The 283,257-nt window shown below is 46.9% G+C and overlaps 1 protein-coding gene and 2 long non-coding RNA genes across 6 annotated transcripts; all 3 read left to right on the top strand.

Annotated features, from left to right (window-relative positions):
* Positions 1 to 35,768: 35,768 nt before the first annotated feature.
* Positions 35,769 to 243,185, top strand: LRRTM4 (leucine rich repeat transmembrane neuronal 4). Of its 3 annotated transcripts, XM_032712724.1 has the most exons (4): positions 35,776 to 36,032; positions 36,279 to 36,491; positions 38,565 to 40,105; positions 242,737 to 243,185. In XM_032712724.1, the coding sequence occupies exons 2-4, from the start codon at positions 36,488 to 36,490 to the stop codon at positions 242,956 to 242,958; spliced, it is 1,767 nt and encodes a 588-aa protein (XP_032568615.1). In that variant the 5' UTR covers positions 35,776 to 36,032; positions 36,279 to 36,487; the 3' UTR covers positions 242,959 to 243,185. The 3 variants fall into 3 exon arrangements, with proteins under 3 accessions (XP_032568614.1, XP_032568616.1, XP_032568615.1); XM_032712723.1 differs by having other exon boundaries at positions 35,769 to 36,491; XM_032712725.1 differs by having other exon boundaries at positions 35,769 to 36,491; positions 38,565 to 40,154; positions 242,737 to 242,807.
* LOC116799519 lies at positions 147,515 to 149,619 on the top strand. The gene is made up of 3 exons (XR_004361073.1): positions 147,515 to 147,678; positions 148,463 to 148,570; positions 149,041 to 149,619. It is a non-coding gene; the product is annotated as an uncharacterized LOC116799519 (long non-coding RNA).
* Positions 193,810 to 213,708, top strand: LOC116799517. 2 transcript variants are annotated; one of them, XR_004361072.1, is made up of 4 exons: positions 193,810 to 193,923; positions 211,218 to 211,332; positions 213,098 to 213,172; positions 213,585 to 213,708. It is a non-coding gene; the product is annotated as an uncharacterized LOC116799517 (long non-coding RNA). The 2 variants fall into 2 exon arrangements; XR_004361071.1 differs by lacking the exons at positions 193,810 to 193,923; positions 211,218 to 211,332 and adding an exon at positions 211,356 to 211,509.
* Positions 243,186 to 283,257: the final 40,072 nt, after the last annotated feature.

Consider the following 283,257-nt stretch of genomic DNA (forward strand, 5'->3'; position numbering starts at 1 on the left):
ACTCTCCTGACTTGTGCTTTGGGGACATTCATCCTGTTCCCCTGGTTTTGGAGGGGGCAGGGCAGGGCAGATGTTCCAGTTCAGGATTGTAAGGTCAGTGTTAAATCACTGCCCTGCCCTGTGGGAAGCAAAGGAGTGGCTGTGATAAAATATCCATGTCTGCCCAGAACACCCCTGACCCCATGAAAGCAGCTCCAGGACAGAGAGGAGACAGTGCTGCTGTGCCAGGGGAGCATCCAGAGCCTGGGGATCAGGGCACAGCCCAGCTCACAGATTCTTCATTGTTATGCTTGTGAAGAGTTTACATCTGAATTTCCCACCTGCCCACCCAGCCCTAGGCCTGCCTAAATCCCCTCCAGCTCCTCATGTCGTTCCCCACAAGAGCTCAGGGTCTGAAAACAGGGTAAAAGTGTGCTGTGCTTGTCATCCCTGAGAGCTGTGCTGGTGGGAGGGGAATATCCACAATTGGTGACGTTTTTACAGCACCCTGTGCTTGGAAACTTCAGTTGTACAGCTGGGATGTCTTCAAAATGTAGAGCAGGAAAATGCTTTTTGTTGTGCTGGCTCTAAACAGCCTCTTGCTTTGGTGTCCCACCCGTGGGCCTGTTTTCCTCTGGCTGAAGGGATGAACATGCTGTGAATAAATCTGATCTTCTGGGTGCTGGCCTTTCCCTTGATTAGATCTTGGCTAATCCTGGTTCCTCTGTGGTTTCTCCTTTCTTCATCCCCTCTCCCTTTTCTCCTGTGGGTTGCCTTTCTCTTTGTGTCAGTGTGTGAGGAATGTGATGCTCTGAGTGTTTCAAACTCCGTTTGATCCATTGCACTGGGGTGTTTTTTTTTTTTAACTGAAAAATGATTTTCAACCAAAATGAAAATAGAAGTTGAAGCCAGCTCTAATGAGAACCTGCAATAAATACTCCCTGGGGGCTGTTTCCTACAGGATGTTCGGTAATTCCTCCTTTTATAATGTGGAACATACACTGGAAAAATTGTGTTGGAAACACTTCTGCTGAGAGAACACACACAAGGAAGGGAGGGCAGGGAAGGAGCGTGAAGTAAACCAGTGAAAACATATTTTCCTGTATAATTGCATTCCTGCAAGGAGTTTTTCCAGCATAGAAAGGCCTAAAAAAGAGAATTAAAGCATCTTCCTGCAGCTGGCAGTCAGGCTGATTGGATTTCTCCAGTGAATAGGATGTGCTCTGGTTCAGAGCTGTGAGGACCCCCCAGCCAGTGTGTGTTGGTAATTTGTGTTCCTCATTAGGAAAAAATCCCAGGTTATTTTTTCACTCCTGGATTTCTCCTATTTATCACCTGCCCTGGAAGGATTTATCCAGTTTTCCAGCTGTTTCTGAGCAGATTCCACGTGGTTTGTTCAAGATAAAGGGTTGGCAGAGGGCACACAGGTAGGAGCTGCTGGTTGGCAAAGTGGGCTTTGGGAGGGGTTATTGCAGGTAGGATTTTCCTCCTGCTGGGGGTCATTCAGTAGAACCTTTGTGCTTTCATCTTTTATTTCCTGGTGCACCTGACTGACACATGAAAAGGGAGGCAGCCAAATCTGGGGGATCACACTGAAAAGCAGAAATATAATGGAGATTTTCTACCTCCAGCCTTTGTATATCAGGTTGTACTGATAAGTAGTGTTTAATCAGTGTATGGAACATATGTATTTTTGTGAATATTTGGGGTTTTTTCTTAGTTCTGTGTGGTTTTTTTTAACCTCTAGGATATGAGAGAGCACTGACAGGTTTGAAGCATGGTAAGCTTTACCCAACACTCATCAAAATAAAGCAATTCCTATTTTATCCTTCTCTCTGCTTGGGGAAGGAAATCCAGTTTAAAAAAGCTGGTTAGTTATGATTTGTCAGGCTGTCATTGAAGAATCCACCCTTCCACCCATTACTGGATTCCCAGGTAATGGCACCCGGTGGAACTGAGCATTGGGAGGGTCTGTATAGAAATCACAGTCATAAAATCATGGAATCATGGAATGGTTTGGGCTGGAAGAGACCTTGAAAATCATCCAGCTCCAATCCCTGTGCCACAGTCAGGGACACCTTCCACTGGACCAGGTTCTGGAGTTCTCAGAGGGATGACACCAAGCTGGAGGGGAGTGTGGATCTGCTGGAAGGCAGGAGGGCTCTGCAGAGGGACCTGGACAGGTTGGATCCATGGGCTGATTCCAAGGGGATGAGGTTCAACCAGGCCAAGGGCCGGGTCCTGCACTTTGGCCACAACAACCCCCGGCAGCTCCAGGCTGGGCCAGAGGGGCTGGAGAGCAGCCAGGCAGGAAGGGAGCTGGGAGTGGGGATGGACAGGGAGCTGAACAGGAGCCAGAGTGTGCCCAGGGGGACAAGAAGGCCAATGGATCCTGGCCTGGCTCAGGAACAGTGTGGCCAACAGGTCCAAGGAAGGGATTCTTGCCCTGGACTCAGCGCTGGTGAGGCCACCCCTGGAGTGCTGTGTCCAGTTCTGGGCCCTCAGCTCAGGAAGGACATTGAGGGGCTGGAGCAGGTGCAGAGAAGAGCAACGAGGCTGGGGAAGGGACTGGAGCACAAGTGCTGTGAGGAGAGGCTGAGGGAGCTGGGGCTGTTCAGCCTGGAGAAGAGGAGGCTCAGGGGAGACCTCCTCACTCTCTGCAACTCCCTGACAGGAGGGGGGAGCCAGCTGGGGGTTGGTCTCTTTGCCCACCCAACCATCAGCAAGACAAGAGGGCTCGGGCTTCAGCTGTGCCAGGGGAGGGTTAGGTTGGAGATTAGGAAGAATTTCTTTGCAGAGAGGGTGCTCAGCCCTTGGAATGGGCTGCCCAGGGAAGGGGTGGATTCTCCATCCCTGGAGGTTTTTAAGGTGAGCCTGGATGTGGCATCAGTGCCATGGGCTGGGAACCACGGCGGGGTTGGATCAAGGGTTGGACTGGATGATCTCAGAGGTCCCTTCCAACCCAGCTGGTTCTGTGATTCTATGATTCTATGGATCCCCAGTAACCAACCACGTGCTAAGAGCAAAGGAAACCAAAATACCCTCCCATGGCTGAACTGTCTTTGCATGAACCTTGAAGGTGAGCTCAGCTTTGAGCCCCGAGCACAGCCTGTGCCTGTGTCACCACCGGGGGCAGAGCTGGGCAAAGGCAGCTCTGGGATGGCTTCGTTTGGGGAGCTACAGCTGTTTGATCCATGAAAAAGCCAATAGGACATTTCCTCTTTGCTTTAAATACACCTGACCTGGGGAGGGGTTCCAAACTGCAGATTAAATCTCCAGTTCATCAAATCACGCCAGGATTGTGCCTGACTTTGAGAGCAGTTTTTACAGGAAAGGGCTGCTCCATCCTCTGGGATTCCAAGGCCCCTGTCCCTGTGATTTTTAATTCCACAGAACAGGCAGGGGCTTGGGGAGCTTTCCCAGAAGCCCTGCAAGAGGGACTCAGGCTTAGAGCTGTTGTCAGGTTTGGTTTGGGTCTTTTTTACTCTGGACAACTGAAGGACAATTCAGCTGAAGGGGGCCCAGGGAAACCTTTCTTAACCTGAAGGATGAAAACAGAGAAAAAGTTCCTGTTAGAGAAGAAAGGAACCACCAGCATCCAGGGACTGGAAGAGTTTCTGAGATTTCTGGAAGTGAGAGGAGCCTTTTAAGGATCTGAGCTGTGGCAGTAAATACTTGGATTGGAATATGGGTAAGATACATGTCCCTGAGCTTTTTCTTCTTTCTTCTTTTGTGAACCTCCCCCTTAATTTATCTCCATCTCCCAGCTGAATTGAGGATATATCCGTTCCATTGGAAACTGGGATTTTGAAGTAGTTCCTGCCCCAAATGATAGTGAATAATCAGAATTCTCTGGAAAGTAGCAAGGGGAGAAAAAAAAAAAAAAAAGGAAAAATTAAATGCACTGAAACGATTTCATGAAAAACTTGCACAGTCATTCACTGAACTGATGGAAAAATTGATCCATTGGAAAGAACAGATTTTCTTTTGTCCTTGTTTTAGCATTTATGGCAGGTTCCAGTGCAACTGGAATTTTTTTGCCAATGGAAATACTGTAAAAATAGTCAAGCAGCCGTTCAGCACCAGTGCTGAGAACCTGGGTTCTTTTTTAGGGAAGCAGAGTTAATATCCTGCAAACATCCCAGGAATGTGCCCAGCAGCAGGACAGGAGGGGGAGCTCCCAGTGCAGGGATGAGGAGGGAGCAGAACCCTCTTTGCTCTTAGATTAGGAGGGAAAATCTGTTTGCAGCCTGTCCCTGCTGCTGCTTAAAGCCACCAGTGACCTGGATTTGAACTGGGCTCCTGAGGGGTGAGAGGCTCCATCTCTCATGGCCAATCCCCAGAGGATGCACTTGCTCCCAGCAGGGATTTGTAACAAATCCTGCCCCGAAGGCAGCAGCCTTTGCTTCCCTTGCTCTGCTGATAGATGGTAATTTAAAGCTTTTCCTTTCTTGCCCACCCTTCCCCTCTCCCTTCTGCCATGGAAATCCAGCTAAATCTTGAGAGGGGATTATCAGCTGGGAGATTTTAAATAGTGGAGAGCCAGAAGAAAAGCAAACGAGGTGGATGTTCCCATTGCAAGGGTTTTTCCCCAATTTCTTGACAGACAGAGATGTCCTGAGTTTAATGTGCCTCGTCAAAGGAAGGTTCAAAATCCATCTCTCTTGAGCAGGTGTTTTCTTCTTGGTGCTAACACTGACCAAGCTCTGCAGCTGCTGTGGGATCACCCCTCACATTCCCTGCTTCACCTGCCTGTTGTGTTGCAAAATCCTTATTGACCCAGCAGGGTTTGTATCAGAGAGACATCAGTTAAGATTTTCTCCCCTTTGGCCTGAATTCTGTTGCACTTTAATTCACACCTGCTCTGTATTCCTGGAATACAGAAGCTCCAGGACAGCTGAGCACCAGGCCCTGATCTCCCTGTGGAATTCCCGCTGGGATTGTTGGATTTTGCAGCAGAAATGTGTTGTTTGCTCAGTGTTCTCCTGGACTTCAGGAGGAGTCCTGCATGGAAAATGAGGGCAGTTGAAGGCTGGTGGTGCCTGGTGAGCTCTGTCACCTCCCCCTGGGAGCTGGGAACTTAAAAAATAAGAGACAAGACCATCACTAACAGCCCCCTGATTATTAATTAGTGCAATTAGTGTGTCCTCTACCAGTTTGACTTCCAAGATGCCCCCAGTCTCTTGGATAGACACTTGGATGACACTTGCTGAGAAAGTGTCTCCAGTAAAACCTTCTGCTGCTGGTGGCATCTCTTCTGTGCTTCCATTCCTGAAATTCCTGCTGTTCTTTCCTGCTAATTATCTGCTTTCCAAATGCTACTTTATGACCCAGTAATCTTTCAAACTGGCCTGAAATGAGTGTAATCCCTTTGTCACTTCTTTTCCTAAATGTTGGTATTGCAAAAACAACCATAGCAAAACTTACAGTCCTATGAGGAAACTCCCAGGATTCCTTCTGGAGTGTTCAGACATAATGTGTGCAAAGACTCTGACATTGTCCTATTGATTTTATATCCTTTGCCACAGCTCAGGGGTGGTGGGTGAGGTTTCCAGAAGGGGTTGCTGATCTAAGGGCTTTATTTTGGGTTTGGCAGCCCAGCCTGGAATAATTTACAGGAGTGATTTTTGAACTTGGAGCTGTCCTCTGTACATGGCATTTACTTGTGGGGGTCTGAGACCTGATAAATCAGCTCCTGATCCCCCCCAAAGATCACTGGAGTTAATTTAGATGATAATCAGACCCTGTGCTGTCTCCTTCCCTTCATCTGCTCTGCTGACTTGGGGCCAGCATGAGGAAGCAAAGAAATATTGGTAGGAATGTCTTCAAGAGCCTCAGATTCCTGGACTTTGTGACTTCTGCCAAGCTGATTTACCTGCCCCACCCCTCTGGAAATTCAGTACACTCTTGGAGAGAGCAGCAACTTTCTCTTCTCTAATTAAAAAAAAAAAAGATGAAAAATCCTTTCTTGAGACCAACGAAATCCCCTCCTACCTGGGGGCTTTTTCCTATTTTTGCTTCCAAGTTTTCTGGGGGTAGGGGCAGGGAATGTCTCCTCCTGTTCTCCCCTGGTTCAGATCAGTACAACGACCTTCATCAAAGCTATAATTACATGGGGCAGGGATGCCTCAAACCTCAGAATATTTGAGTTGTCCTCAACCTGAGGTGAGGACTCTGAATGCATTTTTTTTCCTTCCCAACCCTTTGCAAGTGTAATTCAGTTGAAATCTGCGGGGATCACTCTGAGATTGCACTAATAAAGGAGGTAGGTTAATATCCCTCCTGTCCTTGGCTTTCCTGCAGACAGTGGCAACGAGGGGCCTAATTAGTGTGTTTGGGTTGTTGGTTATGGAGGTTGCTCCAAGAGAAACTGGACTGACACCATGGAACTCATTAGACTCAGGTCTCCCAACGCTGTGTTTTTATGTTAAAGAGAAAAGAAAGTCAAGAGAGTGCAAAGTAGAATCCTCATTAGAGTAATTAGCACAAGTCATTATTTCCTAGAAGCCTCAAATGGCCACATTTATTCTAAAGAGATGCCAAGGGTATGGCTGGATGCAGCTCCAGCAGCTGCCTTGGGAGGGGAGGAAGGGAGTGGGTTTGCTGCCCATGTTTCCCTGGTGTGGTGATGGGTGATCCTATTAAGCTCAGCTCAGTTAATCCTCTTTCATGGTGCTAATTTCTCGCCATTATCTTTATTTGGCTGCTAATTTCCCTCATGGAATTCTTCTACTATTCCAATGTTTAGTGAGTAGAAATCAAGAAAAGGAAAAATCCTGCCTGGACTGTGTCAGTGTTCCTGGAAGGAAAAGGACTTGCTGTGTGTCCAGTAAAACCTTGTGCTGGTGGTGGCATCTCTAAGGAGTATCTGGGCTTCCAGTTCTGAAATTCCTCCTGTTCTTTCTGGGCTTCCATTCCTGAAATTCCTCCTGTTCTTTCCTTCTTATGTTGTCTCAGTGAATATTCACAAGCAGCTTTGCCAGCCAACTTCTTAAACTTTGAGTGACTCAGGGAGAAAAGGAGATCTTGGAGAAGGGAAGGCAGGGGATCTGCCAAAGTCCTGGAATGCATTCCTGGCCTCTCCATTGCAATTCCAGCTTTGTGGATGTGCTGGGTCACCCTTTGGGTCAGTTCTGTCCTTTGACCAGTGAACAGACCCTTCAGGCTTGTGCAGAACCTGCTGCTCTTGTCTCAGGACAAAATTCCTCCTGGACAGACCTTTTTCTGTGTCCAGAATATGGGCCCATTTTTCAGTTGTGAACTTCCCATCCCTGGAAGTGCCCAAGGCCAGGTTGGATGGGGCTTGGAGAAACCTGGGCTAGTGGAAATTGTCCCTGCCCATGGCGGGGGGTGGAAATGGAAGACTTTTAAGGTCCTTTCCAACCCAAATCATTCCATGATTCTAAGATTCCATGATATTGTCAGAAACAAGTCGGGGTTCTGACTTTTTGAGGGGTTGGTTTGAGTTTTTGTGTGGTTAATTTTGGTTTGTTTGATTTTTAATTTATTTTTTTTTTTTTAATAATAAAGGACCTTCATTGTATCACCCTATACTGTCCTTTATCAATAAAATAAAGAGAGGGATAGTTTCCTTGTGGAAATTTATCAAAATAAATCCTTTCTGCTCCCCCAGTCCCCAGAAAGTGTTTGCATTGTGCAGTTGCAAGTCACTGATGGATTGTGCTGTGATGGGAACATTGCAGAAGGTCACTGGTGCTTCTTCCCAGCATCAGGATGGGAAACTGGTGGATTTTCTCCTTTTTTGTTGTTCTTTAAGTGTAGGATCTGACCTGGAGAAGCCAAACAGGTGGTTTTTGCTGGATATTTTTTCATATTTCAATTAGAAATGGGAAATTAAATCAGCTTTTGTTCCAAACTGCACAGCTTCTCGTGAGAGCTGATCCTGCCAGGAGACAACCTGGAGAGCAGGTTTGTCCTGATGGATCTTCACAGGATTAAAGGAAGATGACGGGCTGGAATATTACCTGAGGGAAGACCTAATCTTTTAAATCAATGTCTGTGCACCCTCAGAGTGACATTAAGTTATTTATTACCTCTTCTTTGGCCTATAGGTATCCCTATGACTGATTTCTCCACATTTTTTTTACCAAGGGACATTCCTGATAAGCAGAAATCCCTTTGGATGCAGGGATTTCTGGAAGACTTGGTGTCCCAGGTTTGGTTGGGGTTGGGAATTTTGTGGGGTTTGCTGCTTTTAGTTGATTTTTACCAACAGTGCTGCAGTTTGAGGATCTGAAGGTTAAGGCCTGACCCAAATCTGTACTGAAGGACATTCCTACAGCGGGCAAATGATTTTTCAGTAGGACATTTTCCTACTCATGTCGAGCACAGAAAGGACACGATGGGGCCGATTCCTCAAAGCTGAACATACACAGATTTTCATGGAAATCCATAGAGAGATTCCTGCTTGATTTAGATCAAGTCCAAAAACCTCTTTTGTTCCTGAGTTGCTGTTTAATTTCCTCCTTTCCAGCCAGGGATTCTGGAGTCAAAGAATTTAACTATCAGACCTGTGGGTCTAAAAGGTTTTGGAGGGGAGGGGGGGGAGTTGCTTCCCATGAAATCCCTGTCTGGCACCGTATCGGGATTTTCAGGCATTGACAAAGCAATCAGGAGAATTTTCCTTCACCACAGATTATGCTGTAAAAGCAAAAAAGAAAAAACAAACCATCATTGATTTGAGTTTGTAATAAGATGACAAGTTTGTAATGATCACCAGGTTCAGAGATTAAAGAATGTACTTTTCCCTTTTCTGACACGATGTCGATATTTTCCTCCGGCTCTTTTGAACACCTTGAGAGCTTTTTATCTTAAAATCTGGTTTTGAGAATGATAAGTAAAAGAAAAGGTGGATCTGCCATCAACACAGTGTCACTTCTGTCTCTTCTTAAATTCCTTTGTGTCTGGTAAGATACATATTATATAAATATATATAATGTATTTTAGATATTACACATATTTATATATAAAAAATATATTTTTATATTATGTATTTTATATAATATATTATGTGTTATATATAACTATATAAATATAAATATATAATTATACATTGTATATATAATGTGTAATTTTAGATATTACAAATATTTATATATAAATAATATATTTTATATTATGCATTTTATATAATATATTGTGTGTTATATAAATATAAATATATATTTATATTTATATATATAAATATAAAGATATAATTATGCATTGTATATATAATATATAATTTTATATGTATTATATATTTTATAATTATATATATAAAATATATAATCTTATATATATTATATATATTGTATAATTATATATATATATATATATATATATTTATATGTATATATATAATAAAGCCCCCAGTGTTTGTGTCATTTTCAGGCAGAACACAAAATTAATGAGGTTTTAGGCTGTGAGTTATTTTATTCTCATATCATTGCCTTGCCAGGATTTTTGAAAAAAATAAGCAGGACTCAATGATCCCAAATGCCTTTTCGAGCCTAAACAACTCCATGGTGGGGCTGATGTGATTTGGTCCCAGCCAAATCCATCCCATGGGAGTAAAACAGGCTGAGGAAAGGCAGTGGGGTCATGAAATGGGGTGGTTTATATTCAATTTGATGCCGTAAATTATTGATCAAGTTTTATTAATGATTATCTGTAGGTGGTGTTCGACCCCCCAGCGTGGGCCAAAGGGATCTGCAGGAACCCAGCTGGAATTTCCAATGGATTAGGCACGTAAACGCCAGCAACACTCAGGTAATCTTGGACCTTTTGGGGGCTAAAATGGTGATTTGGGTGATTTATTCCCTTTGCAGTGTCTGTGCTCTCACCACTGCAGACTGGCCTGTTTGTTTCCCTGGATGTGCTGCTGGTTGGTCCCTCCCAATCTCCCAATAGATTCACTCTGGACACCCATTTCTGGAAGGGAACCCTGCGCTGGATTCCCCACAAAAATCGCTGCTGCAAAGGCTGGAGCTGCTCTCCCAGGAGCTGCTCTCCCAGCTCCCCTCCTTCCCTCTGCAGGGGACACAACCCCTGCCTGTCCTCTTTTCTACGTTCTGTGAATTTGGGGAATTTTAGTCGAAATTCAGGCGTTTGTTTTGTGTTCATATCACACGTTGTTTCTGCCACAGTTGCTCTCCTTCCCCCCTCGGCGAGTAGCAAAGAAATAAAAGGGGCTTGTGTGAGATTTGGCTCAGCAGCCTCTGCTCTGCCTTCAGTGCCAAACACCTTAAAGCTGCAGCAGCCCCTGGGTGAGCTCAGAGCTGCGACTGCTCGGCCTTGTTACTGCTTTTCTTCCTTTCTTTTAAGTGTTAGTGATGCTGGGGCAGAGACTTAAATAAATCCAAGTCGTTTTTGTACACCTGGAGGTGGCTCAGCCAATAAATCCCTGGGTGCAGGGGGGTGTTGCACGAGCAGGCAGGAAAGGGAGGGGTAGAACTGCTCAAATTGAAAAAAAAGAAACTGAAAGAAAGGAAATTTAGGTTGGATAGTGGGAAGAAATTCTTCCCGTGAGGGTGGCGAGGGCCTGGGATGGAATTCCCAGAGAAGCTTTGGTTTCCCTGGAAGTGTCCAGGGCCAGATACTGTGTGTGAAATCATTGCCTGTATTATATCAGCATGTCTGGGTCCTGCCTCAGATTGAATCACAGAACATCAAAATAACCCTAAAGTTGCTTTTGAACAGCAAAAAGGAAGGGGTTTGATCATCCAGAGCAGGACAAGGGGCTTGGCTTCAAACTGGCAGAGAGCAGAGGAGATATTAGGGAGAGATTCTGCCCTGGGAGGGTTGGGAGGGGCTGGGATGGAATTCCCAGAGAAGCTGTGGCTGCCCCATCCCTAGAAGTGTCCAAAGCCAGGTTGGAGCAACCTGGGACAGTGGAAGGTGTCCCTGGCCATGGCAGGAGGTGGAATAAGAGGAGGTTTAAGGTCCTTCAAACCCAAACCATTCTGGGACTCTTCGATTCCATAAAAAGTAGCTTTTATTGGAATTCAGTTACAACTTGAAGACACCTTGTACCACTGTCTGTCCCTGTGGTTCTTTCTCAGAGACACTGGAACCATCTACGACGGGGAGGTTTTGCTTTGCTCTGCCTAAGTGTGTTGTTGGAGCATGGCAGTAATGCTCAGTTGCTCAAAAATTAAATATGCTGGAGTTAAGTGCCTAAGTTTAAGTAAAACTCACTTCAAAATCTCTGAAGTGTGTAAATCCATGGCAGCATCTCTTGCTGCTGGAAGGAATTCCCCTTTGCTGTTTAAAAAGAGAAAAAGAAATTGGCTCATATTAAAATTTTTCAAGGTGCCAAAATGAACTGTTGCCTCCCCATAGGAAACCAACCTCATTTCCAGCATCCATGGACAGATCTTTCTACATAATAACCTCTAATAACATAATAATCCATCCTGAGATTCTCCTTAAAGAAAGACTCTTCCCTTTCCTCTTTCCTGAGGAGCTGAATTTGGCTTTCCAAGGAGAGGGGCCTCGTGGCAATGGGAGAAGACCCAGGAGGGCTGGCAGCCAGTTCTGGCTCCAATTCCTACAGGATTTGTAGCCTTGGGCAAGTCAGTTGGTGCTCGTGCTTTTTTTAATCTCTATCTCTAGCAAACACAAACAGCCTTCCTGGTGCCTGTTCCTGGCTCTGGGTTTCCAGAACAGGAGAGGCACAGATTTACATGATCCCTCCTGGAACCCTCCTCACCCAGCAAACGAAGCAGAACTTGGCAGAAAGAAGAGGAACAAACTTCTGAGCTCTGTGTTGGAACCTGAACTTGTGGTATTTTATGGAGTCCCAGAGTGGTTTGGGTTGGAAGGGACCTTCCAATCATCCAGTGCCACCCCCTGCCCTGGGCAGGGCCACCTTCCACTGGCCCAGGTTGCTCCAACCTGGCCTTGGACACTTCCAGGGATCCAGGGGCAGCCACAGCTTCTCTGGGAATTCCATCCCAGCCCCTCCCCACCCTCCCAGTGTATTTACAGCACTTTACCTTGTCTTTAGCTTTGTGTAAGCACTGACTGTGGTTTTATCAGCTGGGGTTGGAGATTAAATATTTTCATTATGTCTGGAATCTTTTCCACTCTAAAACCATTTCTGTGGTGCTGTTTACTGAGCACAAGCACTTGGCTGTTGATGTTTATCAAAAAAATATGAAGATCCCCCTTCTCTAGTGCTGTGAACTCCCATTGCCATTTTTCCTGCACTCAATTAAAATAAGGCAAAGCAGTGGAAATTCTGATGGTTTTGCTCAGTAAAGAAAAAAAAAATCAGAAGAGAGTAGGTGGTGGGGGAGAATAAATAGTAGGGGAAGAAACAGGCTGATATTTTGCATATGGTGCAATGAAATATTTGGGAGCAGGCGTGTTGACAGCAGCCTCAGTGCTTGGAGAGGCTTTAAGGGGAACAACACATGAAATAATCCCTTTTTGGGTACCAGCTGCATTAGTATTCGCTGCCCACATCAGCCCTGGCACCGTGGCATGTTAATGAGGGCTGTCCCTCTCCTTCCCTTCCTTCCCTCCACCTCTTCCCTCCCCTTTCCTTCCCAGTCCAGCCACCCCCTGCTCCCAGGGATCCGTGGTTTCTCTCTTCCCAGCCATCACACTGATGACCCAGGGCAGTCTCTGCCACTTTTGATAAACTGTCAGATTATTTTTGGAATGTCCACATATGCTTTTCTGGAGGTACAATTTAGCACTGCGATAATCTCCTAAATTGCTTCCTAGGCTGTGCCAGCTCTGCACTTCTGCTGCTCTCTTGGAGGTTTGCACTGCCCAAGAAAAAGGTGTCCAGCACATCTGAGGTGATGCTGCACCCAAAAATGGGACCAGTGTGATCTCTGCTGGATATGAAATACAGGATTAAATAATCTTTCAGAACCATAGAATATAATTCTATAGTGTTCCAGCATCACAGAATGCTTTGGGTGGGAAGGACCTTGAAGATCATCCAGTTTCAACCCCTTCATCCAGTTCCATCCCCCCTAATTCCAGGCTGGGATTTGTCTTGGTGATGTGTGTGCAGAACACAAAATTATTGGAAAAATGAATGCTTGGGGTTTTTTTCTTAAAAAAATCAATAAGATTGATCTCCCCTTAATTAATTTTACAACATGATAAATTGGCAGAATTATGACATCAGAAAGACTATCTGGTGTAGCTTTTATGTGAATCATTTGTAAATTTGCTGCTCGTGAAATATTAAAGGAGAGCTGTGGTTAAAAGTTGAGTTTGCTCCATATTGACAAGGACTGAGCTTAAACTGGAAAACATGGACTCATAAAATAAGTCTGCCTGAAACTGGTTTTGAGGACTCTGTGCTGGAGAGGGCAAAAAGAGGAGCTTGAATGGATACTCTGGGTGGGCAGAACAGAAGTGAAGCAGAAAAATGTGCATGCCTTTCATTGAATTCTGGAATGGTTTGGGTTGGGAGGGACCTTAAAGCCCATCCAGTGGCACCCCCTGCCATCAGCAGGGACACCTTCCACTATCCCAGGTTTCTCCAAGCCCCATCCAACCTGGTCTTGGACACTTCCATGGATGGGGCAGCCACAGCTTCTCTATGTTATGCCTTCCTGGGATTTTTCTTACTGCAACAAATTTTATAATAAATCATTTTTCCTACTCGTTTTCTCCTTACAGAGCATGCAAATGTCCTGAAATACTTAATTTATCTTTTTTAATTATTATTTTTAAATAGCACTGTGCATAAACTTTCATTTGGTTCATTTTGGGAAAAATATGGCTGACCTAAATAGCAAAACTATCTTTGATCTTGCAGAGATTGAACTGTTAGCAAAAATTAATGACTGAAAAATGAACACGTGTGGCATCCCTCCAGAGAGCAAAATACATCTTTGAATCAAAGAACTCAATGCAGAAGAAGCCAAATTCCCACAAAGCTTGTGCTTTTAAACAAAATGATTAGAATTTTAAAAAGGGATCTAGAGGAGGTGAATGACCAGGCTCTGCCAATGGTTTTATAAATGAAAATTCACTGGTGTGTGTTGGGCTGGCCCTCATTTTGGGGGGTGAGTACCTTTGAGGTGGGTCAGCCTTTGCTGGCAGGTGCTGCCTGGGAAGAGAATCCCAGAATGGCAGAGTTAGCCAGGTTGGAAAAGACCTCCGAGATCATCGAGTCCAACCCGTGACCCAACCCCACCTTGTGCCCCCCACCATGGCACTGATGCCACATCCAGGCTCTGCTTAAACCCCTCCAGGGATGGGGACTCCCCCCCCTCCCTGGGCAGCCCATTCCAAGGGCTGATCCCTCTCTCTGGGAAGAACTTCTTCCCCATGGCCAACCCAAACCTGCCCTGGGGCAGCTCCAGGCTGTGCCCTCTTGTCCTACTGCTGGTTCCTGGCAGCAGAGCCCGACCCCCCCCGGCTCCCCCCTCCTGGCAGGGAGCTGCAGAGAGTGAGAAGGTCTCCCCTGAGCCTCCTCCTCTCCAGGCTGAGCCCCCCCAGCTCCCTCAGCTGCTCCTCCCAGCACTTGTGCTCCACACCCTTCCCCAGCCTCGTTGCCCTTCTCTGCACCTGCTCCAGCCCCTCCACATCCTTCCCAAACTGAGGGCCCAGAGCTGGGCCCAGCACTCCAGGGGTGGCCTCCCCAGTGCCCAGGGCAGGGGCACAATCCCTGCCCTGCTCCTGCTGCCACACTATTCCTGAGCCAGGCCAGGCTCCATTGGCCTCTTGCCCCCCTGGGCCCCCCTGGCTCCTGTTCAGCTGCTGTCAGTCAGTCCCCCCAGGGCCCTTTCTGTCCCCCCACTCTGGCCCAGCCCGTGGGGCTGCCGGGGGTTGTTGTGGCCAAAGGGCAGGACCCGGCCCTTGGCCTTGGTGAACCTCATCCCCTTGGATCCTTCCCATGGATCCAGCCTGTCCAGGTCCCTCAGCAAAGGTTTCACAGTGTGGAAAAATCTGAAATAAGAGACATTCACCTTCATGGGCAGAGTGTGTGGAGGGTGATGTGGAGAAGTCATTAACTGTCACTCCAAACCCTTCCTTGGATTCTGACCCTTGGGTGAGGAACATGGAAAAATGGAAGGTTGCACAGGAAGCCTGGAATACACGACCAGGATTTCAGCTCTGCCAAGTGCTTGGTGTTTATGGAATTTGGTGTTTGCTCAGCACATTGGGAGTTCTAAATTGCCACAGTCCCAAATGCTGAGTTAGAAACTGAAATTTCTACTCATTGCATCAAAATATTACTTTTTTTTTTTTTTTTTTTTCATAATCTTGGCCTCTTTAGCCCTCTGGGACAAGGGGAAATGGCCTCAAGTGCCACCAGGGGAGGTTCAGGTTGATATTAAGGAAAACTTCTTCGCTGAAAGGGCGGTTAAACGTTGGAACAGACTCCTCAGGGCAGTGGTGGAGTCACCATCCCTGGAAGTGTCCAAAAATTTAGTGGATGTGGCACTTGGCAGTAATAGTTTTGTTGACATGGTGGGATTTGGTCAAAAATTGGACTTAATGACCTTGGAGGGCTTTCTAACCTTAATGATTCCATGATTCTATGAGATCGTTCTCCTGCTATAAATCAGGGCAATATATTTATTTTTTCTCCTGTCTCTGTATCACCTACATTTTAATTTTGGGTTCTTCAGAAGTCTGTCATTTATTGCCACATGTCCAGTCCCTTGCCACATTTACAGTCCACCATGGGCTTGGATTTCAGATAGGTCCTCTCTGAGGTTCTTTAATGTAATTAGCAATGGTCACTCTGATTTAAGTCATAAAATATGTGTAATACTCTGCCCATGTAAGGCTTAATTAATTAAAATTCATTTAACGTATCACAGAGTTTGTGCAGTGAGGAGAATGCTGGAAATACCAAATATTATTTATTACTTCTGTATTGAAAACGTGGATAATAACTGGAGATTGTGGTTCCAATTTACAGGATTTGTACATGAACTCAAATTCCCCCAGAGATAACTTGACCTCAATTTCCATTTATTGACAGTGTGTCTGCCTGGCTCACCCTCCTAAGGCATTGTGGTGTGAAATGGGAGCTTAAATTAAAGAAAGAACTAAAATTAATGTTTCTCTCTGTCCCCTGTACCTGGCTTATGACTGAACTGGAAGGATGCTTTGTATTAGAATGAGGATTATCCAAAAGAAATGGCTCTTCCAGCTCCATGCTCCTTCCTTTCAGTACAAACACGGCACATTAGGATCAGATTTTATTCCTCCTAAATTTGTAATTGTAGTTTTCCACCTAGAACTCCAGCATCTAAACCAGCCAGGATACATTAGGACATGGGGCAGGAAACACAAGCTGGGCTTTACTTCCTTCCTTCCTGCCCATGGAGGTAATTCCAGCATCAGTCTGAAATCAGTCAGTCTGAAATCAGTTCATGGCTTTGGTCCTGCCATATTCCCTAATATTTTCCCAATTAAAACACAGTGTCAATCCTCTGCAGTCAGACAACACAGCAAATACATTCCACAGGCAGGCACATCAAATAATTAAATGGCAATTAAATCAAGAGCAGGCTCACAGGAGAAGTGTTGGGTTTGTAACAGGACTCCTGATTTGTGTGGCTGTGCAGGAGGCAAAACCTGAAATCTCTTGCGATTCCTGTAATTTGTGATTTTAGTTTCTTGGAAATCTATTAGTCAAATCTGGAGGACAGGTGAGTTTTAGAGAGCAGCCAGCAATCAGGAGTGACAAAGGCATTGTAGTCATCTCTGCCTTAATGGAAATGCCACTTCACACGTGGTGGGTTTTAAGCAGCCTGAAGACAGTCACTAGCAAAGGTGTCATTATCTCCAGCACTGACAGTCCAAAAATACCCTAACAAAGTACTTTCTTTTTCAAAAAAAGAGCCATTTCCCACAGAACACTTTAGTCTTGTGCTTCTGCCATTGTAGTGTGACAATGACTGCAGCTGCTTTGTCCCATCCTGGGGTTCTGTGTCCTGTCAATGTGCTGAGAGCAGGAGCCCAGTGGCAAACTCAGGGTTTTGTTGTGCTCAGGTAACTCCACACATCCATCTGCAGAGGAACTGCTGTGCACGGGCCTGGATCAGGGAGAACTGCACCATGAATTACTTTGCATCTGTTCTTGCTGCTAATCCTATTACCAGCAACAGGATTAGTTCATAAACAAAGAGCTGGGCTCGTCTGCTCTATATGAAAATTGAACAGGGCTTACATGTAAAACCTCTTACTCTGAGCACCAAAGCTCCCAACTGCTGCAATTCACTGGGCTGATGGATCTGTGTGATTTCTGACCAAAAAAAAAAATAGATAAAAATGTAGGAATCATCTTCTCTCAGAAGGTTTTGAGGGTTATACATTGTTCAAGTAGTGCCAGAACGTATTTCAAAATAAAATTATTCAACTTGGGGGGTGGGGAGCACAATAACATGAGCCATTATTAACGAATCTTTCTGAACTGGGGGGACTGTCCTGGGTGTCCCTGCCTTGCTGTGTGCACAGGTGTGTTGGGAATCAGGTTCCTCATCTGTAAGTGGCTTTAACGATGCTCAATTATTGCCGGAGATTTGAGGTGCTTGAGGTGATCTCACTGCCGTGTAACTCCCGGGCGTTGCTGCTAAATCTCATTTGCATCCGGTAATCGGATGAAAACACTGAACTTCCTTTAGTTTTCCGTCCTCCTCTTTCTTTGTTCCAGGGTTGTGTTTGGAGGGAACAGAGGCAGGAGCAGGGATAACACGTGTGAGCTCTCCGAGTCAGGAGCTGAAGGGGAGCAGAGACACGTCTTTGCTTTCACAATGATTTCTGCAAAGCCACGCTGGCAGATCCTCCCTGTAGAACCACAGCATATGCCAACAAAACTTTCTGTGCTGGCACTGCTCCCCGAATTGCTCAGATGATGTGAGCTGAGTTGACAAAAGCAGGATTTTCTCAGTGGTGCTACATCTCTTGGATTCAATATTTCAGGACCAGACAATGTATTTCTTTTCCCCCTGCTCGCCTCCTTCCTTGCTGCTCTTCCTCTCTTTCCCTCGTGTCTTTCCTCAACATTTTCTCCACTCAAGAGAAGAAAGAACAGACAAACCAAACCCAAATCCTCCCTGTGCACCAACACTGGCATCATGACCTGAATCACTAATTTCGACTCTGCGTAGAGGGCACTGAAATATGGGATCATTTTCTGCAGCTTCTCTGGCCCTTGCTGCTTCCACAGCTGATACAGGTATTTTCCAGGTGGGGTTCTTTGCTTTCCAGGAGAGAGAGACCTCACCCAAGGAGAGCCAGTGATGTCACCTGACCTTTCCAGCCCTGGGATTCGCAGCGTATCCGACTCGGCCAGGCAGGGCTGGGGAAGGGAAAAAGGAAGAGCAGATGGATTTATGGCAGGAGCTGGGTGGCAGATGGTGCCTGCAGACAGTTCCTGACATGTCCCCGGCCCTAAAGGGTGTGGGTTTCCCCTTTTAGCAGCACTGAGAGTGCACTGATATTTGATATTTGTGTGTGTGCATGAGAAAGATGGGTTGACACATAAGGGATTGTATCAGCAGCAGAAGAAACTCAGCACCTCTGATATTTAGTTGGAGTACTTTACAGTTCATCTCTGTGATGAAGTGACACCAGTAGGAATCTTTTCACACCATTTGATCAGATCTGGGAGTTCTCGAGTCACCGTTTTTCTGAGACAGTTCATCTTCAGCGTATGGGGTTGATTTCATCTCATAAGAATTGCCACTTCTTCATCCCAAATAAACCCAGAGCATTCTGGCTGTACCTGTACAGCTGGAAACAAATTGACAATTTTTAGTGTGCATTAGTTGCATCCATTTTCAAAAGGTGTTTGGGACAGGCTTAACCAAAACCCAAAGCATTCTTAGCATTAAGCTTATGAGCAGGCTTAGGGCTCCAGCTTGTCTCTAAGCAGTGTATTTAGTGCCCTTGTCTTCCAGAGGCCTCAGAGAGAGTCCCCAGAAGAGGTGAGAGCAGCTTTGAGGGGGAGATGATTGTGGTGATTTGTTGTCTCTCAATAAACCCATCTCAGCAATTCCCAGCAGCCACTTTTCCCCTAAAACCAGAGCTTGAGTTGCCCCAGCCCCCTCCCACAAGCTGCAAATCTGCCATCTGAGATCTTCCCTTTGGAGTGATTTGTACTTGCCTGACTTAGCAGATGTAGACCTCTGTGGTGACATCCTCAATCCCAGACTAAATCCTGGCTTTGCCTAATCATTCTTTACTGGGCTGCTTTCAATCTCTCCTTTCTGCATCTCTTGAATTTTTCATTGCCTGTAAAGAAGGATTGTCTTCTGGAGTCAAAGGAGAAAGATGAATTAAAAATGAGCAGCTGGGTTATAATAGGTCAAGTCACTGCTTTGGGGGTTTTGTTTGTACAGAAACGTGGGTGTGTGAAATACAGCAAAGAAATTTGGCTGGAAACAGACTGGAGAAACCCCCTGGATCCAAAAATCTCCAAACCCAAGTGTTTGCACAGAGATGAGGTGGGACCTGCCTACGTGAAATGTCTGGGGTAAAATGTTGTCTTAACTGAAAATCAGGGCAGAATGTTGCTCGGGATGAAATCAGCATTCCCAAACTAAGAGATAAAAGAGGTGAAATGTTTCTATTTGGCCATTTGGTGCCTCTCAGTTGCTCTCAGTCAGTGGCACTACTGCCACAGCTTGAGACCTTGTGCCACAGTGATGCTCCTCCTGTTGCAAAAGTAGTTTTTTCCTAGTGCCAAAGCAGTCTTATTTTGAGAAATCCCAAGAGATGAAGGGGTTGGAGGATCCTTACAGAGAGTCAAACTTCTGGAGAAGGTGGTGGGAGATGTAGTGGGAAAGCTGGGCACTTTTTATTCTCTGAAAGCAGACTGGAGAGGGAGCAAAGAGTTGACTGAGAGGCAAAAGATATATTGAGGCAATAAGTATTAAGTGATGCAGTTCCAGTGTTACTGAAATCTGAATGGTATTAAATCAACCCCCCTTTGATCTGACACACCAGTGGAATTTGGAACTGAGGCAACTGGAGTTGCAGGAAAAATCAGTGTCTGGCCAAGGAGGAGCTCAGGGACTCCCAGACCTGGGTTTTGCAGGTCCTACCTGGTGTGCTGAGAAGGTAATTTTTGGGCACAGTCACATCACTGAATTTCAGACCCCCTCACCTGGAAGTGGGAAGATTCCTCTGTGATTCTCAGCCTCTGAGAGTGAGCTTTGAATCTCCTCTGGAGCAGCAGCCCATGTTCCTCTTCACTGACTGTGCTGCCTTAGACTTGCTGCCAAATTTAGGCACCTCAGGTCAGGGTTTGTGACTCCCCTTCCACTGCCACTCCTGGTTTTGTACTTGGATAATGGAGATGATGATGCTGGACTTGTTTATGAAAAGAGCTGAGATTCACAACTTGGAATGTTTCTATATATGAATGAGATGCAATTAATTTCTTTCTGTCATTACATGCAAAATTCTGCAACAGATGGACCAGTATCATTTGGCAAATAATTCATCTGACATTCCCTCATCAATCATTAAACAATTGGTCCATTTCTTCATTGTGGAGTCAGCTTGAAATCCTGTTTTGTTCCATTTTCACAGCATTCCGAAGGGATTGCTCTGGGTCCATTGAAATCAGGGAGGGGACTGACTGACCTGGGGGGGCCTGGGAGAAATGTGGGGGTGCACTGACCTCCTGTCCATCATCAGAGAATCCCAGAGTGGGTGAAAGGGACTTTAAAGCTCATCCAGTGCCACCCCTGCCATGGGCAGGGACATCTTCCACAAGCCCAGGTTGCTCCAAGCCCCATCCAACCTGGCCTTGGGCACTTCTAGGGATCCAGGGGCAGCCACAGCTTCTCTGGGCAACCTGTGCCAGGGCCTGCCCACCCTCCCAGGGAGGAATTCCTTCCCACTATCCCATCTAACCCTTCCTCTGGCAGTGGAAGCCATTCCCCCTTGTCCTGTCACTCCAGGTCCTTGTAAACAGTCTCCATTTTTCCTGTTGGCTCCTGCAGGTCCTGGAAGGCCACAATTAGGTCTCCCTGGATCCTTCTCTTCTCCAGGCTGCACAATCCCAACTCTCCCAGCAGAGCTGCCCCATCCCTCTGCTCATCCTGGTGCCTCCTCTGGACTCTCTCCAGCAGCTCCATGTCCTTGCTGTGCTGGGACCCAGAGCTGGAGGCAGTTCTGCTGGGGGGTCTCAGAGGGGCAGAATCCCCTCCCTGACATTGTGGAGAAGTTTAATGACATTCCATAATTTTCCTGATGTCCCAGCTACCTGATGTTATTGACACCCCCTGCCCCAAGGCAGTGATTTTGTTCTGTGTGAGCAAGGTTTGACAGAACCTGAGTGAATCCTCTGGCTCATTAAACAGCAGCAACCAATAAATCTCTTTTTTAATAGTCTCCTGAATTTTTAAATCTTGGAGTTGCTAATGCCCATACTGTAGATGTATGGAAATGGATATTTCAAATCAGGGCCCTAACTTTAAGAAGGGTGATTTGGATAAATGATTTCACTTTTCTTCCACCTTTTAATTAAAACTACCGTGGCATGGGCTGAGTATTTCAACAGATTCCTTTAATAAATGGCATTAGGTGCTATTAACTTCCAGGGGATTACTCCAGGTTAACTCTCTCCTTTCTAGGATTTCCTCAAGTCTTTGCCATAATGAAACAGCAGCTTTCTTTGCCTTCTCCCCCTGTCTTTATTGCATCAGTATGCATTGCAAAACCAGGGGCTTGTACATCCTAAGAGAAGATAATGGGAGCAATATTAATTCCACTAAAGCTGCTACAGGCATGTAAATGAACCTTTCATGTGGCCAGCCAAGCTCTGAGCTCTGAGAACAGCCAGGCCAGGCAGCAGAGCAGCTGGGGGGTGGCAGAGGTGAGGGGGAGAGGGGAGGCCACGCTGGAAACAGCTGGAATCCAAACATCCCGAATTCCTATTTCCAACCCGATCGACGCTGCTCTTATCCATGGCATTAATCAGTGCCTTTCTCCTGTTTCCCCACGGGCTGGGATTGGCCTGTTAGCACAGAAATGGACACTCTGTGAAGCCCCTCACGTTTGTTACCAGGCTGGCTCCAGCCTGTGCTTGGGCCAGGTCTGCCAGGCTGTGCCCACTTCGGGCTGAGAGCTCTGCAGAGGGAGGAGGGCAGTGCATGGGCTAATTAGTTCTGCCTCTCAGCAAAGCTAATTAATCTCGACACACTCTTGAGCTGATGTGACTCTGCTGCTTGGATTTCTGGCAGGAATTAGTTTGTGGCTGATGTGACCCAAGAGAAGGGTCTCTGCTGGTTGGGGGTTTCTTTTTCACATGCAAAAGAAAGAAAAGTAAAAGTAAGAAAACTTGGTGTGGAGTGGGAGGACAGTATTGATCCTCAGCCATGTACTCAGCCTCTTGTGATGTATTTTTATTTTACCAGCACACAGAGGCTTCCCAGAACTCCAGAAAGGCAATGATTCTTTTTTTAACTCAGGTTTCACCTGTGTAACAGTGCAGTGAGGAGTTGTCTGGGGTTCTGACAACAGGAGGGTGAATAACTCTGTGCTACTGGGGAGGGCAAACCCCATTCCATCCATCCATCCATCCATCCATCCATCCATCCATCCATCCATCCATCCATCCATCTATCCATCCATCCATCCATCCCTCCCTCCCTCCATCCATCCATCCATCCATCCATCCATCCATCTATCCATCCATCCATCCATCCCTCCCTCCATCCATCCATCCATCCATCCATCCATCCATCCATCCATCCATCCATCCCTCCATCCATCCATCCATCCATCCATCCATCCCTGCTCTTGCCACTGCTCAAACACTGTCCCTGCCCCCCTCCAGGGCAGCTCTCCCCGTGTGGGAATGAGCTCAGAGTGGGGATTTACCCACATGGGGAAGGGAAGCAGGTTTGAAATGCTTTTGCTGAGTAAGGCCCAGATTAAAGCAGAAGCTCTGGACAAGCATCTGAGTTCCCTGAACTCAAGGGCTCCACTATTACAGGTTTGGAACCTCCAGGGAGGCAGCTGATGTGTGGGGAGGCAGTGCCAGCCTGGGCTGGTCCTTCACCTCTGGGAGGTGGCTCAGGGCTCGTGTTTTGGCAGGACCAAGGAGAGGAATTCTGGGATGTTTTTATTTTCGAGTAAAATCCCATTTGAAATCCATCCATCCCTGGTTTATACAGTTGAGCCAGAAATAAGCAAGGAATTCAGAGAAGCTGTGGCTGCCCCTAGATCCCTGGAAGTCTCCAAGACTGGGTTGGAGCAACCTGGGCTAGTGGGAGGTGTCCCTGCCCAGGGCAGGGGTGGCACTGGATGAGCTCTAAAGTCCCTTCCAACCCAGAGCATTCCATGATTCCATGATGGCAAGTGTCCCTCATCTTTGGTGAAGCTGGAATGCCAGTGCCTGTTCTCTTCAGCTCTTGTAGCCGTTGGGATGATTGACCTGTTGGGATGAGCTCTGCTTGTTATGGATCCTTCTGGAAAGGCTGCATTTAATGGAAGAGTTCCATGGGGGGATGCAAGGCACGGCCTTGGAGTGTGGGAGGACTGAGCTGAGACTGAATTTGAAACTCCAAAGGAGATTCTCCACGTTATTGCTAGAATATAAAAGAGATGAAGCAAATTTTACCAAAATAATTGTGGCCCAAATTGGAGGTAATACAGAGAAAAAAGGGAGTCCTTGGAAGAGTTTCTACTGCCTGTAGAGCACAGTGCAGGGCAGAGACCAAAGCAGCTCCTGGGGAGCTGTTGGAGTGTGTGCTGAGAGGATGGGAATAAAGACAAGGTTCTATATTTGATTTTATTAAAACCCCACCAAACCCATCACAGTTGGGAGGGGCAGGTCCAACCTCTCAGGTAAAGGAACTTGTTACCAGGAGGGATTTCCTTATGCATTGCAGGCTCTGGGGGATCTGTAATTACATTTAAATAACAGACTAGAGCAGCCTTTTCAGAAGTATTTCACTCTCGGTAAACAGAAATAAAATAGAAATAGAAACCTTAATAACTGTGAGAAAACATCATTTAGTTACTAGCTCTTATTCCCTGTGGAAGAGCCTATTCCTGGATTCTGGAGTGGCTCTGGATTTAGCTCCCTGAAGAACACACACTCACTGTGGAGAAGGGTCGTGTCAAACATTCCTTACCTTGGAATTGTGTTTCCTTAAATTCCAGGACTTGAGGGGTACAGCAGTGACAGAGGGCAGGAAGATCCAGGGGGTCCTGGGCCTTTTGCTGGGAACATCCCTCGGGGTTCTCTGCCCCAGCCCTGCTTTACAGTTTGGGTGCCAGCTCAGCACAAATCAAACACTGCCAGATTTTAACACAAAAACCTCGTCCCAGCGGGAGGAAAGGTGAGAACAGACTTGTCAGGACGGAGCCAGAAATAGAACCCAAATTTCCAGGTCCACCCCCTCTGTCTGCTGGGTGATTTCACCTCACTGTGTGTTTTCCCATCGTTATTTCCTAGTTGTTTTTCCCATGTTTTGGCATTCTTAGGGCATTCATGATCACAACTGAATACTGACTCACACATTTAGGGATCACATAATTTCCTACTGTGGATTCTTGGGGATTCTTCCCCTCGAGACATTTGTTACTGAGAAGAATCTTGGATCACTCTCGTGCCACACGAGAATTTAGCCCCAAATGATGAGCTCCAGAGTTGGACAAACAGCTGCAAGGATGGGATGTCCTACAATCTAACTGTCCTTAGGCAGCATGTACTTCTGTAGAATGGAGGAGTTTTGAAGATAAATAAGAAAATACTTTAATTTATCGAGTTAGAATAAAAAGTGGATTTTTCCTGACACATTTTACAACAGGATGACGATTTTTTTACATGTTAAAACACCTTTCAGACATTTTGTGCAGATTATCTAAAAGGCCTCAGTCAAGATAACCCCTCACAACTTGCCCTGGTCTTATAAAGCAGAAACTAGGATTAAAAAAAAGACTTAAAAAATGAATAATTGGCCTCTTGAGTATAAAAACAGTGTCTGTTTCTAAAGGACATTTGCTTGTGTTAAAAATCAACCTTTCTGCTAAGCAAAACCCAGATATTTCTGTAGCACTAGAGAAGTAATTGCCAAAGTTATTTGTGTCACAATAACTTATTAATCTGGAAGGCTGAAACCCAGGCCCAGGGGTCATGGATGACCTGGTAATGAGCCCATCAAGTATTCCCATAAATAATTAAACCAAGATACATTACTTGAGAACTTTTATCTTTCCCCTTTCCTCGGGCACCTCCCAGGTCCTCTGTTATGTGTATCATTTGTATTTTGGGTGGATTACCCCCAGGAAAGCTGCACTTTCATCCTCTCAGAGAAATGCCAGCAGGGCTGTGCCTGAGGGGGTCCCTGAGAGCCCCCAGTGCCCTGCCCCAGGCAGGGGCAGATCCAGGGCACAGTGCCCAGGGCTGTGTCCTCCTGAAATGAAGTCTCCACAGCCTCTCTGGGCAGCCCTTGCAGTGGCTGAGCTCCCTCCCAGCTAAAGGCTATTTTTTTTTTTTACATTTCAGTGCCATTTCCCAGGTTTCACTGTGTGCCCATCGCCTCCTGTGCTGGCTCTGGGCAGCTCTGGCATCTTTGCTCCTTCCCAGCAGGTCTTTGGATAAGATTCTCCAGACCCTTTTCTTCCTGAGGCCAAACAGTCCCACCTCTCCTTGCCTGAGGTGCTTCTGATTGATCTCATTTTCTTTTCACATTTTGAGTTTCAAGCAGGGACCAAAAATTAAAGTTGATGTGGTTTGCAGCTAAAACTTGAACAAGGATGAACTTGTTTCCCCCCCTCAGCCCTCCCTGGGAATGCAAAGCTGTCAGAAAAAAAATCCATGAAAGCCACAGGAATTGGGAATTGTGTATCCTGGCAATGGAGGAGGTTTGGTAGATATGGAAAAGGGAATGATTTGGGCTTGCAGATCCCCTATGAGGTTGTCGTGGCAGGGTGAGAAGCAGCTGATCCAACCCCCCAGGATTCAGTGCCTCGTGTTAACAGAGATGATGCTCATCATGCTTACCTGAAAGGGATAATTAATCTGATGTTAATTGAGTAATTCTCTATTTAATCTGTTATAACAGAGAATTCAATTGACTCCCTGAACCAATCAATTTTTCTCTCTCTCCTGTTGTTTTGGGTCTTTCCTGGTGGTTTTGAAGTGTTGTCCAAACCCACTTTGGCTCCACCTGCAGCAGATCCAGCAGCTCCCTTCTTTCTCCCTGGGAGAGGAGAACATGTACAATTCCAACACAGTTCCCAAGGGCTTTGTCAGTCTATCCCTTCTCAACACTGAGATTAAAAAAAAAGGTGTTGGAAAAGTCCAGCAAATCTCTTTTCACCCCCATTTGACGTGCTTGGTTCCTAAACAATTGCAATCGATTTTGTTTGCTCTTGCAAACACCTGAATTATCCCCTCACCAGCTCAGCTCCCAGTCAGCCTTGGGCTCCCTGGGCTGGCTTTTCAAGGGAGAAAATACTGACATTGCCAGGGAAATAAGAAAAGGGAGAGGCAAATAAAAGGTGGGGGTCTCCCTGCTTGGCAGGGCGTGCATCCACTTCAACTAATTGTCACCCTTAGAGCTTATTCGGTGCTTTGCAAGGAGGGAGGGAAATTTCAGAATTAAAAAACCTGACCTCTAAGTTTGTTTTTGCCGGTGCTTTCTGCTCAGTGGCTGTGCCAGGGGTTAGCAGTGCCAGGCCCTCAGACTGGGGCACCTCTTGCCCAAAAGGACACGCAGAATATGAAAGGAGACGGGAATTTTCAACTCCAGGACATTTCTGTACAAGCCAGGCTTGGTGGCTGAGTCCTGGAGATGAGATTGTACAGACAATTACCCCCCACTTTTGGATGACAGAGCATTTCCTCTGCCCCCCATGTAGATAACAGGGGTGGGCATTGCTGGCACTCCCTCTTCTGCCTTAAGTGTTTTATTTTTTAAATGAATTTATCCCCATTTTCCTGTACTCTTATATTTTTATATGGCTTGGATTTCTACTATTTGGTGACTTAACAGCTACTTTGGATAATTTACCTTTCTTTACTCTTTTGTCCTACAATGTCTGTCTCTGCAGGTCCATTTTATATATAATCCCTAAAGAGTCATATGAAATACCTTAGCCTGGGACCAAATTGTCCAACCTGCAGCTCCTCCCACAGAACACAAGGCTCATTCTTGAAAGGGGGATGAACCCCCACTGCCTTACTGTGGTGAGAGATCAAGAACAGCATCTGGAGGGAAAAATCCCCCTCCCAGCAGCTGGGGGTGGTTTAACTGTACTGAGAAGGAGCTGCTCTGAGCTTCTCTGCCCTCCCAGGGGTTCAGCTGCTCACGTCCAGAGCAATCCTGGCTCCTACAAGAGGTTTCTTGGATGACTCTGAGGAAGAAAGGCTTGATTTGGTGTGGGCTGAGTGTCCTCGAGTCGAGGGGTGGGAAGGATGCTCAGCCCCTGGGGAGGGAGTGTGCTGGTTTAAAGGTAAACCAGCAGGGGAAATGAACTCAACTCAAAGGAGAGATTATAAATCAGAATAACAATTTAATAAAATAATACAATAAATATGATTATACAGACAAACAGTTGGTTTTAACCCCCAAAACCCAAAGGTATAACCCAGCACCCTGGGGCATGAACAGAGTGGTGTTTGTTGGGCCCCCTGAGTCCAAAGTAAAGGGAGAGGGAAAAACCTGTTGGTGAGAGTGCTGGTGCAGTCTGGGCAAGAGTGGTGGTCTCAGTCTGGTTGAGAGAGGTGGTCTGGAGTCTTCCTCTGAATCCCACGAGTGGTTAAAAAAGTCCCAAGACCCCAAGATTCTCTATCCTCCAGTTCAGGCAGGAATGCCCAGCATCTCCCTCAGGGTGGGGAGTTCCACACTGGGGGTGAGGACAGGAGCACCCTCCTGCCTCCCAGTTCCACACTGGGGGTGAGGACAGGAGCACCCTCCTGTCTCCCAGTTCCACACTGGGGGTGAGGACAGGAGCACCCTCCTGTCTCCCAGTTCCACACTGGGGGTGAGGACAGGAGCACCCTCCTGTCTCCCAGTTCCACACTGGGGGTGAGCACAGGAGCACCCTCCTGTCTCCCAGTTCCACACTGGGGGTGAGGACAGGAGCACCCTCCTGTCTCCCAGTTCCACACTGGGGGTGAGCACAGGAGCACCCTCCTGTCTCCCAGGCCTCTGAACACCCAGTTTACAGCCTGAGGGGTCAGGGCTGCTCTGGGCAGAGGGTGTAAATGGTTCATTGAGAACAGTTTCTGGGCAATGGCATGGAAGGCTCTGGAATACCCAGTTTTGGGTTACACCCATCCAGTGATGAACTGGTCCCAGCTGTTCTAACTAGGACAGGGAGCTCTGGGTGAGGCTTTGACCTCCCTGGTGATAAGTGGGCTGATGAGAAGCAGGAGGCAGGATTTCCTTGGGGTACACTCGGCATTGCCTTCACCTTTCCTGCCTCCTGGGGTAATTTTCTCAGCTTTTTTTCCTGTCCCTCTTCTGTGGAGTTGAGAATCAATCATATCTCTGCCCTCTTGATTGTCTGGGTGCTCAGCCTGCTGAGGAGATTGGAAGCTTCCCATGAAGAGGGGCTGAAGGAGCAGAGTGACAAGGGGGAAAATTTAATAAAGCCTTTCTGAGCTCCTGAACAAATGGAAACCATAGAGAGGGTTAATGAATATGGTTGTAGATGTCAGATGGATAAACACAGATCTAAAAATTCCTGGTGTGGGGGCACTTCCTGTTTTTGAATACACTTGCAGAGAGATCCAATTAAATATCAAATTAAAATCAGTCGGAATCTTCCCCCTAAATGAGAATTAGCTGCTGCCAGTATCTGAAGAGTTTGTTTGCTGTTCATTCACCCATCTGGTCATTCAGAGTTCTGGAAGAATGAAACTTGGAGTGCTGAGACTTTTTTTGCTGTTTCAGGTTCCAGTTGTGGGTCCTTCCCATTTGAAAACCTTTTCCTTTCGTGTGAGAGCATGTGGTGAGGACCTTCAGTCCTGATTTACAGAGTTCTTTGCTTGCTGAACATGCTGCCTGGTGCCTGATAGAACTGAACACTAAGGTTTGTATCTAATTCCAGGGACTTCTTGACCTCTGACATCCTGTTCAAAGCAGTTCAGGTTACTTCAGCCTGGATTTGGATATTTCCAAAGACAAATATTCCACAGTCTCTCTAAGCTGTGATGAAAACATCTTCCCTTCCCTGGAGTTGCCCTTTCCTGGGCTGTGGTTGTGTTTGTCTCTTGCTCTGTTGCTGTGCCCCAGACTGTTCTGTGGCTCAGGGTTAGTTTGGCTTTTACCCTCCAGTATTTAATGTAGTCCAGGATTAGGTAAATCAGTGGATTTCCCACAAGGAATTTTTTGTTTGGCCACAACTGGAGAGCTTGGCTGGACTACAAGAAAGGTGGTCATGGGTGGAACCTGAATGGGCTCAAAGTGTGGTGCAGATTTGTTGGGAGGCTGTGGGTCATCCTTTGAGGTTTCTGTTCTTCCTGCGCTCCTCAGGGACAGACCTGTCCCCTCTGCATCTTTATTTGGCTCCCAAGTTCACTGTTCACTGTCTGTGTGACAGGAGGAACAGCTGATGGCACATCCTGCACTGGAATCACCACACTTTCCCAGGCAGGAACCCAGAGAGGGCTTTGTTGTACTGTGGTTTTAATGTCACAGCCAAATGCAGTGGTCATGAATTGTTGACAATTAAACACTTAGCACACGAAGAGCTGGAGATAAGAACTTGGATGTGTGCATTTCCTTCAATAATTCACAGGACATTAGAGCCTCAATGTCAGGAGTTGTACCCTGCACAGGATGACAGGGTATTAATGAAGCTGCTCCAGCCATTACACTCCAATTGCTAATTTATTCATCGTTTACTGGCAGTGGGGAGAGAGGGGGGAAAGGAAAACCCAAGGTCTGAGTTCAGTAGCCCTTGAAACAAAGATTCATGTGAGCTGTGTCTGCAACAGTTGATTTCTGAGCTGTGTATCTGTTTCATCCTTGGAGAATGAGACCAAATTAAAAGGAAGCAAGTGAACACAGCCCAGATAAATCGACTCCAAGTAGGGCTTATCACCAAATCATTCCACTGGAGCTGAATGTTAACAAAGTGAGGCAGTCATGTGTTCAGGATAAGAGGGTGAAACGTTCTCATTTCCCTAAAAACCCACCCTGAGTCTGTAGTGTTTAATCCTGGGATTTGGGTTGTTCCTGTTGGCTGGTTCATGTGTCTCTGTACCAAAGACTGTCATCCCTGCAAAAGTGCTCCTTGGGAGTTAAAATGTGATACAGATATGGCAAACCTCTGTCCCTGGTCACGCTCTGTGAGCAGAGGAGCAAGACATGGTCCTTTCCTGGGTATTTTCAGTGTATACCTGGAAAGTTTTACCGGTGAGGGAAATGCAGGTGAAGGACACGGTTGTTCCAATCAGTTCCTGGTGCCAGTGCAGCTCTTACAGAGTGGCCCCATCATCAGAGAGGCTGGTGTCACCCTTACAGGGCTGTGACAGCCCTTCAGAGCATAAAACCCCAGAAGGTTTGGATGTCTTTGTGGGTCAGTAACTGCAGAAGCAGATTTTGGATGGATTTGGCTCCCAGTCACTCAAGGATGAAAGAGCTGAGGAGAACTGAAGTGTGTGTGTGCACTCACCTCCCTGTCTGTCAGCAGAGAATCCCACAGTGGTTTGGGATGGAAGGGACCCTGGAGGTCACCCAGTGCCACCCTCTGCCATGGGCAGGGACACCTCCCACTAGCCCATGTTGCTTCAACGTGGCCTTGGGCGTTTCCAAGGACAGAGCAGCCACAGCTTCTCTGGGAATTCCATCCCAGCCCCTCCCCACCCTCACAGGGAGGAATTCCTTTCCCATATCTCACCTAAATTTCTCCTCTCTTCATTTGTACCCATTCCCCCTTGTCCCCTGACTCCAGTTCCTGATGAACTGTCCCTCTTCAACTTTCCAGGAGGCCCCTTCAGACGCTGGAAGGTGCTGTGAGGTCTCCACACAACCTTCCCTTCTCCAGCCCCAACTTTCCCAGCCTGTCTCCAGAGGGGAGATGCTTCAGTGCCCTTGTCAGCTTTGTGGCCTCCTCTGAACTTGCTCCAACATTTCCATGTCCTTCTTATGTTCCTATGTCCCCAGCCTGCCAGGCCCACCCTGGTGCTCCTTGTGCCAGGGAAGTCCTAAAACAGTCAAGGGAGGCAGGGCCCAGCTCCCCTTGTGTTCTGAACTTGCACCCCTGTGAAGACACCTTTCAAAACACCCTAGAAACCACAGAACTGAGCCCCCCTAATTACTGTTTTGCCTGTAAAACTGCATTGAAGGAAGTTGTGCTGGAAAGACTCCCCAATTAACTGCACTCAGATGTCTGAGTTTCAGCAGCACTGTGTGAACTACACGTCAGCAAAATGTGCTGGGGGAGCTCATTCAGGAAAACCAGGCACCCATTTACATCCCTAAAGGCTCCTGTTCCTCTGTGTGCTCACATTCCTCAAGTGTGGACACATCTGCTTCATTCAGAATGTGCCGGATCAGCTGGAGAATTTACACCCTTTTTCAGCCTGTGGAATTTACAGGCTCCTCTGGAATGCAGAGGCTTGAAGATCTTTACTGGAAAGTGAACCAGGATGGCTGAGGTGGCACCAGCTTCCCGTGGGGATAATGCCAGGCTGGAAGGAGGGGGTAGCTGAGGCCAAAGAGGGCAAAGAATGTGGCATTGGAGAAGGACAAGCTCCCAGATGCCTGGCCAAGTTCTATATGAACAGGCTGTGAGTGAGGGCATGGACAAAACCCTCCCTCCATCCTCAGGGCTGGGTTAGTAGGAGGAACACATTTTGGATTTGGAATTTGATAAAATCCTCTCTTCAACGCTCTCCTTGGACTCCCAGTGTGCTGTGGGATTCCTTCAACCCGTGGGCAATTCCAGCAGCTCCTGCCTGACAAAGGGCTCCTCCTGACCCTGAATCCTGGAGCTGAGACAAAACCTGCTCAGAGGTGCAGATCCCAAGGACATGGACGTGACTTGTAACTCCAACAGGCTCTTGGTGTGGTGAGTCCTGTCCACCTGGAATGGTCTCTTTGCTTCCTGTTCTTTCCTTTCAGTATTTCTCTGCCTCAGTAGCACCCAGGATTACGGATGGGCTCCTCCCTGCTCCAGAAAAACACTGGCAGGGTTTAGTTTTCTCCTCAGTGTACACCCCCAGCTCACCTGTCAGGTGGTCAAACTGTTGTGGTTCCAACCATTCCCTTCTCCCAGGTGCTGGCACAGCAAACATCTCCAGGATCTTTGGCTGGATCCTGCTGCCAGCAGATCCCAGTGTTCCCTGCAGGCTGTTTGTTAGGGGTGTCACCGGAGGGGTTGGCCTTGGGATGGAAAAGCAGGAGCATTTGAGGAGTTGTTCTTTTCTAGCTAATCTTAGGATTTGCAATATCTGTGTTGTTGGGCTGCCTGTGTGTGTTTTGAGATTGGGTTTTCTTGGGCTGTTAGTGCTTTAAAAGCAATTAGAGTTGAGATTAGACACTGGTCACTAAGCAGATGAATATATAAATAAATAAAAATATTTCTTAGATGTCTGAGAAAAATTAGAATAAACCCTTAATTACATGAAGGGGAGCTGCATTTTGGTGAAGATGATACACTTGATTTGATGAACAATGATTTGATGAAAAAGCTGGACCTGTCCAACCTGATCTTTCTTGCTGAGGGGTGTTTGGAACAGACTCTGCAGAAATAAGAACTTGGCCAAAGAGCACCAGCTCTTGTGCTTCCAGCAGCACTTCCACCACTGGTGCTCCCAGGAGAGATTCCTCAGGGCTGTAAATCCCAGGAACTGCCCAGCTGGTGCTCCAGGAAGGTACAGATGTGCCCTTCTCTTCCTTGCAGGCAGGTTGGGAGAGCTGGTGTTGGTACACGTGGCAAAGTCGTTGTATCATGGAAATACTGGTGGTTGTTGTTAGTTTTGAAGTATTTGTGGATGGAGGCAAGTGGTGAGGCTGAAAATTCCAAGAATATTTTATAGTATGTACATATCTATATATCTATATCTAATCTGTCTCCATATATGTATATATATACAAATACTTGACACACACATATCTACATACTAAAATTATATAAATAAATATTTGTAAATATAAATTTATATATATATGAATATAAAAATATATATATTCTATGATACAAATAACTATATAAATCAATATAAAAATCAATGTATGTTTTATATATATGTATGTATAAAATAATCACAACTCAAAATCCAACACTTACAGATCCATTGTCCTGGAAGAGAAACTCTAGATCCCATGACACACACGATTCCTGGGATGGATGATTTCTGCAGGTAACCCTTGGTCAGGTGTGAGGAAGCTTTGCCAGCTGGAGGAGGATCAGCTGAGCCCTCAGAACATTCCAGGTTCCTCTGGGCTGTGCAGGGCTCTTGTACCTCTCACTGCCCCAAGGAAGAGGAACAAAACCACAGCCAGGCCTCTTCATCCTCTTCTCTTCCATGTGGTTTTTACCTTTTAGAGTCACTGATTCAAACTTCTCTGTTTCTTCCTCTTTGGCAAATGTTCAAATGGTTTCGTTTTCCGTTTCATCAGAAAATGTAAAATAGAAGGAGGAGGGGGTGGCACTTCAGCTGCTGAGTGAAAGCTCCCTTGCTTTAACTCAGGCCCTGAAGTTTTCTGCCTTGGAATTCGTGACATTTTCCATTACAGCATCACAGGATTTTTAGGAAAGCAAAATTCTGCCAAACTTTTTGTAGGCATGTGGGGATTTTGAGTCTCAGTAAGTCCGTGGCTGTAGGACAGCTTATGGCAGTGCTGCTTCAGCTCTCGTAGGATCAAGGGATCTGGGGAAAAAACATCCCTGGAAATCAGTGAAGGGTCTGTAGACACCACTCTGCCCAGCTCACTCCCAGATCTGGCAGAGTTTCAAATGGACTCTTCCTGGAGAATTATCAATATGAAGTGTAATAGCAGAACACTTTAGCTTTTACCTTTATTGGGAAATTATATCATGAATAAATATGAATTCTTGCTAAAGTGCCCCTGCCTGGAATGCAGATGGGGTTAATAGAGACATGGAAAAAGGTATTTTCGACATCACTTATGATAATTAAGTTCTGAGCCTTGTTTGAAGTAGGTGTGTGTATTGCTGGCCAATTCAGAACAAAAATAGTGATTAATTATGATATTTCTCTTGTGCAAATGAAGATCTGATCTATAGGTAGCCACGAATTCTCAGAACAGAACAAAACAAATTAGGTTTTAATCAGAATCTTGGAGATGCTGCAGTGTGGATGCAGATGGAGTCTGGATGCAAATGCAGAGGAGGAGAAGTTGCTTTCTATGGATTGTTTTGGGGATTTTATTCTGTATTTTGTTTTAATGGAGTTGAACTCTTTGCCCTTTGTGTGTCCCAGTCTGACGGAGACCCTGCAGAGGAGCTGTGTCCTGGGGCTGGGCAGGGCTCACTTCCTTTGGTTGCAGGGACAAGCAGTGGTCTTATCTGACCCAGGAACGAGGAACTAAGACAGAAGAGCTGGAATCTGATCTGGAGTTTTGTGCAATTCTCATTTTTGAGCGGCAAAGAAACCCCAGGAGATCTGGGCTGTGAGATGCTGAGCGGGGGCCCTTTGGCCATAAGGGGAAATATCTTAAAATATTTAAAAATTAATTAACACATAATGGCTGGCTCATGACAGACTCTATAAAGCACTGCCATTATTTTGGCACCTGAAGTCAAGGTTTGGGCAGGGAGTTGTTTCCAAAAGAGCTGCTCTCTGTAGCACAGGGAGGGAGGGAAGCAGCCCAAGTATCTGAAGTTTTAGGAACCCAGGTTAAAGCCATGACCAGGAACAGTCCAGTGCTGCCCTCTGAGCATCCTGAGGACCAGAAATGGTTCCTGTGGGATGTGTGGGGCTGCCCTGGGAGTTGAATTCCCTGTAGGTCCTGGAGAACAGGGCTCACCAGGACCAGCCCGGGAGCTCCCGCTGCTCCTGCTCTCGCTCCACATCCCTGTGACATCCTTCTGTGCAACTGGGAGAGCACTAACCCAGCCCTGCTAAACCAGCCAGACAGAGGAGGTGACACCCTCTGGAGCTGTCACAGCCTGGATCACACCCTGGATCCATCCAGGCTGATGGAATCCAGCCCTGGATGGGAGGAGGCTCCGCTCTGGCTCCGGCAGAGCCGGGGGAGAGGAGCTCAGCAGCTCAAAGGTGTCACTAATTCTGCAGCTTCAGTTCTGCCTTGTTTATAAAACTCAGTATTTTTCTGACTAAAAGGCACTTAGATTTAAAAGGAAAAATTGAATTAACTCTCTCCCAGCCAAAGCAGGACACGGAGTGTTGACATTGGGAGCTGCCACCTGCAGTTAAATGCCTCTTGTGTGGCTGATCAGTCTGATCACAGCTCCTGCCCCTCCACCCTTTGGCTCTCACTTTTCATCTACCAGCATCCTTTTTCCTGTTCACCCCCTGGGAATACAGAAAAAAAACCACAAAAACACACCAAAAACCACCAAACAAAACAAACAAACAAAAAACCCCCTCAATTTAGAATTTGCCCCAGCAAAATATACAGGTCAGGTGGATTAGAAAAGGCTCAGGTTGGCAAATCCCCAGGGAGCAGGTGTTTTGTTCAGTGTTTCTGCCAGAAAATCCACACTCTCAACATTTGGTAACCCAGGGAAGGCGGAGGGGTCTGGAAAAGGGATGCTGGTGGGCAAGGCAATACTGTGTCTTTAATTTTCTTTTCTGAGGGAAGAAAGTCTGCAGAGCCATGACAGGCTCACTTGTTCAGCCTTTAATGTGCGATCTGTTTTCTCCAGTGGAGGGCACTCAGTGTATCACAAACTAGAACATCAGCACCAACGAGCTCCGGAGCATCATCGCTCTCTGGAAAGCCTTCGGAATTAGACAAGAGCTGCCTCTCAGCACAGCTACAAAACACTTTCAACCTGCCCAGCCGAATGGATAAACCGAGCCTGCACAGCTTTTAAAGCGGGCTCTGGCACGGCGCGGGAGGCCCGTGGGCTCCGGGGGCTGGGAAGCTGGAGGATGGATGGCCGTGTCTGGGAATGGCAAAAGGCAGCAGAATGAGGCATTCGAGGTACCGGCAAAGGTTTTGTCATTCCTCCCAGAGAAGTTGGGTTGCCTTCCTCGTCTGCTCCGGCTTCTCTTTGCAGATTGCCACTTAACGCCGGCTCTCTGATGACTTACACAATGGCTCTCAGAGCTTAGAGTCCCTCCCTACCCCCCCACACTCCCCCCAGCCTTCGTCCTGTCTTCCCCACCCCCAACCCCTTCCCTATCCTTTCCCTTCCTCATCCCCAAAATTCTCGCTTGTCCTCTCTAGGGAACTTTGTGGGGGGTTTGTGGCATGCACGCTGGATGCTGGTGATGTGAGTGGCAGCCGGGCTGTGCCATGAAGATTCTGATGGTTTAAAGGAAAGAAACCAGTTTGGAAAAGAGAGAGAGAGAGAGGCGAAGGGGAAGCGAAAAAAGGGAGAGAGAGAAGAAAACAGCTGGAGGAAGGAAAAAGAGGACGTTATTGATGACAAAAGGATGGGTAAGTGAACTTTTCCTGTTTGTTTGCTGGCACAGCTGCACTGGGGGGATATTTTTCAGCGGGATTATTTGCCGATGGAGAGGGGGGCACAGGCTGAGCAGCAGCAGTGGATTCCTGTGCCAGGTGACTCACTGTACTTGCTATTGTATTTTTAGATCGTGTATCCCCCCCCTCCACACACACACACACACACACACACACACACACACACACACACACACGCACACACACCCCTTTCCTCCTGCAGAGGTTTTACATGTCGTTAACCTGTGAATTGATGCCCCGGGTGAAGGGCTGGACAGCGCGAATTCCCTGTGCCGCCCGCCCCCGCAGATGCCACGCACAGAGCGGTGCAGGGATGCGGGAGGCACCTCTGCCCACATCCCTCCTGCCCGCAGATCCCCGTCCCTGAGCCCGGAGCGGCATCATTCGGGCTGTCAGGAGGGGCTGTTAACACTTTGCGGGATGAGGGAAGCGGAGGGGAGGGGGGGGGGTTCTCGTCTAGGTGGTTTTGAAAAGGCTTGTTTGGGCTCTGAAAAGATGCCCCTGGTACCTCTGCTACATTTCCAGCAGTCATTTGCCAGTCTGATTTTTTCAAGTGTGACAGGTTTGTTCCCCTCCTTCCCTCCCTCCCCAGCCCCCAAGTCTGTAACAGGCAGAACATATTCCTAGCTGGCTGCTGCTGGCACACAGGCAGGAGCAAATAATAAGATTTAAATTAAAAATCTAACCACCGAAGGCAGGGACACATAGGCAGGGGCATTTTAGACTAGGAATTTTTTTGCAGATTGCCCCTTGGTTTAAAATTGGATTAAAGAACTGCAGCACGGGGTTGGTTTTGTGCGTGTGACAAATAATAAAGTGATTATTTATCAAGGAGATACCAGCCCTTGAAACATTTCCTGTTGGAAAATGCGTTTTCATCCTTACCAAAGATGCAACTCTGGACAGAGGCAGCAGCTCTAAAATTATTCCAGGCATGTGGGTGTATGTTGGGGTTTCTGACACCACCCCTCCCATAATTATTTGAGATTATATATATTGAATTATTATATATGTCCTCACATCCAGCATTGTTCCTGCTTGGCAAACCTGACACCTCAAAGGCAAACCCTTCAAATCATCAGAGCTGGGGGAGAGAGAGGGGGAAGTTGAAATAAGAAATATCCCCCTTTAAACTTTCTGGGGTTTGCTGCTGGACGTGAGTGTTGGTGTGGATGTTTTCATCCAGTATCCAATGTACACACATACAAATTGATAAATGCTTAGGCATTCCCAGCTACATATGGAGAACTTTAAATGAATATGTGTTAAGGCAATGATTCATGTGAAAGAAACATGTCTCCTACCATTCTCTTGGTTTTGGGGTCCCATTCCAGCATTACCTGAGATGCCTCTCTATGTGGCTGAAGTTTCTTTTGCTGCATCTGTTTGTGTGTTTTAGGTCAATAAAAATCCTGAGTAAACCCACTTAAACCTCCTGTTAAAACCAAATCACTCGGTGCAAAAAGTAAAGCCTTTATTAGTGTCTCATTTTACAATGAATACACGTTATAAAGATGGATCAAACTTTATGATGAGTAGATTTCTTGCTTTCTGCAGTAATTTTTGGGGGGATTTGGACTTGCACTTGCTTTTCTTGAGGAACACATTTAGCAGCACGTAATAGCAGGAGCTTTGGCTCATTTCCTCTCCAGCTCTGTGGAACATTCAGCACAGTGACTTGACAAATATGTTTATTGTTAAAACCTCGGCGTTTGGCGATAAGGACATCCCAGCTCCACCGGGAGCTGGTGGACAGGGGCAAAGCCAGGAGGGAACGGGATTTTGGTGGTTCCGAGGGATCGTAAGTCACACAAAAGGAGTAGCGCTGGTGAGAGCTGGCGAGGCACGACCTCAAAGGACGGGAATTTGCACCACAAAAGCCCCAGACGGGAGGCAAACAGGTTGTTTCCCAAATCCCCCGCTCCACTCAGGCTTCATCCAAAGCCCCGGGGGGTGACGTGAGTAATCTGCCGGCAATTTGTCTTAATAGGCTCCCAACGCCCGTTTGTTTTCTCTTTAATATTGCAGGTTTCCATTTAATTAAGCAGCTGAGAGGCACGAGCGCGCTCCTGGTGCTGCTGCTTCCCCTGGTGCTGCTCGCGGGGGCTCAGCGAGCCTGCCCCAAGAGCTGCCGATGCGACGGCAAGATCGTGTACTGCGAGTCCCACGCCTTCCGAGACATCCCCCACAACATCTCCGGGGGCTCCCAGGGCTTATCCCTGCGCTACAACAGCATCCAGAAGCTTAAATCCCATCAGTTTGCGGGCCTCAATCAGCTCATATGGCTTTACCTCGACCATAATTACATCAGCTCCGTGGACGAGGACGCGTTCCAGGGGATCCGCCGGCTGAAGGAATTAATCCTGAGCTCCAACAAAATCACCCTCCTGCACAACAAGACCTTCCACCCCGTGCCCAACCTGCGCAACCTGGACCTGTCTTACAACAAGCTGCAGGTGCTGCAGGCCGAGCAGTTCAAGGGCCTCCGGAAGCTCCTGATCCTGCACCTGAGGTCCAACTCGCTGAAAACGGTGCCCATCCGGGTGTTCCAGGACTGCCGGAACCTCGACTTCCTGGACCTGGGCTACAACCGCCTGCGGAGCTTGTCGCGGAACGCCTTCGCCGGCCTGCTGAAGCTGACGGAGCTCCACTTGGAGCACAACCAGTTTTCTAAGATCAACTTTGCCCACTTCCCACGCCTCTTCAACCTGCGCTCCATCTACTTGCAGTGGAATAGGATCCGCTCCATCAGCCAGGGCTTAACATGGACCTGGAGTTCCTTGCACAACTTGGATTTATCGGGAAACGACATCGCGGGGGTAGAGCCTGGGACCTTCCAGTGCCTCCCCAACCTGCAGAAGCTGAACCTGGATTCCAACAAACTCACCAACATCTCCCAGGAGACCATCAACACGTGGATCTCGCTCATCTCCATCACTCTGTCCGGAAATATGTGGGAATGTACTCGAAGCATTTGCCCTCTTTTTAATTGGCTTAAGAATTTCAAGGGAAACAAGGAGAGCACCATGATCTGTGCAGGCCCCAAGCACATCCAGGGCGAGAAGGTGAGCGACGCCGTGGAGACCTACGACATCTGCGCCGAGATCCAGGTGGTGGCCACCGAGAGGTCCTACCAGGCGCCCAAAACCCCCCCGAGACCCGTGTTCATCCCCAAACCCACCGTTTCCAAACTGGAAAGCCATCAGCCGAGCTCCGTGATGCCGAGCCCTTCCGCCGACGTCCCGACCCCGGGAGTGGAGCCGGAGTACGAGCACGTGTCCTTCCACAAGATCATCGCGGGCAGCGTGGCCCTGTTCCTCTCCGTGGCCATGATCCTGCTGGTGATCTACGTGTCCTGGAAGCGTTATCCCGCCAGCATGAAGCAGCTCCAGCAGCACACGCTCATGAAGAGGCGCAGGAAAAAGGCCAGGGAGTCTGAGAGGCAAATGAACTCCCCTTTGCAGGAGTATTACGTGGACTACAAGCCAACAAACTCTGAGACCATGGATGTATCGGTTAATGGATCTGGGCCCTGCACTTATACCATCTCTGGCTCCAGGGAATGCGAGGTATGAACCATGACCCTCCTAAAACCATTTCAGCTGCTGGGAAGGAGAGGTAAATGTTTGACGCTCTTGAGGTATCTCTAAATGCTAGAAGGATTAATGAGATTTTGTTTTGTTTTATTTTTTTTGGGGGGGGGGGGGGGGTGGTTGCTCTGTGGAAGGTTCTCTCGTCCGATATCAACAGTCAGAGAAGGGATGGTGATGGTTTTGAATAACTAAGACTTATTAAAATATAGATTAAGCTGAAGTCAACAACTGTAGTAAAGGCATCTGGAGTGTTATTCTCCTCCTGTTTGCACCCATTTCATGAGCTGTGGCTACAAGAGAATCCTATTTTTAATGTATTGGTAGATACAGAGGCGTGAAAGAACCTCTTCTGCTTTAAAAATAAATATGGAAACCTCTTTACTCAGCCCCCACATGAAATCTTGAGGGGTTTATGGCCTATTTAAAGATAATGGCAAAGATTTTCTGCATTTTTGGTCTGGTTCAGGAGCAAACCAGAGAGCAACAGGACTGCAGCACAATCTTGGAGTTTAGGCACTTGTTTTCCTGGAGCAGCAGGAACAACAGAGGCTCCTTTGAACCCGAGCCTTGGTCCAACAGCACATTTGCAAATGCCTGGGTTGGGAGATGGGTATTCTTGAGGCTTTTAATTTCATTTCAGTGATCACTGGAAGTTAGACAGAGCTGATTTTCACATGCTTAAGGCCGTGTTAGGATTTGACTCAGCAACATTGCAAACACAAACAGGAAAAGCTCCCGGAGCATCTTTTCTGTTGTTCAGCTTTGAAAGGAAGCACCAAATTGTTTCCTTGCCTTCCTGTCAATGACTCCACCACTGTGTATGCAAGGGATGGGTTTGCTTTGAATGCTGGTGCTTATTTATAGCTGGTAAAGGAGGATTTGCACAATTCCATTGCAGCACTTGTTACTTAATCCTGCCCGTGACGTGGCTTTAGGGCACCCTGGGGGATTTTTCTCCCCTGGTTGTGGATGTCCTACCTGAGAGTGTTGGTTTATCCCAGTTCATTTGTGCAGATTGGGATTGACTATGGAAATTCTGAGCCCTGACTTTGGCATGAGAGCTGTGTTAAAGATGAGCAGTGTGTAACAGGCTGCAGTTCTGGGATCTGGATTTGTTAAAAACGACGTTTTCACTTCCTGACAAAGGGGCGTCTTTGAGATGTTTCATATTTGGCACCTGAAATCCCCAGCTGATTTTAGACCATGGAGTCAAGGAGAAGGAAGAAAAATGCCTGGTTTGGGGTTGCTTTCTTTGGAGCAGTGTTGTCTTCAAAATAGGAAACCACCTGCCATACCCCTGTCATTGCTCCAGTGCCGTGGGAATGAAGGTGTGGGGTTTTTATTCCCTGGTACCAGCACAAGTAGAAAGTGATGGCAAAGTTATTTTGAATTTTCCCTGGCTGTCACAAGGAGCTCTAATTTGATCTGAAAGACTGTTTCCCCTTCATGCTCAGGTTTATCACCACTAAAGTTTCATCAGCTTGTTGTTTAATTTGCACCATGATGGTGAGCTGATGGATTTCCATGTTATAGCTGAACATCCAGCTAAGGAAACCATCACCTCTAAGGTTATTTGGATCTCAGAAGATGTAGGGGTGATGTCATGTCATCTGGGAGACTGAAATTTGGGTGATCTGGATTATGGCAGATAATTCCAAGGTCGAAGAGCCCCACCAGGTGTAGGAGAGAAGATCAGGGTGGTGTAAGTCCTCTGTGGTGTTGTGGGTTGTTACACACAGCATTAAACACAAGGGGACCACAGTTCACCTGGTTTCCAGGTGCTGTGGCAGCACCACAACAGTTTTATTCAGGTTAAATTAAGGTGGTGCAGAACTTAGCAGGACTCAGGGTGTTTGTTGTGTTGCTTCTGGTGTAAATCAGACTGTCCAGTGGCTCTTAGCACACTAAGAGAGACTCATAAACAATAGACAATAATAAAGACTTCAGGAGATGGAAACCAGATCATTGAAGCCACATGTAGCAACCCAAAGCCCTCAGTGAAATCCTGTCTTCAGCTTGGATTTGACATTCTTCGTCTCCATAGCTACAAGGTTCCACTTGTAAAAGGAGAGACAGGCACTGTACAGCACTTAAAAATGGGAAAAAAAATTCCTTGTAGATTCTTCAGCAGTGGAAAGGGTTTGTGTTTGGGGAAAAAATAGAAAATGGAGCATCTCTTTATTTTCTAATTTGCCCAAATGTACATACTTGTGGGGAAACTGCCATTTTGTGCAAGTGAGATGCAGCTCAGGCCCATCCTCCCCTTGGGGCCGAGCTGCTCATTCCTGAGGTTTCTCCCAAAAAAGAACCACTTGGATGGGAGAGGAGAGCCTGGCTACCAGAGTGAGGGCAGGCAGGCTCTGGAATTCGTTGCTCAGGACTCTGTTGAGTTTCCTTTTTTCAGGAATCATGTTCAAATGATTGTCTCCTTCCACGTATCCACCTCCCACAGCCTGAAAGCAGCTGAGGTGTCCAACAACTGTGTGTCCTCAGGGAAGGGATAATGGTTCCATTGGAGCTGGGAAAGGGCAGAGAAGCCTGGGCAGATGTTGCTGTTGGGAGTGGGGTGATAATGGATGTTTTGAGGTCCGGGGAGCAGACCTGGTCCCTCCACCTCCATTTGAGGTTTGGGAGTATCCAGCTCAGCTCATCCATAAACCACCTGTTTTCCAGGACAGAACTGGCATTGGAACAATGTGCTGAGCTATTTCCACGGGTTCTGTTCTTCACAGCAGCAGGGATGGTTTTCTTTTAAGTTTAGTGAGATCTTGAGTTTAAAACAAAGGCACACAGAGCTGCCCTGGAAAAGGGGAGGTGCGGGTACACTTTGTGTGGCTGCTTTTTCCAGTCCCTGCTTTAGGAATTATTTCTTGTGCTGCAGAGATAGAGGCAAAGCCAGGCTGGCTGGAAATGGGAGAGACTCTTGGCATCAGTGGGATTATAATCACTGACACCTGGCCTATGCTATTCTATTTAGTCTATTGGCAAGGGCTGCTAAAATAACTGGATGCTCATGATCTTGGCTCTCCCAGCCAGTTCCCAGACTGCTGCCATCTCATTCTGGTATTTGCTTTGTGCATGTGCATCTCATTCCCTCTCTATTTCATATTTATTTGTACATTTGCTGAAGATTTAGGGGCCATAAAAAGCAATTTCAGACCCCGAGCTGTGTTTCCTCCCTCTCACACACAGAATAGCTGTGTTTGGCTCACTGGGAGGGGGAGTGGGGAGAGGGAACATTGCTACAGGAATGTTTCTGTCTCCTGGAAGGTCATTCCTCTCCCCTTCCCTGGGCTGGCAGGGACAAAACAAACAACAAGCAAGCAGGTGAACAGCTTGTGTGTGTGAGCTGAGGCCGTTTGAGAGGTGATGGACACCCACCCCGGGAGGTCAGTTTTACACTTCTCAGTGTCTGCCCACAGCCCGTGGACGAGCAGGGACAGCTCCACTGTGTTTTCCAGGGGAGTGTGAACCAGGGTGGTTGTCACTTGTATTCGCTGCTGCTAAACCAGTCACACAAAATCATGTTCAGCTGGAATTCTGCTTCCTGCCTTCTTGCCACTGGGGAGAAAGGACAAATAGGTTGAGAAAGGAGTGCACTGCATGCGGGCTTGGTGGGCTGCTGACCTCCTCCTTCCGAGCTTAACTTGAAAGGAAATGTTAACATGCTGTTGTTGTTTATTATTTATTTATTAAACACCATTTCTCTGTTGCTTTGGACAAGATGTAAAAAGGAAAAAGCAGAATAGTCTCCATCTTCAGGGTGTGTTTAGTGCCAGTTCTGTAACTCATCACAGGGGTGCTCAGGGGCTCGGCCTGAGCTCACGGGGTGTTGTGACCTCTGGGGAGAAATCACTCAATGATTGGCTGAACATTTCATTGTTTTCTCTTAAGAGCAGTGGTTGTATTTCCTTTGCTCGTCAGCCTGAGGTTTTTGGAAGGAATGCTGAGCAAGGACTTCATGGCAGAGGTGTGAGCTCATCATAGATGGGGGAATAGGAAAGGAAGGTGATTCCACAGGTGGGGCATTGCAAAGACAAGAATGTGGGAGGTGAGGAGTGAGGAGAATGGGGAGCAGGAGCTCTCCATTAGCCTGCTGTCATCATTTTAGGGCCAAAGCAGTGTGGGTTTTTCTCCAGTGACAGTGTGGGTTTTTATCCAGTGACTGTTTTGAAACACAGCAGGGCAGGCACTGTAATTTAGTTTCCTACATCCTTCTGTGCTGTGGTTCCTCCTCTGCTCCTCTTCTTCCACTTCTCTGTGATTATGGGCCTTAAATCCTTGTTGAGCTGTAAACTGAAGGGTGAATCAGCCTAATGAAGCTGTGTCAGAAGCTCTGGGTTTGTGTGGGGAGGGTGAGCAAAGGAGAAGCTGCTGGTGCTGCTCCTCCGAGCGGAGCCTGGGAGGGACACGTGGGAAGGGGCTCAGAGGGGAAGGAGAAGGGACATTTTAGAAATCAGAATCACAGAATGGTTTGACTTGGAAGGAACCTTTAAGATCACCCTGTTCCAACCCCTGCCATGGGCAGGGACACCTTCCACTAGCCCAGGTTGCTCCAAGCCATGTCCAACCTGGCCTTGGAAACTTCCAGGGATGGGGCAGTTTTTACCCTTCAGAGCCTTTCTTAGCATTTCACGCTTGGCATTGCAAGGATAACATCAGCACAAGGAAAGCTGTGCTCTAGAAGCACTGGGGATGTAGCAATAAATGCAGAGGGGCAAATTTTCCTGGGCTCAGCACTTGTGAAGTGCGAGATTTCCCAAAGATGTTCCCAAAATGACCGGCCGCGTTTCCGGCAGAGCTCAGCCAGCTGTGCCTCAGCAGCAATTGAGCCACGGGCTGTAAATTTGGAAAGGAAGCAGCAGGAGGATGTGGAACACTTCTGAAACTCTTACTCAGTCCTTACCCTGGTGCCTGGGGAGAGAAGAGCTCCTCTGGAATTTGGGCTTGTGACACAAGTGCTGCTGAGACCTCGGGAGTTGATTGCTCCGGGATAGCGACAAAGGAAGGGGCTGAACCCACATCTCCCAAATTTTTGCTGAGCTCGGGAGATTTCCTGACCAGATTCCAGGCATTACATTTGCTCCACTAGGTCTCATCCATAAGCCAGTAGTTAATTAACAAAACTATGGAATTGTACTGTGGATTTGTAGTCTTAGACACAATGTCCAGCTGGGATCCTCCCCCCTGCCTTCCCTTCACCTCTTTTCCTTCTTCCCTAAACTTTGCCACTTTCTGGAAAGCTCAGTGAGTTGTGTACAGGGAGAGCTGCCCAAATGGAGAGGATACTGCACTGAAAAGCTTTGTACAAGAGAGGAAAACACTTGTATTCCCATTACAATCATTGCTTGAGCCTTTTGAGGGACTCCTGTGTTGCTGGATTGTGGCAGATGCCCTTTGCCCTCTCCCTCTCCCTTTGCCTTTCTCTCACCCCTTCTGCCTCTGTTAAACTCTGTGATGCACTGCCAGTATTTTAAGGAGGAGAAAAAAATCAATTTTAGTCCATTATGTGGCTCATGCCGGAGGGGAGAACACTGAGAAACAGGGAAGGAATCTGTTGAACCTGTTCATTTGTGGTTTCTCTTTTACACACACACAAACAATAAAACACACACTAAGAGGGACAAACAACCTTATTAGTGAGTGTCCTGCTGCTGGGAATGTTCCTGAGACTTTCCCTGGAATAAGAGAGCTTTGGAAATACATTTAGGTCCCAACTGTTCCATGGATGGTCCTGTTGCCACTGGAGACCTCACTCTTTCCTGGCAGGAGCTGCCTGGCACAGGGAATTGTGCAGCCTCTGCCCTGCTCCCTGTGCTGTAAACATTTGGACATGAAATATTCCAGTGTGATTTGTGTTTATAGCACCAGCAGCATCCCAGTGTTTGGTCATTTCCAGCCAGGTATTCCAGCCCTGAACACAGATGGGCTGCAGCAGGAAACGTTTTGGACACTAATCAGCTTCTCTCACATCTGCCTCTTGTGCAGCCAAATCAGCTCAGATTGCCTGTAGATCTTCCCACCTCCACAGAAAAGAGGAGTGGATCCATTCTGAGGGGTTTCCAGGGAGTTGTCAGCTCTGTCCAAGGTGCAAAATCCCTCTTTGTTAGAAGCTGGTGAAGGGGTGGCATGAGAGCGGGTTGGGAATGTTGGCTTTTTGGATTTGTTTGGGCTTTGCCTTTTTAATATCCAAGCAAATAGAAAGCCCTTCCTGGCAGATGGATCAGTCCTGGCGTTGCAATCCAATGGGAATTGTTCCACCTGCAAAAGGGGGAAGGCAAGGAAGGCCAAAAAATGCTGGTCATCTCCAGTCTCACCATCTGGGGTATGTTCAGCTACAGCAAAACTCCCCCTTTGTTAATTAGTTCAAGTATAGATTTATTTTGGGATTTTTTTAGGTACTTTTGAATATAATTGGCCAGAAGAGGAGCAGTTCCTGGATTCTGGAAAGCCAGAGTCTCTCCTAAAAGCTCTCTGCTCCAGAGCTGTGTCTCCAACTTCCTGCAGCAAAGGCTTTGTGAAGATGCTTGAGCTTCTCCTCTTGGTTTTCTCTCCTTTGTGTGACAAAACCCCAATGTATGTTACATTACAATATTAAATATTAAATTATAAAATTTACACTATAATATTAAAACTAATGTATTTTTGACATTATACTTGAAGTTCTCAAAACTCACGAGATAAGTGGCATTCTCCTCATTTTTAGTCCCTGCATCCCAGAGATCATGATCTGACACAGCAGCTCTTTACTCTGAAGGTTCCTTGTTTTTTTTTCCCCTGTTCTTTCACCATCACCACATTATTCACTTTTCTCTGACATACACAATGATAAAAAGAGAAATAATATTTCTGGGTTTAGCCTCTGGGGAAAACTAACATGATCAGTTTGTTCATGATCAAAGGTGACCTTTCATGCTCTGTGCCTGTCCAGGAGTGTGTTTTGTTCGTGGGAAGACCCAAGTGGGGAACACTGACCTTAATCTCAATTTTGAGCCTGAATTTTGCAAGTTCTTTTGTCATACAAAAGCACTCAGTAGTTTTCTGCCTAAACATTTCAACTGCACTGCAGATCAGGAGCAAAATTCGGTGGTTGAGGAGTGACTTTGTGTGAAACGGGTGTGGGAACGTGGCCCGTTGTCCATCCCAACAGGCAGAGCTCAGGAATTCCATGGAGCACAAAGAGCTTTGGGCAGAGCCAGCCCTGGGTGTGTGCAGGGCTTCCAACTGCACTTGGTATAAATACCCAGGGCAGGGGAAGCAACTCCATCCCTGAGCTTCGATGGACAGTGAACAAAGAACCAGTTATGTGGTTTTTTCCCTGTGTAAACTCAGGTCGAGGTTTTTCTTCCCGTATTGAAGAAATGGGATTTTCCTGGCAATGGGATTTTCCTGGCTGTTACTTGTGTGTTGATCCAACTAGGAAGCAGAAGATAAGGTCAGCCTAAGCGTGGTATTATTGCTCTGGCTGGGTTTGGGTAGGAGCTGACCACTCCCAAGTTTGATGAGGGGATGAAAATCCCAGAGGAATCATTTTGTGCCAGGGGAACAGGACACAGCAGGGAATGTGAGCAGGCAGGGCATGGAAAGAGGAAATGGAGACCTGAAGAGCAGTTTCTGGAGGAGAGGAGCTGGCCAGGAGTGGAGCAGCCCAGGACTTAAGGAACCTTTGGCAATATCCTTTCTTGGATGTTCCAGCCCTCAGCCCTGGGAGGGAAGAGCCCATGCCATGGTCAGACCTCACTCCTGGGCACCAACCCAAAGAAAGGCCTGTCTGACACCAAGTACCAGCTCCAAGGTCTCCATGGGAAGGTCAGGCTCACCCACAGTGTCTTGCACTCTCATAATTCATTTTTTTTGCAGTGCAGAGAGGAGTGTCTGTGATGAATAGACTTGCGTTGTGTGGTTTTGCTCATTTTCAAACTCAGTCCTCATTTAAAATCAGCTTCTCCTTCTGTGTGATGGCCCCTGAAACCCCAGATGATTCTTCACTGCTCTCATCTTTCACTAGCACATCCATTTGGATTATCTTTGTGCCGTGATGGATGCTTTAAAAGGAACCAACAAGGCCATCAAATTCTTGCCCTGGTTCAACTAGCATTTGTTAATGTTCTAAATCATCTTGGGCCTGAAATGTGCTGCTTCTTAAATTTAGAACGATGTGATTGCCTAAAGCCTCTCCATGTGTTAATTAAATCATCATAATTGTGGTTTCTTGAGACTGACAGGTTATAAATAGTTTTTCTTCCCCCCTCCTGCAGTAATTGGGGATGAATGACAGGCAAAACAGCCATTGTTTAACTGTACATCTGACACCAGCCTTCCCATTCCCACTCCACTTCTCTGCTGCTACTTGATTGTCCTGAAACAATCGACAGTGTCACCATTAAGGGCTGGTGAATTGCCATGCACTTCTCACATCGTGGGGAGATGAGAGCAGTGATTTTCCTGGGTCCTCATTATCCCTTTCATTCACCGGGCTCTGTGTCCAGGGGCACCTCAGGTCAGGGCAGAGGTGCCCTGTCTGTGTGTTCACACACGGCCCCAAACACAGGTCAGAACACATGGAAGAAATACTGACACATTGGAGGAATAATTGTGTTTCCATCTCTCTTGTCTCAGCCAAGATTTTGTGGAAATAGAAGCCTTGGTGTTCTGAACATCGTTTTCCTCTGTTGCTGCCATAGAATCCTGGATTGGTTTGGGTTGGAAGGGACCTTAAAGATCACCTTAGAGAGTCCCACCCCCTACAACTGGGCAGGGACATCTTCCATAGCCCAGGTTGCTCCAAGCCCTGTCCAACCTGGCCTTGGACACTTCCAGGGCTGGAGCAGCCACAGCTTCTCTGGGCAACCTGTGCCAGGGCCTCCCCACCCTCCCAGGGGAGAATTCTTTCTATATAACTCACCCAAATTTCTGCTCTCTCAGTCTGTACCCATTTCCCCCCTGTCCTATCCCTCCAGTCCCTGATGATCAGTCACTCTCCAGTTACTCAGGAAGGTGTCCCTGCCCAAGGCAGGGGCTTGGAACTGGATGATCTTTAAGGTCCCTCCCAATGCAAATCATTCCATGATTCCATGATACTTGTGTGCACAGAAAGGGCTTCTGTGCCTTTGGAATTGGAGCCCCTAATTCCAGTGATGGTCCTGCACACATTTCTGGAGTCGGGTCAACACCACAGGTCACAGAATCATCACAGAATCCCAGAATGGGTTGGGTTGGAGAGACCTTAAAGCCCATCCAGTGCCACCCCCTGCCATGGGCAGGGACACCTTCCACAGGCCCAGGTTGCTCCAACCTGGCCTTGGACACTCCCAGGGATGGGGCAGCCACAGCTTCTCTGGGCAACCTGTGCCAGGGCCTCCCCACCCTCCCAGGGAGGAATTCCTTCCCAATATCCCATCTAGCCCTGCCCTCTGGCAGTTCCCAGCCCTTCACCTGGGCAGATGCAGCTTTGCTGTCCCTGGCAAAAGGCACAACACACATGGTTTGGAAGCAAACCCTGCCTGCAGTTCTTTTCCTTTTTAGGTTGGGAAAAAATGCTACAAACACTGAAGTTGGCCAAGGGTTTGGACTAAGCTTTTTGCCTGACTTTTGCTCTTGCCCAGCCTCTGAGCAGCTCTGTCCCCTGTGTGTGGGAAGGAGGCAGAAAGGATGGTAATGGGAACATCCTCAGGCCTGGATTATGCACAATCCTGGTGGGCAATTAGGCCTTGCTCCCCTGTCAGGTAGGTCTGCACCCTGTTTACAGCTCTAATTTGCAGAGGAACCTGAGACTGCAGCTTGATCTGCTGTTCTGGATCCTCTTTGCTCTTCCAATTATACCAGGAAACCACAATTCCTTGGACTCTAGAGGACTGGGATGTGTCCTGCTGATTGCCATAATTCAGGGTTCAGTAAGATCCATGAACATACAGAATCACGGAATCATAAAGGTTGAAAATCAAAGTAGAATCATTTAGGTCGGAAAACCCCTCTAAGGTCATCAAACCCAACTATTCCCACAGCAGTGCCAAGGCCACCACACAACATGTCCCCAGATGCCACATCTTTTAAATCCCTTCAGGGATGGGGACTCCACCACTGCCCTGGACAGCTTGTTCCAACGCCTCAAAACCCTTTGGGGGCAGAAATTTCCCCTAATATCCAACCTACACCTTCCTTGGTGCAGCTTGAGGCCATTTCCTTGTTTTGCAGAAAGCTTCCACGAGGAAACTCAACCTTTCTCCAGACTGGAGGATGTCCTTCCTCCTTGTGAGTTTGGAAAGGAGGGTGATCCACTCCTCAGCTGTGGTTGGAGGCCACAGGATTTAGGAACCACCGTAAACTCTGCTGTTAATTTATTGTGAGCTGGCAGAGAGCCCTTCAGTGCAAACTGTTGGACTTCAAAAGGAGAAAGGAAAGCAAGGTCACGTTGGCTTTCATTGGAATCTGAGCACTGAAACCAATCCTTAAACCTTTGAAAACTCCTCCTGTCTCGCAGTCTCTGCCCTCCCATCCATTTACTGGGCTGCTTTGCCTTTCACTGCTGCCAACGTGGGGGCTCCAGAGCAGGGTTGGGGTTCAGCTCTTGCTTTAGCATGAAAGGGAGAAGTATTGTCTGGAGCCTTAAGGGACTCCTGCAGCGACTGTTTTGTTCCTGGCATAAAAGCCAGTCTGAAGTGCTCTGCTTTGTCTTGGGGAGGCATTAACACATGCCTATTTAGTGCTTTTAAAATGTCTATGCTATATTCAGATGCAACAGAGACTGACTTGCAGCCACTCAGGTGCTCCCTCTTCCCAGTAGGTTTCTGCAGAGTGCTGAAATTGCCTGATTTTAATGGAAATTTCAGAGCCATTTCTTCCCCCAGCGTTATAATTTTCCTTCCCAGAGCCTCTAAATCATATGTTGGGCTCCTGGCTTTAAAAGCCACATCAATGTCACACGAGAAGGGAAATGAAGGCAGCGAAGGGGGAACACAAATTGTGCAAATCAAAAAGGGAAGGAGCCCATTGGCGACTCTGAATTATTAGAAATTTGTATTTGAAAACAAAATCTATGGGTATTTGGTGCAGTTTCTTTGTTGAATATATCAAGAGTCCCAATCTGAGGGACTGATTAACCTCTTTCTGTTCATGATTAGCTCCCAAACATTTATTAGTTTTGGAGAACAAGGTCTAGACTTTGTTGTAGCAGGTGAGGGACTGGAATTAATGTTGCCACAGTGAGTAAAAGGCAGGGAAAAGGTTTCATATCTCACTGCCTCTCATATTTTGCCCTGATACTCATCAGTGCATCAGTCCAGTGGAAGGTGTCCCTGCCCATGGCAGGGGGATGGATCTGGGTGGTCTTTAAGGTCCCTTCCAACCCAAACCATTCCATAATTTTATGGTTCTATATAAAAAACTAAAGGAAGTGGGGCAGAGGTTTTTACCCACCTGCTTTGCCTTCCTGTCTGTCAAGGGCCACCCAACTTCACAAAGTTTCACTGTTTACACCACCAATATTTATTTTCTCTAAAAAGTGCTTCCAGAGAGTCACTCGAGGACTTCCAGAGAAACCTCCCCTCCTCTGATAATTTGTTCCAAAGGTTCATAACCTTCACAGTGCAAAATGACTTGTCCAGCTGTTAAAATGATTCCCTTCTCCAGCAAGGCTCTCAGCTGGTCTGTGAGGATGCCAAAGCTGGTGTTTAAGGCGGGGCTGAGGAGCTCTTGGTGTGTTCCCAGCTCAGGGCTTCCCAACCCACAGAGAACCACGTGGGGACTCACACATGGAAATCACCCCACTCCTGCCTTCCCACAAAATTCCATCGGCATGGAATCCCTAGAGGAAACAGGGATTTACCCAGACTGCTGATGGAAGCGATTTCCAGCCCGTGTCTCCTTCTCCTGCTCCTTCATCCTGGTTTTGGCTCAGTCTGTGCTGCTGGTCTCTAAATGGTGCTCCTGCCTTGCTCCATGTGGGACTCATCCCCAGGTTTTTCCTGTAGGGATTCACTTTTCCACTGTGCTCAGATCCAGAGGAGAAACCAGAGCCCCCTTGTGAGATAAACTGGAGTCTGTGAGAAGCTCCACCTGTATCTCCATGGAACACTGGCAACCATCTCAAGGGGCTGGCATTAAAAAGGCTGGTGGTTTGTCATGCTATGAAATATCAGTTAAGGCCAAAGACCATTTAAATACCATGTAAATACCATGTAAATACTATTTAAATACTGTTTAGGGTGGTGTAATCCACGTTCACATTAACTTGGAAGTCACCAAAAGACTTGTGGATGCAAAAAGTCACTGCAAACAAAGCTCAATATTAAATGACTATATTTATATTACTATATACATATTACCATATTTATATTTATAAAAAGCTTAACATCCCATTATTAGATTTTTCACACAGGTATGAATTCTGAAAGCTGTGTTTCCTTTCTTAGTCAGTGCAATTTAAGAAATTATTACATATCTGCTGTCCAGAAAACAGAAGATACATCATATAGAAAATGTATGTAATATATATAATATATAATGATATATTACATAATAATATATAATGTCTGAAGAAAAGGCTTTTTCACCTCCCTCTTCACAAATGGTTGTTGGCCTCAGTTACATGGAATTTTATAGAACTGCTGCAGTGGGGATGTGGCTGGATGATTTTAGACACATCCATAGGAAACCAGGCTCTGGAAGGCTCAGGATTAGTCCAGAATAAGTAAATCCAAGAGCTTCTGGAAATTCCAGATTTTGGCTGTTGGGTGAGGACCCAATAAAGGCATTTGTCAAAGATCCTGAGCTTGTCTTGTTCTGCAGAGTGAACAAATGTTCTGGTTAAGGTAGTTCATTAAAAATCATTGATGGGCCCAACTGTCCCAGTTTTATTTCTCCCATTAATTTGGGGTGATAAAGTGCTGGGAGTGGATTCATGTTGGTGTCAGAGCAGTGTGGTGATTTCCTCAGTCAACAAAAGACAGGTTTTGTGACCATTTCTCTCTTCCAGAACCATCCTGGGGTCTGAGACCCTTGTTAAAACTCAGACCTGCAAACTGGCAGGGGTTTGTTTGCAGGGAAAAAACCCAAGGACAAAACCACATCCCTGAAGATTTCTCCTGGCTGGAGGTTTCCTGTGCATGATTTCTGACTAGAAAAGGCTTTTTTCACTTTAAAAAACTCAGTGACAGTTTCAACCAGGGCTGGAGCTGAACATGTTGAGCTCTTTCTGTCTCTTCGTTCCAACATTCCTTAGAATTCCTATTCCTGGTCAAAGTTCTACTTTGGGAATTTTCCCTCAGAGACAGAGCATTACTATAAAATAAATCCTTACCTGAAGCCTATCTTACAGTCTGTCTTTTAGTTCTAGCTAGAACAGCGTGTTAGATCATCACTAAGGAGAAATACCAGGACCCCAAAGGAAAAAAAATCATATTATTCCCTTTGAAAATGTGTCAGGTGAAAAAATGGAACTAATTTATCTTCATTCTCAGCAAGTGTTAACTCCCTCCTTCATCAGGGCAGTGACAGGACAGGTTTAATCTTGTCTGATATTAAAAAAAAAAAAAGGCTTTGAATGATTTAACTATTTCATGTTCACTGTTTGAAGTAATTATTAAATATTAATCCAAACTAGCAGCATACAGCTGAATTCAGGTCAAAGGAAGTAAAATAAAATGAAATAAAATGAATTGAAAGAAAAATAAAATAAGGTAAAATGAAACAAAATAAACCCCATAGCCTTTCCCCCCATTTTTTAAATGATAATGTATTTATTATATTGCATTTATTATGTTGCTTTTACACCTCTGGCTGTTATTTTGAATCTTGACCTGGTGGGGCAGGTAGGACAGGGTAAGGCTTAGCCTTATTTCAGCCTTCATACAGCAATTAATTAGTGGCTGTGTGTACAGTTTGTAAGGGGTTTAAAAAGTAGTAGTTAATCATTGATGAATTTTAAAGCAGGATAAGCACATAAATAAGAGGTCACATGTGATTTCTGGTAATTTCTTACAGTGCCTATTAATTTTTTATTAATTCTGGAGAGCTATTTACAAATGCCTGCCAGAGCTGGAACCAGCTGCAGAAAGCAAATAAAACCCTCAGATAAATAATGAGAACTTGACAGAAAGAGCAGTTCTGTGATTCAGGGCCACGGGGTTGAAACATTTCAGTGAACAAAACGTGGGTTGGAATTGTTCCTGTTTGATGCTGAGACTAAAAGTGGAGACTGGGACCCGTCAGCCAGTCCCAGCCTGGCAGGTGGGGTTTAAAAACCAGGTCTCATTTGGGATATTCTGTGTCATTCTGGACCTTTTAATTACAAGAGTTGTGTGGTTTGAGTTCCCTTGGAGTCAGAAAGCTCCCACCTGACCCCTTGGCCTTCCTGTCAGTTGTAAAGTTACACTTTATGCTCTTAAAGAGCATCCAAAGGAGGGCACAAAGATGGTGCAGGGCCTTGATTTGGAGTCGTGTGAGGACACTGAGGGCACTTGGTGTGTTCAGCTGGAACAGAGGAGACTGAGGGGATACCCTGAACACAGGTTAAAATAAATACAGATATCCTGAACACAGGTTAAAATAAATACAGATACCCTGAACACAGGTTAAAATAAATACAGATACCCTGAAACAGGTTAAAATAAATACAGATACCCTGAAACATGGGTTAGAAAAAATAAAGATACCCTGAAACAGGTTAAAATAAATACAGATACCCTGAAACATGGGTTAGAAAAAATACAGATACCCTGAAACAGGTTAAAATAAATACAGATACCCTGAAACATGGGTTAGAAAAAATACAGATACCCTGAACACAGGTTAAAATAAATACAGATACCCTGAAACATGGGTTAAAATAAATACAGATACCCTGAAACATAGGTTAAAATAAATACAGATACCCTGAACACAGGTTAAAATAAATACAGATACCCTGAAACATGGGTTAAAATAAATACAGATACTCTGAAACAGGTTAAAATAAATACAGATACCCTGAACACAGGTTAAAATAAATACAGATACCCTGAAACACGGGTTAGAAAAAATACAGATACCCTGAAACACAGGTTAAAATAAATACAGATACCCTGAACACAGGTTAAAATAAATACAGATACCCTGAAACATGGGTTAAAATAAATACAGATACTCTGAAACAGGTTAAAATAAATACAGATACCCTGAACACAGGTTAAAATAAATACAGATACCCTGAAACACAGGTTAGAAAAAATACAGATACCCTGAAACACAGGTTAAAATAAATACAGATACCCTGAAACACGGGTTAAAAAAATACAGATACCCTGAAACACAGGTTAAAATAAATACAGATACCCTGAAACACAGGTTAAAATAAATACAGATACCCTGAAACACAGGTTAGAAAAAATACAGATACCCTGAAACACAGGTTAGAAAAAATACAGTTACCCTGAAACACAGGTTAAAATAAATACAGATACCCTGAAACACAGGTTAGAAAAAATACAGATACCCTGAAACACAGGTTAGAAAAAATACAGATACCCTGAACACAGGTTAAAATAGATACAGATACCCTGAAACATGGGTTAGAAAAAATACAGTTACCCTGAAACACAGGTTAAAATAAATACAGATACTCTGAAACATGGGTTAGAAAAAATACAGTTACCCTGAAACACAGGTTAAAATAAATACAGATACTCTGAAACATGGGTTAAAAAAAATACAGACACTCTGAAATACAGATTAGAAAAAATACAGATACCCTGAAACATGGGTTAAAAAAAATACAGATACCTTGAAATACAGATTAGAAAAAATACAGATACCCTGAAACACAGGTTGAAGGAAATATGGATACCTTGGAACACCAGTGAACACCAGTTCCAAGTGCCTGGGCAGGGGCAGAGGAGGGGCAGGGACTGAGCTCTGCTCTGGGGGGAGCAGGGACAGCACCCAGGGAATGGCTGGAGCTGGGTCAGGGCAGGCTCAGGTTGGATCCCAGGACATGGTTCTTCCCCCAGAGGGTGGTTGGGCACTGCCCAGGTTCCCCAGGGCAGTGGGCACAGCCCCAAGGCTGCCAGAGCTCCAGGAGGGTTTGGATGATGCTCTGGGGCACAGGGGGTGACTCTTGGGGCTGGGCCTGTGCAGGGCTGAGGGTTGGACTGATGGTCCTTGGGGGTCCCTCCCAGCTCAGCACATTCTGTGGTTCTGTGAACTTTCTCCTGACCACTCCAATGATGGAGGTTCCACAGTCCCCCAGCAAGTCCCCACACTGGAATCTCTGCCATTATATTCCACTTAGTCTTTGCTCCTGCAGTTTAGGGAGAGCTGCCTCGTTCTTTTATCACCTGTAGCTAAAGTTTCTTATATTACTGATGATCTTTTACTGGTTTCCTCTTGACTCTTGAAATGCAATGTCCAGAACTGAGCTTAGGCTCCCTAACCAAGAGCTTATCAATACTGAGAAGAGCCTGGGATTATTTTGTGTGTTTTGTGCCTGTCTACAGCATTCAAAAACTCAGAGGAGAGAAGGATCATTAGAGGAGTCACGGGGGGTTGGATTAGATGACCTTTAAAAAGTGCCTTCCAAGTCGAATTATTCTATGATTCTGTGAGCTCAGAACCACTGCAAGCCCATCATTCCTCTCCCAAATGGAGCAAACACTCTGGTTGTTTTCTTCAGTGCCAGAAATGATCCAGGTGAAGGACTTATCACCCAAAATGCCCCAGTTGTGAGCAGCTGAGTTGTAGAAGAGCCAGTGGTGTCAGTGGGGATGTGGTGCTGACAGATAACATGCACAGTTTGCTCTGTGAATTCCAGAGTCTTTCAAAAACAGGGCTAGAAAAAAAAAATCATCTTTTCTCTGTGTTTTCCTCTCCTGAATCACTATTTATACCCTGTGATCCCACTGAAAACCGTGTTCATGGCGAGTCCTCCCTGGGCATCAGGCTCTGGCTTTGTTTCAGAGCTCTGCAATATTCCCCTTCTTTCAGGTAGGCACTTTATTCCTTCTCTTTCCTTGTGCTGATTGCTAATTATGTGGATGCAAGGTTTGCTTTGTTTCCTTTTGAAAGCCTTTGCTTGGGACTATTTCATCATCATCTTTGAATCAGACAAGAGCCTGAATATCAAACAGAGGGCTCTGAGGAGCTCCACGTGCCACCTGTGTCCCTGCCAATTGGCAATTCTGGTATTTTATTTGTTTATTTCAACTTCTTCATCCGTTGGATGTTTTATCTGAAGCATTTCTACCCCCTCTTTTATTCAGCAGGTTGTTTTACCTACCTCTGAGCCTCAGCTGATTTCTTCAGGGAAGGTCCTTGAACTTGGCAGATTTTTTTACAGTAAGATCCTTAGCAGAGGCTGCTGCTCTATTGCTGTCCATTTCTACCTTTTTTTAAAGGCAGTTTGAAGTGATATTTCCCTCTTCATGTTTTACGAGGCTATCTTGAATTTTCTAGTAAAAAAAGCCCCACTTTATTCTTGGAAAGCTTGATCATCATTTTCCTCCCATTTTCCCTTTCCCTAACAGTGATTTATATTTATTGTAGGGTAGTACCCCGAGGCTCTGCTGAGGCTGAGCCCTATTCCAGAGGCTGGTTAGGCTTTGAAAGTGTCTCTGCTGCAGTGAACTGGCCATCAACTCCAAGCCCTTGTCCCAAGTCCCTCTCCAGCTCTCTTGGAGCCCCTTCAGGCACTGGGAGGGGCTCTCAGGTCTCTATTTTCCTTTCTGAGTGAACAGGCTGTAAGGTTTCTGTGTCCTTCCACAGCTTTTCCCACTTGTGCTGTTCCACCAGACCTTTGGCCTATAAATTTGATTTTCATTATCTCCTTTCTCAGGTACAGAATCCTATTGGAGCCAAAATACTGTGTGATGGCTTTAACTGTGTCCCCAGACAACAGGAGCAGGACTTACCAGGTTCAAACCAAGTTTTCTCTCTAAGCCACCCAGTACCTCTAATCTGATTCCTATGTTAGAACTCATATTGTAGAAAATTCTGCAGAAAACTTTGTTTTCTGGAATATAACCTCTTCCAGGACATCTGAGGAATGAGAAATTCAGGAGAGACGCCTCTTCCCCTTCATTTGAGCTGCTTTGGAAGAGATTCACCACAAAACTGGAGATTTATGTTATGTCCAAGGGCAAAAATGGGACACGAGGAGTATTTATGGAAACAAAGCCTAGAAATGAAAATTGGGGTGTGCCATCCTCCAGTCCAGAATTACAGAAAGACCTTGAAAACCTCTTTCTAGTGCTGGCAGGGAGAGTGTGCTTGACCCATTTTGGGCAGACCCGTGGTGCTGAGTGTTGTGTGATCAGCTCATAGAACAGTCACAGAAAATACCTGGACAGGAGCAAAGCATCAGGCACTGAGTGGTGTTGGACCTCCTGCAACATGTGGAGTCATCCCCACTTTGGGGTACAAACCAGAGGATGGTGGGAAGTGTTGGCTGAGGGAGGGGATTGTCCCCTCTGCTCTGGGCTGGGGCAGCCCCACCCCGAGTCCTGGGGCACTTCTGAGTGGCACAATATGAGAAAGATCTCAAACTGCTGGAGAGTGTCCAAAGGAGGGACACGGAGCTGGGGAAGGGTCTGGAGGAGCAGCTGAGGGCACTGGGGCTGTGCAGCTGGAGGAGACTGAGGGGGGACTCACGAGGGGCAGGGACTGAGCTCTGCTCTGGGGGGACCAGGGACAGCACCCAGGGAATGGCTGGAGCTGTGTCAGGGCAGGGTCAGATTGAATCTCAGGGAAAGGTTCTTCCCCCAGAGGGTGGTTGGCACTGCCCAGGCTCCCCAGGGTTTGGCCCCAAGGCTGCCAGAGCTCCAGGAGGGTTTGGACAATGCTCTCATGACCAGGGTGGGATTGTTGGGGTGTCTGTGCAGGGCCAGGGGTTGGACTCAGTGATCCTGATGGGTCCCTTCCAGCTCAGGACATTCCATGATTCTATGAATGTTTTCCTGGTGGGAAAGCTTGTCCCATTCCATGTCCATGTGTGTCAGGACATCCCCTCCCCAGGGAAGATGCTCCTGCAGGCCCAGCTCTGTGTGCAAAGCACAGGGGGTGGTTTGGGCAGTAAAATCATTTCTCAACAAGCCCAACTGGAGCATCTCCAGCACCCCAAGACCCTGGGCAGCACAGGGCACTGGGCTGGGAGAACATCTGAGCCACAGGTCTGCCACTGGAGCCTGTGTCAGATCTCACCTCCTCCTTTGAGTTCAGGGACAAGAGTCAATGCCTGGAGTGTCCTGGCCTGTGTGGAAAACACTTCAGAATTCTCAGGTAGTTTCTTAAAGGATGGATGGAAATATTTTTCCGTGTTTGGTGTGCTCTGGGCTCCTCATCCATGGGATCACACCAGAAATAAAGAATTCCTGCAAAAGTAGCTCCTGGTGCAGGAGCAGCACTTGAGCAGCTCTGACAGACTGCCCAGGAATTAGAGACTCAGTTATTCCTTCCAGCCCAGCTTTGGAAGGCTCAGAGGGGGTGGATGGCACAGCTGCTGTACCTGGCTGGGGGCTGTGCAGAGGATTCCTGTCTCTGGAGCTGCAATCTGGGACACTCCATTCCCCACACAAAGATCCATCTGCCTCAGCCATGCACATCCCAACCCTGGCTTGCAGCTTACTGCAATCTCTGGGAAATTATATGCAAATGAATAAACAAAATAATACAGCTTGTCCCAAGCTGTTGGTATTTCTTTCAATGTGTGCAAACAGATGATGGCTGGTTTTTCTTAAATACCCCTCAAGCCATTGAGAAATGGAGAGGAAATGATGTTTCCAAGTCTGCCTGTGTCTCCCCTCACTGAGGTCTCACCTCTGCTTTCAAACCTGTGAGGAAGTGTCCAGAGCTGTTGGCCCAGGGCTGATGGAAGAAACCTCTTCCAGATGCTCTGGGTTTGTCAGATTTAATGTCAGAAGCATCAGCTCTGGCTCACAGGGGGTATGGGCTGAGCTGCCTCTTGCAGAGTGAAATCTTTATATTTGTGTGGGATTGTGCAGTGATTTTGCTCTTAAAATTGTAAGTAATTTAGCAGCTAATCAATGTTTGTGGCATAGTCTCTGACAGAGATCACTGAGCTGAGCCTAGCTGGGTGTGTGTGGAGAAGGAGAATCAAATTTTCAGTGGAATAAATGAGGACTTTTGGGGTGTGCTCAGTTCAGGTCTCTGCTCTCCCTGTGCAGTCTCTGCACTCACCATCTCCATTCCCAAAAGTCATCTCAGAACATCTCCATTTCCTCAAAAGTCAGGGTTTTTCTGAGGGATAACAGGGACTGCAAGGCTGTGTCCTGCCCCCTTAAATGAGGCACCTTGATGAAAGAGATTCCAAGAAAGTTTGGATTTATACATGAATCTGTGTGCAGGCCGTGCTCTCTGGATTCCTGGTTTTTACAAGTGGAGTCTGCTCACAGATGGACCCAAGTGAGGTAAAGGAATTGTCCAATTTTGACTCCACAGTTAACCCTGGTGGCCTGAGACCTGGCACCTAAAATGAACTGCAGAGAAATTCATTTATAAATTCACGTAGGGAATGGCCTGGGTTGCAAAGGGCCCTAAAGAGCTTCTATCCCCAACCCCAGCCATGGGTAGGAACACCTCCCACTAGAGCAGGGGGCTCAAAACTCAGCCCTAAACCCACTCTCTGGGGATTTAAACCGTTCCTAATGTCCCGTGGAACAGAGATGGGCCAGAACACAACCTGCCACTCACTGCTATCACTTCCATATGTATTTAAAAGAACTCCCCTGGAATAAGATTGTGGAGTCACAGTCCCAGAAGAATCCAGGCACAGGAGATTAAGAGCAATGACTCAACTAAATATAAAATATTTGATTTTCGTTTTCACACTGCATTTGATTTAGGAGACGTTGGTTTTAGCATCTGTCAGGAGTGATGTATGTACACAAACAGACTGTCAGGAACTGCCTGGGACTGGGGCCTGTGGAATGAATCTCCTCTCTGACTCCATAAAGGAGCCCAAAAGCCTCTCTGAAAGCCCTTTAGAGAGCTTTAACAAAAAATCTAAGTGTAACAACTGCTCTTATTAAACATTTCCTTGATCCAGGAATTGTTCCTCTCGTGTGGCAAAGGCTCCTGTGAGACCCACACCCCTCAGGGATTTTAGTGTGGATGCTCCTGGAGAAGTTCCAGAAGCAGGAGCCCAAAGTTTGCCCTTTGCAGAGGAGACTGACACGGATTTTCTGTGGATCCTGCAGAAAATGGACGTTCACTCCATCCTCTTTCATGGATCATTTACCTGCAGCCCAGAACTATTAAAAAATGCAAATGCTGAGAGTTTCAAAAGAAACCCAGATGAGTTTGGATGAAACTCCTCGTGAAAAATAATCCTCCTTTCTTTTAGCATAAAAATAGGGCTGGATTTGGGGGCATTAGTGTCCCTTGGGTTGTCTGACAGCTGGAAGTACCAACACACTGCCTTGCAGATGAGAGGGGGCTGCTCTGACATGGATAATTTCCACCAGCTTTCCTTCTTGTCTCTTTAACTGAGGGAAAAACAACAGCCATGCCCTCTCTGGCAGGGCTGTTTGGAGCTTCCCAACCTCTGGTGTTTGGGATAAGCCACATTTGCCTGTGTGAAGTGGAGATTTGATTAAAGGAAAAGCCCATCTTAGTGGTGTGCTGCACTTCCTCACAGGTCTGTCTTTCTGAGCCTCAGATAATAAAGCTTTTAATATCAAAGAGTTTTGTGGGTATTTGGGGGTTTTCCCCTCCTTTCTGCAGTCTCTGAGCAGTCAGTTGATCAGGTTTGGGTGTGTACAGATGCACCCAGTGGCCTTGGACTCCTCGAGTCTAATTAAGACTGAAACAAGGCTCCTGCATGGCTGCAGGACTTTATTATCCTGCTTAGCAGAGGCCCTGAGCATCTCCTGCCACACTCCAAACCCTGTGGAAGCTTCTGGTTTTCTGTCAAATCAAGAATCTGACTGATGTGACTTGTTAAACTTGAGCTGCTGTGACTTTGTGTGCCAGGTAAAGTCCAGCCTCTGCCTCAAAGAAGGCTCCTCTAACCTGGCAATAAACCATCTCCCTTTTAATCAGCTCAGCAGCTCAGGGAGCTGCTGCTGCTTCCTCCCAGCCCCTAATTTGGGCTGTGAATTTTCCTTCCTGACAAAAGATCAGGAGATACCACGTTCAACTGATCACAGCCCTCTGAAAGGGTGTAGGTGATACTGCTCTGAGTTATGGTAAAAATAATTTCAAACTGAATGCTCCACTTAGTTAATGATAATGCTTAAGCACATTACATCTTGCAGAAGCTGTACAAACATTAACTAATTAGTACCCCCAACTAATACATAATCCACTGTCACGGTGTGTAATTATGTTTTACTATCAGAGCTGGAGGAATTATTCACTGAGAATAATTTATCCAACAAATTTTGCCTTTTTATTTTTTCTTTTCTTTTCCTTTACTGTCATGAATTTGTTTGCAAAACATTCCCAGGTGTGGCTGTAGTTGATCTCACCACTGTGAGAGTAAAAGGTGTCCCTTGGATTCTGTGTAATGAATTCCTTTAGCTGTTTGATCATGGAATGCTTTGGGCTGGAAGGGTCCTTAAAGACCAGCCAACCCCCAGTGCTGGTTTGTGACTATTATTTATGTCATGACCATTATTTATTTGGTGACTATTATTTCTTTGGTGACTATTATTTATATAGTGACCATTATTTCTTTGGTGACTATTATTTATTTGGTGACTGTTATTTATATGGTGACTATTATTTATTTGGTGTCTACTATTTATTTGGTCTCTACTATTTGCTTTGTAGCAGCACCTCCAGGCCCAGGTGAGTCAGGACCCCACTGCACAAGGGGCTTCTCATCCTCTCACTGACCCCACTGTGAATTCCTGGTGGGACTTGATGGTCTTTCAGGTCTTTTCCAACCTTAATGAGTCTGTTATTCCATGAATTGCTATGAAGAGAAGGAACCAAGTGGTAGGAAGGGAAATGGATACATAGAGATGGAATGAGTTGCTCATGGATGAGTTGAGTAAATCCATTCTGTGTGGTTGTACTGGAATCAAATGAATTAAAATTCATGAAAACCTGCATATATCTATAAATGTAATATTTCTGTATATCTGTGAATCAGGAGGGAAGTGCATTCTGTCACTGTTTCTTCTGCAAATGTCTCTGTATTCAGATTTGCTGTTTAATTGTTGCTGCTTCCCCAGCATTTTTCAGAGCATGAGGGAGATTGGAAGTGCTTAATCTTAGAAAAGAGATGAGTAAGATGAAGTGTGATTAAAGTATTCTCAATAATGGCTGATTTGGAGAACAGTTATTTGGAGCTTCTCTTCTGTCTCGTTACTCAAAAATTAGAAGGGAGTGAAACCAAGAGACAGGAACCAAAGAAAATCAGGCAGAAATACTTTCCTTCACTGGGAGAAATAAAGCTCTGGGTGTCACTATCATGAGATGTCCATGGACTGACATTTCCTTGCTTTGAAGAGGCAAAGACTGAGCCAGAACAACTGAATATGGTTTAGGTGATGCTTTAAAAATATGCCCAGACTGCAGTGGACGGTCCCTGCCCGTGGCAGGGGTTGGAATGAGATGGTCCTTAAGGTCCCTTCCAACCCAAACCATTCCATGATATGATGATTCTGTGACATAAACTTTCATTCTCTGTGTTTAATCCAGTCTCAGATCACGAGGAAAAAAAAAAATTACTTTATTGTTTGGTAAATAATTTTTAATCTTCTTTCTTTAGAGTTCCTTGGTCCACACTCCTCTGAGGGAGCTGAAAGGCCCTCAAATTCTTCTACAGCAGCTCTTTTGGGTGAAACAAGGTTTTCCCTTTCTGGAAAACACCCCTCTGTATGTATGTTCCTTATGGAACCTCCTCTCCTGTCTGCCATATTCACACTTTTTGTTAACAGTTGCTCGGATTTTGGTCTGCTCTTCAAAGCCACCCTCTAAAAATTCCCCCTGTCATCTCCGTGTTGGCCACAGATGGAACAGAAGGCTCAGGGTGAGAGCTGCAGGGAAGTCTCTCATTCCTTCCCCTGTCATTTTTTTTTTTCCTCCTCTATTTTAAAGAAGAGGAGGTGAAAATACAAATATGGTCTAAATGCAGAATGTTAGACTGGGAAAGCTCCAGGGATCACTGTGGTGGGCACAGCCTCACTGGGGTAACCACAGCAACAGGGGGGGTTTGTGTTCCCTGCAGGGACTATCATAAAATGCCACTTTTTGTCAACTGCAGGGAATTTATAAATACCTGCCTGGAACATGCTTTCCAGAATTGGTGCTCGTAATTTGACACTGAGTGACTTTAATGGTGTTCCTTTAAAAAAAAAAATAAAAAAAGAAGTATTAAAAGGTTTTATTGAGAAAATAAAAGGAAGGGCATTGGTGCCTCAGACAGAGAAGTGTGTGAGCTGATGGCAGGATTCATGTTCACCCTGTACAGGTGGGGTTGGCTGTCTGATCTTCAAAGGATTTCAGAGAAAAAAGCATTAATTAACCCTCAAAGTAGCTTTTGGGCATGAAGTAAACCAGTCTGTTAAGTCAGAAATCTCAGTTTCCTATTCCAAGATCAAGGAATGACATCTGGAATCCCTGCCCATGGCAGGGGGGTTGGAACTGGATGACCTTTAAGGTCCCTTCCAACCCAAACCATTCTGGGATTCTGTGATTCCAACCCTATAATTAGGAGCCAGGGCATCTTTGGGCCAATTTCTCCAGAGGTTTTGGGTGGAAAAGTCATTGTTTGGTGGCCAAAGAGTAAGATTTGACTGCAATGACTGAGCTCTGAGGCAGAGAAATCATCCCTGTGCCTCTGGGAGCACGAGGGGATGCTGTGCAAGGCCTGGGTGAAAAAAGTGTGTCCTGCTGTGAGGGGAGTGGGGTTTTATGGAGGAAGAGTCCCTGGAGCCCCTGGGTTGGTGCTGCCCTGGCTGAAAGGGGAGGGCTGAGCTGCTCCTCTCCTGCCTCTCAGCCCCAGCTGCTTTTTCTCAATGTCTCCAAAAATGATGTTCATAAATTCCTGTTTCCCTGACAACCAAAGCCTAACAGATGATTGGGCAGCTGATAAATATTTTTAGGATGAAGCCCAATTTATAGCCTATTGCCAAAGTTCCCAGGGAAGAGGATATAGGAGAAGAGCTGAGCCCTTCTGCTGGCACAGGCTCTCTAGACTTGTCTAAATCTGCTTTATCTTGCTTTTGTGCTCCTCACTGGCTCCTGCAGCCATCAAATCCAAGTGTCTTCTAATTGATAACAAGAATCCCCCCCATTCTGATGTACAGGGAGATGCACAGGCACACACTGTTTCTTCCTTCCACTTCCAGAAGTGCTCCCAAAATGATCCTGGGGATACCACAAAGGGCTTCTTCTGACAAAGCTAAATTAAAGAAATGGATGTTTTTCATTCCCCTGGCTGTGAGATGAGAGGAATCATGCTCATTCCTCTTTGTATACATGAAAATTTGCTGTTAGACACATCTGGCAAGGCCACTAATGAGAGCTACTTCAAAAGTTCTGCTTTTGATGAAAATTTGGGGTAGTGCTCTGAATTACATGGGAAAAAATGAGAGAATCATATTTAGGAATTTTTTCTATCCTGTCCTGCTGAAATACAAGGTAATAGCTCTACAATAAACTAAAATTTAGGATCCTGGATTTGGGGATGCCTTTGAGTCTGGTTCTCTTCTAATTAAACCCTTACACTCAAAACATGAAGCAAGCAGGAGTAAAACTCAGTTCTCTCCTTATTTCCTTTCCCTGCCTTGTTTTGGCTACTGAGCTTATAAATAAGTTGGAAACAAAGGAGTTCTTCCTGTGAGAGTGGCACAAAGGGAAGCCCTGACCTTGTTCAGGGACTCACATCTGCCTTAGATAAAATGGTTTTGGGGTAAACTTTATCTTTTTTGTGATTTTTTTTTGTTTTTTTTTTTAATTGTTGGTTTGTTTTCGAGGCTCTGATCAACTGAAGTGCGGGAAGATTAAGGGGTGGATCAGAGTGGTGGCTCTGTATCCAATTCTGGTTGGATTTGATGGGGTGAGGACCAGATAAATGAAGGTAGTTGACCCAAATTTGCAGCAGTTTTGGGGTAGAGCACAGAATTTAATGGTGATCTTTGAAGTCAAGGCTTGTTCCCACATGAGTGGGACTTCTTGTCAAGCCACCTGGGCAAGAAAGAACCTCAGAAAACTTGATACAGAGGGTGGAGGAAAAGGCAGCAGGGAGATCTGTGGTTTTATGCTCCTTTTAACAGGTGTTATTTATTCCAACAGAACTCTGACACCAGGAAAGGTTGAATTCTTTCCCCTAAGCCCACGGTGCTGTTGGTGTTATTGTGGCATTCCCTGGTTTGGGCCTGGTTGCTTTTAAACCTGGCTCCAAATCCTGCCTAAGTGAGAGATGCAGTCCCATGATGTTCTTGCACGGGTCACCAAACAGGATCCATGAAGTAGGTGAGGAGGTGGACCAGGAGCTCCAGACACAACGTTTGCTGTGCTTGGAAGGGCACATTTAATCAGGTCTCACTCCTTTGGGTGTTTAAACTTTCATTTGATGTGTTTTGCTTTCTTTAATTGTCCCGAAGACCTCGGCTGATGGAAAGTTCCTCGGAGTTGTCCAAGTGGAAATGTGGCTGAGCAGCAGCACTGAAGGTCGGATTAATTAACAGAGGGAGCTCAGCAAAGAGAGATCTTAAATTGATTCGAGTTTAGTGTCATCACAAATTGAGGCTTTTGGTGTTCATTAAAGGTTCAGTGGTAACAGAGAGTCATGAAAATAAAGAGTCCTTTGCTTTGCTTTGTTGCTTAATCTCAGGTTCTGGCTGGGGGATTTCTCAAGGAAAGCTACAGATTCTTAAAGGAAGGTTTGTAAATGTTGTGCTGAGCACTTGCAAACCCAAAGAAACCTGAGCTGTGTCTGGGAGGTGCCAAGGACTTGGAATTGAGGCTTTGAGGCTGCACATTTCATTGACTTCCACAACCTCATTTTCTAATAGTTTAAAATCATCCTGTCACTGTTTTAATTTAATATATTATTTTTACATTGAAAAATAAGTCCAGCTGGGGAGAAATCTATACTGGGTCGTGTCTGGCTTCTTCCAATTAGTCTGTAACTTGCTGCCCCTCAAGAGCCTTGTGGGTTTTTTCTTCCCTCAGGCTCTTTTACACCATGGAATTGATGCAGCAGTTAAGAGAGGGATGTTTCAGCGGCCTGGAATTAGCTGGTAGAGCAGCTTTTATTATCCCCAGGTCTCTCAGAGGGGATGTTGGAGGTTGGGAGCTGACTTGGGAGCACCAACCACAGCCAGGTTGGCCTGGTGGCCTCACTGTGTGACAACCAGGGGTAGCAAAGCTCCGTGTGCTCAGAGGAAGCTCATCCCCTTCAACAACAAAAGGCAAAGAAGCATCAGAGCCAAGTCTTTTCAGCTTTCTTGTTAGGCTCATAAATATGTAAATGAGATGCCACCTTTGGGCTTAAGAAGTATTTATGAGGGTGTCTTAATTGGAGGGGGTGTGCTTGTTGTCAGGATGCCACGGGAGGATCTTCAGAAGAGTTTCTGTGACTTTGTGGAGTGTGAATCCTTTTATTCTCCTCAGCACTGGGAGGTTTGAGCACTTTGGAATGCTGTTTGCCTGCTGGTGAGGCCACCAAGGGTTCATAATTCAAGCAGAATCCCTGTGTTCTGTTAGTCCCTGGGGCTAAATCTGGATCGTGGGTCCACAGGAAAGGTCAGTTCCTGCAGATTCTCCTTCCACAGAATCACAGACTCATGGAATCATTGTACTTGGAAAAGCCCTTCAGGATCACCCAGTCCAACATGTGCCTGATCCCCTCCTTGTCCCCCAGCCCAGAGCACTGAGTGCCATGGCCAGGCCTTCTTTGGACACCTCCAGGGGTGGAAATTCCACCTGACAGTCCTTTCCAGGAAGAAATTCCATCCCATGGAGCCACCTCCTCTCTCAGGGGAGGTTGGGTCAGAGAGTCACAGAGTGATGGAACAGATCCCTAGACCTGTTTGGGGTGGAAAAGCCCTCCAAGGTCACTGAGTTCACGGACAAGGCCACCACTAATCCCTGTTCCTGACTGCCACATCCACAGGGATGTTAAATCCCTCCAGGGATGGAAACTCCACCACTGGAACCTGTTCCAACGCTTTCCATGAAGGAATTTCCCAAATATCCAACCTGACCCTCCCCTGGCACAGCCTGAGGCCTTTTCCTCTTGTCCTGTCCCTTGTTCCATGGGAGCAGAGCCTGCCCAAACTGGCTGAATGTTTATCATGGAATCATGGAGTGGTTTAGGTTGGAAAAGCCCTCCAAGGTCATCAAGTCCCACCCTCACCCCCAGCACTGCCAAGGCCACCCCTAACCCATGTCCCCAAATGCCACAGGCACAGGGATGTTAAATCCCTCCAGGGATGGAAACTCCACCACTGGAGCCCGTTCCAGCGCTTTCCATGAACTCTTTCCATGAAGGAATTTCCCCAATATCCAACCTGACCCTCCCCTGGCACAGCTTGAGGCTGTTTCCCCCTGTCCTGTCCCTTGTTCTCTGGAAGCAGAGCCCGACCCCCCAGCTGCCCCCTCCTTTCCCACAAGCAGCATTTTTAAAGCTGTTTTGATCCCTTCCTGTCTCAGAGAGCTTTGGGCAGTGAAACACAAGAGCATAAACACCTGCAGTGGCAACAGGAAACCAAAACCAAGCCCCAGAAGGTGGTGGGACAGCACCAGAAGAGGTGGAGGAGCAGAGTTTCCTGACCTGCAGGCACTGAAATACTTCTGGCATTTCTCACTAGGTTTGTGCTGAACTTCAAATGCTCAAAGTATTTGCTTCCTTCACTTTGGGTCAGTGGCCAATGCAAAAAAATCTGAATTCTCTACACAGCAAAAATTCTATTTTTCGGTCAGTCATAATTACAATAGGTTTTAATTTTAGCTGCTGCTGCAGGGGATGGAGTTGGGAGTTTTCCTCATATCAGTTGAATATGTGATGGGGAAGCAAAGCAAGAGTATCATTCTGTTTTAAACTGTAGAGGATTACACTGTTATATCTGATGAGAGTGATTTCAGAACCTGCGACTGTATTTATTTTTTTTTTAAAAATATGTAAATATTTATTAAATATTTAGGGTATTTATTCATTATACATATTTGTTTATCTATTTAAACAATTCCCTTTTGTCAATATTGTTAAAGGACACCGAGATAAGTTCAAAATAAATATTTCTTCACTAAACCCAAGACTAATTCACACAGATGTTTCATGTAGCTGGATGCACCTTAATAGAGTTGTGGCTCTTCCCACTACCTGTGACCTTGAGCTGGAAGATTCCTGAGGCTCTGGCTGTTCCTGTGCCCATCCCTGGGCTTCTCCTTGGACTCTGCTCACAAGTGTTTCACCTGAGGAAGACGAGGGATTGTCCTTCCTCTACCCTGTCATATCATTTTGGTGTTGATATCCCACAAGGAGGATTTATTGCCTTAATTCCAGTTAAAGTTAAGCTGCTGATTTTGACCCCCAAAGTCCCAAATGGTTTGAAATTTGCCTGTGAGATCATCTGCACCCAGAGCTGAGGAGCTCCAGCCTGAACCTTCTGGCTGGAGATGGGAGGGAGGTGCTGGCAAGACACATTTACTGTTGGAATCCACTCTGGTCCCATCTGAGGCTTATTAGGAATTGGAATACACTGCTGGAGGGATTTATTTTGCCTGTGGAGAAAGAGAGGCAGGAGCAAGGCTCAATGCTCCTGTTGCTCCAACTGGGTTGGGTGGTCCTAATTGTGGATAATTAATTATCCAGGATATAATGGAGCAGATGTTCTCCTTATAGGTCCTGTGACTGACCCTGCTTGATCTCAGGATGACCCTTCCAGCCCAAATGATTTTGTGAGTCGTGGTGTCACCTCTGCTCCGTTAGTTTGGGAGTTTATGGAAACAGAAATGCTGCTCCTTGAGGTATCTCAGCACCTTGGGGTTGTGGGTGCACCTGCCTTGCTGTTTGGCTGCTGATCCATCCTGGGACTTGATGGTCTTGGAGGTCTTTTCCAGCCTTAAGGATTCAATGATTCCATGTCATTTTGTTTTCTATTTGCTGCCATGAGGCAGCTGATTTCCCTGGATTGGTGCCTCCAATAATCCATTGGGAGCCTCGTACGGTTAAATCTGACTCCAAGGGAGTGCTGATGAGGACCTGGATCCCTACTTCCCTTGTCTCTCCTTAGGCTGGAGCTCAGGTTGTGCTTTCCAGTGCTTCTTTTGCTCTTGGTGATGGTGGTTTACCTCCCTCATCGTGCTTTCCTCCTCCTTTCATGTCAGGATTCTGAAGAGAAGCTTCTTTCCCTTGGTGGCATTACCTGGCTGTGCTTCCCGGGGATGGGGGGCCCAAATGAAATCCTGTGTCCAAGAGGTTTTGCTGTTGATTTTAAGGGAACCAAGATTTCATTTGAAGGGAGCAGAGGAACAATAATAGTCCAAAAGGCAACTGTGTGAAAGGAATTTCTGTGGAAGGGAATTGATCTGCTGCCTGTCCCTGATTCTGAGAGAGCACTCGCTCCTTTTGAAGCAGCAGCCAATATCTGTTGGGTGTTTTTAGCTGTATTCATCTCTTTGGATGAAGAGACACAAAAGTTTCTTTTATTTCCCTTAATATCTGCTCTTAAAGTATCTCTTCAGCATTGGAGCAGCCCATGGCTGTGGATATAAATCATCATTTGCATGGAGAGTCCCAGGAGTGAGAACAAGAAAACTCTGGAGCTGTTAAAATGATAAACGAGCTACATTGGGGAGGCTGGAGGAGCAAGTTAACATGTTTACCAACTCAAATTATGGATACAATTCCTCAGTGCTGACTGTAGGGATTGGCCACACCATCATTTTTGCACCTTTCTGTATCTGTTGGAGCTCATATTCTATTAACTTCATTGCATATTCTGTTTTGCTCTGTTGTTCCATTGTCTGGGAAATATCACTAAAGAGATGAACATTTACAAAATCAGAGCACAAAACAGCACAAAAGCATCTATCTTAAGTAGAAGAATGTGGAATAATATGCATGACAACAACAAAAGAGATTTATCTTTCTGAGAGCTGGGCTGGCTCCCATGTGCTGTGTGGGAAATTATTGCCTATATTATATCAGCATTTCGGGTTCTACCTCAGATGGAATCAAAATAACCCTGGAGTTGCTTCTCTACAGAGAGAGAGGATGAGATATTGGGGAGAAATTCCTCCCTGTGAGTATGGGGAGGGGCTGGGAGGGAATTCCCAGAGAAGCTGTGGCTGCCTCATCCCTGGCAGTGTCCAAGGCCAGGCTGGAGCATCCTGCCCATGGCAAGGGATGGAATGGGATGGTGTTGAGGTCCCTTCCAGAACAGTCATTATTCTGCATGTCCCACTTAGCTTTAATTATCATTAACACTGGCTCTTGCCTCAGGTTTCTCTTGAATCCATGTCAAAACCAGAGCACAGCTCCAAACGTGCTCTGAGGTGATTTATTTAGATTTAACAAGAAGGTGGAGCTACACAACCAATATTTTTTAGCAGTAAGGGCTTAGTTCCTGCTTTCCCCTTCTCCCATGTTTTGCTGCTGCTCCTTGGCTGGAATTTGTGATCCCTCCTGGGGTTCAAGGATTGACTCCAGGACCAGTCACAGCTCTGCCCACAAACCCAACTCCTGGAGGACACAGTCCTTGTTTTCCCTGGCTTTGTGTGCAGTCCTCTCTACAGGACAGAAAGAAGGGTGGAATTTGTGTTCTGTCAGAAAGATAGTGATTAACATCCTGTTTTCACAGCTCCAAAGCAGAGCTCCAAGTGTAAGGGCAATGAATAACATGAATAAAATAAATAAGTAAGATATTATCTCAACTGCTGCTCCTCTGTGGCAGCTGTGACTGCAGCCAGTGCTTCACCTCAGTCAAGTGCAGAGGCCAAAATCTTTAAGGATTTGGTGAAAGAGGCTGGAGGATTTAGGTCTCAGGTGCTATAATTCTTTTAATTGCTAATTAAAAGTAACTGTTGAGCACATACTTGGGCTGGGAGTGGATAAGTTCCTTTATGCCCTTTTTGGGAGCATTTCTTGGGGTTCTGCATGTGCTCTTTTGGGAACTGGCTTTAGTGGTGCAGTTTGGTTTTAAGCTGGAACCAAATTATATTATATTAATTATATCAGCCACCTTTAAAAACCAAACTGTGAACCCAAAAACCCCCAAACCAACCACAGAGACAGAAACAGTCACCTGTGGTCACCTTTCACTCGACTCTCTGAATCCTCCAGGCCCCTAAACCCCTGCCCAGGTGCCTCATCCCTCAGTGCCGTGTTTAAAACAGACAAATCAACACATACTGGCCCCAAAACGGGTGTTGTTGATATTGCAAAGCTCTGAGTTGGTGCAGACAGCAGCACAGGGGCTTTCCAAGCAGGAAAGCAGAATGGAATTCCATGAGGGAAGAGGCAGAAGGTGTTGGGAAGCCTGTGTGTGTCAGTGCAGGCTTTGCATTTGGTTCCCTCTCCAAGGCAGAGCTGGTAAAAGAACATGAATTGTAAATTCCTTTAAACACCACTTGGGATTCTTTTCCTCTTTAAGAAATAGGAGCAGGAAAAAAAAAAAGAAGGCCCCTCTCTAAATGGGAGCTAACAGGCAGGATGCATCCCAGGAGCTGCAGATGTGCTCTTCCTGCCTTGGGATGGCACTGGAAGCACCATCCTCATTAAAGGGGTTTAGTTTTGTCTCCTTATTGTTCTGTTCAGTGGTGATGGGGAAAAAAAAACCCTCAGGCAGGTTTGGGAAAAATCTGTGAAGTGCCATCCTCCAGTTATATGGGCTGAGTTTTCCATATGTTCTGACTCAGGCAGGCTTTGGAAATGGGAAGAGACTGTTAAGAGAGGATTTATCACAGTTAATTAGGAATATCAAACACTGCAAAACACTGGAGATTTTGGGTATTGCTCCTGGATCTTCTTTTTTTGCAACAAACTGCCTCTTTTGTGTAACTGAATGTTCAGAAAGAGGCATCCCTGCTCTAAAAGTGATTTATTTAATGGTATTTAATACTACCAGGATTGCAAAGACATTATTTTTTCCATGGGGTCTTTAGGTACTTTTGAAACATTAAGTGAACTAAATGAGCTTTCAGAAATACCTTTTCCTCTTCACCCCCAGAGAAATGAATGTGAGGAACGGGAGAGTAGGTTTCTGTTCCAGCATGGAGCTGCTTCTGCCTCCTAGGAAGGAAAAGATCTGATGTTCAGAGGTGTTTCCCTGGAAAGATCTGCAGAATGAGCATCCCAGGGTGCTGATGTACTGGAGGATCAAAGGAATTCTCCACATGGATCAAAGCAGAAGGAAGTCTTGACCGTGCAGTGTGGATTTAGATGTTCAGCCGTCCTTAATTAATGATGGAGATAAAACATGGGGTCGGAGATCCAGTTAAATGAGAGGAGGTAATTAGTCAGAGAATCCTGGAGTATCCTGAGTTGGGAGGGACCCACAGGGATCATTTAGTCCAACTCCTGGCTCCAATTAATCTGATGAAAAGGTGTTGCTGCAGCTGGAATTGTGGATTCCAGAGGCTGGTTCTCTCTCTGAGAGAGCTGCTCTCTGAGCAGCTGAAAAGGAAATTTGGTAAAGAAAATTTGGAGTCTTGGTGAACATTCCAAATGAAACATGATGATTAAGGGACAGCACTCAGAGACATCCCATGGGGCAGCAATAAAGTAAACTCAGTAACAGGAGCTGGGGCTGCTAAGGAGGGGCTGTGTGTATTTTGGGATTGCTGATGCTCTGTATCTGACCTGGTCCAAAAGCCCTAAACACATTTAAGTCTGTTGAAAGATTCCCAGAGCTCCTTGTGCTGACACCTCTCACTGATGGAAAGCTCTCCATGGTGCTGGGAAGCAGCTGTTGGGAGTTCTGAGCACAGGGGACTGACTGACAGCAGCTGAACAGGAGCCAGGGGGGCCCAGGGGGGCAAGAGGCCAATGGAGCCTGGCCTGGCTCAGGAATAGTGTGGCAGCAGGAGCAGGGCAGGGATTGTGCCCCTGCCCTGGGCACTGGGGAGGCCACCCCTGGAGTGCTGGGCCCAGCTCTGGGCCCTCAGTTTGGGAAGGATGGTGAGGGGCTGGAGCAGGTGCAGAGAAGGGCAACGAGGCTGGGGAAGGGTGTGGAGCACAAGTGCTGGGAGGAGCAGCTGAGGGAGCTGGGGGGGCTCAGCCTGGAGAGGAGGAGGCTCAGGGGAGACCTTCTCACTCTCTGCAGCTCCCTGCCAGGAGGGGGGAGCCGGGGGGGGTCGGGCTCTGCTGCCAGGAACCAGCAGTGGGACAAGAGGGCACAGCCTGGAGCTGCCCCAGGGCAGGTTTAGGTTGGCCATGGGGAAGAAGTTCTTCCCAGAGAGAGGGATCAGCCCTTGGAATGGGCTGCCCAGGGAGGGGGGGGAGTCCCTGTCCCTGGAGGGGTTTAAGCAGAGCCTGGATGTGGCATCAGTGCCATGGTGGGGGGGACAAGGTGGGGTTGGGTCAAGGGTTGGACTTGATGATCTCAAAGGTCTTTTCCAACTTGGCTGACTCTGTGATCCTGTGTGATTCCCATCCCCATCCCTGCAGGTCAGGAGTTCCCATTTTCAGGGCTGAGTGGAGGAATTGGGCAGGTGACACAAGAAGGGCTGAAGTGTCACTGTGAGCCAGGAGCAAACCTGACATGCAGAGAATTTCACGGTTACAAGGAGGAAGAGTCAAGAACTTTGTGGTCTCTGAAGCAGTAAATGAATCTGTTTGACATCACTCCTTTGCTGAGCAGTGCCAGGGTTTAGATTCATTCCTTACCCTGGAAAGGAAGTGTTTCATGGAGAATATACAAAATGCTGATATTCTGGGAAAAAAAGTAACCCAGACTTTTCCAGATACTGATTCTTATCCCTGCCCATATCTGCTCCAGTTCAGGAGCTCCTGTCGTCTCTGCATCTTCTTAGAGCTGTTAAAAATCTCTTTAGCCGGAATCCTGAGAGCAAAATGTATGTTTTTTGGAGTAGCCAGGCTGTTGCAGTACAAGCATGAAAACAGATCTGCTGAACAATGGACACACACACTCTTCCCAAAAGGAAGCGTTTTCCACTCGTCCATCTTTCCCTGTCACCACTTTTCAGTGCCAAGGCTTGTTTTATTTAGGTAGAAGGTACTGTATTTATGAATTTCAGACATGCATTAAACAATAGGACCCTTCAAAAGTAAGGTGATACATTTGTGGCTTCAGAATTGCTGGACCGTGCTTTTCCAGAAGAGGAGAATTCCTGGAGAGAAATAATTGATTTCTGATATATCCAATTTCTTGGATACCTGTTGCATTGGGATCACGAGATACTTTTCCAGGGAACCAATTCCTGTCTCTTTGCCCTGTATTTGTGTGGCACTAATCCCATCCTCCAGGGGTTTTGTTGCATTTCTGCAGACACAAGAGGAAAATAACTTTCCTCCCCCTTCTGCAGGGAGCTCCATTCCCTTCCTCTGCAGCACTTACCACCCTCAGGGCCACAGCTGAATTTAGGATCCAATTTCCCACGTGTCTGTTGTTCCTGGGCTCAGGATTGAGCCAGTTGTTGTATTTAGAGTTGAGGAGGAATACTTCCTTGTGGGTCAGGTGCCAGGAATTCCTCCCTGCTTTGTAGTGTGGGGTGTTTATTCCTCATCAGCCCATCTGCTCTCACAAGATCCTTCATTTTCTTTAGCTCTTTGGCAATTTTTTCATTTCAGAACTTAGTTTCGTTCCAGGAATGTCTTCCCTGTGATACTGCTGTGAGTTGGAATGGTTGTGAGGTTTGGGCTGACGTGGATTTCTGTTGGGTGAGTGGCCTCAGAGTGTAAGGACAAGAATTTGTCACCTGTGGTCTCACACTGGTGGTCTGAGCATCCCTCACACCAGCAGTGGTTGGGATTCAGGCCCTTCCTGAGGGCAGGATTATCAAAGCTTTAGTGAGTCAAATAAACCCCATGAGGGAATCTGTGCACCTACATCAGCAGCATTCCAGAGCTGGAAACCTGCTCTGTAAATCCACTGAGTTTCCCTTTTGGAAAGTTTCAGCCAATCCCATTCCTTGTTACACAGCCAACCCTGCCCTGCACTCTCCAGATCTAATAATTGATGCTTATTTTACCAGTAACAACAACCCTTGGATCTTATAAGGGAGGTTGCTATCCCAGGTTGCTCCAAGCCCCATCCAACCTGGCCTTGGACAGGGATCCAGGGGCATTATCAGCATTAACCTTCTGTGAGACCCCACTTGTAAAGAGCAGCTGAAATGGGAGCACAGATTCTTTGCAATTTGAGCAAAAAAAACCCCAACCAAGCTCCAATTTCCTTTTGACAGCGATATTGCCACCATGATTTTTGAATTAAATTGGTGAAGCAGAACTGAGATGAGTTGCAGCACAAAGCAGGTGTAAAGTTGATTTATGTTATTCTCATAATGAATTTAAAAGCTCCGCTACAAACGCTCTGCTTCCACAGATGCTGGAGTTGAAAGTGTGGATTTATCAACCTCAAACTAATTGCAAGCAAATTAATACAATTTACTTTTGATATGGGAAAAAAAGCAAAGAGAATTGAAATGAAAGGTAGGGTTGGTGTCAGTGGAACAGCTCAGCTGAAATGGGAGCAGGCCAGTTCCAGAAGTTTGATGGATCCCACGTGGGAATTGCAATGAGGTCTTGTCTGCTGGCTTTGGGAATCCAACAGACCATTTTATTGGGGTCTCTCTGTGCCTTCACTGGTGAATTGGATCAGAGCAGAAATTCCAGGTCACAGCCATCAGCTGTTGGTGTCCCAGCAGGTGAACACGGCACTGCACTGCTCAGTGCTCTGGGAAGACTCCAAAAGAAAGTACATTTAGGGCAAAACTGTGCAAATTGAACTGGAATTAAGTCAGTTCTGGGCTCAGCTGCAGGGGAAAATAAAAGAAAAATCTCTTGTTTCCTTCCTATCAGAGATATAATTTAATGCCTATATGAATAGGCAGTTTATAGAGACATACATTTGAAAATGCTTCGAGGTGGATGTTGTCTAATTTGCATTTCTGCAACTACAGCAAGACATTCTTTTGTACAAATTGGAATATTGCTGTTTGCTCCTTGTTTGAATCTGGCATAATCCAAGTACTGGGATATAAATTGATCCAGTGATAAAGATTGTTTCCTAGGCAATGTTTGGGGTAGAATTTTTAAATGTCAGATATTAGAGATTTTTTTTTTAAGGAAAAATAATTGCTTTTATTTGAAAGGAAAATATTCTTTTACAGTTCTTCTCCCTTCTCAGGTGCTCCTGATGAGCCCATAATTTCCCATTTGATCTCAGTGAACTTATTCCTGAAAAATAAATAGAAAATCATGGAGTTGGCCCAGTTCCCTGCTCCTGCTCTTCAGGCAGCTGCACCATCCTCTGTGCCAGCAGCAGGAGAAGGGAACAGAGATGGAAGAGGGTCCAGGAGGTCGGGGAGGAGGAGCTGTGGGATGTCCTGGCTGTGCTGGCTTTGGATTTTCAGCTGTGGGATGTCCTGGCTGTGCTGGCTTTGGATTTTCAGCTGCGGGATGTCCTGGCTGTGTGGGGGCTCTGGATTTCCAGCTGTGGGATGTCCTGGCTGTGTGAGGGCTTTGGATTTCCAGCTGCAGGATGTCCTGGCTGTGCTGGCTCTGGATTTCCAACTGTGGGATGTCCTGGCTGAGCTGGTCTGCTGTTCCAGCTGTGGGATGTCCTGGCTGTGTGGGGACTCTGCTGTTCCAGCTGTGGGATGTCCTGGCTGTGTGAGGGCTCTGATGTTCCAGCTGTGGGATGTCCTGGCTGTGTGGGGACTCTGCTGTTCCAGCTGCAGGATGTCCTGGCTATGCTGGCTCTGGTGTTCCAGCTGTGGGATGTCCAGGCTCTGTGAGGGCTCTGCTGTTCCAGCTGTGGGATGTCCTGGCTGTGTGAGGGCTCTGCTGTTCCAGCTGTGGGATGTCCTGGCTGTGTGAGGGCTCTGCTGTTCCAGCTGTGGGATGTCCTGGCTGTGTGGGGGCTCTGATGTTCCAGCTGTGGGATGTCCTGGCTGTGCTGGCTCTGCTGTTCCAGCTGTGGGATGTCCTGGCTGTGTGAGGGCTCTGCTGTTCCAGCTGTGGGATGTCCTGGCTATGCTGGCTCTGGTGTTCCAGCTGTGGGATGTCCAGGCTCTGTGAGGGCTCTGCTGTTCCAGCTGTGGGATGTCCTGGCTGTGTGGGGGCTCTGATGTTCCAGCTGTGGGATGTCCTGGCTGTGCTGGCTCTGCTGTTCCAGCTGCAGGATGTCCTGGCTGTGTGAGGGCTCTGCTGTTCCAGCTGTGGGATGTCCTGGCTGTGCTGGCTCTGCTGTTCCAGCTGTGGGATGTCCTGGCTGTGTGAGGGCTCTGCTGTTCCAGCTGTGGGATGTCCTGGCTGTGCTGGCTCTGGTGTTCCAGCTGTGGGATGTCCTGGCTGTGTGAGGGCTCTGCTGTTCCAGCTGTGGGATGTCCTGGCTGTGCTGGCTCTGGTGTTCCAGCTGTGGGATGTCCTGGCTGTGTGAGGGCTCTGCTGTTCCAGCTGCAGGATGTCCTGGCTGTGCTGGCTCTGCTGTTCCAGCTGTGGGATGTCCTGGCTCTGCTGGTCTGCTGTTCCAGCTGCAGGATTTCTGCCTCTCAGCTCAACCCTTGGTACCCACAGCAGGTTCATCCCAGGTGTTGCCAGGGAAAGCTGCAAAGTTTGGGATTCAGCAGCTGCTCAAGTCAAGCACAACAGGGTGAAAAACCTCAGAGGAAGTTTCCTTGTAGGATTTCTGCTCTCACCTGCTTATGACCCCGAACAGAAACATCTTTAGAGCCCTTCATTTGATATTTGAATCCTTTTTTAGCTCCCAATTCCAGCTGGAGCGATGCAGCCTTTGGCAAAACAACAGTTTTAAGGCAATCCCATGTAAGGATTGCAGAGTTTGAAGGGAGGGAGGGGGAAGAAAAAACTGACTGCATTTTAAATTTACCTCTAAACATGAAAAGGGATCGAGGGTTCACAGGAAGCTTTGTTCTGGAATCCACTAACAGAGGTATCCAGGGGGAAGTACCCAGTGAGGTTTTTGGGAATGGTTGCCTTCACAGACAGGATGCACTAGACCTATTCTTTGCATTTAGCCTATATATACATATATATATATATATAAATATAAATATACAAATTTATATATATATTATATATGTGCAATTATATATATCATGTAGATATGTAATCCTGTATATTCTAATATATATTATAAATCTAATATGCAGAAGAGCAGTGGCAGTATTGCTGGGGGAGCTTTTTAAAGTGCAGGTGTAGGCAGGTTATGGATTTACCATCGTGTTCTGTGGAGAAATGGAAGTTCTTAGGCTGGACATGAACTCCAGAGAGCTTCCCTGGAATTCCACAGGTGCCTGAGGGAGCTGAGTGGGACAAGAACTTGAATTGGGAGGGACTTTGTGCCCCTCGTGTGGCACAGGGACAGTGTGAGAGGCAGGGAATTGTTGCAGTAGTGATTTCTCAGAGGCACCTGAAGAGGACATAATTCCCTGGCAATGATCATGCAGTGGGATTGCATAAATCTTCGTGACCCTTTCAAAATCCTTCATCATAGAGATTCATTTTTTTCCTCATTAAGTTCTTTAAATGAATCACCTGTAGCTCTTTACTCAGCTCCCTCTTGCAGGCACTGGGACCAAAGCTGTGTGTGGCTTAAAACAGGGGTAGATGTTGTGCCTGGGGTCAAATAATCTGATTATAGTAATTCTTTCTCCTCCATTGATCCCGTTTCTTCCCAGTTCTGTCAGGGCTGGAGCCATTAGTCGCTTCAGGGGAGGCTGTAAATGATCTTTTATCATCCGGGTGGAACTCGTACACAGGAACCAGCAGGAGAGGGATGTGGGTAAAGACCAGCCAGGGCTTCCCAAAAAAACCCCAGGAGCTGTTCTGTGTGACTGGAGCTCAGGCTGTGTTTGGAATTAGTGAATCTGCTGGTTTACAGTCCAGCACACAAATCCTTCCTTTGCAGGATAAATAAAAGATGAGGCTTTGCTGTACCTTGGGCTGTCACTTGGGCTCAGTGCACAGCCACGGATCCTGCTCCCAGCCTGGGTGATATTGAACAAATTCCATATGGAAACGGGGATTAATCATTTATACAATATCACAGGAAGGGGAAGAAGTCCAGGCAGCTGCACAAAGGTTTTTCATGCTCTAATTTGCTTTAAAACTGCCAGATCTTGCATGAAGCTGGACGTCAGCTCCTCGTCTGCCACGTGGTTTGTGATGCTCGGAATTAAGGCCAAGTCTCTGCTCGTCAAGGAGGGCAGTTAAAGCATTATATGGAACTTGAATTTCACTTAAAAGCCCAAAGAATAATGGAGCCTTTTGAGAAGCTGACATGAAGCATTTAAAACAAAAGCTTTTTCGGTGTATTTTTTTTTCAGCTTATGTAACATAAAGTCATTCTTTGGAACTCGTGACTGTGAGATGGCTTCAAAATCCAGAGCAACAAGGTGTAAAAATAATGTGTTTTTCAAAAGACATGGGTGTGATTAATGAGGATATTCAGCATTATTGTTCAAAGAGGTCAAGAGTTTTGGTGGGGGTTGGTTTTCCAGCTGTTGGATGTTCAAGAACATAAACTGAGTGACCAGGGCTGAAGTCTGGAAGGTCCTGATGTCTGATAAAGGAATAACAGTCAGTACATTTTAACCCAGAGCAGTTTCTAACCCACTTCATGGTAGGAGAGATGTGTTTGGGATAGCTCTGGTTTGTCTGCTCTGGTTTGGAGCAGCACAATCTGGGCAAAAGTTTCAGTTCCATTTTCCCCCTGGTCTCTCCCCTCCCCTCTCTTCACTCTCCTTCCCTTTCCTGTTATGTTTTCAGACTGAATTGACAATGTGGAGATTAAATAGGGTTTAAATCAATGACATAGCATTGAACAGCTCAGTTATAAGGGAAGAACTTGAGGGTTAATGAAGTTCAGCCAGTCCTGGTGCCAAACTACTCCTCTGTTCAGACCTCAGGCTCACCTGACCTACAAAAATAACAATGATGATTGCTCCCATCAGCTGCCTCTTCTGAAATATTTGAACACTACCTCGACACCTTTAATCCAAGGATTTGAAAATAATAATAATTTTTAAATGTATTATAAAATAACTAAATACTTCCAGTGCCCAAAGACAGGCTGGGTGAGCTTGTGAGTCCCACAACACAGCTTTTCCTCCTCGTGTTTTGAGTTAATCAGGATTCTGATCACTCCCATCAACTGGTCTTCTGAAATATCTGAACACTACCTCGACACCTTTAATCCAGGAATTTGAGAATCACAATATTTTTTAAAAATATTATAAAATAACTAAATACTTGCAGTGCCCAAGGCCAGCCTGGGTGAGCTCCCACAAGTGTTGTATCCCACAGCACAGCTTTTCCCCCTCGTGTTTTGCATCAGTCAGGATTCTGAGTTTGTCCTGTGCTTCCTGCCCTTGTGCAGCTCCCAGAGTGGAGTTTCTCTGGCTCTGTCTGGAGCAAGAGGGAATTATTTTGCTTGATTAACTCTCGAGCTCCCTGTGAGCTGGGGGAGTGGGGAGGATTTTTGGGTACAAACAGAACTGAACACTGAGGGGCAAGGACTGTAAATGGAATTCCAAACTGCTTCCAGATGAAGACAGAAATCAGTGTAACAGAAAGCTCAGGGAAATGCATGAGCTGCAAACAAGGTCACCAGAAAGAGCTCTTCCAATGATCATCTTCACCAGGACACAGGTTCTGCTCAGTTCTGCTCCTCTTCCATGGATCCTGGGCTGCTTCCTCAGGATCTGGTGATTCCCACTCTTCTCTCAATCTCTGCAAAGTGCTGACTCTGGTTCTGGAAGAGAAAGGCCTCAAATCCTTCTCTGTCCCCTGGAGCTGCAGTGGCATTAAACCTCCCAGACCAAACTGTGCCAACGGGGAGGGGGGCAAAGCAGAGACAGAAAAACCCACACCTTCCTCTTCTCTGCCAGGAAATCAAAGAGCTTCTGACAATAATTGTGCAGTGGGGGGTGTGTGCAATAAAAGAAGGGCATTTGTGCAGTTGTGGTGGTTTATGACAGTGCTGCCATAAAGCAAAGGCTTCATTTGGGTGCCAGAGGAGATCCAAAATGGGAGAAGTGACCACTGGCTTCACTTTGGGGTGCAGAACAAGGCTGGGTAGTAACAGGACTTTGCTTGTATCAAAAGAGTGTCCAACTGGGAATGTGGCTTTCCCCTGATCTTTATCCCACTCCCTCACTCCTGCAGAACAACCTGCATCCCACCGGGACGAGTGACAGGATGAGAGGGAAGTTGTGCCAGAGGAGGTTTAGATGAGATATTAGGAAATATTTCATCTCAGGAAGGATTGTAAAGCATTGGAAGAGGCTGCCCAGGGCAGTGGGGGAGTCCCCATCCCAGGAGGGGTTCGGGCAATGTGTGGATGTGGCACTTGGGACACAGGTTTGTGCTGATTTTTGATTTATTTTTTATTTTTTTGAAGCTCCGCTATGAACCAGTGAAACCCCTGGCACTGCAGTTCCACAGGGGAAAGCCCTGGCACTGCAATTCCACAGTGACACCCCTGGCATTGGAATTCCAGAGTGAAACCCCTGGAATTTCAATTCCACACTGAAATCCCTGGCACTGCAATTCCACACTGAAATCCCTGGCACTGCAATTCCACAGGGAAACCCCTGGCATTGGAATTCCACAGGGAATTGGAATTCCACAGGGAAATTCCCCTGGCATTGGAATTCCACAGGGAAACCCCTCGAATTTCAATTCCACAGTGAAATCCCTGACATTGGAATTCCAGAGTGAAACCCCTGGAATTTCAATTCCACACTGAAAGCTCTGGCATTGCAATTCCACACTGAAACCTCTGGAATTTCAATTCCACAGGGAAACCCCTGGCATTGGAATTCCACAGGGAAAACCCTCAAATTCAATTCCACAGTGAAACCCCTGGAATTCCAATTCCACAGTGAAACTCCTGGCACTGCAACTCCACAGTGAAACCCCACAGAAAATATTTCCACAGAAAATATTCTTGGATTTATTTTTTCTTCCTTTTTTTTTTTTTTTTTTTATAATTTCTTTTCCTTCTTTCCTTCTCTGCCTGTTTGACACACCCAGGATTCCCTCTGAACAGACCCGACCGTGGCAATAAATGGATTTAATCAGAACACAAGTCATTGCTGTTGCTGGTAGTAGAGGGAGACAGAGCTCCCCATCTTGGCTACTGTGAAAATTGTTTAATATCTGCTGGAAGAAATTCAGATCTGATGAGAACTGAGAGTCACAATGAGCAGTGCAATGTAATATTGTACAAACAATAAACTCTGAAGCACAGGAGTGTTCTTGGGGAGGTTTGTGCTGGGAAATGCAGGAGTTGGGAGCAGAGCACTCACAAACAGAGCAGGAAAGGAAAAGCCAGTTTTCTGTCCCTGGAATAAGTGTCATTGTGAAGGCAACTGGTGCAAAATGGAAAGTTTTCCATCAGCTCTTTGGAGGTAAGACCAGCCTGTGTTTCACTGGGACACAGGGATGTGACCAAACTGTACCTGAGGGAACCTCCAGGAAAGGTGGAGACAGATCATTTCCAAGGGCCTGGAGGGACAGGACACAGGGAATGGCTTCCCACTGTCAGAGGGCAGGGTTGGATGGGATATGGGGAAGGAATTCCTCCCTAGGAGGGCGGTGTGAGGCCAACTTCAACACACTTGTTGCCCACGTGCAATGAAGTTCCCTGGAATGTGGCTCCCTTATGAGATCCAAGGGTTGTTGTTACTGGTAAAATAAGCATTAATTATTAGATTTGGAGAGTGCAGGGCAGTGCTGTCTGTGTAACAAGGAATGGGAGCAGCTGAAACTTTCCAGAAGGGAAACTCAGTGGATTTACAGAGCAGGTTACAACTCTGAGCAGCAGGAAAATACAGCTCCTCATCCCAAGGAAGTTTTGTGAGCAATTAATTAATTACATCAGTTCTCTAAAACTTGTCTTCTCGACCTTCCCACATTCATTAGGTCTGGAGAGGGAATGACATGAGAGACCAAGGAAGGAAAAAGAGAGAAAAGAACCCACGTTTTCCGAGTTTTTAGGAACACTGATTGTTAGAGTTTCCTCCTCCTGCCAGGAGGTCCCTTTGGAAAAGGGCCTGGAGGGATAGGACAAGTAGGAATGGCTTCCCACTGCTAGAGGGCAGGTTAGATGGGATATGGGGAAGGAATTCTTCCCTGGGAGGGTGGTGAGGAGCTGGGATGGAATTCCCAGAGAAGCTGTGGCTGCCCCTGGATCCCTGGAAGTGTCCAAGGCCAGGTTGGATGGGGCTTGGAGCAACCTGGGATGGTGGAAGGTGTCCCTGCCCATGGCAGGGGTGGCACTGGATGGGCTTTAAGGTCCCTCCCAACTCAAACCATTCCATGATTCCCTAATTCTGTGAAATAGATGCCTCCAGAATGATGAAGCACCTTAACACCCAGCAGACACTGAACTGACGTTTCCCCTCAGGGCTGCACCCTCTGGTTCTGGGCAGGGCTGGAGCTGAGGCTGAGGCAGAAAGGTCTTCCTGGCTCCACCAAACCAACCCCCCTTCCCTGTGCAATGGGAACAAGTGGGGCTGCTGGCAAGGCTTTGATCTGCAGATTCCAAGCATTGGATTGGAATAATTATCCGTGGTGTGGAGTCTCAGAGCACTTTGTAGGGAAGGACTAGAGATTTTTCCTCCTTTGTGGAGAAGAGTCCAAGACTCAGGAAGGATATGACCAAAATTCCATTCCTATCCTCTCAGGACTAGAAACACAAGCAGAATATTTGAGGAGTTGGCCTGTGCCTACTGCACTTGAGGAGATGAGTGGATCTATCTGGTGCAAACACTGATGTGGTACCAGTTTGCTGAACAGTCAGTTCATTATCCACTAAAATGCTCAGTTTTATGTGTGTGGGGTTTGGTTGTTAAAATCAATTCTTCCCTTGGGATAATGTATGAAGACAAAGGATGGAACCAACAGAAATCTGGGTTTGCTGTGTTTGTGCAGGGCTGGGTTTGTCTCTGCTCCTTCCCACGTCTGTGGGGTGACAATCTCTGTGGGGGCAGCAGGACCAACGTGCCTGGTCTGAAAGAAGGAGAGTTGCCAACTTAATCCTAAAGGCTGCTGGAAAATGTTTTGAAACCTTATAATGGAAAATTTATTGTGAACTTCTTGGACAGTCAGTGAGGAGACAGAAGTGAACAGCTCCACTGGCTGGAAAGCTCTGGGAGTGCTGGTGCTCCCTCCCTTATGAACAGTGCCTGTCTTTTGGGATTGACACCTGTCCTGCCTCAGAGCTCCTGAATTCCCATCTTGGGAACCCAGGAGTTGTTTTTAGGGATCCAAGACCTGGCAGTCATGGGCCAAGAGCCTGAAGGCAGTGCTCTCCTGGACTTGTTTGGGCAGGATTTCCCCCCAGCACTGCCAGGCACTGGAGTGTCCCCTGTGGCACACTCGGTGTCACTGCTCTGGGGTCAGGAGAGATCCCCCCACATCCACTGGAAATACAGATTTTTGGCAATCCCTGAGCTGTTTTCTGAGGTTATAGAGCCTGGAGTAACACACTCCTCATGCCTGTGCCTGGAGTTCTTGAGAATGTCCCACTGGAATTCATGGAACTGGAGTTGTGTAGAATGGAATCATGGAACTGCAGAAAGTTTGAGTTGGAGGGACCTTAAAAATCATCCAGTTCCATCCCCTGCCATGGGCAGGGGCACCTTCCACTGGAGAACCTTCCCTGTGTCCAGGTTTGTTGATCAGATTTTAGTTTGCAGGAGCTCTGGGTCAACACTCTTTGGTGGATATGGGATAATTTGTACCCATCCCAATCCTGAGAATAAAAACATAGTAAAGTAAAGCACCTAAAACAAAGTTCTTGAGGCACAAGTGAGTAACTGGTTTCCCAACTGCAATGTTGGCTGCCTAAAACACACTCACACAAATAAATGTACACGGAGGCTGCTCACTTCTCACAGAGCATTAGTCACTCCACCACACCTCCAACCTTGCTTTTTTGTTCTTTTCATTTCTTCTGCACAGGCTTATTTTTGGAGGAACTTGCTGCACTTGGATTCATGCACAGCAACGCAGCCTAAAATATCGTCCTTTAAATTAATTCCATTTTTTTCCCTCTTCTGCAGCAAAACAACTAAAATTACACTGCATGGCTTATCCCAGGCACTGCTGCTCCCCACCCTCTGCTTTTCACGGAGGAAAAATATATGCAGTCCATGTGCAGTGGCTTGACTGGGCTAATTCTAGTTAATGGTGCTGAAAAAGGCTTTGTAGCTCCATTTCAGGTTGGAGAATAATTCCTTTGGATGAACTGCTGGAGGCCTGAGCAGGATCCCAAGGGTTGGGACCCAAAGCCTGAGGCTGGCAGGGATCTCTTCTTGTGGCCCCAACAGGGAACTCTGGGCAGATCTTTTCCAACATCCTCAGGCTTTTGGAGACCTCTGAGAGTTCTTTGCTTAAGCAGTTCTTTGGAGACTGTCTGGAGTTCCTTAGAGCTCCAGGATGTGATTAGATGTGATGCTAAATCAGTTACCAGTCACACCAATTAGGGATAAATTCTAACCCGGGAAACTTAAAGGACAAGATCAGCAGCATATGGTTCTCAGCAGCTGAAATGTTAATTGATATAACTCTTAATTTTAATTTAGATCACAGTAGGGTTGAGTTTCCAACTCATGTGACCTCAGTCTCTTGAGCTCTGTGCAGATAGGAAGGGACAGTCTTGTTTTTCCGGATGGAATTTTTATGCTGGAAACACTTTATGCCCCCAAGCTGGTAAATCAAAGGACTCCACCCCAAACATTTCTGCAGGAGCCTGTTCAGAAGAGACACTGTTTGTCCTGGGAGCATTTCTGTGTCATCCCACTTTTGCACTTCCATACAAACTACAGTAAATCCACTGGTTTTCTGGCTGTGGCTGCAACATAAACCACACCCTGGGAGGCAGAGCTGAATCAACAGCAGGATTCTGGGGTGTTGAAAACATCCAGAGAAGTCACCAAAGGGGTTATTGGTGACAACCTGTGACATCCAGATAACCTGTGACATGGTGATAACCTCTGACAGGGAGTTCCTGCAGTCTGGGGTGTGTCTCAATTTGTGTGGAATAAGAGGCTAAAATCAGTTCCCTGCTCACTTTTAGAAGTTGTCCTTGTAAACTTCTCTCCTGATCCATGGAGATTCTTTGTTGCCTCCTCACATCACTTTCCTCTCCCCCATTCCATGCAGGGTTATTTATTCCTGATCATATCCCATGGTGCCCTATCAGAGTTTTCCCCCTTTCCTTGTTTTTTGCAGGTTCAGTATCAGCTCCCTCTCCATCATTGCTTTGTCTCAGCCTTTAATCATTAATGATTTAATATCTTGCTTGGCTAACTGTCATTATCCTGTTTTTCCTTCCTCTCCCCTGATTGATTGGATTGACCTTGAGAGGCACTGGAGGCAGGGGACAATAACAGGCAAGTGGCAGCCAGAGGGTTTGCTCTGGAATGTTTGCTGGGCACTCAGGGCTGGGGGAGAGCAGTGGGATGAGATCCTTGGGGCATCCCAGGATGGAGCTGATCAAACCCTCGGGTCAAGAAGGAGTCACCTCTGCATTTTCATTTTAGGAAGTAACCACCCAACTCTGGAGAATGCAGCACATCCTTCACCTGCCCTGTTTTCCTGGGATGTTCAGCTGCCAGCTGACAATCCTGCTGACCTTGCCTCTGCCATTCCCAGCTGTGTCAGATGCACCATTCCCACAATTTCAATCCAGGACTGATGGCCCTGAGTGCTCCACCCTCAAGGAATTAATTCCTGCAGGAAAAAATGACTTAGGGATCCAAACCACTGCTAACTGGGGCACTTTCCAAGAGCACATCCCTGAGAGTGTGCAGTGCACACCTGGACCAGTTCCTCCCTGGAGATTATTCCAGCTGGATGCTCACTGGAGTTTGGAAAGTATTGGCAGCACTGGGCACACCAAGATGAGGAGGAGGATGATGCATCTTCCATAGTCCAAGCCTTCCCTCTGGCAGCCTGGTTGGCTTGGAGCAGGGGCTGAGGCAGGATTCCTGTCCCCCCCTTCCTGGGCTGAGGCAGGATTCCTGTCCCCCCCTTCCTGGGCTGAGGCAGGATTCCTGTTCCCCCCTTCCTGGGCTGAGGCAGGATTCCTGTTCCCCCCTTTCCTGGGCTGAGGCAGGATTCCTGTTCCCCCCTTTCCTGGGCTGAGGCAGGATTCCTGTTCCCCCTTCCTTCTGCACTTAGTTTTTCCCATTGTGGAGCTCAGAGTGGATTCCACATGGATCCTCTCTACATTATGATCTATCTTGAGTGGATTATTTCCATATTAGGATCTCATGGTGGTTTTCCTCTGGAGTTGCTCTGGTGTTGTGTGGTGTCACTGTATGTGTTTGCTCAAGAGAAGTTGATTTATATTCTTTATTTATCTTTTTATGTAATTTATCTTCCCTCTCCAGCCACGTAATAATTCAAACAGGTACTGTAAGTACAATAAATCAACCCCTCTGAAAACAGGAGATCCCCAGCTGGGAGATTCTCTGGAGGGGCTGGGACTGGTGGTTTTTAATTCCTTCCTGAGTTGTCTGGATGCTGCAGGATTTGGTGTGAACGTGGGATGCTGTGCCAGACTTTGGTCCCAGTTTGTGATATTAAAGTAGGTCACTGTCAGAGGAGGCAAAGACTAATTGGATAAGTTTTTGGGTGTTGAAAGAATGTTGTGTGAAGTTGGTAGAACATCTATCCCTGCTCTTCTCTGGCACAACTGAGGCAGGAGCCAGACAGCTCCTGGGCTCCTTTTCCATTCCTGGTTGCCAGAATTACACTGGGAAGCAATTTACCTCTGGGATAACCTCACCCAGAAGAATTACACAAAGTTGTCAGGGAGAGGAAGTGCTGCTGAATTCCTCTGCTGCTCCTGCCAGGATGCATCTCGCCCATATTACCTCATTCCTCTCTCCACTCCAGCTCCCAGAGGCTCCTTGGCTCTCCAAGGAGGCAGGCACAGCTTTCTGGGCAGTTGTGACGTGCAATGTTTCCTGGAATTGGAGGTAAATGATCAGGGGGTGCAGGGTGCATCATCTCTCACTGGCACGAATCTCTGCCTGGGATTCAGGAATCCTGGGTGGCTGATCCACTGACCCCCAGTGGGCAATTGGGTTTCTCCAGATATTCTTTTCCCCACTCGTCAAGTGGGGTGATAATGATGATAATGATGATAATGATGATAATGATGATTTCCCCCAGGAAGTGCCTCAGCCTCTGTCTGACAGTGCCAGGTTGTCCTGGAAAGAATTCCCACCCATCTCCCCAAGGGTTGCTCAGCAGGAGGCAGAGCCAGGGATAGAGGCAGCTGAACTTTGGGAGAAGAGATGTTTCCCCAGCCCAGGTGGCAGCTGGAGGCAGGTGCAGGTGCTCCATGAGCTGGATGTGCCAGGGATAGGGAACCAGCCACGATGGAATTGTGGTGCCGAGGGAAAAGAGCCCACAATTAGGGGTGGATTCTCAAATTAATGCCATGTGCAACCCTGCTCATGCTCTAAAGGAATATCATCTGCCAGTGGGCTACAGCATGTGTGCCTTTTTTTTATTTTTTTTCCCTTTCTTTCCCTCCCCCTTCCCAATCCCTGCTGCCTGGTAACGGCAGTATTTTTGGGACTGATTCTTTTTGCTAATTGCCAACCAGAAATAGCACCTAAGTTTGGCAGAGCTTTGAGGAGAAGAAGAATGAAGGCTTTCTGGGGGGGGAGAAAATTCAGATATGCAGAAAACTTGCTTAAAAACCTGTTTTATTTGTCTTTCTGAAAATCCACTGCTCAGGCAAGTGCAGGAGGAATGGGATTCTGACAACTGGGAGAAGGTCCAGAAAAGCTGGACTGCTTTAAAGAGGTTAAAGTCCCAGCAATCCTCTTTTCAGCCCTAAAAACAAAGGGGACGTGGAGCCAGAGCCTCTGCAGCAGCCTGTGCTCCACGTGGTCACCTGTGGCACTTGGAAGCTGCCAGGGCTGGGCTGTGTCCTGCTGGGAACACCAGGCTGGGATGGGGAGGGCTGGAGAGGGAAATGAGGGAGCAGAAGAGGATGGAAGGTGTGGAGTGTTCCCCTTCTTAGGAGCTGCTGTGCAGCAGGATGTGGGATAAGTGAGGCTGGAGACACCTTGGCCTGTCCCAGGGGGCTCCTTTCACCCAGCAGCTGCAGGGATTGCCTCAGGAAAAGGGAAATGTGGGATTTCTGTGGTTTCTGGAGCTCCTACAGGTCCATCAGCTGCTGCTGGAATTTGGGATGCTCCCAGCCTCTGCGTCCTGTGTCGTGGTTTGGGATGAAATAACTGGGGAGTGGGAGTCTCTGTGTAAGGGAAGGGTCCTTTTATACAGAAGAAACTCTCCCCTGGGAGGGTGGGCAGGGGCTGGGATGGAATTCCCAGAGAAGCTGTGGCTGCCCCTGGATCCCTGGAGGGCAGGGCTTGGAGCAACCTGGGCTAGTGGAAGGTGTCCCTGCCCATGGCAGGGGTGGCACTGGATGAGCTTTAAGGTCCTTTCCAATCCAAACCATTCCAGGATTCTAAAAGCTGTTGACCTGTACCTGTTTTACCCTATTTTGTGTGAAAATCAAAATGTGTTCTGGGCTAGGTCTGGGACCAAATGACAGATGTTTTGATGGTCCTGGTGAGCAACTCCTGTGAGGAGCCCCACTGACTCCAGGAGCTCAATGAGCTCCATCCTTGAGCTTTGAATGCTTTTATCCCTCCAGGATGCCACCAACCCTTCCAGGCCTGGAGAACCCCTGGCAGTGTGGGTGGAGGAGAGCTGGAATGTTGGAGATGGACACAGCAGCACCTGTTGTTGGGAAGCTCATGGAAATATATGTCATTAAATATCCAGGCTGGGAGGCTTTTATGGGAGCCCATCACTCAATAGGGAATGCTATAATTATTTTGTACTGGAGGGTGATATAATATATATCCATTTTTATTTTTTTCTGAGTCACATATTTTTTATGGCAACTGCAGAAAAAGAAACCAGATAATGTACAGAAAGGGGAAGCTGGAATTGAACCAGCTTGAAGCTGTAGCATCTGAAAATGTACATTTAAAGCCAAAGTAAGGAAAAAAAGGAATAAATGGAGTTCCTTTTGTGCAACGTTGTGCCTGAGAACAAATGAGAAGACCACAGAAGTTTCTGCCCAAGGGCCCCCTAATTAACATCAGGCAGCACAATTCAGTTCTGCAGCCTTTTCTCATGGTAATTTTTTTTCCTTAAAGTATTTTTCTCATTTCTAGATGGATTTTTGCGAGGAAATGGATTATGCTGAGTGCAACTCTCAGTTTGACAGGTACCTGCTGGCAGCTGTTTGGATGGTGCCAGCCCAGCTTTGGGTGTTAAATGTCCACATTCACCTGCTGTTGTTGTTTTGAGTCGGACACTTGAGGTCTCCAAGAGAAGGAGAACTCCTGGAATTGTGTCCTGGAGCCCAGGGAGTCCCTGTCGGTGGGGATTTGGAATTGCAGCCAGTCAGCAAATTAAAATGATGAGAAAAGTAGGGGAGATTTTTCTACTGTCTGCCCTTTCCCCCCACCTTGCATTTACATTCCTAATCCTCAAAAAAGGTTTGTAAAGAGACGGAAAAAAACCCCATAAAACAATCAGATCCTGATACATTTTGCTGGTGCATCTCCTGTATCTTCCAGGTCAATAGAAGTGTAAAAGAAAAACCTGTATTTGGAGAGGGAGATACACATACAGGCAGCAAGAGGGAAATGCTTTTATGATTTTTAATTAAAGGCTTTAAATATTTATATTAATTGACTTATTTTTATTATTATTTTTTTTTTAATCTGGGAAGGGAAAACCTCAAATAAGACAAACAAACAGACAAAAAAATAATAAGAGGGGGTGACTCCTGAGCTTGCATCAAGTGATAGTTGTCAGATTGTCTTCCCTACACACTCTTTGGGCAGAGCTGAGCGTTATTAGTCTGATTTAAATAATTCTGCTGTAAATTGGCCTTTGAAACTTGCATGGCTTTTCAGCAGGTCCAGGTTCCCTCCAATCATCTGGTTTGGGATGTTCTCATTACCCATCAAATGACTTATTTGCAAATGCCTGAGTGGGAGGAGAAATCTTTGACCCTGACTCTTGAAAATAGAAAAGCCCTTTCCTGGTGCTGTGGTTTGTAGAAGGGAGAAAGTGTTAATTTAAGAGTCTCCATTTAAGATGGGTTATAACCTTGGAGTAATTGGGATAAGCTTGACTCTAAAGTCTGATTTCTCTTTAAAGAGTGAATGCAATTGAGAGCCTTGTTCTGTTGATGTGCAATAAAGGAATCTCTCCCCAAAGGCCCCTCCAGGTGGGGTTCCAGCTCTGACCCAGCATCACTCACCTGCACATCCCACTCCTTCTGTGGGGCCTCACAGAGCAGGGCAGGACTTTGTGCTGCTGCTGGGAACTTCAATAAAACCCACCTTAAAAATATGCTTGGAAGCTCCATGTATTGATCCTGCTCAAATATTCCCATCACACGGAATTTCTGGAAGCACCTGAGTATCCAAGAGGGTTCCTGTGTGTCAGAACAGATGTTTGGGGGGTTTTGCTGCTTACAACCAAAGGAGGGCTGAGCTGAGCCTGTTTTTATGGATTTCCCTCCCCAAAGCTCAGAGTTTGTTCAGTTAAAATTCCTGCTGGGAAGCAGGGGGTGAACGTCGTGTGTTGTGCTCAGCTGCTGCTCAGGGCTGTGCAGAAGGGATGCAATTGTTTATGGTAAATTTGCCCCTTTTAATGAGGACACACTCTTAATGAGAGACTGTTTTGGAGGAGGGTTCATTAGTCATTTCCTATTCCTGCCAGGCTCGGGTGGAGCTGGAAAGGCTGGCGTGGCAGAAATGCTCCTGTGCCTCAGTCAGGACATCTTGGGATACACTGGGACAGGGGCAGAGGGGTGGGAGGGGAAAATGAGATCTAATCTCACCTTGTTTGTGCGCAGAAACCCAATCTATGAGTGGAATGCAGGTGATCAGATGTGCTCTCACCTTCCACCCAGGGGCTGCAGGTGGAACAGAGGATTCTCCTGAGCTGGACTTCAGTCCAGATGGGATGAATATTCTGGAACCTCTGGGTATTCACCCCAGTTACTGACCTTAAAGCAGGGGGGAAAAAAATCTCTTTGCAGGAGCCATGTGGGCACTGGGTTTAATCCTGTCAGCAGGGAGGACAAGAGGGTGAATTCCAGGGGACAGGATTTGGAGTGGGAACCAGTAACCTGAGCATCTCCCCCCAGGATCATGGTGCTCCCCTGCTCTGCAGTGCTGGGAGAAGTGCTGTGCAGACTGTGGTGCCTTCAGTTACCATGGAAATGGAGGCAATTAGAGAGGTCCATTGGAGAGAGAAAACATGGAAGAAATAGGATGTTGCTGCTGGAAAACACTGTCTTTGTACAGCAGCTCCTGCTCTGTTTGGGAAGACACCAGTTTATTGTTCCCTTTTCATTATTGTGATGATGATGATGACACTTGTGGAGGCACCTGATTGTGAGCTCAGGGTGGGAGAAGATGTAGAAACAGAGATCAAAGAGATGGCCCTGGCCCAAAAAGCTCAAAATGGCCAAATCTGTGTGTCTCTGCAGAAACACTCGACTCAAATGACTGCATCTGGTCACTGCCCCCACCCAGTGTACAAACAACAGGGACAGAGGAACAACCTCGGGATAACAAAGGGGAGCAGGAGGTAATTCCAGTGAAGGGTGGCAACCTTAACAGGCAACTTTTTACCCAAATGGAGGCTTGGAAAGAGCAGGAACATTCCAATGCTCTGCCATGACCCATTAACACATCGATTGGAGAATTTAAGGAGTGTCCCCCTCCCCGGCTGCTCTGGGGGAGCAGGAGCAGCAGAACTTCCCAGAATTCCCCCTGAAGGAAATCAGTGGCTCTGGGCTGATCCCTTCTGGCCACAGCAGGTTGCTGGGATGCCCTGGAACGTCACTGGTGCTCTCTGGGTTTTCACAATCATGTCTTCATTCATTTGGTTTGGGAGCTGGCAGGGCAGGGGAGGCATTCCAGGAAAACTTGCCCTTTGCTTCACGAAATTTCATTAAAAACAAACCCAATCCCCTCTAGATCTTTGTCTGTTGACATAATATGGTGTTAGAAATCACCAGCTCCAACTGAAAAGGGAAGAACCACACAGTGTTTTCAGCCTGAGCGTTTCCCTGGGTCCTGCAGAGCTCCTCACTTCACAACAACTCTCTGATTTTCGTAGCCCTTTGTTAATCTGCTTCTTTTTAAGTGCAGATTCCAGTTTTATTGTAACTTTTATGAGATACCTCGATGCCTAATAATGAAAATACTTTTTCATCTTGGAAGTGTTTTAATGAAAGCCCCTGTGCCTGAGTGCTTTGCTGAAAGCCATCCCATGTTCTCTAGTGCCTCCACAGCCAGGCAATGGGTTTCCAGGAAGCTCTTTGCATTGTGTGGGGTGGGGAAATGAGAGAGCTCATCCCTCAGCCGATGGAGAGGCAGAACCCAAAGGTGTTTGCTGGTTCCCAGTCTGGGGTTGTGTCACTCCAGCTGGGGTTGTCCCACGTGGGGCAGCTCAAGGGCCACCACAGGAATGGGGCTGTGCCTGACCAAGGTACAGGGAAAGAAAAAGGGTTCCCTCTGAGGGACGGGGGTTGCTGTGGACCCCACGTTCCTCTTGGCTTCCTTTCTGTCTCATGGAAGTAAAAATTGGCCTGGAAGAGAAAAAAATGGCAGCAATTATCAGGAACAGTGTGGCCAACAGGTCCAGGGAAGTGATTCTTGCCCTGGACTCAGCACTGGTGAGGCCACCCCTGGAGTGCTGTGTCCAGCTCTGGGCCCTCAGCTCAGGAAGGACATGGAGAGGCTGGAGCAGGTGCAGAGAAGAGCAACGAGGCTGGGGAAGGGACTGGAGCACAAGTGCTGTGAGGAGAGGCTGAGGGAGCTGGGGCTGTTCAGCCTGGAGAAGAGGAGGCTCAGGGGAGACCTCCTCACTCTCTGCAACTCCCTGCCAGGAGGGGGGAGCCAGCTGGGGGTTGGTCTCTTTGCCCACCCAACCATCAGCAAGACAAGAGGGCTCGGGCTTCAGCTGTGCCAGGGGAGGGTTAGGTTGGAGATTAGGAAGAATTTCTTTGCAGAGAGGGTGCTCAGCCACTGGAATGGGCTGCCCAGGGAAGGGGTGGATTCTCCATCCCTGGAGGTTTTTAAGGTGAGACTGGATGTGGCATCAGTGCCATGGGCTGGGAACCACGGTGGGGTTGGATCAAGGGTTGGACTGGATGATCTCAGAGGTCCCTTCCAACCCAGCTGATTCTGTGATTCTATGATTCTATGAATTCAGAGTTAAGAACATCTTCCCTTGTAGGAGGACACAGACAATCCTGGCTGAAACCCACTGCAACAGCAACCTGAGAGCAGAGAGGTGAAATGTTCACCAGAAATCTCTTTTCTTAGCAAATGACCAACCTGTGAATGTTTAATTAATAGGTCACGTGTTGTTTCTATTGCTTCAAGATTATTTCTGTTGGATAAAGCAAACATTTGGGATGAGGATCCTGATGTGGCAGCAGAACTGAGGGCTGGATTCACTTGGTTTTATCCCTGGACATACAAACCTGGCATCAGCTGGTTTTTGTGCTGCAGTACTTTGGGGGGGATTTATTGCTGTGGACTCTCCAAGTCTGTAGTGAATGGAATTCCATGGAGCAGGAAGCTCATGTGCCTTAGGAATGAAAACAAACTTCCCATGGGAGCAGCAGCAAAGGCTGGGAGAGGTGCTTGTTCCAAGTGGCAAAGGAGCTTAGTGCCAACGAGAAGACACCTTTGGAATCTCATCCTGGGGACCTGGAGGCAGTGCCCCAGAAATGCAGGTGTTTCACCAACCCTGATGCTCAGGGGGCCTCCAGGGAAGTTCCACTGCAGGGACTGACACATCTGACACACATTAGGAACAAACTTTTTACTCAGAGAGTGTAATTGAGTTTTTTTTGAGGTGAGAAATTTTTTACTCACTGGCACAGGTTGCCCAGAGAATGAGGTTAAAGTCCCAGCAAATCCTCTTTTCAGCCCTAAAACCAAAGGGGATGTGGAGCCAGAGCCTCTGCAGCAGCCTGTGCTCCACGTGGTCACCTGTGGCACTTGGAAGCTGCCAGGGCTGGGCTGTGTCCTGCTGGGAACACCAGGCTGGGATGGGGAGGGCTGGAGAGGGAAATGAGGGAGCAGAAGAGGATGGAAGGTGTGGAATGTTCTCCTTCTTAGGAGCTGCTGTGCAGCAGGATGTGGGATAAGTGAGGCTGGAGACACCTTGGCCTGTCCCAGGGGGCTCCTTTCACCCAGCAGCTGCAGGGATTGCCTCAGGAAAAGGGAAATGTGGGATTTCTGTGGTTTCTGGAGCTCCTGCAGGTCCATCAGCTGCTGCTGGAATTTGGGATGCTCCCAGCCTCTGCGTCCTGTGTCGTGGTTTGGGATGAAATAACTGGGGAGTGGGAGTCTCTGTGTAAGGGAAGGGTCCTTTTATACAGAAGAAACTCTCCCCTGGGAGGGTGGGCAGGGGCTGGGATGGAATTCCCAGAGAAGCTGTGGCTGCTCTTGGATCCCTGGAAGCGTCCAAGGCCATGTTGGAGCAACCTGGGCTAGTGGAAGGTGTCCCTGCCCATGGCAGGGGTGGCACTGGATGGGATTTAAGTCCCTTCCAACCCAAGCCATCAATGATTCCATGCATGATAAACCACTTTCTCTTTCTCTCTCCTCCTCCAATTTGTGCAGTCATGACAATGTTATTGACAACAGGTTCCCCAAAAACCTGGCTTAGCAGGTGGTTGGTGGTGGGGAGCCCAGGAACAGAGCTGGGAGGAGCAGTGGGGGCTCAGAGCCCTCGTTAGGAAGGAGCAGAATGATTCACGAGCCCATCTGCTCCTTCCCTGGGAGCCTGAACCTCGGGCCCAGGCCTTATTAAGGCCCTTTATTGCTTTAATAAGCTTACAGGTTTAATAAATGCAGTGCCATCACTAATGGCAGCCCAGGTCCCAGGGATGAGCTCGGTGCCAGCAGCTGGGTCAGCCAGGGCTTGGCCTGGGCCCAAGGAGGGCTGGAAGTGTCTTGACCTCCCCATCCCAACCACATCCACGGGCTCTCCCAGTCCTGACCTGTGCCTGATCCTTGCCTTAAATGCAAACTCCTGCAGCCCCCATTCCTTGGGAAACCGCTGTGTTTGCCAAATCATCTGCCCCAGCAGCCCTCGCCGTCAATAATGGGGGTCATGCAGAACACTAATTGCATTTGCAGTTTACGAGGTGTTGTAGGGGTGACTGAGATCACAGAGGAACTGTCACAGCCATCCCTCTCCTCTGGGCTGGGTTGGTGAGGGAAATCTTGGATTTCCTCTTCATTGCAGTCAATGCTGGGCTCTGTCTGGCATCCCCAGCCATCTGGCCTGCAAGAAATCTCGCCAACAACGTGGTTCTCCACCAGGAAATTCTGATTATTGTTCAACCCTCCGTGATGAGGCCTCAGCAAATAACTTGCAGCAGGTGCAAGTCTCGAGGGAAGGTTAAGTACAGTATCAAAAGAATGTCAGGTCTGATCCTCAGCAAGATAAACAGAACAAAGACACTTCACCCAGCAATAATTTAATCTTCCTTGATTGCTGATTGATTCCGTGGACATCACTGGGAACCTGACACATCCCCAGCACCTCAGCCTCTCATCACTCACTCTAATTTGCACCCTCCTATATTTCAAATATGTTCTCAAGGTGACTCCACAGAATTTTTTTCTTTTCCTCTTCACAAATTAGAGCCAGAGGAGTGATGGGAGGATGAAATGCAGAAAGTGCTAAAGAGATTGGGATTTCTCCTTTAAAGCCATAATAGAGGAATGTTATTAGTGTCAAAATGAAATGCTTTACTTTGCAGTTTCTGCTGGCAAGGAGAGGAAAAGCTTTTGGGGGTGAAGATTCTTTGTGAGGTATTAGTGTCACATAATCAGCTTCTCCAAGGAGACAGGAATGTAAGAATACTCCCAGGACCTTTCTGCTGGGGAGTTCAAAGTGCTTCTCACCAGGCAAAGTTTGGTGGAGTCTTTTGAGAGCCCGAGATTCCTTTGGGGAATCCTGAGTTTGGAGGTGCCAGCTGAGGGAAGTCCTTCCTCCTCCAAACAGGATTTGGGGTCATGTTAAATTTTAGACCTGTATTGAAGATCCATGGGCTTGTTGGTGATGTAGCAGTGATGGGATTTTAACAGAATATGATACAGGGAATCCTACTGGCAATGAGAAATGGGTGTGGAATTATTGCAGCAGAGCAGAGAAACAGCAGGAGAAGCTTCAAGAGGAAAGTGCAGAGAGAGTTAGGACAGGAAGGTCCACTTTGGTCAGGATTTTGGGGGTAACACCTGAGCTAGAAGAGTTGCCCTTACCAAAATACAAGAGATAGTAGAGAAACAAGGGAAGAAATGTTCATAAAATAATAAAAATATTGATTTAATACTACAAATAATGTAATAATAATGATGAATACCAATTTAATACTACCATTAAAAATACTTAATTTGGGGAGCAAGATGGAGAAAAATGAACAAAAATGAGCACAATGAATTTGATTAATGTATCTGGGGTGAGGAAGAGGACACTCAAACAGCCACTGAACAGTGTTTTAGTGCTGCAGGTCAAACCAGGGCACAACAAAACCCGATTTCCTGGAGCCAAACTGTGCCCCTGGTTCCAGACAGGACTGGGACTGGGGCAGAAGAAGGTGCTGGAAATGTAGGAAGGTTTTTGCTTTTGTAGGATTTTCATACCTTGTAGCACTTGCCTTCCTCAGGCAGCAACTCTGAGCTCCTGCTGGAATGTTGGAAAGTCGTTCCTGTTCTTTTCTGCCTGATGTTTCCAGGTGAGATCCATCATTTCTTTGCTCAGGTGATGGGAGTTGGGGGAAATTGCAGCCAGGCAGAGCTGGGATGAAATGCAAATATCTCTGTAACACTCCAGATTGTAGTGTTTGAGCACCTGGGGGATGATGGGGAAATAATACCACGTTTTAGAGAGGGAATAACTCGATTTTCTCTGAGGATTTGTCTGAGTGGAGCAGGAATTGAACATAGCAGACACTCAGACTTGGAAAACTTGGTTCTACCTTCAGCTCCTCAGGTGCAATGTTTCCTTTCTCTATTTATAAAGGTGATAAGGTCACAGAGTTCCTTTGTGCAGCACTAGGAGAGAGATGAACTAATTAAACTGTAAAATTGGCATTATTTCTGTTTATTTGCAGAGTTACAGGTCATTCCCCTGCCCCCTCCTTCCTGAAAAGACTTACAGGAGGATGTTATAATGCTAATTCTAACAAAATTCCTGATGTAAATGTCACAGGGGCTGGAGTATTTGTCTCCTCTTACTAGAAGAGCAAGATAAATAAAAATTAGGGTAATGAGTTTTAACATAGAAAAGGAAACCTTTCCCTCCCTTTTTTGGTATGTTTGATAGATTCATTTGGCTGGAGAGGGGTGATTTCCCATGGAATGGCCTGGTGCTGTGGGAAGCTCTGGATCAGCAAGGGATTTTAGTGTCTGGAAGATTTTCTGTTTCTCTCCTTTGTTTCTCCTGGTTCTCTGCCGTGGGTGTTTTTGAAGCTTTGCAGTTCTGAGTCCCTGCAGCCGCCAGACTTTCAAGTTCTGACATAAATTAGCAAAGAATTTGGTGGAAGATGAAGGCTTTTACCTTCTTGCACGTCCTGAGAATCCATTTCTGAATTGTTTCATCAGAGGCTCTTTAATTTTTAAAAATTCTGTGTATTTTTTTTTCTTTTTCTCTTTTTTCTTGGTTTGTTTAATGAATAGTAGATCTGGATTATCTGTGGTGGATGTAAACAACCTGTAATAATCTGCTTTTTGGGTTGTGGGGCTGCAGCTGGGCTTGGAAATTGGGTCCATTTTGGGTCAGGACAGGGGAAATTGAAATGAGTGTCAGAAAGGCCTTCCTGGCTCCACCAAACCAAACCCCCTTCCCTGTGCAATGGGAACAAGTGGGGCTGCTGGCAAGGGTTTGATCTGCAGATTCCAAGCATTGGATTGGAATAATTATCAGTGGTGTGGAGTCTCAGAGCACTTTGTAGGGTCAGTGGAAGGGGGTGGAGTGGGAGGGGGCTTTAAGGTTCTTTCCAACCCAAACCATCCTGGGGTTCTGTTGTTGACTGCACAGTTACTTGGTTCATGATGCAAACCTGCACCTTCAAATCCCAACTTCCCTGTGACCTGTGACATGATGAAGACATGGAGGGATCTTACGTTGATTGGGTATCCCAAATCTGCTCTGAGTGCCTCTGGTTCCTGTGAACACTTCACCCCACTCTGCTGGAGCATCTCTTCTGTTACAGGGAAGAAGGAACTGGGAGGAGAGTCCTTGACTCTGATTCAGGCAGACTTTGCTGACTCTGCTTCCCTGGAAGCCTCAGGAAATGTGCTCAGGAGTGTTCCTGTGCCTGTGGGAATGGGGAATAGTCTCAATGGCCAACTTTGATCATCTTCAAACCATAGGGATTTTCTTTTGGGCTTCAAGAGATGTGGGAAGTCACACCAGGAATTTCCTTAAAGATCCAAACTGTAGAATCAAGAAAGCCTGGACTGGTGGTAAAGTCATGGATGTGTTCCAGGGGAAGGTGTCCCTGCCCATGGCAGGGGGTGGAAATGGATGAGCTTTAAGGTCCCAACCCAACCCATTCTGGGATTCTAACCCTGGACAGAACAGCTTTATCAAGTTCATGATCCCAGTTGTGTTGTAACAACAGTACTTGGAATATTTCCTTTGTCCATTCCAGGGTAGTGCATGAATGAAGCTGAGGAAATTAGGGAGGTTATTCCACATTTCAGGTCTCCAGGGCCAGTGTGGAGGTTTGCAGGCATTTAGCCTTCCCTCTGCACCCCCAGCAGGACTGATTTATCTGGAGCACATGGAAAGGATCACAGTTCTGTCAGGCTGGAGAAAAGGATTAGGAATGTCCCCAGCCTTGCCAGCTGGCTGGGGAAGGGCAGGCAGTGCCCAGCCTGGCCTCGGTTTGGAGTGGGAAGGACAAACGGTATCTGATCCAGCAGAAAGCCTGAAATACTGGGGGGGTTCAGTAGCAGGGGTTTGTGATCGAGCTGCCCTCACACGACTGAGTTCCACCCAAACATTGTGTCCTGTGGGCACCGGGCTTTCCATTCACTCCTGGAGCTCCAAAGCCAGGTGTGCTGGGCCAGGCCTAGAACCAGGTGTGCTGGGTCAGCCCTAAAGCCAAATGTGCTGGGCCAGGCCTAGAACCAGGTGTGCTGGGTCAGCCCTAAAGACAGGTGTGCTGGATCAGCCTAAACCCAAATGTGCTGGGCCAGGCCTAGAACCAGGTGTGCTGGGTCAGCCCTAAAGACAGGTGTGCTGGTCCAGGCCTAGAACCAGGTGTGCTGGGTCAGCCTCAATCCAGATGTGCTATGTCAAAACTTAAAGCCAAATGTGCTGGGTCAGGCTTAAACCCAGATATGTTGTATCAGGCCTAAACTCAGATGTGCTGTGTCAGGTCTAAACCCAGATGTGCTGTATCAGGCCTAAACCTAGATGTCCTATGTCAGGCATAAAACCAGATGTGCTGTGTCATTCCTAAACCCAGCTGTGCTGTATCATCCCTGATCCAGCTGTTCCAGTCACTGAGCTCTGCCCTCCCTGTGCCCTTCCCTTGCTCTCCCCATGCCCAGATCATCTCCCCAGGCCCTGAGAGGCTCCTTGTGCTGCCTGAGAGGAACCAGCTGGGATCGGGGTGGGGGGAGAGAAGTCACTGGAGCCACACGAGCTCCAGAATGGTAAAAGGAGCCCAGGAAATCCTGAGGGAGGCCACACCTGCAGGTCTGCAGCCAAATCTCAGCTGCTCTTGCTCAGCCCACGGCCACAGCCTGTGGGAGCCAGTCCAGGCTTCCCATCAGCCCTTCAGGAACTTTAATATCAGCAGGGATGTCAAACTTACTCCACTAATGCTTCACTTTGCTTTTCCCAAACACTGACCTTGCCCACTTTTGGCTTCTTCGCATTCTTCCCATCCCATCCAGAACAAAGGCTGAGAAGCTGGAGGTGCAACATTCCAGAATTTAGATTTGCCCTGCTTATTATTTGTTGTTTGCATGGCAGGAACATCCCGAGATCCTACACAGATTTGGGAAGCCTGTCATGGTTTCTGCTGGTGAAACAAGATGTGTATGTTTTCAGGGCTTAGAAATAAAGAGGAATTCCAGTGGCTGGTGCAAGGGGAGGGGGATCTCTGCACCCAGCTCTGCTGCTGATCTGTCCTATGTGCCCAGAAAAAAACCCTCTCAAATGGGTTCCTCTGATTCTTTTCAGATTAAAACTCTTGGGAGAAAAAAATTCTCCTCTATTAGAAATTTGCCTCATGATCCATGAGCTCGTGCTCTTTAGACATGAGTATTATTTATAAATAATAAACGAAAATTAAATTTTCTACCGCTTGTATTTGTTTCAATGAATGTTCCTTTTCCTCCCTGCATTACAAGAACAAGTAAATACTAATATCTGATTTATAAGTGGAATGATACATTTCCCAACACTGCCAATGAATAATAATCCTTTATTAGTTATTTGTGCCATTCTTTATTAATTATTCCTTAAAAATGCAGATGATTTTCAAGATGCCTCACTGACTTTGGTATTAGATTCCTTGGCCGATTTTCCCATGGAAGTTTTAACACTGGGGATATTTGACAGCCGTGATATTTGATATTTATTATCATTTTGGGGGTATTTGACAGCCCTGTGGAAGCAGAAGAATGATCAAGGGGGGTATTATGGAGCTTTGAAGGCCAGCACAGAGTGTGGCAAAAGAAAGTGTGTGAATAAGAAGGAGGAGGAATAATAATATATGAATAATAATTTATAAATAATAATAATTTATAAATAAATAAATATAATTGCAGGAGTCTTGAGAATCCTCTCTAATTCTTAGTGCACTGATTTTTAGCCCACATCCCCATTGCCAAAAAAACAATCACATGAGCAAAGCATAGAACAGGGGACTTAGAATGGGTTTTTACAGACATCAGGGAAGTGCTGCTCTGAATAAATCAAATTATTTCGGGGGAAAAACCTGTATTTAAGTGGCCTCCCCTCACCCAGAACATTTTCCCTCCTAGGGCTGCCCCCACACATCCCTTTGGCTCGTGATTCTCAGCCTGGGAAGGCTTTAGAGCACAACAATTCAGTGGCTCAGTGACAGAAAACAAAGCAAGGCAAGGCAATAATTCCCACCAGGAAGAGGCCACGAGAATAACAAAGTGAATAACGAAGTATCCAAGCCTGAATTGCACAATTCACTGCTGAATTTGAGTGGTTTCCTTCAAAATTCCATTTGAAACTTGGGTGCAAGATATTGGTTTTACCTCTGAAACCTTCCCATGGCAGTGGAATGCTCTGGGATGGGTGTCTGTGGAGTCTGGAATTACTGGGAGCACCTGAAAGCTGGGAGAGAACCAGCTGGGAGAATTACCTTTTAAAAACCTACGATAATTTAAAATTAAATGCGGAATTTAAATTAAATTAAGACAGTTTAAAATTTCCTCTTCTTTTTAATGTTGTCAGAAGGCCCAGAGGGGAAATTCAGCTCCCTCAGGCTTTCCCTTGAGGATTTACAAACTCCATACCCAGCTGAGAGGATCTTCCAGGAGCTGGGGATGCACTGAGGAGGTGGGAAGGAAGGGCAGGAGAATGAAATCCTTGATGATTTAACATTTATTGCATCACTCAGGAGCTGCTGGGGGGGGGGAATGTGGCTGTGTCTGAGCTCCCCAGCCAGGAGGTGGAGCTTGGCACAGAGTTTGGAGGTTCTCCTCCGTTGTGAGACTTCCTGAAGCACGATTTTTGAAATCCAATTTTTTTTTAAATCAAATTTTTAAATCAAATTTTAAAATCAAATTAAAAGCACTTGCAGCATAACCAGCTGAAGAACAGAGAATATTACTTGTCTGACCAGCGACTTTATTTGCTTAGGGTGAAACCATCTTATTTTGAGAAGCAGCTCAGGGACTTCCAGGCAGGTGGAAAGACTCAGCAGCTTTTATGGCTCTTTCTGGGCAGCAAATCCAGCCAGGGAATGGGAGTGCTGAGCTTTGCCAGGTCGTACCAGGGGGCAGATTTGCAGAGAGCATTCCCAGGGGTACTTGGAATATTTGCCTTGGAAATAAGCAACCAGAATTTATAGAACCCACAAACACTGTGACTGCATTTTATCACTGGCTTTACATATGGAAACAGGAACTCACTGCTCTTCATGAGCAGATCTGGGAAATCCCACTTCCTTTTCATGGATACAAATCCATGTGTGTTCTGGTGCAGGGAACTGAGAGTCAGGGGACAATAATGTAAAATAGATGCAATTTTGCAAAGTCTTGAAAGGGAGAAGCAGAAGGACAGAAAAACCTGAGCTTTGAAGAGCCAAACAGTAGAAAGGGAAGATAATTTTTAGTCATTATGCACCGGATTTTCCAAAGAGAAAAGTGTTTTCTGGGTGATGACTCCTGAAAGCAAAGGGGGCTTGAGTATTTTAAATCTCATAATTCCACTTTGGCTTTTCAAAGGAGTTTGTGTAATGTTGATTAGGGCCTATCAGAGAACGAAAGGAGGTGGGAAGAAAAGGAAATTATTTTTCCTCTGCTGAAAGTTTCGATGAAAATGAAAAGCATTTTTGCTTTCAGATTTGATTTGCTTGAATTCAGGAAACATGGGAAGGAGCAGGGTTTTTTAGGAAGAGGGATAATGCTGGACAAGCAGGATAAAAACCCCACAGGTTTGGAGGAGCAGACGAAGTCAGTCAGATTGAGGAGACATTTGTTCCCCTGGGTGCTCAGGTACCACAGGAGGCACTGGTTCGACCTTGGAGCACAAGGACACTCCCAGACAGTGCTTTTCATTTGGAACAACCCTGAAATAGGCAACACCTGGGATTTCTAGGCCTAGGATCCAATTTCACACGCTGTATAATCTCTGGGGTTTATTTTTAATTCAGGAGTCAGGAAGAATAAAGTGAGAGCCAAGTTTAAAACTTAGATTACATTATAGATTCTTTTATATATATATATATATTCTTTAATTTCTGTGCCATCTCCCAGCCTGTCTGCCAGGGCCAATGAGAAGCGATGGGCTGTGCTGCAGAACTTCCATGGGCTGCACAATAAATCCCTGCACAGGGATTTATTGGTTCAATCCTCTCTCCAAGGACCGTTTTCCAGAGCGAGGTAATTCCCTGAAATTCTGAAAGCAACGTGCCACCATCAAACAGATCCTGGTGTTCTCCTTCCCCTGATCCTTTCTGCTGGAACTATGTGTAATCTGAAAGCCAGGATACTTTCTGTGAGCCTGGAATGCCTTCCCTGCTTGCCTTGGATCATGAAAGAATCCCAAAGGGTGCTGCTGACAAGAGTTTAATTCAGTGACCAGAACCTTCCAGGACCATGTGCTGGTGTTGTTACTGGGTCACACACACCAGAATCCAGGCAGGAGACAGCCAGGGCTCCTTTCTGATTCGAATTTCTTGATCCATGTGAGCAGATGAACTGATGGACAGAACTAAACAGGCAGAAAAGCCAATTATGGGCAAGTGGTTTGGTGGAATTTCTCCAGTTTTTGCAGCATGTTCACGTTGTTCCTTGAGTGTTGTGAGCCTGAGGTTCATCAGCTTCATTTTATAGAAGGGTTTGGGTTGGAGGGTTCCAACCCCCAACCCTTGAAGGTTGTCAGATTAGTCTTTGGAGGTGTTTTTATGCTCAAGGACAGTCTCAGGACTCTGACATGTCCCATTTTGCTCCCCAGAAAAATGACCAGACCAGCACTTGGCACAGTTTGAACTCCAAGGTGGATGCTCTGCAAGCTGGAAAAGCAGGTCCAATTCCGAAAGGCATCTGTGAGCAGAGTGGCAGGGGGGGTTCAGGAGGCACACCCTCAGTCCAGGGGTCTTTGCTGTGGGTGTGGAACAGTGTTTGTTTTCCTAAAACACTTCTGTGCAAAGGGCAGAGTCATCAGCTTTTGTGCTTTTAACGTGCCAATTAAAGAGCTGGAAATCAGGAGATTCTGTTGAACCTGGCCCAGAAGAGCCAAAGGCTCAGCAGGAGCTCCTGGATACACAGCCTTGGGAAGAGGATGTCACCCTGGGTATGTGCAATCTGGAGAAGAAAAGACTCCAGGGAGACCTGAGAGGCTCTTCCAGGGCCTAAAGGGGCTCCAAGAGCTGGAAAGGGACAAGGGCTGGAGGGACAGGACACAGGGAACTGCCTCCCAGTGCCAGAGGGCAGGGTTAATGTAATATATATATATATCTGCTTTCAGTTTGTACAGTATATTTATTTGTGTAAATAAATGTATATACTTTCCCTTCCCCTATAGAAGCCTCTGGCCTGAAAGTTTCTCTCCGGTGTTAGGATAAATTGTGGGAAGGGGTGGGGGGAGGCCTGGAAATTGGATTTTTGGATTTCTAATGTGGCTCAAACTGCCACAGATGGGATAGTGGGAAGGAATTCCTCCCTTTGAGGGTAGTGAGGAGCTGGGCTGGAATTCCCAGAGAAGCTGTGGCTATCCCTGGATCCCAGGAAGCGTCCAAGGCCAGGTTGGAGCAATCTGGGCTAGTGGAAGGTGTGGAAGGGTGGCCCTGGGAGGTCTCTAATGTCCCTTCCAACCCAATTCTAAGAATTCCTTGGGTGGGGAAGCCTCATCCCCCTTTGCAGCCTCTCTGAGCCCCCTCCTCCCCCTGCCTGGCCCTCTGCTCTTGGCTCCTGTCTTTGTTTCCCCTGCAGCCACTAAAGCTGAGAGGAATCACACTCGTCCTCTTTGCCCTCTGTTCAGCTCGTGCCTGGAGCCCGGAGTCATTGAGCACAGCGTTCAGGCAGTAAACACCACTGAAAAGGATACTATTCATTTGCAGTTCTATTAGTGGAAGCCACGGTTAACAATTCAAATCTAGGGAGAGGGATAATTGCAGGAGCTGATTGCCAGCCATCCTCCCCTGTTGACTCACAGGGCAAAACGAGGGAGAGTGAGCAAGAGAAGCTAAAAATTACAGTACAAGTCTCTGAGGAATATTAATGTAATAGTTTTAACATGATCCTGCTCACATTTTATCAAGTTACGGTAATAAAAAGGAGAGTACAGCGCTGGTAATTTTTCCAATATTACTTTTTTCCTTGGAATAATTGTGACTCTCGCTTTGCAAACTAATGAAACTTTCACAGTTCTGTGTGTTTTTGTAATTTTTGTTATCTGGGTGCAGATTATACCTTTGGGCTGAGAAACTGCGAATTTGAAACCTTGTTTGCTAAAATATTGATGTGCAGACGCTGCACAGGGAGGGATCTTTCTGGGGGGGGGGGGAACACGTGATGGATTCTCTGGGATTGCTTTGAGGAACTCATTAGCTGTGCAAAGTGGGTTCATTTTGGCTTAATGAAAATAGAAAATTGTCATTATAGCCCCAGTCAAGACTCTGGGGCTGGAATTGCCTTTGCTTTGTAGCAAACATAGAACCCCTTCCCCTGGAGAAGCAGTGTGTGCTCACTGGATTGCTGGAAGCAGATGGAACACGTGAGGAGGTAACAAGGGAACCAGCAGAGCTTGGCTGAGGAGCAGAATTCCCAGCTCAGTGCCTCTCCTGCCAAGAGGTGAGGGCTTTGTGGGCACTGAAGTGGAGGCAAGTCTCAGCTTTGTGGGAGAGATGACCCATGGGCCCTGGGACATTCATATGTCCTGGGATATATTGATATTCTGGCTGTGCTGGGACAGGAGAGAGCCAAGATACAAATCCTGAGAGCTCCTGCAGCAAAGGGACTGAGCAGGGACCGGGACCACTTCCCTTTGCCTTGGAGGCAGGTCATGTAGACAGAGTCCTAAAGAGTCCTAAAGAAATCAGAACATCCCTAAGGCTGAGCTGAGAGCAGCCAGTGAATACCAGGGGACAGTGTTCCAGCTGATGGGACAGGAGGGAATGACAGGGAATGGCTGGAGCTGTGTCAGGGCAGGCTCAGGTTGGACCCCAGGACAAGGTTCTTCCCCCAGAGGGTGGTTGGGCACTGCCCAGGCTCCCCAGGGCAGTGGGCACAGCCCCAAGGCTGCCAGAGCTCCAGGAGGGTTTGGCTGATCCTCTGGGGCACAGGGGGTGACTCTTGGGGCTGGGCCTGTGCAGGGCTGAGGGTTGGACTGATGGTCCTTGGGGGTCCCTCCCAGCTCAGCACATTCTGGGATTCTGTGCCTCCAACTCCATGGGTCACAGCTTGGCTCTGCTCAGCCCCACTCGTGGCCTCTGCAGTCCCTCCCTGGTGGGATCTTGTGCTCTGGGTGCTTTATTCCTTCAGCAGGAGGGTCTGTCTGGAGCTGGAATGTTGTGGGAGCATCTGGCACTTGAGCCAAAGAGGTGCCTCCCTGCAGCCAGCCAGGAAAAATGATCCTGTTCCCTCAGCTGATTGACCCCCAAACCTGTGTGTTCAAAACTATTTTAAAAACATCTCTTTGGCCCTATTTACCTTCTCAGGGTGTGTGTGGGCAGAATAACCCACTCACTCTTCTTTCCTAACGGGACAAATAGATTGAGGACTTAAAGTCTCTTCCTGAAGGATGTTTTCTCAAGCCCACCAGCCATTTTTGGCTGTCTGGCTGTACTTTCCCAGTTTTCCAACACATAACTGGACATGTTGCCATGTAATTCCCCTCCATTTGGTGCATGTTTTTCCTGCATATGCAGGATCCCACTGATCTGTGTGGGCCAAGTGTTCCAGCACAGGGTGGAAGGCAATGGAGAAGGGAGAAGATGTTTAATTTCCAGTTTCCAGAGGAGTCTCCTCTCCAGTCAGTGTGAGCTGAGTTTAACCAGCTTAACCTGCTGAAACTCTGTGAAGTTGTGAAGTATCTGGGGCTGGAGTAGTTCCAGTAGTTCCCTTTGTCCTGTTTTGGGTCTCCAAACAGTTGTAAAGAGAGATGAGGAGCTCCAGATGGACATTTCTCCTCAGATAAGCCCATTCCCTGTTTCTCCTTGTGCCATTTCATTTTTTCTCTGCTTTTTCAGGAAGCTGCTGTGTGAACTACTGACAAAATAAGCCAATACTCCCCTTTCTTGTTCAATGCTTTGACCAGCACTCCAAAGGAAGGTCCCTCTGCAGGACCTCACAGGGTCTCAGGGGTCTGGATTATTTATGGGGCCAATTTGTCTCTAATGATGGTCCTGCCTTTCAGTCCAGCAAGGACCCCAAATGAGCCCAACAAACTGGATATTTGCAGCAGTGAGTCAAGAGAGACATTGATTTCAAATATGCTCCCTGCCACCCAGGAGTGTTTGTTTTTGTGGGAGGATGAGTCAGTGGAGTCACCGATGTGCAGGACTATTAGGAAGGGGAAAAGGGAAGAACAAAGAGTGGCCAAATGTCTGAATGGATAATGGACTTTCTACCCCAGGGAAAATGAGTTTAAACCTGCCCTGGCCCCAGTGGCCAGAGTTTATTCTCACCACAAGTGACCAGAATTTATTCTCACTACAAGTGGCCGGAATTTATTCTCAGCACAAGTGGCCAGAATTTATTCTCAGCACAAGGACTGGGTTTTAGGGATGTTAAATAATAGTCATTCCAAAGTCCTGCAGTTCCCTGTCAGCACCTTGTGAGTGCAGTTTTGGGCTCTGATCCCACCCTTTCCCATGACACCTCCTGCCCTGGCCCCAGTGGCCAGAATTTATTCTCACCACAAGTGGCCAGAATTTATTCTTCCCACAAGTGGCTGGAATTTATTCTCAGCACAAGGACTGGTTTTTAGGGATGTTAAATAATATTAATTCCAAACACTTGCAGTTCCCTGTCAGCACCTTGTGAGTGCAGTTTTGGGCTCTGATCCCACTCTGTCCCATGACACCTCCAGGCCTGGGAAACCCTCTTAACCTGCCCTCTCCTTCTCTCTTTTGTTCCTTCCCCACTCTGTGGTGAAATCCAGTCATCCCACTGAAGCTTTATGGCCTTAATTTGTCTGGAATGGAGAATTCCACCGTGGGAAGAGCGATGGGCACTGAGGAATTTCCTTAACAAGCACAAATAGTCCCCCAGGGTTTGGCTCAGAGTCAGGTTTATGCTTAAATACCTTGCAGAGTGAGGCAGGTAGGGCAGGCAGATGCTGAAAAAAGGCACCTTTTGGGATTTTTTGTGTTCATTGAGGTGAAAGGAAACATTTTACAGGGCAAGTGGTGGAAGCCCAAGGGTCCTGTCAAGGTTCAGGAGGTTTGGCTGGGCTGGTTTCTGTGTTAGAAAACGCTGTTAAATTTTACTGTTCATTGCTCTAATGCCCAGTTTTGCAGCCAGAGGAATGGAAATGAAGGTTGGATGGAGCCAGTGGAGATGGACAGAGGTGATGTGCTGTCCCCAGGGGCAGGGATTAAAGGAAAAAGCCTGGAAAGGCCCCACTTGGGGCATCCCAAATCCAGAGGTCAGCACTTCCCAGCCTTCTCCAGGAACAGTTGAGCACAGGACCTGTTCCTGCCTGATCCCTGATGGTTTTGTCTCTCTTCATCTTGCCATGGAACCAGTGAAATCAGGGACATCCAGCAACATTCAGGAACAGAACAGCACTTTTATTTTCCTAAGCTGAGATGCTTTTAAACCATAACCTCCCTGTGGCACAAAAATGTCATTTTTATCCAGCACTTGGCAGAAACCAAGGGAGACCAAACATTTCCACAGGTGATCCCAGAGCTTTGGAACCTGGTTTTCAGCTCCACCTCCTTTGGTCTTGCTGTTCAGATGGAGTGAGAGCTTGGAGCTCTGAGGGATGAGTTGGCACTTTGGGTGCTTTGCATTTAAGACACTGAATTTGCCCCCCAGAGTTGGGGAAGTGGTAATTTTGCAGAGAATTTCAATAACTGTGGTAATTTGGGGCAAGGAATGCAGGATCCTGCCCCACATTCAAAAAGCAGTCGAGCATCTCCTTGTTGTGATGTGCTTCCAATACTGAGGGAGGACTTTGCAGCCAGGAAAAGGAACCTAAGGAGGAATAGTCCCTAAATCTGAGAATAAAAAGCAAAAAGGGATCCATGGGAGAGGAGTTTGCTTTGTAAATTACCAACTCAGCTGCAAGAAAAATACAAGAGTATTTATATATATTTCTATATATTTTGTATATTTTTTGTATATTTCGTAATATTTGTATATTTTGGAGGGGGAGAAATCCCCTCCAAAGCTGCTCTGTGCAGTCAGAGGCAAAACAGAGCCTTGATGCTCAAGATCTTAATCAGAGTCAGTGGACAAATATAAAATGGTGATAAAATAGTGAGTCTTGAAACTGGGCCAAAGGAAGCCAGAGGAGCCTGATGTTTTCCATCATTGATTCCAAGAATCCCATGGGGAATTCTGTGCATTAGAGAAACATCAATTGTTCCGTTTCCTTAATGGTTTAGTCTGGATTTTTCCCTGATAATGATGTGGAAACAACACTCTGGGTTCCAACTGGATATGGCCAATAATACCTACCTTTGTTTGATAGAGCTTAAAATATTTCACAGAGCAGAGCAGAACTGTTATCCTCGTTTTACAAAAGGTTTGTGAAAGGATTTCAGCCATGAAATACTAATAATTTGTGCAGATGCTTTAATTTGGCTCTTAAAAGTAGCACAGAAATGCCTGTTTTCCCCATAAAATGCTGAATTCAGACCACACCATCCTAAGAATATGGGAGCAAGTGATGCCAAGGACATTGTTAATTGAAATGTGTTGGTACCAGAAGCTGAACTTTTCAAATGCTCAGCCACAAATGTGTATTAAATACATAAATTGAAATAATTTGACGTGGTTTAGAGCTGTGTTTATTAAAGACAGGTTTAAGGCCTAAATCTTTATCCCCATCTCTGCTGTAATTTAGGAACAGCTCCACCCGTGGCATGAAGGTGTCAAAAAGGGTGTCAAAGGGATGGAATGGTGATAAATCTCCCCAAAATTCAGAATGGTTGTGAAATCAGGTGTCTCATTCCTGGCAGAGCTGGAACTTTTAGGATCGACCATGAAATCACTGATTTTAAGAAAACTTCCTGAGCAAAAGTTCAGAATTTGAAGTTTTGGGGTGTGCCAGTTGATTTTTGGTTTGTTTTTTTTTTCCAGTAAAGCAAAACAACTCTGAGAAACAAAGGAAAAAAAAAACCCTTCAGTTTTCACCAGAATATGAAACCCATCCATATTAAATAAATCCATGGACGAGAGTCTAATTATCCCAGGTTTTCCAATAAATTATTCCACCCCAAAAACCCTTTGGATATTCCACTGAGCAGCCCAGCTCAATATCCAGCTCTGGTTGCCATAGCTGCAAGCGCAGGAAAATGCCCTTTTCCCTCCAAGATTTATAAACAGAGATTGCAATGTTTCAGCTCTGGGTAGCAGCACACAATCTCCAGTGTCCCCAGGCTGGATATAAATCCCAGCCCTGGGGCCTCATTCCGGGCACATCCGAGCCCCAGTGTCTGTGCAGCACGAGAAAAGCGTCCCAGGAGTTGTTCCTTAATGCCCCTCGTGCTGTCCCCTCACAAGATCCATGGCACCAAGGGACAATCTGGGAACAGAAGGAGCAGTTCCATCACTTCAGACCTCCAGGATCCCGTTCTTCTGCTGGAGGAGCAGCCAGGACACACCAAGCTGGATTTCTAGTGGGGTTTGGGGGGTTTTTTTTTTGGTGGTTTGAGGTTTTTTTTTTTTTAATTTTTCCCCCCATCCAGCAGCTCAGCACTTCTTGTGTCAGCCTCAGTTTTAGTCAGATAACCTCGACTGGGTAGTTTAGTTTGGTTAGTTTAGCCTCAGTTTGACTTAGATGGCCTCAATTAGTTCAGTTCAGTTAGTTTAGCCTCAATTACTTTAGTTTAGTTAGTTTAGCCTCGATTTGACTTAGGCTCAGTCACTTAGTTTAGCCTCAGTTAGTTTAGTCTCAATTTGACTTAGGCTCAATCACTTAGTTTAGCCTCAATTGGAGTTAGATTGCCTCAATTAGTTTAGTTTAGTTAATTTAGTGTAGTTTAGTTAAGCCTCAAGTTCAGTTAGATAGCCTCAGTTGGTTTAGTTAGTTTAGCCCCAATTAGTTAGTTTAGTTAAGCCTCAATTTTAGCTGGATAGCCTCAATTAATTAGTTTAGTTTAGTTAGTTTAGCCTCAATTACTTAGCTTAGTTAGTTTAGCCTCAGTTTGACTTAGGCTCAGTCACTTAGTTTAGCCTCAATTACTTAGTTTAGTCTCAATTTGACTTAGGGTCAATCTCTTAGTTTAGCCTCAATTGGAGTTAGATTGCCTCAATTAGTTTAGTTTAGTTAATTTAGTGTAGTTTAGTTAATTTAGTGTAGTTTAGTTAAGCCTCAAGTTTAGTTAGATAGCCTCAGTTGGTTTAGTTAGTTTAGCCCCAATTAGTTAAGTCTCAATTTTAGCTGGATAGCCTCAATTAATTAGTTAGTTTAGCCTCAAACTTAGTTAGATAGGCTCAATTAGTTTAGTTTAGTTAGTTTAGCCTCGATTACTTAGTTTAGTTTCATTTAGCCTCAGTTTTAGGTGGATAGCTTCAATTAGTTTCGTCTCAATTTTAGCTAGATAACCTCAGTCACTTAATTTAGCCTCATGTTTAGTTAGATAGCTTCAATTAGTTTAGTCTCAATTTTAGTTAGATAGCCTCAATTAGTTAATTTAATTTAACTAATTTAACCCATTAGGATCATGGGTTGAGGGTCCAGGCTGCTGAGGGGTTGTTAGAAACATGGAGTGTCATAAAATGTTGGGTTTCAACTCCACCTTTTGTGTGGTCAGGGGTGGATTTATAACAGGCTGTACCCTTGGACCTTGTGTGTATCTCCTTAACAGCAGGTTGATTTATTTAGGCTTAGATTTGGTTCATTTTCAGTCTTGCCTTTTGCTCTATTTTGGGGAAAGCTCGGGAAAAAAATGGTGCATGTTTTTGCCAGGAGCTGGGGCTTTTTATTTAACTCTTCTCTGGCTTCTGATTTTGCTTGTTGAGGATTAGATTCTGCTTCTAATAAATATGTCATCAGATGAAGTGGATGAAACAGTTACTTTTGGCATTGAGCTCCAGGAATTGGGGGTGGAGGGCAAAATAACCTCAATTGAGCCCAGAGCTGACAAATTAAGAACCAGCCTTAGCAACCATAACTCTTAACGTGTGTGCCTGGCAGCTCTTATTTAAATGCTGCTGCAAATCTGATGGTAGAATCCTGTGTAACATTATTTATGTAAAGAAACAGAGCTGGATTTCATCTGCACAGGAGGCTCAGGATGGAATTCCTTTGATCATTTCTCAACATCTCTGTGCCCAGCCCGTGTTGAGTCACTGTTTGCAGTGGGACCACTCCAAGCTCCAGCTCTGCTCAGCTGCCCAGTGCTGCATTTCACATCCTGAGCACGAGATTTACACCCCTGTCTGCCAGTCCCTGAACTGACAGAACAAAGAGCTGGCAGTATCTAGGAAAGCTGCAGAATAAAGAAATTTCCTTCTGTGGACGTGAAATATTGCAAGATTCAAAGAGCAGAACGTTTCAGGCTGGGAGGACTCTGTGACAAATGTCCAGCTGAGGCTCTGGGGCAGCTTTGGGCCAGACATTGATGGGTTGGAGCCATATCCTCGGAGCTGGAGAAGAATCTTTCAAAAGCATATTTGAACAAAATAATAGCGTGCCTTCCAATGTATTAATTTAATGCCAAACTTGTCATTTCTCCCCTTTGCCTGTTAAGTGAAAGCTGTTTGTATTATCTGGTGGGCACTGAAAAGGCTGCAGAGGAAGGCTAAAGCAGCAATCTTTAATATCCATCAGTCCCAGTGCCTCTCTGACTATAAACCTGCATTAAGTGACACAGAAAGGAGCTGCTTTCATCAGTCCATCATATTTGCAAGAGCTAAGTGTTGCTGATTCAGAAGCATAATTACATTGTTCTCTTAGTCTTTTGTGTGGTGGGGAGAGAACAGGGAGCAGAGCTGCTCTGGGAAATGCCTGGAATAACCTCCCTCCTGCCTCGGTGCTCCAGGGGCTGCTTGGGGGTTGCTCCAGATTTGTCTGCCTGTCCCCTGAGGACAAGGTGGCACCTCAGGAGCCCAGCACGTGCTGGCTGATGCCAACTCACCCCCAGGGGAAAGATTTATTCCCTGCAGCACCTTCTTCTATTCCACAAGGGCTGGCTCCTGTCAGGAGCAGGTCGGTGTCTTTTCCAAGCCAGCCTAGACAAGGTCACTCATCACCAACAGATTAAGGGCCAAAAGTGCAATTTTAACATATATTTTCATTCTGCCAGCTTTGCTGTCAGTCTGCAAGTCACCTGAGGCTGTGTTTGCCCTCTGGGAGTAGCGGGGAGCAGAGGGAGGTGATGCACAGACAGGTGATCAGAGCTAATCTTGCAGGTTGTTTGCTCCCCTCCCTGCACATCCCAGCAAAGGGAGTGGAGAGGACTCAGGAACTGCTGTAGGAGAAAGTGGAAAAGAGGGAAAGAGGAAAAATAAGAGCTTTTTCTTTTTTTTTAAAGGGATTTTAAAGGGTGTTTTTAAAAGGGATGATGATGATGATGATGATGATGATGACTGTTATTATTATTATTACCTGATTGAGATAATGCCAAGCCCACACACTCTGCCACAGACACAGAGCCTTGTGTGTTCCCCCTGGAATGAGCAGCTGTTCCTGTTCAAAATCCATGTGATTGGCCTGGAACAGCACATCCAGCCTGATCTGCTCTGGGCTCCCCTTGAGATAAGGGAGGTGATCAAATGCTGCTTGTTTGGTCCCCCAGACAATGGGGAAATCACTGATCACGGAATCATAAAATCAGGGAATGGGTTGGGTTGGGAGGGAATGATAAAGAAGAAGCAGGATCCTTGGGAAGTGTTTTCCATCTGGGATTTGCATTCTGGTGATGACCAGAGAATTGTGGTGAAGTTTGCAGGGCAAATAAATGACCATTATGGCTTTTACTAAATACATGCATTAGAATATTTGCATTTGGGAAAGGAAGCCAAAATCTCTGACTGTAGCAACAGAAATCAATCTATACAATAAGTTATTATTATTATCATATATTATTATCAACAATAATCTCATTTAGGGGAGAAAGTCTCATTTAGGCTCTTCTTATCTAATAAGAATAAGGTTTCTTTCAGGAAGTACAAACCTGAAGTTAGAGAAGAGATCATGGAATGAAACCCCAGATGGTGCTTCTCAAATCCAGGGGTTGCATGAAAAGCTACCTGGGAGTCTAAGGAATGCTTAAAATAATAATTAGAAGTAAACAAACAGAAACCCCCTTGCTTGATCCATAGGTATAACAGAAGGAGCTTCATGAGGATGGAGTGAATAAATCAAGTTTTCAAAACACTGCTCCAGGGATCTTCTGACTGTTGGCACAGCACTTGGGTTTAACTTTTGACAGCTCAGTCTCCAATGAAACCCCAAACCCCACCCATTTTGATTTTTCTGAGATGAAAACAGTATCCAAATAGAATTGGGTTTAACTTTTAAAGCAATTTTGCTGGTAAAACTTTGATTTCAGGCCCACATGGCTTCAAAGCAGCTTCAGAGCCTTCAAATTTCCCTCCCCCTCCCTTCATTGTTTATTGTGTGTTTGTATCTCCAGGAACTAAACCCCCCAGGGGTACCTGTCTACATATCTACAGGTCCTGGATTTAATTCCACATATAAAACAAGCCCTGATCCTTTTTTTCTGATTTTCCTGACTGTGCATTCTGTATCTAATTATTCCCCTACAGGTGGGATGAATTCCATCTCCACCCCTTCCCATGGTAGCTGTTATTTCACCTTTTATCCTTAACTACTTGCATTTAGTGGCACATCCACGTTTTCTCCCCCCTTTTTGCATTAAGCAGCTGAAAGATTTCACTTCAGCTTGTCTGAAATTAATGTTGCATTGAAAACAAATTGCCCTGTTCTCGGGTTGATTAAGGTGACAGGTCCTGCACTTTAATTGCCACTGCTGGGGAGCTGCTCTGAGCAGGAACAATCAGCATTTCCCAGCAGATATTTGGGAATCCCATTGGGGAATGGCTCCAGACCATCCAGAGCAAGCTGGCCTGCTGGAAGGGGGTGGGACTGATGGGATTGGGTGGAACTGGGTGGTCTTTGAGGTCCCTTCCAAGCCAAAGCATTCTGTAGTTCTGGGATTTTCTGGTGGCTCTGCAGCCAACCCCCAGCCCAGGCAGTGGCTCTGGTTTCTTGTGCCCTGCTCCTCCACACTTCTCTTCTGCCACCTCCTCTCTCCAGAGGGAAAAGAGCACATTCCCTTATTCCAGAAGCAAATTCTCCCCTGATTTTTCTGTGATCCTTGGGTGGAAGGTATTGCACGTGCCAGATCCAGTTCTTTAGCACTCACTGCCCTCCCTCACTGCACACTCCCTGTTAGGATAAGGAGGAGTTTAAAGGATAGTCACAGCAATATCCAAGATGATTTAAATTGAAATGTCAATGTGTTTTAATGATATGCCAAGGAATAGTCATGAAATTAGGTGTTTTATATAATACAGATAATGACTTCTCTGTCAAAACCTATTGACACCCCTTCATTTTGATTTATGAGCATCGTGTCGAAACTCCTGATTGTCCCTTTGAATTCCAGGCTTTGAACTTTCTTCAGAACAATTTGTAAGTCAGAACCAAGTCACTCAGCATCAAAGCTGAGGCTTGAGACTCATTTGGCAGTGTTTGCATTTAATTTTATGTAATATTAATAATAACAACAATAATAATACGATGATGATAATAATGATGATAATATTTTATATAAATATATAAACATTATATATAAATGTATGATTATATAAAAATAATAACATTAATGACACATTAAATGTATTATTACATTTAATGTAATTTTACATTACTAAAACCAGTGGGTTTTAGTTTTCAGACAGACAAAGTTTGGTTGTGTCCCATTCCTGTTTGACTATTTCTGGTGTTAAAACAGCTGAAGGAAAATCCCCGTGGGGAGTGTTGTCTTTTGGTTTTGCATCCTGGTTGCAGATGGATTGCAGTTTCTAGGCAAACAGGAGTTGTACAAAGCTGTCTTTGTTCAATAATTCCCAGTGTTCACCTCTTTCAGAACCCTTTGAAGTCGGAGCTGATGTGAGGGGAGGGAGAGGCCACTTTGTTGATCCCAACAAGTGCGAGTGAAGGGTGATTTTGGAAGCAAATTCTGATCCCTGCTAAGTGCAACTGGGAGTTGAACTGTTCTTTGCCTCTGAACAGCTGCCCTTACAACTCCTGGGGTACAATTTGAAATTCCTTGGGTTTTATCCTACTGCAAGCAGGGCCCACAAAGAGAGGCTGCCAAGTTCCTCTGGAAGGCTCCAGGAGATGAGGCCAAATGTGATGCTTTGTCTTCCCTAATTGTTCACCCCAGAGCAGCAGGGAGAGGCTTCCCAAAGGGAGCTCCTGGGCTTTCAGGGGTTGTGTCCTGATGATAACCTGAAGAGCAAAACAAGTCCTTTCATGTGTTTAGCTTGTTACCCAGTTTAACTTTCTCCCAGTCTCCCAGACACGAAGGGTGACTGGGAGGAGCCTGTTGGGACCTGTCTGCCAGGAGAAGAACATTGTCCTTTAACAGGGGCTTCTAAATAGACCTTTTTGTCTCTTTCTTCTCTGCCTGTTCTCACTCCCAGAAAGCTGCTTTTATGGCTTTTCATTCCCTTCCTTTCAGCTTAGGTGGGTCCCATGTAACACCCTGCCCCCTTCCATCATCCCTTTCCAATTAGTGAGGGGATGATTTGCATGTTTTCAGCATTTGTGTGCTGCTCACTTGAGGAAAACTAAGACGTGGTGCTGCTGACTGAGTTGAAGTCTGAGGTTTTCCCACTTTTCCTGGATTCCATCAGCACCAGGGACAGGGAGCAGAGAGATTCAGGGTGTAATGTCAATAATGTGAAAGCTGCACGAGATGAAATGAAGCTCTTGCTCTCTTTAAGAAAACAATTCCATTATTGTTCCTAAGTTTTCATTTTTAACACGTGAAAGAGAACAAAATATTCCCATCCAAAAATTCAGAAAATGAGCTTCCAGAAGAAACTGAGCTTGTCTAGACCCTGGCAGCATTTGGTGATGGTGGCAAATGCTTCTCTCTCTGGCAAAGGAATTTATAGTGATATAAACGACTCCTTATATCACTATTTTGTGTTTTCTCTGTCTTTTACCTTCAGGAAAGTGGCAGATTTGTTGAGTAGCAACCCCCAAAGGTCCATGAGACCTCACTGATACCTGTGTGATGCCCAGGAAGACCCTGAGCTGGGGTGGTGGTGGCCAACACAGCCCTGTAGGTTAGAGAAGAGTGTCCAGAGCACTCAGCAACATCTGGCAGAACATAATTGCACTGACAAGAGATGGGCATTCTGACTAATGAGCTTCTCCTAAAATCCTGCTTTCTGAGGGGCTGTGGGAACAAATAATGCTGCAAAATGGGAAGTACTAAAGGGCAGCTCTGCTGGCTTGTCCCTGGTTTTTAGCCTGCTTTTACCAGAGAGGCTTCACAGCTCTACAAAATGGGCCATAATCTGCACTCAGAGCTGAAACTCTGCCTTCTGCTAAACTCGGGGCCAAATTGCCAGCTCTGTGTGCTATTAATTTCAGGAGGATTGCAGGGGGTGTAAATACAGGCAGGCTGTGATTTCCAGCCTCCAGTGTGCTAAATGGGAAGTGGAGCTGGAATCTGGGCTGGAGGTCGCTGGCATTACATGCCTTCATTAGCAGGAAAGGCTGTGCCAAAGGCTGGGGCAGAAGGCATTTGTTTTAAATGCCGGGTCTTAACATCAGCAATCACATGAATAATTCAAGTGTTGTGATGTCTGGACCTCAGCTAAACGTTTAAACCACAGTTCAGGCCTGGAATTAAGTCATGCCCTGGAATTGAGCTCCTCAGCCCTGGAATTGAGTAAGTCAGCCCTGGAATTGAGCTCCTCAGCCCTGGAATTGAGCACCTCAGGCCTGGAATTAAATCATACCCTGGAATTGAGCTCCTCAGTCCTGGAATTGAGCTCCTCAGCCCTGGAATTGAGCTCCTCAGCCCTGGAATTAAATCATACCCTGGAATTGAGCTCCTCAGTCCTGGAATTGAGCTCCTCAGCCCTGGAATTGAGCTTCTCAGCCCTGGAATTAAGTCAGCCCTGGAACTGAGCACCTCAGCCCTGGAATTGAGCTCCTCAGCCCTGGAACTGAGCTCCTCAGTCCTGGAATTGAGCTTCTCAGCCCTGGAATTGAGTAAGTCAGCCCTGGAATTGAGCTCCTCAGTCCTGGAATTGAGCTCCTCAGTCCTGGAATTGAGCTCCTCAGTCCTGGAATTGAACTCCTCAGCCCTGGAATTGAGCACCTCAGCCCTGGAATTGAGCACCTCAGCCCTGGAATTGAGCTCCTCAGCCCTGGAATTGAGCACCTCAGCCCTGGAATTGAGCTCCTCAGCCCTGGAATTAAGCTCCTCAGCCCTGGAACTGTGGAACCCAGCCCTGGAACTGAGCACCTCAGCCCTGGAACTGAGCACCTCTTTAGCACAGGCTGTAATATTTCTATGTTCCTGTTGAGATTTCCCCCAAATCAGATTCCTGGCATGTTCAGACACACGTTGCATAGGCAATATTTGCTCCCAAAGCCCTGAAAGGCTGAAGAGATCAGATGTTCCTGTCAGAGTTTGTTCCCTCCGTTTGCCTTTCCTGCCCAACTGGTGGCACTGGGGGCCTGGTGGGTGAAGGACATGGGGATGTTTGTCCCTCAGGACACAGGTTGTGCTGCAATCTTTGAGATTCCCAAATATCTCCAGGTGTTGCAGTGCATTTCTACCGGCGGGGTCAGCCCAGGGATGGTGCTGAGCTGAAAAATGTCCTTTCTTTTAGCAGGGCCAAATGTCTTGCAGACACCCCAGTGCTGGGGCTGCCTTTTGGGAATGTGTGTCTGTCCCAGCAGGGACCCTGCATATTGAGGGGGGTCTTGCTCCCTGGGACTTATGTCTCTGAGGTAAAGGGGCTAAAAATCCAACTGCTCTTTTGATTTCCCCCCTGCAGTGCCTTGTCAGAGCAAGAGTTGTGGCTCTGGCTGATCACAAGGTTTTTAACTCACTCTGAAAGCGCTGCAGTTTTCACCCAGCAGTGCTTCATGTTCTTCAGCAGCTTTCACCTTCAACTCCTGTTTTTTTCAGTGAAGACCAAACCCAGTGTCTGCAACTGCTGCAAACTGTCCTTTCCTGTCGTATCCACCTTTAACTCTGCCCTGATGCACTTCCCAGGATTCCTGGGAGTGTGAGAAACGTGTCTTTGCCCATATGGATTTGCTGACTGGTTTGCAGCTCATCCCTCCAGGCTTCAGAGCTGCCACTCCAGGGGGGAACTGAGGCTCCTAAAAGGATCTGCCTGAAGGTTGGGACGAGTCAGCAGCTCCTGCACAGGCACTGGAGATGTTCCTGCCTCACCAGCTTCTCTGGGAAGGGAACTGCTTGGAAACTGCTGCATCTGTACAGCTCATGAATGGGAGTTGCAAGAAAATAATATATTTAATAATATAACAATATATTTAATAACATAATAATAATATGCTAATATAAAAAATGAGTGTTCATATTATATATATATATATATATATATATATATACACACACACATCCATACAACTCATGAATGGGAGGTGCAAGAAAATATTATATTTAATAATATAACAATATATTTAATAACATAATAATAATATGCTAATATAAAAAATTAGTGTTCATATTATATATATATATATACACACACATCCATACAACTCATGAATGGGAGGTGCATGAAAATAATATATTTAATAATATAACAATATATTTAATAACATAATAATAATATGCTAATATAAAAAATTAGTGTTCATATTATATATATATATATATATATATATATATATATATATATATATATATACACACACATCCATACAGCTCATGAATGGGAGGTGCAAGAAAATAATATATTTAATAATATAACAACATATTTAATAACATAATAATAATATGCTAATATAAAAAATGAGTGTTCATATTATATATATATATATATACACACATCCATACAACTCATGAATGGGAGTTGCAAGAAAATAATATATTTAATAATATAACAATATATTTAACAACATAATAATAATATGCTAATATAAAAAATTAGTGTTCATATTTTATATATATATATATACACTACATCATACCACTCATGAATGGGAGTTGCAAGAAAATAATATATTTAATAATATAACAATATATTTAATAACATAATAATAATATGCTAATATAAAAAATTAGTGTTCATATTTTATATATATATATATATATATATATATATACACACATCCATACAACTCATGAATGGGAGTTGCAAGAAAATAATATATATAATATAATGATATATTTAATAACATAACAATATATTTAATAACATAATAATATACTAATATAAAAAATTAGTGTTCATATTTTATATATATATATACTACATCCATATAACTCTTGAATGTGAGTTGCAAGAAAATAATATATTTAGTAATATAACAATATATTTAATAATATAACAATTTATTTAATAACATAATAAGATACTAATATAAAAAATAGTGTTCATATTTTATATATATATATATTGCTACGTCCATACCACTCATGAATGTGAGTTGCAAGAAAATAATCATTAGTGTTCATATTTTATATATATATTGCTACATCCATGCAATTCAAGAATGTGAGTTGCAAGAAAATAATCAATAATGTTTATATCTTATATTTATATATATGCTACATCCATACAACTCATGAATGTGAGTTGCAAGAAAATAATATTTATATATATATGTACTACATCCATGCAACTCTTAAATGTGAGTTTCAAGAAAATGATCATTAGTGTTCATATTTTAGATACACATATTTATATATATATAAAACTTCATCCATACTACTCATGAATGTGAGCTGCAAGAAAATAATCATGTTCATATTAGATAGATAGATGGAGAGATAGAGAGATAGATCTATATCTATATCTATGGATATATATAAATAGATGGATCTTGTAAAACCTTTTCATGAGGGGCTGTCAGAACTCAGACAACGTGTTTTTCCTCACAACATTTTCTTTCTTTCCCTACTTTTCCATGTATAAAACGTGGCAGTTCCATGTTTTCCTCGAATGTTTCAACAGAACTATAATTCTGCCTTCAGAAAATCAGATCTCCTTCTGTTCCAGGTGTGTGTATTTGTGTTCTGACTTTTAATAGCCAAGGAGAGGAAATGACCCAAGGGAATTACTGATTGCCCTTGGAACAAACCTGTGAAACTGCCAAGGAACGAGTTGTAAAAGAGGGGAAACTCTTGGGAGGCTGGGAAAGCAGGAGGAGCTCTGACTTCAGCACCCCAGAGTCAAATATAAATACACAAAAAGTTCTCAGAGAAGCTTCAGTTCCTTATTTCTTGTCGCCCAAAGCTCCCTGTGTTACTGATTCACCAAGGTCAAGCTTGCTGGAATCTGCTGCTCCAAGAGATCATTGGAGCAAAACTCTTCCCCCCAGGTTAAAGGAACATTCTGTGTGTGATTTAATCCTGGTTCAGAAGGAGGGCTCCGACACCAGGCACTGAATCAGCTCAGGAGCCTGTGGAGTTCTTTAACTGCTGGTTACATCTGGATTTCTGGGCTTTTGTTGTCAGAAGTTAAACACAATCAGCCTCCAGTGGGTGAGGCTCAGACAGTTAAAGCTCTGAAGCTTCTCTGTACTAACGACACAGCTGCACAAGTGCTTTTATAGGGAGAGCTAAAAGTGTCAAAGCACAATTTAAAAATGTTAATTAAGTTTCAATCTTTGTGGACAACATTGTTAATCACAGTAACTGAGTCAAACAGCAACCCTTGGGTGTTCTCACTGTCACTTCTTATTGAACAACAGTTCATTCCCACTCCTGTCACTTCAACTTCCTCAATTCAATCTGTGTGTTAGAAAACCACTTAATGTTGGTTCTTTGGTCAGAAACTTCTGTTACACATTCCACATCAGTTGGTGAGTTTAATCTTCTTCCTTTTTCCTCTTTCTTTTCCAAGTTTGAATTATTGCTGTTGCTTTGATGGTGCCCCAAGGGCTTTGTGCTTTTCAAGGCTGAAGGTTCAATGTTTTTAATAATGACCTGGTCTGGAGGAGGTGTCACACTCCAGAAGTGATCTGGTGGTCTCTCATCCACAGGTGTCTTGCTGCTTTAGGGTTGGGAAAGGTTGAAAAGCTGGTTTACCTTTTGGGCACTGATTTCACTCTGATTCCCTTCCTGGATTGGAGCTGTTTCAGTTGGGCTGAGCAAGAAGAACCAGAATGAGACATCCTTCAGTCTGGGAAGGTTTTGTGCTTTACTCATCTAATTCCAGCCTGTGGTGATCCACGACCTCTGTGTGAGGAAATGTGGAGGGAAATGTAAGACACCTTGTGCCCTCTTGCATCACCAAACCCGTCCAGCTGAGCTGGGTTCCAGCTGTGCTCTGGAAGCTCCAGGCTGGGGAGGAAGAGATCCACAAAGAGCTGAAAATCGTGTCCATCATCCAGGGCTTCTTCATAGTGATGAAGAAATAGTTGTTCAGATGGTGTTTCTGCTTTTCCCTGGCTCAGGTACCACGAGTGTCAGGAATAGTGTGGCAGCAGGAGCAGGGCAGGGATTGTGCCCCTGCCCTGGGCTCTGGGGAGGCCACCCCTGGAGTGCTGGGCCCAGCTCTGGGCCCTCAGTTTGGGAAGGATGTTGAGGGGCTGGAGCAGGTGCAGAGAAGGGCAACGAGGCTGGGGAAGGGTGTGGAGCACAAGTGCTGGGAGGAGCAGCTGAGGGAGCTGGGGGGGCTCAGCCTGGAGAGGAGGAGGCTCAGGGGAGACCTTCTCACTCTCTGCAGCTCCCTGCCAGAAGGGGGGAGCCGGGGGGGGTCGGGCTCTGCTGCCAGGAACCAGCAGTAGGACAAGAGGGCACAGCCTGGAGCTGCCCCAGGGCAGGTTTGGGTTGGCCATGGGGAAGAAGTTCTTCCCAGAGAGAGGGATCAGCCCTTGGAATGGGCTGCCCAGGGAGGGGGTGGAGTCCCCGTCCCTGGAGGGGTTTAAGCAGAGCCTGGATGTGGCATCAGTGCCATGGTGGGGGGGACAAGGTGGGGTTGGGTCAAGGGTTGGACTCAATGATCTCGGAGGTCTTTTCCAAACCGGTTGATTCAGTGAACTGAGTTTAGGGAGGCCTCCTCCCTGCCATGGGGACACCAGGGTGCTGAGCAGGAGTGGCCAGGGGCTGGTTCCTGTGCCTGTGTGTGCACACAAGTGCAGACATTCAGCTGCTCCGTGCCTGCAGGGAGGGGAGGGTGTGATTTCACACCGCCTTCCTCCACATGTTTGTCACCCTCTCCTTGGGAATGTTGTCTCTTTGTCTGTAGTACGAGACAGGAGAGGGGGGAGGATGGCAGGAGAGCTGCAGGAGGGTGTGCTGTTCACCTTTTCCCTTTTCTTCCGCTCTTCCCAGTCCTTGTCCTGCCCTTCCAGTGCCACTCAGCATCTCTTCACACGGGATGTGGTGACAGGAGCTGAACCTGCTGCTCCTCCATCCCTTCCCATTCCCCCCAGTTGTGTCTCCTCTTCCCTGGGACACCCCTTGCTTTCCTCCCCACTCCTGTGCTGTGCCTGCCTGGGGCTTCTCAGGCTCTTGGCCCTGCAAATGGTGCTTAATGGAGTGCAGAGCTTTCCTCTGTGCTAATGAGTCTCTGATTGCTTTGAGTCTCTTCTCTTTGCTCCTTCTCTCACCTCCACGAGCTCAGAGCTGGGCCTGGATGAGCTTTTAGCCACAGATTGACGCATCCACTCGGTTTACTCACGGTGCCACTGCCTTCTAATGCTCCCCCCTTTAATTATTTCCATTCCTCTGAGCCTCTGTGCATTATTCCTCTCAGCTGTCAAGCCCTGGCAGAGGGTTTTATCCCACTAACTGTAATAACATTTCTTTTTTGCTTTTTATTGAAGTTGCAGCTTAAATCATCCTGGCTTTGTTCTCCCCAAATAAAGGAGGATGCTAACAAGGCTCCCAGTGTGCACACATACCTCGAATGCATTTTGGATGTGTGCTTTTAAGCTGCCTAAAGGAGAAGCAGAAACTATTTTGGGGAACTGGTTGAAAAAAATAAACCCAAAACTTAACAACAACAACAAAAACCCCTCAAGAAACCCCCCACATCTTGGATTGTCCTTTATTATATATCAGGCTTTGATTTCTTCGTGCATTAAAAGGGAAGCATGGAGCATGGCATTCCTGGTAGGAATTTTCAGCCCTCAGGAGGGCCAGAATTGCCTTTGCACAAGGGTTTACCTCTGCAAAGCAGTGTGTGTTCCCCTCCAAAGATCACTGCAGGGAGGGTTTAGGTACAGGAAGGCAGGGAGAGCAAAGCTGCAGCAGCACAGGAACCTGCTGTTCCCCCGGGCTGCCCAGGGCCATCAGACAGGAGAACAGGGGCAGGAGCAGAGAGGGAAGGAGGAATATCTGACTGAACAACTCCCCAGCCCTGTAGCCTGTCCTGCTGAATCAGGGATTGCACAGTAGCCCCAGGCTTTGTGCAGCTTCAGCACTTGATCTGAGCTCTGCCCTGTCTTATCTGGCCCCTCTCTAAACATTTATTCCCTTTCTCTTGAGTTTGTCACCGTGGCTCTCAGGGAAGGTGCTGCAGCAGAGGCTTTGCAGGAGGGGGTTTGCAGAGCCCCTGCCCAGAGTTCTGAGCAGAGAATCAGAGAATCATAAAATCAGAGAATCACAGAATCAGCTGGGTTGGAAGGGACCTCTGAGATCATCAAGTCCAACCCTTGATCCAACCCCGCCGTGGTTCCCAGCCCATGGCACTGATGCCACATCCAGTCTCACCTTAAAAACCTCCAGGGATGGAGAATCCACCCCTTCCCTGGGCAGCCCATTCCAAGGGCTGAGCACCCTCTCTGCAAAGAAATTCTTCCTGATCTCCAGTCTAACCCTCCCCTGGCACAGCTGAAGCCCGAGCCCTCTTGTCTTGCTGATGGTTGGGTGGGCAAAGAGACCAACCCCCAGCTGGCTCCCCCCTCCTGTCAGGGAGTTGCAGAGAGTGAGGAGGTCTCCCCTGAGCCTCCTCTTCTCCAGGCTGAACAGCCCCAGCTCCCTCAGCCTCTCCTCACAGCACTTGTGCTCCAGTCCCTTCCCCAGCCTTGTTGCTCTTCTCTGCACCTGCTCCAGCCCCTCAATGTCCTTTCTGAGCTGAGGGCCCAGAACTGGACACAGCACTCCAGGGGTGGCCTCACCAGTGCTGAGTCCAGGGCAAGAATCACTTCCCGCCCCTGCCCAGAGTTCTGAGCACTGCAAAGGAGCTGCTGTTGTGGTCCCATCACCCTGAGCATGAGCTGAGGGATTGCCCTCACTGGGAAAGGCTGTTGGATGAGCCATTCCCACGCCCTTTCTTCCAGTGAAATACAGAAGGTGCTCACCAAGAATTCAAACTGCTGTTTTGCAAATGCCCCCAAAGCTGAAACACTCGTGGTTCCACTGTCCTGGGCAGCCCCTGAATGTCTCTCCCAGTTTTCTCCTGGAGAATTGGAGGTGCTGGTTCAGTGATGCTGCTGCTGATCCACACCACGCTCTCCTTTCAGTGCATAAGATGATCATTGCTTCTGGGGTTTTTCTCCCTCTTCTTTATTTGGTGGAGTTTTTTTTCACCTTCCATTTCTCCTTCCCTTCTATTTTCCACCTCTATGATTTCAGTGGATACTTTTCAATGTTCTCCCCCCTCAAGAGGTAACATGACAGATAAAGCATCGTGTGTGATTTTAGAGGATGAAGTTGTGCAGCCTAAAATCTTTCTTCCATCAGGTGTTGCTGCATTTTTTCCTGTTTTGAGACACACCCTAATCCAGAGTGAATCCAGGTGCTGCAGCTCAATGGAAGCTGCCTGAAGATCTCTCCTTCACCTTGTGTGTGGAAAGGGCTTGTTGACCCATTTTTTTGTTGGAGATTTGTGTGTCCTGTTGTAAAACTGGGCTGTTGGAAAAGTGGGACACAGAATGACAGATTGCTCTGAGCTGCAAGGGACCCCCAAGGTCCCACACAGGACACCTCCAGCCACTGAAAATGTCCCTGTTCTTTCACCTCTGCCTTCAACATTTTACCCTCAGTAATTTGTTCATTTTTTAATTGCCCACAGGTCCCTTATAAAGTGTTTTTCTGTGTGGATGTAAACACCAAATAGTCGGTTATATTTCAGAAAAAAAAACAAAAAAAAACCAAGCAAATACAGGAAAGGAACTTTATCATAGTTGACTGAGGACAATTGGTATAAAAAATGCTTTCTTGCAACTTTTGGTTTGTTGTCCTCTTTTGAGGACAAATGGTTGAAAGCTGTGAGGACAGAGGGTCTTTAATTAACAATTTTTGCCTTGATCTCCTCTCACATCTGGGACCTCAGAGTTGTATCAGCTTTAATTAATGTTCTCAACACCTCCACGAGATACCAGGGCATTGTAGTGCATATATTGAATATGGGATTTCCAAAATCCCACTTTGTGGGTCCCATCTGACTGGAGTTGACAATTATCACCCTCAGTGACCTGAGTTAGAGCACCTGGAAGTCAAAACTGAGTGTTATTTGTAACCATTGCTCAAAATTGAGTCCTTCTTTCATGTGATGCACAGGAAATGGTCAGGGCTGGAACTCAAGAACCCAAATTCTTATCCCCCTGTCCTTCCCCATTTTCTTTTCCTTACACAACCACTAGTCAGGGGGATTGAAAGAGAGGAAAGCACAGAAAACAAACAGGGAATTCCTTCCTTCTTCTGGAAGTGCAGAATTAAGAAAAACACAAAATTTTGAGAATATGAGCTGGGAAACTCAGAGCCAGAAGCCAAAGGCTTTGTGCAGATGCTACAACAAAGGTAAATGGATCTTTTGGATGGAACCAAGTGAAAGAATTCCTTTGGAATGTGTTTTATTTACCAGTGAGGGGAGAGGGTTCACCTCAGGCCAAGGCCTTTCCTCTCTCTATAAAGATCCCTGGGGGGTAAATTAATTAGATTTCTGGTCTAACCAGAATTTTTAATTACAGTAAGTGCTTAAAAAAAGTGTGATTTCGGACATTTTGGGGAAAAAAAATGTAGTCATATGAGGCATTTTGAAGCCTACAAAGTTGTTGTCTTGCGTTGCCCTGGACAGGCAGTGAATCTCAGGGAGACTGAAGGGAGTAGGACTGAGCCAGATACACTTGTCCTGGAGCTTTTAGTGCTTGGAATTTCTCTGTATCAAACTCTGGATGTCACAGGAAAATAGGACTGTTTGTTTTTGTACTTCTGATGGGGCAGAAATAGAACTAACACCATGCTGAAAGCGCTTAAAATGGAGTTATTTGGCCAGAAACACTGAAATAGTGGAGAATGAAACGTTAAATATTTCGTTATGGTGTTTAAAAGCAATAAAGTAAATGGTAAAAAATTAGTATCAAGGGATGAAGCATTAGATAATGTGCTCCAGCCTGGGGTGTGGGGCTGCTCCAGGAGGTTCTGTTTGGATCCTGGTGGTCTCCATGACCTCCTGGTGCAGAGAATGCTGCAGAACACACACAAAAAGCAGGGCTGAGGGCAAGCTGAGCTTACTTAGGCAGGGACAAATCACAGGGGTGTAGTAGAAGAGGCAAATCTGGGGCTGGGGGAATTAAAAGCAGGGCCTGTGAATGGAAAAGTGGGGTTCTCATCTGTGTGTGTGTGTGTTCCTTCATCCCAGGGCAGTGTCCTTGGAGTGTCCTGGGCAGGGAGCACCAGGAACAGTAGCTCAGGAGGACAGGAGAGGAGACCTGGGGGCAGTGACCTCCTAAAACCTGCTGGAGAGCCCAGCTGGCCCTGGGTGGGGGTGTGGGGAACAGGGATGGCTTTGCCAAAATGCCACTTGGGTTATTCCCTCCAAGTTTCCTCCTGGGAAGGTTTTCAGCTCCCGTCGGTTCCTCAGCCAGCTCAAGCCCTGCCATGTGCACAGAGGGGGGTTATTTGGTTTTTCCTGCCCTAAATTGCTTCTTCTACTGTGGGATCACAGAATCCTGGAATGGTTTGGGTTGAAAACCTTAGAATCCATCCAGGGCCACCCCCTACCACAGGCAGGGACACCTTCCACTAGCCCAGGTTGCTCCAACCTGGCCTTGGACACTTCCAGGGATGGGGCAGCCACAGCTTCTCTGGGAATTCCATCCCAGCCCCTCCCCACCCTCCCAGGGAAGAATCCCTTCCCAAAATCCCATCTCACCCCACTCCCTGGCATTTAAATCCATTACAGTGACAGGTTAAACCCAAGTCTTTCAGCTGCCTCTGGGCTGGGGCTGGGGAGGGTCTGAGACCCCCAGTGCTGCTGGTGGGATGGAGCTGGAGCTGCCAGAGATGGGCAAGAACATGGGATGGTTTGGGTGGGAAGGGACCTTGGAGATCATCTCCTGCCTCATCAACAGGTTCTGCTGGAAGCAAATGATCCCAGTTGGTCCAATATCACAGATAGAATCATAAAATCATGGAATGGTTTGGGTTGGAAGGGACCTTGGAGTGCCACCCCCTGCCATGGGCAGGGACACCTGCCACAGACCACCTTGTTCCCACCTGGCCTTGGACACTTCCAGGGATCCAGGGGCAGCCCCAACTCCTCTGGGCAGAACAAGGCTGCTGTGAAATGTTCAGCAGCAATAATCCCTCGGGAAGCTCCTGGAGGCCTGGCTTTGTTTGGGATGCATCCATCCTGCTGCGCTCACTCTCCGGCTCTGCTGGAAGACACAATAATCTGCTGGGCAGCAGCCCCAAATGATCAATATCATCAGGGAGAAAATACAACCATCACCCCTGGTTTTGTGCTCTTTACAACACAAGAGCTTCCTAAATTGTGATTTGGGTCACGGGTGGTTCATGGAGAACTGGCTGTTCCTGCAAGATCAGCTCCTCCTCCTTATTTTCAGCAACAATACTCCATCCCTAGAGCTGTATTTATCTTACACACTCTCTTAACATCACTGCACAAGCCACTGCAGTGATCTGATCATCCAGAGGAGCAGGGCCTGAAGGACTCTGAAAAGAGAAAAGGAATGGAATTGTTCCTAATGACACAACAGGTCCAGGAGGGGAAACTTTCCACTAAAAATGTGCCCTGTGCTCAAAAAAAACCCCACTAAAAGCGTTATTTTAATCCTAGACAAAGCTCAGTCTCTTAATCTTTTTGACAGTGGAAGTGACTAATCATCTGGAAAAAAAATTAAAGTCACTAAACTGCTGACAAGACTTTAAATTGGGAATAATTTGGAAGTGTTTTGTTTGTTTTGGCTGTTCTTGGTTGTCCTGAAAAGCTTCCTCTTCTCCATTTCTTAATTCATCATTTCTTCCCCTAGAAATGAAAAGAACTGTGGGGAAAAAAAAAAAAAAAAAAGTTGTTCTGGTGTTAATTACAAGTACAACAGCTGGAAAACTGTTTGGGAGATAAAAATCACTCCAGACTTTTTGATGATGTGGATCTTTGAGGCCTGTTTTTTAGGGCAGTTTTGCATAACAAACAGGAGTCTGGAACCTCAGGCTACTCCACTTGTATTTGGTACAGTCTCATTCCACATTTGGGAGAAGAGTTTCCTGCTTGTAACATATTTAATCTGTTCCTTAGGAGGTGATGAATTTTGGATTGTCATTACCTTTTTTTTTTCCCTGTTTGTTTTTTTTCTACTCCTCAGCAGAGCTGCTCTTGATCTGGGTTATCTAGAGATGCTTCCAGCACAAAACCTGTTGCTGTGTTCCCCCTTTTGCATTCTGGGGGACCTGGCCAGGCTGTCTCATACCTGATGTCACTGATTCCAGCCTTGGGAATGTCTCTAACACCCCTGGGTCCTGAGGAATTTGTCCAATTTGTTTCTTGCCAACACTTGCCTTCATTTCAGGTGTTGTGAGCACAGATTGCAGCTTTTGAGGTTCATTAAGGCAGCTGCTTAATGGCAGGAGCTTTATTTTCTCCTTGGGTGTTCGGGGATTATTTGCTTGGCCTTGTTGCCTCCCGTAGCAGTGTTTGTACCTGCAAGTTTGGGGTTTAAATAGAACCATCAAGGAACTGTTTAAAAGGCAGGTTAGCAAGAGATAAAGAGGAGACACGATTTACTTGCTGGAAATGATGCTGCAGATTAAGCATCAATCTCCAGGTGAGTCTGGGAGCCACAGAAAATCTCACCATCATCATCATCATCATCATCATCAGTTCAGTGTTAATGGCCCTGCACTGAAGGAGCTGCTCTCAGGGTTTGGGGGGGACCTGAAGGAGCATTTGGAGCCCCAGATTGAGCTGATCTTCTCAGGAGATCGTGGTCCTGCTCAGCACCAGCTGCAGAGGGAAACCAAACTGAAATTCAGGCCTGCTCAGAAAGTTTTCTGAACCTGGAGCCATTTTGAGGAGATTTATGGGAGTCCTGGTGGCAGGAGGAGGATGTGCTGCACACTTCTGGAGGGAATGGCCAAGAGCCTGCAACAAATCTCTCTGCAGTGAGTGCTCCTCTGACCTGGGCTGGAGAAAAATGCTGCAGACAACTTTAGGGGACTCATTAAGCACTTTGCCTTCACAGGCTGGGGGATGCATTTATTCCAGAGCAGAACCCACAGAGCTCTGAGTCAATCTGCAGTGGCAGCAATGAAGTTTTAAAATAGGGCTGTGAGGGAGAGCTGAAGATCAACCCACATCAGTCTGTGGATGTTCAGCCTCTCCCCAGCCCCAAAAACTGAAGCACTGATTTGCCTCAGCATGGAATTAATGCTTTAGTAGAGGGTGAAATCCTATTTCCAAATCAACAGCTGAGTCTGCTGAGACATGGATAACAGAGCATGGAATTAGCAGGAGCACAGGTGAGCAGAGATGCACTTGCAATTCCAGACAGCAAGACTGGGGAGAGTAGAAAGATGACACCTGTGATTAGTGAGGGAGTTTGTAGCACTTCATGTTTAATATTTCTGATGGCTCATGGACAAGTATCTCAGTGCCTGTTGTAATTGCTAATACACGGTGCACGTTGTAATGGATTTAGACAGACCTTTATTCAGGTTGCTATAGAGTAATGATATTATTTTGCCTTATTCCAGGCTGATTTCATACACTGCAGTTGAAATGAACCCTTTTTGCCAAGAGCCACAACCCCCTTGGATAATTTATGTGTGTTATTTTTTGACTGCTAAGAACCAGAAATGTATGAACAGCACGTGGCGAGCACCAGAAGGTGGCTGTTGACACCTGTTTCACCAGTTCCAGGAGGAAACTGGAAATTGTAGATGGTGGAGAGTAAATTCTCCACTTTTTTTCCTCCTGTTTCTCCTTGTACCTGCACAGTTTGTTGAAAGAGCAGATGGAAAACCTTGAATGGGAATTGTAGGCGTTGGCAGAGCAGAAATGACTCATGTTTGGAGCCCCGAGAAGTCCTGTTTGTTCTGTTTGTTTTCTTCATTTTCATTCAAACAAATAGAACGGTGAAATCACAATTTCTTTCCCTCTGTCCATCTCCAGACTGGATGGGTCCCAAAATACATCTTGCAAAGGTGGATCTGTGGCTCTGCTGTGGGGCAGAGGAGAAGGAATTGCAAAGTTTATGTGTTAAGTCCCCATTAGAATAGGAAATAGTGGAAACAGGTTTCAAAAAAGACACACAGGCACCTAATGAAGCTTTTTTAGTTACTTAAAACAATCTATCAGGTGACTTCAGATGTCCCAGTGAAAGCACGTGGGAGCTGGACAGTTTAAACTGCACGGGGTGCTTGGAAATGGTGTAAAGGTGTGGAATTACAGCCACCAAAATATCCTTGGGAACTTGGCTGGAGGTCTCTTCAACCTCCTTACTGGTGTGGTTTAACTTTGTGATATTCCTGCCAAAGGAGGGAGCCTCCCAGGTTCTTGGAGGGAGAGCAGGGAATAGCCTGAGCTGAGTCTTTCTGAGTGTCTTGGTGAATTTACCCCATCACATACCTGCAACCTTTTGCTTTTCTCCACTGCTCAGGCCCTTTTTTACAGTTCTGTCAGCACTCCCAGTTGAACTGAATAATTTACCCTTTTAAACTGACAGCAGCTGTCATTATGAAAATTGCAGGGCCAAGTTTGACAGGATTCACACAATGGGGGAACTTCAACTTTTAACAGGCTCCGAGGAAGCCCAGACTCTTCAGCACATGCTGTCAGTCGGAACAGGAGCTCATCTCCTCCTTGGGAGGACTTGGCAGATCAGGAGATTATATCTGACAGATTTGAACCAGCCCTGGTGACATCCTCCAACAGTAATGTCTCTGGGAGGGGCTGTGGGAGGAGAGGGGAAAATGGTTTAATGAAAAAAAAATGGAGAAAAAACGTGTTAAGCACTCAACAAATGGAAGGATTTCCATGTTTGTGGCTATCTGTTGGGAATTCATCCCTCTTCTCTGGGCTAAATAGGCACAACTGTTAGTTATCCAGGGATTTACAGCCAGGAATGTTTCTCAGGTCCTTCCATGCTCGTTAGCAGGTAGTGTTTGGACATTGAGGATTGATGGTGAGGCAGCAGTAGGTCTGTCTGGCATTCTGGAATTGTCTGGCATTCTGGAATTGTCTGGGACTGTAAACACTCCCTTAGCAAGAGGAGCCTTTCCTCTGGCAGGGTCTGTGTGGCTGCAGGGCCTGGCTGGTGCTCCAGCTCTTTGTCTCTTTGAGGGAGGTTGTGTCACAAACACTCTTTCCTTCCAGGGTTTATCAAATTGGTTTACTGGCAATTAGAGAGTTTATTTGTGTCTGTCGTGAGTGTGGAGGGACGAGAAGGACCAAACCCCACAGATTTCTACTCTCCCTAATCCTGTATTTTCCAGCCTCAGATGCAAACATGGCCTGAACTGAGTGCAAGTGAAAGGCAAAATGTCTTGAGTGTTCTCAGCAGCATCTTGAGAGTTTATCCTTTGCTGGGTCATCGTGTTCCTTTGGGTCTGACTTCAGCCTTTGCTTCCCTTTTGGAGCCAGCAACACCCTTTTCTTCTCACTTCTTGCTCTTTAAGAGCACACTGAGGATAAACCCCCTCTTTTTCTAACCCTGTCTGTGCTGGGGAATGAAGAGCCATTTGGGAACGTGGCAAGGATTTGTGCAAGTGGGGATTCCCTTCCCAACAAATCCAGAACTCCCTCTCCCTGTTTTACTGCCACCCCAGTGCCATCCCTCTCAAGCTCAGCAATGGGATCATCAAAGGATGTCAGGATTAAGGATGTTCCACCTTGGGTTCAGTTTTTGTTATTTCAGCCTTGATATGATCAGGCAGCTCCTTCTGTCTCATGGGAAAAGGTAACTATGGAGATAGTTGGGAAAATCATCAGCACAACTGGTTTCATTAGTGCCTGATCCAGAGCACACAGACCTTGGGCAGCTCCAGGCACCTTTTTCCTTCCCTTAATTATTATCCCTTAATTATTGCTTTTATCTGGAACTGATAACTGGAGGTGGCAGCTTGGGTTCTACACTACACACTTGAAATAAAAATATTAAAATCCTCCCCATCCTGGCTCTTCAGAGCCAACACTCCTGAGTGAGAATAAGCCCACGTGTTTCAGGGAACAGTTTTCTGTCAGAATGTACAATTTCATTAAAATTTAAAGCATTTCACAGAAACACTTCTTTGCTGGCAGATAAACTTTATAACTCAAAATGTCTTGTTCAAGGGTTCCCATTTCACTCTGAGAATACCCAGACATTTGGTGTTGTCGAGGTGAAGTAATTTTGTTTTAGCATTTGCAATGCACTCAGTCAGTATTTACATTCCATGGAAACATCAGTCTGGTCAGGGGGGGGGGGGGGTATTTTTGGAAGTTTGCTCCATAAAACATATTTGGATTATGTTCAGTCGAAAGGGATGCAAAACCACCTAATTCCACTCTGTCCTTGCAACACACAGTCCCAGCCTGCAGAGAATGCCAGACACTGGGATAGGTGTTCATGCTCCCTGGGGATGGAGGGGGGGATTTGGGGCAGAAAAAACAGGGAATCACCAGCCTTGCACAGAGAGGACAAAGCAGGGTCAACATCTCCACTCACTCACCTTGGCAACAGGGACAGCCTGGGCTCCATCCTCTAAAACAGGAGTTAGTGCAGTTGAAACAAGCTGGGGGGTTGTTTTAGATTAGTTAGAACCAGTATTAGAACCAGTTTTAGCCTGCTGGGAGCAGTTGTTTGGGGCTGAGCCAGGCTGGGAGAGCTGGGGGGGGTTCCCCTGGAGAAGGGAAGGGTCCAGGGAGAGCTGAGAGCCCCTTCCAGGGCCTGAAGGGGCTCCAAGAGCTGGAGAGGGACTGGGGACAAGGGATGGAGGGACAGGACACAGGGAATGGCTTCCCACTGCCAGAGGGCAGGTTAAATGGGATATTGGGAAGGAATTCCTCCCTGTGGGGATGGTGAGGGGCTGGGATGGAATTCCCAGAGAAGCTGTGGCTGCTCCATCCCTGGAAGTGTCCAAGCCAGATTGGAGCAACCTGGTGGAGCAAACTAGTGGGGAGAAATTCCTCCCTGTGAGGGTGGGGAGGCCCTGCAGTGGATTTCCCAGAGGATGCTCCATCCCTGGAAGTGTCCAAGGCCAGGTTGGAGCAACCTGGGTTAGTGGAAGGTGTCCCTGCCCGTAGCAGGGGGTGACACTGGGTGGGCTTTAAGGTCCCTTCCAACCCAAATCATTCCACATTTCTATGGCAATTCCATGTTCCTCATCCTCAGAAATGTTCTGAATGGATCAATCCTTTTTCTCAATATTTTTTTTTAAAAATAAAGAATTTATATTCAGTGCAGAATGGTTATAAAGTGCAAAACTCATCAATTATTCAGGTTATTTATGCAGATGTTAAGGGCAGAGATACCATGTGGCTTCCCTTCCTTTATGAGAAATCGAGAAGGGAATTAAGATTAGCTGAGGTTGGGGTTGAGTTGTTTGGGATTGTAGTGTGGGTTCCCCAGCCCCCTTCAGAGGTGTCAGTGAGGGGTGACTGGCACAATCACACAAAGCTGGAGGACTGAAGCCCACAGGATTTGGATAATTGGATAATTAGTTGGATAATCCAACTGCACTGGACGTTTGACCCAGTGGGCAAAGCACAAAACCAGGACACAACCAACACCACTTGTATTCCCAACTCGGCTTGGATCAAAGGGTTTCATCTTCCCCTTTTTCTTTGGGAACTATTTATAAGACTTTGCTGTCATGAAGGTGTTAATTGAGTTAATCTGATGGGCATTAAATCAGTTAATTAATGGGTGCTTGGGGCCAGTATTGATGAGGATCCAACCCTTCCCTCCTCTGACAGGCTCTGCCCAAACCACTTCCCCTGCTGGTGTCCGTGTGGGAACCCTCCTGTGTGTCAGACACTCAGCTGAGGAATATTGGGGAGCAGAGCAGAGTTGGTTTGGTGTCTGTGTGTGTTTGGGGTTTGCTGAACCCACGGCAGAACAGGGACAGGTTGAACGAGTGTCTTTCCCACAGATCAGTCAGTGGGGCCGGAATCAGAGGCAGGGAATTCTCTTCTCCCAGGGTTGCCAGTTTTAGCTGGCAGGAACAATCCCTGCTGCTGCTGTGACGTGCTGAGGGTGCTCAGCACATTGCAGGAGCTGCTCATTATCCCACTGCTCCGGCCTTGGAGTGATTAAGACCCCGTTATGGATTGCAGAGGTATTGTAGCAACTCCAATTGCTCTGTCTTGGATAATTGTGTTTGTTTCTCCACGTTAAATTTACAAGCTCTTTTATGCCTTCTCCCCATGTGCTCGCAGATTTTCTGTGGTAATTTGCAAAATAACCCTGATTGCTCTTTCAAGCCCCTTTTCAACATGCTGTCTGCAAAAAAAACCTCCTCTCCAATGGCATTTGGGCAATGCTTGGAGCTGACAGTTCCTCATATCCATGTGCTTTCTGTCTCCTGCACTCGGATCATTAGCTTGAAAAAATATCTTTATCCAGAACGTTCATTTGTGTTGCTGCCTGACCAAAAGGTTCTTTGATCATCTTATATCTGCTGCGATGGATAAAATACATTTATTGCTAAATAATGCCAAGGTGTTCACATTTATTTGTGAATAAATTTGTGAATAACCCCCCTATGTCTGCCTGATTTTTTTTCTGCAGGTTAATTCAGGTGATGAGTGCTCTACATCCCACTCTCCCTGTCCATCCTGAGCTCCAGAGAGAAAATGTTCTCTTCAGAATGCAGGCAGTGTGTCGTGCAATATGACAGTCCCCTTGGCCCTGGGAGTGATGAATGGCTCTACTTAGGCTGTATTGTATTTGGTTTAATTTCAGTGGACACACATGATTCATTCCATTTGTGCTGCAGAGTCCCTGCAGCTCAGGAGGGGCCCGAGAGTTCCACTTTGGAACGTTGGTAATTGCTGCCCTCGGTGTGTTTGTGGTCCTGGAGGTCCAAGGAAGCTTGGGAGGGGAGGGAAAATAGGGGAGGAAATCGAGAGCACGACTGAAATGAAAACCTAGGACGAAAATAAAATAGGGCCAGAATTTCCCATCGTTCACAGCTTTGATGAGGCCAGAAAGGAGCTCCAGAAAGCAGCAATTGCCTCCATTCCCAGCCCCAGGGCTGGGCACTGGATTCTTTGCAAAGCAGCCTCTAATGCTGCACTGGAGGGGTTTTGTCCCATCCCTGGAAGTGTCCAAGGCCAGGTTGGACAGGACTTGGAGCAACCTGGGCTAGTGGAAGGTGTCCCTGCCCATGGCAGAGTGGTTCAAAGTGGAATAACCTTTCAGGTCCCTTCCAACTCAAACCATTCTGAGATTCTGTGATTTAATTAGAATATTTAGAGGTTTCTTTTTCTTGGTTTTTTTGTTTGTTTGTTTGTTTTGTTTTTTTTTACTTTATGTGTATGATGTGGGGCTTTCTGGTTGTTGTTCTTAAACCAGGTCACGTTCACTGACCCAGAAATGTTGATTCTTCTCCTGCCACTTTTCTTCTGTCCCTCCCCTCTCCTCCCAAAGCCTCCCATTGGGTTTATTTCTCTCCAATTGTTTAGTGTAGGACTGACTCCAGACACTCGGATTTTTCTTGGATAAGCCCAGCTCTGTGGTGGTTTGCACATGTGAAGCTGAAATGGTAGCAAGAAATCAATCTTGGTAATAAAAGTGGCTGAATTTCACTTACTCTTTTGCACAACTGGAGACCAAATCATCTGCATGGAGGCAGTTTTATGGCCCAATTTTTTAATGGAGTGTAAAGCAGCATTAATTGTGTGAGGAGGGGAGGCACACCAGGAATAAATCCCCCAAACCTCTGTGAATCCTGTGCATCCACCACCCAGACGTCAGGAAACGCTGACAAATTAAAAGGGATTTTGCCCTGCACTTGTCAGGCAGCTCAAAGAACAATTGCTGGTGCTCTCCTTGCCTTGTTCAGGAAATACATCATGAAGGAGCAGAGCTCTGTGTCTGCAGCTCTGCTGGCTCAGCACTCCTGGAGGAACATTGGTGTGATTGGACCTGATGAGGTGTCTTCTCCAAGCTTAATGATTCTGTGAGTCTGGGATCCTGTGGCAATGGGGGCAGGAGTGATAATCCTGCATTCTCTAACGCTCTGCTGGGGGATTTTTGTTTGGTTTTTAATGCAGTGTGTCTTGCTGGAATATCGAAATAAAGTCATCCCTTGATGATTTTCGCAGCATTAAGGACTTGAGAGGCTCCAACACCCCCAGAGGTGGGGAACTGGCACAGGTTGCCCAGAGGAGCTGTGGCTACTCCTGGACCCCTGGAAGTGTCCAAGGCCAGGTTGGAGCAACTTGGGCTGGTGGAAGGTGTCCCTGCCCATGGCAGGGGTGGAATGAGATGATCTTTAAGATCTCTTCCAACCCAAACCATCCCACATTTCTGTGACAATTCCACGTTCCTCATCCTCAAAAATATTTTTAATGGATCAAAAAGTATTCCTAATGGATGAATTCTTTTTCTCAAATTTATTTTTTTAAGGACAGTTTATATTCAGTGCAGCGTGGTTACAAATTGCAAAACTCCTCAATTATTCAGGTTACTTATGCAGATTTTTAAAGCATTGGAACCGGATGATCTTTAAGTTCCCTTCCAACCCAAACCATTCCGGGACTCTGTGATTCCATGATTGTAATTACAGCAAGGAATGTGATGTTGGGTTGGCTGGGGGGTAGCAATGCCTTACCCTGGAAGTCAGATTTATGTAGATAAGGCAGAAGGCACAGTGATGTTGGTTCTGTTGGTTGTTTAAAAGATCTGCAAGGAAAAATGTTATTAATGAGCTCTTTTCCCTGACGATGCTGGCGAGCAGCCCTTTACCTGAAGGGGGATAAGTTGGGTGATTGATCCCTTCCCAGGGTGATTTATGGCACACACTGAGCTGTGTGATGGCCTCACGTTCCTCCTGACTCACGTGCTGACATTGAGAAATCCTTCTGTGCCCTTCCCACATCCCTGGGAACGCCTCTCCCTGCTCCATGAAATGCTCCCGAGGCTCAGTCCCGTGGCTGGACAGCTCTGCTGAGCATGGCTTTGGGTGCAGAAAGTAGGAAAAAAGGTGCTCTTGTGAGTTTTCCATCACTTCTCATCTCGACAGGTCAAGGCTTTGAAAATTCCTGTTGTAAATGGGCTTTTGATCCTCGTTTGCCAAATTCTCTTATTGTCCCAGTTTCTCCTCTCTTCCAGTTGCTGTCACGTGTCCCTGGGGGGGTTGCTGGTGGAACTGCAGAATTCTTTTGGTTCTCCCTCACACTTCTTGAAGGCTTTATATGTGTGTGTGTGTGTGGTTTATGTTTCTCTCTCTCCCTGAGTACTCATGGCTCCAGGTTTGTTGAGGTGAGTTCTCCCTTCTGGGGGGTGGAGAAAAAGCACATTCCAAAATAGATCCAGAACAGACTATGAGCCATTTTTTGGCATTAAAACCCCTGTTTAATTGCAGGGGCTCTGTTTCATCTCATGTTTGCACACACTTGCTTCTGCCTCCTCAGTGTCTTGCATTAGACCTTCTACTCAAGGGCTCCCTTTTCCTGGTGATTTCCCTGCCAAAGGAATATCCTGGAAGGAAGCAAATCCCGATTTTCTTCTTTTTTAGAGTTTAGCTACCCAGGCATGGAGAGTGCGTGTTATGAGGCAAATCAAGCATTTTCCATCTAATATGGGTATTTTTCTTAATTCTTGAAGTGTCCTGATTTCACAGAAAACTCAGGTTACAAATCACTGCGCTGAGGAAATGAAGTGATGGGTTGAAGAACTTCTTGGCAAATCTTGGAGGAAATTTGGATAAAACTCAAATCTGTGCACAGAAGAGGTAAAGGACTGGGTGCCTGGGGGATTTCTGTTTTATATACACTGTATTTTGCTTTTGGCTTGTTATGAGTTGGACTTATGAGTTATCAGTTGTCGACCATTCTCAGGTTGGAAGAGTTAAACGCTGCCTTTGTCTGGGGGGACAAAAATGAGCTCCTTAAATCAAGGGGGGGAATTAATTTTCCTGACAGGTTTTCAAAGTGCTGGATTGAGATTTTTAGCCCTCATATATATGAGCTGGCAGTTTGCATTTGCCTTCTCCCACCTCCTCCTGCAAACTCATGACTTGCTGACTCGGATTGTGAGCGGGAACGAATCCCCGGGATGAGATCGGACTTCAAAGGGAATAAACACTCTGCAAACTGCTCCTCCAAATGCTCCCAGAGCTTGAGAATTCATCTCCATATCTCTGCTCGATGAATAAAGTGTCCAAATCTTACTGGAAAAGGTCATTTTCTGGGAAAGCTGTTGTTAAGCTCCAAAACCAAGGGAATTGCAGAGTGGTTTTGGTGTGGTGATGGCAAAGTTTGGAGTGGGAAGGAGCAGGAGAGGTGGAAGCCCTGGACAGTAAATGCAGTGGCACTGGGTACCTTTGGAGCTTCACATCCTTCCTTTTTGCTGTGAGAACTCCTAACACACAGCTTTGGTGGTGGGTCCCTGGCAGATCCCTCTGGAGAAGCCACCTGCCTGTAAACCTCCTGTAAACTGGGGCTGTCCAAGGGTTTTCTTGGCTGAACGTTTCTGCTCTGTCATGTGTAGTTCCCTTGAGCCCAATTAGTTCACTGCCTAAAAAATTTATGGGAAAATTGAGAAATCTGAAAGTTTTGTTTCTAATTCTCTGATAACTTGTAGGGAATTCCTTCCCTTCTGTGTGCCAAAGGGAGCCAGGCTGGGAGAGCTGGGGGGGTTCACCTGGAGAGGAGAAAGCTCCAGGGAGACCTGAGAGCCCCTTCCAAGGCCTAGAGGGGCTCCAAGAGCTGGAGAGGGACTGGGGACAAGGGATGGAGGGACAGGACACAGGGAATGGCTTCCCAGTGCCAGAGGGCAGGGATAGATGGGATACTGGGAAGGAATTCCTCCCTGTGAGGGTGGGGAGTGGCTGGGCTGGAATTCCCAGAGAAGCTGTGGCTGCCCCTGGATCCCTGGAAGTGTCCAAGGCCAGGTTGGAGCAACCTTGGACAATGGAAGGTGTCCCTGCCCAGGGCAGGGGGTGGCACTGGATGGGCTTTAAGTTCTCTCCAACCCAAACCATTCCATGATTCCATGAGTATCAGTGGTGGCTCAGCCCTGTATTTAATCAGGACATTTTCTTCCAAACTGTTTGAAAGCAGTTCTGTTCTGAGGGAGGGTTGGATGTGCTGGCATGAGGCAAATGAGTTTGGAATGGATTTTCCCCACGTGCTGTGGCTCCTGGATTTTCCCCCTGTGCACACTTGGACAAAGGGCACTCGTGGCTCAGGCTCGAAATGGCTGTTTGGGATTTGCCAGGTGAGTTTTAATGGGCTTTTAGCCCAGGAAATGTCAGTGACACAGATCAAACTCAGGATTAGAGGAGAGGAGAGATGGAAATATGTAACTTCTCCCCTTCAGTTCTAGATTTCTCTGGGCTTTTATTGGCAGTTTTCATTCCCTTTCCTCCCTCTCCCTGTACCAATGATAACACAGTGACTCAGGTTAATTTAATATTAATATTCCCCTTTTCCTGCCTAGGACGCTTCACATATGTAGACAACAATCCTTGCTTGTAATTATTCCTCTTCTGTCCCTTTTGTGGCTGTTTAATCTCTCAGATTCTGAAGGAAGTTAATGGCATGTGACAGTCCAGGTGTACTGAATTTGGGAGCTCCATTTGCAGTGAGGGACTCTGGAACTTCGATTCCCAGAATTCCCAAAATGGTTTGGGGTGGGAGAAACTTTAAAGCCCATCTTGATCCAATCCAGCACCTTCCCCTAGACCAGGCTGCTCCAAACCCCCTCCAGTTTAATTTATTGTTAAGTTTAATTTATTGTTAAGTTTTAATTTATTGTAAGGTTAATTTATTGTTAAGTTTTAATTTATTGTTAAGTTTAATTTATTGTTAAACCAACAGATAAAATAGATTGTTTGAAAAGAGTCCCTGAGTCCTGCTGCTCCTGGTGCACAGTGCTAAGAATGTCTTGGGAGTGGGCAGGATGAGTCAATCCCTCTGCTGAAGGGTTTGGGATACTGGGGGCTCATGTGCCTTCTTAGTAATGTGTGAGTCGTCCCCCAAGGCTGATTTGATCACAGATATCTAATTAAAGGAAAATTAACACCCTGTGACTCTCAGAAACTGGTGCTTTGAAGGCTGTGAGTGGTGTGTTGTTGTTGTTGAGCTTTGTTACTCAACTCAGCTGTTGCTGCTGTGAGTGTTGCTGGTACCAGGAATCCTGGAATCCCACACTGGTTTGGGATGAAAGGACCTCAAAGCCCATCCAGTTCCACTGGACACCTTCCACTAGCCCAGGGTGCTCCAAGCCCCATCCAACCTGGCCTTGGACACTTCCAGGGATCCAGGGGCAGCCACAGCTCCTCCGGGAATTCCAGCCCAGCCCCTCCCCAGCCTCATAGGGAAGGATTCCTTCCCAATATCCCATCTAACCCTCTGGCAATGGGAAGCCATTCCCTGTGTCCTGTCCCTCCATCCCTTGTCCCAAGTCCCTCTCCATCTCTCCTGGAGCCCCTTTAGGCCCTGCAAGGGGCTCTCAGGTCTCCCCAGAGATCTTAGTGCTAAATAAGGGACCCAGGGACAGCCACAACCCCTCTGGGCAACCTGTGCCAGTGTCCCCCCACCCTCACAGGGAAGAATTCCTTCCCAATGTCCCATCTAAACCAGCTCATGGAATCCCAGACTAGTTTGGGTTGGAAGGACCTCAAAGCCCACCCAGTGCCACCCCTGCCACGGGCAGGGACACCTTCCACTGTCCCAGGTTGCTCCAACCTGGCCTTGGACACTTCCAGGGATCCAGGGGCAGCCACAGCTTCTCTGGGCAAATCCCACAGTCCTGTTGGCTGGAGGGCTGCTGGAATTCCAACCAAAGCAGATTTAGTGGAAGAGAATGAAGTCTCAGTGACATTAATTGGTTTTTTCCCCTCTCAGTGAGGCTTTCCCACAGGGCACCTCCTCACACAACTCATTTCCAGGGTTAAGTTCACTCAAACACTGCTGTGGTTCCTCTCTCAGGTCATTGTGGACACTCAGGATGCTCCCTGGAATCCCACTGAATGAGAGGAGGTGTAAAGTAGCATTTTCTTGCTCTGCTGGTGAATTCTTGCCGTGTCCTGTGAAGCAAATGGTGCCTGTGTTTTTCTAGGAATTCCAGGTACATCCTTACCTGTGTCCCAGTTCTGACATTGCCATTTTGCAGGGGGAAGGACAAAATTTACAGTTAGCCATCCTGCTGGAATACCAGGTCCTTTAGGAGAAACCCACTTTGGTTTATAGTTTACTTGGTGTTGGTTGCAGGTGAATCAGTAAAAATTGCTTAGATTTACGTGGGATCTGGGAATAGCAGGGTGTTTTATCTGTATCAAACTGAAATATGTGGTGGTGTTCTCAGTTTCTAGGCTATATGTTCCCAGAAACATTGAACACCTTTCGTGTACAAGGGCTGAAACAAGTTCAGCTGAAAGTAGCAGGTGTTTTCTTGTTCTTCTGTTAGAAGAAAATTAAATTTGAACCAGCAGAATTTCCCTGGGAGGGAAATTCCATTTTCTGGGGGCAGCTCTCAGAGTGGCTGGGATGTACTATCAGACATTCTCTGGTCTGTTTTGTGCCTCCTGACTCCAGTCTTGTATGAATTTGGCTGTTCAGGGTCAAGAAATCAGCTTTGTGATCTGTTCCTAGAATAGCTGCAGATCCTGATGTGCAAAGAGAGGCTGAGACCCCGAGGAAAGGGAACTGCTAAAGGAGCAGTGCAGGTGTTCTGCTGCACGTGCTGAGCTGGGCTCCTGTGAAATGACTGATGGAAACCCATTTCCCTGCTTTCCATCTGCAGAAAGGTGGAATAATAATCCCTCTACCGTGGTGATTGTTCCAAGTGCTCTGTTACACAGTGAGGCCAAACAGCAATCAGGTTATTTATGACTTAAATATTGTCTGGAGCCACAGATCTCTGCAGACATGAACCAGCAAAGTTCCTCATATAGGACAGACTTGATATTCTTCCCAGTGGATGGATTTTGATGGAAAAGTCAGCTGTCAGGATTGTGGGTTGTTCCTGAGGGAGCAGTTGTTTTATCACTCAGATTTTTTGGGCACTCGTGATTTACATCCACAGGCAAAGCAGGAAGGGTCAGGCTGTGAAAAGAGGTGGCTGGGGAGAAGCTCCCAAACAAAGTAATGAAGGAATTCTGTAGGAGAGCAGAGCCTGGTTCAAAGTGAAAGAAGTCGAGTCAGCTCTGTGAGATTCCCCGTGGAATTCCCATTCCACTCAAATCCCGACTTACCCACAGTTCTGGTCTCTCAGCTCATGCCTCTGTGCTCAGGGAGCCAAAGGAAAATCCAGGAGTGGGATGAGACTTGTGGCTCCTGCCTTGCTGTGTCACCTCCCTCAGGTCCCTCTGGGCCAACTTGGGAGCTTCCAAAGGACTCGGAGCAGCAGGAGCTTCCAGCTGAGCCCCTCCTCTGACACAGGTCCTGGCTTTCCTGGGATCCCCAGGGCAGGCAGACTCTCAGGGCCAGCATTCCCAAACAGGCTGTTGCTTCCATGCCCCTTTCTAAGGAATCCCTGCTTTCTGTCTGCAGAGACCCCCCGAGCTCAGGGGGTGCAAATCTTCTGGGATCCGTTCCCTCAGCTGTGCCTTCGGCAAATCCAGGCCTGGAGGAGCCTCTCCTCCCATTTTCCACTCTGAAGAACCCCAGCCCACAACAGCAGCACAACCATCTTCCCTGCCCACATCTCCTGCTCTTCTTGAGAAGTGTCCTCCAAAAATATTCCCACTTCTGTGGATTGTTGCTGTTCCCCAGTGGCAAACTCCCTCTGCGCGGTTTTTAATGCAAAGAATGGGATGATTAAATATTTGACAAGTGCATTCAGCACTGAAATCCTAATAAATTGCACTACCTCTTGGGGCAGAGGGTTATTTTTTTGTCATTTTAACAGCAGAATAATGATGCTTTTGGAATGTTACAGTTTTGCTGTGTGTAAAAGCAAGCAATTCCTCCTTTCTTTCCAGTAAGATTTAAATATCATTTGCAACCATTGTTAACTTGTCATATTCTCCCTTCCCTCCCCACTAAAAAAAAACAAACCTCTTGCTTAAAAATCCAGTGTCTGTATATCAGCTTCAGTTTTTTAACATTGAGCAAAAGTGAATTCCAGATTCATTATGGCAAGAAAAAAAATAAATCTTTCAATTGATATTAAAGGAATCTCTGGTCCTGCTCACTAGTTTCCTGTAGGAATCAACTTATTTTGGAATTCCAAGGACAAATCTCCTTTCTCCACTGCCATTCTACCAGTGTGACAACTGTGTTTCTTGGCCTGGGCAGGTTTTGTGCTGTTCCTGGACCTCTGATGTGTGGGAAGGGAGAGGATCAGCTCTAAGGCAGCCCAGGCACAGCAATTCTGATCCTAAAGCAGCTCTGCTTCCAAGGACTCGACTCTTTAGAGATGTTTAGCCTCTGTCCCATCCCTGTGGCCCTGTTCCTGCCAGTGCAAAGGGAAATTAAAAATATTCCCCTGACTTGGGAGCCTCAGTCCCTATTAAAGGCTGTGTGTAACCGAGGTGTCAGTGCCTGGGTTCTGCTGGAAATTTCCACGAAATTCTTCAGTGACCTTGAGAAATTCCTTTAGTTTCTCAAGTTCTCCCGTTTGCAGGACAAAGAAGAGCTTTGTTCCGTGGGAATTGGGCTGTGACTCGACCCCAGCAGCAGCCTGGGCTGTGCTGTGACACACTAAAGCTCCAGAGCCAGGGACAGAACTCTGTGTGAGGGCACAGGGGTCGGATTGTGTGGAATGAGAGGCAGAATTGGAGTCCAGCTGCAGGAACTGGGGAGTTCCACAAGTTAATCTGCATTCCTGCTGGGATGCTGCCACCGTGGTGGATGAGATCCCCTCCACTGGGCTGTTCAGTGGCACCTGAGCAGGGAGATGGTTCTGGCTCAGTTGGTGGACTTATAGGGCTTTTTCAGTCTTAAGGATTCAAGGATTCTGTGATTTTGTGAGCATTCCGTGTGAACTGGAATCAGAGTTGTTTGTGTCCTCCAGCCCAAGAGTCATCCTTCTGGTAACAGGGTTAGGATGGGGTCGAGCAGGATTCCTCACCTGGGATGTGCCTGGAGAAGAGGAGGCTGAGGGGGGACTCACCAGGGGCTGCAGCTCCTCCTGAGGGGCAGGGACTGAGCTCTGCTCTGGGGGAGCAGGGACAGCACCCAGGGAATGGCTGGAGCTGTGTCAGGGGAAGTTTAGGTTGGATCCCAGGGAAAGGTTCTTCCCCCAGAGGGTGGTTGGCACTGCCCAGGCTCCCCAGGGTTTGGTCACAGCCCCAAGGCTGCCAGAGCTCCAGGAGGGTTTGGACAACACTGTGGGACAGGGTAGGATTGTTGAGGGGTCTGTGCAGGGCCAGGAGCTGGATGGATGATACTTGGGGGTCCTTTCCAGCTCAGGACATTCTGTGATTCTCCATTCCATGATTCTGTGAGTCCATGGGATGTGTTTGCTGCACAGGTGCCTGAGAAACAGCCCAACCTTCCCTGCTTCCAAGGTCCAGTAGAACCAGGGGGGTTCCTCCTGCCAGCCTGGTTCTGCAGTGCTGCTGAGAACGGGGAGGGAAATGGTCCTCTCGCTGTTTGAGGGCTCCAAACCGCCAGGAGAGGGAGCAGGGGGGCTCAGGGGGTGGGAATTGTAAAGTCGGGAAGCAGTGAGTGATTTTACCTGGGGATGAACAGTTTAACCTTCGTTAGAAACGACAATGGGCTCGACAGTTCCTCAAATCTCTCCCTCAGAGTTTCCAGCCGACGCTGGGGAGGCTCCAGGAGGCTCTGCACTGAGGCACTGGGAGGTTTCAGTGCTGGCAGAATTCCTGATCCACTCACAGGATCCAGCTTTTACAGGTCCATGCAATGCCCACGTCAGCAGATGCTCTTCTGTCAGGCTTTTTGTTGCCAGTTACCCCCAATTTTTGAGCAAAACCAAGAACAAGAGGCCTGATCTGTAAATCACTTTGCTAAAACTACCCTCACAACTGCACTTGAAATGAAATACAGAATTTATTCTTTCTGAGGAAGCTGCTCATTTCTCACGTGAACCACTTGAAAAAGGGAGAATGACAACTCCTCACTGGTTTATCTCCCTTTGTATCAAATCTGAAGTGTTCTAAAATCATTTTGTATCTCCAGATAAGCTTTTCTGAATATTCTGATCAAATACATGTTATATATATATATTTTATAGCTAATTGGAGGCTTTTCTTTTGAAGAGAGAGTACCTCGAGCAAACTGAGAGGTTTTTTCTTTGCAGTGACTGAAGAGTTAATTTGAAATTTCGAAATTTAAGTGGAAATTCCTTTCTCTTTTTGTAGCAGACGATTTGTTTTGAAGTGAAAAAGGAACATCCCAGATGGGAATTTGTCCCTGCTGATTATGCCTTATCCTACCCCGTTTCCCAGGCCAAGGTAACAGGAAATCTTTGGATGATTTAGGAACTTGGTCCCTCCTGCAAGTCCCTCCATATGTAGATTTTCCCTTGGCTAATCAGTTTGCTGTGGGGAGGCAATATTTAAAGGAGCAGAAAATCATTAGATGATTTACAGGAGGGTGAAACCCCACGATGAGGCTCCTTTTAGAGTAGAAAATGATTTAATTATTCTTTGCTGTTCGAAACATCCGTCTTGGTAAAAATGAAAGTGATTGTGTCAGGCAGAAAATTGGGCTCCATGTTAATATTTGCTGTAAATGAACAAATGGCAGAGCCTTGGTTGGGTTCTTTGCTGGGCTGAAGAAGTGAAATACATTCCGAGGGGATTTTAATGCCCAGTAGTTTTTCAAAGCTAATAAGGGAATTCTCCAAGCCTGCTTGTGCTTTAGGTTTTAATTTAAGGAAAGCTGGATCTTTGTCTAGTGGAATTATTCTCTCTCTCCTCCCTCAGAGCTGGAATTCTTGTTGTCAGTGTTTGCATCTGGGTCAGGGAAGTGTTGCCAAGGTGTTTTATCCCACTGGGCAGGTCCTGTCATCTCTTTTCTGTGGGATCTGGGCACTGGAGTGGATTTTTCCTGCAGGTTTTCCAGGGATTTTGTGGTACTTGGTGCTTTCCTGTGCTGTGGGAATGTGAAATCTGTGCTCCTTTACTGCTTTGCCAGCAGTTTGTGCTCATCCCACATAGCACAGAAACAACCAGAATAAACTCCAGGAGAGCCCTAAAAAACCTCCAGTTCCCTAAAAACTCAATACTAGATGGGTGTGCATGAAGGATTTAGGGGTTTGTTTTTTTTTTTTTAAGATAAAATGCCTAAAATTCAGTGGAATCTGCTCAGTGCAGTGCCAGAAGTGAGGCTGCAGCAGGTTGGACACGCAGGGATTTCTGCTCCAAACCTGTGGCACTTGGTTTTGCTGCCGTGCCGTGGGGTAGAGAGCCAGCAGGAATGTGTGGCATTCCCTAAGGACACAATTTGTTTGGCAGTGGTAAAAATAAACAATTAGAGACCTTTCCCACTCTGCTTTATTTCCATTTTATCCTGGGTGAGGTGGTGCTGTGGAATTGTTTCCTCGGGGTCTCAGGGGACACTGAGCCACGTCAGCAGCTGCCTCACCCACATTCCTGTATTTTTTAAAAGCCAGAAGGAACCTTCAGATAATCCAGTTTAGAATCCAGTTTAGACTCCCCTCTAACTGAAATACTTCCCTTATTCCACTCGGATGGAGCCCAGAGATCTTTCCAAGCCCATTCCGGCTTCTCACACCTGGGGATCCATTCCTGGTTTCCTCAAAAGGAGGGAAAACCACAGGCTAAAGGTTAAATACACCCAAATTAGGGACACCCTCCCCCAAAATAAGTGTCCAAGGGTTTCCACCGGTGTCTTCCCTCCTCCCACCAGCGGGTGGAAAAGCTGGATCTTTGTCTGGTGGAATTATTCTCTCTTTCCTTCCTCCCTCAGAGCTGGAATTCTTGTTGTCAGTGTTTGCATCTGGGTCAGGGAAGTGTTGCCAAGGTGTTTTATCCCACTGGGCAGGTGACTCTGTGTCCTGTCATCTGTTTTCTGTGGGATCTGGGCACTGGAGTGGATTTTTCCTGCGTGTTTTCCAGGGATTTTGTGGTACCTGGTACCAATGGTACCAAGTGGATGGGAGTTGGGGGGGGGGGGATGTGGATGTGTGAGCTTCCAGCTGCCTGCGCTGCTCTAATCGCAGAATTCCAGGTAATCCATGGGAATGTTCAGTGTCTGACCCCAGCCTGAGTCACTCTGGATTGTGGCAAATCCAGTGCACCCAGAGGGCAGAGGGGGAGGGAGAAGGGCAGGGAAGGCAAACTGGATTAGTGTGTGTGTGTTCCCATATGGCTTCCAGACCCTGGGCTGGAATCCCCTGAAGGTGATCCGACTGCTCCAGCATCAAAGGGATGGGGATTAAACGGGTTTCTGCTCCCTTTGACCTCGGTGCTTTTGAAAATAATGTAATATAATATAAATAAATATAGTCGTGCTGCAGGACACTCTGCTGACCTCAGGTTTTCAGGGTCAATCTAATGGTGCTGGAAGGAAAAGATGGAGGAAAAACTCTTCCCCAGGTGAAGGGAGGGAAATCCCAACCTTTGGATGTTACAAGGTCTGAGAAACCAGGCAGGGAGGAATTAATTAATTAACTTTCACCAACAAAGGGATTTACCCAGCATGTCTCACCTGTTCTTCACATTCCTTGTGTTCTGCACAGGCAAAGGGCTGCTTTTCCCCTTTATATATTTACATATTTATATATTTTATATATAAATATATACTACATATAGTATATATTATATATAGGTATCTATTTATATAACTTAATATAAATACAATATAAAGTAATAAATATAATTATATGATTACTCTATTATTCTATATTATATGAGAATTTAAAAATATTAAAATATATTAAAATAAATTTAAAAATAAATGTATAGTTATAGCTACATTTATATATTTGTATGTTATATATTTTATATTATAAATATAATATAAAATAATAAATATAATTATATGATTATTCTATTGTTCTATATTATATGAGGATATAAAAATATTAAAATATATGAAAATAAATATAAAAATAAGTGTATAGTTGTAGCTACATACATATATTTGTATATTATATATTTTATATTATAAATATAATATAAAATAATAAATATAATTCATGATTATTATAATATTGTACATTATATGAAAATATAAATATGAAAATATAAAAATACGTATATATAAGTATATAAATAAATATATAGTTATAGCTACATTTACATATTTGTATATTATATATTTTATATTATAAAAATAATATAAAATAATAAATATAATTCATGATTATTGTAATATTGTACATTATATGAAAATATAAATATATAAAATACATAAATATAGGTATATAAATAAATGTATAGTTATAACTACATTTATATATTTATATATCTATTTTAAATGTAATATAAATAAAATATATAGTTATATGATTATTCTATTATTCTACATGGTAGTATAAAACATTAAAATATATAAATATAAATACATAGTTATAGCTACATTTATATATTTATATATTTTTATATATATTTTAAATATAATATAAATAAAATAATTATATGGTTATTCTATTATTCCATATGGTAATATAAAACATTAAAATATATAAATATAAATATATAGTTTTAGCTACATTTATATATTAGTATTTTATATGTTTAAATGTTTTATATTATAAAAATGGTATAAAATAATAAATATAATCCCATGATTATTACATAATTATATAATTATAAATATCTATGATATATTTACAGGAATGAATGTATCTCTGATAAAGAAGTACTCAGGAGCACATTAAGTACATGTGAAGTCACTGTAAATTGGGAGATGTTTAATTATACCCAAACCTGATAAGTGAGGGAGCCCAGCCCTGTTTTCAGGAACTGAGAGATTCCTGCTGCTGGAAAATCCAAATCCATTCCTGTTTTCCAGGACAATCTCCCTGGGCAGCTTTGGTTGAACTGGTAATCCATTAAAAGCTTTTCTGTCCTGAGGAGGAGGGTTGCTCAAAAATTCCCTGGGTGTTCTCCAGAGGGGTTCCTTTGGCACCCAGGGCTCTGTTTGCAGGGAAATCAGAGTTTTCCTGAGCTCTCCTCCCTAAAATCCTCCACTGGACCTCGTTTCTGGATCACTGCAGGGATCAATGCAGGGAATTGCTGATTGCCAAGAGGAAAGGTGTATCTGTGAGAAAGGGTTTATTGTAATAGATGAAGATTATATTTAATCTGACAATTTGGTGGCATTTTCCTCCTTTTTTTTTTTCCCTGAGCTAATTTTCTGCTAATTCCCAACACCCCCCCCAAATGGGGTGTTATTTCCACTTCACAAACACCTCTGACTGAAACCTGATTTAGGCAATGAGAGAAAAGGACTCCCCAGGAACAAGCAGCTGCTGTGACACTGCTAATGCAGACCAGGCAGAGAGTTTAGAGCAGAGAGATGGAAAAATAACACTGGAGTTCATTTCCTTTACCCTTTAAAAGCAAAAAAGGGGGAGTCATCCCTGTCCTGGGGCTAAAGAATGTGGAACAGGAAATATTTTAAAATCCTTTTTGAGTAACAACATCTCATTTACAACAAGGATAAAAGTTGCAAACGTATTGTGTTTTAATTTCTGTCCTAATTACAGTACCCTCTGTTTGCCAGTAGTTCTCAGAATTGTGCTGTTAAAATCCCCTTCCTTGGGACTCTCTGGTTATTTCCAAATTTGCAAAGTTTAAAACTAGAGAAACATCTTCCTTTGGCATGTTGCTGACAATTATCATTAATCCCCTTATGTGTGGTACCTGGAGGTTGTTCCCAGTGTTTAGAATTTAACAGATATTCTCATAAACTAATAGGAATGAATGAGTGGTTGGTTTAATTTTTGCACAGATCAAGCAATGTCTTTTCCCCATTTTCTTACCCTGCTGATTTTTAGCTCAGCAGGAAATAAAATCTTTGTTAGTTCCACAAAGTTTGACTCTACACAGGTACTTTTTCAGGGTTTTTCCCAATGCATCCAGGCCAAAGAGGGGGTTTTATTTCATAGCTGGGAATATTAAACTTGTACTGGCAGAGTTGGTGATGAATAACTCAGTGCTGGTTATGGCAACACTCCTCGTGCACATGACAAATCTGTAATGTTTGCCACTCATCTCATTAATTCCACAAACACAGTCCAGAGGGTTTTCTGTGGGATTTTTTTAGGGAAAGCATATGGATTTTGCTCCTGACTCCCATCTGGCTGCGTATCCTATGTTTTAAGGGAAGAGGACAAGAGGGAGATGATGAATTTGGGTGGCTTTGGCTGTTTTCTTCACTCTGTCATGTTGTGTTTTTCTGTAAACAGTCCTCTCCTTGCTGGCCCCGTGCAGACAATTCCACAGGGACAGCAACTGCCAAAGTTGAAGGATTTGAGGAGCTCCTGTTGTGCTCCAAGTTAAATTGCATTATCAGTGTCCCCCCTGCATCTCGGAGCACTGTGCCTGCCCCACAGCCAGGGCTGTCCTGCTCTCCTGGCCCAGGAATTCCCCATCTCCTGGAGATCCATGGGGGATTGTTCCTGCAGAGCCTGGGGAGCAACAGCCCCTTCTCAGGGTGTGCTGAAGGGAAGGGACACCCCGGGGCTCCCTGGAGGGTTTGTGGCCAGAACGAGGGGCAGCCACAGGTTCTGTCACTGCTCCACCAACAAACTCAACTGAACATGGACAACACAGGCCTGGAGAGGGAAATGTCATGGAATCACAGAATCCCAGAATGGTTTGGGTTGGAAGGGACCTCAAAGCCCATCCAGTGCCACCCCCTGCCAGGGACAGGGACACCTTCCACTAGCCCAGGTTGCTCCAAGCCCTGTCCAACCTGGCCTTGGGCACTTCCAGGGATGGGGCAGCCACAGCTTCTCTGGGAATTCCATCCCAGCCCCTCACTGCCCTCACAGGAAGGAATTTCTCCTCAACATCCCATCTATCCCTGCCCTCTGGCAGTGGGAAGCCATTCCCCCTTGTCCTATCCCTCCAGGCCCTTGTCCAAAATCCTTCTCCACCTCTCTTGGAGCTCCTCTAAGCGCTGGAAGGGTCCCTGAGTCCTCTCTGGACCCTTGAGCTCTCCAGTCTCAACTCTCTCTGCCCCAAGTTTCTGTCATCCAGAAACCTGAAGAACTCCCCGAGCTCTGGAGTCTCCTTCACCTCTGGGCTCAGCAAAGCCCCCTCCCTTGCTGGGTCTGTCAACCCTCAGGCTGACCTTCTGTAAAGATTTAAGGGAGCAGATCCCTGCAGTGGGAATGGCTCTGTCAGGGTTTTATGGGATAAAAGCCTCCACTGCCCACGGGGGAGCAGAACATCCCTGAGATGCTCAGGTGAAGTGTTCACCTGCCAGACCTCCCACAGGAGTGTCTCCAGCAGGAGAGAGCACCAGCACTGAGCTGTGGGAAGGGCCTGGGGTGTGTCCATGTGGTGGCTGAGAGCAGGAATCTGTCCCTGGGTTTGTTTTTTTGCTGTTACCAGACTAAAAATATGATTTGTTGGCCTGAAGACTCGGGGCCTGTGTGGGTTGTTGCCTTTGCAGGGCAGGGCAGTCCAGGCTGACCCTTGGAGCTCCCTCCTGCTCCATGAGCTGCAAATCAGCAGGCTGAACTAAATCAGAGATGACATATTTGTGATTGAATGTGGGAAGTGTCTTGACCCTGCAGAATTAAGAACAGTGTGTTTGACTCGGGAGGTGCCATTTCTGAACCAGTTTTCTTACTTGATGTTTTTATTCTGTTCTTTTGAGGTGTCTCTGGGGGACATGGCAGATCACTAAGCCTGGACAGTTGGGATATTTACCTGTACACTCCAGTCATACTAATTCCAGATATTTTGACCTGAGTGTGACTTTTCTGAACCCTGGCACCCAAACCAGATGAATATGTGGCAGCAGGCAAGGATGTGGGAAAACAGAAAAGCCAGACCTGACTCAGAAATGAGTCCAAGGCCAGGTTGGACGGGGCTTGGGGCAACCTGGTCTAGTGGAAGGTGTCCCTGCCCATGGCAGGGGGTGGAATGGGGTGATTTTAAGGTCCCTTCCAACCCAAAGCATCCCATGGCTCTGTGATTCTCTGATAACAAGGTCAGGGCAGCGGTTCTGTTGCTGATTTGCCCTTTCTTTCTGTGTCTCCTGCCCCGAGCTCTGGAGTGAGTGCCCGTTCCTGGGGATGTATTCAGTGTGTCCATGTCCTTTTCAAAGTTACTGGGTTGTTTATTTTGTTTCCTTGTCAGAATGATCAGAGAGAGTGCATCTGTTTGAGTTATAACAGCGATGGTCAGGACTGATAACAGACTATTTTAAGCTACTCTTAACAACAGACTGTGAAGCTGCAAGGTTGTGTGAAAGATAGAGACAGAGCTTTATGGAACTGTGGAGTGAATTATTAACTGATGCTTCTGGCCCAACATGACAAATAAAATTCTATTGCAAAAAGATACTCCGTTGTGTCAGGCATTGATTTGGGAAGATGTCTAACAAATGGCTCCTGGATAAACTCACTATCCTTCTTAATTTGTCTGTGTGATCAGGGAAGTTGAATGGAGAGAGAGCCACCAAATAAAATTAGCATTTTCTTTCACTCATTATCTGTGCTTTCTTAATAAAAGACGTGGAAGGCCTGCTGATTTCAGTGTGTAACACTGACTATGCAAATCTCAGATATCTTTATTTCAGGTTCCTGATAAAATCGCTGAAGGACCATAAATCAACTCCAGACGTGGCCAAACAGATTCTCATCTCAGGGCCGGTGGGGTTTGGTTCATTTTGAGTTTTCTTTTGTTTTAATTTGAGATCTGTTTGGCACACTGCTGCTCATTCCCTTGTTGTTTCAGCTGGCAAACAGCTTTTGTTTGTCCACTCTCAGACATTAGTCGGGATAATCTGGAAAGGGAAGGGGAGAGTCACTGGGAGCTACAAGAGCTGAGTTTTAATTCTGCAAGGTTTGATCCCTGGCTGTGGATCAGAAGCAAGACAGAGGGAAGAGGAGGCACTAGGTGAGCCAAAGAGCATTGCTGGTCCCTGGGGTGGATGGGGGCTCCCCAGGATCCAGCTTGCCTCCAGGAATATCCAGGGGTAGGATGAGCAATGCATGTTCATTCCTGGGGTGGGTCAACTCCTGGAGACTTTTGGCAGCAGGTAAATGTGATATATTTACAGTATTTATACTAAGGAAGTGTATTTACTTAGGATCATGGAATGGTTTGGGTTGGAAAGGACCTTAAAGATCATCTTGTTCTACCCTCCTGCCATGGGCAGGGACACCTTCCACTATTCCAGGTTCCTCCGACCCGGCTTGGACAATTCCAGGGATGGGGCAGCCACAGCTGCTCTGGGAATTCCATTCAAACCTCTCACCACCCTCACAGGGAGGAATTTCTTCCCAATATTTCACCTACTCTCAGTTTGAACCCCTTCCTCCTTGTCCCAACCCTACAGTTCCTGATGAAACTCTGAACTTCGTTCCTATCCCACTTCCCTTGGAGGTGAAAGCAACCACCCCACCCCTGGCTGTGCCAGCCCCAATTAGACACATCGACCTCAAATTAACCCCCTGCAAGATCTGGAGCTCTGCAGGTGGCCACACACCCACCTGAGGGAAGTGCTGAGCTCCTGGAACCAGGGAATGCTCAGAACAGGGCAGTGTTTTATCTCAGTAACCATGGGCAGGGGGAAGCTTTGCTGCCCTTGGCAGTTTTTAACCCTCTCCTGAGTGGCTCCAGGACAACAAAACCTTTCCTGCCAGCACAGGTATGTCCCTGTACTGCACCTGAGGACACAGGTACAGCCTGCCAGGGCTGGAGGACACACTGATTTCACCCAGGAAATCTTTAGAAACCTTCAGCTTGGAGGCATTTTGTCCTGCAGCTCATCATTACTGCTCCTTTTTCTCCTCCACCTCATCATTACTGCTCCATGTGCAGATAATTCAGAAGCATCTTACTACAGAAACAAGAGGCATGAGGATTTCTCATCAGAGTTTGGTAGATGAGAGGCTGGGAGAAGGAAGAAGATGGATTACTTTCCAGAGAGCACTGTAGTCCTGGAGTTTGCAGTGGCACCAGCGAGGGAGGCTGTGCAGGAAGGCTCCTGGGCTGGAATTTAGCTGTAAAGGCTGGTGTTCCATCATAGTCACATCCCATTGTTCATTCCTATTGCTGTGCTTGGAGGGTGAGAGAATGTAATTCTCTGGTCTGAAGCATCTGTATTGTTTGTAACTAGTGGAATGAATTAGAAGTGGAGTGTGCCTTTGGCTGTTCGTGTTCAGAGAGTGTACTGTCACAAATTTCTTAATTATGGGGACTTGAAGTCTATTTTAAACTTTTTTCTCCTCTGTGTTAAAGTTCCAGTGTATAAAACACAGGTTTTAGATGCTGGGGTGGCATTGTCATCTTTTGTATTCATTACTTTGAGTTTCTGATTTGATCTAACGGGGGATAGAAGATAATATTTTCTGTTGTGACTTAGGGTCAAATTTGTAAACATTTGAAGCATTTAGTGCTGAACAAGATAGGTTAAAAATTCATCTCTAATGTAGATGAACACACCACAATTGTGTGTTTGATCCCTTGTAGGCTATTCACTCCAAACTTGGACTGCATGATCCTGGTGGGTCCCTTCCAGCTCAGAACACTCTGTGATCCTGTGACCTGCCTACAGGTGCTCGTGCTTTTCTGGGGATCTGAATTGTCCAGTGTGGAATCACCCCCTGAGCTGTGTCAGAGCAGCTGCCAGCGGGGCACAGTGCCACGCAGAGGGACCTGGCCTGGGAATGGGACCAGGAGGGAGAGGTTTCCAGTGCTCACTGTCAGATGCCCAGCTGCCTGACCCCTGTGGAAGGAGTGTCAGCTCCATGTCAGGGTGTTTGGGAATTCCTGTGCTGGACCCGAGTGAGTCCCTGAGTGTCGGTGGCTGAGGAGACCCCGCACCACGGGCAGGGGGAGGGCAGGACCCTGCTGCTCCACGGGCTCCCAGGAGCCATAAATTGCCAAGAAATGTGCTGTGGAGTGCCTAAAAAGTTTTTTACATTGATTTTTCAGGAGCCAGGTAAGTCCTTTCAGCAGTTTCATCCGATTTAATGAGATCCTGAGCCATCAGTCAAGGAAGCGCTTATGCACATTCTGCTCCAAGAAGCACTTCACTGTATTTTGCTTAATCTACTGCACTGCTTTCCCCCTGTTCTGGTTTATTCCTTGCTCTGTAATGGCCCACACAGGAGACATTTTGTCCCAGGAAGAAGGAGTGCCTTGGGAAGGGTGCAGTGACCCCTGCGTGCTGGGAATACGATTATGGAACTCGGGCTCTGCAGCACGAGGGGATTCAGGGGGAAAAAAGGGCTGCTGAGCCATTTCCTCACAGGTGTCACCATGATGTGTGGTAGGAGGGTGTTCATGTGCCCCGTTCACATGAGCTGGTGTGAAGTGCTGATCACTCCTTTCCCTCGGAGCAAACCAGGCTCCACTCCCTCCCCGCTCGGGGTCTGGAGTTTCTGCGGGTGTGGAAGGGCAGTGCCAGCTGTGGCAGCCCTTTTGTGTCAGCTTTTCTTACAGATAAGTTGCAAAACACTGTAATAGACGAGCAGAAATATGGGCAATTTCAGAGAAACGTGAAAATTTCCCTTTTCAGAATGACCCGAGCTGAGGTGAGATCCGTGAGCTCCCAGGCACTGCAGAGCCAAATCACCTCAAATCTCTGCCTGCTCTCCCTGCAATTTTCTTTGCAAGCAGCTAATCATGTCCAGCAGCGCCACGAGGAAAAGGGACCACAAAGATGGAAATTAAACCTCTGGCAATTGCAGCCCAAAGAGAACTGGGGGCCCTGGGCAGCTCCACCGAGCCAGTGGCAGTAATTGGGGTGAGCTTGGTTCTCCTGCATGGAAACTCTCTGGCTTCATTAGAACTGGAAGCTCCAGCTAATTTCTGCCAAGCTTTTCCCTGCAATCAGGAGTTGTGTGATTAGGGTCAGGATTACAGTCACACTCAGGTTCTGCTTCAGGCCATTCATTCCACGAGACAGAGAAATGATGGTGATGGAGGGAAGAGAATTAAAATTGCACACAAACACACAGAGGAAAGAAACCCAACCAAAAAAACCAAAGGACTGTCTTTAGAAAGCATGAAAACTGGGAAAACCTGGGATTTACTGGAATAACTTACCTTTTTGTCCCCTAAGAAACAAACAGGAAGACCAGGTCTCAGCTTTGCTATAGTGCTAAAAATGAGACATTTTGGTCTACGTGGTTGAGCTCAGTTCTAACTGTGATCCTCCAGCCCACAGCCCTTCCAAAGCTGCTGCTGCTGCCCCAGCCTCTCCAGATCCTGGCCCCAAATCTGCCTAAATGCTCAGCTCAGGATGTTGCAGCTCTTGTACAAATGGCAGAATTCCTACTGAAGGCATCCAAGCGTCATCGCTTCCCAAGGATTACATCCTGTCTGAATGTTACCAGTCAATCTTTGCCTTGGTATTTATATTCATTTCTATTCCTGGTTGACTTTACATAATCTCATGGAGCCTTTTTATTTTTCTGTAAAAGGAGATTACTCTGGGTGGCAACAACTGACGCCAGCACAGATAAAATGCCTTAAAATAGTTGCTAGAAAGGACGAGAAAAACAGCAGCTTGTTTGGAGCATGGAGAAAGTTTTTCTGCATTTAAAACTGATTTTAATACTGGATAATCACCCCCCCAAGGTGTTTTGTTTTTGGACCCAGTGATTTAGGATTGTTTTTCCACATTTCCCATTGCTTTCAAACGCTGTGGGGCCCTCACGTTGTGAAAGGTCTTCACAGAGTATCTGAGAAACAGTTTGGGTGTGATAAAACCATGTGAGAGAATTTCATGTGAGGGGAGGAACAAGAAAGGATGTTTGAGAGTAGAATTGTTAAATGAACAGAGGAATTCTGCTGGTTTCTTAGTTTATAAAGCTTGGGGATCCACTGCTAAGGCCAGACATGGAAATCATGTGTCCATCCTTGAAAACCCCTTGGTGCCCTCAGCAAATTTGCCTTCTGCACTTAATAGATAATTAGATGAAATCAGTGCAGGAAAAGAGCTGTGCCAGGTTTGTATTGTGGACATCTGCACCCCTGAAACTCAGGCTATAACTTAGTTCCCAGTGCTTTTCAACACCAGTGGGATGGCTGGGAAGCCTTGCAGGATCTACCCTTGAGGAACGAGCAGCGTTACAGGTCCATGTAGATAGAGATATATTTATATATATTCTCCAGTGCAGGCTTTAGCTTTCCTAAAATTAATGGACTTTATTATTATATTAGCACCACTGAGAGACCTGACACATGCACCAGATGGGATTAAAGCATTTATCCATCAAAGCAAAAGGAATCCACCCCTTGGAGCCCCCCAGTCCGACACGTTGCCCAATGAGCACCAAAATGCTCCTTGAGTCATGAATTTTCAGGGCTGTGAGAGAAAGTGGGGGGGAAATGCCTCTGGGTTTGGATTTCATAGTACTCATCACAATTTTCAGCTGAAAGCTGCTGGATTCACTCCCTGCTGTGGTGTGAGGGCCAGAGGGAAATGGAGTTGGGCCTTTCTAGCAACTCTTTGAAGGCATTTTATACCTGTGCTGGTGTCAGTTGTTGCCACCCACAGTAATCTCCTTTTCCAGAAAAATCAACAGGTCTCCTGAGATTATGTAAAGTCACCCAAATAATGCAATGACTGTCTGCAGGTAATTTTTCTGTTGCAGTGGGGCTGACTCCATAACTTGGAGTGATGCCAGGAGGTTCTTCTGTCCTGACAGGCCTTTGTAGTCCTGAAGGAAGAATTTCTGTTGGAAAATGTAAAGCATTTGTCATTTTGTGGGGCTTTCTCTTCAAGCCTGGCTGCTGCAATGAATTAAATTAATGTGGGCCCCACCAAAGTGTTTTAATTGTCACTGGCAACACAATGTTGGGTTGAAGTTGTTATTCTGCAGGCACGAGCCCATATGTCACCAGAACTGATAAGCTGCATTATGTACATCACCTCCAAATTAACTCAGGATAATATTTATCTTGTAAAGAACCAGCCATTCTGTTGATGGCAGAAACAAATGTGTCTCCTCAATTTTCCTTATTCAAAAGAGAAAAAAAAAAACAAACCACAAACCCATCCCCTTCCTCCCCCCCCCCCTCCAAGAGCTGAGATCAGATTTAATTTAGAACAAACACTTGAACTTTAATTATTAGCATTCAGGCAGGACATTACAGAGCGGGGCCTAATAAGAGAAAATTAATTAAAAATTAATAAAGGAAATATGGAGGACATTGTAGGCTTTTCTTTTTTTTTTTTTCCCTATACAATTAATAAATCTACTCTGAATAACCTGAAAGAGGGGAATAATTAGCTTAGCCAGGTAATTGCTGAGTGAATGAGGAAAGGGCTGTGGATAGGTCTACATGGACTTGCACACTTTTTCCCACATAATTCTCCTGGAATGTGCCCAGGAAGGCCGAGGGCATCCTGGGTTGTGTCAGCAATGATGTGGCCACAGGGCAGTGACTGGGCACAGATTTGGGTCCCTCACTCCATGGGGGACACTGAGGGGCTGGAGGTGTCCAGGGAAGGGAAGGGAGCTGGGAAGGGGCTGGAGCAGCAGGAGCAGCTGAGGGAGCTGGGGGGGCTCAGCCTGGAGAAAAGGAGGCTCAGGGGGGACCTTCTGGCTCTGCAACCCCCTGACAGGAGGGGGGAGCTGCCAGGGAACAAGGGACAGGAGGAGAGGGAACGGCCTCAAAGTTGCCCCAGGGGAGGTTCAGGTTGGACATTGTGGAAATTCCCTCCTGGAAAGGGCTGTTAGGCACTGGAATGGGCCACCCAGGGCAGTGGAACCGTCCCCATCACTGGAAGTGTTAAAAAAACACTCCAAGTTCTTCACCAGCCTTTATAGACTGGGAAAGAAAATAATTGCTGGAATTAAAGGAACCCAGATAATTTAAAAAGAAACACTGATCTGAGAGTTTCTTACTTGAAACAAACCTTTTGCTTAAAAACCTTCTCAAATATCACAGTACAGGACGGCACGAGAGGAGATGGCCTCAAGCTGTACCAGAGGAATTTATACTGGATAGTGGGGAAAATTCCTATATGGAAAGGTCTGTCCAGCCCTGGACAGGGGTGAAGTCCCCATTCCTGGGGGGATTTAATATCCACAGGGATGTGGCACTTGAGGACATGGGTCAGAGGTGGCCTTGGCAGCGCTGGGGCATGGTTGGACTCCATGATCTCAGAGGGCTTTTCCAGGCTCAGTAATTCCATGATTTCCTCAGCCTTCTGTGGCACTTCCCAGCCTGTGTTTCAGTCTGTGCAGGGCTCCTTCCAGTCTTAGGAACAGGCTCCAGAGGGCTCAGCAAACCCAACAATGACTTATTGTTGAGTCACCACTGTTGTGTTACAGTCGCCTTTTTGGGTCTGTTTGCTGTTTTCTTTGAATGAATATTCAGTTCTGAGGAAGCAGAGGCCTCTCTCATGTTTTGGTGCAGGAGTCTGATCCCAAATCCATGGAAATCAGCCCAGCTCTGTCTGCTGGGTCAGTAAGAGCTTTGTTAGGCCAGGCTCAGTGGGGCCTGGGCTCACTGAACTCAGTGAACTTTGCCTCCTTGGTGGTGATCCTGAGGCTGATGGAGTGAAGGAGAGCCCTGTCCTGGAGTGAAATTTCCCTAAATAATTTTTTCCACTTCTTTTTCTGCTGTTTGCAATATTTGGGGGGGGGGGGTGGTGGTGTTTTGTTTTTTTAGCTCTTGAAAAACTCAGCATGTTCACTTATCTTCCACCCCCTTCCCTGTCAAATAAAAGAATTTCCAGTCTTGTCTTTGAGACCCTGTAATTTCTTACCTTAGGAATTATGATGCCAAAAAAGCAACGTGAAATAATAATGTAACATTGAGCAGTGGTAGGTATCAAGTGATACAGAAATCAGGAGAGGAGCTCATTCCCACTCCCTCGGAGATTTCAGGCTACAAAATGTGGCTGGAGAGAGATTTCTGCTTTCTCCCACTCAAAGAGAACCACAGCAGCAATGAACCAAAACCCAGGGAGAATCCAGGCTTTGCATGTGGAAAGGATGTGTCCCTGGAGCATCAGGACAGCACATATTAGGTGTTTATTTAGGAATAGATTTAGGAATTTATTTAGGTATTTGGGTTGCCCAGAGAAGCTGTGGCTGCCCCTGGATCCCTGGAATTGTCCAAGGCCAGGTTGGAGCAACCTGGGCCAGTGGAAGGTGTCCCTGCCCATGGCAGGGGGTGGCACTGGATGGGCTTTAATGGATTCTGTGCTTTCATGTCTGTTATCATCCAGTCACTGTGTACTTTTGATTTACACAATCATTCCTGGCCTCTGTGCACCTTACAAAGATTTCCTTCAATTAGTTTTGTTGCTTATTGTCGTATTCTATATATAATTATATCTGTCAAATGAACTGCAGGGTCAGAGGAGTTGATATTGGGGCTGATTTTTTTTTCCAGTTTCAGTTTTTCCATGGCCTTGCAGCAGAGGCTCAGATCCTGTTGTTTGATTCTTTTCCCTGATCCAATTAAACAGTGAAAAGGCTCCTTCCCTGGGTGCTTTTGCTTCTTTGGCTCCGTTTGTTTTCCAGTTTAGTGGCAGAGTTTCCACCAGAAAGAGGAAGTAGCTGAAACTTGCTTAATTTGCCTCATTTCCACTGAATAAGGTGATTTCTGGGGGGCTGTTTTGTGGGATGATGTGAAGACTGAACACCTGTAGGAGACTGAGCCATGGAACACTGCACACATCAGGCTTGCACTAACAAATGAGGCCTCTGAAAGCCCTTTTGTCTCAACAGATGGGTTGGGGATGGCACAGTTGGATGGCACTAGATGAGCTGCTGATTTCAGCACAGAATATAATTCCTGCAAGGAAAGATCTGCTCCAGTTGTGAATCCAGATCATTGCAGTGCTCAAACCTTTAGCAAATAGGTGACTTTATTTCCTTTCTGTCTAATAACTCTTCATTGATTCAAATGTCTAGAAAACACAGACCCGGGATATTCACTGCACCAGTGGATTCCAGAGGCTGGCAGTGCACTCTTCCAAAAGTTCCAGCTTGCAGGTGGAATTATATTTAATTACATTGTTCCAGGAGAGGTATTTTAAAGAGTTCTTACAACGATCAAAGATGACGACTCCTCAGATTAAACTGTGGCTTTTTCCATTATTCTGTGAGACATTTTAATGCCATAATCTTTAGGGGCTGTCGTGGTGGTGGCCAAAATTCCCTGCTCTTGAAGGCTCCTGGGAGCTGGTGCCTCTTCCAGGAATCCCTTGGAGTGGCAGCAGTGTGGGGCTTTGAACTCTCTGCTCCAGCTTTTCTCTGCTCAGCATTCCCCAAATTCCTCACTAATGTGCACAGTGTTTCACCTGGTTTCTTGAGGTACAGGACGAGTTCTTCTGCAGCTCTGAATGCCTTGGAAATGTTTGGAGGCTCCCCAAGGAGATTGTCCTTCCTTAGCAGGAATGTGGCACCATCCTGACTGGTTCTTTTGGAATTCATTGGTGGTTCTAGAGCCAACCTTAAGCTTTCAGAACATGGTTTTAACACAGTGTCCACTCAATGAAAGCTTTGATTTCTAAAAAATCAGCAGTGTTCAAGAAAAGATGTGATTTCTGCAGTTGCCATAAAACATCTCTAGCTGTTTAGCTGTTCCATTCCTTATCTTAATTCCCAACAGACACAGAATTCAATTCATACACAACAAAACTGTGACAGCAAGGAAATCATTTTTACTTTGTGTTTAAAACATAATATAATACCAATAAACACTAAATAAATAATATAATACAAATACATAATAATATACTAAACAAATACAAAATGATTCCCTGCCCATGGCAGGGGAGTGGAACAAGAGGAGCTTTGAGGGTTCCTTGCAGCTCAGATCATTCCATGATTCTAAAATGCAAAACCAGTTTCAGAGCTGTTGTGTGTTCATTGTATAAAGTGAAATAATTTCTGTCCCTGCCATTTGTTGTATACAACTGAAGCAGAACCTTTCCTTCTTCCAGCTTTTGGGCTGGATTACTAAATGAAGGTTCTCTACTCCAGTACAGGAGTGTCCTGATGGCTCCTGAACATCCTCCCTTTGCATCTCAAAGTGGCCTGGAAAGCAAATTGCCTTCAGCAAGGATTTAGTGTGTCGACAACTTGAAAGTCTATTTTTATATACCCAGGATATATTCTTTCAAATGGGATAGTCAGGCATGGAAAAACTCCTGCTACTGAATTCTCTGAGCCTTTTTCCTTCTGATTTAGTGGAGCATGACCCCAGCCATGTCGTTTTTCATGGCAAACAGAGGCTGATGTGCAGCAGTGCCACGCTGTGCAAGAGGCTCCTTGTTGTTGTTTTTGGTGTTCAGGGGGAGTTGCTGTTTGTTTTGATGTGGAAAATTCTGGCAAGTTGTTTGCAGCTCCAAGTGGGGGTGTTTTTTGAACTCAATCAAAAGGGAATCTTTGCCACATAGCACCTTTCAGCTGTGGAGCTGGATGTGAGATGAGAGTCGTTATTCCTAATTAATGTATTGAGAAACAACATGAAGTGGCTTGTCTGTGATTGTTCATCAAGTCACTGGCAAAAGCTCGGAATAAAATCAGGAGATATTGAATTTGCATCCATTGCCCTTCCAACAGTTTGCTCTTTTTTATTTGTTTCTTTGTTTTTAGAGGGGTCTTTTGAGCATCTCTGGAAATCAGTTCCCTTGGAGTTCAGTGGCGCTGCCTCTGGGATGATGCCCCATAAATAAATGTTCTCAGGCTTTAGGAGCTCAATCTGCATCAGTCACTGGTGGAGATCAAGGACCTGCTCCTCCCTGAGCAGAAGTGGTGGTGAGCTCTTCCCTTCATTCCAAAGGGTAGGAAATCAGGGTCTTGCACCACCTCAGCCCCAGGTCAGGGAAAGGCTTTTGTTCAAGCAGCTAACAAATGAGAAAATCTTTTGGCAGCTCACCCCTTCTCATGGGCCAAGGATGATTTCCCCAGCTGTCCTTGTGATGTGCAGTGGGTTTATTTGGAGAAACAAGTGGAAGAGGATGATCTGGGTTAGAAAGAGTCTCCTTGGCTGTAAAAGTGCTGCAGTTGAGAGAGCCATGAAATGTCTGTGGCAGTGAAGTGCTTCTGTAGAGGAGAAGAACTAGGAAGTGCCTTAATGAGTGAGGAATCACAGATTCCTTAGTATTTATATTGATTTTTATAGCTGCAAAGGTGGGACAGAGCCTGCATTTAAGTGGCTGCAGCACCTGCTGTCCCTCCTGAGGGACTGGAGCCTGGGTTTGTGTTCACTCCTGAATCCTGGCCCTTCACACAAGGGAAGGTTTCCTGGGTTACATTTTCCCTCTTGTTTCCCCAGGTTCTGGCAGAGGCAGCCATGGAGAAGAAGCTGCTTGTTTAGAGACTCCCTGGGATGTATCCCAAGGTTTGGAAAGTACTTTGAAACCTTGAGGTAAAAGGAAGCCCACGGGAATTGTTAATTAGGGGATGTAAAGTTCCACACAGATTTTATTTAGGAAGAAATTCTTGGGTACAGAGGTGGGGAGGACCTGGCACAGGTTGCCCAGAGAAGCTGTGGCTGCCTCTGGATCCCTGGAAGTGTCCAAGGCAGGTTGGAACCTGGATTAGTGGAAGGTGTCCCTGCCCATGGCAGGGGGTGGGACAGGATGGGCTTTAAGTTCCTTTCCAATCCAAACCATTCTATGATTTGATGTGCTGGTTTCGATGGGATATTGGGAAGAAATTCCTCCCTGGGAGGGTGGAGAGGTCTTGGCACAGGTTGCCCAGAGAAGCTGTGGCTGGCCCTGGATCCCTGGAAGTGTCCAAGGCCAGGTTGGACGGGGCTTGGAGCAACCTGGGTTAGTGGAAGGTGTCCCTGCCCATGGCAGGGGGTGGTACTGGGTGGCACCCAAACCATTCCTTGATTCCATTGTTCCATAGGATCCAGAGGCAGCAGCACTCCTTCCTTTCACAGTCAGTTTGAAAGCAGCAGCTTCACTAAAGTTTGACATCTGAGCAATAAAATCAGACTTTGTTGTTTCCCTGTGCAGGTGACCTGGGCACTGATCCCAAGGGATTGGGCAGACATTCCATCCAGGACTGTGCCAGGCCTGGAAAGGTGTTGCAGCTCCTCATTATTAGTATTATTGTCCTGTTTTGCTAATTCACCCTCTGGGTTGGAGCTCAACAGCAGAACTTACTCGGTTTTATTGAGTTATTATTGATGACTGTGGAGCAGTCCTCAGCAGTGGGGGTTAGAAAAGGAGGCAGGAAGGAAGAGAGGGAGAGAGCAGGGAAAAAAATAGAATAGAAATTTCCCTCTGTCCTTTTCCAGCTGACTGGGAACGGGGCTGAAAGTGGTCCCAAGGTATGGCAGAGCATCTATTAATTCTGGGAGCAACACTCCACACATGGCTAATGATCCACGGCGTGGATTCATTTCCTTTGGCTCCAACAGCTCCATTCTCAGCACTGCAGTGATGGATTTGTCTTGATCCCGAGGCTTCCATTTGAAAGTCAAAACTTGTGGTGCAAGAATGTTTAACCCTGTAAGATTCCTGCCCCTCCCAGGCAGGTGAGGGGGCTCAGGAGGCAGCAAATCTTTGCTTGGGAGCGAGTAGAAATGCTAAATTGTGCTTGGTAGGAGGCCTAGAAAGGTGAAAGATGAAGATGAGGAGGATTTAAATGAGTTGTCTCAGTGCCTGTGTTCAAGTTTCCACTTGGCCTGTTCAGAACTGACAGGGAGAATTGGTGAATGGGGGAGTATTAAAATAAAAGTCGTATTCTATGGTATAAAATAACTTGGGTGATGCTTGCACAGCAGCCCAAGCTCTAAATGAGATACCACATTAAGCTGGTGCTGCCTGTGGCAATGCCTGGTGTTCTGTTGGTTTGGAATAAATACTTCCAGGAGGTTGTTGTTTTTCCCTTCTTCTCTTGGCCCTGCAGTGCTGCCTGTGCTCAGAGCTGCCACTGGCAGTGCCTAAATAGGAAAGATCTGCTCCTTTCCCCCTGCAAATTTGGGGTTTGCACACTCTGCACCCCACTTATTGAGTGTCCCAGAGCTGGGTTTCCTTATTGTTTTGTCTCTTGCTGTAGAGACCCCAAAAACTGGCATTAAAACCATGTCATTCTTAAACCTGAAATCCATTTTTGTTTGTTTTGGTTTTGTTTGTTTGGGTTTTTTTTAAAATCAAGGCATGTAATTTGTTTTTTTCCACCAACCAGAGGCAATTACTCAATCCTGGGAGCTGGACTTAATTTAACCTCAGTGGAAACAAATGCTTTGAAATTCTCCTGAGAGTATTTTGATGTGACACGTGAGGCTCTCTCTGAGCCACAGCAGCTTCTTTTGATGCACAAAAAGAGGTTTAGGAGGAATATTTTGGACTATCTGAAGTGCTGAGTTTCAGTCTGGGTCACTCACTGTGTAAATATTTGCATGAAGGCTTTTTCTGAACCTTCCAGCTCCACAGAAACGCAGGGAAAATGTCCTGTGAATAAAAATTTTGCCAGGCTCCAAAAAAAAAAAAAAAAGAGAAGGTGTGTAGATGGAAATAAAGGCCATGAAATCCTTGGAGCATTAAAAAAAATCATTATTTTTCAAGGGAATGATTTTTTTCTTAAATGGAAAAGCAAATCTAATGCCTAATTTCACTCTCCTTTTAACTGTGCATCAACCCCCTTTGCAGCTGTTTATTTCTCAAGGATAAAAATGAATGATGTGTTGGAATCCCAGATGGGGACATAAAGCATACTATTAATTAGAAAAGTCAGTATTAATTGAATAATACAGATGATTAATAATTGTCCAGCTTGGAAAATTACAATTCCTATTCCAGCTCATTGATTTTGTTTTGTGGTGGGGTGATGTGTTGTTTTTTGGTTTTTTTTAAATACCCACCTCGAATCATTAAAATGAAAATTAACGTTGTCATTATTAACTCGGAGCCATTAGAGCTGCTGGGAGTGCTTGGCTTTTATATTCCCTGAAAATACTTCAGGCATAGTTGCTGTCTAGACATTACCATTTCCTATTCAATCCCAAATTGTTCCCAGTGGTTGGAACATCACAAGAAATACCACGGAATGAAACAGAAATGTATCTCTGGGATCTTGCCACAGGGAATTCACTGAGAGTGGAAAACAAGGGGTGGATTTGTCTCTGTATTAAATTTTGTGTCATCTTTGTGATCAGAAATGTCCAACCTTGGATCCAAGGCTCTTTTTAGAGGGGAAAAGACCAAAAAATATACCTGGGCAACAATTAATGTGCTGGAATGAGCTGCTGAGGGCTGACTGGGATTATTTCAGGTGGTTTTACAACCTCTGTGAGGTCTCTGGTTCTCAGGGACTCCTTCACTGCTGTGTCCAGGCAGCACGTGAGCATCTGGAGTTCTTGGAGCTGGTCAGAAAGCTGGAAAACATCTCAGGAAGAACAATCCAAACAGCATTTTGAGCTGCCCAAAGATTTAGGAAGCAGGTTCTCCACAAAGATTTAGGAAGCAGGTTCTCAGTGGAGCTGGATAGACCTTCATCCATCTGTTAAATCAGAGTATTGATTCCCTAGAGATGAACATTCCCTTCTGCTTTTTGGTGGGATAATTGGGGAGTTCTGTGGTTTTTAAATACTGTGTGTCCATCACTGAAGGTGTTGGTGTTTTCCCTGGGATCATGGAAGGGTTGGTGATCCCAGTTTATCTCATGGAAGGTTTGGTGATCCCAGTTTATCCCACTGAAGGGTTGATGATCCCAGTTTATCCCATGGAAGGTTTGGTGATCCCAGTTTATCTCATGGAAGGTTTGGTGATCCCAGTTTATCCCACTGAAGGGTTGATGATCCCAGTTTATCCCATGGAAGGTTTGGTGATCCCAGTTTATCCCATGGAAGGTTTGGTGATCCCAGTTTATCCCATTGAAGGGTTGATGATCCCAGTTTATCCCATTGAAGGGTTGGTGATCCCAGTTTATCCTATGGCCATGGAAGGGTTGATGATCCCAGTTTATCCCATGGAAGGGTTGGTGATCCCAGTTTATCCCACTGAAGGGTTGATGATCCCAGTTTATCCCATGGAAGGGTTGATGATCCCAGTTTATCCCATGGCCATGGAAGGGTTGGTGATCCCAGTTTATCCCATTGAAGGGTTGGTGATCCCAGTTTATCCCATGGCCACGGAAGGTTTGGTGATCCCAGTTTATCCCATGGAAGGTTTGGTGATCCCAGTTTATCCCGTGGCCGTGGAAGGTTTGGTGATCCCAGTTTATCTCATGGAAGGTTTGGTGATCCCAGTTTATCTCATGGAAGGTTTGGTGATCCCAGTTTATCTCATGGAAGGTTTGGTGATCCCAGTTTATCTCATGGAAGGTTTGGTGATCCCAGTTTATCCCATGGAAGGTTTGGTGATCCCAGTTTATCTCATGGAAGGTTTGGTGATCCCAGTTTATCCCATTGAAGGTTTGGTGATCCCAGTTTATCCCATGGAAGGTTTGGTGATCCCAGTTTATCCCATGGAAGGTTTGGTGATCCCAGTTTATCCCATGGCCATCACACCCCTGCAAAGGCTCTGCATCCCTTTGCTCTCCCCAGGGCTGTGCAGGTAGGGCAGAGCCAACTGGGGGCTTTCTGATAGCACTTGGACAAGGTTTTTTTCTCCTTTTTATTCTTTTTGCCATGTTTTTTCCTCCTTTTTATTTTTTTTGCCATGTTTTTTCCTCCTTTTTATTCTTTTTGCCATGTTTACTGACATTCCAGCCACGTGCAGGTCATTTAGATTTGTAGCAAACCCTTTAACATTGCAAAAATCCCTGCTAGGAAATAGGAGAGGAACAAGGCAATGACTCCTAAGTAATTATCTGTTTCTCAGACCCATCCATCCCTCTTTTCCTGCTCCCTCTCCCCCTAAATGTGAGGCAATTCCATCCCCATTGTTCCTGAAAGCACAAAATGCAGGGGGGAGTTGGGCTGTGCAGGTGTTGCCTCCCAAGGATGTTTGAAAACCCAAATACTTGCAGTTTACAACCTGTATTTGGGGTTCAGCCTAAACTATGGAAACATCCAAGACTGGGCTGGACCAGGCTTGGATCAACCTGGACTAGTGGAAGGTGTCCCTGCCCATGGAACTGGGTGATCTTTAAGGTCCCTTCCAACCCAAACCATTCTGGGATTCTCTGATGAATGTTTGAAAAGACCTCCCAGATCATCCAGTCCAAATTTGAATAATAATTTTAATACCAGGGGCTTGATTCTTCAGGAATAACTGAGGCAGGGGTATCTGAGAAATAAAAATACGGTTTTTATAGATGTATCACCAAGTTGTAAGATATCCAAGTGCCAGACTGGACCTGGATGTCAGGAGTCTTTTATGGCCAGATAAGGGAAATATAAAAGTTCCTAAAAAAATTAAAATCTTTTAGGGCCATGTAAGAGGGGGTTTCTTTTCTCTCTTGGGGCTAAGAACAAAGGAATATCCATAACTGGAAAGAAGGGAAAGGCCCTTTTCAGAGAAAAGAAACCTTTTTAGGCAAAAATGAACATATTAAGCTTATCTGAAAAAAAAGGTGGGATTTTGTGAAACTATAAAATGTATGAAAATTAAACCCAAGGGGTCTTTTCTCCCCGAAAACTCATTGTGAGACCAGACCCAGAAATCCTTTGTTTCATGATTTTATGCCCTCTTTTTAATTTAAAAGAGGAGTTTTTCTTACAGGTAAGTGCTTAGACTGGGGTTTCCACTCTTGAAATGGAAGTGGAGTCTCAAAACATTAAAGAAAGGCCCAAATAAATTCCCCTGATTTATTTAAATTGTGGCTAGGTCAGAATTTAAGCGTCTCTTTAACCAGAAAAAAACAAACAAGCAAACAAGCAGAGCCCAATTTCAGGTGGATTTAACATGCCTGTGGACAAGTGAATTTTTAATAGCTAATCTTACCCTGACAGCTCATGGGAAATATCAATCTATTAGGCAGGATTCAAGTGTTGAATTTTTAATGCACTTTTAGTGATTAAAGTGTTCTTTTTCTCCACTGCTTAAAAAGAGATCACAGTGGCTCCAAAGAACAGTTTAAAGTCGGAACAACAATGGAGAATTAATAATTGTGGTTGCCCATATTTCTCTCTGCAAGGGAAGGGCTGTTCCTATTTGCATACAAGCCTTGTATTTAGAGCATTAGGGACAAAGGAAAATCACTCCTTTTGAGAGCAGCAAATGAGCCAGATCTGCTTGAAAAGGGTCCTGTGACTTTGCTGAGTGGCTGGACATGGTTGGGGCCCTCTGGGGAAGGGAGGTGAGGCTGGAAGAATAAGAATGAGCAGGACACTAATGAGGATTATTCCTTGCAAATGCCCACGTGAGGATGGAATCTCAGCGTTCCTGAGGTGAAAATGGCCATGTGCTGGACTGCTGATGGCAGGGAAAGCAGAATGTGCAGGCAGAGAGGCCCAGATCCCACAGCAGCTGGATTCCTCCCTGCTGCTGCTGCAGCTGGGAAAGGTGGAACAGTGTTCCCAGTCAGACCCTTCCCACTGGGACATCTTCTGCTACTTTCCAGGCCTACTGAGGGAGGGGGCAAAAAAAAGCCCCAAACCCCTTTGCAACCCTGTGTCCAACAGCAGTTCGTGCACTTTGCTGCTGAAAGGGAGGCAAGAACACCCTTAGTCCAGGCTCTTCTTGGGCCAGGCTTGACTTATGCAAACCCAGAGCATTTGCTGCTGCCCTGCCCCAGAGCACTGTGCTCCCTGCATTGTGCTCAGCTGGCTGCAGCCCCACTCTGAAACCAGGGCATGACACATCGAAATTCTGCTTTTAGAAGTGCTCTAAAAGGCCCTGCTCAGAGTGACCCCATCTGCCCTCAATTGGTGTTTTAAAGAAGCTCCAGAGTGAAGTCAGAGCTGGAACTTTGCTCCTCTCACGTTATTCTTGTCTTGGGCTTGCTAATGGATGTGTTATTGTGGTGCTGACTGGCCCCGGGGCAGTGATGAATTACTGAGTTTAATTGGGGGGTTCTGGTGCTGTGCTGAGGGTAATAAATAAATAAAGAGCAGCCTGAGAGTCCTGGAATGAGGGGGAGAAGCTCCAAGCAGGCTCTGGACCTCGTGTCCCTGAGGTTACAGCTCAGGGAGTGTTGGGAACCACTTGGCCTCTCCTCAACACTGTTCATATGGGAAAAGAGCAGAAAATCAAGTGGGGAGGGGGCACTTTATGAAGCCTTTGCATCTGGGAAGCTTGCAGGGATTATCTGTCCCTCAGCCCTTGGCCTCTGGATCAGAAGAGGGTTCTCAAGCACAAAGTTCTTCCTCAGCTGCTTCAGTTCAATATTTAAGACAAAGCTTGGTGCCTGCATGAATTGTTTAAACTGACAGAAGTTAAGATATGACCCATTTCCCAGGCAAAATGTTCAGGGAATCCTTTATCTGTCTCTGCTGTCGAGTGGCACTTTCACTTTACCATCTTGAATAATCTGATCTGACCTGATCCAGCTGGAGTAACCAAGGTGAGGGGAATGTTCATGTCTAGCACATCAATAGTAGGATTTCACAGATGAATTCAGGTCTATCCTTCCTTGAGGATCTGCTTCCTAAACCCTCTGAGGCTGGTCAGGAGATTCTCTGTTTGCTTTGTGGGATCCCAGGGCTGTGGTTTGAGAGGAACAGGAGGAAATCCCATGTCCTAAATGAAAGTTTGGGATAAACAACTGTCTCAAAGACGTGCTGAAGGATGCCAGAGAAAACCTCCTGAATTGCTGCACTGCCACAGCCAGTGTGGCACAGCTGAACCCCCCAACAACTGGGGGCTTTAACGTTAAACTTGAACTTTAACAAGGATTTCAAGGCTTGTAGCAGCAGTGATTTAACTGGAACTCATTATCCTGAAGATTTTCATGTGGAATCTGGTGCACAGGTTCATTCCAGTGTGGTTTGTGTTCTCCTGAAGCTGAGTCATGCTGATGCAGAGGAAATCAGTGCAGTGTCTCTGCTCCTCTCTGGCCTGTGCAGAGCTGCAGCAAATCCTTGCAGAATGCAAAGTGTGTTCTCCACACGTGCAATCCCCGGGAATGAAAACTCCAGGGCATCCATCCATCACTGACATTGGTGCCTCCCCGTGCCAAGGCCCCTGTCCCACTGGCATTTCCAGGGAGCAGAGCTGCCTGCAGCAAGAGGAGCTGCTCTGAGTGGGAGGCTGGGGCAGCACAAGGGCAGGAGCCCAGATGGGGAGGCTGGGAACGGAGCTGGAGATCTCCTGCAGTGGCAGGAGAAAGGCAGAGCTTTGCTTGTTCCATCCTGTATTCAAAAACCAAGGCAATTGGCAGCTCTTTCCCTGAGCCAAAATTTGGGAATGCTGTTGGTGGGATGCTCTTTTCCAGCCTGGCTTTGCTGTAACAGGTACAGCCCAAACTGCAGCTCTGCAGGGGCCTGGAGTGCTCCAGGGCCACGGGCTTGGGCTGCCCTGGGGATTTATTAGTATTTATTGTTATTTATTATCAAGTTTCCTGTTCTTTGTCCATCCCTACAGTATTTTGCACTCCTGGCCCCAGCAGTTGGAGGCTCAGGGTGCTTTTCAGAGTGAGAACCAAAGCTCTCTGTAAGGAGGTGCCTCTCTCACCAAGCAGCCCAGAGATCTCCCCTCACTGCCTGGACTTGGCTCTTTTTCCTGGGAATTTTGGCTCTCCAAGCAACTGAAAGCTTGGTGCACGTGGATGAGGAGATGTAAAAACGTGTAATGATCCACTGAGTGGATCCCTGTCCATGGCAGGGAACTGGATGAGCTTTAAGGTCCCTTCCAACCCAAACCATTCCATGGTTCTGTGATTCCTGCTCCTACACTGGGGGAGGTTGGACTGAAGAGGATTTCTGTTCATTTTTAATGTAGCTCAGCTTCCAGATGTGTTTTTCCAGGACAAAATAACAGGATGGGTTGCCCAGAGAAGCAGTGGCTGCCCCTGGATCCCTGGAAGTGTCCAAAGCCAGGTTGGACAGAGCTTGGAGCAATCTGGGACAGTGGAAGGTGTTCCACCAGTTGGAATTGGATGATCCTTCATGTCCCTTCCAACCCAAACCATTCCATGATTCCGTGATAGGTGAAAACTGATTTTGGAAAGGAATTTTGGCACATAACTGTCCTTTTATTGACATTTATCTTCCAGGCTGGCAACTGGGAAGTGTCTAAAAATGAAACTTCAGCTCTCTGCTTCCATGAGTATCCCTTGAAAATGTTACAGCTTCCTGGGACTGGGGGATGTTTCATTCATTTTCTGCATTACAGAGGGATTTTCTTTCACAAAATGGACCAAATCAGTCTTTTCTCTTTGACAAAACTCTATTTTTCCCCTTTTTTTTTCTCTCTATTGTTCTGCCTCCTCTGTCTCATATTTCCCCAGCTGGCAGTTTTTGAACTTTTATTTATACCCTCTTTTCTCCAACCCCTCCCCATCTTATTCCATATGTTTATTATCTTTCCCATCCCCAAGCTGTGCATAATTTGGGGGGAATTCATGCAGCTGCCTTGGAATCAGCTGTTTGGCAGCAGCACAGGGCTGGCTCATTGGAGAAGTCCCTGGGTTAACTGACAATTGCTACTGAAGAATTTTGGAAAGCACAGAAAAACATCCTTTACCAGCGGTGCCAATCTCCAACTTGTTGTAATTATGAGCTATTATTGGATTGACTGAAAAATAGTGAGTTAAAAGAGAAAAAAATCTCGATATTCTGTGTATTTCTTTGCTTTCTTAGGGCTGCACAGCATTGTTTTAAACACCTGAGGAGGTGAATTTTACATATTTAACAAAACTCTGTGTTTTTACTTAAAGAATGGCTCAAATTAAGAGTCACAGTTTAGTCCTGGGAGATTTTTTAGTCAATAAATCAGATTTGGTTTCTGAAGGTGCCTTAGGAAGCAAAGCTCCTAAACTGGGATTGGGGGCTTAGATGGAACAAATCCCAGTCCTATCCTGGTCCATATTGCTGCTGTTTCCTGCCTCCCTTGGGTCTGACTCCTTTCATTCTGTGGTTCCCATATTGTGCCTAAACCACTCAGGTTTAGGTCCTTTACCAGTGGTGCCAATCTCAAACCTGTTACAATGATGAGCTGTTATTGGGTTGAGTGAAAAATACGAATCTAAACCCAAAAAAATCCCAATATTCTGTGTATTTCTTTGCTTCTTAGGGCTGCACAGCACTGTTTTTAACACCTGATGAGCCAAATTTTACATATTTAATGAAACTCTGGATTCTTACTTAAAGAAAAGGTTGAAATTAGGAACAGAGTCAGTTAGTCCTGGCAGATTTTTCAGTGAATTTGGTTTCTGAAGGTGCCTTAGGAAGTAAAACTCCTGAACTGGAAACGGGGGCTTAGATGGAACAAATCCCAGTCCTATCCTGGTCCATATTCCTGCTATTTCCTGCCTCCTTCAGGTCTGTCTTCTTTAATTCTGTGGTTCCCATATTGCACCTAAACCACTCAGGTGAGATCAGATCCCAGGTCTCCTTAATTCCTGACAAAAGTGATGTTATTCCTGCTGGTATTCCAAGGGGAACTGGGAGTGTGTTGACTCTTGGGGCAGCAATGATCCACAGCAAGCAAGGCAGGACTCAAAATTCCATTTACTGGCATTCCCCTTTAAGTAGCCAAGGGTTATAATTGTTCAGCAAAACAGAGTCAAGCATAAATTCCATGTTGTTTTTCCAAGCAAAACTGTTGAGGGATAATTGTGTTCGATTTTTGCCTCTTCACCCAACGGTTCACACAGGCAGCAATCCCAGCCAAGCTCTTCCTGGCTGGAAATAACACCTGAAAGGTTCTGCTGGAAGAGCAGCACGAAGGGTTATCATTAGCTGGGTTTAATATCTAGGAGATCAGGGAATTATAACATTTAGATGGGAATCTACAGCAAAACAAAGAGACTTTCATGTTGGAAAGTGCTGTATCAGAGGCTCTGCATACCTTGGGGCTCTTGGGATGTTCCTGCTGTATTGACAGCTTGTTTTTCTGAAGGAACTAACAGGCTCCAGGCACCCATTGAATAAAATCCTGTTAATTCTGGAGCTTGGAACTGTGTTAACTTGTTTATATTGCCATAGGACATGACATTTTCCCGGCACTTTTTCATGGCAACATTAGGATTTAACAGGATGGAAGAACTTAGAACCATAGAATTGAAGAGAGATTTATTTTAGGAGCAGTTTCTGGAGGGAATGGAATCCAACCCCTACTCATCAGGGCTAATTTAAAGCTCCAGGTCCCACAGAGATTTGTCCAGTCCAAGTCTGAGAATGCACAAGGATAAAGATTCCCCAGATTTTCAGGGTCGTGTTTTGGTCTTTAACAAATCAGTTGGTTAATTTTTATTTATTTATTTATTTATTTATTAATATGTACAAGCAGAACTTCCCAAATGCCCATTGCCTCTGTCTTACTGTATATCCTGGGATGAGTCTGGCTCCATGTTCTCCAGACCTTTGCTGGGAATGGAGAGAGGATTGAAACCCTCACCCCTGTCAGCTTCCTGAGACCTTTCCCCTTTCCTCAGCCTTTCCTCCCGTGCCCCAGACGTTGGATATTTGGAAAAACTTCTCCACTGAAAGAGTGGTTGAACCTTGGGATGGGCTCTCCAGGGAAGTGGTGCAGTCACAGCCCTGGAAGTGCTCAAAACATGGGCAGACCTGGCACTTTGTGGTTTCTGGGCGTGGTGGTGGCACTGGAAGGTTGGACTGGATCATCTTGGAGGCCTTTTCCAACCTTAATGATTCCATATATTCATTCCAGTGGGGGAGAAAGGTCCAGTTCTGCCTGGTGGCTTGGAGGGTGCTGGGTCAGGGCTGGGAGCCTTTGCTGTGTGTTCATTCCTCTCTTCTCCCCCTGGGTCCTGTCCAGGGCTGGGAGCCTTTGCTGTGTGTTCATTCCTCTCTTCTCCCTCTGGGTCCTGCCCAGGGCTGGGAGCATTTGCTGTGTGTTCATTCTTCTCCTCCCTCTGGGTCCTGTCCCCCCTTAGTAATGAATTACTGACTCCCTATAAGACCTGCTGGGCAGATTTGCCCCAGGATGGGGTTTGGAGGGTTGTCATCAACAGATGAGAGGATTTTCTCCATGTGTTTGGAATCACAGAGTTGTTAAGGTTGGAAAAGACCTCCAAGACCACGGAGTGCAGCCTTTGAGCCCCTGTTTAATGGTGTTACCAGTCCAGCCCCAAAGCTTTCTGACCCCAATGCTCCATCTCTGCTAAAACAGCTCTTCCTCAGCTCAGTGGCATGAAACTGCATCAGGGGAGGTTGGATTTGGATCTCAGGGAAAGGTTCTTCCCCCAGAGGGTGGCTGGCACTGAACAGACTCCCCAGGGTTTGGTCATGGCCCCAAGGCTACCAGAGCTCCAGGAGGGTTTGGACAACACTCTCAGGGACAGGGTGGGATTGTTGGGGTGTCTGTGCAGGGCCAGGAGTTGGGCTCAGTCCTTGTGGGTCCTTCCAGCTCAGGATATTCCATGATTCTGTGATTCAGACCATGGAAGAGCCACAACTTCACTGCTGTGCTGTCCAGGCTTTATCTTCCTGCTGTGTCTCGCTCTGTGGTGTTGGAGCAGCACAGGGAAAGGGTGGAGAGAGGACTGAAGGGGCTTCCCCCTCCTTGTTTCTGTTTCTCATAGTCCCCCCTGGAGAGAAAACACGCTCATTAACAATCATCTTGAAGAACAACACAACCTCCTCTTGCTTGGGGTTTTTCCCCCCAGTTTTCTCCTCTTAGCTTGGAGCAATTCCACAGGACCTCAGTCCCAGCACATGGAATGATGGAGTAGGTCAGGGGGATCAAAGGAAGAGCTGAGAACTCTGCTCTTTACTGCTCTTTGTGCCCAGGAAGCTCCAGCTAACCTGTTCACCTGCCCCCACAGAGCCATAATCCATGGGCTCGTCCATATGGAAGCTGGAATTCACACAGAGTGAATGTAAATAAAGCTTTTCAATGCCTGGGATATCAAAGCTATTTGTGCCTCTCTCTCAGCAAGTGTTTCCATTCTCTCCCAGACCGAGTTAGCATAAAGGAGCAACCCACTGTTTAGAATGCATTTAGACTTAAAAAACCAAAACTACACACAAAAAAACCCCTCCCAACCCCCTAAACTTTAATCTCTGGTTCCCTGACTTCAAAAGATCATCAGCAGGTTTTATCCTACAGTTCTTATTTATTGGGGAGAGGACTTAGAAAAGAGTGGGAGGATTTAGGCAACTAAAGCCCACGGTCCCCCACTAAAATAATCCCAATTTAGTCTTGCAAAATTGCGTGAGTATTTCAAAGGCTGATCTGAGACATTTCCACATGCACACATGTGCATCCACACGAGTTATAAAACTGGATAAGGTTAGTCCTACCCCTGCAATGAATTGCTAATAGTCTGAGCTTTGCACACTGTGTTTTGGAGAGCAGAAATTCATCGTGTTCTTTCATGTAAAAAAAATGTTTGTTTGAGCAAATCAGCCTTATTTTTAACGGAAAAGAACCATCCCCCTTGGAGGGAACGAGCTGCTCAGCTGAGTTATTGTGAGACAGGACTCTAAAACCTTAAATAATTCCTGCAGCACATTGAGAACCCTTTGCAGTTTCTTCCCTGCCTTGAAGCTTCCATGTGTGTTAAAAATACAGATACAAATACAGTCATTAAAGATTTGTTTTGCTGCAAGAAAAACATCAATCCACCTTCTGTCAAAGCACAGGGACTTTCAGATAAAAGCACAGCAAGGAGAATCCCCAAGTGTGGCAGTGGAACACACTGATGTGCAAGGAAAAGAAGCAGTTGGGAAAGTCTGTTCCATTCCAGGAGTTTGCTCAGGAAGGAATTCTGCAATAATGCCAGTGTCTGAAGGAGCTACAAGAAAGATGGAGAGAGAATGGAGACTTTTTACAAGGAGGGACAACACAAGGGGAATGGCTTCCCAATGCCAGAGGGCAGGGTTAGGTGGGATGCTGGGGAGGAATTCCTGCCTGGGAGGGTGGGGAGGGGCTGGGATGGAATTCCCAGAGAAGCTGTGGCTGCCCCTGGATCCCTGGAAGTGTCCAAGGCCAGGTTGGAGCAACCTGGGCCAGTGGAAGGTGTCCCTGCCCATGGCAGGTGTGGCACTGGATGGGCCTTAAGGTCCTTTCCAACCCAAACCATTCCATGATTCCATGTGCTGGTTTAGATGGGATATTGGGAAGGAATTCTTCCCTGTGAGGGTGGGGGGACACTGGCACAGGTTGCCCAGAGAGGTTGTGACTGTCCCTGGGTCCCTTATTTAGCACCGAGGTCTCTGGGGAGACCTGAGAGCCCCTTGCAGGGCCTAAAGGGGCTCCAAGAGCTGGAGAGGGACTGGGGAAAAGGGTTGGAGGGACAGGACACAGGGAATGGCTTCCTAGTGCCAGAGGGCAGGGCTAGATGGGATACTGGGAAGGAATTCCTCCCTGTGAGGCTGGAGAGGGGCTGGAATGGAATGTGGCTGTCTCTGGATCCCTGGAAGTGTCCAAGGCCAGGCTGGAGCAACCTGGGACAGTGGAAGGTGCCCATGGCAGGAGTGGAACTGGATGAGGTTTAAGGTGCCTTCCAACCCAACCCATTCCATGATTCCATGAGGGTTGGCCAGGCATTTCCCAAACAAGGCCAGTTCAGTCCAGCTCTGCAGAGCAGCACTGAGCTTTCAGCAGCTGAGGGTCCAGCTCTGACCCCCCTGAGCCCCAGCAATGTCCCCCCTCCCTGGGCTGCAGCTGGGCAATCTCTGACCCTCCTGAGCCTGCCCTCACACATCTCTGGGAGCAGCTTTGAAACCCAGGAACTGCTCAGGATTTTCTCTGCACTTGCACCTCTGGCAGTTTGAAGTTGCTGGAGAAACATCAAAGATAAACACAAAAACCTAAAGCTTGATTAAGTGCATGAAAAGCTGCTGTTAAATGAGGCCTCTGGCTTTCTTTGGGAATGATTTTTTTTTTTTTCCCCCAACTTGCCTTTTCTTTCATTTCTTTTTATTTTTTTCACTTCAGCAGGAAGCTCTTTTGCACAGAGAATGTGACCTGGGGATGATCACAAGAAATGCAATGAGCTCCTTCACTGCTTTACACCTCTGTCTGTTGAGGACAAATATCACCCCAGACAACTTTGTCGAGGAAAATTAGTCAAAATCCTTAAGCCAGGACTGTCTCAACAAGTGTAACAGGGTCTCAGGGGGTTGGGTCTCTTATATAATTTGGATATGATGAATGTTATCTTTGTAATATATATTTACAAGGGTGGGAAATGGAAGAGCTCTTAGAGAACTAAAGGGTTTCCTGTGGATACATTTGAGGTGGAAAACCACCTGAACCAACTTAACAGTGGGATATAATTCAGAAACAAGTGTGAGGAATAGGAGCCAACAGGAAAGAATCAGGAGACTTCCAAGGGAATCCATGTGCAAAGGATCCAATTCACCTCTGGAGCAGCTCCGAGGAATCTCGGCACTCTCAGAGCAGCAGAGACACTGCCAGGGTTCTGTAAAATGAGTTTGTCTAATCTTTGCACTCCATCAACATATATAATTAAGGATATTATTATTTACAATAGAGGAGTGCTGGGGTGTCCTGGGATCAGGGCCCTGGGGTGTGCGGGGATGCACAGACCCTGCTCTGAGCACACAGATAAGGAGGGAATGGTCTGAGCTGGGGAAGGGATGGATCCCACAGGAAACAAGCAGCAAAGGCAGGGTTAGCATCTGAATTAGCTGCCCTGTCCCCCTGGCTGAGTGGCATCAGCAAGAAGGTGCCTGTTCCTGTGCTGGAACAGGGCTGGGAGGAGCAGAGTTAACTCCTGGTTGTCACAGGGAGAGAGGAGAGGCTGGAGCAGTTCCCTCAGGACACTTGGAAATGTTCTCCCTCCCTGCCAGGGACCCCTTTGTGTCCATTGACTCCTGTTCCCATCCCTGGGGGTGTCCAAGGAAGGCCTGGACGTGGCACTCAGTGCTCTGGGCTGGGTGACAAGCTGGGAACAGGTCACAGGTGGGACTGGATGAGCCTGGAGGTCTTTTCCAACCTCAATGATTCCAGGATTCTGTGAGTGCATCTCCTGCCCTCTGCTGTCACTGTGGCTCCCCTGTCCATCCTTGTGCAGACCTGGGCTCCTGGTGGGAGGTGTCCCTGCCCATGGCAGAGGGTGAATCTGGAGTTCCCTTCCAACCCAAACCATTCCATGACACCCTTGGGACACTCCCCCTGGCCCGAGCCCAGGGGATCCATGGCATCCCAGCAGTGAAGGGCAGCAAAGATGCAGAATGTTCCTGAATTTCCTTTCAGTGCTTGCCCAGAGTGTCCCACAGCTGTGGTTGTGGCCAGGATGGTTTTTGGTCCCTCAGCACCAAGCATCAAGCCCCCAAAATCTCCCGTGGGACCTGTGGGGTTCAGAGCAGTGTGAGGAGGTGCCCCTGGGGTGCCTAAAGGAGGCAGTGAGGGGGTGCTGAGCCAAATTCAGGCTGGAACGAGGCCTTGATGATCTCAAAAGTCCTCTCCAACTGTAACAGTTCCATGGTTCTGTGATTCCATGGTTGACACCCTGCCTTGGTTACAGAAGCACCCAGTCCCTTGGCTGCTGCAAGCTGGAAAGGGAGAAATTCCTGCTGCTGGATCCTTCCAGAGCAGCGTGTGCTGTTATTTCCAGAGCTGAGTGGGAGGTTTCAGGGTGGCAGAGAGGGAGGGCAGAGCTACAAGCAATGGCTTTTATCTTTACTAGCAGGGATCTAAGGGACAGGAGAGTGGGAACTGGATTGTGCTGCAGCTCGTGATTAGGGAGGTTGTTTTGCCACGTGTCCAGGGACTGCTTGAGAGCTCCACACACTTCTGTGGGATTGGGCAAGGTACAAAATACAGCTGGGGTTATCCCATGGGTCTCAGCTGGAGAGTGAAGGATAAAGGCAAAGGAGGGAATTCAGCTCCTCCAAAGTCCAGGCACAGAGGAACAGGTGGAGGCCTTCCAGTAAGAAATGTATGGAAGCAGGAAATTAGAGCTCAGTTTGTGTCCTGGGATGTGCTCTGGAGTTTGGATCCTGCACAGAACAGCAGGGTTTGCTGGGCAAAAGGTGCAAACACCTTATAACCTTCATTATTGTACCTCGTTGCCTAAAGAAGTTGTGGCAGCCCCATCCCTCGAGGTGTCCAAGGCCAGGTTGGAGCAGCCTAGGATATGGGAGGTGTCCCTGCCCATGGGTGGACTTTAAGGTCCTTTCCAACCCAAACCATTCCATGACTCTGTGATGGTTCTATGATTCATTAAAACCCTGTTTCAGGAGCCAGTTACATTCCTTTGACATCCCATGAGGGGGATGTGTGGGAGTAGTACCAGCCTCTCACTGGAACCTTCTTCGTCTGGTGTGCTTGGCTCTGCAGAACCTCGCAAAACAGAGCCCCTGAGGCTGGAAGGGCCCTCAGGAGATGGTCTGTCCCAGCCCTCCAGCTCAGGGCAGGCTCACCTAGGGCTGGGTTTGCAATATTTCAAGGACAGAGACTCCAAAGCCTCTCTGGGCAGCCCCAGTGCTCAAGCACCCTCACTGTGAAAGAGCTTCTCCTGATGTTCAAGGGAAACCTTCCCCATTCCAGTTCATGCCTCTGGCCACCCTGGGGAGTGCTGGGGCAGAGCCAGAGGGTCCCTCAGCACCAGGAGGGACATGTGGGATCACTCAAGCTCATGTGGGATCACTCAAGCTTTGGGCTGGTCGTTAATCACGTCCCCATAAAACTTCCCAGTCCTGGAAGGTCACCTGGAGCAAACCCCTGCTGGTGCTCAGCAGAGCTCAGTGATTCTGGCTCAAGGGCACAGAGACAAACTCCAGTGTGTGTCTGAGGGTTCTGGGGGTGCTCTGGGGCTCCTGAAAACACAACCCTGTGCATAAACTGGTTGTTTGTTTGTGCATGCTGCATAATTAATAAATCAATAATTAATAAAACAGCAGGAAGGCTGGAGGTTCATAAACTCCAGACTCAACCACAGCTACAGGGGACTTTTTTCCCAAAACCTAGAGAAAGCTGGGATAATTTCTTATATCCCAGTGGTAAAGCAAGTTCATCTTTCACACCTCTTTAGCACGGCTTTAATTACCCCTCTAGTCCAGAGGACTCCTGGTTTTACACATTCATATTTCTCCACTGTTGGGAGAGGAGGAGGAAGATTAACAGAATTAAACCTGTAGCAAAGTTGTGGAAAATACAGTTTATTGAGCCAGTGGCAGCGTGGGGCTGTTTGCTTGTTGCTGAACTAGTTTTAATTTAAGGCAAATTAGTAATCAATGCAATTAGAGGAGCACTCCAGGGGGGGGGTGTTGTGCTGAGGGGCTGCAGGTGCCCATTTGAGGACAATCCATGTGTTAAACAGCCTCTGCTCTGCACTTCACATGTTTGTGGGTTTAGTGCAGGTACCTGGCTGGGACTAAATGTCATCTCTGAATTGCAGGTGCAGACTGAGGCAGGAGAGAGCTCAGAATTCTTGTTTGCTCTCAAACTTCTGTGATTTTTAAGCTGTTCTGTCTGTCCCTTCAAAAGGCTTTTTAAATAAAATGTTAAACTGAACCATTTAAATGGATTGAGCTGAAAGTTTTATCCTACAAGTCTTAGGCTAAGTTTAAGCCACATTTTCTAAACTCTTGGCAAACAGAAGCCTCCCATGTTATTGTTATTTCTGCAGCAGAAATGCATAGAAATTTCAATATGGACCAGGCTTGGTGGGTCACTTCAGGCCTGGTCACCTGTCCCGAGGTTAATATGGGTTTAGTGCTTTAATTATGAAACAGAAGTTAAAAAATAAATTGTCTGACAGTTGTTCTCACATAGAACATGATGCTCATTATGGACAAAATATTATATCTTCTGATATATATATGTACTATATGGGTATATTTTATATACATGTAATATATAGATATACTTTATGTATTTGTGAATATAAGGGGAGAGGTTTTTAGGTGACCAGGACAAACCTGGAGCCTGCATTGCCTTCAGGCATCGTGAGCAGTGACATTCCACGTGGGTCACTGGAGAGAAATCTGGGCTAGACAAACAAGGGAAATGAACAAAAAATGCATCTCAGGTAGTTTTCAGATGTTCCTGCAACTTGATAGAAGGCTGCAAGAGTATCATTCCAGTCCACTTGCTGTCAGAGGGAATTCAATTAACTTCAAAAAGCAAAATATATGGAGAGCTTCAAAGTGATACCTCCAAAGTCACCTTGAAGTGAGGGAAGTCTTGACTTGTTTCTGACTTCGTCAAACTGGAGAGAAGGTAAAAATTCATTGCCCAGTTCTCCCATCTCTGAGCATCCAAATCCCTCTTCCCCTTCAGAGAAAGAGGGATTATATTGAGTGTTTTATTTTTTTCCTCCCCACTCTTTAGATTAAACCTTGTCAAAGTGCTGGTTGTTGCCCGACACTTGAATTCCTCAGGTTCCAGCAGCCCCAAAGCATCACCAACTGTGAACTTGGTGGTGATAAACTGGGTGAAACCCAAAGGAAATCAAAGCCTGGATTTACCTTTTCACCTCCATCCATAGGCAGAAGGGAAGGAAATTGGTGGCTCTGAGGGGGAGGTTGGCAAAGTTTCTTTGGGGCCTCCTCGTTTGGGCCTGAACAGGGGGAAGGGGAGAAGAATCTGCCCCCAGCATTGGCAGGAGCTCCTGGAGGACACTTTGAAAGGACATTTTGTCCAGGTTTATGACCTGCTGGTTCCAATGAAGATCTGTGGGGGCAGAAGCTGTGGGACATTTCACTGGGCTCTGCCTTACAAAGGATATAAGACAATCTTCCCCAGTTCTGCTTCCTGGCCTGAAGTGAATGGTCATTTTTCCTCCTGGGTTTTCATATCTGTTGGCAGCACCAAGTACTTTGAAGTGCTTGGTCCACCTGCACTTGCATCTCTTGTCTGAAAGGACTCCTACAATGAAACCTGGCCCAGCTCTTCAGGACATAATTATATTGTATTTTATAACTGGCTACCAAAGGAAATCCATTTTCTGATCCCATTGATACAAGGAAAGGTATTTTTGCCTGTTCAGGTGGAAGGTCTTGGCATCATTGAGTAGCAAATAAGAAAGATTGGTGGAGTGGGGCCATTTATTGAACATAACCTGTGTCTGCAGCTCTGGGAGTGAGACCTGGAGCAGAAGTGGCTTAGAAGGATGAATTCCTGCTCTGCTTGGGAGATCAGTTCACCAACTCAGCTGAGGTACTGAGGACTGAATTAAAACAAGACAAAAGCAAGAATCAATCAATTAAGAGCTTGAAAACTTATACTAGTTTCATATAAAAGATATTTGCATCCTGTCTGTTAAGGGCATAGGCACGGGATCAATTAATAGAAAATAAGACCTTCGTTTATAATTTCTTCAATTCTTCGTTTTCTTCACATCCAGAATTGTTCATGTTCCAGACTTTATTTTTAAACCTGTGCTTTTCAAAGGAACCTGACAGTTGTCAGTCTCAGGCAGATTAAAATTACCCTGACACCTCATGATTTCCAGCATTCACATCCTTCATTATCTCAGAGAACTCGGGGCTCACGAACGCGAATTTTAAAGATGACGAAAGGAGAGGTGCAGAGGGGAAGAAACTTTCCAAGCTCGGGTTTTTTCAAGGGTTATAATCACACAATTCTCAACACTTGCCAAGGGAATAACATGGAAATACCTGTGAACATAAGGGATCTAAATCAAAGCTTTGGGCACCCACCAAACCCAACCTTGGTCTCTCCCGGCTCAGGTGGGTGAGGGAGTGAGCGAGCTGCTCATCTCGTTTAAATGCCATTTTAGCACCCTTTAAAATGCATTTGGAGCTGCCAGCATAAATTTCTGCCTTTGAAATGGCAAAGGAAAGCTGTGCACGTATGGATGAGGAGAAACTTAAGTTAACAGCAGAAATTGGGAAAGCTATTAATAGATCCAGCCAGTGATGCTACAACAGAGCCACGAGTGTGGGGGGAATTCAAGCTGCTGCTTGCAAGTGGAAAAAAGTCAGTGTGGAAAAGAAACCCCAGATTTCCACCGGGGCACTGTTCAGATTAGCCCTAATCTTTCCAAACGAGAAGGGGGTGGGGAAGCAAAGGCTTTTTGTGTTTTAAACTGAACCTCAGAGACCGGCTGCTCCTCCTGCAGGGCTGCAAAAACCCCACCCCGGGAACAAAGGGAATCCCCTCCCAGGTGTTACAAAGGGAAAAACCCTCTGGAATCTAAGGTTGGAATGCTGACCCAAGGCAATGAGGGCTCTGGGGATGGAGTGGGAGCACGTGGGTGCTGCAGAACACGGAGCAGTGTGTGATGAGAGCGTTGCACTGCTGTGCAGAACAGCCCCGCTCGTTGATTAACTGTGCTGCATAATTTATGCTTCTACTTATTTAATCACTCTGGGGCTCTGCTATTTGCTGGCAGTTGCTAGATTGCTTTATTAAATTTAGGCTGTGTTGAAGGGAATTTATTTTTGTGTATTCCTCCTTCGTAATTTTTTTCCCTTAAATGCTGTCACATAAATCACAGCGTTATCGATGGATCTGCATGCGGAGCTTTGCTGCTCACTTCTTGTGCCAGAATCTTCTAAATCATGTATGACATATGTATTATAACTTACTTCACACTATTCTTCCCAGTGATGGATTTACTCCCTTTGCTTTCTTCTCTTTTATAGCAGACAAAGGAATTCAGTGATGGAGAAAAAAATTAAAATCCAGATTTTGTCTCTCTACTCACAAAAGTGAAAGACCTTGACATGGGAGAGATCTGTTAAATCACAGCAGAACCTCAAATACAGACAGTTGGCTTTTTCTTCTCCTTCCCAGAGGAGTGGGGGGGTTAGAGTAGGAGAAAGGTGCTTTTTGTGTGTGTTGGTTTTAAGTCAAGGAGAGGATTAAACATTAGAATCACCTCGGAATGGTTTGGGTTGGAAGGACCTTAAAGCTCATCCAGTGCCACCCCTGCCATGGGCAGGGACACCTTCCACCAGCCCAGATTGCTCCAACCTGGCCTTGGACACTTCCAGGGATGGGGCATCCTCTGGGAAATCCATTCCAGGGCCTCCCCACACTCCCAGGGAAGGATTCCTTCCCAATATCCCATCTAACCTGCCCTCAGAGGAAAGGATTCCTTCCCAATATCCCATCTAACCTGCCCTCCCAGGGAGGAATTCCTTCCCAATATCCCATCTAACCTGCCCTCCCAGGGAGGAATTCCTTCCCAATATCCCATCTAACCTGCCCTCTGGCAATAAGAACCATTCCCCCTTGTCCTGTCCCTCCAGGCCCTTTTCCAAAGGGGCTTCCTGGCAGGAGGAGAAACTCTAACAATCAGTGTTCCTAAAAACTCGGAAAACATGGGTTCTTTTCCCTCTTTTTCCTTCCTTAGTCTCTCATGTCATTCCCTCTCCAGACCTAATGAATGTGGGGAGGTCGAGAAGTCAAATTTTAGAGAACTGGTGTAATTAATTAATTGCTCACAAAACTTCCTTGGGATGAGGAACTGTATTTTCCTGCTGCTCAGAGTTGTAACCTGCTCTGTAAATCCACTGAGTTTCCCTTCTGGAAAGTTTCAGCTGCTCCCATTCCTTGTTAAACAGACTTTACATGGATATCAATTAGTTTAAACAGTAGGGAGTCAGCAGATGTACTTTTGTGACTGCAAAAATCAAGGTTAAAACACCCCAACAATCCCACTCTTAGGCACAAACATATTTTAAGCCAACCTATGTTTGATTTTTAAGGACAAATAACTCTTTTAAAATTAAGTGCTCATTAAAAAAATGGCATTTTCCTTTGTAAAATCTACCTCTACTCTAATTTAGATGCAAGCAGAAAATATTTTCCTCAAAAGTCCTCACCAGAAGCAAAATATTTACAGCATTGGTGTCTATTTATCAATATATGCTGATGCGTACGTAACAAGGGATTGGATTTAATTTCCTACTTGTTATTTGTCTGAAGGGGCTTGATTTATGGATGTATGCATATATATGTGGAGATATCTTTCAGCTGCTTGAAAACTACCCCATGGAACTGTTTCTAATGGAAAATTGTTTTTCCAGTTATTCATCTCATTGCTAGAATCTGCTTCCAGTGGTAAAATTAGGTTTCCACCAATAGTTTATTTTTTTTTTTTTCAGGCAGCTGTCAACATCATCCTGATTCTGCTTTTCTCTGCCAAATTTACATTCTTCCTTAGCAAAATAAATCTCCCACGGGTTACAGGATTTTTTTTTTTATCTCTAAAGCTATCCCATGAGCACATGGCTGGATCCCTGTAAACCCTACAAAAGGGGAAAAAGGCATTTGAAATTACAGCTTTTTAATGAGAAAATTAACTCTGCAGTGGTTACTTAAGGCTTTTTTTTTTTCCATCTGTTTTATTAACTATCCAAAGCGGAACAGGCCTAATCTTCCTAGATTAAAGTCCCACAAGTTTGAGGGCTGGAGTACATGCAAATGTTCTTTTGTAGTCTTTACTAAAATACTTTAATCCTCAGAAAAAGGAGGTATTAGACTTGTAATGTGGAGATTCTGTGTCATGCTGGAGTTTAGGTTGCCCAGAGAAGCTGTGGCTGCCCCATCCCTGAGGTGTCCAAGGCCAGGCTGGAGCAACCTGGGCCTGTGGAAGGTGTCCCTGCCCATGGCAGAGGGTGGTACTGGGGGATCTTTAAGGTCCCTTCCATCCCAACCCACTCTTTCATTCCATGATTCCAGGATTCTGGTGCCTATTTTGAGGCACTGAAGAAGCAAAGAAAGAACTGAGCTGTCCAAGGATCCCCAGAGACAAAGGCAGGGCCTGAGGCCCAGGCAGCATTTCCAGCTTGTGGTGCCACTTCTTTAAAGCAGAGAAATTAAAACAGAATCCTTAAAACGTGCCTCTTTTTTATTTAAGGGATTGTTGCCCACAGAAGTTGTGGACTCCCCATCCCTGGAGGTGTCCAAGGACAGGTTGGAGCAATCTGGGCTAGTGGAAGGTGTCCCTGCCCATGGCAGGGGGTGGCACTGGATGGGCTTTAAGGTCCCTTCCAACCCAAACCATTCCAGGATTTATAGAGAAACTCAGTGTGAGCTCCCCAAGAATGGGGGGTTGGAGTCAGAACTCCCCAGACCTGGTGAGGAATATGTTGTTCTGGGATGCTTGACCTCCAGTTTATGGCTTATGTATTCACCTGGAAAACTGATTTATGGACCTTTTGGATAATCTAATTGGAATAGTTATTTCATAGAATTGTGGCATCCCAGAATGGTTTGGGTTGGGAGGGACCTTAAAGCCCATCCAGTGCCACCCCCTGCCATGGGCAGGGACACCTTCCACTAGCCCAGGTTGCTCCAACCCGGCCTTGGACACCTCCAGGGATCCAGGGGCAGCCACAGCTTCTCTGGGCAACCTGGGCCAGGGCCTCCCCACCCTCCCAGGGAGGAATTCCCTCCCAGTATCCCACCTAACACAACCAGGAATAAAACTCATCTGGCAGCACATCTTCAAATCCAAACACAGAAGTGCCAGCTAATAAAAATATAAACCACCAACATTCTCAGGTGGCTGAAACTCCCAGAGCTCCAGCAAAGTCCATGGGATTGCTCTGCTTCGGGAGAACTGGGAATCCAGTCCACATTCCAGTCTGGTTTGTTTAAAATCATAGAAACACAGAATGGTTTGGGTTGGGAGGGACTTTAAAGCCCATCCAGTGCCCCCCCTGCCATGGGCAGGGACACCTTCCATAGCCCAGGTTGCTCCAAGCCCCATCCAGCCTGGCTTTGGAAGGGCCCAGTGTGGCTGTGCCATGAGTGGGGGATGAGGGGAGCTTGGCATTCCAGAGCAATGGGATGGCACAGGATGCAGTCCCTGATCCACACACAAATTCCATGCTGATGTTTTCCATTTTTCCTCACAAGAAGGGACTCTGAAAGCGTTGTTCTTGCACAGTGGTTTTGAGAGGAGGAATCCAAAAGTTCCCTTTCCTATTCCCTCTGCCCTGGTGCCTCAGCAGAGCCTCGTCAGGGGCTGGTTTTCTGGCTGCCATGTGTGTGTTCAGGTGTGGTCTGTGGTGCCAGAATGGGACAGGAGGGACTCAATCCATGGATTACTGAGTGTCCCAATGGTTCCTCCCGTGGAACTGGGAGTATCTGTGAGGTCAGTGCAGGTCTCAGTTACTTCATCTCCTTATATCTTAGTTTTACTGAAGCCTCTCACACACAACATGGTGCCTGGTGAGAGTCTGGGTCACTTTTCCATGTCCCCTCCTCCTTCAGGGGTAGGGAGGTGGCAGGATTAGGGCTTTCCCTGGAGAGAAACTGATGGGAAGCTCTGGAATTTTGTTCTTGCCTTACTGACTGTTGGAGCAAACGGGGCTGGCTCTTTTTTCCTGCTGGAACTGCAAAGAACTCGTGTGTTCCATGTGCCTCTCCCACACCCTGCCCTCTCCTTACATAAAACCCCAAACCCCCTGTTCCACCTGCACTCCCGACAAAATTGCCTCCCAAATTACGGCAGCAGTGTCATGGAAAATTTCATTTCGGAGTTGTGCTAACTCAGAGAGGAACAGAAAGTGTCAGCTCCCGTTCCATCTCCTCAGCAGAGGGTTCTGGAGCCAGGCTCTGTCTGCAGTGAGCGTGGCTGAGCTCAGGAGCCTGCAGTGACAGGGACGCTCTGACACTTCCAGACTGCCTTAGGAATCACTGCCACTGCTCCTGGGGCACTGGGCATCTGATAGCACAGCTTGCTCTGTTGCCCTGTTCTCTCTCTCTGTTTTTTCTGCCTGGCATCACCCTGCTCACCCAGGTTTACCTCCCTCAGCTCAAAGCAGGCAGGCTGTGGTGCTGTGGTGCTGTGGTGCCCTGGTACCTCCCCTGGGCACTGAGCAAGTGTTGGCCACTGATACTCATGTTTTAGCAAAGAGAGAGTGGTCATTTGGAAAATGTCACGCCTTTCACACTTTCCTTGTGATCCCAGAATCACTGAGGTTGGAAAAGCCCTCCCAGAGCATGGAGTCCAGCCTGTGCCCCATGCCCACCTTGCCACCCAGCCCAGAGCACTGAGTGCCACAGCCAGGCCTTCCTTGGACACCTCCAGGGATGGTGGGTCCACCTCCCTGGGAATTCCAGTGATGGGGGGCTCTGCATTGCAGCCTGGATCTTGCAGGGCCCTTGACTGCACTGTCAGGCACCAAAACATCCCTGTTGGGGAGTGTTTCCTCTCCTCCTGGCAGCAGGAAACCGTGGCCATGGTGCTGCTGCTGCTCCAGAGCTTTAGCTCTGCCTGGCTGGGTGAGCTGCTCCCGGCCATTCCCAGGGCTCAGAATCCCAAGGACTGTAAGAATCCTGATTTAATATCAGTGGGAGGTGGCACATCTATCCCAATAATCAAATTGGCAGCCCATTAACAGGAATCCACGAGAAGGTGGAGCCAATAAGGTGGTAATGAAATCCAGAAGGACTCACTGTACTTGTGGTTTTGTGGGAATTGCTTCCCTCTTCATTGCCTTTCTCTAAAAAGTGAAGTGGAGCTATTTTCAAAACCTCCCAGGTTTTGAAACTGCAGCATGTGTTCTGTTGAGATCGTCTCAAGGTGCTTTCTAAACACTTTAAATTAAAAACCAAATTAAAATTTACTTCTCCTGAAGAGTTTGTAAGTCTGAGTGGTCACAGGAAGAAGAACATTAAAGAAAGTTGATTTAACAGACCAAGATGGAATGATGAAGGCCTTTTTGGCACAGGAACTGTGCTGCCATAACTCAGAATGGAATCCAGATCTCTGGAATTAATTAATATTAATTCATTATTTGTGTAACATAAATCATGTAATTAGCATGTGCAATTTCCATTTCAAACTTGGTTAATTTATCATTTTATGTCCTTGTAAACTCTGGTTGAATCCAGCACCTCATTTTTATCTTAATGGAGCTTTTGTTAATTAATTCTTCTCTGCCATCACTTGGGGCTGGTTTTCTGGCTGCCATGTGTGTGTTCAGGTGTGGTCTGTGGTGCCAGAATGGGACAGGAGGGACTCAATCCATGGATTACTGAGTGTCCCAACGGTTCCTCCCGTGGAACTGGGAGTATCTGTGAGGTCAGTGCAGGTCTCAGTTACTTCATCTCCTTATATCTTAGTTTCACTGAAGCCTCTCACACACAACATGGTGCCTGGTGAGAGTCTGGGTCACTTTTCCATGTCCCCTCCTCCTCCAGGGAATGGTTGACGGGTCTGGAATGAAGCTGAAGTGCTAAAGGTGGGGGTTGATCTGGCAGAATCCCAGGACAAGGGCTCTGTCTCAGTGGCACAGGGAAGGGATGTTGAGGCCACAGGGACCAGCTGGTGTCCCCATTTAGCCTCCCCTGCAGGGCACAGCACCCTGGGTTAGGTTAGATGGGATGTTGGGAAGGAATTCCTCCCTGGAAGTGTCCAAGGCCAGGTTGGAGCAACCTGGGCTAGTGGAAGGTGTGCCTGCCCATGGCAGAGGATGGGATGATTTTTAAGGTCCCTTCCAACCCCAACCATTCCATGATTTTTTTGAGCAATCAGGGTTTTCTCATCCTCCTTCTCCCAGCCTTCTCTCCAAAGGCTCCTGGAGGGATTCTTGGGCTATCCAGAGTTCAGGGCCAGGAGCTGGACTTGGATGATCCTTGTGTTTCCCTTCTAACTCAGGATATTCCAGGATTCTCTCCCCTTCATCCTGCCATGAGGAACAGTGCCCACGACCTCACGTGTGGCACGGGGCAACTCGGGTTTGATTGCTATGAAAATACACAGCAGCTGCTCATTTATTTCCCTCTAAACTCCCATTTTTAATTAGCTGTCTACTAAAAGCAATATATCAGCACACCACTGACAGTTAGACAGTCAAAGCTGTATTTTTAGTTCCTGTGCTCTGGTTTTCCCTCTTGATGCTCACTCATACTCTTCTTTTTTCATAATGTAAAACTATTAATTAATGAGAGACTATCATTCACAGGCTGCCACTGGCTGTCAGTAACTAACCAATATGATTTAAAAACACCTGAATAACAAAAGTGTGAGCAGGCAGAGGTGGCAGTGAGATACAGGAGATGAGAGAAGTTAATTGCTGGACTCTAAAATATGTGGGGAGAGGAGGTGTTGAAAAAGTTTACGGGGGAAATTAATGAGGTACAACAAATTAATTAGAAAGGCTAAAGCTGGAAGTGAAATCCTAATTAAAAAAGCAGCAAGGACATGGACTGGAGTCTCAGGGACAGGGGTGGTGGTGCTGGTGTCGACAGGACAGCACCAGTGTGAGGACCTTGCTGCAGGTTGTTTAGAGTCCTGGCAGGGAGTTCTTGCTGTTGTGCTCCCCCAGAGCAGAGGGGGAGAGGCAGCACAGCAGGTTAAAGGGTGTCGAAGCCAGAGTGTGCCCAGGTGGCCAAGAGACCAATGGATCCTGGCCTGGCTCAGGAACAGTGTGGCCAACAGGTCCAGGGAAGTGATTCTTGCCCTGGACTCAGCGCTGGTGAGGCCACCCCTGGAGTGCTGTGTCCAGCTCTGGGCCCTCAGCTCAGGAAGGACATTGAGGGGCTGGAGCAGGTCCAGAGAAGAGCAACAAGGCTGGGGAAGGGACTGGAGCACAAGTGCTGTGAGGAGAGGCTGAGGGAGCTGGGGCTGTTCAGCCTGGAGAAGAGGAGGCTCAGGGGAGACCTCCTCACTCTCTGCAACTCCCTGACAGGAGGGGGGAGCCAGCTGGGGGTTGGGCTCTTTGCCCACCCAACCATCAGCAAGACAAGAGGGCTCGGGCTTCAGCTGTGCCAGGGGAGGGTTAGGTTGGAGATTAGGAAGAATTTCTTTGCAGAGAGGGTGCTCAGCCCTTGGAATGGGCTGCCCAGGGAAGGGGTGGATTCTCCATCCCTGGAGGTTTTCAAGGTGAGTCTGGATGTGGCATCAGTGCCATGGGCTGGGAACCACGGCGGGGTTGGATCAAGGGTTGGACTTGGTGATCTCAGAGGTCCCTTCCAACCCAGCTGATTCTCTGATTCTATGAGGCTTTGCCTCAGCCCTGCTGGGCTCAGCGAGAGCTCTGCATGTCACAGCTGCTGGTGGGGACAGGCTGAGCTGGGTTGGGTGTCCCCAAGGACAGGATGCAGGTGTGGGGGTGCCAGCTCTGCTCTCAGCCCTGCCTGTGGTTCCTCTCCCTGGGGGAGCAGCAGTGGGCACGGGGTGATGGGCAGGGCAGGGGCACATGCAGAGGTCAATAATGCTGAGACATCCCAGGGAGGCAAGAAGCTGGAATCATTTATTGGATTTACAAGTTCATATTTGAAGGGTTCAGGGTTTACATATTCAACAGGGGGTTTACATATTCATCAGGGGGCAGAACTATTACAATTAGGGACCTTACAGGGACGAGGTGAAGGGGAAATCCTAAATTACAAACTTTTGGGTCTTAGCACTTACATCATAGGGGAAAACTCATTTTATCTTAGTGGGATTACATGGATTACATGGGGGAACGGGTAACACCAGGGGAGAGATAAAACACAAAAGGTCTTCTGCACAGGTTTGATGAGATCAGGGCATAGTTTCTCCGGGCTTGGGCAGGACATTCCAAACCTGTGACTTCAATGGATCCTTGTCTGGACTCTAGATGGAGGTTTTTTCCCCAGTCTCTGTCAGCCCAAGGCTTTGTTTAAACTTAGCAGTTCTTCTTTTCCTCACATCCAAATTTTGTAACCCAACAGGCACACGAGCAGGGCAGGAGCAGGAGGCTGCTGTCGAGCAGGTGCTGTGGACTCAAGGATGAGGTGCAGTTGCAGGACACAACTACCTCGTCCTTAAAACCTCCTGCTCCAAAGAGTCAGAGATTCTCTTTTCTGCTGTGTGCAGGCAGAACCCTCTAATGGGGCTGTGGTGCCCCTCCTGATGGGGTCACCCCGGGACAGCCCCACTCAGCCATCCCCTCCTGCCCACTCTGGCCTCCCGACTCCGCTCCACGGATCCTGTGATAAACTCCCTCTCCCGGGGTTATCTCTCCCTTTGAAAGGAGACATCTGAGCACTGAAATGTCTTTTTCATCTCAGAGCGTGATAATGTTCTCTATCAGTCTTTGCTCCAACCCTCTTGGTACCAAAGAGAATAAAATAGTGCCCCTTGATTTCCTCGGCGAGTCTGGATCAAGCCTCTGCTTTTACACTTTTTTGGGATGTGAGGAGGGAAAAATGGCCTGAATATTAACAGACAAGCCTGAGACAGTGTTACAGCAGAGTTCCCAAGGTATTCCTTATCTGGGTTTTTGGATCACATGCTCTAGGAGGTCATCTATTAATAGGTTGTAAAAGCTCACTTGGTGATCATTAAATGCTTTGAATAAATTACAAGTCATTCATTTGAGGGAGATGTCGTGTTCAAGAGGTCAGTAATTAAAGCAGTGCTGGTTCTGTGTTAATGTTTTACCTTTAGCTGGTTAATCAAGTCATAGTAAAGAACCTTTCTTAACACATTAAACACACATTTGACACACGACATGTCCCTGAATTTGTTGATAAGCACCTTGGAATGATATTTGGATTTTTTACAGATTCCTTGTGTTCTCCTTGATGACTATTTTGGTGCATTTTAGAAATCTTTTAAGCAGAATCCTTTACCACCACTGGCACCTGACTTTGCTACTCCATTACATGTCAGTTCATCCTTTCATCTTCCTCATTCATCTTCCTTGCTCAGCATCCTCCATGAAAAGACTTTTGGAAGTTTACTTTAGATTTGCCATTCTAAATGTTATATATTACATTGTCTGTTAGGCTGCTCTCTCCCTGCATGTGACCTTTTAAAGTGGTCTCAGAACTGAGCCTCTCCTCAGAATATCCACGAAGGGGCTCCAGCCACAGAACTCTTTGCTTAGACATAACAGTATTTTCCAGTCAAAAAATCAGTGGAAGGGTCATCAAATCTGCATTTAAAGCCTCCTCCCTGTTGCACTGCAGTGTGACCGTGTTGAATTTGCTTGTGCTGCAGTGCACTGAGCCACATTTACACGCAGATTCTCTTTTCAATATCACTTTCCAACCCCAAGCCATCCCAAAGTGCTTTCCCAAGTCAAATTACCTATTTATGGGCCTGTGCAAACTAAGCCTGATATGCAGGACTGCCTGGGCAGCTTTCAGCACTGTAATTGTCTTAGTGTGTCTACTAAGTAGTTACAAATCTCATCACTCCTTCCATCCCCTCAGCTTGTTCAGCATTTCTCAGCACTGAGTGCACTGGGATTTAATTTACTGGAATTGCTGCCATAGGATCTTTCCCTGGATGTTTCAAACAAGGTGCTTGGTGTGGCTGCAGAGCTCTGTGCTTGTGTGGAGTGGAAAATCAGGGAACTATGGAATGGTTTGGGTTGGAAGGACCTCAAAGCCCATCCAGTGCCACCCCTGCCATGGTCAGGGACACCTTCCACTGGACCAGGTTGCTCCAAGCCCCATCCAAAACTTCCAGGTGTGAGGGAGTGAAAACAGTCCCTGCCAGGGCTGGGAGGACAGAGCCCCAGCCAAGCTGGCCTAGTAACTCTTTTGGAAGACTCTCCCCCCTCTGTGATATTTGCTTTATTTCTGCTCCTGCGTTTTCTCCCTTGACTTGTGTGTGGTTTCAAACAGGAGTCTCTGAGCTGGGCTCAGTCCCTGGGCAGTGTCCTGTGTCAGTCTGGGTTAAATCACAGTGTTATCCTGCCTTTCTCAGCAGATCTTCCCTTTGGACACTAACTGACTGAGAGAACAAGTCACTGCTTTAGTTTAGGCCCTTTCTGTTTGGTTTTTTTGATGCCCTGGATTAGCAGCCGAAGGTCCCTGGAACCATCTACCCCCCAGGACTGAAGTTCCCCACGTGTCTCTGGACTGTTCCAGCACGGAAAGGGACTGGCCTGGGCACTGCCCAGACCATGTTGGTGCACACAGACAAATAGGAAGGTCTTGTGCCCTGCAAACCTGCACTTTGGATGGTCCCCAGGGAAGTTTCCCCTGGGCTGGAGTCGCTGCTTCCCTGTCCCAGCCTGGGCTGAGGGCTCGGGTGATGGAGCTGAAGTGGGAGCAGCTCCTCCCTGCCAGCCAAGCAGCTGCCCTGGGGCTTTATTTTGGGAGCTGACCATCCACTGGGAGCCCAAATCCCAACATGGACAAGGCTGAAAGCAATTCCTGCCCGGGCAAACCAGCAGGTCTTTGACAGAGACCAAAGACAGCAAAAGGAGATGGTTTTGTCCTGAACAACATTGTGGATATTTTATTAAAATTAGGAAAAACCTGTGCCCTGGTTCCTCTCCTCAGAGCTGCAGTTTTGTTGCTCAACCCCTCAGGCAGTGCCAGTGCCAGAAATGAATCCCAGGCTGGGAGCATGACTGGATAAACTGGATAAACTGGATTTCCACCCAGCCATTTAGGGTCCATCGCCTCAGTGACTTCTCTTAAGCAAAGATCACAACTTGAGCTTTTAAAACCACAGGAGGGACAGAGGGAATGTTTTAAGTGCTTCAGGCTGCAGGTACTGATGGAGGGAAATCCAGGTGGGAGAAGTTAGTGGAGTAAAGCCTCTGCTGGCCAGGACTGGGAGAGCAGGGAAGCAATCCTGGTGTTTCTTGGATCCAGCCTTTATCCCAAAGCTCCCAGGACAGGATCTCTTCTCAGTGCCATTAACAGCTGACCCCAAAGGGGTCCAGGATGCAGCAAAGGGGGCTGATGTCAAAACAAACCTTAAGGTTTGAACTTAGGTCGTTCAAAACATTGGGATCTTTGTGATGGACATGGGGCTAAACCAAAGCTCTTCTGAGCAGATACTGTGGCCCCCAATCCCGTGGTTACTGACTGATCATTCCTAGGCTGGGAATGAATAATCTCCATGATTATTCATGGAGATTATTCACGACCCTTTTTTCCCTTGTTTTTGCTGAGATAGAAATGCTCTTTCCTTCTCCTTTGAGATAGGAATGCTCTTTTCTAACGCTGGTGTGTCAGGGAGGATCAATAAGTTCGTCTCTTTTCTTGTGTCTCTTCTTCTCCCCAATTATATTTGATTTGAGTTTGAACTGCGAGTGTTCAGTTACAGTACTTGGGAGTCCTCTGGCAGAAACCTGGATAATTTGGGGCAATTTACTGAAGCTTTTTTGTGCATCAGTTGCCTATTTTTAACCAAGATAATGAAAGTTTGTTCTCCCTGTCTGTGGCATCTCCTAATCCATGTTCCTGACCTTGCCTGGGGCCCACATTTATGTAACATCCAGGTTACAATGTAAACAATCCTGTTCATCCCCTATTTTTCTTTACCCATCAGGCTTATGGGGATTTTTTTATTATTGGAAACCCTTTACCTGTGTTTGTTCAGACAGAAATTATATATACTAGGACGTGCAGGGGAGCATTTTCTTCTATTGCCTTTCTTTATTGGACTAAAAGGAAAGGTGAGATGGGCAGAAGCACCAAAACATTCCTACAGCTGCCTCTCACCTTGAAACCACTGGTGGAACCCATAAATCTTAAATATTGGATTTAAGGTTTGGGAGATTCTTGATGGAAATACTACCAGTGGAGAGGCACCCTAGGGATTTACACCACACTTGGATTGAATTATTCTTAGAGAAGCATTTTGTCCTGTCAAGGCACTTGTCCTTTGCTGTCAAGGCTGCAAGCACCAATTTCACCTCTCCAAAGAGTACCCAGAATAGGCTGGAAATTAGTAAGTACAAAAAATTCTGGCTGGAATTATTATAATTTTGGGTGTCATGGAATGATGATCCTGTGAAATGTGCTCCAGATAATAAGTCCATCCATAATTGCACATAGGCAGAGTTTCCTGGGCAGCCTTTTGCTTTTGTATCAGCATCAGCAGGAAAAAAGAGATCCTGTTTGTGAGTGCAGGGAGATCCTGGTCTGAAGAGGATGAAGGGGTAAAGAGGGGGCTGTTTTCTTGCTCTTGTTCAGAGGAAACATCATTTTCCCTCTTGAAATGTGATTTTGCATGTGCTTGTCAGTTATAGAATCATTAAATCATGGAATGCTTAGGGCTGGGAGGGACCTTAAAGATTATTTAATTCCAGCCCCTACCACGGGCAGGGACACTTTCCACCATCCCAGGTTGCTCCAACCTGGCCTTGGACACTTCCAGGGATCCAGGGGCAGCCACAGCTTCTCTGGGAATTCCATCCCTGCCCCTCCCCACCCTCACAGGGAAGAATTTCTTCCCAAAATCTCAATATCCCATCTAACCCTGCCCTCTGGCAGTTCAAAACCCTTCCCTCTTGTCCTGTCCCTTATTCCAGAAGATCCTTTGAGTCAGGATCTGCAGGTGGTGCCTGGAGCCACTGCTTTAGTGCAGAGCCTGGAAATGTTTGTTCCTGAGGCCACCACCTGCCCTGGAGTGCTGCTGGTTCATCTCCAGTCCAGGGTTAATTAGAGGTGGCAAAGCTGAGCTCCTGAGTGCCCTGGAGCCCTTGAACATCACCCACACACTTTTATGAACCCCTATAGTTCATTCTGATCTGGTAATTCCAGCTTGGTACCAGGCTGGCTTTGGGGGCAGGGGCAGCTGCCCTGGCCCTCACCTGGCAGGGAGGATTCCTGCAAAAGGTTGGAATTGGAGCTGTTTGTCTCCTCCCAGCACCTGCCTCACCTTCCCAGGGCTTCCTGAACTTCCTCTTGGCCGTGTTGTAGCTCCAATTCCATGGAATCCATGACCAGAAGGGCCCATCAGAGCCTATGGAGCTCCGTATATCACAGCCCATTGTGTTTCAGCCAGTTCCCCCTGGGAATTCTTCACTCCCAGGCTCTAGGCTTTGATGCAGTGCTCCTGTGCCCTGCTCCATCCTGGGACCTGGATAGGTTGGAGAGTTGGGCTCATTCCAACGGGATGAGGTTCAACCAGGCCAAGGGCCGGGTCCTGCCCTTTGGCCACAACAACCCCCGGCAGCTCCAGGCTGGGACAGAGGGGCTGGAGAGCAGCCAGGCAGGAAGGGAGCTGGGAGTGGGGATGGACAGGGAGCTGAACAGGAGCCAGAGTGTGCCCAGGAGGCCAAGAAGGCCAATGGATCCTGGCCTGGCTCAGGAACAGTGTGGCCAACAGGTCCAAGGAAGGGATTCTTGCCCTGGACTCAGCACTGGTGAGGCCACCCCTGGAGTGCTGTGTCCAGCTCTGGGCCCTCAGCTCAGGAAGGACACTGAGGGGCTGGAGCAGGTGCAGAGAAGAGCAACGAGGCTGGGGAAGGGACTGGAGCACAAGTGCTGTGAGGAGAGGCTGAGGGAGCTGGGGCTGTTCAGCCTGGAGAAGAGGAGGCTCAGGGGAGACCTCCTCACTCTCTGCAACTCCCTGACAGGAGGGGGGAGCCAGCTGGGGGTTGGTCTCTTTGCCCACCCAACCATCAGCAAGACAAGAGGGCTCGGGCTTCAGCTGTGCCAGGGGAGGGTTAGGTTGGAGATTAGGAAGAATTTCTTTGCAGAGAGGGTGCTCAGCCCTTGGAATGGGCTGCCCAGGGAAGGGGTGGATTCTCCATCCCTGGAGGTTTTTAAGGTGAGACTGGATGTGGCATCAGTGCCATGGGCTGGGAACCACGGCGGGGTTGGATCAAGGGTTGGACTTGATGATCTCAGAGGTCCCTTCCAGCCCAGCTGATTCTATGATTCTATGATTCTATGTTCTATGATCCCAGGGGGAGCTGCATCGGAAGGAAATGTGCTCTGCACAGAACCAGGGAGGCTTGTGAAGTGCATCAGGAGCCTTCAGAGTGAACAGCAGCACTTGTACAGCCTTGTCCCTGAGACTTTCAGAGCCACTTGGGGGATTGGGAGGCTCAGCTCCCATTAATTTTAATAAAAATTTAGTACCCAAATGCCCTGGGTAGTTTTGAAAAATCCTCTCTTTTAGTGGGAGGCATAAAAGTACCCACTTAGAATTAGCTGAGTTGTGTGTGTACTTCGTTAGTGTTGGATACTTCAGAAGGAGGTGCTAAAATATCCTGTTACACACAATTATACCCTGACCTGCTCCAGGGGTGGCATCCTCTTCCTGGCTTGTTGTTGGCTTGAAGCTTGGGAATTTATCCTCCTTTTTAACTCCTTAGCCCACTTAACATAACTCAGGAAGTTCTCAGTGACCATAAAAACATCTCACGGCAGTTTAAGTTCTACTCCTTTATCAATATTGGGATTTAGGAAGTAGGACACGACTCCTAATTGTTTTACTGAGCTCTGACATGTGAACTACAGCTCTCATTAGCACCAACTTCCACTGCCAGGGAGCCTGTGGAACACAGGAAGGGATTTTCTCCAGGATGATAATCCTGTTTATCACTGTTAATGATGGCTGATGGCTTTGGGAGGCTTCTCAGGCAGCAAAGTTTAGGGGACTTCAGGTGTTCAGGTTTTCTGTTCAGAAAGATTTACAAAGATTTAGCAGAGGTCACTTGTAAGACAGGATGACATTTTGGAGGGGTACTGGGATGGGATGCACATGGAATCGTTAGGGTTGGAAAAGAATTCCAAGATCACCAAGCCCAAGCTTTGACCGAATCCCACCAACTCATGGAGTGGGATATTCTGCTCCTTTTCTTTAACACTTCCAGGGATGGGCATCCCACACACCCCTGGGGAGCCTCTTCCATGGCTCAGATGTTCTTTGGATCATTCTCTACTTTGCAGGATGTTAATAACACTTGAAAACACCTTGGGTGGGATAATTCCCTCCCACATTTCCCAAAGGTCCTCCGTGAGCTCCCATGGGGTTGTTATCCTGTGTTATTGGCAGGGATTCCCAATCATTCCAGTTCCAATTGCCCTTCATCACTCCCACCATAAATAACTTTGGTGCAGCCTCTGGTTTGTACCTTTGGGGCTCAGGGAGTGGTTCTGTTGTGTCTCTGTGATCACTCACCCAACGTAAGACAACAGCTCGGAGGAAACCTTGTAGTTTGTGTTGAGTACACCTGCCTTCTTAATTACTACATGCCAGGTTTAATTGTATGACTGCAGGTACCTGAGCAGCCTAATCCCCGTGACATGTTGTGACTAAAACAGCCCACGTTTATTCTTTAGGTACATGTTGCCCAAAATTGAAATATTTGTCTTATTTGACGCAAAATATAATTATCCTAAAGAACCTGAAGGTTCTTCCTCCTCCCCTCCCCCCCTTTTTTTTGTCTTCTTTATTAGCACTGTAGCTCCCAGTGAAAGTGGTTTGGCATCACTGCTCATTAGCCAAATAATTTCATTAGCAAATATCAGGAATTTAGGCAGCCAGGGTGGGAAAAGGGCAAAGCAGAGTTTTACCTTCAGAAAATTCTCAGGTGCTGATCAAATTCTGTTGGTGTAAATGTAAGAAACACATTGATGCAGCTTCATTCCCTTCAAGCAGAGACAAATTTAGCTCTCGTTTAAAACCAGGGCACCAAATTTTATAGATTGATATTGAAATCATAAACTGAGCTGGACTTTAGCAGGGAAGAGCCTAAACAACAGCAAGAGCTTCCATGGAGAGACAAGATTTATACTGGCCAAGTGTCTTAATTGAAATCCTGTGACCTTTCATTATTTTGTGGTGCTGTAATTTAAGCTCAGCCCTGACAACCCTGGACAGTCAAACCTCAGCCTCCAACTCTGACCATGGCACTGACTTTTTTGAGGCCTGAATTTCTTTGGAGCCCTTCAGGCTCTGCCTCCTGGTCCTGTCTGAGCTGAAAGGTCTCAAAACCTTTTATTCAATGAAAATGGGGGCAATCTCACCATTTCACAGGGCCAGAAATGGAAGGATTGAGAACAGAAACAAGTATTCTGAGGGCAGATAAAGCCCAGCAGTGCTCAGCTCTGGGAGCAGGATGTGGCCCAGGCTGGGGTGTTGTTGCTCCCAGGAATGATGGGCTGAAGATGGTTTGGGTGAGTTTTTAGTCAACTTTTTCACATCAGGGTGCTGGTCAGAGGGTGCACTGCTGGCACAGGGCCTGGGCACCCAAGGGCCAATGAAGGTGGGTAAAGATCCACCAAAAACCTTGGCTTTGGTTCCATTCAGGTGAGGGCAACTTTGCTGGGACCAGGTGTCTCCAGGAGCTGCTTCACCCTCAGCAGGAGTTTATCAGAATGAGGCCTTTGAGTTCCACACCAGTACACAAGTGCTATTGATGGGCCAGTCGGTGTAATTAGAGCCCTGGAGGGGAAAAGAGGGAATGCAGACCTTGGAAAAGAAGGTGCTGTAGGAGTTAAGCTGAGGACGTGAGGCGCTGGCTCAGTTCCCAGCTTTGTCACAGTTTCCTGGGTGACCTTGGCCGAGTCACATAATCTTTCTTTACCTGAGTGCTGTGTGTGGGAGTAATGATGTCTCCCTGGGCAGAGAGACGCCTTTCCTGCTGCATTCTGATGCTCCAGTGTCTGGGATCACAGGTGTTTCTGGCAATTCGGGACATGACTGTATAGATTGTTCTCTCCTCCGTGTGTCTGGAGCGCTCGGCAGGCACAGAGCTAAACAAATACAGACACAGTCACACAAAAGCCTGCTGGATTCCTCCCTCCACACTGCAATCCTGGCAGATGTGCTCTCAGCAAGATTCCACCATATTCCACAGCTGAGCGGAGCCCGTGTGCTGGGGAAACAAAAGAAGAAGATTAATTAGGCTGTCATTGAGTGGAATTGGGGTTGGGGATGCTCTGGAGCCCGGGAGGAGCTTGTCCATTTTTTTAATTATAGAAACTGAGAGGGAGAGGGGGAGAGAAGCCTGGTGTGAGGGGCAGGGTGGTGGCCCAGGTGGAGTGGAGTTGTTTGGTGACACAGGGAAAGGTTTGAGGATGCTCTGCTGGCTCTGGAGTTGTTTGGTGACACAGGGAAGGGTTTGGTGATTGCTGGCTGTGGGTTCTTTGGTGACACAGGGAAGGGTTTGGTGACACAGGGGAGGGTTTGGTGATTCCTGGCTGTGGGTTCTTTGGTGACACAGGGAAGGGTTTGGTGATTCCTGGCTGTGGAGTTGTTTGGTGACACAGGAAAGGGTTTGGGGATGCTTTGCTGGTTGTGGGTTGTTTGATGATGCAGGGAAGGGTTTGGGGATGCTCTGCTGGCTCTGGAGTTGTTTGGTGACACAGGGAAGGGTTTGGGGATGCTCTGGTGGCTCTGGAATTGTTTGGTGATGCAGGGAAGGGTTTAGGGATGCTTTGCTGGCTCTGGGGTTGTTTGGTGACGCAGGGAAGGGTTTGGGGATGCTCTGCTGGCTGAGCAGTGCTTGCTGCAGGGGGTGGGGACACCGAGCACGATGGGGTTGGACAAACAAATGTCATCTCTCTGAGCCTCTGCAGATGAACTGGCTCGTTTCTGGAGCTCATTGGTCCCTTAAGCTGCACTTTCCTGCCAGCCCAGTGCCATCCCCTCTGGGGAGCCTGTGCAGGGATGTCTGAGTGATGTCCCCTGAGCTGGGCTGTGCCAGCACTGGCAGGTGCAGCAGGAGTAGAGGTGCCCCCAGGGAAGGGCAGATGGTGCCTCAGCACCTCTGAGCCCCTGTGCAGTCCTTTGTCCTGGAGCACCTTCCATGGCCCCTCCAGAAAGTCTAAGCTTGGCTTGCACTGAAAAGCAGCTTTTTTCCCCTATTTTTCCCCAGCCTAAACTTATTTATCTGAAAGCTGAACTTCGCTTGCAGGCAAATGGATTTTTGGGATCAATTCTTTAAAATGAGGCAGTGACTCAGTACCAGGCTGGGATGCAGCAACCCTGTTCAAACAACAACAGCAGCCACCTGCAGTAGGGGAAAGAGCTGCCAGTGTGCACTTGGAGACCTGTTGTATCCTCCTAAAGATCCAGGAGGTGAACATTGCACTAAAATCCTTTCTCATTTAGTTCTGCTCCATTATATTAATCTCAGAAATGAGCACCTGCTTTATTTGTTCCTTCCTTTAAAGAGGAGGGAGGGAACTGCTTTGGGGCTCATTTCAGCCCAGGTGATATTATCCCCACTCCCTCAGCTCTGTTTGCAGTTGCAGTTGGAGAAGAAGCTGTTCTGGTTGTGCCTTCAGGGGCTGGAGGCCAAGCTCAAGTGTTTTCTCCTGGAGATGAGGGCTTTGAGGTGGGACAGATCTTCATGGGGGAGGGTTGTCCCCTTCTCTGCCCAACTGACCCCAGGTCCCAGGCTGAGGGAGAGCAGCCCCAGCCAGCCTGACCCTCTCTGGGCAGAGCAGAGCAGCCCTTCAGGAGTGGCAGAACCTGCAAACACGGAGGATCTTTTCTCATCCGTTGTTTTTGTGGTGGCAGGAACTCCCCCCATGGCAGCCCATCATGGAATTATGGAATCATGGACTGGTTTGGGTTGGGAGGCACCTTAAAGCCCAACCAGTTCCACCGGGCAGGGACACCTTCCACCAGCCCAGGTCGCTCCAAGCCCCCATCCAACATGTCCTTGGACACTTCCAGGGATCCAGGGGTGGCCACAGCTCCTCTGGGAATTCCACCTCAGTCCCTAGTCAGGTGTTCTGCCCTGATTTAAGGAATTCCACTGGGGGTGTGTCCAGGGGCTCCACAGAATCCCTCATTCTCTCTACCCCCACAGAACGTGCCGGTTGCTGGCGCTGCTGCCCTGGAAGGAGGGAAACATTCCATAGATCCTTCTGTCTGCTTGCTGTGTTATAATCTATAGGAGTGACAGGGTTTGGAGGCTTTTCCATGCTCCCTGATGCTCATTTCCAGGCTCTCTTGCAGCTGCAGCTGCACTGGGATTGCTCTGGGATTGTCCCAAGGACACGCCGTCCCTTGGGCTGGCAGCTGCAGGCTCAGGGAATTCCAGAGGGGTTTGCAGGTATTCCAGAGGGGTTTGCAGGTATTCCAGAGCCTCCAGGCAGCCCCTGGGATCCAAATGCCAGAGGATGCTGTGTGAGCCACCAGGATCCCACAGCTTTTTTTTCAGGAATCAAAAGGAGTTTGGGAAATTGTGCTTGTCCTGATCTGGGGCAGTTTGTCACTACAAGGTGTGATGGGAGCAAGTCTGGGCTCTTCGTGCTTGGATAAAGAAAACATGGAACAAAGCTGCAATTACCCAAATCAACCCTCGGTTCCAAGGCAAGAAATCATTCCTTGGTAACTGGTAATTAACATCTGCAGAGTGATTTGCATGAGAGTCAGAAAGATGTACTCTGTGACCTTTTCTTTCAAAGCTGACAAAGCAAATGAACGTGGGAGGGGTCAAGGTTGGTTCTGAGGGACAGGATGAGAAGCAGTGGCCTCATGTCACACCAGGGGGCTTTAAATTGGATATTAGGGGGGGAAAAAAGCATGGAAAGGGTTGTAAAGCATTGGAATGGGCTGCCCAGGGCAGTGGGGGAGTCACCATCCCTGGAAGTGTTCAAAAAACACGTGGATGTGGCACTTTGAGGACGTGGTTTAGTGGTGACCATGGGGGTGTTGGGTTTGATCTTAAAGGTCTTTTCCAACGTCACCAATCCTGTGATTGTGATGTTTGATGGTTGAAGGGTGTTTGCCTGAGCCACAGCACAGTTTTTCCAGAGATATGCCAGTTTTCTATCCCAACCCAGCAGCTGGGGTCTCTTACCCCTCCTCTACCCTCTCCAAACTGGCAGATACAGCTCAGAGAACACCTTTACTGTTCACATGGGAGCTTTATTCTTTATTCTTTATTTTATTATTTATTATCCCTATGAAGAGATTCTCATGAATACTTTAGGAGACATTTGTAAATAGAGCCTTAATTATTTAAACCCATTTTCCCCCTTCCTTACTTAAGGGCTGCCTTCCATCCACCCAAGCTGAATTTATTGCAGTGCTTAATAATTTTAATTTCAATCAAGTTTTGTATGTACACATCTCTGAATCTTGTACCCATCTCTTTGCCATGGGCTGGTTGGTTTGTTATTTCTAGAAAGCTGCTTTTTGTCCATAGTAGATGGTCATGTTCTCATTATCAGCTTCATCATTCAACTCCTCTTGGACACAGCGTGTGACTGGCTCAGGCTCTGGGGATAATCAGGTTGCCAAGACAGCTGAAATCAGCTGATTGTTTGAATTCAGCTGTTTTCCTGAGGATGTCCCAGCCCCTCTGCTCTGGTCTGGTGAGATCCCACTTGGAATCCCATCCAGCTCTGTGGTCCCAGCACTGGAAGGACATGGAGCTGCTGGAGCAAGTCCAGAGGAGGCACCAGGATGATCAGAGGGATGGAGCAGCTCTGCTGGGAGGAAAGGCTGGAGAGTTGGGATTGTTCAGCCTGGAGAAGAGAAGGATCCAGGGAGACCTAATTGTGGCCTTGCAGTGCCTGAAGAGAGAGACTGTTTACAAGGGATGGAGGGACAGGACATAGGGAATGGCTTCCCACTGCCAGAGGAAGGGTTAGATGGGATAGTGGGAAGGAATTCCTCCCTGTGAGGGTGGGGAGGCCCTGGCACAGGCTGCCCAGAGCAACTGTGGCTGTCCCTGGATCCCTGGAAGTGTCCAAGGCCAGGTTGAAAAGGGCTTGGAGCAACCTGGGACGATGGAATGTGTCCCTGCCCATGGCAGGGTGAGGGGCTGGATGGGCTTTAAGATCCTTTCCAACCCAAACCATTCTGGGATTCTCTGATTATTTCCATGTAGTGGTCAGATCTGTTGGTCTCAGCAGAGCTCCAGGTAAAAAGGGCAATCACAGGATCATGGAATCATTAAGGTTGGAAAATCCCTCTAAGACCACCAAGTGAACCCCTCAGCCCAGCACCACCCTGAGCACAGCCTTGAGTGCTCCTCATGCCAGGGGGGTGTGAGCTCAGCCCTCCTCCCCACTGCAGTCCTTGCAGGTGGGATAAGGGACCTAAATCCTTGGATAGGTTTATGGAGGTGAAGTGGTGGGGAAAGGTGGGATTGAAGAGAAGTGATGCTTCTCAGGAACACCAAACCAAGCCCACTCAGTATCTATTAAATCAGATTATTTCTGCCCCCTAGGAACCAGCCCGAGTTCACCACTTCCCTTTCTCTGGTCCTTGCTCACCCCCAGCCCTGCTTGGGAGCTGTTCCTGGGGCCCAGGACATGAGTTAAGAGGTGACCTGGCAGCCAGGGCCGTGCCTGGTGTCACAGCAGCTGCTCAGGGCTTCCCTGGCTCCTGCTCTGCTGAACAAACACTCCAAACCCCAAATGAAGACAAAGCTCCACCAAAATCAACAGCTGCTCCAGAGCCAGGTAGGGCTCATTAACTGGGAGCAGGTGCTGCTGCAGGTTTCCATCCATGGCATCCAACAATCTGCTCAAACCCAGCATCAGGGAAGCCCAGGAGGGAAGAAACCATCCCTGGAATCCATGTGTAGCAGTGGAAGGGTTATTTTCGTAGCTGTTGCTCAGGGTTTTCTCTGTCTGTGGTTCGTTTTTTTCGCTTCCTACGCCCAAAATGTCACTCAGCCAGAGGCAGGGGTCCCCCCAGTGCTCACAGTTCCATAGTTAGGCCCAGAAACCCCAATTAATGTGAGGGCTCCCCCTGCCAGGTGCCCCAGAACCCCCTGAAGGGCAGCAGTTGCCCCAAGGAGCAGCACAGGCAGATGTTTGAGTGTCCTACATTCTTCCCCCAGAGTATTTTTCCTGCCTATTTTAGCAAAGTCAGAGCTTTTATGGGGGGAAAAAAACCAACAAAAAACACCTCTGGAGCTTTCAGAAATTCTCTCCCAGTGTAAGTTTTCCAGGGGTTCAGGAACACAGAGGTTCCTTTCCAGCTGTGCTGCAGGCAGGGAGTTGCCTTTAAACTCCCAAATGCCCCGACCCCAAACACCTCAGCTGCTTTTGTGCTCGTGGGCACTCAAAATTTAAACAGAACTTTGAGTGCTTCAGACAGGCCTGACAATCACAGTCGAGTTTTGAAGCCACAGGGCCGCTTTTTGAAACATTATCCCGATTTTGTCTCCTAGTAAATAAGTTGTTTTAAAGCCGAAATCCTAAAATCACTGAGGCTTTCAGTGACTGCCTCTGCTTTCGCTTTTTTTTCCCCAGCCACAAAGCCAAATTATACAGGGTATATCCCATGTAATTCCTTTTCTGGCCCTATCTTATCTCCAGCTCTTAGCTGATGTGATTGAAAAACTCTGCCATTCCGTGACAGAAATCCCAATAGGGAGCCCTAAAGGGTTCTTCAGGAGCAGGTCCAGTCATTGCAAAATGATACTCTCTCTTTAGATATGCATTTTTAGATAATTTATTAGATTTATTTACATAATTTATTAATTTATTGATTTTTAATTCACTATTTTTATGTATAGGAAAGGGAGGAAAAAAAAGCAAATTGCCTTTCTAGCTGTGTTGGAGCAGAGTGGGGAGTGGGTGTGGAGGGGAGGAGAGGAAAATGTTTGGATGCACTTGGATGGGAACCTGTTCTGTTTTGCAGGTCCCTAAAATCCCCCAGTTTTCCTGTTTGTTTCTCGCTGTTTTGGGGGTTTATTTTGTATGTCCAGGGAGCTGTGGGTGTCAGCAAACCACATTCCAATGGATTGAGGTTGGAGATACTGATGGAAAGGACTGGTGGAATGCAGTCATAGAGGGACACAGCAGGAATTGTGCTGTGGATATTATTTATTTCAGATTACAGCTCTCTGAAACCAGGTTTAAAACTGGTTTACTCACACAGTGACCCAGAAGAGCTCAGGTGAGACACAGATCCTGCACAGAGTCTCACTCAGTGCTGAAATGCTCCTTGGAAGCTCCTCAGGGCAGGTGGAGATGGAATTCTCCAGGAAAAGGATGTGAGATGGAATTCTCCAGGGGAGCGTTGTGAGGTGGAATTCTCCAGGAGAGTGTTGTGAGGTGGAATTCTCCAGGAGAGGGATGTGAGGTAGAATTCTCCAGGAGAGTGTTGTCAGCACCTTAAACTCTGGACACAACTTGTGCTTAAGAGTTTGCAGGTTCACAGAACTATCAAGGTTAGAAGAGACCCTCAGGATCGTCCAGTCCAACCATCCCCCAGCACCACCAGAATCACCCCTAAACCATCCCCAAGTGCTTCATCCAGGTGCCTCTTGGACCCTTCCATGACTCCACCACCTCCCTGGGCAACTTATTCCAATGCCTGACCACCCTTGCAGTGGAAAATCTAATCTCTGATTTGAACCTCCCCTGGTGCAATTTATCCCAGAATGGCAGTCAGCCAGGTTGGAAAAGACCTCTGAGATCATCGAGTCCAACCTGTGACCCAACCCCACCTTGTCCCCCCCACCATGGCACTGATGCCACATCCAGGCTCTGCTTAAACCCCTCCAGGGACGGGGACTCCCCCCCCTCCTTGGGCAGCCCATTCCAAGGGCTGATCCCTCTCTCTGGGAAGAACTTCTCCCCCATGGCCAACCTAAACCTGCCCTGGGGCAGCTCCAGGCTGTGCCCTCTTGTCCTGCTGCTGGTTCCTGGCAGCAGAGCCCGACCCCCCCCGGCTCCCCCCTCCTGGCAGGGAGCTGCAGAGAGTGAGAAGGTCTCCCCTGAGCCTCCTCCTGTCCAGGCTGAGCCCCCCCAGCTCCCTCAGCTGCTCCTCCCAGCACTTGTGCTCCACACCCTTCCCCAGCCTCGTTGCCCTTCTCTGCACCTGCTCCAGCCCCTCCACATCCTTCCCAAACTGAGGGCCCAGAGCTGGGCCCAGCACTCCAGGGGTGGCCTCCCCAGTGCCCAGGGCAGGGGCACAATCCCTGCCCTGCTCCTGCTGCCACACTATTCCTGAGCCAGGCCAGGCTCCATTGGCCTCTTGCCCCCCTGGGCCCCCCTGGCTCCTGTTCAGCTGCTGTCAGTCAGTCCCCCCAGGGCCCTTTCTGTCCCCCCACTCTGTCCCAGCCCGTGGGGCTGCCGGGGGTTGTTGTGGCCAAAGGGCAGGACCCGGCCCTTGGCCTTGGTGAACCTCATCCCCTTGGAATCAGCCCATGAATCCAGCCTGTCCAGGACCCTCTGCAGAGCCCTCCTGCCCTCCAGCTGATCCACACTCCCCCCCAACATGGTGCCATCTGCAGATTTGCTGATGGTTCACTCAGTTCCCTCATCCAGACCATCAATAAAGACATTAAACAGGGCTGGGCCCAACCCTGAGCCCTGGGGACACCCCCAGTGCCCCGATCCCAATGGATGCAGCTCCATTCCCACCACTCTCTGAAGCTTAAGGCCATTTCCTCTCCTCCTGTCACTTGAGGCAGAAGAGCCCGACCCCTCCTCACCACAACCCCCTTTCAGCCAGTTGTGGATTCCCAGAGTTTTAGCAAAGAGAAAATCCTTCCCCAAAGTGTTTATTAAGAATATTTCAGAAGCAGAATTTCCTTGGGCTGAGTTGGATATAATTTTTGCTGGCATGACAACTTCAGATTAGAGCTGGCAGGATTTAGTGCTTCATCTCTTTGTATTCACCTCAGTCAATAAGGCAGCAAATTTATTTAGTGTCCAGAGCCAGTTTACTGTCTGTCTGGTGCATTGTTTCACAGTTTAAAATGGCAATACATCTATAGATCTATTTTGAAATGAATGACTTTCAATACCCAGGGAGAAGGATGAGAAAACCTGTTTGTGCTGGTACTGACAGAGAAATGAATTTCTGCACCGACTTGAATTTCAGAGGTTTGATTATTTTTTTTCTTAAGAAAGTTTTCTGAATGTTAAGTTTCCCCAGTTAACCCTGGGAGAAGCAATGGAAAAGAATTAGATGTTGTAGATCCCTCTCTTTAGCATGGGAGTGGCACCAGACAAATCTTGGAGGCATTAACACCCAAACTGTAAGTGGCACTTGAGGGGAAAGGTGGCTCTCAGGTGCAAGGTCTGAGGCAAACCTGTCTGGGGGGAAAGGGAAGGAGATGATGGGTGGTTAGAAAATGTCCAAGTGAGATAAACTTCCTCCAGGGAAAATTTGGGGAAAATTTTGGCTTCTATCCCACTTTTCATTATTTGGTGTGTAGTTGCATGTCAGCCTTGTCTGAGATCTGAAATGAGAAAATAACTGGGCTCTGTCCCTTCTTTCCTTTATCTCTGGCAGGTGATTATATCTCTTGGAGAACCTGTGGCCTGGAATTAGTTTATCCATGTGCTTTGACCTCCAGCCCATTCCAGGCCCTGCTTGAAGCCCCTAGGGGAGTGGGGGGGATATGGGTTTGCTTAAGTCTTAATTAAAGAGATTTAGATCTTGCAGTGCTCTGTATAATATGTATATTATGTATTAATGTATTAATGAATATATAAAAGAATTCTAATTTAACACATAAACTTAAAAATAAATGGGTTCATTAATGAAGTGTAATGGGCCATTTAGAGCAGAAAATGGGTGTCATTGAGAGCAGTTTTCAGATCTCTTGGGTGCTCAAGAAGTGGTCAGTGAGAATTCCAAGACATCATTTGTCAATAATTCCTGGAAGCTCCCAGGTAGTAAAGTGAACAAAGGCAGCTGGAAGGTGGAAGTGCAGCAGGGTTGGGAGCTGCCCAGTGGAATCCATTTGCAAAGCCCCATTTGGGCTTTTCTGGGTCTTCTGCGAATTCCAGCTTTGCTGGCCCACTCCCCTCACCCAGGAAAACCCACCAGTGGTGTCCCCTAAAAGCATAATTAGCCTCAGATTTTACCTGATGAGGCATCTTTGCCAGGCTTTGCCCTCAGAGGTGAGTGCAGTTCATCCTGGCTGGTTTATCCTGTTTCACTGGGATGGATCAGAACCCAGCTGGGAATTTTCCAGTCCTGCTCTCTCAGCTCCAGGAGAACTTTCCCCACCTTTAACCCAAGGAACAAACTTTATGTTCTGTACACCTCGGGTTAGATTTGCAGAGACTCCTCCAGCTGCCAGAAAGGATTCAGGATTGTTTTATCCTGAGGAAACACATCCCAGAGCTGAACAAAAAACCTCCAGTTCCAAGACCAGCGTGAAAAGAGTGACCTGTGGGAGCTCCGTGGCTGGAAGGAAAAGGCATCATCCCCACTCCTGTGCACCCCAGAAATCCTGGCAAAATCCAGGGAAAAACAGCAGCCAAAGCACATCCTGGGCTTCAGCAGCACAGTCAGCAGTGACATTTGGGATCCACCCTGACACAAGTGAGATTATTCTCTTCCATCAGGGCAGAAATGCCCCTCTCCTTGCTGTGGTTTACAGCTCATTTTGGGTAGGGAACCCCTTCTCACACTGTAATCACAAATGTATTTATACCTCACATTTATTTGAGATTATCATTTCTGCATCACATGCACTGTGTGTTTTATATGGAGTACATTGGTTTTATACATCAAAATCTACATTTACTACACAACTACTTCTAAAATCTACAAAAGTTAGAAAATCCAAAAAGCTCTGAGGCATCAGTTTACACAGAGCACTTAATTTGTGGCCCTGCTGCCCATTCCAGCTGGATTCCATTCCCATAAGGGGCTAAGTAAGCAGTCATTTACATGGATTGTTTGTGCTGCGAAATATTCCTGGTCCAGCTGGACAGAGAGAAGGAAACCTGCTTAATTTCCCTGTTATTAGTTAATTTATTTGTTGTTTCCTCTCTGTAAGATCAAACATCAGAGCGGAGTGTATTCCCAAACCAAATAAATTCCACCTTATTAAGTGCCTTCTGGTAACCAATACAGGCTAAAAAAGTTAGTTGGATTAATGATTTCACACACCTTTGTGTGGGTTTTCTCCCAAACAATTCCTTCCCAAATGCCACTGGGATCTGCAACAACTTTTTCTTCCCTCTTATTGGATATTCACTTGTTTTTGGAGTTTGCTTAAAGTCCCAGGACAAATTATTGGGGAAAAAAAATGTTATTTTGTGCTAAAACTGTAGAGTAAATACTCATTTTTATATTAGGAAGGAATTCTCCCCTGTGAGGGTGGGGAGGGGCTGGGATGGAATTCCCGGAGAAGCTGTGGCTGCCCCTGGATCCCTGGAAGTGCCCAAGGAAATGTTGGAGCGACCTGGGCTGGTGGAAGGTGTCCCTGTCCATGGCAGGGGGGCACTGGATGGGCTTTAAGGTCCCTCCCAACCCAAACCATTCTGTGTTTCTATGATTTTAAACAATCCAGACTGGAATGTGGACTGGATTCCCAGTTCTCCTGAGGCAGAGCAATCCCATGGACTTTGCTGGAGCTCTGTGAGTCTCAACTACCTGAGAATGTTTTATTTGATATTTTTTTAGCTGGCATTTCCACGTGAGCATGTTTGGATTTGCAGCTGTGCTGCCAGATGAGTTTTATTCCTGGCTGGGTAATTCCCCCCCACTCCCGGGTTTATCCTGCTCTGTGCTGAGTGGAACTGTGCAGCTCCAGGGATTAGCAGATCCACGGAGCATTCCTGGCTTTATGAGTTTCTCACTAATGCCAGAGATAAGCATTTCATACCTGGGAGCCATTCCACCTGTGTGGAATCATGTGAACATCATCCCTTAGGAAGCCAAAGCTGGAAAAACCCAACAATTACTCTTTCTGCTCCACTGAAGCTCCTGATTCCCCAAGAACTTTGAGAGACTTTTTCCTTTGCTTTAAAAAAAAAAAAAAACAAAAGCTAAATTAATTGGAAATGACAAGAGGAAAATGATCCAGCTGAATGCTTTGATAAGCAATCAAGGCTTAATAGATTAGAAAATATAATTAATTACTTAATTATACTCAAAGTGGTTGTTGTTGGTAGATTGTTCAGTGAAAAGCCATTGTTGGGTGGGAGGAGGTGCCCGTTGCATGAAGATCAGGATCCAGGAAGCCTTTGCTGCTGGCAGGGACTTGTGATGAGCACAGGGATGTTCCACACGTTCTCCAAAGGCTTCCCAAGCAGGTCCTTCCCCCCGAGGGTGGTTGGCACTGAAAGGTTTCCCCAGGGTTGGAGTTGGCACTGAAAGGGCTCCCCAGGTGTTGGTGTTGGCACTGAGGCTGCCAGAGCTCAGGGGGTGTTTGGACAAGGCTCTGTGGGCCAGGGTGGGATTTTGGGGTGTCTTGTGCAGGGCCAGGAGTGGGATGGATGATCCTGGTGGGTCCCTCCTGGCTCAGGATATTCCCTGGTTCTGGGATTCAGGCTTCTCCTGGTGGAACCACCCGAATGCGATGCCCGGCTCAGTTTGCAGCTCGAGGAGCTTTCCCAGTTTAGTGCCTGAAGAAGAAACATGAAATGTTAGTGTGGATAAAATCCAAACCACTGTCCTCTCTCCCACCCCACTGATTGGAAGGGAAGGAAGAAGAATAAAATTAATTAGTCTTAGGAATGGGATTTTTCCTGGGCTAATGCAGTGACTTTGGGAAGGACCCATTCATCACTTCATTGGCCTTGAGCCCAGCAATACCTGCTATTCATTCAAAAAAAATCACATTTTAGTGTAAGACTGTTATTAAGTGTTCCTGTGGCAATCAGTGGAGTAAAGGGAATGAACTGGAGCATGGAATATGTGTGAGTGACCCTGTGTGTGCACGTGGAAGTGCAAGGGGGCTGATTTCCCTGGATCAGTGGTGCTGCTGCCTCTCCAAGTGCTCTCACGTGTCTTTCTCTTGTGGATTCCAAAGGAGCTGCTTCCAAGGCTGCTCCAGGCTCAGCTCTGGCTGACACTGGGACATCCTGCTCCTCTCACTGGTGTGTCCCAAAGCACTCAGTACAAACTGCTGCTGTTCTGAACTCGGCACTGAAGGAGCAAAGAAAGAACTGAGCTGTCCAAGGATCCCCAGAGACAAAGGCAGGGCCTGAGGCCCAGGCAGCATTTCCAGCTTGTGCTGCCACTTCTTCAAAGCAGAGAAATTAAAACAGAATCCTTAAAATGTGCTTCTTTTTATTTAAGGGATTGTTGCCCACAGAGGTTGTGGACTCTCCATCCCTGGAAGGGTCCCAGGCCAGGTTGGAGCAACCTGGGAGGTGGAAGGTGTCCCTGCCCATGGCAGGGAGCTGGATGTGCTTTAAGGTCCCTCCCAACCCAACCCATGCTGTGATATTTGAAAAGGCTTTTAAGCAGAAGGTTTGTCTCAAGTAAGAAACCCCAAGATCAGGGTTTCCTTTTAAATTGCCTGCGGTCTTTTAATTCTAGGAATGACTTTGTTTCCCAGTGTGTGAGGGCTGGTGAGGAACTCCAAGTGCTTTTTGCATTCCCTTCCCTGGGAAGAGGCTGGAAGGAGCTGTTGGCAGGCTGGAGCTGCTGCTCCATGTCCCTCAGCCCCACTCTCCAGCCCTGGAGCTCACCTGGGCTCTTCATCGTGCTCATCCTCCTGGTTCTGGCTTTGCTGCCTCTCCAAGGGTGTCAGTGCCTCCCAAACCCCTCAGAGAAACCCTTCCCTGCTCCAGAGAGGAGCAGCAGTTCCTGTGGTTGTTGCCTTTGGAACATCCCTGTTCTGACAGTTGTTCAACAGGCAGCCAGAGGGGATGACTCCAGAGCAGGGCTGGAGGACTTGGATGCAACTGCTGGAAAAAAAAACAAAGATCCAGAGCAGCTGATGGAGTTTTTGTCTTTATCACGTTGTTTGAGCACTGCAGAGGAAGAAAGGCAAGGCTGCACTTCCCTCTGCTCTCAGAATCCAAACAGCAAAAGACTTCAGAGAGGGGGTTGAGGTGTAGGAAACCCTGTGGATGAACCCACCCCAGCTGGAGACAGGAGCTCTGTGCCAGCATTCCCTAGAGAACAATTCCTCAGTGAGAGCAGGATCCTGGGGCTGCTCAGCTTTCATTTCAGGTCGTGTGAGGTGCTCCTGACGTCTCTGACACATTTCTGTCGTGCCTGGTACTCAGAGCAGCTCATTGTGCTGCTCCCAGACACCTCCAGGTTTAAGTGGGAATTGCTAAACCCTTTATTGGTTTTGAGCACAAAGTCTGATTCCAAATGGCTTCAAATTTTCAAGTCATTCCCCCCCAAAATTTCATCCTGCTCACTTTAATTTCCCAGGAGTTCTGAAAGGATAATTCTGATATTCCAAAAGTAATGTTGCTGCACATTTTCCTGTACTGCTCATATTTACCTGGAAGAGCCTGTGAGTTCCTAATGGTGCCAGGAACTTTTCCATATGTTGAAAGAGGTGACTACCTTGCTTTTATTTCCTGAAAAAACATATTTCCCATCCATATAATGAATGGACTAAAGATAGATATAAGGAACTGTTTGTTTGCCAGCTTTAGCTACAGAAGAGCAGGAATTCCTTGGAAATGCACAGTAAAACTCCAAGAGCACCAAATTCATGGTGTTTTGCCTCATTTACACACCGTGTTTTCCAGCCAAAGTTTTCCTGTGGGAGTTTTCCTTTCCTGCCTAAGGAATCCAGGTTAAATCTCCATCAAACTGAGCAGCAAGTAGGTACAACCCATGTTGAAAAGTGCAATATCCATGGATATCAGCCTTTGGAAAAGCTGCTGATTCCTTCTGTTCCACTTGCATTAAGTTCTGCCAATCTCCATCAGTGTCTCAGACCTGAAAGCTCTTTCCAGGCTTGTTTGAGGGGCTGTAGTTGCTTTGCTCATTTTGCTTTGGTTTTGAGTTTGGATCAAACCCTGGCTGGGAGAATTTAGAAGAAAAAAATTGCTCCCAAATTGCTCCCAGTGCCAAGTTCTGGGATTCGAGGCTTTGCAAAAGGTGGGTGTGGGGTGGAAGAGTCCCAGTGTGGAGGGACAGAGGAGGGAAGGGGATCTGGGGAGGCCATGGGGACACACAGGTAAAGGGGATGAAGGACAGATGGGTGCTTTGGGGTCGGTGTGGGATTTGGGAACATCAAAAGGACACAAAATAACGGGAAGCAGATTTTTGTGGGAATGAGCTGAGCTCGGGAGGGTCAAACTTGCTTTGAAGATAGAACTGAGCTGTGCAGCTGGGCTCCAACCCTCCCCAAACCCTCCCTGCTCTCGGACCCAGGGATGTACAGAGCAGCTCAAAACACCTCCAAATTCTGTATTCAGCTGCAGGAGCCTGTTTGCAAAACTTTGGGCTTGGGGATAACGGTGCCAGCCCATCCCAGTCCCCTCATCACCCACCCAACCTCCTGCTCTAACAGCCAGCCATAAGGAAATGCCTGTGGAATTCTGATGGAAAGGCCTGGGATTTAGGAGGAGCAACCTTTCCACGGGGTTTTGCACTTAATAAACAATATTAAAAAGCAGCTCTGAGAAAGCAATCCCATGTTTCCATGGCAAAGAACAGAGAAATGCAACGGGGCTGGTTGTGGTTGGGAAAAAGAGACTGTGGAGCAGTGGGGAAGGTGCTGGAGCTCTGCTTTACCACTTTGGACACCATTTCCTAACAATACTGGATTTTTAGAGACATCATCTTTGCCTGATGGAAACCTAATGCATCCAAATATGCACCAGGGACATGGAATCAGGGAATGAAAGAATGGTTTGGGTTGGAAGGGACCTCAAAGCTCATCTCAGTGGGGGAGTCCCCATCCCTGGGGGGATTTAACATCCCTGTGGATGTGGCACTTGGGGACACAGGGCAGTGGTGGCCTTGACAGTGCTGGGGGATGGTTGGATTTGATGATCTCAGAGGGCTTTTCCAAACTAAGTGATTCCATGACTCCACATGAACCAAGCTGGAAATCAGTGATGATGTCTGATGGAAACAACCAGCCAGAATCCTGGACTCCTGGAGCAACTGGAAAACCTTTCCTTTTCCTTTTCTTTTTCCTTTTCCTTTTCCTTTTCCTTTTCCTTTTCCTTTTCCTTTTCCTTTTCCTTTTCCTTTTCCTTTTCCTTTTCCTTTTCCTTTTCCTTTCCCTTTCCCTTTCCTTCCCTTCCCTGATGTAGGATCAAGCCTAAATTGTTCTGCACTGGGAGCTGGTGGATCAGTGGGGTTTTAGGCCAAATCAATAACAGGAATGGCAATAAATTCCCAGGACTAGATGGAATCACCCCACCTTTCCAGTGGCTGTTGGAATATAAGTTGCTACACTGAGGAGTGTCTCATGTTTGTAGCAGGCACTGAATAATAAAAAAGCAGAAAACACAAGATTTTTAATAGGGCTCTTAAAAACTCCACAGAGGTCAGAGGTGCTGCCCAAGGAGATGTTGGAATAGTGAACAGTTCTCTGAAAACAGCTCAGTGGTGAGCAGGAAAACAAATACATGGAGAGAACTAGGACAGAAGTTGAGAATAAAACAAGAAACATCATTATTCCTCTCTACTCCCTCCATGTGAGGGTTTCCTGCAGTTCTGGTCACTTCAAAGCAGCTTTAGGAGAACTTGGAAACAGGGAGAGAGAAGAATCAACAGGAAGATCAGAGGTATGGAAAGTCTTACAGGGAGGGAGGTGGTAAATGAACACCACCCCTGACCTTGGAAAGGAGATGACTGGGGGGAGATGGGATGGAATCCATCATTTTCCAACAAATATCAGCCGGTTGCAGCTCTATAAAGGAAAGTCTTTGCTGTCATAAACCCTCAGCTCACAGGTCTCTAAAAATCCCAGTAATCTCCCTGTCCCTTTTTCCCACCTCAGCCCTGCAGGGATGGGAGGGGGTTTTCTGGAGAGTTTAAACAAATGGAGTCCTCACCTTGTTCTGGCCTCTCAGTGCTGCTTAAAATTGAGCTGGAGATTTATTTAGTCAAAATAAACCAGCAGAGCCCGGAATTGCCATGGAATTTGTTTGCCAGACAACAGAACAATGATTCCCTGGCTGTGCTAATTGTATTAACACAGCCCTGTTCCCTGCCTTGGGTAAACACCACTCAAAGGGAGAGGCAGCCAGAGCAGAGCTTTGTTTGCACTGGGGGACAGGGACAAGGTTTGTCCCTGAAGGTGTTTTTTTTGGCTGTTGCTCTTAGAGAAATCATTACTGTTTTTTATAATTCGTGGGTGGTTCTGGAGTGTGGGTGGGTGGGGGCAGAGCAGCTCCTGTGCTGTCCCCTTGGTCAGGGGGGTTATCCAGTGGGTATTCCTGCTCAGGGGAGTGGGAAGGTTGCAGTGGTGCAGAGTGAAGACCCTGCCTTGCATCTGAATCCCAGAATCACTGGAGGCTGGAAAAGCCTTCCAAGATCATCCAGTCCAAGCTGTGACTGAATCCCCCCCCCCCCCAGAGCCTTGGGTGCCACCTCCAGTCATTCCTTGGACACCTCCAGGGGTGGGGACTCCACCACCTCCCTGAGCAGCCCCTTCCAAGGCCTGACCACCCTTTCCAGGAAGAAATTCCTCCTGAAGTGTGGGTTGGGTGAAGTACAACTTGTCAGAACAACAAAATAAAGATACCGTGGCTTCATCATTGTGTTTCCCACGGCCTGAACTCTGTGGAAAGCAAAGGCATTTGTTGTTCTTTCTTGCCTCAGAGGGCCCCCTGGACTGCAGGGGTCCTGTTGACCTTCAGCAGCACCAGAATAAACAGGTTTGTGTTCCCTGAGCTCCCCAGAGTCTCAGGTTGGGGTCAGGGCCCTGCTGGGGCACTTCTGTGCCCTGGGCTGGACCAGAGCAGTGTTGGACACCAAAACAGCCCTGGCTGCAACCAGCTGAGTGACTCCATGGATGGACACGAGTAATTAGGGCTTAATGGTTAATTGTCCCTTCCCTCCCTTGGTGTCCAGCCAAAAAACACCCAAAAATGCTTTGCCTTATATTGCAGGTTCTACCTAAATGTAACATTAGAAGCTTTGTGCAATTTTAAACCTCCTGTCTGAGGATGCTTGGAACACCAGCCAAATGTTCTGTGTGTGCAGGTTCTTCAGTTCTCTCTGTCCTAAATTTGTGTCAGCTTCTAATGTTTATTATTGTCAGCTTCTAATGTTTATTATTTTGCTGCATTATAAACTTTTCTCCCCCAAATTCACACAGTTCTAGCGCACATCACAAAGGAAATATCACTTACTAACATTTTATTATGGTTTGTTAAAAAAGTAGGTTTGGGTTGTGGTGTGGTTTGAGTGTTGGGGACATATTTTAGGAGACATATGAAAAACCAGTTGGAGTGTTCATTGTGCAGAGCAGGCCAGGGGCAGGGGGCTGTGGCAGAGGGCTGGAGAAATGACCTGGAAACCAAAGAGTTTGGTATGGCAGGGAAGGAGAAGGATGAAAATCACTCCATGTAAGAGAAGAGTGAGGGCTAACAGGGTTGAAGGGAGTGTCTGTCTCAGTGTTAATCTGGGGACTCCACCCAAGTCCTTCAGTTCTGTTGGTCCTAAATTTGTGTCAGCTTCTAATGTTTATTATTTTGCTGCATTATAAACTTTTCTCCCCCAAATTCACACAGTTCTAGCGCACATCACAAAGGAAACATCACCTATTAACATTTTATTATGGTTTGTTAAAAAAGTAAGTTTGGGTTGTGGTGTGTTTGGAGTGTTGGAGACATATTTTAGGATGATCCTGGTGGGTCCCTCCCAGCTCAGGACATTCTGTGAGTGTCTCTCAGCTGAAGAACTGTCACCACACTGTGCACACACTGAGAACTGTCACTTGTGGCAGGGAGTGACAGCAGAGCCCTCAATGAAGGACATCTGGTGAGGAAATAATTACTTGATTATATTCCTCTTGTATTGATACCTTGGCAAAAGGAAAAAAAAAACCAACCCTACAAGCTCCTGCCCTCGTTTGTCAGCCCCAAACCATATGGTGGAGGCTACAATGGAGCCATGGTTGATCACCCTCCCCTCTAATGTGCAGCTGTTTGCTTTCTGATGGATAAATATGTGTTTAAATAATGCATCCCACCTAACTCTGTCAATTTTTGTGTAATGTTTCCTTTGACAACTGAATGTTTCCATTATGCCCAATAAACATCTTGGAGCCTGACCTGTTCCTGCTTTAAATGCACATTAAGGTGCCTTTCCTTGGCTTCACCTTCCAAAGGCAGCACTGCAGCTGTTCATTATTTCCAGCACTTACTACAAGAGACTCATTGTCAGGAGATAATTCCCCCCCCACCCCCCCCCCCCTTTTAGAACTTCATAAAAAACGTTCTAGTTCCTGACCACAAAGCCCCAGTGAATTGAGGATTGTGGAGGAGTGCTGGGAGCTTTGATGGCAGGGCTGTTCTGCTCTCAAAGGGCACTGAGGCTGCAGTGGCACAGCCTTTTTTTCAATGGCACAGCCTTTTTTTCCATGGCAATAGGGAGAGGCTGCTCTCCTTGTGCTCAGTTGTGGGCAGGTTTTGAAGCTGAACTGCCCCCCACACAAAGAGGAAAAGGGTAACCATGTCAACCATTGTCCAGCACTGCTATCACTCCCCTTGTGGCACCTCGGGGAGTTGTTGTGACACAGAGATGAAGGCTCTGAGGCTTCTCCTCAGGGACTAAATAACTAAATACCTGCTTGGCATCCCTGCAGGGGCTGCTCCTTCTCATTGCTCTCTCATGGGTTTTTATGTCCTTTATTCCAGGGTAAAGAATAAGGAGGGAAACCCAATAATTACTGGGAAACTAATGGATAGAGTAAAATCGTGGCTTAAATAGAATCATAGGATCGTTAGAGGTTGGAAAAGACCTCTAAGATCATCAAGGCCAACAGTCAACCCAGCACCAACCACCGTGGGCACCTCAAGTGCCACATCCACATGTTTTTTTGGACACTTCCACAGCTGGTGATTCCACCCCTGCCCTGAGCAGCCTGTTCCATTGCCTTACAACCCTTTCCACGAAAAATTTTCCCCAATATCCAACCTGAACCCCCCCTGGGGCAACGTTGAGGCCGTCCCCTCTCCTCCTGTCCCTTGTTCCCTGGGAGCAGAGCCCGACCCCTCCAGCTCCCCCCTCCTGTCAGGGACTTGCAGAGCCAGAAGGTCCCCCCTGAGCCTCCTTTTCTCCAGGCTGAGCCCCCCCAGCTCCCTCAGCCTCTCCTGCTGCTCCAGCCCCTTCCCAGCTCCGCTGCCCTCCCCCTGCTTCTGTTCCTAGGAGTGGGAGAACACTCAGCCCCAGGAAAATGCTGGATTTTTGTTTAAACTGAGGTGACGCCCAGAGAATGGAGTTTTCCCCAAGGACACCTCTGTTTGTGCCCCTTCTGTCCAATATTGTGGTTATTCCTGAATTACAGCAGATGGAGCCTTACTGAGGTCCCAGCCCTGCCCTGCTGGGCCCTGTGTGGGGCTGGAGTTCAGGGAGATTCCGTCACCAGAACACTTCTGGGATCATGGAATGGTTTGGATTGGAAGAGACCTCAAACCCACCCAGTGCCACCCCTGCCATGGGCAGGGACACATTCCCGTGGTCCAGGTTGCTCCAGCCTGGCCTTGAAGACATTCCAAGAAAGGCCTGTTGATTTGGTAAGGGATAAACCCAGTTATTTGATAGAGATGAAATAAAAGGCTCTTTGTTGCTGCAGAGAGGAGTCGATAATTTCAATTCCAGAATTAGAAGGGCATCTCCAATGTATTGGAATGGCCCTTGATCAGAGACACTGGGATAAGGTTTTAAGAGTCCTAAAGCCCCCTTTTAGAAAGGCCCAGAAAGTCTTTTGTCAATGGTCCTTCCTTATGTGATTCTTTTTGGGCCATATCACAAAACAGAGCCGTGTGTCTGAGTGTTAAATGAGCATTAGCTCTGCCAAAATTCCAGTAGGAAATTCCTGGATTAAGGAAAAACACAAAAATTAAACATATGGAAGAATTATTCAGGAACTTTGCAACATCTCTGTCAAATACACACAACAGGGGCTAGTTCTGCTGCTGGGTCCTGACAACTGGCAATAATAAATAAATATTAACTAGTATTAAATAATAGATATAATATAATCAATAATAATAAACTATAATAAATAAAATAAATAATAAAATATAAATGATATAATAAGTAATGCTAACTAATACATGGTAAATAATAAATAACCAATAAATAAATATTATTGTGAAGAGGAAACAACCAGAGTTGCCCGAGGTGGAGACTCTTCACGGGGTGGGTTGTGCAGGTTACACCACCTTGAACCTTCTCTCCTTGGCAAAGGCCATGGGCAAGATGCACTGGAGCAGAAAGAGCCTGGGAGGGATGAGGGATGTGCCTGCAGGAATGAGTCACCAGGAAAAAAACCAGTGACCAGAAACTCCCTGTAAATATTTAATTAATGTGGCAATGCAGCACTTGCTGTGTTTGAGGCACTGAGCACAGGGGGGCATCAGAGTGGGATGAATTATTCTGGCTGTTCCTAGAGGGGTCTGGTGCTGGGTCTGGGATTATCCTGGAGACCAAGATCCAGAGCCTGATGTCGGGCTGAGCTTCAACTCCTGTCTCAGCTTTTTGGTAGGACCTGTGATGTCAGGCTGGGTTAAATCCTTGGCTGTGGGGATTTAACTGGGGGGGAGCTGCTTGCCCTCTGTTTAATTGGGGATAAAGTGGGGATGGTGATGTCTGTTTGTCTCAGAGCAGCAGCACACAACTCATCTGCAGAGTGGGTGCAGAGCCCCAGCTGAGGGGCAAAGAGATGAGGGGGCAAAGAGCTGAGGGTTGTTGTTGCTGCCATGGTTTGACTTCTGCAAACCTCCCTGCTCTGAGTGCAGCTCTGCAGGGATGGGTGAACACCCATGGGCTCGTGTCAGTCCTGGCTGAGCAGTGTCACTGCCCCTGTTTTATTTATTCCTGGGATTTTATCCATGTTCTGCCCTGTGCAAGGTACATTTGTGGGAGATCTTGTGATACACAGACCTGACTGATTTCTGGTTGCCAGGCACAACACATTCCACCGGTGTGGGGTGATCATTTGGCTTCTGAAATTCCCAATAATCTCATGAACCTGTTCTGTTAGTGATGGGGAAACACTATTATGTATAATATTAAAGGATATGTATAATATTAAAGGATGTGTCGAAACAGCCAGTGCTTTATGCTCTTCTTTACAGAGCTGGGATCAGGGAGATAAATTGCCTTTTTTATTCCACATTAATCTCCATCCTCCTCGTGCTGTCCCTCACCTGCTCCATCCTGCTTTGGGGGCAGATGGGAGATAAGGGACGTGTCTCTGAGCTGTGTGCTCTGGATTTCAGGAGGCCTGGCCAGTCCCCTGGTGAGAATGAAAACATTCTCAGAGACATTTTCATTCTCTTCCCTTTCCAGAGGCCCTGTGGGCAGCTCACTTCTGATCTGACCCTTCTGCTTACTTGAGGTTTTCACTGGTGGCAGCGAAAACCCTGGAAGTGCCTTTGTGCTCTGTGATCCTGACAGGGGAATCTGAGGGCAGCAGAAATCCAATGTCTTTTCCACAGTCTTTCACCTGTTTCCTGCTGCAATTACTGGGGGATCGTTTGTTCAGCCTCCCCCTGAGTCTCTTCACCATGGCCTGGAGTCACAGTGTCACCTTTGTTCTCCTTTTAGTTGGGAGTGGAGAGGAAAGGAGCAGAGGGGTCTGAGCTGTCCCCAGGGCAGTGGCAGCCAAGGATCACAGAATCATGGAATCATGGAATGGTTTGGGTTGGAAGGGACATTAAAGACCATCCAGTTCTAACTCCCACTAGCCCAGATTACACCCAAGGCTCCGCTTTTAAGGCTTTGTTGATCTTGGATGAACTGCATGAAAATAGAGGGCTCCTAAAAGCAGGAGCAGGCAAACCCCTGCATGGGGGGTTGTGGCACCCCTTAAACCACAGTGTCAAAGGCAAACCCACCTTTAAACTGGGAGGTCTGAACTGTCTTGGGACACTGGGGAGCTGAATCACTTCCCTGACCCCTGAAGGGTGTTTAGTTCAGGTCAGGATCACACTTTTCACCCGAGTCTCAACATTGTCCTCTCTCAATGTGCTTCCATTGACGTCCATCCCAGAGTGGAGAAGCCTTTGGAGATTAAGCTAAACTGGAGTTTGGATTGACAGGAAGCTGAACAGGAGCCAGAGTGTGCCCAGGTGGCCAAGAAGGCCAATGGATCCTGGCCTGGCTCAGGAACAGTGTGGCCAACAGGTCCAGGGAAGTGATTCTTGCCCTGGACTCAGCGCTGGTGAGGCCACCCCTGGAGTGCTGTGTCCAGTTCTGGGCCCTCAGCTCAGGAAGGACATTGAGGGGCTGGAGCAGGTCCAGGGAAGAGCAACGAGGCTGGGGAAGGGACTGGAGCACAAGTGCTGTGAGGAGAGGCTGAGGGAGCTGGGGCTGTTCAGCCTGGAGAAGAGGAGGCTCAGGGGAGACCTCCTCACTCTCTGCAACTCCCTGCCAGGAGGGGGGAGCCAGCTGGGGGTTGGTCTCTTTGCCCACCCAACCATCAGCAAGACAAGAGGGCTCGGGCTTCAGCTGTGCCAGGGGAGGGTTAGGTTGGAGATTAGGAAGAATTTCTTTGCAGAGAGGGTGCTCAGCCCTTGGAATGGGCTGCCCAGGGAAGGGGTGGATTCTCCATCCCTGGAGGTTTTTAAGGTGAGACTGGATGTGGCATCAGTGCCATGGGCTGGGAACCACGGCGGGGTTGGATCAAGGGTTGGACTTGATGATCTCAGAGGTCCCTTCCAACCCAGCTGATTCTGTGATTCTATGATTCTGAGAGTTCATGGGCCAGCCTGGAGCCTGTTTGGTGTAAATCCCCCACAATGTGTGTGTTGTGGACACTGTGCACCCAAGCCCAGCTCCTGTGCTCTGCAGCTCTGCTCTTCTGAGCTCACTTACACACACACTCATAGTCACCGTGGCCACATGACGAGGGGAGTCATTTCGGGATAAAAGATCTGTATTCATGTGTTTAGCTTGTGGGAAAATCTGTCCCTCAATCTGTGCATCAGTTCTGAGATCTTTTTCTTGCTTGCTGTTTGCCTTTCTCCCACCCTTCATCTGTCACTCCTGTCTGGAGTACAAGCTCTGCAGGGCAAGGACTGAGCACACGAGCCTTGGGTCCCACCCCGTGCAGCTTCAGCTCTTGTCAAGGCCTCTGGGCACTGCAAAGAAACAGCAGATTTGGCATTGTGAGGGGTTTATTTATCTCTTTCTATTTCTTGTCCCAGTGTGTGTGGCCCTTGTGCAGTTTGGGGTCTGGTTGTGGCATCCCCTGGGTCTCACAGGTGAATCAGGTGGTGGTTGTTGGTTCCAGAGGGCTCCAATGGGGATTGAGCCATCAAAGGGGGAGAAATTCCTCCCTGGGAGGGGGTTGAGGCACGGGAACAGGTTGTCCAGTGGCTGCCCCATCCCTGGAAGTGTCCAAGGCCAGGTTGGACAGGGCTTGCAGCAACCTGGGCTGGTGGAAGGTGTCCCCTGCCCATGGCAGGGGGTGGCACTGGATGGGCTTTAAGGTCCCTTCCAACCCAGACAATTCTGTGTTTGTCTGATTTGTAACAATCCAGACTGAATGTGAACTGGATTCCCAGTTCTCCTGAAGCAGCTTTAAGGTCCCTTCCAACCCAAACCATCCTGGGCTTCTGGGATTCCATGATCCCACACAGAAGGCTGTTAAAGTTGCAGCCCCATATCCCACCAAGGTAATGCCACACCGAAAAAAATCGAATTACTCCCCTGTTTGCTGATCCCTTGGGACACACAGGAATTACCTTTCCCAACCAGAACAAGCTTAGAAAACACCAGAGGAGCTGGAAAGCCTTTGGTTTGTGCTCGGCTGGCTGGGAGGCTGCTCAAGCACACTGGCTGATGTGAGCTGCAGGGATTTCTGAGCTGCCCCTTTGCTTTCCAAACCCGGCTCCAAGAGCAGCTTTTCTTTTCCAGCAGGATTCTCTGAACCCGGTTCTTTTCCTTTCCCCCCATCCCTGTGTCGAGCACTGGAACGGTCCAAGTGGGCAACAACTATTTTTGCTTATTAGCGTTCGTTGTGTCAGCTGAGGGGCGAGACAGATTTGTTTGGCTTTCCTGGAATCCCGGAACCTGCCCAGCCAGCAGCTCCGGAGCGCAGGAGCTCTGCAGCCCTCTCCTGGCTGCAGCCGAGAGTGCTCGGAGCGCAGCGGAGGCCCTTCATCGCTGTCCCAGTGTGTCTGAACACGTTGTTTTTTGCAGAGCCGGACGGATTTCCACATCCCTGTGCCCGCAATTCCTGCTTTGGCTCCCCCCAGCTCTCCCCGAGGGGATCCTGACCCAGAGCAGTCCCGGAGCTGTTCTGTCCTGACCCAGTGTCTGGAGCAGCTCTCTGGGAGTGCTCAGAAATGGGGCAAAAGGAAGAAGCCTTGCTGATTTCCACCTCCACAGGGAACAGACGGCTTGGAACATCTTTCCTTTCCTCTCTGTCTTCACCATCTTGACTGTGTTGTTTCTGTGCCAGTTCTCAGAGGGTTCATGGTTTGGTTTGGAAAGGACTTTAAAGCCCATCCAGTGCCACCCCCTGCCATGGGCAGGGACACTTTCCACTAGCCCAGGTTGCTCCAAGCCCCGTCCAACCTGACCTGGAACACTTCCAGGGATCCAGGGGCAGCCACAGCTTCTCTGGGCAGCAGAGCTGTCTTTGGGTTAACCACTAAACCTTAGTTTCTGATTTTTCAGTGCTTTTCCTGTGCTGTTGCTGCTCTCTCCTCTCACATTGCACGGTGGTTGTTTTGAGGATTAGCATGTGGGTTGTTTGTTTTTGTTGTTTTTTTTTTTTTTGTTCTTTAGTGTCATGCAGATATTCCTTTCTGCTTTAAAAGGGTCCCTAAACTACTGTTGCTCAATAATAATTCCCATTGTTTTTGCTTTCATGCAGTAATTGAATTGATCTGCTCGGTTTTGCAGCAGCAAACATTGCTAAGCCAAGGATATTTCCTAACCCATCTTCCTCCCAGCTTTCTCAGGGATTCTGAATATGTCTTTTCCAATGATTCCCCTCCATATTGTAACACTTGCCCAAAGGAAGGAAAAAGTAATTTGTTTTCTGTAGAGTATTAAAAAATAATTCTCTCATTGGGAAACGTCCTTGCCTGCAATGCTGGACACTCCTGCATTAATTTTCTGCTCGCTTGATCTCTGATGTACAAAAATCCTATAGAACGTGACTGAAACACGAAGCCCTGTGTGTTATTGATTTTCTAACAGTGTTTGAGTCCCTTCCCTGCCTTCCCTGCTCTCCCTGTTTGCCATTTCAGGAGTGTTTGGAGCACAGGAACGACGTCGCTGTCACGTCCCTGCTTTGCCTGTCCCACCCTCGGAGCTGAGCAGTGGCACAACGACTGCTCTGTCACAGCCAAGAGGGGCTCCAGCAAAACAGGCACTTGTAGAGGTTCATATTTGAGGGTCTTGAGGCCTTTTAGGAGCTGGAAGTCCTTGTACTGCCCTGTAGCACCTTGTTTTGCCAGGGGTGAGTGGGGGATAACCATGTAGCTGCAGCTTCCAAGAGTACCTTTAGAGTTGGGGGCAAGTAGACGATTTTCCTTGAGCTGTTGGGCTGAACAGCATCACCCCTCAGCACAGGGGGCAGGAATTAGAATTCTCTTGCTCTCTCAGCCCAGCCTGTGTGTTCAGTGGGTTTGGCAGAGCTGGGAGCAGAGCTGAGGGTTTGTTCTCCATCAAACCAGGCTGTCTCCCAGACCTTCAAGGAACCCTGAGCCTGAGTCCTCCGGCCTTTGCACCAGGCAGTGTCACCCACAACCTACCAGTCCTCCCAGAACCACGGAACATGGAATGTACTGAGTGGGAAGGGACCCACCAGGATCATCAAATCCAACCCTCAGCCCTGCTCAGGCCCATCCCCAAGAGTCTCACCACGTGCCTGACAGTATCACCTAAAAGCTCCTTGAGCTCTGGCAGGCTCTTCATCCTCATCCCTGAATGTTTTCCCCTCCCTCAACACAAAACAGGCGTTTCCCTGCGGCCCTGCCCTGCTCCACCTCAGCTCCTGCTGCTGCAGGATGCAGAGGCTGTTCCTGACTCGGAGTGGAGATGGTGGTTACATAAATCCTCACCCCACCATGAGTCACATCCCAGTCCCTTTTGGAATTCAGGGGGGGTTGCAGTTCCCTCCGGCGTGGGCGGCAGCTCCGGCGGCGCTAATGGAGCCATCCAGCAGCAGGAGAAGCTCTTCTGTCCCTCCTGCTCCTGAGAAATCCAGTAGCAGGAGAAGCTCTCCTGTCCCTTCTGTTCCTGAGAAATCCATCAGCAGGAGAAGCTCTCCTGTCCCTCCTGCTCCTGAGAGATCCAGCAGCAGAAGCAGCTCTCCTGTCCCTCCTGCTCCTGAGAGATCCATCAGCAGGAGAAGCTCTCCTGCCCCTCCTGCTCCTGAGCAATCCAGCAGCAGGAGAAGCTTTCCTGTCCCTCCTGCTCCTGAGAAATCCAGCAGCAGCAGAAGAAGCTCTCCTGTCCCTCCTGCTCCTGAGAGATCCATCCAGCAGCAGGAGAAGCTCTCCTGCCCCTCCTGCTCCCAAGTGATCCAGCAGCAGGAGAAGCTCTCCTGTCCCTCCTGCTCCTGAGAGATCCATCAGCAGGAGAAGCTCTCCTGCTCCTCCTGCTCCCACATTCCTGCTCCACCCGGGATGTTTGTGCCACCTCAGTGGAGGCAACTAAATCCTTGTGATTTCTCAGGAACTGGGGGTCAGAAGAGCTCCTCCCGTGTCCGAGGAGGTCAGCAGTACCAAAGGCTTCTCCCCCTCTGGAGAGAGTTGATTTCCCCCCCCACCCAGAGGGAATTGATCTTCCCCCTCTGGAGAGAATTTATCTTGCTGTTTTCTCAGCAGAAACGAATAATTCGTTGAAGTTCAGCTCAGCTTCCAGTCGTGGAGCTTTGCTTTCTCCTCTTCCTTGAGTTCAAGGCTTCCCTGAGCAGCAGCTCTGGGTGTTGATGGGCTCAGGGGAAACAACAGCAGCATCTCTGTCGTTTTTTTGGCCAGTCATTCTTTGCTCTGACCCCCATTTCCTGGGAGGAAGGACCCCTCGAGGTGACTGAAAAAGAAAACAAATTTTCTGCTCTCTCAGGGCTTTGAATTTGAAGTGATGATGGAGGAGAAGGACTTTGTCATCTTAGAGCTTGTTGGGGATGCAGGGGCTGGAGACTTGACTTTTATATTGAATATAACTTTTATTTAATTTTATGTAAAAATAATTTTAATTTAATATTAAATATTCAATATCAAATGGAATTAGGGTCAATTAAAATGTGGCTCTAAGCTTTTTTCGAATCAAAATGGGTTGAGACTGATCTGACTCCAGCCAAAACCTTTTGGGTATTGTATAAGTAGCTAAAATAGAAGGAAAAAATTCCATTTCTTTTATCCCTTTCTTCTCACACTGGTGTGGGTTTAATCACCACTCATCATGTTGCTTTGTTTATACCCTCTCATGTCTTCAAGACAAAATATTGTGCAATTTGAGTCACGTTTCTCCCGCTTTAGGAAATACAGTTTTGTTCTCTTGATGTCCAAAATCAATGTACAACTTTGACTAGTATTTAAAAATCTTTGAAGAAGCCATCCGTTTCGGGAGAGCTCTTTTGCAGCCCATAAATCCTTGGAGATGTAATGAAAAAAGGAGTGTTTTAATATGAGACAAAAGCTTATTTCACTCATTCTCCAGCACCTTCATTTGTCACCGTGGCAGCACCTTTCTCAGATGGTCACATTAAACACTGTCCTTGTTTGTGGGGAGGGATGGAGGGAGCAGCTTGTCCAGCTTTTGCATGGAAGAGCAGCTCCACCTTTGCCTTCACTGGCATCATTCTCTTTGGACAGACACAATTTGCTCCATTCCCCAAATGCTGCTCTGGACCCACCACCTGGGAGGCTCTGAAATGCCTTGGAAGGTCCAGCTCCCTGGAATCTGGGGCCTGAAATGGTAGGAATTCAGCAGGCTGGGAGTGTTGGAGGTCAGGAGAACACCCTGTGGGAGTTGTTGTGGGATTGTTGGTCTGGGCTCTGCCCTTGGCCTGAGATATTAAATCCAAACCATCCACACTCTGCAATGAGATGCAAAGGGAGCAGAAATTCCTGGGGCAAATTGAGCTGGAAGTGTCTAAAGGAAAGCTGAACTGCCTTAAAAGTGGCTCCATTTTGGAAGGTCTGTGGATTCAGGCACCCAAAGATGTGGAGAGGCTCCCACAGGGATTCTTTACATCTGGGTGGGGAACTGCTCCAACTGCACCTCCTTTGAAGGACTGATCTTCTGTCCCTAAGCAGTGGAAAAGCTTTTTTTTTTGAACCACCAGGGTCCCATCCCTCCTGAATTCTCTAGGAACTGATCCTGATAGCACTGAGAGCAATATTAATGCCTTTCCAATTAAAATATCCCGATCAATTGTTGATTTTATTGGCCCTCCACGGTGGGAAATCAAAGGGTCCTGTGAATCTCCCTGGAAGTTTCTCATCAGTGGGGCTTTTTCTCAGGAGCCAGACACACCATTAAAAACACATCAAGCAATTTAAAAGAAATATTTTGCCCAAGGAACAATAACAAGGCTCAGAAGACTTTTTTTTTTCTTCTTCTTCTTTCTGGGAGTTTCCTTTAGGGAAACCTTTTCATTTCCTGATTGAAAGATCAAATCTGCCCATAGAGGGAGCAGTGGGGTGTGGATGATTTTTCTCCTGATCTCTAGCAAAACACAGTCAAAGAGTCTGTGGAGAGGTTCTGCTTTAGAGGGAAAGGCATTTGTGTGATGGGATAGAGGGATTAGGAAGTTATCTGTGGGAAGGGAAGGGAAGCTGAAAATCCAGTTCCCAGTGGAGCTGACGGGGGATGTGACCCAGGGGTTTAAAACATGAGATGCACTGGGCAGGGATGACCAAATCAATCAGCAAAGTCTCTCCTTAGTGCCCCCTGTACAGCTGACAAATGGCTTAAAGTTGGGGAATATTTCCGTCTCAAATCAGGAATTAAGAGCCGTATTTTAATTTGGTTTGTATTAAATTGATCCATTTTGTAAGGTATTATATAGCCCCTAAATTGCCTATTAACATGACATATGATTTTTCAGGTTAACATACTTTTAATCCTACCTAATACAATGATGTTTGTTTAATTCCTGTAGTTCTTAATTGTCAGCCAGTCTTCATGAATGACAAATAGATCTTTAATAGGACATGGAGAAGTGACTGATGGCTGCCCCATGTCTCCTGGCTGATGTTTCTCTCCATTTTTCATGCTAAGACCTCTCTTCTGACAGTCTGTGTCAATTTGGGGATCCCATTTCCCCAGCCAGAAATACAACAGTTGAATAAGATCACAGATCCATTTGTCAGTCATTCGTGGAATTTAGGCTCCAAATTTCCACTGACACCAACTTTTTTTTACCAGGACACGGTCTGAGACCTGCCAACCACAACCTTTTGTCTCCAGGTTTGATTTTCATAAGGGAAAGGTTTCCATTCCATATATTGAAGAAGCCTTTCTGTGCCCAACCCTGGCATCCTTCAAAATATTTCAGGCTTGGTTCTAAAGACCTTGATTTAATCCTCAGACTTCCAGGATCCAAGTCTAAATCATAGAATCATGGAATGGTTTGGGTTGGGAGTGACTTTGAAGCCCATCCAGTGCCACCCCCTGCCATGGGCAGGGACACCTCCCACCATCCCAGGTTGCTCCAAGCCCCGTCCAACCTGGCCTTGGACACTTCCAGGGATGGGACATCCCCAACCTCTCTGGGCAACAACGGATATAGGATTTATAAGCTCAGTTTGTGGGACTATTAGGGTGGGAATAAGCATAAGACAAGTTAAAACAGACTTCAGGGAAGCGAATCCCAGGAGGAGTTGTGCTTTATTTAAGACAAGCTTAACTTTCTACAGCACTTGGACTTAAGAACACATATTCAAGTTTGTGTGTGCACAAGGACTGGCATATCCCTGTGGGGCAGCATCCTTTGGTGGGTGTTCAGCAGGATTTCCTTGATTTCTTGGAGAAAACTGGTGGATTGCAGGAGTTTCTTGTTGGTAGGAATGATTTTGGGGCGGGGGGCTCAGGACCACGTGGGGTGGGACCTTTAGCACAGCCTGAGGCTGCCACCTCCTCTCTCGTCTGCCAGGGGCGGCTGCACAGCCCAGTAATCTGACCTGGGAGGAAAGAAGATGGGAGGAAAAAATAAGACAGGAGGTTCCTGGCTGCAGTGGGAGGAACTGGAATGTGAAATGGTGGGAGATCAATGGTGGGAATTGCACCCACAGCTCCAGCCCCCGAAAGGCTCCTACCCAACCCTCTGTGCCCAGCGGAGGCACACGGACCCGGGGTAAAGCCCCTCAGGGGATCTGGGACCTCCCAGAAAACCTGGGCTTATTAAAGACTTTGAAGACCGCCTAAAACTCAAGCCGCCAGCTCTCCTGAGCTGCTCAGATATCACACACACAAGCTCAGTGACACCTGTGCTCAGGATCCTTCATCCCTCTGTAACTGAATCCTCCGACCCCTGGCACTGAACTGGTTTAACATCCAAAGTTTGGGGTTTTTTTGTCAATGGGAGAATTACCTGAGGAAAGAGGGACTGCAGAACAAAAGGGCTGCTTCAGAAACCAGCCAGGCACTGCTGTGTTTGCTCCAGCTGGAAGCAGAAAACACAGACCCTTTCATATTTCAGCACCAACCCCAGCGCCTGCGTTTGTCCCTCGGAACGGCTTTGATGGGAAGTGTGGGATGGGGCATTTTCCTGAATAGGGCTGTTTTTCTGAGCTGGCTCCAAAGGGATGTTCCAGGGCTGTTGACTGTGATTTTTTTCAGCAGCGTGAAATCACTGGAATTGTTTATACCAGCTCTCTGTGCCTAATGTGCCTGATCAATGTGTCTCTAAGGTGAGCCCGTGTGCTCCAATAATCACAACGCCGCCATAGTACATCTCGCTTATTTTTACTCTAAATTATGATGGGCTTGAAAATGAACTCTGAATTTGATTTATCAACAGCCATGATGCTAATTCACCAATGAAGTCATGGTGTTCTGAGACTCAATATTAGCACTAATGAGAAAACATAGCTGCCATATTTTTTAAGCTCCGTGTTTCCACTACATATGGACAAGTTCTAAAGTCGCGTGTAATTTAATCGTGTAATCATTAACCAGGCAAGCATTTCCACATAAATCAGGTTACCTGGATTCCAGGCTACCAGCAAATGTTCCACTCCCCAAGAGTATTTATGCTGGGGGTTTTTATATTTTGAAAGGAAAATGTGTCTCCTGCAGGGCAGGGGTGGTAGTGCTGTCACACCTTCCGTCGGGATGAATGGAGCAGGTCTTGGCTTTTACAAACAGGGTGTTCCTTCTCTTTGGAGACAGAAGCACCAGGATTGAAGATGTCTGAGCTGCAGTGTCTAAACAGGGACTGGGTAAAGCCAAGGTGCCCAGGCTGAGACATCTGAGACAGTCTGGGGCTCAGAAGGGCATCACTTCCCCTGCCAGGCTCTGGGTTTTAGGGTCTTGCCAAGGCAGTTACTTGTCCAGGAATCCTGTGGCAGTTTGTGCCTTTGTACCATCCTCCTTTCAGGGAAAAATCAAAGTGCAGTCCACCCCACTTCCCTCAGTAACTGCTGGGATTTCAGCCCTTCCACAGATCACCTCTGTCTCTTGTTGGGAATTCTGGCAGTGACTCACTTGGACACCCACAGGGCCGTTCATGTGTCTCAGGAAAGAATTTCTTTCTCTGCAGGATAATGAATGGTGGGAGTTCTTCAAAACCGAGCCTAAAGAACAAAGCCATCACATTTCCCTCATGAACTGGGTCTGTTCTGAGACCCTGAGTTTCCAAAGGGTGATTTAGGAGTTGTCCAGGAATCGTTTCAGGCCGGGATGGGCAGTGGTCAGGTCTGGCTGAACTGCAAGTGATTCTGAGGGAGACAGAGCCTCAACCTCTGCCTGATCCTCCACAATTCTCCCTGCAACGAGGCTGTTGCTGTGAGCAAAGAGGGAAATCCTTGAGCAGGAGCTGCAGTCTGTCTGCAAGACTTGGTAATTCACTCTTGGTGTTCCCTGGGAGAGGTGTCACACCTTGGAGATCATGTTGGGCTGAATTCCAGGCTGTCTGAGGCCTCCTGTTGGGAGGCACAGCAAGCAATTAACAGTGTGTGAGGGTGTTTAACACACTCTGAGAGGTGGCAGAGAGAGAAAAGTGTCCTAGAAATAAGGTCACTTTGGTATTCACTCAGCCCCCAGTCCAACATCCTTTAAAGCTCTCTGGGTTCAGTGGATATATGGGAAGGTTACATGTCTACTCAGGTGTTTTCATAGTTCCAGAATAAGGATTTTTACTGATGTTTGGGCAAAAATCTGTATTTTAATGGCTGCGCTCAGGAAAAGCAGAAGTCCAGGCTGAATTCTTATGACTGATTTTTTTTTTAATAGAACTTTCTTGTGTGATAATCATGGCTAATTTACTTCCCAGTGTTTTTGATGTAAGTAAAACTGCTGATGAAATTCAGTACAGTGTAAAAGAAATTTAAAAAGCCTCTGAATTGCAATGTGAATCCCTGGATTTGCATGTTGGGGTGACTGAGGGTTGAACTGAATATCACTGGGGACTGTCAGAGGGAAAGTGGATGGGGAATGTTGAGAAATAACTTCACAATCCAGGCCAGAATCAAACTGTATTTGGGGTAACTCCAGTTCCTCCAGCTTGGTTTGGGGGGAGTAGTTGTGCTTCAGCAAAGCTGCTGAGCTGGGAACCTCTCCAGTGTCACTTGGGCTGCGGGAGGGAGGATTTGCATTCCTAAATTTCCGCTGCTAAATCTTTTGTCTTCTTCCTGTAGCTGGGGATTTATGGAAAGGGGGCCTGTGACAGGAGCTCTGGTTGAAGTGTGTGGCTGTTGAGATGCAGAGTTTAGTCCACTTGCAGTGAGGATCTGGGGAGGTGTGGGCTCGAGGAGCCACTAATCCCAGTCCTGGTGAACATTCCCAGAGCTCCCAGGGCAGGAAGGGCTTTGTGGAATAACTTGAGTTCTTCAGAGCAGGGATTAATTCACTGACTTAATTAACTGTCTGCAACTCTGGATGGAATAATAGAATCAGCACAGAATGGTTTGGGTTGGAAGGGACCTTAAAGCCCATCCAGTCCCATGGGCAGGGACACCTTCCACTAGCCCAGGTTGCTCCAACCTGGCCTTGGACACTTCCAGGGATCCAGGGGCAGCCACAGCTGGGAATTCCACCCCATTCCATCTCTGGGAATTCCATCCCAGCCCCTCCTCACCCTCCCAGGGAAGGACAGACAGTTCTACTTGGTGCCATACGTGGGCTAAACCCAAAATGTTCCTCATGTGTTGGTGGCTTTGGAGTTCCTTCTCATGTCCATGAATGTTCTTCCTACTGCAAAAGTTTTAGTGCTTCAGGGAAGGGTTAGACAGGGTTGTTTTTAGAAATTAAAATAGAAGAATTAAATGGAATTTTTTCAGAAAATGCTGTGAAGAGACACATCTACTGTGAAACCTTTTGGCATTCCAAGAGTTGCCCAGAGAAGCTGTGGCTGCCCCTGGATCCCTGGAAGTGTCCAAGGCCAGCTTGGAACAACCTGGTCCAGTGGAAGGTGTCCCTGCCCATGGCAGGGGTGGCACTGGACAGGCTTTGAGGTCCCTTCCAGCCCAACCCATTCCAGGATTGTGTGATTCCATGTCCCACCCTGAGCACCCACCCCTGCCATGGAGTGGAACTGTGAGTGAGCCCAGGGAGCCAAGAGCTGAGTCAGATGTTGTGACAGATCCTCCAAAAGCAGGAGTTTGTTTTGAATATGTTATGTTTCCATATGATAACTCCTTGTCTTCACTTCCAGTTGAACTCTTTCCAGAATAAATTGAAGGATTCAGTGGTTGGTGGCAGCAGAGTGGGATGGAGGGGACAGTGCAGGACCCCGTGCAGAGGATCCTATTCTGCTCCTGCCTCTGCCTTCCCTTTGCTGGCAGGTGGATCCTCAGCCTTACTCCCATTTTTTGGCTTATGAAAGATGTGTCTTCCACAGAAAAGGACTGAGATAAAGAGTCATAGGTTGGTTAAGGTTAAAAAAGGCCTCTGAGATGATCAAGTCCAACCATAACTCAGCACCACCACCATGGTCACCACTGAACCACGTCCTTGAGTGCCACATCCTCACATCTGTTAAATCCCTTCAGGAGTGGTGACTCCACCACTTGAGGACACGATCCCAAGGACTGGATTTATTTAATGACCTGTTTGGATTTCTTCCTGCTTTTTTTTTTGGCCTCTTGGAGGCCACAGCAGCTGAAAGGCCCCAGCTCAGATCACAGTTGTGTTGGTTTAGTCCTGGCACAAAGAGCCCTCACCTCAAAGAGCTCCAAGGATGAGCAGGGGCAGGACTGAAGCTTCTCATTTTCCACCTCATAAAATGACTTGGCCAAGGTCACATCTAAATTCCTCAGGCATTAGTTCCATAGCAAGAGAAGTTACCTCAGAACCTGGAACTAAAATACTTATAAACTTAATTCTCGACAACTTGGATGGTTTCAAATACGTTTTGTTGATCTCTGAATCAGCAAAAATACCACAGTAGGAGCTCTGTTTAGAGGGAACAGTGTCATCAGTGTTATCCTCCCTTTCTCCTGGCTGAGTGCTGGTACAACTGTCCCCACACCTGCAGCAGTTCCAACAGTGCCCTGAAAAAGCTTTTGTGGGCTCAGGTGTCACGTGTGGTCACCTCAGTGTGAATAAAACCTCACCCCTCAGCTCTTCCTGGAGATGCAAAGTCCTGTTTGAGGGAGGAAAGGGCACTTCACGTTGTGGGCCAACCCTGGAGGCTTCACTTGGACCAGGAAGGTTTGAACTGCTCAGGAGGTTGTTTTCCTGATTCCAGAGGCACCACAGGATTTGCCAGGGCTGGGAATGGCAGGTGGCATTTCTACATTCAGCCTTTGCTGGGGTGACACTTCTCACTGCATTTCACATGTTCGTTTTTTAAATTCCCCTCAGTGGAATCTCAGCCCCCAAAGAGGGAGAGGAAGAGCAGCACAAGGGCTGGGCCTGAGAACCCATTGCTGGGTCTCATTATCCTGGAAATGCCTTCTCCAAATTAACCTGCAGCTGCCTGAGGCACCTATTGCATTTTTACCCTGATAAAGAACATCCACCTTCCCTCCATCCACGTAAATGAAAACAAGGGATGGAGTCCAGAAAACCACTGAAAAAGGTCTGAGAAGGGATGTGTTCACTAGTTAGGGATGTTTTTGAGCTGCTGGTCCCTCTGGCTCCTGTTTGGGGTTTGCAGCCAGGCCTCAGGTGGTTAATGAGCTATGTGTTATTGCTGCAGAGCAGGGACCCTCCATCTCCACAACACAAACAGTCCTTGGCTTTTATGGAATCATAAAGAGCTGCCTTAAAAGCTGAGGACAAACTCCAGGCCTGAGAGGAACTGGCACAGATATTGCTGCAGCCAAGGGGAGATTCAGGCTTTTGTTCCATCGAATTCTCCCCAGCAGCTTCTCTTCTGCATCCTCACCATTCAGCTGTCATGGAAAATGAGGTTTGCAGCTGAATTCCAGCTCGGGGAGGAATTTTGGGATCTCTCCAGGGTTCTGCAGGTCTCAGACTGCTGAGGGGATCCACGTGTGGGAGAAACTCTGACCCTGCAAAACTTCACAAGTGCTCTTAATCCCTTTGCTTTTTCCATGCCCTTTGGAGTGAGGTGCTCCATGCAATGAAAATTTGTGAGAAATTAGCTCTGTAGTCTTCACTTAAAGTTCAGCCCGGAAAATAAAAAGGCATTTGTTCCAAGATTGGATTATGTGTAGGATTTCTCCAGCTATAATGAGCTCAGGTTTTGTGGCAGCGTTAGAATAAACTCTCCTGCAACGTGTGTTTTTTTTCCCCTAAGAGCATAATTCTTTCTACTTGATCAGCTCATCTCCTGCAGATGACAAAATTATCTGCAAAGATCTGTATCTGTTGTTGTACCATAAATCATATTTAGTTGTAGGATTAACATTTGCAAGCGTGGAATATTTATGGAAAAAAGAAAGAAGGTTTGGGGCTGGCAGTTCCTGAGGATTTACATAAAGAAGAGATGGGATTCAGGATAGATCTGGCAGTGGTTTGAAATACATTTGTCCAAGGTGTGGGGCTGCTCTGCTCTGGCAGCATCAGTTGAGCTGCTTTGATAGTGTTTATCTTGGTGAGGTTGGAAGATAAAGAACCAGGAAATGATGACCTTGGGCAAGCAGCTTTGTCAGGGAAGGAATAAAGAGAGTTCCAGCTGTGCTGCAAGCTGGGTTTGCCAGTCCTTTGACATGCTCAGGCTGCTCTGAGCTCCCTGGAAATGCTCAGTCCCCCTCCAGGTGCTGGAAGAAGGGCCAGTTTTTGGAAGCTGCTGGGAACACAAACCTTTTGGTTTGCTCTGCAGAGCTGGGCTGTCCCAAAGAGGCAGAATTCAGCCCCCAGGAGCACCCTGAACCCTCTGCCCACAAACAGCCACTGGAAGGGAGAGCAGCTCCCTCTGCTCCAGGGCAGCACTGCCAGCTGTGGGGTCCATCCACATGTGGGGACCCAGAGCACAGGTCATGGAACCATGGAATGGTTTGGCTTGGAAAGAACCCAAAAGCTCAGCTCATTCCACCCCCTGTCACGGGCAGGGACACCTTCCATTATTCCAGGTTGCTCCAACCTGGCCATGGACACTTCCAGGGATCCAGGGCTGGCCACAACTTCTCTGGGAATTCCATCCCAGCCTCTCCCCATCCTCCCAGGGAGGAATTCCTTCCCAATATCTCATCTAACCCTCTGGCAGTGGGAAGCCATTCCCTGTGTCCTGTCCCTCCATCTCCTGTCCCAAGTTCCTCTCCAGCTCTTGGAGCCCCTTTAGGCTCTGGAAGGGGCTCCAAGGTCCCTGTGGATGCCTCTCTTCTCCAGACTGAACACTCCCAGCTCTCCCAGCCTGGCAGTGCAACCAGCCCTGTTCCAGAGGGCTCTGCCTGTGCTGCAGGGAACTGCAATTTTTTCTTTTCAGCTTGACTTTCCTGGGCTTTTGAACACAGCAAACATCCCTGGGGGTGGTGCCAGGGAAGGGGGGACACCCAGAGAAGGCTCGTTTGACTTTGTAATTTATTTCTGTCCCTCCTGAGAAGCCTCAGAGGTTTATGTGGCCACAGGACCCGTGGGATAATCCTGGGGGTCGAGGCTGCGTGGGGATAAACGTGGGAAATGCTGGGTGTGACAGTTTTCACCCTAGGCCTTGCTGGAGACAAGCTTTCACCCTAGGCCTTGCTGGAGACAAGCTTGTAACCAGGAAGGAACTAGACAAGTGACCAAGGAAGTGTTCCACATCATTCCTTTCCGTAACACAACATAGAAAAAGGCACAGATCAGAGAGTTCTCTCTCTTCTCTCTTCTGGTGTCTGAAGGCCACAGGTCCCTCTCGCAGACAGTTTTTGCTTTTTAGGTTTCTTTTTATCCCTCAGAGGGAGCCTCAGAGGTTTCTGTGGCCGCAGGACCTGTGGGGTCGAGGCGTTGTGGGGCTAAACGTGGGAAATGCTGACCCCAAACCCTCCTGACCCATCCCTGCTGTGCTCTGCTCCCGCAGGTCCCTCACCACATGAAGACTTTACCCTACTACAGCTACGAGCAGCCCGTCCTGGGCTACTGCCAGGCCCACAAGCCCCTGCACGTGAACAAGGGCTACGACCCCATGGGCCGGGAGCAGGCGGAGAGCTCGAGCCTGGACCTGAGCCGGGAGCACAACTTCATCGCCACCATCGCGCGCTCGGCCGCCCCAGCCATCTACATCGAGAGGATACCAAACTAAACCCCCCCGGGGGGCACCTCGGGGGGCACCTGCCAGCTGGGCCAGCAGGCCAGGAGAGACCCTCTGAGCCACCATTCCAGCTCCAAGAACCTTCCAGCCCGGCGCCAGGGGAAGGGCGGGGAGAGCGCGGACTCCGTCGTGCCGAGAAAACTTCAGGATTTTTCCCCCCCCCCCCCCCCCCTTTTTGCTTTAAAACTTTCCAACGAATTTTCCTCAAAGTGTAAATATTAAAGGAAAAAAAAGAGAGAGAGAGAGAGAGATTGTCGAGTTCTTATTAAAAAAAAAAAAAAGAGGACAAAAAAAAAAACCCACAACAACAAATAGATTTCACTCTAGCGACAAAAAAGGGATGGATTAAGAGTTTTGTTTGTATATTTGATTTTTCTACATTGCACGGTTCCAGGGAAGGAGAACCACAGGTAAAAATAAAGGGGCTGGGGAGGGCAAGGCTCTGGGTGGGGGGGGGTTCAGCCATGTTTCCTTCTTAAGTGTTTATTACAAAGATTGGTTTAATATTTTTGTTCTTTTTAAACAGACAGAACTATATATTTTCTTTTAATTTTTTTTTTTTTTCATTTTTGGGGGTCGGTTTTTTATGGGTGTTTTGTTTTGGTTTTTTTAGCTGTCAAGAGTTAATCTTTCAAACTTGAGACGTGGGCATTAAAGCTTTTGTTGAACCAAAAGGACATTGGCAATTGATGCAGCAGAAACCAAGAATTGTGGGTGCATGTACATTTGAGACACCGGCTGTACACCAGGGAGGGGCTTTTGATTTTTACTCTCTTCATTGTGCTTCATTGTTGACACTCTAATTACTTTTGGGGGGCTCTAAAAAAATAAGGGGAAACATTGCAATGGATTTACAGCCCAGTGGGGCTGGTTGAGCAAAATTCATGGACGTTTGGGAACCAAAATGGAAGTGATGTGCTGGGAATGGATCCGAAGGAAAACCTTTTAAAGCAAGAGCATTTAGTGAAACTCACTGGCTGACACAATTTCTAAAACACAGGAAAATGTGTAACTTTTTTTGGTTGGGTTTTTTTCGTTCTTTTGGGGGTTTTTTTGTGTTTTTTTTTTTTTTAATTAATTATTATGATCAGTTAGTTTTTGTGTAGTTTTTATCAATAAAATGATGACGGCGACGACAACAACAACAACGACAAAAAAAGTGGTGGAAAAAAAATAAACATATTATTTTGTGGTTGGGACACCACAGCCAAGCTCCTGTTTGAATGGTTTTTGGGTGTGTGACACGGTGACCTCACGGAGGGGGAGGACTCTGTCCTGTCCCACCTCCAGCCCCTCTGAGAAGGAGCTCAGGGAATTATCTTGAGGTTTGGAGAAGCTCAATTTTTGTGTCTTGTCCAAAAAAAGCTCAAGAGGTTGTTTTGGGCCTGGGGGGGGGGGAAGAGAAGGAAACCACCTTATTTTGGTTTTTTTTACTAAAAGTCTTTTTGTTTCTTTCTCAAAAGGCACCTTTCTCAGGTGACAACCCTGAGCTGAAGCTAAACCAGTTCAGGGGATGAGTTTGGATCTGGAGGGTGAATAATTCACCCCAGGGGTTCAGGCCGTGATGAATTTCGTGATTATTTCAAATATTTCTCTTGGGTGTTCGATGAAAAATACACTTGGCCACAAGGTGATGAATTCCAGCGAGTGCTGAGGCTTGGGGAATACCTGCAAAATGATATTTTGTTCTGGTTTTTTTTCCTTAAAAAAAAGTTTTAATTAAAAAAAAATCTTTTTTTGTTTTAAAAAAAAAATCAATTTTCCTTAAAAAACCCTTTTTCCTTAAAAAAACCCTTTATTCCTTAAAAAAACTCTTATTCCTTAAAGAAAACCCTTTTCCTTAAAGAAACCTTTTCCTTAAAAAAGAAAACATTTTCCTTAAAAAAACCCCTTTTCCTTAAAAAACCCCCCTTTTTCCTTAAAGAAAACCCTTTTCCTTAAAGAAACCTTTTCCTTAAAAAAAAAAACCTTTTACCTTAAAAACCCCCTTTTCCTTAAAAAAACTCCTTTTCTGTAACAAGAACCCTTTTCCTTAAAAAAAACCTTTCTTTTAAAAAAACTATTTTTCCTTAAAAAGAGCCCTTTTCCCTTAAAAAAGCCCTGTTTCCTTAAAAACCCCCTTTTCCTTAAAAATAAAATCCCTTTTTCTGTAAAAACAACCCCTTTTTCCGTAAAAAACCCCTTTTTCTTTAAAAAACCCTTTTTCCTTATAAAAAAACCCTTTTTCTTAAAAAAACCCCTTTTCCTTAAAAAACCTCTTTTCCTAAAGAAATCTTTCTCCTTAAAAAACAACTTCTTCCTTAAAAAAACCTTTTTCCTTAAAAAACCCACCCTTTTTTTCTGTAAAAAACACCGTTATCCCTTAAAAAACCCACTTTTTCCTTAAAAAGAACCCTTTTCCTTAAAAAAAACCTTTTCCTTAAAAAAACCCTTTTCCTTAAAAAAAATCCCTTTTTCCTTAAAAAAACCCATTTTCCTTAAAAAAAAGGAACCCTTTTTCTTTAGAAAAACCCTTTTCCTTAAAAAAACCCTTTTACCTTAAAAAAACCCCTTTTCCTTAAAAAAAGAATGCTTTTTCATTAAAAAACCCCTTTTTACTTAAAAAAACCCAAACTTTTCCTTTAAAAAAATATCCCTTTTTCCTTAAAAAACCCTCCTTTTTCTTGCTGAGAAAGCAAAGAGCTGTTTATTTTTTAATTCCATTTATAATCTCCTTTAATTCAACTTTTTCCCCCCCCCGCCTGGGAAAAGCACCTTTGTGGTTCTGCAAGGGAAGGCAAAGTTGAACAAACTGCCTTTTTTCATTCCCTTATTTCAAAATACCTGAATTTGAGCCTCCATCTGGAGGATGTTTGGGGCTGCCCCGGGATTTCCTTGGCAATTAGTGGGAATTGTGCTGCCTAAGGAGAACAGAACCATCCCCTGGGGGTCAATTCGTGTTTTCTGCCTCAAATGTTTCTGAATTTCTGGTATTTCTCCCCTGCTGCCAGTTTGGGTAAAAACCCTCTGCCTTTTCCTTGCATTCTTGACAATTAAGGAGCTACAGCTCCGAGAATGGGGTGAAGTTTTACCTTCTTTACGTGCTGAAGGTCCTGAGGAGCCAAATATTCGTGTCCTGGATTGCTCTGGATCGAAGCAGGAGCCACTGGAGCGTGTTGGGAGCTAATGGGATCAAAGCAAAGGGCTGCCCTGGGATTTAACCACATTGAAACTCCAGCTCTCCAGGCTGCAGTTAAAGCCAAGGAAATTTGATATAAAACTTGCTCTTGGACCCTGGTGCAAAAAGCCAAGGCTCGTCTTGGTCTCCGGTCTCTCGGGACGAGTTTTACGCTTGGGTTTTGTTTGGTTTTTAAAGTGTGGGTTCATGGACTCCAGTGATTAAGCTACAATTTCAGCTTCCAAGTCTGTCCAGCTTCTCCCCAGGGCAGGTCTGGCTGCTCCTCTTCTCCCAGTTCTTGGGAGGGAAGCGACTGCTCTGGAAAGAAAGGAGGAGCAACTCTCCAGAGCTCCAGGTAAGACCCAAAAATGCAAATTTGGGCAGCCTCTCCAGGGATTCCCCTCCCAGCAAAGAGCAGGTGGGGTGCTGGAGAAGGCACCTCATCCCTGAGGGTTGGCTTGGGGTGAACCTTCGTGGCCACTGCTCCCCCCAGAGAAGCTCCTGACCCTCAAAGCAGAGCTGTGACCTTTGTGCTCTGCAGGAAAACAACGACTGACGGCACCAAACAGCAGGGTCTGGATGACATTGGGTTGAACTGTGAGCTGCCTGTCCTCCTCCAGCTCCTAATTGTCTTGCACATGTCAGTGGGACGCTGGAATCACCCTGTCCTGGGGTGCTGGGGGTGGGATCTGCAAGGAAGAGCCTCCCCAAACCATTCCCGCTCGGAGTTATTTCCAAGGCCGGTGATGTTTTGCTCTTGAGGTTTAAAAAAATCTTCCTTGGAATAAACTGCCCTTTTCCATAATGAACTGAAAGTGTTCTGGAGATTGAGAAACAAAATTTCATCTCCACTCCCCACTGGAAAAAAAAAAAAGGTCCCTGAAGGAATTTGGCACGTTGGAAGTGGCAAATCTACTGCTTTTATAGATATTTTCGAGCTGCATGAAGATTTAAGGGTCTAATGTGCTGTGCATAGAAAGTTATTCATTTTTAGGGGGTTTTGGCAGTTGGGCTCCTTTAAATGTCACCAGTCACTTTTTTAGAGCTGACTGAAGGAAAGGGGGGGTGGGTAGGGCTGTAAGTCCATCAAGCTGGAAGCTTGCTTTAAATTAAGAGAAATAAATTCCCTGTGTGATATTAATGTCTTCATCAGAACAGGGAGAGAAGTAAGGAAGGCTCTGACTGACTTGGAGTTCGGGCTTGTTAGAGAGCAGGGATTAAAGTCTTTCCTTGCTCCCCCAAAAATGGGGAAAAGCAGATTTCAGGGATTGCCCAGTGCCCTGAAAGAGCAGAAAATGTCCTTTCTGATCCCCACAGAGCCTGGAAATGAGGTTTGATTATCTTCATTTTAGCAAGTGCAGGTATCATTGGGAAATAAAAACAAACCAGCCCTTTTAGGTGACCCAGAGAAGCTGTGGCTGCTCTAGCCCTGGAAGTGTCCAAGGCCAGGTTGGAGCAACCTGGGCTGGTGGAAGGTGTCCCTGCCCAGGGCAGGGGGTTGGAAATGGATCTTCCAGGTCCCTTCCAGCCCAAACCAGTCTGGGATTCTCTGATTAAAAATGCACCAACCTGATTCCATCCTGAGAGAAAAGTTTCACACAAGATCTTTGTAGGTCAATCAGGAAACCCAAACCCACGGCTGATCCGGGTCCTAAGTGGGTTAAAGGTGCCAAATATCCCTTTCTTTGTCCCTGTGCAGTTATTCCAGTGGCACTGACTGCCCATCACTGCTTTGGTGCCCTGGGGCTGGGATTTGGACGATATGTGGGCAGGTTACAGTAAACTGGGCTACAGGAGAGGATGAGCTGGGTCATTCCTGGAGCCAGGGGATCCACTCCACCTCTGCCACGGCTCTGCTGAGCCACATGCTGGGCTGGCAAAAATCAAACTCCACTGCAGGCAGGGGCTCCAGGATTTTCCCCCAGAGCAGCTCCAGGGCTTCCTCAGCACTTCCAGGCTCTCCAGGGAACTGCAGATGGGTGGGAACATCATCTGCTGCCTTTGGAGGCACCAGGAGCTTCAGTGGCTTCCAGATCCATCACTCCAGGCAATTATTTGGGAGAGGAGAAGCTTTGGGGTGACCTAATTGTGGCCCTCCAGGACCTGAAGGGGCTGACAAGAAAGATGGAGAGAGACTGTTTTCCAAGGTCCTGGAGGGACAGGACAAGGGGAAATGGCTTCCACTGCCAGAGGGCAGGATTAGATGGGATATTTGGAAGGATTTCTCCCCTTTGAGGGTGAGGAGGGGCTGGGATGGAATTCCCAGAGAAGCTGTGGCTGCCCCTGGATCCCTGGAAGTGTCCAAGGCCAGGTTGGAGCAACCTGGGCTAGTGGAAGGTGTCCCTGCCCATACAGGGGGTGGAATGAATGAAATGAGCTTTAAAATCCTTTCCAACCCAGGCCATTCCAGGATTCTGGGAATTTTTCAGGCGACTTTAACAATTAACCAAGCAACAGACCCAGAATTTCCTGTTTACCTTGGTTGTAGGATTGAACTACAGGTAAGACAAATTTTCTAAATAGCTACAAATAAGCTGCCAAACTCCTTCCTGCTTCTTTTAGTAATTTCTTTATTTTTTTTTTCTCTAGGAATTATCCAAAGTTGAGCAGGAAAGGAAGAGGGTCATTCCAAACCCAGCAGCAGCTGAAACGTTGTGCATCTGCAAGGCAGGTTTGAGGAACTCTGGAGTTCCTGAGGTGAGATGCAGGGGATCAGCTGCCCCCCAGCCAGGGAGTAGATCCCATTCCTGTGGCATTCCCTGGGACACCATGGATAAGGTGGCTGGACTTGTCCTGGGTGGAGCTTTGGGGCAGCTCCTGGCAGGATCTGCTGCCTCATCTGTGGGGAGTCAGCTCTGCCTCTGCTGCTGCTTTACTGGATGACCTTGGGAATCCACTTGGGAATCCACTTGGGAATACCCTTGGGAATCCACTTTGGAATACCCCTTGGAACACAATTTTTAATTCCTTCCTGGCTGTTAGTGTGCTCTTTCCAGGCCCAAGCCTGCACCTTAAGCCCAGCACTTTGCCCCTTGGTCTCAGTGATAACTTTTGGTTCAAGTGAGACAGAAATTAAGTCAAACAAGGCCTCTGTGTTCCCCCCTCCTTCCCTGGCACCCCCCAGTGATAGTTGGTGTACTAAAAAGGCAAGGAAAATCAAGTTGAGAAGGCAAAAACTCCAGTAGCTCGTGACTTTCAATCAGTGCTTGGACTCCCCAGGGCTCTGAAGGGCTCTCGTTTGCTAAAAGGGTGTGCTCAGAACAGCAGGAACCAGGGGATCTTGAGAGGCTGATGAAGGAGGGAAAAGAAAGCATTTTCCACCAAAATCCTCCTGGGATTTAGAGTTGAAAGAGAGGGCAGGTTAACATATCCAGTGATGTCAGTGTTCTGCTGGCAGAAAAAAATATATGTCTCCATAATTTAGAGCAAAATCCATCCTATCCTCAAATCATAGAGTGGCCTGGGTTGGAAGATCCCTTTGAAACTCCTGGCGTTGGGCAAAGGGAGGAACATTTTCAACTGTAGCTGATGGCATGCAAGTTGTAATTTATAAACAGTCTCCTCAAACACTGTGGTATTTGCAATGTATTTATATCACATTACGTAAGATAAATGGTTGGCAAACATTCATAAAGTATTTATTGGACATGCCCCTGTTTGTTCAATGATTTATAAATCAATGCTGGAAAATGTGAAGTGGTGACAGAGTTTCCAGATAAATTCGTGGCAAAATATTTGCTGTGCGTCAGTAATTCTGCTATTAATTAGTTCAGGTTTTATCTGCAGGTGCCTGGGGGAGGATTTACAGTTCCCTTTCCCACCAGCCCAGGCCTCAAGGCTGTGGCCAGACCTGGTTGTTCCCATCTGTGGTTCATCCAGAGCTGAGTCTGTCCCTGTTTTGTGCACCTTCACTGAGGGCTCGTTGTGGCAGAGCTTGGAACAGCAGGAGAACCCCGAGGGTCTCCATCAGCTCTCCCTGCAGCTGGAGTCATGGAGTCACTCACTCCTGGAGTCACTCACTCCTGGAGTCACTCACTCCTGGAGTCACTCACTCCTGGAGTCACTCACTCCTGGAGTCACTCACTCCTGGAGTCACTCACTCCTGGAGTCACTCACTCCTGGAGTCACTCACTCCTGGAGTCACTCACTCCTGGAGTCACTCACTCCTGGAGTCACTCACTCCTGGAGTCACTCACTCCTGGAGTCACTCACTCCTGGAGTCACTCACTCCTGGAGTCACTCACTCCTGGAGTCACTCACTCCTGGGGTCACTCACTCCTGGGGTCACTCACTCCTGGGGTCACTCACTCCTGGGGTCACTCACTCCTGGGGTCACTCACTCCTGGGGTCACTCACTCCTGGGGTCACTCACTCCTGGGGTCACTCACTCCTGGGGTCATGCAATGGTTTGGCTTGGAAGGGACCTTGAAGATCATCTCATTCCACCCCCTGCCATGGGCAGGGACACCTTCCACTAGCCCAGGTTGCTCCAAGCCCTGTCCAGTCTGTCCTTGGACACTTCCAGGGATGGGGCAGCCACAGCTTCTCTGGGAATTCCATCCCAGTCTCTCCCCACCCTCCCAGGGAAGAATTCTTTCCCAATATCCCACCTAACCCTGCCCTCTGGCAGTTTGAAGCCATTCCCCTTGTCCTGTCCCTCCATCCCTTGTAAAACAGTCTCTCTCCGTCTTTCTTGTTGGCTCCTTTCAGGTACTGGAAGGAATTAGGTCAACTCAAACCTCTCTTCTCCAGGCTGGACAATCCCAATTCTCCCAGCCTTTTCTCCAAGGCCATGATCATCCTGGTGTCTCCTCTGGACTCACTCCAGCAGCTCCACGACTCAGGGGAGCTGAAAACACCAAAGTTGCTGTAACAGAGAGGCTGAGCCTTCTGAAAAACAGGGAGGGTTTTCAGCCTGTCCTGGGCTTTCTGGAACACCTCAAAGGTCTCCGAAAATGTTCTGCAGAAACTGGATTATTAATACAGGTCTGAAAGGAAGTTTAAAGTCACTTGTTGCCTCAGCAAAGGATTAAAAAGAGGCAGCTCAAATTTGCAGCAGCTGGGAGGGGAGACACAGCTGAGGGAGGGCTGGGCTGGGTTTAGTGCTTAAATCCTTCACCTGAAGCTCATCCCGAGCTCCTTGGTCTGTTTGGGGGTCACCACGTTCTCCTTCACTTCCTTGGGGGCCTTTGGAGCAGCAAATCCCAGCCATGAACTTCCTCCCCCCGCACAGCAAAGCACCCAAACCAAGGAACTCTTCAAACCAGCCAAAATAAGAGGTGTTGATGTTGAAAGGAGAGAAATTGCCCCGTTGGGATGCAAATGAGTGCTGGTTTATATTTATCCATGCAAATAAGTTTTGAAGCAGTGCTTGAAATCCATTCTGGTCCAGTGGATCAGCGTGGGGCTCTTTGTGCTCCAGCTCCTCCAGGCTGAAAGTGGGGTTGGCTTTGGAACTGTACAAATGACAATAATGTTTGTTAATAGAGTGTTTGCAAAGTGTTCATCCCTCTGCTAATGGGCTTGATTTTATAAATCAAACCCAGGTTTATAAATCAAGCAGCTTTCTTAAGGTGTAAAGAGGTATTTAAGTGTGGATTTAGCTTTTATTTGATGGACGACCTCTCTGAGGTGGTAGAAACATTTTAACATGTGCTAATGCACCAGTGAAGACGGATACATTGAATAAAATACATCCACTGCTCTCAAGAAGAGGACACTGCAGGACATAAATACATACCTGGGCACTCACTCCAGGACATTTTGATATGTTTTATTCCCGTTTAATCAAGTTTTTGGTGAATGATTCCATCACACTGAAATGGCTCTGAGTGAGAGCATCTTGTGCAGCCCTGATTTGCTTTAGGGCATTATCAGGTGGGATCTGTGTAGCCTTGTTTTGTTTGTGGGAATTTTCTGGTGGGATTTGTGAGGCCCTGGTTTACTTGGGGGAATTTTCAGGTAGGATTTGTCCAGCCCTGTTTTATTCTGGGGAATTTTCAGGTAGGATTTGTGCAGTCTTGATTTGTTGGTGGGAATTTTTAGGGAGGATTTGTGTGGCTCTGTTTTGTTTGTTGAAATTTCCAGATAGGGTTTGTTTGGGAATTTTCACGTAGGATTTGTGCAGGACTTGTGTAGCCTTGATTTGTTGGTGGGAAATTTCAGGGAAGATTTTCTGTGGTTCTGTTTTGTTTGGTGAAATTTCCAGGTAGGGTTTGTTTGGGAATTTTCAGGTAGGATTTGTGCAGCCCTCTTTTACTCCAGGAAACTTTCAAAAAGGATTTGTGCAGTCCTCTTTTACTCCAGGGAATTTTCAGGTAGGATTTGTGTAGCCCTGATCTGTTGGTGGGAATTTTTAGGGAGGATTTTGTGTGGTTTTGTTCTGTTTGTTGAAATTTCCAGGTAGGGTTTGTTTGGGAATATTTGGGTAGGATTTGTCCAGCCTCTGTTTTACTCCAGAGAATTTTGAGATGGGATTTTTGTGGCCCTGTTTTTACTCCAGGGAATTTTGAGGTGGGGTTTGTGTGGCCCTGTTTTGCCTGTGGGAATTTTCAGGTGGGATTTGTGTGGCCCTGTTTTGCTTGTGGGAATTCCCAGCTGGGATTTGTGTACAACCTTTAGGCTGCCCTGGGGATGCCAAACCTCCAGACCACTGGGATTGCTGGGCACTGCCAAGCTCCTGCTGCAATAACCACAGAGAGAGCGTTCAGTGCCATCCCTGGGCAGCACAGCCAGGGAATGTCAGGGATTTCAGGCAAGGAAAAAGGACTTTGAAAGCAGCTGTAGCAGGTGAAGCTTCAGGAGGCACCGCAGGAGCCGTCCCTTCCTCGTCAGCATCCCTGCCCTCCCCTCAGCCCTGGGATTCCACCAAAAGGCTGGAATTTGGCCTGTCCAGCACCTCCTGTGATGCTTCCCCTGTGCTTGTAATTCTTCCCTTGTACTCAGCACTGGTGAGGCCACCCCTGGAGTGCTGTGTCCAGTTCTGGGCCCTCAGCTCAGGAAGGACATTGAGGGGCTGGAGCAGGTGCAGAGAAGAGCAACGAGGCTGGGGAAGGGACTGGAGCACAAGTGCTGTGAGGAGAGGCTGAGGGAGCTGGGGCTGTTCAGCCTGGAGAAGAGGAGGCTCAGGGGAGACCTCCTCACTCTCTGCAACTCCCTGACAGGAGGGGGGAGCCAGCTGGGGGTTGGTCTCTTTGCCCACCCAACCATCAGCAAGACAAGAGGGCTCGGGCTTCAGCTGTGCCAGGGGAGGGTCAGGTTGGAGATCAGGAAGAATTTCTTTGCAGAGAGGGTGCTCAGCCATTGGAATGGGCTGCCCAGGGAAGGGGTGGATTCTCCATCCCTGGAGGTTTTTAAGGTGAGACTGGATGTGGCCTCAGTGCCATGGGCTGGGAACCACGGCAGGGTTGGATCAAGGGTTGGACTGGATGATCTTGGAGGTCCCTTCCAACCCAGCTGATTCTGTGATTCTCTGATTCCTGATGGTGTTCCCTGGCACTCCTGCTTTCCTCTCTTGTCAGCTCTTGTATCCTTTAGCTGAGCAGCTCATCCAGGCAGGCTGGGGCTGCCTTAGCACCTTTTTGGTGGAGCTCTGCTTGCTGTCGGTCTTTGATAAATAATGTAAAGGACAGCTCAGACAGGTCGATAGAGATGTAAATTAAGTAATACAAGGCTGTGCTGCAGCTTCTGCAGGTTCACAGTTAAATTAACTGATGGAGATGATGAAGGGGTGCTTGTTAGAGTGCACAGAGGGTGGCTGGTGTGAACACCTTGTTAAGGTTTCAGATCTGCCACGCACGGGGAGGTTCCCTCTGTGTTGTGGCAGCAGCTTAAGAAGTGCAGGAAAAGAAATAAATATATATATATAAAATATATCTGAATTTACAATGAGATATGCTGTGCACCAGCTTATTTGGGGGAGGAAACCTGAGGGAGGGCTGACAGCAAAAGAAAAACCTCTCACTGGCTCCCTGTCCAGAGGACCTTGGCACTGGTTGTATTTTGGAAGGTTTAAGGGTGAGATTTCACCCCAGTAGGAATGTTGTCATAGAATCATTAAGCTGGAAAAGAGCTCCAAGATCAACAAGTTCAGCCTTCAGCCCAGACCCATAAACCAGATGAGGAACTGCCACATCTGGTTGTGTTTTGAACTCTTCAGGGATGGGGACTTAGAGAATCCCAGAATCACAGAATCAGCTGGGTTGGAAGGGACCTCCGAGATCATCAACAGCATTAACAGCACACAGAATTTTGGGGTGTTTTCAGCACTGGTCTCACTCAAAATGTGCAGAAAACCCTCTAAGAAACGATGTTTGGCAGCACCAGTGGGTGGAGATTGTCAACAAATTCAAATATTTTAAATTTTAATAGAATGAGCCCCTTGTTGAGGGGCTCCCAAGTCTCCTGGGAGCAGTTTGGGGGAGTTTTGGGGTCTCAGGGACTCCCAGAAGAGCTCGAGACCCCTCTCCCTGGTCTCTGATCTGCATCTGTCCTCCCTCTTGTGAATCCCTGCTGGAGTTTGGCAGGGAGGGGAGGGAAAGCTGGAGCCCTGGCTATGAAAATTTATCTTGGAATTGAATATTTATAGTGGAATATTAGTGGTTGTTTTACTGTAAATAACAGCCCAGTTGAATTCTTCCCCACAAAAACATCTCTACTCCTGTGAAAATATGTAAATATTATAAAAGCCTTTTTAGCTGCACAGTGTAAACTGACAACTTCTGGGTGAGGATTGTTGGATCCTTGTTTATACCAAATTTTCTTGGTGTATTCTCTGAAATAATTGAGTTTTGGCCACGGCAGGAGTGATGTTGCTCAATTCAAAAGGCCTAAAGTGAAAATTTTGGAAGTAGCAAGAAAGAAAGTTTTGGAAAATGCAACAAGTCCTTTTTAAACAAGGAAATTATGGGATTTTAGGGGGAAGTGGAGCTCGATGAACATCAGCTTTTAAACCCATAAAGAGCACCAATTAAGAAAAATATTTGCTTTTTTTTTTTGGCTTTTGTGTGGATGAAGCTGCAGCATTTCAGGCTTCCTGTATGGAATTGAGGTTTTCAGGGGCGTTTTCAGCCTCCTGAAAGCCATCAATATTTCAGAGGCACAAGAAAGTTGGTTTATGAACCGTTGGCTTGCATTAAATAATGTATACATAGTTGTGAAGAGAACAAAAAATCGATGGCAACGGCGAGTTTAGCTCTGAAAGAATCGTAAAGAAATGTCAACAGCTCTTTTCTGCCCCGGTTTTATTGTGCCCATCAAATGTCTCTTTGAAACTATTTTCATTATTGGCTTTTACTTTGTGGCAAGTTTTAAGCTGAACATCCTTGGGGGGAGCCTAAACTCGTGGGGTTTATCCTCAGAAATGAGTTTACAGAGGCCTTTAAATGTTCCTCAGAGAAGAAATGATGGTCAGTGGCCACGCAGAAATCCCAACTCTTCCCTTGTGTTGTCCCTATTTGTTTCCAGGATGGTTCCATGGGGTCCTGTGGGTGGGTTGTGGTGCTTTAACTTCGTGCCAGAGCATCCAGAGGGGGTCAAAAGGTTAAGAAATAGGTCCCAAGGGGTTTAAAACTCCCCTTTGTGGGAACCAACAGCAGTTTGATGAGACAAGGGGGCAGATTTCAGGCTGCAGGGTGGGGTCGTGTAGGGTGTTGTCACTATTCCCTTTCCTAAGACCAGATTTCAGTGTTTAGAGGTGCTTTTATATCTGAAAAATAGAGATTATATCTCAAGTGAGTCTATTGTTCAATAACCTATTCATTTTAATATTATTAAAGATCCTCTGACCTTTGGGGTTTTAAGGTCACCTGTAATATTTCCCATTGATGATCCTTGTGGGTCCCTTCCAACTCAGGATATTCTATGATTTTATGATAGTAGATGCCATTTTTTAAACCCAAATCACTTTATAAATGAGCCAGGGCTACCCCCTGGGGCTATCTATAATCTACATTAAAGTACATCCATGAACTTAGAGGTTTTACATGGAATTTTATGCAGGATCAAATTCCAGAGTGCAGATGCTGCTGCTGGATGGGGTGAGAGCTCTTGGTGAAATGTGAGTCTGTAAAAAGTCAAGCACTGCTTGTGGTGAGCAGGGACATCCTGACCTCACTCCAGGAGGGAATAAATAGGGTGGAATCCCTAAAATAACATCTTGAAGGACACTGTTGGTACTTTAAATGACACTCTTCTGCCTTCAGGAGGATTAATGCAGACCCACAGGTTCTTAAACTGTCCAGCCCTGGCACAGTGGGGGAGTTCCCATCCCTGGAAGTGTCCAAAATCCTGTGGAAGTGGCACTTGAGGACTTGGCTTAGTGGTGACCACGGGGGTGGTGCTGGATGATGGTTGGCACTGGATGATCTTGGAGGCCTTTTCCCACTTTAATGATTCTGTTCCCTTTGCTTTGTTGCCTCAAGGCACCTGTTTGTGTGGCCAAATCCAGGGACAAACAGGCTGGGAAAAGGTCGGGAATGGGAAGGAGCAGCTACTTTGGAAGGAAGGTGGAAAAGAGCAGCAGCAAACCCTGCCCTGAGCAGGTCAGTGTTCAGCTCTAACACCAATAACCTCGGGAATTTGGCCAAGGAATGCTGTGTTCCAGCTGCCTTGCTGCCCCTTAGTGCCTGATATCCCTGGGAAAAATGGAGCTGACACAAACTGGTGGGATCCAAATGATTGGTAAGTATCCAGGCTAATGGATGAGTTAGAGCTCCGTAAATATTTGCAGGGAAATGTGGAATTAGGGGGGGATGCAGCGAGCGAGGTAATTTTCAATTTACTCCTCAGTGTAAACATTCATTTAAACCTGATGCTGGGGCTGGTTTACTGAACTTCACTGGCTGGGAAAACAGGGTTTATCATTTCCATCTTCCAAGGGAGGACTGGGAAAACAAGGAGATTTACAGTTTCCATCTTCCAAGGCAGGGTTGATCACGGGGACCCAAACCAGGGGATTATTTTATTGTTGTTTCTCCTTTTTTTTTCAGCAATATCAAATCAGGTTCTGGTATCCCAGTGCAAGGTGACTTCACATGTTATTCCAAATATTTCTTTTTTGTGCTTTTCCTCTGAGAACATGAGGAAATCTTTCCCAAAGCAAATCTTGTGTTGCCCCCTGTTTTTCCCCTGTTATTGTTTAGCAAATCATCATCTCATCCATAATGGATGTGGGACTGAAATATTCCAGGTATTTAACATTTACCAGCCTTGCCCAGGGAAGGAATTCTCTTCCAGAGATACAGCTTTAATATAAAAGAAGAATAGCTGATATTACCATGTTCACATACAAGAACTGATAATGGAGCCCTGCTGATATTTAATATCAGCTGCATTTGGTGGGGTTTGTGTTATGATACTTTTTTGGAGGTTGGATTTGTGGTTCTGTGATGAGTAGCTGGAATAATTACACCCCTATAAAATATGCTACCCAGGAACTCCATGTCAGGAAAATACAGCTCTGATAGATTGTTTTCAATTTTAATCAAATTGAAGAAATCTTGTATTTCTGGAATATGACTAAAATTTAACTTAACCTGGCAGAGCAGCTCAGTTGATCCTGAAATTATTAATGCAGAAGAATGGAAGGGGGTTTGTGCTGCTTAAATCAACATTTTTTTTTTCCTTACACCTCACTTAACACTCTCCCAGGGCAGAGAAACAATTGATGTCATCAAAATATATCGGTGTGATGCCACATTTTGAAGCCTTTCTGGCTGGGTCTGACAGGGAGAGGTGAGTTCTCTCCTGTCTGTGCAGCACAGACGCCACCCACCATCCCTCCTGCTTTCTTGCTGAGTTCCCCCAGTTTTGTTTGATGGGAGGAACTGGAATGCTGGTGTTGTGGGGATGGAATTCTCCTCGAGCATCCAAATCCTCTGGAAGCTTCTCCCCAGGCACCTCCACGTGGGTGGAATCAGTGGTGTTGGTGGAGCAGCAGGGATGGGATGAAGGATTCGGCAAAAATGGGGGCAAGGAGAGACAGAGGGACAGAGCAGGAAGGAAAATAACCTGATTTTTGCATGTTGCACTGAGAGGTGAAGGGCTGTGTGAGGAGCAGGAGGGACAGATGGAGAGCTGGGGGATAAAGCCTGGCCAGGGGAGCAGCTGCACTGAGGCACTTGAGGAGGCAAAGAGGCAGCACTTGAACATCTGTGCAGAGCATAAACCAAGGGGGGAAGGAGCTGCCAGGGAGTCCAGGCTGAGGCAGCACTCTGGGAGGAACAAGTGTGCTCTGGGAGGAATAAGTGTGCTCTGGGAGGAACAAATGTGCTCTGGGAGGAACAAGTGTGCTCTGGGAGGAACAAGTGTGCTTTGGGAGGAACAAGTGTGCTCTGGGAGGAATAATTGTGCTCTGGGAGGAACAATTGTGCTCTGGGAGGAACAATTGTGCTCTGGGAGGAACAATTGTGCTCTGGGAGGAACAATTGTGCTCTGGGAGGAACAAGTGTGCTTTGGGAGGAACAAGTGTGCTCTGGGAGGAATAATTGTGCTCTGGGAGGAATAATTGTGCTCTGGGAGGAATAATTGTGCTCTGGGAGGAATAATTGTGCTCTGGGAGGAACAAATATGCTCTGGGAGGAATGACTGTGCTCTGGGAGGAACAACCGTGCTCTGGGAGGAACAACTGAGCTCTGGGAGGAATAATTGTGCTCTAGGAGGAACAAATATGCTCTGGGAGGAATAAGTGTGCTCTGAGAGGAATGACTGTGCTCTGGGAGGAACAATCATGCTCTGGGAGGAACAAGTGTGCTCTGAGAGGAACAAGTGTGCTCTGGGAGGAACAACTGAGGTCTGGGAGGAACAACTGAGGTCTGGGAGGAACAACTGAGGTCTGGGAGGAACAACTGAGGTCTGGGAGGAACAACTGAGGTCTGGGAGGAACAACTGAGGTCTGGGAGGAACAACTGAGCTCTGGGAGGAACAACTGAGCTCTGGGAGGAACAACTGAGCTCTGGGAGGAACAACTGAGCTCTGGGAGGAACAGTTGTGCTCTGGGAGGAACAACTGTGCTCTCTGAGCGCCTTTGGGCAGCTCTTGGTCCCAGTGAGTGCAGCAGCAGGGCCGGGGTGAGGGGATGTGGGTGAGCTGAGCCCCAGCTGGGGGGAGCTGCTGGCACAAGAAGTGTTGGGGACAGCGACGGGGCAGCAGCAGGAGGGACCTGCAGGCTCCCAGCTGGCACTCAGAGGGCTCAGGCTCTTGCCACAGGCTTTGCAGCAGGTTTGGAAAACGTCCTGGAAATGTGCTCTGCAATGTGCTTCCTGCCTGTCCAACCCAAGAAGGGGATTGCTTTTCACAGCCCCTTCCCAGCAGCCAAGGATGCTCCTCTTTGCTCTACCATCAAAGCTGGAAGGGTCACTGGGCCTCGTCTTCAGATGTGAGACTGTTCCTTGATCTTCACATCCTTTCCCAGGAGCTGATTCCTGTGAGGGTGACTGAGAGGTGCTCAGCTGGATTTTAGGAGCAGAGCACGGGATTGCTTCCTGTAGCTGTTTGATCAGCAAGTCTCCATCTGTTTTCCTAAAGTATTGGGGCAACAAGTGGTTGAGTCTTTGTAGTTTGAACAGCCTCTTTTGTGCAGGGACACTGATTTCCCAGGGCTTTGAAGTCCCTCTGCACAGAACCACAGGCCAGCTCTGTATTTAAGCCCTGAGATGGAACCAAGGAGAGCCCAACACCCTCCAAACCTGCCCCTGTGAGACCTCCAGGAGTGACACATCCAAGGGCTCAGCTCTCTGTGCACACTGGGAGTCTCAGCTGCTGAGATTGTTTCCATCCAGGAGATTCAAATCCCCCCATTTGTTTGGAGCAGAGCTGACTGTGTTGGTTGCTCAGGTCACTGCCTGAAGGGCAGGTCTGCTTGGAAGGCTGCACGTGCCTGTCCCACTTCCAATTCCTCCTTTGCTTCCTGCTGGCCCACAGTGATCCTGTCACAAGGCCATTAACACATCCAAGTGCTGATTTCTTCTGGCATTTTGTTCACTAGGCCCTTGCAGGACCAGCATGGGGTGGCCAGGCAGGGGGTTTTGTGTTCTTTCCCAGTCAGGTTTGGGTTTTCGGAGGAGCTGTTTTTATCCTTTAATTTTGTTCCCTGTGTTTGACAGAGAGGCAGGAGGGAAAAGCCTTTTTGTCCCTGTCCTGTTCCAGCTCTCAGGTGACACGTTTGCTGGGCACTGTGCTGCTGTTGGAGCCTCCCTGGAATAGATGCTGTGGAAAACACCATGGAGTGGAGCTGGGGGCTCTTTCTGTCCCTCACACATCCCTGGGATGGCATTTGATCCCTCCTGGGTTTTTGCAGTGATTTCCTGCATTTGCTCTTGCTGGGTGAGTCAAACAGAAATGGAACGACCTGAGCTGTTGCAGAGCATCCAGAGTCTGTCCTGCTCTCCGTGTTTAGCTGGTCCCTTCCCTTCCTGGGAATTTTGAATTCACATTCCATAAATTCATGGGCTGAGAGGCAGGGCACAGGACTCTCCCAGAAAAATCAGCTGTCATTCTTGGGATGTTATCCCAACAAAACAGCCCAAACCATGTGTCAGAAATCCTTGCAGCACTGGGGAGCTTTACCTGGGAGCTCCAGACCCCCAAACTCCGGCTCTATCCCACAAATTGGCTTCTCAGCCACGCAGGGGGGCTTGGAAAGGGTTGTTCTTTGTCCCTCTCTGTTTGGTTTGGATCCATGACCGTGTCTGCAGGTGCAGATGGTGCTTTTCCAGGAGGCCAAGGCTCCTGCTGGTCCTCACTGTGGGACGGGCACCGGAGTTCTGGGATGTGGATCAGGTACAAAACCCTGTGCCCTTCCCAGGCAGGAGGAATTTGTGGATTTTTCACCTGGGATAAGAGCTGGGGACGAGCCTGTTCCTCACCATAACATCCATCTTCCACCTGGGAAAAGCAGCCCCTGTTTCTGGGTTTGCTTTGCCCCCGTGGGGTCCCTGCAGGAGGGTCAGGCCCTTTCCCTGGGGAGGGGATTCTGCTCCTGGAGAAGTTTTGAAGGTTCTTCAGCACTTCAGAGAGAAAACCTGGATGTTTTCTCCCGTTGCTAATTGGATGGGCAGGAGGGGAATCTGAAATGAGCCCTTTCAGATTTGTCAATTTTGCAATGCTGTTAAGCCATTCCAGTTTAATTTTGGTTAAGAGCCGTTTCATTACTAATGCAGGGAGGAAGCCATCTCTAATGACCCTCGGGACATGCCAAAGTGCTTTAAGATCAGTTTGGGTAGTCAGAGACGTGTGAGTAATAAAATCTGCTCCATGAAGGGCCTTTGCCCACCCTTGGCAGGGGGACCTGGCACAATTCCCTCTTGCTGCTCATCCCCCACCCCGGTCCCTTCTTCAAGAGCCCCTTTCACCTTTTCCTTTTCATCCCTCCTAGTTTTTTCTCTGCTTTTTTTTTTTCTTTCTTTCCCAGAACTGAAACCTCAGAATTTGAAGCACCACAGGATGCAACATGACATAATCAATAGAGAAACTTTCCAAGCTTGCCAAGACTCTGAGGGTTTTTTTGAGTGTCTTGCTATCTGTCAGCATGTGCTAATTGAGCCTACACACCCATATGGCATCTGCTCCCTGGAGGAAAGTGTTTCCATAGTCCTGGAGAGCACAGCAAATAGTGGTTGGTGTGTAGGGAAGCATTTGCCTGGGAATGTTGTATTCTTGGAAACCAAAGCTGGGTTGGTACCCAGCTCGAGCTGGAGCCTGTGGTGTCATTGCTGCCTTGCAGGAGGGTTTGGGGACGCTGAGACTGGGTGGATTGTGTTGGGCTTGGCTCAAACTTAGAAATATTGAAGCTCTTGGTTGTGGGGAGGGTGAGACAGATGACGGTGGGGGATTGTTAATGAGCCCAAACGTGCAGCCCCTGCAAATGAGGCAGCAGCTCTGGTGCACGGGAGGGATGGAGGGGCTGCTTTGGCCCTGAGTGATGGCACTGCTCCCCTCGTGGCTCCAGAACAGATGCAGCTGCTTCAGTTGGCTTCAGGGATGTCACAGTGCCACCCTCCCTGCCTGCTGTGCCACCAAACCCCTCAGACAGGGCTCAAGTGCTTCCCGGGCCCTGCGCTGGCTCCCGGGGAGGAGAGGGTCTCACCCCCGGAATTCATGGAGCATCTGGCACTGTGGGGAAGGGAGCTGCTCCCTCACACTCACAGATGGGTAAACAGAAGGAGAATGGGTTGCCTGAAGCCACTCAGGGAGAGAAAGCAGGAAAAAACCAGTCATGCCTTTGCTTTCCTAAGGAACAACACACTCCATCACGTCCCGTGTGGAGCTGGGGGGCTCTGAACCTGGCCACCAGCTCAGTCAGACTTGGCAAGAGGCCTGGAAGGTGTTAAATCCCTCCAGATCTGTGACTGTGGGTGATGCAGAGCAGAGAAGTGCCTTAGGACCAGCACTGAGCTCGTGGTGCTGCCAAAGGTTCGGGATCAGTGGGGATGGCACGAGGCCCTTCTGCACATCCCGGGAGCTGTGAAAGCCTCGATGAATTCTTGCACCCTGCTCAGCACCCAAAATGCAAAAGCAGCACCTAAAGACAGGAAACTGGGCTGGTTTGGGTAGAAAAATGCCTGGAGGTTGGGGCTGAGCTGCTGTGCCACTTGCAGTCTGTGATGTTGCACAAATCATCCCCCAGTTGCAGGGCTGTTGGATTTGGGGGGACTGTAGGAAAGCTGAAGAGCTAAACTGTGTGTGCAGGGTCTTCCAACCTGACTCTTGGGGAATACTGATGAGACAACCATATGGATTGGACTCTGAAAATCAGTGGGTTGCTCTAAAAGGAGAGATGAGATGGCACTTATGTCTTGTCTTGTTCCTTGTGCTGTGCTGGGTGTTCCTTGGTGCTTATTGAGCAGCACAGAAATTACACAGATGTGCCAAAAGCACCAGGTTTGTGCAGGAATTGCTGTGCTTCCAGTGACTCCAAGTGCATTCAGTCCTTCTGGTCTGTTTTGCTGCAGAAATGGCACTTAGTAAAGTTTGTGTAACAATGTGCTTGTGTTTGATGCCGTACCTTGAGAAAGGAAGGATTGTCACCCCAAAAGCTCCAGGGTTTTGTTGTCTGAGCACAATAGAACCGCTGGGTTTGCTGAGATCCCACATCCCTCTGATCTTTGATGTTGGTCAGGGCCAGCACAGGCAGGTGGAATGAACCAACCCCTCCCACACTGCAGAGCTCTGTGCCCAGCCTGAGAATGGCTTCACCCCCAAAGGCTAAGGCTTGATGAAGTTATTGTATGATCACTTCACCCAAAATCCATTTAGTTTTCCCGTGTCCCATTATGTTTTTACCTGACCAGTGTGTGGGAGGGTAAGCCCTGCACTTGTAGGTGTTGTTCCAAGGGAATGTAAGTGCCTGTTAGTTTTCAGTGGCTCACAATTGTTACCGAGTGGATTGGTGGGATTTTTTAGAGGAGGTTTCCTACAGGGGGGGTTTGCTGTGCTCCAGTACATTGGGGAGTGTTTGTACCACTTGCTGCAAACATTGAGATCAAATCCCAGCTGATGAAAAGCCCCAGCACGTGTGTGTGTGTGAAATAGAGATTGATGACATGCACCCACCACCCTGCAGTGGGTTGGCAGCTGAGAATCTGTCAGGCCTTGTGTTGGAGTAATGAAGTGTTTGACACTTCTGGGACATCAACAAAGTGTCCCTTGGTCACCTTGAGGGTGGGAATGGCCACGTGCACACTTGGAGGGTTGGGACCACACACTCCTAGGACTTTGTTTCCCTCCAGGTGCTGATCTTTCCAAAGGCCCCTGTGCCTTAGGGCAGCCTTGTCCTTCCAGCCTCACCAGGAATGGTGGTGCCAGGAGGTGGGAGGTGCTCCCTCCAGCCCCTGCTCTGACTCAGGGAACAGATACTTGGGATGTTGGGACTGAAGGTGTTTTGTGGAGCTGTTGGTACCTGCTGCCCTTTCCTTGTCCTACCCCAGTCTGTGATGGATAACAGGGATAACACACTGCTGTTGGGTTTTCCCTCTCCTCGGGTGAACTGCAGAGTTGAGTGATGGACCCAACAGAAAAGAGAGGTTTGTGTATAAATGGGAATCTCTTCCTGAAGCCAGTGGGAATTTTAATGATGATTATTCCCACAGGCACTGGGAGCAATCCCTGCTTGTTTGCTCAAAGTTGCTGATTCTCCTCAGTTTTGTATAACCTTCCAGCTTTCCTGGCTGAAGAGCAGAGGGGTCACCAAAGCCCCCCCACTGGCTCCTTTCCCAGCCAGTTTTCTGGTGCAGATGCAAAGGCTTTCTTCCATGGGACCTGTGTGCCCATGACATGGTTTCAACTCCATAAATTCCCCCCCCCGATCAGTCTGGTTTGGACAGGCACAACCCTCTGGGGGGTAAGTGAAGCCTCACCCAGCCCAGAAACCCCTGCCAGGTCAGTGGAGAGTGGGCACACCAGGACCAGGGGGTGTCCCCAGGGAATGGGATGCCTCCTGCTGGGGAGTGGTTTCCAATCAGGGGATAATTAGGTTTATTTAAAGTCAATTAGCTCATTCTGTGGGATGACTTGGGGCAGGAGCAGGAATGACCACCTTCCCTTGGAAATGGAACCTTCCTTTGGAAAGGAAGGTGTAAAGGGATGCTTCCAGGTGGTGGTGGCTGAAGGAAACCCCCAGAGCAGAGCATTGGTGATTCACATTGGAATGAGCTAAATTCCATGTGTGAAATTCATTGTGTTGAAGCATTTTGCCCCTTTATCCACCATTATTGCCCTTTTCAGCTGCCTCGAACTGGGATAAACCCCCAGGGAGGCTCTGATTCAACGTGAGACCTGGATTATGGGACTGAGAGCTGGACTGAGCATGTAGCTGCCAAGATTTCCTTCATGTGGGGATGTAGGAAGAGCCCTGATCCTGCCAGGGCTGCCCACACCAGAACTGCCCTGGGGTCAGTGATTCATTTGAGCCGAGTTTGCCGCCGTGGGCTCGGTGTGTTTATCCCTCGGTGCCAAACAGAGGGGCTGAGCACTGCTGATCCCTCCTGCAGCATCTGCTACACCTCCCAGGGCACATCCAGCTGTGAGACAGCCACATTTAATGGGATGTGGAGGCAGCTGAAGTGCAGAGATGGTAGGAAAATAAATAAATAAGCCCAAGCCCGAGAAACTTCGCTTTGCTGCGTGAAGTTTGTTCAGGAAGGGAAGTGCTGGGGACCAGATGTGTGTGGGAGCAGGGAGGAGAGGCTGTGGGTTTGCAGAACTGATGGCAAACACAGAGTGGGCCTAATCAGATTAGAGGAGCTTGGATGGCTCCCTGCACAAGTGGGTGTTCGAGTTTGGATCCAGCCCTGCAGTGCTGCTCTGGGAATATCCTGGGATGAGGGAGAGAGGCACCTGGAAGCGAGTTCAGCAGGGTCTGGGTGCTCAGCAGGGTCTGGGTGCTCAGCAGGGTCTGCGTGCTCAGCAGGGTCTGTGTCTCAGCTTCAGCTGGGGCTGGGCTGGTTACACAACAGGCTGAGTGAGTGGAGCTGCAGCAGAGATGTTTTCCTACTGCTCGGCGTGGGTGGAATGTGGCAGACAGGAATCCTCAGGTGGGGATGGGAGTGAGCGCCGAGGGCACAGGGACTGTGCTAAACTCACAGGGACTGTGCTAAACTCGGGACTAACGTGGAGCCGTGGCCTCAGCCCAGCTAGAAACTCCCACCTCGCAAATATGAGAAATAAATAACCTGGTTTTATTATAAGCAAATTGAATTTAGTGGAAAAACAGAGGGTGGGTGGGATTTTTCTTTTCTGTCATTTAATTCCAAGGGTTTTAGGCACCTCATGGAGGCTGTAAGGTGAAAGGAAAACGCCAGGAAAACGTCACGGTTGGGATAGGGAAAAATGTAAAAATGGAAAATATCCCCTGGCCACATGGCCTTTGTGTGCAGAGAGACCCACCTGTACACCAATCTATCAGAGGGAGGGTGACACCCCCTTTTAAGATAAAATACCTCTTACCTGTTAAATATTTAACATCTTAAGTGACCAAGAGGGTACAAAAAGAGCGTGTTTTCCAAACCACATGTGCTTTCCAGGCCGTGTGACTTGGGATTGCCCCCAGCGCTGCAAGAAAGGATTTCTTGCTGCAATTTTCCTTGTCCTGCAAGTGTTTTTTGCCATTTCATAAACTGAGTCCAAGGATTTTTCCGACACAAAGCCAGGCTGGGTGTTGCCATGTTCTCACTTGTGATACATTTGCTGGGAGCTGGGGGTGTTTGGCCTCGGATGCCTCGAGCTGTTCCCTGAGTGTTTCCCAGGGTTTGCAGAGGGTTTTTGGCTGCCTGCTGTGCACACTCACACTGCACAGCCACGGAGACTCAGACAGGTGTTTTCCTGAGGAAAACCTGCTGGTTGCAGAATGTTTGTCTCTCAGAAGCAAAGTTTCTGGGGAACTGTTGTGTTTATGGCTTAGAAACTTCTCCTGATCGAATGTAGAGCCTGATGAACGCAGGAGGAAAAGAGCTGAAGTTGTTGGAGTTCACTCCCCTGGCCTAGGGAAGAACCAGTCCCTACTCTGTTCCCAGAAGGGAAGGAATATATTTGGGATATATTTGCTGGGAACAGGTGGTGTTTGGTCTCAGATGCCTTGAGCTGTTCCCTGAGTGTTTCCCAGGGTCTGCAGAGGGTTTTTGGCTGCCTGCTGTGCACACTCACACTGCACATCCATGGAGACTCAGACAGGTGTTTTCCTGAGGAAAACCTGCTGGTTGCAGGGTATTTGTCTTTCAAAAATAAAGCTTTTTAGATTATGTTTATGGCTTAGAAACTTCTCTTTGTGAGATGTCCAGACTGATGCAAGAGGAAAAGAGCTGAAGCTGCTGGTGTTTGCTCCCCTGGCCTAGGGAAGAACCAGTTCCTGCTCTGTTCCCTTCTCAGACCCCAGAAAAGCATTTTGGGCCCCAGAGTCAGAGCAGGCAGAGAATTATTCTGACTAAACTTGTTCTCCATTGTTTCTGGACAGTGTGACAGTGGCAGCTTTAGGCACAGGCCATTGCCTTGGGACAGCAGTGACTCAGCTGAGCCTTCTTCCAACAGGACAGAAATGGAATTTAAACCTCCTTTATAATTTCAGGTGCTTCTTTAACCACTGACAATCTGCATCCTCTGGCTTGGGTGTTTGTTTTTTTAAAGCCCCTTTCATAGGTTCCTGTTTTGTTGTGCTGTGCCGTGAAAACAAGGCCCAATCCCTGACTTTCCTGGGGAAATGTGTCTTGTTTTTCCCAGCCAGCCCATAGGGAAGGAGCTGAGCCCCCCGAGGGGCTGAGCTGGCACCTCCTGCCAGCCAGGCAGCCTCGGTGACAGCTTTGTTTGTCACCATCTCTCTGAGGATGAGTGACTGGAGGGAGAGTGTCCCCAGGTTTGAAGGCTCCTTGGGAGGATGCAGGGAGGAGAGATGAACTGAGCCAGCCATGAAGACATTCCTTCCCCAGGGAAAAGATTTGTTCTGGCTGTAACCAGCCCTACTGGGCCCCTTTGGGGCTGAGTTACTTCGTCCCTCTTAGTTTGTAGGGCACTTTATTTGGGAAGGATTCGCTGTTTGTTTTATTTTGGCACAGGGTGTTAGGCAGTGACCACATTCCAGTGTATTGTGAGGAGCAGGGAATCATGGAATTGGGTGGGAAGGGGCCTTTGAAGCTCATCTGGTCCAAAACTCCTGCAGTGACAGCAGGGACATCTTCAACTGGATCAAGTTGCTCAGAGCCTCCCTTCCATCCTGAAAGGAGCTGACAGGAAAGATGGAGAGAGACTTCCTTGGGAGGGTGGTGAGTGGCTGGGATGGAATTCCCAGAGAAGCTGTGGCTGTCCCAGGATCCCTGGAAGTGTCCAAGGCCAGGTTGGAACAACCTGGGATAGTTGGAGGTGTCTCTGCCCATGGAAAGGGGTGGAACTGCCTGATCTTGAAGGTCCCTTCCAAGCCAACCCATTTCATGATTCCATATACTGGTTTAGATAGGATATTAGGAAGAAATTCTCTGTGAGGGTGGTGAGGGGCTAGGATAGAATTTCCAGAGAAACTGTGGCTGCCCCTGGATTCCTGGAAGTGTCCAAGGCCAGGCTGGAGCAACCTGGGCTAGTGGGAGGTGTCCCTGCCCATGGGGAGTGGGGGAATGAGATGATCTTTAAGGTCCCATCCCACCCAACCCATTCCATGATTCCATGATTTCCCTTTCCTTCTCAGATCCTCATCCCCAGCATCCCCTCCCTGGGAGCTCCCAGCTGCCATGAGAGGTTGATGGGGCAGGAATGGTCCTTCCAATCCCTCACAGTGAGCTGGAGGCAGCAGCAGATGTTGGGAGCATCCTCTGGAGGCAGGGCAGGGGCAGGAGCTGGGCAGGGCTGGGAACCCAAACAGCTTTGCCCTGGAATTTGGGCTTTGTCCAGGGAAATGGGATCAATCTCCAGCTAAACCTGAAGGTTGGGGTCCTCCCATTTCCTGGGCAGAGCAGGGGGCAGAGCTCAAACAGCCTTTCAATGGTAGGAAGGAAAGAAAAAGCAATTTAACTGGAGCTTGGCTGCTCTGTTTTGTGTTCCTGGGAAAGTGGGAATGGGTTTGGGATCAACATGGGAAGGGTCAAAGTAAAGGTGTCCCAGCTGTGAAACCTCTGGATTTCTAGGACTCATTTGAGAGGAGAAGGTCATAAATCTGTTACTTGGTTCTCCTTTGAGGTTCCCCAGAGCTTCTCCTGAACCTCTGCCTGAGGAGCAGGAACTAAGGCTGCATTCTTGCTCCAACTCTATTCACAATCTTTTCCAGCAGGATGCTCCAAAGGGCCAGGGCAGACCTCGAGGATCAGGACGGGATCTACATTCGATACCGTACTGATGAAGCCTTTTCAACCTGAGGGGACTGAAGGCCCACACCAAGACCTCAAACCATCTTGTCCAGGAGCTGCTTTATGCTGATGACGCTGCCCTTGTTGCCCACACAGAAGCAGCTCTGCAGCGTTTGACATCCTGCTGTGCAGAGGCTGCTGAGTTCTTTGGGCTGGAAGTCAGCTTAGAGAAGACAGAAGTTCTCCATCAACCTGCACCTCAGGAAGTCTTCCATCATCCCCATATCACCATTGGTGAATCAGAGCTCAGATCAGTCCAGCAGTTTAATTCCCCAGGCAGCCTCATCTCCTCGGATGGTGAGATTGATGGGGAGATGGACAACAGGTTAGCAAAGGCATGGAGAGCTTTGGGAAAACTCCATAAAAGAGTTTGGTGTAATAACTTGGTGCTTGAAAAGCACCAAGATCAGTGTTTACAGAGCCATAGTGCTGTCTACTCTCTCATATGGATCTGAATCCTGGGTCATCCACCGCCACCACCTGCGACTCCTGGAACGCTTCCACCAACGCTGCCTCCGAACAATCCTGAACATCCACTGGGCAGATGATGTGACCAATCCATCTGTTCTAGAACAAGCAGCAGTCACAGGTATTGAGGCCATGTTGCTGAGAACACAGCTGTGCTGGGCAGGGCACGGCTCCAGGATGAAGGACCAACCACCCCCTCCCTAAGATCTTGCTTTATGGGGAACTTGCTGCAAGAGAGGAGCCCCAAAGAGGAGATACAAGGACTGCCTGAAACAACATCTCAGCCTTGGCCACATTGATCATCAGCACTGGTCTACTCTGGCCTCCAATGGGGAGCTCTGGAGATACAGCATCTATAACGCTGCTGATGCCTTTGAGAACGCAGCAGGATCACCCTTGAGGAGAAAAGACAACGCAGAAAGAATCGTGTCCTGCAGAATTTACCACCTAAGGAGTCTTTCTGCTGTGCCTTTTGCAACCAGATGTGTCTATCTCATATTGGCCTTTTTAGCCACCAACGTGCTTGGAACAAACGTGGGGAGAGCCCTTCCCAAATCTTTGTTCCCGAAGCCCGGCCATGGATGAAAATTGAGTGCTCTGCACAACCCCAGCAGATGGAAACCTCTGAGTGGGGCTGGGAAAAGCTGATTAAATTGGGCTCCAAAGCCTGGTGGGAAGTGGGAGATCATTAATCAGCAGAAGAGGGAAAAGATAAACACACCCTTTGCAAGAGGCCACGACTGCCTTGATCCAAAAAGTTCCTTTCATTTGCATGGAGATCAAAATAATTCTAAATTCCTCCACATTTTCACTTTGCAATCAAAATATCTGAGTAGCTAAAATTGGAATGTATCATAATATATTTAATAATAATATATTTAATAAGAAGAAGAAATCTAAGAATGTATTGATCCAAAAAGTTCCTTCCCTTTGCATGTAGATCAAAATAATTTTAAATTTCTCAACATTTTCACGTTGCAATCAAAATATCTGAGTAGTTAAAATTGGAATGTGTCATAATATTTAATAAGAAGAAGAAATTTAAGAATATATTTAATAGTAAATTAAAATGGCTCAACTTTTTAACTTTGCAATCAAAATATCTGAATAGTTGAAATTGAAATGTATAATAATAAGAATAATAATGATTAATAATAATAATAAATCTAATAATATATTTAATAATAAATTTAAATATCTCAACTTTTTTGCACTGCAATAAAAATTCAAACAGTTAAAATTGGAATGTATAATTTCATAATATATTTCATAATAATGTGTTTAATATCTTTCATAACAATTATTACCAATAATATATTTAATATTTTAATAATAAATTTACATTTCTCAATTTTTTGCATTAAAATAAAAATATTTGAATAGTTAAAATTGAAATTACCATTTAATAATATATCTACTCATCTTTAATATATTTAATAATAAATTGAAATTTCTCAACTTCTTTTCATTGCAATAAAAATTTAAATAGTTAAAATGGAAATGAATAATGTAATAATATTTTTAATAATAATTTATTTAAAATATTTAATAATAAATTGAAATTTCTCAACTTTTTTACATGACAATAAAAATATTTGCATAGTTAAAATTGAAATGTACTATTTTATAAGAATATATTTAATAACATATTTAATAATATATTTAATAATAAATTTAAGTTTCTCAACTTTCTTACCTTGCAGTAAAAATTTCAATAGTTAAAATGGAAATGTATCCTTTTATAGAATATATTTAATACTATTATATTTAATAATGTATTTAATAAGCTATTTAATAATAAATTTAAATTTCTCAGCTTTTTTACATAACAATAAAAATGTTTGAATAATTAAAATTTAAATGTATCGTTTTATAAGAATATATTTCATAATATTAAATTTAATGATAAATTTAAATTTCTCAACTTTTTTACAGGACAGGAAAAATATTTGAATAGTTAAAATTGAAATGTGTCCTTCTAGAAGAATATATTTAATAATATAGTTAATGATAATATATTTAATAATGTATTTAATCATTTATTTAATAATAAATTTAAATTTCTCAACTGTTTTACATGACAATGAAAATATTTGAATGGGAAATTTGTGGCAGTTGGGGGATTTGGGAGGAAATTGGTGCAATTTGGGGGCAATTTGGGGGAAACTGGGGTGGTGTGGGGGGAAATTGGAGCAATTTGGGGCCGTTGGGGGGGATTTGGGGGAAATTGGAGCAATTTGGGGGGATTGAGGAAGAATTAGGGGGAATTTGGGGTAAATTGGAGCAATTTGAAGGCAATTTGGGGGGATTTTGGGAAATCTGGGAAGGGTTGGGGCAATTTGGGGAGGAATTGAGGCAATTTGGGGAGAAATTGGGGGCGTTGGGGGAAATTTGTGGCAGTGGGGGGAGTTGGGAGGAAATGGGGGCAATTTGGGGGGTTAGGAGGAAATTGGGGGGATTGGGGGGAATTGGAGCAATTTGGGGGTGTTGGGGGGGAATTGGGAGGGATTTGGGAGAAATTGGAGCAATTTGGAGGCAATTTGGGGGGATTTACAGAAATCTGGGGGATTTGGGGCAATTCGGGGGGCAATTGGGGGGTTGGGGGAAATCTGTGGACGTTGGGGGATTTGGGAGGAAACTGGGGAAATTTGGGAGTTTGGGAGGAAATTGGGGGAGATTTTGGAGAAATTGAATCAATTTGGGGGCAATTTGGGGGGAAACTGGGGTAAACTGGGGCAATGTGGGGGAAATTCTTTCCCTGCTGGGAGAAGGGGCTGTGTTGTCTCCGTGGCTCTCCCACGGATGCAGAGTTTCCATCCCTCCCTGCTCCGGTTCTCCAGCTGTCAGTCCAGGCTGGAGCAGCAGAGCTGCAGCCACTGATGTGAAAGGACAGCACCAGGAAAGCCTGGAATGCTCTGGAATGGCACCAGCTCCCTGCCAACTCCAGTTTTCCAGTGGAAGTAACAAACAGGGCCCTTGGCTTCCCAGAAATGGAAACCTTCCCTGCTCATTCTCCACCTCGGCTTAAAAGCTTGGATAGAATGGAAAGTGGCTCTTTTGGGATTGTTCAACCTGGAGAAGAGGATCGGGGTGACCCAGTGGTGGCTTTCCAGGATCTGAAGGGGCTGACAAGAAAGATGGAGAGAGACTATTTCCAAGGGCCCGGAGCGACAGGACAAGCAGGAATGGTTTCCAGTGACACAGGGCAGGGATAGATGGGATACTGGGAGGAAATCCTTCCCTGGGAGGGTGGGGAGGGACTGGGATGGAATTCCCAGAGAAGCTGTGGCTGCCCCTGGATCCCTGGAAGTGTCCAAGGCCAGGTTGGAGCAACCTGGGCTGGTGAAAGGTGTTCCTGCCCATGGCTGGAGGTGGCAGTGGATGGGATTTAAGGTCCCTTCCACCCCAACCCATTCCTTGGTTCTCTGAACCCCAGGGACGTGCTGATGGCAGTGCTGCTTCTCTCCCTCTTCACACAAACCCTTGGGGGCCCTGTTTTTACCTCAAACTTCCATCCTTTTTGTTGGAAGTCGATCCTCCAGCCAGCAGCCCCTTGGCTGCTCCCGGGGATGCTCCTCAGAGGTTCTGCTGCCCCCAGACAGTGCCCAGACAGTCCTGGTCATGTTCTCAGGATCACTTGTGCCACCTCCCTGCCTCCCCCCCACCACTGCAGCCACAATCCCTCTGTTAACACCCAGGAAGGAAAATTGGTGCCTGATAAACACACCAGCTAAATTTATCCCCCCGAGCCACGTGGGGCTTTGTAAGAAGTGAGGAAGTTGCTTGACGTCAGTGGCCTGTTATAAATCAGGAATCAGTTCTCCTGCCTTCAGGTTTAGGTTGGTACAAATTCAGAGTGGGTTTGAGTATCTATGTGTGTGATGGATTATAGTAGATAATGGGTAAAATGCTTGTTTGTTGGCCTGTAACTTGTCACAAATAGTGGAGAGAGCAGAGCTGGAAAGGGAGAGAGGGGCGTCACGGTGTGTGTTGGGATGAGCTGTGGAGACCTTGGTGTTTGGAGACTTGGTGACTGAGTGTCTGCAAACATCTTCAGTTTGAGGCTGAGTTTCTGCTCCGTTTCTTTATTTAGAATTGGAATTCTCTTGCAAGCCACCCTGTTTCCCACAGAGCCACGTGTTCCAGCAGAGTGACATTTTGCAGCAGCACCACTCGCTCCCCGAGCGGCGCCGCCTGGCTCCGAGTGCTGCAGGTCTGCTCCCGGTGTCCATGGCAATGGAAAACCTCGGAGCTGTGTCAGGCAGAGATGAGATCCTCATCACATTCCAGCTTCTATATGGTTATCTTGCCTCTTCCCCAGCATTAAAACACTCAGACCGTGCACAGATCGCTCCACTTGTCCGTGTCCCAGCATTCCCAGGAGCTGGAACTGGCTCTGTGTCCTGAGCTGGGGGTTGATATCCTTTGAAATCCACCTTCTCCTTTTAGTCTCCTGGGCTTGCTTTGCCAAATTGCCCAGTGTGTTCCTTGCACTTTGCATTTTGTCCAGGAACAACGTTGTCAGAAGCAGTTGGTGTCAACGACTTGAGCCTTGTGGAGCCTCTGGGCTTTCCTCTGCCCTTCCTCTGCTGCTGCACAGCTTTGGAAGCAGCTCCTAAGAAAATATGAAATATGTTAAGAACTGGCTGCAGGGCTGGGCCCAGAGAGTGGTGGGGAATGGAACTGCATCCAGTTGGTGACCGGTCACTAATGGTATCCCCCAGGGATCAGTGCTGGGCCCAGTTCTGTTTAATATCTTTATTGATGATTTAGGTGAGGGGATTGAATCCATCATCAGAAAATTTGCAGATGACACTAAGCTGGAGGGGAATATGGATCAGCTGGAGGGCAGGAGGGCTCTGCAGAGGGACCTGGACAGGCTGGATCCATGGGCTGATTCCAAGGGGATGAGGTTCAAGCAGGCCAAGGGCCGGGTCCTGCCCTTTGGCCACAACAACCCCTGGCAGCTCCAGGCTGGGCCAGAGGGGCTGGAGAGCAGCCAGGCAGGAAGGGAGCTGGGAGTGGGGATGGACAGGGAGCTGAACAGGAGCCAGAGTGTGCCCAGGGGGACAAGAAGGCCAATGGATCCTGGTCTGGCTCAGGAACAGTGTGGCCAACAGGTCCAAGGAAGTGATTCTTGCCCTGGACTCAGCACTGGTGAGGCCACCCCTGGAGTGCTGTGTCCAGCTCTGGGCCCTCAGCTCAGGAAGGACATTGAGGGGCTGGAGCAGGTGCAGAGAAGGGCAACGAGGCTGGGGAAGGGACTGGAGCACAAGTGCTGTGAGGAGAGGCTGAGGGAGCTGGGGCTGTTCAGCCTGGAGAAGAGGAGGCTCAGGGGAGACCTCCTCACTCTCTGCAACTCCCTGCCAGGAGGGGGGAGCCAGCTGGGGGTTGGTCTCTTTGCCCACCCAACCATCAGCAAGACAAGAGGGCTCGGGCTTCAGCTGTGCCAGGGGAGGGTTAGGTTGGAGATTAGGAAGAATTTCTTTGCAGAGAGGGTGCTCAGCCATTGGAATGGGCTGCCCAGGGAGGGGGTGGATTCTCCATCCCTGGAGGTTTTTAAGGTGAGCCTGGATGTGGCATCAGTGCCATGGGCTGGGAACCACGGCGGGGTTGGATCAAGGGTTGGACTTGATGATCTCAGAGGTCCCTTCCAACCCAGCTGATTCTATGATTCTATGATTCTATGTTGCCCATATTCCAGCAGCCTTAAAACTCCCGTTATCTCAGAGGATGAGCACATTTTTCAGCTTTTAGGAGCTTAGTGAAGCTCTTGTTGGTTTGGTTTTGACACAGCAGCGAAAGACTCTTTGTGGTGCCACTGATCCTTTCCTCTCCAAAGAGGTAATTTTTGATCTTTGCTTTCCCACACTTGCAGGTTATTACAGGACTAAAAGGATGCTGCTGATACTCGATTTTTATATTTTTTTTTCTTCAAAATATACATTAAAGGTGCTGGGAGCTATAGCAGTCTTGGGAGCTTAATTCCTTTTGAATGAATTCGGAAGTTGCTGAGCAACTTCGGGTAAAATTAACAAACATTGTAAATAATTTATCCAGATTTCCCTCTGGCTGAGTATCCATTTCAATATTGTTCTATGATAATGCAGAGCTTAAGGAGTACAAGATATACAAGAATACATTTATTTTTTTGCACATTTTGGGGTTTTCTGTGTGGCTCGAGATGTTAAAACTTCCTGTTGTGTTTGATATTGTGCTGAGGGGATGAAGAGCTTTGACATGAGAGGGAAGGGGTTGGGTGAATAGAAATCAAATCTGGGTATTTAAATCTGGGTATTTAAAGCACTTTCTCTGATAGCCTCCAGGTTTTCTACAAGTGTGTTTAAAAAAAAAAGGAAAAAAACAAACCTGAATTTCAACCCCCCAGAAATAAGTCGTGAATTGCTGCCCAGTTGAGTGTAAAGTTTTAGATGCCTCTAAAAGCCCCTCAAAACTCAGCTTTGTTATTTGTGTTCTACATGGGATTTGTAGATTGGGGGTCACCTTCAGCTTGACTTTGTTTAAAGACTGGACCTTTCATGGAAGATCCTTTGACCAACTGGGATCTCACCTCACTTTTATAAACACACTGTAAACATTGGAGGTGTGTGGGAATGTTTTCAAAACCAACCCAAAGTTTCTTAAACATGAATGTGTTATCAAATCTGAGGGGAATTCAGACAGTTCTGAGTACTTGAGCCTGTGTAACGTTCTGTTGTGTAAATATTAGCACATCCATGACCCAAGTTAGACACGAGTAAATTGAGTTTTGTGATTCTTTGACCTCCTGGAAGTTGAATTCTGACAAAGCCACGTCCCCTCCTCTGTGGGTGCTGATGTTCCCCTGTCTCACACAGTGATTTTAGCTCGGGGTATAATCATTCTGCAGGTGGAAGTGTTACACTCGGCTGATTCTTATCAGCAACCAGGTTAATCCTCAATCCCTGCAATCCTTGCACCCTAGTTCAACATAATAAGGTTTAAATAGTTAAAGATCTGCTAATATTACAGTTATATTCCTTCTCCTGCTCCTGCATCCTCCCCCAAACCCTTGGTGCTCTTCAGGCTTGTTGTTGATGAGATAAAACCCCTGGAGTTGAGCACTTGGCACACAAGAAGGTAAAGCCCAGGCTGTGGCTGCTGCTGCTGCTGCTGCAGATGGTTTCACTTCTGGACAGGGCTGGAAGGGAGCAGGTTTTTATCCCCTCCTGTGCTCAGCACGGAGAGAACTTCTGTCAGAGCAGGGCCAGCAGAGGTGGCAGCAGACGGTTTCATTCATGACCAGGAGTCACACTCAGCCCCTCTCCTGCCTGTTTTCACCATCATGACCACGGGCAGAGCAGCAAATGGTCACTATGGCCAAGATTAAACCTGGAATTAGGATCTTTGTGGTGAAATCTGGATTTTTACACTGATACAGAGGTTTTTTTCTCCCCTCTCACCTACGTCTTCCCCCGCTGTACTTGTACCTCACGTATTTGATTCTGTCTCTCTCTGTATCTGATCTCCAGCATCATGCTGCAAATAGAAGCCAGAAATCAGTGCCTGGGGTTGTAATCCCTGTGTGACAGCCTGGGCTCATCTTCCCTCCCAGAACAGGAGCCCTTGATCCTTCTCATCCAGAGCCTCACTGAAGTTCCTGAGACTGTGAGCATTAACATTCCCCAGAGCTGCTGCCTCATGAAAAGGGTAAAATGACCTCTTGCCTTCCCCAGAACCCTGAAAAGAGAGGATTCTTCCAGGGGCAGTAACACCAGTCCCAACATGGCAAAGCTCTGCCTTGCTAGAGGAAATGAATTCATCTTGATGTCTGAGCCCTTTCACAGCTCCTCTCGCTCCTGATTTTCAACCTCTCCAAGTCTGACACTGCCCTGCCCTGATTTCCATCAGTGCTGCCCCTTTGCAGTGCAGCTGGAGCTGAATGGGAGGGTGGGACAGGCTGTGCCCCCAGGGCCATGTTCAGGCTGTGTAAATCCTGCCTGACCTTTTCCAAGTGACAAGGCCTCGGGCTTTGGCAAAGCCTGAAAGGAAGCACCAGGCAGAGCAGGGACCGGTGGGAAATGAGTCCTGCACTTGGCTTTGAGGTGCCTGAATTAATGGCATGCAGGTATAAGGGTAGGGAGGGTGAAGGAATAAGTTTGTTTTAGAGGTGGGGGGACTGTTCCCTCAGACTTGAAGCCCATTTGAAATGAAGTTCCCTTCCATTTGAAGTCACAGAATAACTGACTCGTCACTGTGGACACTCAGGATGTTTTTTTGCTGCATCCAAATCCAGATTCCTTGTATTTCTTTAAAAGATTTACTTATTTCTACTTTTTGTGCAAAGCTCTGCTCTTGGAGGTCATGTTTATGGGTGGTGCTAACTTTTGGTCCTCACTTTCACTACTTATATGACAAAGTTTTACCTTTCCTTCAGGTTGTGCAGAGCTAATTCAACTGTACTAAAAGAAGTCACTTGTAGGGTCTTGTACTAAAAGAAGTCGCTGCAGACCTTGGACTAAGTGTAGCCCCTTTTATCCTACAATATTTCTCTTTGTGAGCACTAATTTCTACCTCAGGGAGGTTGTGGTTTTGTCTTGCCCCTTTTCCTTGCCCTCCTGACCTTCCTGACAAAACTGGGTGCTGTGCTGCTCTCAAAGCCACAATGAATGAAACGGAGCCGTGGGCCAGAGCAGCTGAGCTTCTCCTCCCATTACAGCGTGTTCAAAGCCACCCAAGAAAGGAGAAGTGACTGCCTGACTTGGATGAAAAGCCTTGGCAAGGGGCCTTGAAGAGGCCACTACAGAGAGAACCTGAAAGCCGAGGTTTGAGAGGCGCTCGCAGCTCGGAGTCGGCGCTTCAGAGCAGAGCCACGACACACCCGTGGCTGGGCTTTGTGTGGCTTTGTGTGGCTTTGTGCTCATCCCCAGCCTGATCCCAGCAAACTGTGGAGAGCCACAACACGAAGAAGCTGCCTGACCTTGCAGGGCAGGAGCTCTCGAGGTGGTTGCAATAATGAGACCGACCCGGCCGTCAGATCCCTCTGTGGCCGCGGGTGGGACGTGCCCTCAGGGCCCTCACTAAGGACAGGGTGGGGACAGAGCAAAGGTTGGGGAGGCTGTTCTGACTTTGTAGGCCTTCTCTTTGTCTTCCTCCAAAGTTGCACAGAGAGCTCAAAGCTCTTTGATGCCCCAAGGCCGAGTGTTGGATGCGGTGTGTCGGCACAACTCGCTGCCGAGTTGGTTGGAACACTTGGGCAGCTTGTCTTAAACACAAGGCAGAGGTTGCTTAAACCTGCACCAGGGTGGGGTTTCAGATCAAATACAACACCAGCAGTCTCCTCTGGATGAATTAATACAGAAGTAGAACATTAGAGAACAAGAGGTGTTAATCTAAGGCTTAATGATCTTGTAGGAATTGCCTCCTACTGTTCACTGCAGCAACATCCATAGAAACCATGGAATGCCTTAAAGCCCTGAACAGCAGCAAGAGATGAGATGTTTATCTCATGGAATGGGTCACCTTGACTTGGTTTCTCTTTGTGGAGACACAGCTGTTCAGCATTAATTTTATGTTTAGTGTTTGTGCAGCCAGTGATGATTTAGCTCAGGGTTACTTCTTGCTGATGTGTTCCTTGAAGCTCAGAGCGACCTTTAGATTTTTATGAGGTTGTCATGTCACAGGACCAACTGGAGGAGGGAACAGGCCTTTGGAGGGAATGCTGAGCTCAGTCCCCAGCACTTGACCAAGGACAGTGTCAGCAGAAATTATTATTTTATGAAAATATTTTTTATGACCCTCTGGAGCAGTCACTGTGTTTTGTGGCAGAACTGCCACCAAAATGACTTGTGGAGCCTGAGAGCCAACACCCCTCCCCAGGGCTGTCTTTGGGGCACAGAGACCCAGTGACTCTGGAAGGACTGAGGCTGAGGGTCCCCACGGGTCCTTTGCCTTTCTCCTGCCTGGAAGGAGCTCAGGGCCTGGATTCCCACTTGGAGTCTCTTGTTTTACAGGAGTGAGGGGGCTCAGTCCTAGATTCAACTTCATCCTGACAGTTGATATTGTGCCTTTTGCAAGATTGCAAAGGAGTGAGCGCAGAGCAGCAGTGTGTCCAAGTGCATGGAGGAATCTGTGACCTAAAATCTCTCCTGGGAATTAAAAGATGGCCAAAATCTCCTGAAGTCTTGCCTGAAAACTCGAATGGAAAGAGATTTATAAGGGAGTTTTTTATCTTGAATATCTTCAGGCAGTGATGGGTTAGGAGCCAGTGAGATAAAAGGCAGTGCAAAGCACTTGGACATTGTTCAGTTTATTTAAAATCCCTCGGTATTTTTGGTGGCACAGGAGCCTGGTCAGCAGTAAACTGGGAAGGGGACGTTTAAAAGGTGAGTTTCAGTTTATTTAGGCCATCACTTTAACTTCCTTCACACTGTAAACTTTGAGAGGTGTCTGTATTTCACTGCTGGAGTGGTTCATGTGCAGCTGTGGGTAAATAACTATAAAACAGGAGATGCACTTGGTACATTGGGATGGGAAACGTGGAGGGGCTTTGGGAGGAACAGCCCGGGCACAATCCTGCTTTTAGTCAAACCAGCACTCGGGGAAATTTATGCTGGAACAAAATAACTGAAATTGCTGTGGATTTACATTGATGGGACAGAGCAAATTGGTCCATTATCAGCTCTTCCTTATGGAAATGGCACTTTGGGAAAACACCGGAGCAGTTTGAGTGCAAACTGAGTCTGAGCTGCCTCAAGCTCAGCCCTCGGGGAGGAAAGCTGCTTTCTCACTTCCTTCTCTTTGAAACCTGAAAGCACCTGCAGGGTGTCATGCAGGGGTCTCTTAAAACTCATCAGCAGCTTTAAAAGAACAAACAAACAAACAAAAAAAAAAAAAAAGAAAGGGAAGTTTTGGATTTTTTTTTTTCCCCAGTGGGGGAGCTCGTTGCCACAGGGTGTTTTGGAGGAACAAATTTCAAATTATTTCAGGGAGAGATCCTCACAAAAGAACAGCCTCCAGGGCCCAATAAACACAGGGGATAATGGAAGTTCTTCTGCCTTGGAAAATCTACAAGTCGCTGTTTCCTTGGGAATTGGAAAGAAGGGCTCATCCCTTGTGTTTCCTACGTGTTTTTTGAGTGTCCACCAAGACACAGAAGTGACCGTGGGGTGTCTGGACCTTCAGCCTGGCCCATCCCAGCCATCCTTCCATTTGGCTACCATGAGCAAGAGGCACTGAAATGTTTAAGGAAAAACAGAAGAAAAATGGGAATTTTGCTCTGCCGGAGCCCAATCCGTGTTTAGAAAATGCTCCATGGCTTTCAGGCCAAGAGGAAGGTGTAAGGAAATAACTGCAGAACTTATTTTTCCCATTATCTGAAGGAAACTTGTGTGTGTTGAGTCAGTGTTCAGTTTTGACTGGGGGAGATGCTGAATTGTCTTGGAGCTGGAATGTTCTCCTCTGGGGAATGGAGGCGACTGGTGACTCTTCCCCAAAACTTTCAGTCAAAACCTATTTTTTGCATATCCTTGAGCTTTCAGTGAGTTGGGAGGGGGAGAAGAGGGTGTGTGGGTTTTGTTTTTTGAGTTCTTTACCTTTTTTTTCCTGGTTTTTTATTGTGGGTTTTGTTTTTTTTTTTTTCCAGAGAAGCCAGAAAGGCAGAAACCTTTCCAAATGCCATTCCTCCCTCAGCCTCCCTCCTGCAGCTCCCTCAGCCCTGCCACAGTGGGAGGATCAGAGGATGAGCACAACCACGACCCAGCTCCCACAAAACATGAGCTGAGGTGGAGATTTATTCCTGGGAGAGCCTCCAGATCCCGATTTCCTGCTGCTGAACAAACTCCTGTTTGTATTTTCCATGGATGGCGACAGAGGAGCCTTGGAGGACAAGGAGCAGGGTGGGAGATTCCAGGGTGGGATGCAAGGTCTCTTCCAACCCAAACCATTCCATGTTTCCAGGAAACAGCAAATCTGTGTTCAGCAGCTTTTCCTGGTGCTGTTGTCCTGTGTTGCCCACACGATGGAATTGGTTTTTAAGCTGCTGAGGAGGTTCTGGAAATACAAAATGGGTCCTTTCCAAATAACTTGGATGCCTCCTCATCAGAACTGGAAGGGAAGGGCCTGGCTTCAAGGCACTTTGCTGCAAGAGGTTTGCATTCAAAGGGAAGGTATTTATTCCATCCTGGCAATTCCTTGCTCTCCCTGTCCCTGATCCCCTCAAAGCAGGGACGTGAAAACATCTGGATCATCGGAATTGTCTCCATTTATTCAGCCTCTATGAGGGCTGATTTCACTTAATAACTCTCCTGTAGCCAACTTGGATAACAGGATAAATATCTGCTTTGCTGAACTGCTGTTATTTCAGACCATTTATTTTCATTAACCCATCACTCACTTTTATGTTCCACCTCCTCCCAAAGTTACCGTGGAAATGGATTCCCAGTTCCACTGAAAGCAGCAGCAAAGCTGCTCTCCCACCCTGGAGCACAGGAGGGGCTCCTCTTGGCACCCTTTAGCTTTTAATTCCTGCATCATCCCTCCATTTCTGCACCCCCAAAAGGCTTTTTGGTTTGCTTGGAAAGAATGGGGATGGAAAAAGCTGGGAATTGCAGAGTGCAGGTGGGCTGGAAAGACATTTTGAAGGGTATGGAGTGATAGGACAAGGGGGGAATGGTCTTAAGTTGCAGAAGGGAAGGATTAGATGAGGTGTTGGGAAGAAATTTTTCCCTAGGGGGGGCTGGGATGGAATTCCCAGAGAAGCTGTGGCTGCCCCTGGATCCCTGGGAGCGTCCAAGGCCAGGTTGGAGCACCCTGGGCTGGTGGGAGGTGTCCCTGCCCATGGCAGGGGTGGCACTGGATGGGATTTAAGGTCCTTCCAACCCAAACCATTCCATGATTCCATGGGACTGAGTCTTGCCTTAGACACTGATTTGATCCTGATTTCCACACTCTGAGCATCCCCAAAATCCCACCTGGAGGTAAGGAAGTGTTGCTGGTGCTTTCACCCTCCTGATCTTTTCCTCCATTTGCTCTGTCCCTGATCCATTGTTTTTATATAACAAAAGAAACCAACCCTTGGGGACATCCCTGTTTTAGGCCACTCTTCCCATCATTACACCTTTGTCCCCTTTGGTTTTCTCCTGCTGAAATCCAGGGACTGGGGGAGCCTTTGTGAGGGGGGGAGATGCTGCTTCGAGTCTGAGAATCAAAAGCAGGGAAATCTATAAAAACCTCTTCATTACCATTCTGACAATTTTGTGATCTTAAAACGGAGAGGAAAGGATGTTAAATGCAAGGTTTGTGCAGTTTGTGAAAAGAACAACTGTTTTTCCCAGGATTTCACCAGCACTGACAGGTTTCCCTGAACAATTCAGTGAAGTGACAGTTTTTTAGAGCAAAGAGATTTTTGCCAAGGTCTGGTGAGCTCCAAGAAAGAGAAATCTCGAAGTGCTCTGCAGTTTTTAAGGCAGTTCTAGATCCCATTTTGCCCTCAGGTGCCATCACCTGGGACAGGGGGATCCCTCCAAGTTGGGCCAAGCTCCTGTTTGCAGAGTGTTCATTGATAAACTCTCTGCAGCAAGCCAGGGAAACAGGGATGCCCAAAATGTGGGAGTTGAGCTCAACCAGCAGGAGCTCAGTGCTGGGAGGTGGTTTGACAGCCCTTTGGGAGCTGGGGGAAGGAAGGAGGAATTGGTTGGGAATTGTTTTCAATATTCTGTCACTTTTCATATTTATTTTGCCCCTTCTCCTTTTCCCACCTTTCCCCCCTTCTCCTCCTTTCTCCCTTCTTGTTCCCCCTTTCCCCCTTCCTTCCCCCACTTTCACCCTCCTTCTCCTCCATTTCCCCTCTCTTCTCTGCCCCTTTTCCCC

This window comes from Chiroxiphia lanceolata, chromosome 28, assembly GCF_009829145.1.
Source record: "Chiroxiphia lanceolata isolate bChiLan1 chromosome 28, bChiLan1.pri, whole genome shotgun sequence".
NCBI classification, from domain to species: Eukaryota; Metazoa; Chordata; class Aves; order Passeriformes; family Pipridae; genus Chiroxiphia; species Chiroxiphia lanceolata.

Bases quoted from the DNA above. Each gene is read 5' to 3' on its own strand.
- LRRTM4 (XM_032712723.1), top strand. The intron at 40,106-242,736 runs GTATGAACCATG...CTGCTCCCGCAG, and splicing joins CTGGCTCCAGGGAATGCGAG to GTCCCTCACCACATGAAGAC.